A 288,358-nucleotide genomic window follows, 5' to 3' on the forward strand; every position below is an offset into this window, starting at 1 on the left:
CCAGAGCATGTGAAGTGTCTGGGGTAAACCAAGGAAAGTGGGACCAGGGTGTGGAAAGGGAGCTGTGGTTTCAGTGCATTGCACATAACAGCTAAAGACTGAGTGTGTAAGAATGTGGGCTTTGTTTCTTTCCTGGTGCTACCTCATGCACACACAGGAGGGGAGTGTCATTTCATGTGTGGCAATGTGGCGACGGAAATGGACGAAGGCAGCAAGTATGAATATGTACATGTGTATATATGTATATGTATGTATATGCTGAAATGTATAGGTGTGGGCGAATAGGTATAGGCGTGTGTGAGCGTTTATGTATATACATGTGTATGCGGGTGGGTTGGGCCATTTTTTCATCTGTTGCCTTGCGCTACCTCGCTAACGCAGGAGACAGCGACTAAGTATAATATAATAAATGAAATAATAGTATAAGTACGGGTATGTTTGAAGGAATAGTGGTTCCTACAATGTTGTATGGTTGCAATGTGTGGGCTATGGATAGAGTTGTGCACAGGAGGGTGGATGTGCTGGAAATGAGATGTTTGAGGACAATATGAGGTGTGAGGTGGTTTGATCAAGTAAGTAATGTAAGGGTAAGAGAGATGTGTGGAAATAAGAAGAGTGTGGTTGAGAGAGCAGAAGAGGGTGTTTTGAAATGGTTTGGTCAAATGGAGAGAATGAGTGAGGAAAGATTGACCAAGAGGATATATGTGTCAGAGGTGGAGGGAACGAGGAGAAGTGGGAGACCAAATTGGAGGTGGAAAGATGGAGTGAAAAAGATTTTGAGTGATCGGGGCCTGAACATGCAGGAGGGTGAAAGTCGTGAAAGGAATAGAGTGAATTGGAACGATGTGGTATACCGGGGTCGACGTGCTGTCAATGGATTGAACCAGGGCATGTGAAGCGTCTGGGGTAAACCATGGAAAGTTCTGTGGGGCCTGGATGTGCAAAAGGGAGCTGTGGTTTCGGTGCATTATTACATGACAGCTACAGACTGAGTGTGAACGAATGGGGCCTTTGTTGTCTTTTCCTAGCGCTACCTCGCACACATGAGGGGGAAGGGGGTTGTTATTCCATGTATGGCGAGGTGGCGATGGGAATGAATAAAGGCAGACAGTATGAATTATGTACATGCGTATATATGTATATGTCTGTGTGTGTATATATATGTATACAGTGAGATGTATAGGTATGTATATTTGCGTGTGTCGACGTGTATGTATATACATGTGTATGTGGGTGGGTTGGGCCATTCTTTCATCTGTTTCCTTGCACTACCTCGCTAATGTGGGAGACAGCGACAAAGCAAAATAAATAAATATAAGTATGGCAAAAGGTGATAGCAAATGATGTAAGGAGAGTGGGGAAGGAATGGAATGTACTTAGGGAAGCAGTGATGGCTTGCATAGATTAGAAAGGGTAGTGAATGGTGGGATGAAGAAGTAAGATTGTTAGTGAAAGAGAAGATTGAGGCATTTGGACAATTTCTGCAGGAAAGTAGTGCAAATGTCTTGGAGATGTATTAAAGAAAGCGGCAGGAGGTTAAGAGAAAGGTGCACGAGATGAAAAACATGGCAAATGACAGTTGGAGTGAGAGAGTAATATTAAATTTTAGGGAGAATAAAAAGATGTTTTGGAAGGAGGTAAAGAAAGTGCATACGACTGGAGAACAAATGGGAACATCAGTGAAGGGAGCTAAAGGGGAGGTAATAACAAGTAGTGATGAAGTGAGAAGGAGATGGAGTGAATATTTTGAAGATTTGTTGAAGGTGTTTGATGATAGAGTGGCAGATATACGATGTTTTGGCTGAGGTGGTGTGCAAAGTGAGCGGGTCTGGGAGAATGGTTTGGTAAACAGAGAAGAGGTAGTGAAAGCTTCGCAGAAGATGAAAGCCGGCAAGGCGGCGGGTTTGGATGGTATTGCAGTGGAATCTATTAAAAAAGAGGGTGACCATGTTGTTGATGGGTTGGCAAGAATATTCAATGTATGTATGGATCATGGTGAATTGCCTGAGGATTGGCAGAATCCATGCATAGTGCCATTGTACAAAGGCAAATGGGATAAAGGTGAATGTTCAAATTAAAGAGGCATAAGTTTGTTGGTGGCTGATTCATGTGAGAAACTGCAGAAGCTGGTGACTGAGTTTGGTAAAGTGTGTGGAAGAAGAAAGTTAAGAGTAAATGTGAATAAGAGCAAGGTTATTAGGTACAGTAGGGTTGAGGGTCAAGTCAATTGGGAGGTGAGTTTGAATGGAGAAAAACTGGAGGAAGTGAAGTGTTTTAGATATCTGGGAGTGGATCTGGCAGCGGATGGAACCATGGAAGCGGAAGTGGATCATAGGGTGGGGGAGGGGGCGAAAATTCTGGGGGCCTTGAAGAATGTGTGGAAGTCGAGAACATTATCTCGGAAAGCAAAAATGGGTATGTTTGAAGGAATAGTGGTTCCAACAATGTTGTATGGTTGCGAGGCGTGGGCTATGGATAGAGTTGTGCGCAGGAGGATGGATGTGCTGGAAATGAGATGTTTGAGGACAATGTGTGGTGTGAGGTGGTTTGATTGAGTGAGTAACGTAAGGGTAAGAGAGATGTGTGGAAATAAAAAGAGCGTGGTTGAGAGAGCAGAAGAGGGTGTTTTGAAGTGGTTTGGGCACATGGAGAGAATGAGTGAGGAAAGATTGACCAAGAGGATATATGTATCGGAGGTGGAGGGAACGAGGAGAAGAGGGAGACCAAATTGGAGGTGGAAAGATGGAGTGAAAAAGATTTTGTGTGATCGGGGCCTGAACATGCAGGAGGGTGAAAGGAGGGCAAGGAATAGAGTGAATTGGAGCGATGTGGTATACCGGGGTTGACGTGCTGTCAGTGGATTGAATCAAGGCATGTGAAGCGTCTGGGGTAAACCATGGAAAGCTGTGTAGGTATGTATATTTGCGTGTGTGGACGTATGTATATACATGTGTATGGGGGGGGTTGGGCCATTTCTTTCGTCTGTTTCCTTGCGCTACCTCGCAAACGCGGGAGACAGCGAAAAAAAAAAAAAAAAAAAAAAAAAAGTTTGTTATGTATTCCTGGAAAATTATATGGGAGGGGCTTGAGTGAGAGGGTGAAGGTATGTACAGAGCATCAGGTTGGGAAAGAGCAGTGTGGTTTCAGTAGTAGAGGATGTGTGGATCAGGTATTTGCTTTGAAGTATGTATCTGAGGAATACTTAGAAAAACATGGATTTGTATGTAGCACTTATGGATCTGGAGAAGGCATATTATAGGGTGGATAAAGATGCTTTGTGGAAGGTTTTAAGAGTATATGGTGAGGGAGGTAAGTTGCTAGATGCAGTGAAAAGTTTTCACCAAGGATGTAAGGCATGTGTACGAGTAGGAAGAGAGGAGAGTGATTGGCTCCCAGTGAATGTTGGTGTGCAGCAGGGGTGCGTGAGGTCTCCATGGATGTTTAATTTGTTTATGGATGAGGTGGTTAGGAAGGTGAATGCAAGAGTTTTGGAGAGAGGGGCAAGTATGCAGTCTGTTCTGGATGAGAGGGCTTGGGAAGTGGGTCAGTTGTTGTACGCTGATGATACAGTGCTGGTGGCTGATTCGGGTGAGAAACTGCATAAGTTGGTGACTGAGTTTGGTAAAGTGAGTGAAAGAAGAAAGTTGAGAGTAAATGTGAATAAGAGCAAGGTTATTAGGTTCAGTAGGGTTGAGGGACAAGTTAACTGGGAGGAAAGTTTAAATGAAGAAAAAAATGGGGAAGTGAAGTGTTTTAGATATCTGGGAGTGGACTTAGCAGTGGATGGAACCATGGAAGCGGAAGTGAGTCACAGGGTGGGGGAGGGAGCAAAGGTTCTGGGAGCAATGAAGAATGTGTGGAAGGCAAGAACATTATCTGAGAGAGCAGGAATTGGTATGTTTGAAGGAACAGTGTCTCCAACAATGTTATATGGTTGCGAGGTATGGGCTACAGGTAGGGTTGTGAAGAGGAGGGTGGAAGTGTTGCAAATGAAATGTTTGAGGACAATATGTGGTGTAAGGTGGTTTGATTGAGTAAGCAATGAAAGGGTAAGAGAGATGTGTGGTAATAAAAAGAGTGTGGTTGAGAGATCAGAAGAGGGTGTGTTGAAATGGTTTGGACACATGGAGAGAATGAGCGAGGAAAGATTGATAAAGAGGATATAAATGTCAGAGATGGAGGGAAGAAATGGGAGACCAAACTGAAGCTGGAAGGATGGAGTGAAAAGGATTTTGAGGAATTAGGGCCTAAACGTACAGGAGGGTGAAAGGCATGCAAGGAATAGAGTGAATTGGAATGATGTGGTATACCAAGGACGACATGCTGTCAATGGACTGAACCAGGGCATGTGAAGCATCTGGAGTAAACCATGGGAAGGTCTGTGGGGCCTGGATGTGGAAAGGGAGCTGTGGTTTGGTTGCATTACACATGACGGGTAGAGACTGAGTGTGAACGAATGTGGCCTTTTTTGTCTGTTCCTGGTGCTGCCTCGCAGGGGGAGGGGGGTGGCTATTTCGCGCATGTCACAGGGTGGTAATGGGAATGGATGAAGGCAGCAAGTATGGATATGTATATATGTATATGTCTGTGCCTGCATGTATACAATGAAATGTATATGTAAGTACATGTGGATGTGTGGGCGTATGTGGGTGGGTTGGGCCATTCCTTGTCAGTTTCCTTGCGCTACCTCGCCAACACAGGAGATGGCACATAAGTATAATAAAATGAAAATAAAAGTATGGTATAAAGTATTTCCTAGAAAACACAAATATGTTTTTGTACTATATGACTGATAGATGGGTGCTTGGTTACAAAAATAAATATGAAAACAGCCCCCAGCCTCTGCAATACTGATTCTCAAAACTGTATATTGCAGTTGACAAAATGGTATCTATTATTTTGAGTGTGGTTCCTCAAAACAGCAGGTGACAATACTGCAGTAGATAAGGGACCTCTGTATATCAAAAATCCTCTAACCTCTACCTTCTTCCCATCAGATTTTGTATGCTGCAGTCGGCAAAAGAGCAATTATCATTCTGTGGATGAGCAAAATCACAGTTGATAATACTTCAATACATAAGGGACCTCTGTAAAATAAAACTCTTTCAACTTCTACCTTTTGCTCATCCAACAACATACTATAATCTTACAATCAAATGCATTCAACATAATGTAATAAAAATATCCAACAAAACTGTGAAAGATATTTGCTACACTTCATCATCCATCTCAATGGATGACTAGAAAAAAAAATCTATTTACCTTTCACTCTATTTCCCAGTATATGCATAAGGAATCTACATGCTATCAAAAAATTATAAAATGCCTAAGTACGTTTACAGGCATATCTACAGTGCCTTATTATCAATCATATCTATTTACTATTATCAGGTATACTTCATGCTTATCCCTGGGGACAAGGAACAAATAACACTACCCCTACGTGTGTGTTACAGATGACAAAAGGTTTGGAAATCCTTCCTTCGTGTATTATAACTCTCTGAAGGGAGAAATAGAGCCAGACAAGGATTTTTCCTTGAAGGCTCTGTAATATCTGGCACTAACTTGCTAAGGTGGGAAAAAGCAAGTAACATAAAAAGGCAGAAAAAGATGCACACTTAGTACTCTGTTTTCTACATACCTACTCACAATATAAAACCCTTCAATTCCTTATCTCATCACTTCTGTGACTATAAGTGTCTATATCAAGATTTACAATAACTAAAAGATCCAGTCAAAATTTTTTTTTGATTACTTCCTGTTGGCATGTAAACCCAGGACCACATTATGAGGTTCAAGGTTGCACTACAACCAGTAGCTGGTAGTAATCAACAGACTCCTTTGGAATGTGAAATTCCTGAATGAGATGGTACTCCTTTTCATCAATCACAAATGCTACAACCTTGCTGAAGGTGGCTTTTCACTCACAGTGTAACTAATACTTTCAGATATCAAGCATTAAAAAGAATTCTGTAACACCAATTATGAAGTCTATAATGAGGTAAACCCCCTTTGACACTTTTTATCACAACTACATTTTCATCAACTGTAACTTTCACTAACTGAAAACCTAGTTTCTCCAAAATTTTCACATATTCATGAACAAACAAAATGAAACCTCATTAAGCTGAAAAAGCTTAAATAATAGGGAAACTGCCATGTTCATGAGAAAATTCCTTGTTTTGACAATATGTAATGGCTATTGCATCAGTAAATTTACTAAATTCATAATCAAAAGCTGCTTCTACTTTTAATCGTTTCTTGCAGACAGCAGACATAAATCAAAGAAGTTGTATGACGTTAGAGAATGTTCAGGAGATGGTGCCCTACAAGTGTAAAACTCTCTCCCCATACAGTGCAAATTGGCATTTACAAGAAATAGGTTCAGAACTATTTTTTTGAATAACTCTTGACAACAACAACACTTTTTGTCAGCTAAATACCCTATACTCAATATACAATCTTTCCAGACTTAACGGTAATTTTTGAAGGTTTTCTTATTTCCCCAATTCGTGACATATTTTCATGTCACAATACAAAACATACTCCACAAACATTATAATTCATTGAAATTCAATCCTCCCTTCATACACTTAATCTACAATCTTATTTCTTTTAAGTGTAACTCTGATTCACTTCTAAACACTCTAAAACTTTCATAAGGCAGCAACATGTGAAAATTATATCTATTGCATTAAGGTATAAACCCAAAATCAACTGGCATGTTCAATTAGTATATTTGACCTCTATGACTTACAATAATAAGAACCAGAATGGATCCCACTGAGTACAAATCCATCATCATCAATGAAGCACAACAGAAGAATGGAGATTTGCTTAGATCAATGCTCACTGAACACAATAATGTTGATTTCTGCATGAAAAGTACATAATATACCTGTACCAGCAAAGCAATTTTTCAACCTCTTTATTCAAATTCATGATTGCCCTATGAGATGAATTATGCAGCACATACTGAAGAGCATTAATAAGTATCCCTGAAGAAGCAAGAGTATGTAATATAAAAGAACATACTGGTACCACTTGAATATTGACCTTGGCTTACTCACTGCCAGCCCAAACCCTTGCATGTTATGGTATCAACATCTCCCTTTTCTTTATAAAAACATTCACCAGAAGGGATATTTCAACCAAGACTGCACAAATGTATTGAAGTCAATACTATAACTGTCAAGCTTACAGTATATTACAGTAACAGATATGCAGATGCCATTCCGTAGTAGAGGAGATTATTCTCCTATACTTTTTTATATACATAAATACAGATTAAAAAATATAAAGGAACAAGACAAAAATCACAATAAAATGGCAGAGACAAAATACTCAAACTATAGCAGAGAAAAAACTCATATAGTTTGAACAGTTGCATCACAGGCTGTAAGCGAAGACACGACGGTACTCTGTAAAACTAGAGTGTATATGTACAGTACGATATGGTGACTTCCAGCCCCTGAATGTGAAATGAAATAAAAGCTGATGCTAAAACAATGTACAATATGCCACTTCTTTAGAATTACCACTGATTGACTAACAAAGTTTAAATGAAATATATGAATTTATATTCTTTTGATTTTTAACACAGTGATAAAGAAACAATAAAAATACAACATACAGCTTCTCATAACAAGTTTGTGCTACATCTGTATATTGCCAGGTGATGATCTCTGCCAAAATTCTATATAAAAAATTAGGAACTCATGAACCATAAATGTTTGCGATGAGTAATAATTCAGGAGTATAAGGGCCAATTTATCATACACTTCCCCAATGGAAATAAGCTACATACACAGTACTGATCTCATTGTCTAAGCTACCCCTTGTGTCACTGCTGCTGTTACTTAGACACTTTAAAAGTAACAAAGTCTGTTTTAAGCTATTCTCCACAATCACAGGATACCAAGTTCCATGGTGAGGTTTCGCTTCAGCTTAATCCTGGACCTTAACACAACAAAGTAACTCACCCAATGCAAACAACTGATAAACAGGTTCTATGCACATGACAGTGACCATCTCTGCATATACAACAGACTGACCAACTCTGCACAAAACAAAGTACTGTAACTGGCACTATGCATATTTTAATAAACATGTCTAAGCATATAACAGAGTGACCAGCCCTGCAAATGACAATGTGACTAGCTCTGCACATGAGTGATAAACACTAAGCACATGACAGAGACAGGCTCTAAGCATATCACACTGAATAGCTGCCAACCATTCCTAGCCCCAGGATGAAACTCAGGTCTCATGTATTGCGATCACAATACAAAAATAAAAATCATTAAAACCTTAAATATTCAATTGTGATAATCTAACACTGACACTGCTTACTGGTATACAGTTTAGTTGTTGGGCAGGATATTTTTCTGCAATCTTATTAAACATGTTTGACCTTGTAACTTAAAAACATAATAAAAAGAATGGTAAAATAAACAATACAATAGAATATAACACTGACATACTCAAATCTGCTAATGCCATCGAATAAATAAATAAATAATTTTATGAGCATTAATCAGTTAATCATGACCATCATAAGACATACTTCTTCACTCCTTTACTTTTAATGCAATGTAGTAATTTTTCTGTCTTCATCTTTTATTATGTTTAAACTGCTATTCTTCAATCATAAAAAAAATAGCATTCTTCACTTTCAACTGAACTACAAAAAGTTTCAAGGAAATTTCATTAAATATTGTAACCTTCATACTCATCAGTACGTTCTTCAGTATGTCCTGTCAAGTACATTTGCTCCAATCACAGTTACATACAAGTTTTGGATGGCTATAAACAATATTACCTGTACTTAATACATCTGATTATACTTTAGAGGATTTAACTGCACTTTGAAATGGGATTAAAAATGACAAAATACTCATCTTTCATTGTAATTAAGATAGCTGCAACTAACAAAACATAATGACAATCATGATACCTGCAGTCATGGCCCCTCCTATGCACATTACATGGTGCAATTTTCTGCTGACAAAAGAAAGCTCATAGACCCTCATGTTGCTGTTCTTCTGGATGAAACTAAGAAGTTAACCAGCAGGTTTTCATTATTCCAGTTTTTACAAGTTCATTTCCAATCCATACTCTGAACTTACTGCTGAACTGAGGGAGCCTTTATTTATCACAAGATGACTCCACACAGAAGATTAAAGAAATGACAATAGTTTGTCATATTCACTGTACATAACACAATTCTCTTAAAAAGTTGCATAAAATATCTGCAATTACTTATATCTTGAAACTCCACTATTCAAATTACTGAATGAATGAAATTATTGCATATGAATCTGCAGAAATACAAAGCCTGGAAGTCACTTCAAAAATTATGAAAATCCACTTTCAATGATTTGCACTTTTATATACCTGGAATCTCCTCAAGATAAGTCCTTTTTTTTCATAATGGGCAGGAGTAAACAGGTCATTACATGGTCAAGTTCAATTCACATCTTAAATATCGGTTTGTATCTTTCATTAACTTGTTTCTTTTCGGGGGTACCAAAGCCATACTACTGAAAATTGTATGCTGTAAATACCCACATATTTTCCTTTCAATTACATTTTCGTTATTTTCAATAAAATTGACAGAGTTTTGATACATAACTGCCAGATGGGGTCCAATTTTTTAATATCACTGATTAATCATATAAACACTCATGACATCCACTTCCCTCTCAAACTATTCTTGAATGAACCTTGCGATGACTTCTGAAGAAGAAAGATAAAACATAGTAAGTTTCATCTACAATGTCTCTGTCATCTTTCAGGGTCACTTAATCCCCTAGGTACAAGTAAAACCTGAATAATGTTATCTTCCACGTCAGTAGACATATTCAGATGAATTCATAAACTGATTCCCATTCAAAGGACTGACATCCTCCCATTAGCATATTCCTTAAAATGTGATACAGTTTAGGGAATAAAGATGGGTAGGTAAACTTACTTCGAATTAATCATATCGTATAGTAATTGTGAGTAGTATCAACTGGTGCTGCAGTTATGTAATTACTGGTATGCACATAAAAAAATATATTATTAAAAATTGGAATAAATCATCTGTTATCATTACCTCTACTTGAATTTCATTTTAATGCTTAATTACACAGTTTCAAAATCAAGTTCTGGGAGGCCACCTTAAAAGCAACAAGAAGCAGTTAACTACATCACTTATGTTGATAACATTAAGCAGCTTCCACTGAGATTTGACACAGTTTCCCATGAGATTTCAGCTCAGGCTGGGGTTCTCCACCCATCTTCATGTGACTAGCTGCGGTCACTAAACTGGTAACCTTGAATGTCCTCCTCTGAAATAAATGTTAAACATAAATACTTATGAAAATATATAAAACTGGAAAAAACATAGTATTACTGGAAGAAGAGTTATTGCAAAAGTCAATCATTTTTGTCACCAATTACTACTCTTAGGTCTAATATGATGCCAGAAATAAAACAAATTTGAAATATACACAAAGTGTATAGGGATAAGGGAGAAAGAATTCTAACTCTGAATTCCTTGTGTGTCATAGAAGGTGACTAAACGGGGACAGCAACGAAGACCTGGAAACTCTTCCCTTCTTGTATTCAAATTTCTAAAAGATGGAATAGAAGAAGCCAGGTGGGGAGTGCTTCTCCTTCTCAAAGGGTTAAGCTAAGCTGTCTATACATATTGGTGGAAGTAACAAAGATGAGGAGAGATAATTGTTGTGTTTTGAGGAAAGAAATCTGGGAGGACTGGCTATGAGTGAAACAAAGCTCAATGGTAAAGGGAAGAATGTTGTGGAAATGTTTTAGGAGTCAAGTCAGAGGTTGGTATGTGGACAAGAGATAAGGAAGGGGTTGCACTAAAGCTGAAGCAGGAGCTGTGGGACTGTGTGAAAGATTATAAGGATATGAGATCTAGACTGATGAGGGTAAAAATGAAAGTGGACAGTAACAGTTGGGTGGTTATGCCCTTAGCTCCTGGCCATGGGAAAAAAAATCATGTGAAACAAGCATTTAGTGAACAGCTGAGTGAGCGTATCAGCAGTTTTGATGCAAGAGACCAGATATCAGTGATTGGTGATTTAAATATGAAAGTAAGTAATGTGGCAGATGAGGGTAATTGAGGGCATGGGGTATTCAGTAAGGTGAATGGAAATGGTGAACAGCTTGTGGGGTTGTGTGCTGAAAAAGAACTGACGATTGCGAGTTCCTTGTATAAAAAAAAAGAACGTGTCCACATGTGAGTAGCAGATGGCCAGCAAAGCATTACTAGATTACATGATAATTAACAAGAATGTAAAAGAGACTTTTGGACATGAATGTGCTGAGAGGGGAAGCTGGTTTGGTGTCTGATTATCACCTTGTGGAGGCATGGGAGAAGATTTGTACATATTTTTTGGAAAAGAGGAAACATTATGGATGAGAAAAGAGAGGTGAGAGTAAGAGAGCTTGGAAAAGATTTGCATGAAGAAATACCAGGATACAGTGAATGGAGAATGGCAAAAAGTGAGAGTAGAAACGATGCTAAGATAGTGGGTGAGGAATAGGAGATATACGGGGGACAGAGCTGGCAGGTGGGAGAGATGCATACGGCATGTTGGTAGATTAGAAAGGGAAGAGAGTGGTGGGATGAAGAAGCAAAGGTGCTAGTGAAAGAGAAAAGACAGGTATATGGGTGGTACTTTAAGAGAAGTAGTGCATGACTGGGAGACACAAGAGAAAGTAGCACCTGGTCAAGAGGGAGGTGCAGGGGTGAGAAAGAGCACAAATGAGAGTTGGGTAGGCAAGTATTTGCAAACTTCAAAGAAAGAAAAGATGTTTGGAATGGAAGTAAACAGTATGCAAAAAAACAAGAGAACAAACGAGAACATTGGTGAAGGAGAAGAATGAGTAAGTGGTAACAAGTAGTGATGAAGAGAGCAACTTCGGTGTTAATGTGCTGAGAGAGGCCGCTGGCAAGATGTGTGATCACTACTTTGTGGAATCTAGGATGAAGCATTATAAAGGTTTTTCAAAAAAAGAAAAACATTATGGGTAGGAGGTGATAGGAGGTGAATGGAGAGAGTAAGTAGGTAGGCAGGAAGGAAGTAGATTGTTATCAGCAGCCACCCAAGGTGGTACTACCATCCTGACTTAGGAGTGTTAAAGCAGTGCCAGTGCAATCTAACAACCTCCATGTTAGGATTGTAGGTCTTACTTTTTGTCTCATCAACATGAGACTACTGGGCTAGTCCTGCCCTCTTCTCCTTGCAAGTACCATATACCTCGCTATTTTCTTCCCATAAGTTCTCTTGCCACTTCCATCTCCATACTCGTTTTTTAATATAATCATGTTAGGGTCCGACAAATCTATGGCCTCTAGTGAATAAAAGCAAAGTAATTAAGTTTAGGAGTGAAGAGTGATAGGTTAGTTGAAGTGTGAGTATGAATAGAGAGAACTTGAGGAAGTGGTGTTTTGGATTACTAGGAATGGATTTGGTAGTGAACAAAACTAGATAAGCTGAGAAGAGTCACAGAGGGTAAAGGAGCAAAGGTGTTAGGAGCATTGAAGAATAAGTAGAATGTGAGGTCACTATCTGGCATGTTTGAATGTTTAGGAGTGAAGAGAGATCTTCTATTTAAAGTGTGAGTTTGAATGGAGAGAACCTGTAGGAAACTGAGTTCTGGATATCTCAAGGTGAACATGGCAGCAAAAGGAAACATGGAAGCAGAGGTGAGTCATAGGGTGGATGAGGGGGAAAAGGTTCTAGGAGCATTGAGGAATGTGTGGAAAGAAAGGTCACTATCCAGGAGGGCAAATCAGGGTATGGATGAAAAAATTGAGTATCTGAAGGTACTATATAGTCCCATGATGATGTATGAATGTGAGGCATGGAATACAGAGGATGATATACAGAAGAGAGTGAATGTGTTGGAAATGGAATGTTTGAGAACAATACATGGCATGATGGTGGGATGATTGAGCAAGTGATGATTGGGTAAGAGAAAGGTGTGATATTAAGAACTGAGAGGTGCAGGAGTTGTGTTAAAATGGATAGAAAGGGTGAGGAGAGGTTGATAAAGGGGGTGGATGGATAGTGTGAATATGGTTTTGAGTGCTTTGAGCCTGCACATGCAGGTGTGTGAAAGTCTTGCACATTACAAAATGAATTGGAGCAATGTGGTATACAGGGGGGATGTGCTGTCAACAGATTGAGCCAGGGTATATGAAACAGCTATCGATCTGTATTTGTGAATAGGTAGCAGTACATTTGAGGCATAACATGATAGGCATAGAATAAATGTGAACAAATGAGGCCTTTTCTTTGTCTGCTCCTTTGCTACCTTGCTAATGTGGGAAACAGCTAAAAAGCAAGAAAAAAAATATATAATTTTTCTAACCCCTTTCAAAATGTTCTAACCCAATGCATGAAAATAATCTAAACATTCAGAAAAATTTAGGAAAACAGCTAAAGAACATGATATGAAGTGTGACAAAACAAGGAAATATGCTGTAATTGGCCAAAATATACAGAATAACACAGAATACCATTCGAAAAACAATTTCCTTTCTCTACAAATTACCAATCGGCATCTCGTCTCAACAAAACATCCTTACTAAACTCAGACTTGGACATAACTTTTCAATGGGGTCGATGAAATACTTTAATAGCTCTGTAATTTGACCTCTTAACTCAATAAACATATACAGTATAACTGTAATATCAAAACTTGGAAACCTCATGTTACAGGAATAGCCAAGTCTGCTTCTCAGAAACTGGAAGTCCTGTTTAGATGTGTGAATTTCTTTTCTTACACACAGTTGCTCTGTTTATACAATTCTTTTAATGGTCCTTGTATGGAGTCTTGCTCTCATATCTGGGGATGGTTGTAGCTCTGCATCCTTACTTGACAGAGCCAAGTCAAAAGTGGTCCAACTTATCAAATCTCCTAGGCTAACTTTAAAAGTTGACCCACTTGCCCTGTGCAGCAATGCTGGTTCACTTTCCTTCTTGTATAGATATTACTTTAGTTTCTGCTCCCTGGAGCTGGCTGCTTGTGTAACCCCACCATTCACTAGACCACGAGATAGTCAACAGGCTGCTGCATCACATGATTACTGGGTGACCATAGGCAACTCAAGGGGGGCTGTGAGATAACTTGTTTCTTTACCTACACCTTAAAGCTCTGGAAGTCTCTACCCTTTTATGCTTTCACAAAAACTATGACCTGGCTCTTTTTAAAAGACAGATTTTTCACTACCTTCAAAATTTGTAAAAACTTTTCCTTGTCTCTTTCTTTCCCTTTCTTTATATTTCAATTAAGGCCCAGCTTCAATGTGAAATTTTGTCTCATTCTGAATTGAGCCTTCAACAAATGAAAATAACTAATTTGTGTTCAAATGAGATAGTACAACAATGTTTGATATAAAACAAAAGATTTGCTGACAACAAAGAACAATCAAAATAAAACAATCTTTTCCCCTTAGTGCTTTTATCAAATGGGTCTTCCAAACACCCATATCATATCACAAAGCAAAGTATTGAAGTATAAAAACTATCTTTCTTTTGAAATTAAAGAACATACAAATATTAAAGCAACTAGGGAACAAGTGATTACTCTCCATAGCTTACCTAAGGAGAAATAAAGAATTTTTGGAGGAAGAATACTTCCACCACAAGTGCACTGGTAAAATATTTGACCAATACAGCAGAGTTACGATAACATATGATTTGATATAATAATGTTGCTATCATATGGGCACCTAAATCACTCCCCCTTTTTTTTTTTTATAATCTGAGGTGTCATGGTATAATGTGAACCCAGCTCATAGGAAACTGTGGGGTGCTGATGCTGCACATGCCACACTGCCCAATGTGTTAATTCTCAGCTAGCATTCGATATGTGAAAATGCTTCTTTTACCACTCATATATTTCCACATTTCTGCCTATTTGAATTAGTTATCACAATGCTTTAGCATTCAGTAAGTACTCCTACAAGTCAGCCTGTCCAATATACTGTGTGAACTTGAATGTGGGTCTACAACCTCAGCAGTTGCCTGCCATTATGTCAATGATCACAGGAGTATCCACACTATTAAGAAAAAAAAGCAAATCCACCATGAAAATGTTTTCTCAGCCATCCACTTTGAAGATGGCAATGCATCTCAAGATGCCAATATAATTAAAGATGAAGGATGGCCTGAATATCTGGGTGCAATAAAACTAGGTGTAATGGTTTCCTATGACAGATCAACTGATTAAAAATAAAGCCACTGAAATTTGAGAGGTGTTAATGAAGATAGAAGGTAAGCTAGTCAGTGAAATCAAATTCACTGCTACCAGGACTGGCTTCACAATTTTAGCAGACATTTTTTTTTTTTTTTTTTTCTTTGCTTTGTTGCTGTCTCCCGCGTCTGCGAGGTAGCGCAAGGAAACAGACGAAAGAAATGGCCCAACCCACACCCATACACATGTATATACATACGTCCACACACGCAAATATACATACCTACACAGCTTTCCATGGTTTACCCCAGACGCTTCACATGCCTTGATTCAATCCACTGACAGCACGTCAACCCCGGTATACCACATCGCTCCAATTCACTCTATTCCTTGCCCTCCTTTCACCCTCCTGCATGTTCAGGCCCCGATCACACAAAATCTTTTTCACTCCATCTTTCCACCTCCAATTTGGTCTCCCTCTTCTCCTCGTTCCCTCCACCTCCGACACATATATCCTCTTGGTCAATCTTTCCTCACTCATTCTCTCCATGTGCCCAAACCATTTCAAAACACCCTCTTCTGCTCTCTCAACCACGCTCTTTTTATTTCCACACATCTCTCTTACCCTTACATTACTTACTCGATCAAACCACCTCACACCACACATTGTCCTCAAACATCTCATTTCCAGCACATCCATCCTCCTGCGCACAACTCTATCCATAGCCCACGCCTCGCAACCATACAACATTGTTGGAACCACTGTTCCTTCAAACATACCCATTTTTGCTTTCCGAGATAATGTTCTCGACTTCCACACATTCTTCAAGGCTCCCAGAATTTTCGCCCCCTCCCCCACCCTATGATCCACTTCCGCTTCCATGGTTCCATCCGCTGCCAGATCCACTCCCAGATATCTAAAACACTTCACTTCCTCCAGTTTTTCTCCATTCAAACTCACCTCCCAATTGACTTGACCCTCAACCCTACTGTACCTAATAACCTTGCTCTTATTCACATTCACTCTTAACTTTCTTCTTTCACACACTTTACCAAACTCAGTCACCAGCTTCTGCAGTTTCTCACATGAATCAGCCACCAGCGCTGTATCATCAGCGAACAACAACTGACTCACTTCCCAAGCTCTCTCATCCCCAACAGACTTCATACTTGCCCCTCTTTCCAAAACTCTTGCATTCACCTCCCTAACAACCCCATCCATAAACAAATTAAACAACCATGGAGACATCACACACCCCTGCCGCAAACCTACATTCACTGAGAACCAATCACTTTCCTCTCTTCCTACACGTACACATGCCTTACATCCTCGATAAAAACTTTAGCTAACATAGCTAACCTAAAAGAATGTGACAAGCATATACACTTTTGTCAATTACAATTTTCTGAAAACACTGTATAATATTTTCATAGCCTGAATAATGTTCATAATGTCATTTGATACATAACTTACGTTTTGAGTATGTATATTTCTTTTTTTCTCTCTCACAGTACCTGACCCCCCATTATTTACATATAAATGGATGTCACATATAATGCAGTTTGATAATGATGTAACTTCTGTGGCCTCTTACTCATGCTATATCACAACCCTACCATACACTACTGCCAAAAGTTTTTTATTTCTCCCAGAATAGGTTACGGAGTTTGTTCATTAGTTACTTCTTTGCTGCTTTCTTATTTTCATAAGATGTTTGTTTATGTTTCATGAGAAATCTCTATTATTATCATTATTATTACTATCATTATTATGTGAGAAACTGCAGAAGCTGGTGACTGAGTTTGGTAAAGTGTGTGAAAGAAAAAAGTTAAGAGTAAATGTGAATAAGAGCAAGGTTATTAGGTACAGTAGGGTTGAGGGTCAAGTCAACTGGAAGGTAAGTTTGAATGGAGAAAAACTGGAGGAAGTAAAGTGTTTTAGATATCTGGGAGTGGATCTGGCAGCGGATGGAACCATGGAAGCGGATGGAAGTGAATCATAGGGTGGGGGAGGGGGCGAAAATCCTGGGAGCCTTGAAGAATGTGTGGAAGTCGAGAACATTATCTTCGAAAGCAAAAATGGCTATGTTTGAAGGAATAGTGGTTCCAACAATGTTGACATGCTGTCAATGGATTGAATCAGGGCATGTGAAGCGTCTGGGGTAAACCATGGAAAGTTCTGTGGGGCCTGGATGTGGAAAGGGAGCTGTGGTTTCGGGCATTATTACATGACAGCTAGAGACTGAGTGTGAACGAATGGGGCCTTTGTTGTCTTTTCCTGGCGCTACCTTGCACACATGAGGGGGGAGGGGGAAGTTATTCAATGTGTGGCAAGGTGGCGATGGGAATAAATAAAGGCAGTGTGAATTGTGTGCATGTGTATATATGTATGTGTCTGTGTGTATATATATACGTGTACATTGAGATGTATGGGTCTCTATATTTGCGAGGTGTGGGCTATAGCAGAGTTGTGCAGAGGAGGGTGGATGTGTTGGAAATGAGATGTCTGAGGACAATATGCGGGGTGAGGTGGTTTGATTAAGTAATGAAAGGGTAAGAGATATGTGTGGTAATGAAAAGAGTGTGGTTAAGAGAACAGAAGAGGGTGTTTTGAAATGGTTTGGTCACATGGAGAGAATGAGTGAGGAAAAATTGACCAAGAGGATATATGTGTCAGAGGTGGAGGGAACGAGAAGTGGGAGACCAAACTGGAGGTGGAAGAATGGAGTGAAAAAAATTTTGAGCAAACGGGGCCTGAACATGCAGGAGGGTGAAAGGCGTGCAAGGAATAGAGTGAATTGGAACGATGTGGTATAACGGGGTTAACATGCCGACAATGGACTGAACCAGGGCATGTAAAGCGTCTGGGGTAAACCATGGAAAGTTTTGTGGGGCCCGGATGTGGAAATGGAGATGTGGTTTCAGTGCATTATACATGACAGTTAGAGACTGAGTGTGAATGAATGTGGCCTTTGTTGTCTTTTCCTAGCGCTACCTAGCTCATATACAGGGGGGAGGGGGTTGTCATTTCATGTGTGGCGGGGTGGAAATGGGAATGATTGAACCCAGCAAGTATGAATTACGCACATGTATATATATGTATATGTCTGTGTACTTCCCACGCATTCCTCACGGTCATAGAAGGCGACTAAAGGGGCTGGGATCAGGGGGGGCCAGAAACCCTCCCCTCCTTGTATTTTAACTTTCTAAAAGGGGAAACAGAAGGAGTCATGCGGGGATTGCTCATCCTCCTAGAACGCTCAGATTGGGGTGTCTAAATGTGTATGGATATAACCAAGATGAGAAAAAAGGAGAGATGGGTAGTATGTTTGAGGAAAGGAACCTGGATGTTTTGGCTCTGAGTGAAACGAAGCTCAAGGGTAAAGGGGAAGAGTGGTTTGGGAATGTCTGGGGAGTAAAGTCAAGGGTTAGTGAGAGGACAAGAGCAAGGGAAGGAGTAGCAGTACTCCTGAAACTGGAGTGGTGGGAGTATGTGATAGAGTGTAAGAAAGTAAATTCTAGGTTGATATGGGTAAAACTGAAAGTTGATGGAAAGAGATGGGTGATTATTGGTGCATATGCACCTGGGCATGAGAAGAAAGATCATGAGAGGCAAGTGTTTTGGGAGCAGATGAATGAGTGTGTTGGTGGTTTTGATGCACAAGACCGGGTTATAGTGATGGGTGATTTGAATGCAAAGGTGAGTAATGTGGCAGTTGAGGGAATAATTGGTATACATGGGGTGTTCAGTGTTGTAAATGGAAATGGTGAAGAGCTTGTAGATTTATGTGCTGAAAAAGGACTGGTGATTGGGAATACCTGGTTTAAAAAGCGAGATATACATAGGTATACGTATGTAAGTAGGAGAGATGGCCAGAGAGCGTGATTGGATTACGTGTTAATTGATAGGTGCGTGAAAGAGAGACTTTTGGATGATAATGTGCTGAGAGGTACAACTGGAGGGATGTCTGATCATTATCTTCTGGAGGCGAAGGTGAAGATTTGTAGGGGTTTTCAGAAAAGAAGAGTGAATGTTGGGGTGAAGAGGGTGGTGAGAGTAAGTGAGCTTGGGAAGGAGACCTGTGTGAGGAAGTACCAGGAGAGACTGAGTACAGAATGGAAAAAGGTGAGAACAATGGAAGTAAGGGGAGTGGGGGAGGAATGGGATGTATTTAGGGAATCAGTGATGGCTTGCGCAAAAGATGCTTGTGGCATGAGAAGCGTGGGAGGTGGGTTGATCAGAAAGGGTAGTGAGCGGTGGGATGAAGAAGTAAGATTATTAGTGAAAGAGAAGAGAGAGGCATTTGGATGATTTTTGCAGGGAAAAAATGCAAATGAGTGGAGATGTATATAAGAAAGAGGCAGGAGGTCAAGAGAAAGGTGCAAGAGGTGAAAAAGAGGGCAAATGTGAGTTGAGGTGAGAGAGTATCATTAAATTTTAGGGAGAATAAAAAGATGTTTTGGAAGGAGGTAAATAAAGTGCATAAGACAAGGGAGCAAATGGGAACTTCAGTGAAGGGGGCTAATGGGGAGGTGATAACAAGTAGTGGTGATGTGAGAAGGAGATGGAATGAGTATTATGAAGGTTTGTTGAATGTGTTTAATGACAGAGTGGTAGATATAGGGTGTTTTGGTCAAGGTGCTGTGCAAAGTGAGAGGGTTAGGGAAAATGATTTGGTAAACAGAGAAGAGGTAGTAAAAGCTCTGCGGAAGATGAAAGCCGGCAAGGCAGCAGGTTTGGATGGCATTGCAGTGGAATTCATTAAAAATGGGGGTGACTGTATTGTTGACTGGTTGGTAAGGTTATTCAATGTATGTATGATTCATGGTGAGGTGCCTGAAGATTCGAAATGCTTGCATAGTGCCATTGTACAAAGGCAAAGGGGATAAGATTGAGTGCTCAAATTACAGAGGTAAAAGTCTGTTGAGTATTCCTGGTAAATTATATGGGAGGGTATTGATTGAGAGGGTGAAGGCATGTACAGAGCATCAGATTGGGGAAGAGCAGTGTGGTTTCAGAAGTGGTAGAGGATGTGTGGATCAGGTGTTTGCTTTGAAGAATGTATGTGAGAAATACTTAGAAAAGCAAATGGATTTGTATGTAGCATTTATGGATCTGGAGAAGGCATATGATAGAGTTGATAGAGATGCTCTGTGGAAGGTATTAATAATATATGGTGTGGGTGGCAAGTTGTTAGAAGCAGTGAAAAGTTTTAATAGAGGATGTAAGGCATGTGTATGTGTAGGAAGAGAGGAAAGTGATTGGTTCTCACTGAATGTAGGTTTGCGACAGGGGCGTGTGATGTCTCCATGGCTGTTTAATTTGTTTATGGATGGGGTTGTTAGGGAGGTGAATGCAAGAGTTTTGGAAAGAGGGGCAAGTATGAAGTCTGTTGGGGATGAGAGAGCTTGGGAAGTGAGTCAGTTGTTGTTCGCTGATGATACAGCGCTGGTGGCTGATTCATGTGAGAAACTGCAGAAGCTGGTGACTGAGTTTGGTAAAGTGTGCGAAAGAAGAAAGTTGAGAGTAAATGTGAATATGAGCAAGGTTATTAGGTACAGTAGGGTTGAGGGTCAAGTCAATTGAGAGGTAAGTTTGAATGGAGAAAAACTGGAGGAAGTAAAGTGTTTTAGATATCTGGGAGTGGATCTGGCAGCGGATGGAACCATGGAAGCAGAAGTGAATCATAGGGTGGGGAAGGGGGCGAAAATTCTGGGAGCCTTGAAGAATGTTTGCAAGTCGAGAACATTATCTCGGAAAGCAAAAATGGCTATGTTTGAAGGAATAGTGGTTCCAACAATGTTGTATGGTTGCAAGGCACGGGCTATGGATAAAGCTGTGCGGAGGAGGGTGGATGTGCTGGAAATGAGATGTTTCAGGACAATATGAGGTGTGAGGTGGTTTGATCAAGTAAGTAATGTAAGGGTAAGAGAGATGTGTGGAAATAAAAAGAGTGTGGTTGAGAGAGCAGAAGAGGGTGTTTTGAAATGGTTTGGTCACATGGAGAGAATGAGTGAGGAAAGATTGACCAAGAGGATATATGTGTCAGAGGTGGAGGGAACGAGAAGAAGTGGGAGACCATATTGGAGGTGGAAAGATGGAGTGAAAAAGATTTTGAGTGATCAGGGCCTGAACATGCAGGAGGGTGAAAGGCGTGCAAGAAATAGAGTGAATTGGAACGATGTGGTATACCGGGGTCGACATGCTGTCAATGGATCGAACCAGGGCATGTGAAGCATCTGGGGTAAACCATGGAAAGTTCTGTGGGGCCTGGATGTGGAAGGGGAGCTGTGGTTTCGGTGCATTATTACATGACAGCTAGAGACTGAGTGTGAGCGAATGGGGCCTTTGTTGTCTTTTCCTAGCGCTACCTCACACACATGAGGGGGGGAGGGGGTTGTTATTCCATGTGTGGCGAGGTGGCGATGGGAATAAATAAAGGCAGACAGTATGAATTATGTACATGTGTATATATGTATATGTCTGTGTGTGTAAATATATGTATACATTGAGATGTATAGGTATGTACATTTGCGTGTGTGGATGTGTATGTATATATATGTGTATGTAGGTGGGCTGGGCCATTCTTTCTTCTGTTTCCTTGTGCTACCTCGCTAACGCGGGAGACAGCGACAAAGCAAAATAAAATAAATAAATACGTCTGTACGTACATATATGTATACGTTGAAACATACAGGTTTGTATACGTGCGTGTGTGGACGTGTATGTATATGCATGTGTGTGTGGGTGGGTTGGGCAATTATTTCGTCTGTTTCCTTGTGCTACCTCACTAACAAGGGAGACAGCGACAAAGTATAATTACAAAAAATCATATAATAAATAGTGCATTTTTCATATACATTTTCTACACAGTTATCTTAGGTATATTCTGTCCTAATGGTTCTACTCCAATATTCCCAAGAAAAAATAAATAAATAAATATATAAAAATAAATTTTTCTATTGAACCATACTTATCAAAAGACACTAAATGTTATATAAATATACATTAACAATCTAGCTTTTTGGGTAGTACAACAATCAAGAAAATTCAATGAATAATAATCTTTGGCTGCAATTCATATGCTAAAAGTAAATTATTTCCTTCTGATATTTGAGACAAAATAAAAATATAAATTCTAACAATGGTAACTATAATATAAAGAGGAATACACGGTTACTAATGATGAAGTGCAAATATTCACTGGAGGAAAACATATGAAGAATTACAATGAGGCATAATCATATTTATGACTGGGAATGGATTACTTGAAGGATTAGGATTTGACTGGAGAAAGGAGGGGTTATGAGGGCTGGAAGATAAAAATTCCCGACCAGTGGAGTTTCCAGTTTCTTACCTTACTGAAGCTTGCTTTTCAGGTAAGTCTAAGAATTTATAACCATTTTCTTTTTGTTGCAATAATAATAATAATAATAATAATAATAATAATAATAATAATAATAAAAATACTATAACTACTGTTAATAATAATAATAGTAATAATAGTGATAATACTGCATAAATGAAATGTTTGAGGACAATCTGTGGTGTGAGAAGGTTTGATCAAATAAGTAACGCAAGGGTAAGAGAAATGTGTGGTAATAAAAACAGTGTGGCTGAAAGAGCAGAAGAATGGTGAAATAGTTTAGACATATGGAGAGAATGAGCAAGGAAAAGTTGACAATGAGGATATATGTGTCAGAAGTGGAGGGAACATGGAGAATGAGGAGATCAATTGGAGATGGAAGGACAAAATGAAAAAGATTTTGAGTGATCAGGCCTGAACATGCAGAAAGGTGAAAGGCATGCATGGGATAGACTGAATTGATGGGATGTGGTATACTGGGGTCAAGGTGCTGTTAATGGACTAAACCAGAGCAAGTGAAGTGTCCAGTGTAAACCAAGGAAAGGTCTGTGGGCCTGATTGTGGATATGGAGCTGCAGTCAGTGCATTTCACAAGACAGCCAGAAAAATGATGTGAGCAGATGTGGCATTTTCTTCATCTGTTCATGGCGCTACCTCGCTAACATGCGATATGGTGATCAAGTATGAAACAAAATACATAACAAAGAAACAAAAGAGAATAATTTCAATTAATATCTTCGGTACAATGTATAAGAAAAATAAAATCCTATGATACTATTTCAAATAACTTCCTGAAAATTTATGAAAAACAGAAACATTAAGGAATGAAAAGATGAAAAATTAAAAATACTAAAATCTAATACTAACAATAACCACACTATAAAAGCAAGAACATTCCCATAGCAAACAGCACTAGTGATGCATGATGTCCTACCAGGACCAACATAAAATATACGGCCAGAAAGATCATGCTAACTAGCTTACAAACATGCAAAAATTTGTGTCATGGTATTTGTCTTCACCTAGAACATACAAGTTATAAATCTAAAATTCCTATATTCTAGCACTCCAAAGTTCTTGCAACTGAAAAAAAAATCCCTCTTAATTCAAACTAAAATTCAAGCAATCACAAGCCAAAATCAAATCATTCAGTCATCTCCAAATAGGATATAACAAGTATGAATTTTCTATCACATACCATTCTTGAATTATTGTGCTAACACACACACACACACATCATAACTACCTATAAGAAAGGAGACTGGGAAGAGAAACTAGACCTGTCTCACTGACAAGTGTGGTCCGGAAGGTTCTGAAGATCATTAGAAATCAGACATATGGCTTTCTACAGAAAAAAAATTACAAACATAAGAGACAGCATGGTTTTCAGGAAAGGAGGTCATGTGCAATAAACCTCTTAGATTTCTAATAGAGTCAGTGCTCTGTCTTGGACAAAAGGGAAGGTTGTGTGGTTGGTTTGCATCTGGAATGCCAGAAAGCATTTGACACTGCTCCACATGGGAAGCTGATTAAGAAACTGGATCACCAGGAAGAAACTCCTTCAATGGACAGAAGCTTATTTCAGGGTAAGGGAACAAAGGACATATCAGGGGAGCATTTTCTAAATGGGTAAAGATGACCATCAGAGAGTCAAAGGATTCCATTCTGGGACAATTATTCTTATTGATCATTGTAAATGACTTGCCTGTTGGTATCAACTCCTACCTAAATGTTTGTAAATGTTGCATAGATCATGAGGAGTTAGTAGGATTGCATACACTTACAAGGGGCCTCGATAAACTCGAAGGATTGCATACACTTACAAGGGGACCTACATGGACTCAAAAGTTGGTCTGATACATAGTAGTTGAAATTCAACCCAAGCATCTGTAAGGTAATGGGGATGGAACAAAGTGATAATAAAACTCAATATGATTTACTCACTTATCCCTAGGGATAGGGGAGAAAGAAGACTTCCCACGTATTCCCTGCGTGTCGTAGAAGGCGACTAAAAGGGAAGGGAACATGGGGCTGGAAAACCTCCCCTCTCATTTTTTTTTATTTTCCAAAAGAAGGAACAGAGAAGGGGGCCAGATGAGGATATTCCCTCAAAGGTCCAGTCCTCTGTTCTTAACACTACCTCGCTAATGCGGGAAATGGCGAATAGTATGAAAGAAAGAAAAATGATTTATTCACTATAGGATTCTGTGTGTGAGATGGGCTTGGGAGTCAACACTGACCCTTGCCTCTCAGCAGAGTCTCACATTAGAACAGTAAAGGAGATAAACTATAATTAAGCAAATATCGGAATAGCTTTCAAAGTTTACGGATGAAGAAATATTTAAGTTGTTCACATCCTACAAGACCAAAACTAGAATATGCTACTCAAGTTCGGTTACCACACCTAAAGAGGCACAAAGAGCACTAATAGAGGAAGTCAACAAAGATGGTACAAGAACTAAGGAAGCAAAGTTACAAGGGAAGGGTAAAGCCTTTAAATTTTCCTAACCTGGAAAAAAGAAGAGTGAGGAGTGAACTCATCGCAACCTTTAAATTTTTAAAACAGATCACTTACATGAACAGTGAACAGTTCTTTGAGAGATGTAGAGATAGAGAAACCTGAAGACAGCATGAATGAGAGATGCAGCGATAAAGAAACCTGAAGACAGAGCATGAAATTAAGCAAGTCTTGTCACTAAAGACGTAAGTAATTTTATAGCATAACAATGGTGGATAATTGGAACAGAATCAATAAGGGCATACTTAATGAAGAGAGCATAAGTAAATTTGATTAGTTATGAAAAAATATTTTTTTCAAGAAATGGAAGCCCAACAAGAGTATTAAACTCCTTTCCAGCATAGTACAATTACATAATTACACATACCAGAGAAGAGTTTCAGGCAGTGATCCCTGTTTCTTTCCATATTTTGGAGGGTCATAAAACCTACTTTGTACCAGTACGAGTTGAGGTGTGGGCTGTACAGAGGGTTGCAGGGTTGTAAAGAGGAGGGTGGATGCATTTGAAATGAAATGTTTGTGGACAGTATGAGGTGTGAGGTGGTTACATCAAGTAAGTAACGAAAGGAAAAGAGAGATATGTGAAATTTAAAGTGTGTGGTTGAGAGAGCAGAAGAGGGTATGTTAAAATGGTTCACACACATGGAGAGAATGAGTGAGAAAAGGTTGACAAAGAGGATATGTGTGTCAGTTGGAGGGAACAAGGAGAAACAGAAGACCAAATTGGAGGTGGAAGGATCGAGTGAAAAAAACTTACCCCAGACACTTCACATGTCCTAGTTCAATCCATTAACAGCACATCGACCCCAGTATACTGCGTCATTCCAATTCACTTTATTCCTTGCACGCCTTTCACCCTCCTGTATATTCAAGCCCCGATCACTCAAAATCTTTTTCACTTCATCCCTCTACTTCCAATCTGGTCTCCCATTTCTCCTCGTTCCCTCCACCTCTGACACATATACCCTCTTTGTCCATCTTTCCTAACTCATTCTCTCCACGTGACCAAACCATTTCAACATACCCTCTTCTTCTCTCTCAACCACACTCTTTTTATTACCATACATCTCTCTTACCCTTTCATTACTTACTTGATCAAACCACCTCACATCACATATTGTCCTCAAACATTTCATTTCCAACACATCCACCCACCTCCGCACAACCCTATCTATCGCCCATGCCTCGCAACCATATAACATTGTTGGAACCACTATTCCTTCAAACATACCCATTTTTGTTTTCTGAGATAATGTTCTCGCCTTCCACACATTCTTCAACGCTCCCAGAACCTCTGCCCCCTCCCCCACTATGTGACTCACTTCCGCTTCCATGGTTCCATCCGCTGCTAAATCTAATCCCAGATTTCTAAAACTCTTCACTTCCTCCAATTTTTCTCCACTCAAACTCATTCATATTTATCATTCTTAGTTGCTGTCTCCAGCGTCAGCGAAGCAGAGCAAGGAAATAGACGAAAGAATGGCCCAACCCACTCACATACACATGTATATCACAAACGCCCACACACGCACATATACACACCCATACACTTCAACGTATACACACATATACATACAAAGACATATACACACACACACATGTACATATTCACATTTACTGCCCTCATCCATTCCCACCGCCACCCTGCCACACATGAAATGGTACCCCCCCTCCCCCGTACGTGCGCAAGGTAGCACTAGTAAAAGACAACAAAGGCCACATTCCTTCACACTCAGTCACTAGCTGTCAGGTATAATGTACAGAAACCACAGTGCCCTTTCCACATAGAGGCCTCACAAAACTTTCCATGGTTTACCCCAGATGCTTCAAATGCCCCGGTTCAATCCATTGACAGCATGTCGATGCCAGTATACCACATCGTTTCAATTTACTCTATTCCTTGCATGCTTTTCACCCTCCTGTATGTTCAGGCCCCGAACCTTCAAAATCTTTTTCACCCCATCCTTCCACCTCTAATTTGGTCTCCCACTTCTCCTCATTCCCTCCACCTCTGACACATATATCCTCTTTGTCAATCTCTCCTCACTTATTCTCTCCACGTAACCAAACCATTTCAACACACCCTCTTCTGCTCTCTCAACCACACTATTTCCACACATCTCTCTTACCCTTTCATTACTTACTCGATCAAAACACTGACACCACATACTGTCCTCAAACATTTCATTTCTAACACATCCACCCACCTCCGCACAACCTTATCTACAGCCCATGCCTTGCAACCATATAACATTGTTGGAACCACTATTCCTTCAAACATACCCATTTTTGCTCTCAGAGATAACGTCCTCACCTTCCACACATTCTTCATCGCTCCCAGAACCTTCACCCCCTCTTCCATCCTGTGACTCACTTACACTTCCATGGTTCCATCAACTGCTAAATCCACTCCCAGATAACTAAAACACTTAACTTACTCCAGTTTTTCTCCATTCAAACATACTTCCCAATCAACTTGTCCGTCAACCCTACTGAACCTAATAATCTTGTTCTTATTTACATTTACTCTCAGCTTTCTTCTTTCACACACTTTACCAAACTCAGTCAACAACTTCTGCAGTTTCTCATCCGAAACAGCCACCAGTGCTGTATCATCAGCGAACAACAACTGACTCACTTTTATTCTCCCTAAAATCTAATGATACTCTCTCACCCCAACTGGGGATGGGGAGAAGAATACTTCCCACGCATTCCTCACGTGTCATAGAAGGCGATTAAAGGGGACGTGAGTGAGGGCTAGAAATGTATATGTCTGTGTATGTATATATATGTATCCGTTAAAATGTATAGTTTTTTTTTTTTTTTTTTTGCCGCTGTCTCCCGCGTTTGCGAGGTAGCGCAAGGAAATAGACGAAAGAAATGGCCCAACCCACCCCCATACACATGTATATACATACGTCCACACACGCAAAATATACATACCTACGCAGCTTTCCATGGTTTACCCCAGACGCTTCACATGCCCCGATTCAATCTACTGACATCACGTCAACCCCGGTATACCACATCGCTCCAATTCACTCTATTCCTTGCCCTCCTTTCACCCTCCTGCATGTTCAGGCCCCTATCACACAAAATCTTTTTCACTCCATCTTTCCACCTCCAATTTGGTCTCCCTCTTCTCCTCGTTCCCTCCACCTCCGACACATATATCCTCTTGGTCAATCTTTCCTCACTCATTCTCTCCATGTGCCCAAACCATTTCAAAACACCCTCTTCTGCTCTCTCAACCACGCTCTTTTTATTTCCACACATCTCTCTTGCCCTTACGTTACTTACTCGATCAAACCACCTCACACCACACATTGTCCTCAAACATCTCATTTCCAGCACATCTATCCTCCTGCGCACAACTCTAACCATAGCCCACGCCTCGCAACCATACAACATTGTTGGAACCACTATTCCTTCAAACATACCCATTTTTGCTTTCCGAGATAATGTTCTCAACTTCCACACATTCTTCAAAGCTCCCAGAATTTTCGCCCCCTCCCCCACCCTATGATCCACTTCCGCTTCCATGGTTCCATCCGCTGCCAGATCCACTCCCAGATATCTAAAACACTTCACTTCCTCCAGCTTTTCTCCATTCAAACTCACCTCCCAATTGACTTGACCCTCAACCCTACTGTATCTAATAACCTTGCTCTTATTCACATTTACTCTTAACTTTCTTCTTTCACACACTTTACCAAACTCGTCACCAGCTTCTGCAGCTTCTCACATGAATCAGCCACCAGCGCTGTATCATCAGTGAACAACAACTGACTCACTTCCCAAGCTCTCTCATCTCCAACAGACTTCATACTTGCCCCTCTTTCCAAAACTCTTGCATTCACCTCCCTAACAACCCCCTCCATAAACAAATTAAACAACCATGGAGACATCACACACCCCTGCCGCAAACCTACATTCACTGAGAACCAATCACTTTCCTCTCTTCCTACACGTACACATGCCTTACATCCTCGATAAAAACTTTTCACTGCTTCTAACAACTTGCCTCCCACACCATATATTCTTAATACCTTCCACAGAGTATCTCTATCAACTCTATCATATGCCTTCTCCAGATCCATAAATGCTACATACAAATCCATTTGCTTTTCTAAGTATTTCTCACATACATTCTTCAAAGCAAACACCTGATCCACACATCCTCTACCACTTCTGAAACCACACTGCTCTTCCCCAATCTGAAATGTATAGGTATATATATATATATATATATTTTTTTTTTTCTTTTTTTTTTATACCATTCGCCATTTCCCGCGATAGCGAGGTAGCGTTAAGAACAGAGGACTGGGCCTTTTAGGGAATACCCTCACCTGGCCCCCTTCTCTGTTCCTTCTTTTGGAAAATTAAAAAAATAACGAGAGGGGAGGATTTCCAGCCCCCCCCGCTCCCTTCCCTTTAAGTCGCCTTCTATGACACGCAGGGAATACGTGAGAAGTATTCTTTCATATATATATATATTCTTTCATATATATATATATATATATATATATATATATATATATATATATATATATATATATATATATATATATACATGTGTGCGTGGACGTGTCAGTATATACATGTGTATGTGGGTGGGTTGGGCCATTCTTTCGTCTGTTTCCTTGCGCTACCTCACTAACGTGGGAGACGGCGACAAAGTATAGTAAATAAATAACAATAATAATAATAATAATAATAATAAATATGGTTATGTTTGAAGGAATAGTGGTTCCAACAATGTTGTATGGTTGCAAGGCGTGGGATATGGATAGAGCTGTGCGCAGGAGGGTGGATGTGCTGGAAATGAGATGTTTGAGGACAACGTGTGGTGTGAGGTGGTTTGATCGAGTAAGTAATGTAAGGGTAAGAGAGATGTGTGGAAATAAAAAGAGCGTGGTTGAGAAAGCAGAAGAGGGTGTTTTGAAATGGTTTGGGCACATGGAGAGAATGAGTGAGGAAAGATTGACCAAGAGGATACATGTGTCGGAGATGGAGGGAACGAGAAGTGGGAGACCAAATTGGAGGTGGAAAGATGGAGTGAAAAAGATTTTGAGTGATCGGGGCCTGAACATGCAGGAGGGTGAAAGGCGGGCAAGGAATAGAGTGAATTGGATTGATGTGGTATACCGGGGTTGACGTGCTGTCAGTGGATTGAATCAGGGCATGTGAAGCATCTGGGGTAAACCATGGAAAGCTGTGTGGGGCCTGGATGTGGAAAGGGAGCTGTGGTTTCGGGCATTATTTGCATGACAGCTAGAGACTGAGTGTGAACGAATGAGGCCTTTATTGTCTTTTCCTAGCGTTACCCCGCACACATGAGGGAGGAGGGGGATGGTATTCCATGTGTGGCGAGGTGGCGATGGGAATGAATAAAGGCAGACAGTGTGAATTGTGTGCATGGGTATATATGTATGTGTCTGTGTGTGTATATATATGTGTACATTGAGATGTATAGGTATGTATATTTGCGTGTGTGGACGTGTGTGTATATACATGTGTATGGGGGTGGGTTGGGCCATTTCTTTCGTCTGTTTCCTTGCGCTACCTCGCAAACGCGGGAGACAGCGACAAAGCAAAATAAATAAATAAATAAATAATAAATATGGACTGAACTAGGCATCTGAAGCGACTGGGATAAACCATGGAAAGTTTTGAGGGGCCTGGATGTGGTAAGGGAGCTGTGGTTTTGGTGCATAACACCTGACAGCTAGAGACTGAGTGTGAACGAATGTGGCCTTTGTTGTCTTTTCCTGGTGCTGTTTTTCATGTGTGGCATGGTGGTGGCAGGAATGGATACAGGCAGCAAGTATGAATATGTACATGTGTATATATGTATATGTCTGTGTATGTATGTATACACTGAAACGTATAAGTATGTATATGTGTTTGTGTTGGCATGTATGTATATGCATGTGCATGTGCATGTGGGTGGGTTGGGCCATTCTTTCGTCTGTTTCCTTGCGCTACCTTGGTAATGCGGGAGACGGCGACTAAGTATAATAATAATAAAATAACAAATATATATATGATACCCTGCGGTCAACATGCTGTCAATGGGCTGAACCAGGAGATATGGAAAGTCTGGGGTAAACCATGAAAAGTTCTGGGGGGCCTGAACATGAATAAGGAGCTGTAATTTCTGTGCATTACACAACATGATGGCTGGAGAATGAATGCGGGTGGATGTGGCCATTCTTCATCTGTTCCTGGTGCTACCTTGCTAATGTGGGATATGGCGATAAAGTATGAAAATCAAGTTTTAATGAGTCAGTCTAGGATGTTCAGTGACAGGTGCCATTTCAGCTAATATAAAAAAAAAATCAAGCACACTCAAAATGCAGCCTGCATAAAGAAGTTTAAAAGGTTGTATGATACAGAAAATGTGCACAAGTTGGAGCCCCATGAGTGTAAAATCCCTCCTTCTACAGTACAGTTATGAGAAATTACAGAAACATGCATGCATATATAAAGATACAGATGGGATGCCATACTGATATTGTAGTATCCTGCATACAAATCTGTTCTGGCAGGAAATAAACATAAATCATACACTTTCATTATTTCACTTCACCTCACTTCAGAAGTTTCTCAAGATAAAAGAGACCCAAGCCACAATACCGTGCTTGTTTGCTGAAATCTGAAGAACGCGAAACCTCAAAATCTTAGCACACTAACATTTGCCTCACCATACTTCACTACTGAGCATCTCTAATCACACTGTTCCCTATCTCAAATTGCTTAGTCACTGTTACCTATAGCTGGATGAGTTGAGCATTTTGATGCTTAACCAAAGAAATCTGTGGTATCACTGCTGAATTCAAATTAGCTCAGTTCTCAGCAATACTAGTTTCTTAGTGACTGGATAGTTAAGATCACCCAAGTGTTGGTTTGCTCTTACACTTGATTAGAAGAAAGCTACCTTTTGCTGGATATGTCTCAAGAAATAAGCCTCTGTACTTCCTTGTAAAATACAAAATAACAAGACATAAGTCATTAATAAGAAGGTTAGAGGTATCATAAGCATGAATCAATTACTACTTAACATTCATGCACAATCTGTTTTGGAAGCGTTTCATGAATGCTGCAAAAAAAAAAAAATTACTACAATTCTTATCTATTTATAAAAAAATTAAAACAAAACAAACCAAAAGTTTACATACTAACCAAACTATTAAAGTTTCAAACAGAATCAACAAAAAAGTTGCAGGGGTTGTCCATGGCCAAGTTGAAACTGTTGGTACTGGCAGCCAGGTCAGGACTCATCTGCTCCACGGGACGGGAAGGCGGAACTAGATGTGGCTGGCTAGACTGAGGAGGAACGGAATAAGCTGGAGGAGGTGGATGAGGGTGGCTGTGAGGAGGGGGAGGTACTCCTGCTGGATGCGAATGGGTAGTGTGAGGGGGGTGGGAGGGGATGAGAGGAGGCAATCCTTTTGGATGGGAGGGTAGTGGAGGATGTAAAGGGTAAGTCGAAGGCACACCTGTAGGGTGCTGAAGAGTGGGATGTGACAGATGTGGCTGTTGTGGTGGTTGGGACAGCGTGGTGGCAGTTGATCTCTCTGAGCCACTGGATCCTCCTCCAGTGCCACCAGTCCCTCCTCCTCCCCCACCACCTCCCCCTCCACCACCACCAACACTGCCACTGCCTGAGCCACCTCCACCACTCCCTAACCGTCGTGCACTGCGCTGACTTGCTTCACTGTCACTACCACTTTGGGCTGGAGAGGCAGACTTTCGTTCTACTTTCTTTTGGGTTCCACCACTACTACCTGCAAATCACCTAGATATTTCAATACCTGTGGACAGCTTACTAACAAAAACAGATAATTTTGCAATCATGTCCGAGTAATATTATGCTTATCATATGTATCAAATGCAAGGAAAATGTTAAAAAATCAAAGCTCCTACAGAAGCCAAAAGAATTATGAAGAACCTTACCAGAGCCACTATTAGTACTGCCATCTCTATTAAAAGCATAAGATTCATTTGTGTAATTAAATGGCATAGGAGTGTAGCCTGTAGCAGGGGGTACATAGGTACCAGCATATGGCATATGGGGTCCACCCCAAGGGGAGGTGCCAGATGGGGGTGGTAACGGGGCTAAGGTGTCCCGGTCAGCTTCACTTAAGGTGTCCTCTTCTCCTAATTTCAAACCTGCTAAGCCTGAAAATAATGACAGTATTGAAAATCATCATAACAAATACAACTCATTTCATATCAAATTTCTTTCATCTTAATGTTGCATCAGGAACAAAAAACAAAGGTCTCATTTGCACATATCCACTCTTCAGGTGTCATTCATGTATATGTAACTATATCCAGCAAGTACCATCCTCCTAAAAACACCACTGACTATTCCATGATTTTTTTTTTTTTTTTTTTTTAAACTATTCGCCATTTCCCGCGTTAGCGAGGTAGCGCTAAGAACAGAGGACTGGGCCTTTTTTGGAATATCCTCAACTGGCCCCCTCTGTTCCTTCTTTAAAAAAAAAAAAAAAAAAAAAAAAAAAAAAAAAAAAAAAAAAAAATCAATCCAACTCATGCTATCCCATTTTTGCTCCTTTTCCTTCAATCCAACTCATTCTCTCCCATTCTTGCTCCTCCTCCTTTAGACTGTTTAAGCCCAATTACCCAAAAGCCTCCTTCAATCCATCCTTTCAACTATTTCTTGATCTCCTTCCTCTTTACTCCTCTTACATCTGACATGCAGATCCTCTTATAGTCTTCCTCTGTTCATCCCCTACACTTGTGTGAAACAATTCACCACATCTTAAGTCAATTCTCACATGCAGAATGGGCTTACTACCTCACCCCTTTAATAGTCATTCCTCATATATCAACCAGCTTCACACTATACTGTAATACATCAACAGGCATTTCAACTTAAACACTCAATCTCTTCCTTTCTTTTGCACTCATGGCTCATGACTTACGTCCATACAACACTGTCTGGGTTAATATACCTTTACACATACATACCTTTACCCTAACACACACTGACCTCTCCTAAATAGTACTTAATCCACCTATGTGTGATCTTACCCCCTTCTTCCACCGTAAGACTCATCTGAGCCCCCTGGTTCCATCTTCTGCCAGTTCACTCCTAGGAACTAAAAACACTCCAATTCTTCCAAATCATCCCTAATCAAAATTCCAATCAAACCATTTTCTCATCACCTTGTTGCACCTCATTAACATTAACAATTAACAATGTAAATAAAAAACATTAACATACGTCTTTTACCTAGCTTCTGAAACAAATGAAGAATGGCCATATTCGCAAAGATACACTCCCAAGTCGTGATGTATGATGTACTGAAATCAAATCCCTCCATTTACAATCAAGTCTTACACACTATTCATGGTTTACCACTGCCTCTTTCTGGGCCCTTCCTCAGTCCAATGTCAGCATGTCATCCCCGTACGCACACCACAGTGATTTAATTCTTCACACACATGCAACTCATCCTCCTGAATTTCAGGACCTGAGACCCCCACAGCCTGCTTTACTCCTTCCTTTCATCTTCTCAGTAATCCCTTTTCCATTCCTCACTCCACTTATGATAATGATATCCACTTGGTCTTTCTTTGATCATCCACTCCACATCCTCAAACCATTTCAACACACCCTGGTCACCTTTTTCAGGCAAAGTGTACTTACTACAGCAACTGTCTCCTGCGATTTCATTCCTTATGTGATCAACCTGCTTTACATCACATACTGTTCAAGTCCTGAGCACTATGCACTAGCCCTGCTGCCATGACAAAATCTCATTATACTTGTCGATAGATACTCAAGCATATTTCAAACATGTTACCATCTTCCTTTCTTTTACATTCAAGGTCAAACACACTTCCACACAACATTGTTGGGACTTTTAAACCTTCACATACATTCATCTTTGCCCAGCAGAAAATCACTTCTTTCACACACTCAATACAACCAGAATCATACTCTTCTCTTCCCCTCCTGTTACTTACTTCAGCTCCAATACCACCACATCCACATACCTAAAGCACTCCACTTCCTCCTGGTTCTCCTTATTCAAATTTAAATCACCCTGCCTTTTCTCCCCCCCTGCACCACATTAATTATATTCACCATAACCTTTAATTTTATGTCATTAGCTTCTGGAGTTTCTCTGGAGCCTTCTCATACAGGGATATTATCTACAAACAGCAAGAGATTCAATTCCCATGTACCCCCTACACCAGCATACCACAAACCTGCCCCTCATTTTAAGACCATTTCATTCACCTGCTTCACCATTCTGTCTATAAAAACAATCATGTTGCCATAACCCACCTTCACAGAAAAACTCATCCATTTCCCTTCCCACTCGCACACAAGCCTTATTCTCCAGGTAAAAACTCATCATTGCATTTAGAATCTTTCAATCTACCACCATGTATTCAATGCACCTTACACTTATTACACTGCATGAAAGTGTAATGTTGGTCAATACAACAGCTGTGAAAAAATGCCTGATGTTAAACTCACAAACTTTAGCTCTTTACAGGCAAACTTGGCATGATAAGGTCAATGAAAACAACATGAACACATTTTGGGTTTAATAAAACCTTCAAAGCAGTTGAGGGAACATATGTATGATGCATAGTGGACAGTCTATATCTTAAACAATGCCAAGGTTGCAGAATGGTGAAATAAAAAAGTGCCTGTTATCTATGAAGGCAGTTCATAAGAAACTCAGAATCCAATAACCAACACGATGGGATAAGTTATGTAAATTTGCATATAGTAAGAGAGTTGTACGAGACAGAAAAGATCAATATAAAGCCTATACTGCCAAAAACAGCATAAGAAACCCTTAGGAGATTTAAAGTTATGAATCTGATGAATCAAGTCTCATGTAACATGATAGACTGAAATTACCAAAGTCTTTGATCATTCTGAATACTTGTATTACATCATCTAACTCAGATTCATGTCATTCCATTAGCTCTGGAAGGATTTCTTCCCAGTTCTAAACAATCTTTGTAACTCGATGCTGTTCTCTCCCTATTAAGGTAAAGTGGCCACAAATGAATACAAAATTCAGATGTGGAGGAACCAATGAATTGTAAAGAGTAAGGATAATTTCTCTGGACTTAAATTCAAAGACCCTACATATAAATCTAAGAATTTTGTTTCCTCTTTTCATTTCTGTGTATTGATTATTCAGTTTTAAGTCACCAGAGATCATTATGCCCAAGTCCTTTTTCTCATTTACCTTATGCAGTTCAAGAAAATTCATACTCTGGCTTGCCTTTTCATTTTTACTATCGATATATAAAACTTTGCACTTACTGATATTAAAATTCATTTGCCACATATGAGCCCAGTCCATCAGTCCATCTCTGTCAGTTTGAAGCTGCAGACATTCAAGTGCACATTTAGATTTATTTCCCAGTATTGTATCATCAGAGAATTTTGATATCTTGTGATGTACATCATTATCACCATCATTAATGATATACGAGGAAGAGATCTGGTCCCAAGACTGATCACTGTGGCACTCCACTTGTTACATCTAACCGTTCTGGAGCTTGATCATTAATCTCAACTCTATTTAAGGCCAGTCAACCAATTTCCTATCCACTAACGAACAACTCATTCAGTGCCATGTGACAATTTTTGCTAGCAACCTTTGGTGCAGAACCTTATCACGACAGATAACATCAACTGCTTTACTTTCTTCATACATGTTGATTATGAACTATTTCATAACAGAAATCAAGCAGATTTGTCAGACATGAACAATTTCATCAAAAAACATGCTGAGAATCATTTATTAAGTAGTCTTCTTAATGGTTTACAATTCTATCTTGAATGATGGTTTCCATGTTTCAATCCACAGACATTAAGCTAATACAACAATAATTTCCAGGCAATGTCTTATTCCCTTTTTTGAATATTGGTCTTACATTGGCAAATTTCCATTCATTTGGAACTTTTCCCACAGCAAGTAACACTGAAAAGGGTAGTCAAGGGCTTATCAATATAATTTTTGGGATCCTTCATTGTTCTACAAAAAAAAACTTATCAGGGCCTGCTGATTTATCTATTTTCATTCCATTTTCTGCTGAAAGCATATCTTCGGTTTTTATGTCAATCTGTTGAAGAATATTCCCCCCCTCTTGTCAAAGACCATTAACAGCATTTGAGACATGAAGTGTCTTTGATCTTAATTTGAGATGCAAGAGTTATTTCATATTCTGATATGGCTTTGTTTCCTTAAACCAAATCACCACTTTCTGTAATTAATGGACCTGTTGACTGGGTAATGACTCTCTTGCTTCTAACATAACTATAAAACTCCATAGACTTTACTTTGCTATCTTCAGCAATATATGCTTCATACTAATGTTTACTTAGTTGTATAACTCTCTTAATTCCTCAATGCAAATTTACACAACATACTCAATGATGACCTGTTGACTGGGTAATGACTCTTGCTTCTAACATAACTATAAAACTCAACAGGCTCTACTTTGCCATCTTCAACAATATATATTTCATACTACTATAATGTTTACTTAGTTGTATAACTCTTTAATTCCTTAATGCAAATTTACATAACTTAATCAATGATGATAGTTACTGGATTCTCTGAGTTTCTTATGAGCTACTTTCTTAGACAACAGGCACTCTTCTATATTGCTATTCCACCACCTTGGTTTCATTTTTTTAATTTTTTTTTTTTTTTTTTTTGCCACTGTCTCCCGCGTTTGCGAGGTAGCGCAAGGAAACAGACGAAAGAAATGGACCAACCCACCCCCATACACATGTATATACATACGTCCACACACGCAAATATACATACCTACACAGCTTTCCATGGTTTACCCCAGACGCTTCACATGCCTTGATTCAATCCACTGACAGCACGTCAACCCCGGTATACCACATCGCTCCAATTCACTCTATTCCTTGCCCTCCTTTCACCCTCCTGCATGTTCAGGCCCCGATCACACAAAATCTTTTTCACTCCATCTTTCCACCTCCAATTTGGTCTCCCTCTTCTCCTCGTTCCCTCCACCTCCGACACATATATCCTCTTGGTCAATCTTTCCTCACTCATTCTCTCCATGTGCCCAAACCATTTCAAAACACCCTCTTCTGCTCTCTCAACCACGCTCTTTTTATTTCAACACATCTCTCTTACCCTTACGTTACTTACTCGATCAAACCACCTCACACCACACATTGTCCTCAAACATCTCATTTCCAGCACATCCATCCTCCTGCGCACAACTCTATCCATAGCCCACGCCTCGCAACCATACGACATTGTTGGAACCACTATTCCTTCAAACATACCCATTTTTGCTTTCCGAGATAATGTTCTCGACTTCCACACATTCTTCAAGGCTCCCAGAATTTTCGCCCCCTCCCCCACCCTATGATCCACTTCCGCTTCCATGGTTCCATCCGCTGCCAGATCCACTCCCAGATATCTAAAACACTTCACTTCCTCCAGTTTTTCTCCATTCAAACTCACCTCCCAATTGACTTGACCCTCAACCCTACTGTACCTAATAACCTTGCTCTTATTCACATTTACTCTTAACTTTCTTCTTCCACACACTTTTCCAAACTCAGTCACCAGCTTCTGCAGTTTCTCACATGAATCAGCCACCAGCGCTGTATCATCAGCGAACAACAACTGACTCACTTCCCAAGCTCTCTCATCCACAACAGACTTCATACTTGCCCCTCTTTCCAAAACTCTTGCATTCACCTCCCTAACAACCCCATCCATAAACAAATTAAACAACCATGGAGACATCACACACCCCTGCCGCAAACCTACATTCACTGACAACCAATCACTTTCCTCTCTTCCTACACGTACACATGCCTTACATCCTCGATAAAAACTTTTCACTGCTTCTAACAACTTTCCTCCCACACCATATATTCTTAATACCTTCCACAGAGCATCTCTATCAACTCTATCATATGCCTTCTCCAGATCCATAAATGCTACATACAAATCCATTTGCTTTTCTAAGTATTTCTCACATACATTCTTCAAAGCAAACACCTGATCCACACATCCTCTACCACTTCTGAAACCACACTGCTCTTCCCCAATCTGATGCTCTGTACATGCCTTCACCCTCTCAATCAATACCCTCCCATATAATTTACCAGGAATAATCAACAAACTTATACCTCTGTAATTTGAGCACTCAATCTTATCCCCTTTGCCTTTGTACAATGGCACTATGCACGCATTCTGCCAATCCTCAGGCACCTCACCATGAGTCATACATACATTAAATAACCTTACCAACCAGTCAACAATACAGTCACCCCCTTTTTTAATAAATTCCACTGCAATACCATCCAAACCCGCTGCCTTGCCGGCTTTCATCTTCCGCAAAGCTTTCACTACCTCTTCTCTGTTTACCAAATCATTTTCCCTAAACCTCTCACTTTACACACCACCTCGACCAAAACACCCTATATCTGCCACTCTATCATCAAACACATTCAACAAACCTTCGAAATACTCACTCCATCTCCTTCTCACATCACCACTACTTGTTATCACCTCCCCATTTGCGCCCTTCACCTGAAGTTCCCATTTGCTCCCTTGTCTTACGCACTTTATTTACCTCCTTCCAGAACATCTTTTTATTCTCCCTAAAATTTAATGATACTCTCTCACCCCAACTCTCATTTGCCCTTTTTTTCACCTCTTGCACCTTTCTCTTGACCTCCTGTCTCTTTCTTTTATACATCTCCCACTCAATTGCATTTTTTCCCTGCAAAAATCGTCCAAATGCCTCTCTCTTCTCTTTCACTAATACTCTTACTTCTTCATCCCACCACTCACTACCCTTTCTAATCAACCCACCTCCCACTCTTCTCATGCCACAAGCATCTTTTGCGCAATCCATCACTGATTCCCTAAATACATCCCATTCCTCCCCCACTCCCCTTACTTCCATTGTTCTCACCTTTTTCCATTCTGTACTCAGTCTCTCCTGGTACTTCCTCACACAGGTCTCCTTCTCAAGCTCACTTACTCTCACCACCCTCTTCACCCCAACATTCACTCTTCTTTTCTGAAAACCCATACAAATCTTCACCTTAGCCTCCACAAGATAATGATCAGACATCCCTCCAGTTGCACCTCTCAGCACATTAACATCCAAAAGTCTCTCTTCGCACGCCTGTCAATTAACACGTAATCCAATAACGCTCTCTGGCCATCTCTCCTACTTACATAAGTATACTTATGTATATCTCGCTTTTCAAACCAGGTATTCCCAATCATCAGTCCTTTTTCAGCACATAAATCTACAAGCTATTCACCATTTCCATTTACAACACTGAACACCCCATGTATACCAATTATTCCCTCAACTGCCACATTACTCTCCTTTGCATTCAAATCACCCATCACTATGACCCGGTCTCGTGCATCAAAACCACTAACACACTCATTCAGCTGTTCCCAAAACACTTGCCTCTCTTGATCTTTCTTCTCATGCCCAGGTGCATATGCACCAATAATCACCCACCTCTCTCCATCAACTTTCAGTTTTACCCATATTAATCGAGAATTTACTTTCTTACACTCTATCACATACTCCCACAACTCCTGTTTCAGGAGTATTGCTACTCCTTCCCTTGCTCTTGTCCTCTCACTAACCCCTGACTTTACTCCCCAGACATTTCCAAACCACTCTTCCCCTTTACCCTTGAGCTTCGTTTCACTCAGAGCCAAAACATCCAGGTTCCTTTCCTCAAACATACTACCTATCTCTCCTTTTTTCACATCTTGGTTACATCCACACACATTTAGGCACCCCACTCTGAGCCTTCGAGGAGGATGAGCACTCCCCGCTTGACTCCTTCTTCTGTTTCCCATTTTAGAAAGTTAATACAAGGAGGGGAGGATTTCTGGCCCCCGCTCCCGTCCCCTCTAGTCGCTTTCTACGACACGCGAGGAATACGTGGGAAGTATTCTTTCACCCCTATCCCCAGGGATAATATACATATATATACACATATACACATGCACACACATACACATACATATGCACATATACACACACACACACACATACATATATATACATATGAGAAAATCTGTATATATATATATATACACATGTATATACATACGTCCACACACGCAAATATACATACCTACAGAGCTTTCCATGGTTTACCCCAGACGCTTCACATGCCTTGATTCAAACCACTGACAGCACGTCAGCCCCGGTATACCACATCGCTCCAATTCACTCTATTCCTTGCCCTCCTTTCACCCTCCTGCATGTTCAGGCCCCGATCACTCAAAATCTTTTTCACTCCATCTTTCCACCTCCAATTTGGTCTCCCTCTTCTCTTTGTTCCCTCCACCTCCGACACATATATCCTCTTGGTCAATCTTTCCTCACTCATCCTCTCCATGTGCCCAAACCACTTCAAAACACCCTCTTCTGCTCTCTCAACCACGCTCTTTTTATTTCCACACATCTCTCTTACCCTTACGTTACTCACTCGATCAAACCACCTCACACCACACATTGTCCTCAAACATCTCATTTCCAGCACATCCATCCTCCTGCGCACAACTCTATCCATAGCCCACGCCTCGCAACCGTACAACATTGTTGGAACCACAAACATACCCATTTTTGCTTTCCGAGATAATGTTCTCGACTTCCACACATTCTTCAAGGCCCCCAGAATTTTCGCCCCCTCCCCCACCCTATGATCCACTTCCGCTTCCATGGTTCCATCCGCTGCCAGATCCACTCCCAGATATCTAAAACACTTAACTTCCTCCAGTTTTTCTCCATTCAAACTCACCTCCCAATTGACTTGACCCTCAACCCTACTGTACCTAATAACCTTGCTCTTATTCACATTTACTCTTAACTTTCTTCTTCCACACACTTTACCATACTCAGTCACCAGCTTCTGCAGTTTCACACATGAATCAGCCACCAGCGCTGTGTCATCAGCGAACAACAACTGACTCACTTCGCAAGCTCTCTCATCCCCAACAGCCTTCATACTTGCCCCTCTTTCCAAAACTCTTGCATTTACCTCCCTAACAACCCCATCCATAAACAAATTAAACAACCATGGAGACATCACACACCCCTGCCGCCACCTCGCCACACATGGAATACCATCCCCCTCCCCCTCGTGTGCGAGGTAGCGCTAGGAAAAGACAACAAAGGCCCCATTCGTTCACACTCAGTCTCTAGCTGTCATGCAATAATGCCCAAAACCACAGCTCCCTTTCCACATCCAGGCCCCACACAACTTTCCATGGTTTACCCCAGATGCTTCACATGCCCTGATTCAATCCACTGACAGCATGTCAACCCCGGTATACCACATAGATCCAATTCACTCTATTCCTTGCCCGCCTTTCACCCTCCTGCATGTTCAGGCCCCAATCACTCAAAATCTTTTTCACTCCATCTTTCCACCTCCAATTTGGTCTCCCACTTCTCCTCGTTCCCTCCACTTCCGACACATACATCCTCTTGGTCAATCTTTCCTCGCTCATTCTCTCCATGTGCCCAAACCATTTCAAAACACCCTCTTCTGCTCTCTCAACCATGCTCTTTTTATTTCCACACATCTCTCTTACCCTTACATTACTTACTCGATCAAACCACCTCACACCACACATTGTCCTCAAACATCTCATTTCCAGCACATCCACCCTCCTGCGCACAACTCTATCCATACCCCACGCCTCGCAACCATACAACATTGTTGGAACCACTATTCCTTCAAACATACCCATTTTTGCTTTCCGAGATAATGTTCTCGACTTCCACACATTCTTCAAGGCTCCCAGGATTTTTGCCCTCTCCCCCACCCTATGATTCACTTCCGCTTCCATGGTTCCATCTGCTGCCAGATCCACTCCTAGATATCTAAAACACTTTACTTCCTCCAGTTTTTCTCCATTCAAACTTACCTCCCAATTGACTTGACCCTCAACCCTACTGTACCTAATAACCTTGCTCTTATTCACATTTACTCTTAACTTTCTTCTTTCACACACTTTACCAAACTCAGTCACCAGCTTTTGCAGTTTCTCACATGAATCACCCACCAGTGCTGTACCATCAGCGAACAACAACTGACTCACTTCCCAAGCTCTCTCATCCACAACAGACTTCATACTTGCCCCTCTTTCCAAAACTCTTGCATTCACCTACCTAACAAACCCATCCATAAACAATTTAAACAACCATGGAGACATCACACACCCCTGCCGCAAACCTACATTCACTGACAACCAATCACTTTCCTCTCTTCCTACACGTACACATGCCTTACATCCTCGATAAAAACTTTTCACTGCTTCTAACAACTTGCTTCCCACACCATACATTCTTAATACCTTCCACAGAGCATCTCTATCAACTCTATCATATGCCTTCTTCAGATCCATAAATGCTACATACAAATCCATTTGCTTTTCTAAGTATTTCTCACATACATTCTTCAAAGCAAACACCTGATCCACACATCCTGTACCACTTCTGAAACCACACTGCTCTTCCCCAATCTGATGCTCTATACATGCCTCCACCCTCTCAATCAATACCCTCCCATATAATTTACCAGGTAGACTCAACAAACTTAAACCTCTGTAATTTGAGCACTCACTCTTATCCCCTTTGCCTTTGTACAATGGCACTATGCACACATTCCGCCAATCCTCAGGCACCTCACCATGAGTCATACATACATTAAGTAACCTTACCAACCAGTCAACAATACAGTCACCCCCTTTTTTAATAGATTCCACTGCAATACCATCCAAACCTGCTGCCTTGCCGGCTTTCATCTTCCGCAAAGCTTTTACTACCTCTTCTCTGTTTACCAAATCATTTTCCCTAACCCTCTCACTTTGCACACCACCTCGACCACAACACAACATATACATACACAGACATATATGTATATAAACATGTACATATTCATACTTGCTTGCCTTCATCCATTCTGGTCACTACTCCACCCCACAGGAAGCAGCATCATTACCATCACTTCAGCAAGGTAGCACCACAAAAACAGACAGAAAGAGCCACATTCGTTCACACTCAAGCTCTAGCTGTCATGTGTAATGCACAGAAACCACAGCTCCCTATCTATATCCACGCTCCACAGACCTTTCCATGGTTTATCCCAGAAGCTTCACATGCCTGGTTCAGTCCATTGATAGCAAATCGACTCCAGTATACCACATAGTTCCAATTCACTCTATTCTTTGCATGCCTCTCACCCTCCTGTATGTTCATGCCCTGATCACTCAAAATCTTTTTCACTCAACCCTTCCAACTCCAATTTGGTCTCCCGCCTCTCCTTGTTCCCTCTGCCTGTAACACATATATCTTCTTTGTCAATCTTTCCTCATTCATTCTCTCCATATGTCCAAACCATTTCAACACATCCTCTTCTGGTCTCTCAACCACAATCTTTTTGTTTCCACACATCTCTCTTACCCTTTCATTACTCAATCAAACCACCTCACACCACATACTGTCCTCAAACATTTCATATCAAACACATCCACCCTCCTCCGTACAACCCTATCTATAGCCCAAGCCTTGCAACCATATAACATTGTTGGAACTATTATTCCTTCAAACATATCCATTTCTGCTCTCCAAGCTACCAATCTCTCCTTCCACACATTCTTCATCACTTCCAGAACCTTCAACCCCTCCCCCTTTCAGTGACTCACTTCCACTTCCATGGTTCCATCAGCTGCCAAATCCACTTCCAGATATCTAAAACACTTCAATTCCTCCAGGTTTTCTCTATTCAAACTTACATCCCAAATGACTTGGCCCTCAACCCTACTGAACCCAATAACCTTGCTCTTATTCACATTTACTCTCAACTTTCTCCTTTCACACACTTATCCAAACTCAGTTACCAACTCCTGCAGTTTCTCACTTGAATCAACCACCAGAGCTGTATCATCAGTGAACAACAACTGACTCACTTCCTAGGCCCTCTCATCCCCAACAGACTGAATACTTGCCCCTCTCTCCAAAACTCTTGCATTTACCTCCCTAATCAGCCCATCCATACACAAATTAAACAGCCATGGGGACATCACACACCTCTGCTCCAGACTGACCTTCACTGGAAACCAATCACTCTCCTCCCTTCCTACTCGTACACATGCCTTACTTCCTTGTTAGAAACTTTTCACTACTTCTAGCAACTTACCTCCCTCACCATATACTCTAATGACTTTCCACATAGCATCTCCATCAATCCTATCATATGCCTTCTCAAGACCCATCTGTTTTTCTAAGTATTTCTCACATACATTCTTCAAGGTAAACACCTGATCCATATATCTTCTACCACTTCTAAAAAAACACAGCTCTTCCCCAGTCTGATGCTCTGTACTTGACATCACCCTCTTAATCAATACAGTGCAATAAGTTCTCGACCCTTGTTACTATTTTGCTAAAACAATTTTCTAAAAACACAAAACAAAAATTTTCATGATTCTACAATCAACAGGACAAGAATCAAAACACACAAAATCACTTACTTGCACAAAGATCACCAAAAACATAGTAGCATTGTTCAGAGAAGTCCTTTTTATTTACGGTGTGTCTAATATAACCTGCCTTGAGCATCTGTGCTGCATATTTGCGTGCTTCCCTCCGATCTTGGAAGCCATCCACTCTCTGATGCAACCAGTCAACTACATCTGCACCTACAAAGGTTATGCAAGCAAAGAGTTAGCAACAGAATAAATTGTAATACTGCACACAGCAATAACCTCTAATACCTCATTAAATATAGCAAACAGTAACATTTCTGAGTATGCATGAAGATCCTTAAATTCAAGGCAGTCAAAAGTCTCTAACTCATGAACTCCAGTGCCACTTCTTAGTCTTTTAACCAATCAACCTTAACAGGCCACGGACAGAGGGCAATTCTAGAGCATTACATAATGTTCCAAACTACTACTTCTACTAACGCTCACACCTAAACATTTCTACCTACTGCCTTTCTAGTTTGAAAGAAGCTAAAGGATATGTAGCTAGAGACGAAAAAAAAAAATGATGATGGCCATATATCTAGCTGGCTAAGCATACACCAGACCTCAACTCATGACAGGATTACATTCATGGACCCTTGTGAATACCTGGGCCCAGGCTGTTGGAAGCCACAGCCTTCAGGCCTACATAGACCTCAAAGGTTGGCTAGTCTAGTTTATCTGCTTTGTCCAAAACACACCTGAATTTGTCTTCCAAGCATCCCATGCCATTTCTGAGGATAGAAAGCAAGGTGTTGAAGAGTTTTGGACCCCAGATGTTTAAGAAGTTCTCTCTTTCTGTTAATATAACAACTTTGTATTTGAGAGGGAGTATTCTACAAAGTTTCCTATACCTGTCATGCCAGTGGGATGTTATTTCCAAATATAAGTTGGAAACCATACATTCTAGGATTTTCCAGGAATGTATGATGACAAACCTCTCTTGTCTGTGTTCCAAGGAGCATAACCTCTGGGATTTCAGTCAATTCCAGTAATTTAATCCCATTACAACATTAATATGGGCTGTGATATATCTCAGGCCTTTTTCTAAATCTGCAATTCTGTCCAATGGGTACAGTGATTTTAGAACACAATAATATTCAATTCATGAAAGAATTAGTGCCCTGCATAATATCATTAATTCTTCTTCCCTTATCTTGAGGGTATGCAGGAGTCAGCCAACCATCCTCTTGCACAAGGCAACCACTCTTTTGTTGTGTTCACTGAAGATTAGGTCGTGAGACATTATTACTTCAAGGTCTTTCACATTATTCAACTGGTTCATTATAGCGTATGTGTATGACCCAAGTCAACCCTATTATAAGTTGAACTATTGAAACCAAAATCATAAAGGGGGTCATAATCTTGACCAAAGGTTTTCCCAAACTAATCCTTAGTTTACCACCCACACATGGCACCATACTCTGTCATATTGTGATTTAGATGATACTTACAGGAAACCTACTGAAAAAGGTCCTGTACTAAAAAAAAGAGGTGAGGGCTTTAAGTGCTGCTGGAGGGGGATTGGGTGGACTGAGGGCATTATAGTTATCAACATCACCCTATGAATCATCTCTACTATCATGTGTATCTTTAACATTTCTTCAGAAACACCAAAATACCTGCATTAACTATGAATGCAGTAAATAACTGGGTAATAATGAACACAAACTACTGCCTTCTACCAGTTTGTAGGCTATATATATCACATGATGTTTTGCACTAACGTCATTAAAATATGCATGGTTAGTATAAAAAGATCTCAAATTATGATGATATACTTTCATTTTAACTTTCTAAAAGGGGAAACAGCAGAAGGAGTCATGCGTGGAGTGCTTATCCTCCTCGAAGGCTAAGATTGGGGTATCTAAATGTGTGTGGATGTAACCAAGATGAAAAGAAAGGAGAGATAGGTAGTATGTTTGGGGAAAGGAACCTGGATGTTTTGGCTCTGAGTGAAACGATGCTCAAGGGTAAAGGGGAAGAGTGGTTTGGGAAAATCTTGGGAGTAAAGTCAAGGGTTGGTGAGAGGACAAGAGCAAAGGAAGGAGTAGCACTACTGAAGCAGGAATTGTGGGGGTATGTCATATAGTGCAAGAAAGTAATCTCTAGATTGATATGGGTAAAACTGAAAGTGGATGGAGAGAGATTATTGGAGCCTATGCGCTTGGTCATGAGAAGAAACATCATGAGAAGCAAGTGTTTTGGGAGCAGCTGAGTGAGTGTGTTAGCAGCTTTGATGCACGAGACTGGGTTATAGTGATGGGTGATTTGAACGCAAAGGTGAGTAGTGTGGCAGATGAGGGTATAATTGGTGTTCAGTGTTGTAAATGGAAATGGTGAAGAGCTTGTAGATTTGTGAACTGAAAAAGGACTGGTGATTAGGAATACCTGGTTTAAAAAGAGAGATATACATAAGTATACGTATGTAAGTAAGAGAGATGGGCAGAGAGCGTTATTGGATTACGTTTTAATTGACAGGTACGCGAAAGAGGGACTTTTGGATGTTAATGTGCTGAGAGAGGCAACTGGGGGATATAACTGGTGTCCATGGGGTGTTCAGTGGAAGCGAAGGTGAAGATATGTAGAGGTTTTCAGGAAAGAAGAGAGAATGTTGGGGTGAAGAGAGTAGTGAGAGTAAGTGAGCTTGGAAAGGAGTCTTGTGTGAGGAAGTACCAGGAGAGATGGAGTGCAGAATGGAAAAAGGTGAGACCAAATGACATAAGGGGAGTGGGGTTGGAATGGGATGTATTTAGGGAAGCAGTGATGGCTTGTGCAAAAGATGCCTGTGGCATGAGAAAGGTGGGAGGTGGGAAGATTAGAAAGGGTAGTGAGTGGTGGGATGAAGAAGTAAGATTGTTAGTAAAAGAAAAGAGAGAGGCATTTGGACAACTTTTGCAGGGAAATAGTGCAAATGACTGTGAGATGTATAAAAGAAAGAGGCAAGAGGTCAAGAGAAAGGTACAAGAGGTGAAATTGTGGGCAAATGAGAGTTGGGGTAAGAGAGTATCATTAAATTTGTTTTGGAAGGAGGTAAATAAAGTGCTTAAGACAAGAGAACAAATGGGAACATCGGTGAAGGGGGCAAATGGGGAGGTAATAACAAGTAGTAGTGAAGTGAGAGGGAGATGGAGTGAGTATTTCGAAGGTTTGTTGAATGTGTTTGATGATAAGAATGGCAGATACTGGGTGTTCTGCTTGAGGTGGTGTGCAAAGTGAAGGGGTCATGGAAAATGATTTGGTAAACAGAGAAGAGGTAGTGAAAGCTTTGCGGAAGATGAAAGCCAGTAAGGCGGCAGGTTTGGATGGCATTGCAGTGGAAATTACTAAAAAAAGGGGGTGACTGTGTTGTTGACTGGTTGGTGAGTATATTCAATGTATGTATGGTTCATGGTGAAGTGCCTAAGGATTGGCAGAATGCATGTATAGTGCCTCTGTACTAAGGCAAAGGGTATAAGTTTGTTGAGTATTCCTGGGAAATTATATGGCAGGGTACTGATTGAGAAGATCAAGGAATGTACAGAGCACCAGATTGGGGAGGAGCAGTGTGATTTCAGAAGTGGTGGAGGATGTGTGGGTCAGGTGTTTGCTTTGAAGAATGTATGTGAGAAATACTTAGAAAAGCAGACGGATTTGTATGTAGCATTTATGGATCTGGAGAAGGCATATGATAGAGTTGATAGAGATGCTCTGTGAAGGTATTAAGAGTATATGGTGAGGGAGGTAAGCTGTTAGAAGCAGTGAAAAGTTTTTATCAAGGATGTAAGGCATGTGTAAGAGTAGGAAGAGAGGAAAGTGATTGTCAAGGAGTTGTTAAGGTTATTAGGGAGGTGAATGCAACAGTTTTGGAGAGAGGGGCAAGTATGCAGTCTGTTGTGGATGAGAGGGCTTCGGAAGTGAGTCAGTTGTTGTTCTCTGATGATACAGTGCTGGTGGTTGATTCGGGTGAGAAACTGCCAAAGTTGGAGATTGAGTTTGGTAAAGTGTGTGAAAGAAGAAGGCTGAGAGTAAATGTGAATAAGAGCAAGGTTATTAAGTTCAGTAACTGGAGGAACTGAAGTGTTTTAGATATCTGGGAGTGGATTTGGCAGCAGATGGAACCATGGAAGCAGAAGTGAGTCACAGGGTGGAGGAGGGGGCAAAGGTGCTGGGAGCGTCGAAGAATGTGTGGAAGCCGAGAATGTTATCTTGGAGAGCAAAAATGGGTATGTATGAAGGAATATTGGTTACAACAATGTTATATGGTTGTGAGGCATGGGCAATAGATAGGGTTGTGCAGAGGAGGGTGGATGTGCTGGAAATGAGATGTTTGAGGACACTTGGTAAAGTGTGTGAAAGAAGAAAGCTGAGAGTAAATGTGAATAAAAGCAAGGTTATTAAGTTCAGTAACTGGAGGAACTGAAGTGTTTTAGATATCTGGGAGTGGATTTGGCAGCAGATGGAACCATGGAAGCAGAAGTGAGTCACAGGGTGGAGGAGGGGGCAAAGGTGCTGGGAGTGTCGAAGAATGTGTGGAAGCCGAGAATGTTATCTTGGAGAGCAAAAATGGGTATGTTTGAAGGAATATTGGTTACAACAATGTTATATGGTTGTGAGGCATGGGCAATAGATAGGGTTGTGCAGAGGAGGGTGGATGTGCTGGAAATGAGATGTTTGAGGACAATATGTGGTGTGAGGTGGTTTGATTGAGTAAGTAATGAAAGGGTAAGAGAGATGTGTGCTAATAAAAAGTGCGTGGTTGAGAGAGCAGATGAGGGTGTATTGAAATGGTTTGGTCACTGGAGAGAATGAGTGAGGAAAGATTGACAAAGAGGATATATGTAGGTGGAGGGAACAAGTAATGGGAGACCAAATTGGAGGTGGAAGGATGGAGTGAAAAAGATTTTGAGCGATCAGGGCCTGAACATGCAGGAGGGTGAAAGGCGTGTAAGGAACAGAGTGAACTGGAATGATGTGGCATACCGGGGTTGACATGCTGTCAATGGACTGAACCAGGGCATGTGAAGCGACAGGGGTAAACCATGGAAAATTTTGTGGGGCCTGGATGTGGAAAGGGAGCTGTGGTTTCGGTGCATTACATAAGACAGCTAGAGACTGGGTGTGAACGAATGTGGCCTTTGTTGTCTTTTCCTAGCGCTACCCCACGTGCACGCGGGGGGAGGGGGTGTCATTTCATGTGTGGTAGGGTGGTGGCAGGAATGAGTGAAGGCAGCATGTATGAATATGTACATGTGTATATATGTATATGCTTGTGTATGTATATGTTAGTGTAAATTGAAATGTTTCCTTTGAAGAATGTATGTGAGAAATACTTAGAAAAGCAAATGGATTTGTATGTAGCATTTATGGATCTGGAGAAGGCATATGATAGAGTTGATAGAGATGCTCTGTGGAAGGTATTAAGAATATATGGTGTGGGAGGCAAGTTGTTAGAAGCAGTGAAAAGTTTTTATCGAGGATGTAAGGCATGTGTACGTGTAGGAAGAGAGGAAAGTGATTGGTTCTCAGTGAATGTAGGTTTGCGGCAGGGGTGTGTGATGTCTCCATGGTTGTTTAATTTGTTTATGGATGGGGTTGTTAGGGAGGTAAATGCAAGAGTCTTGGAAAGAGGGGCAAGTATGAAGTCTGTTGGGGATGAGAGAGCTTGGGAAGTGAGTCAGTTGTTGTTCGCTGATGATACAGCGCTGGTGGCGGATTCATGTGAGAAACTGCAGAAGCTGGTGACTGAGTTTGGTAAAGTGTGTGGAAGAAGAAAGTTAAGAGTAAATGTGAATAAGAGCAAGGTTATTAGGTACAGTAGGGTTGAGGGTCAAGTCAATTGGGAGGTGAGTTTGAATGGAGAAAAACTGGAGGAAGTGAAGTGTTTTAGATACCTGGGAGTGGATCTGTCAGCGGATGGAACCATGGAAGCGGAAGTGGATCATAGGGTGGGGGAGGGGGCGAAAATTTTGGGAGCCTTGAAAAATGTGTGGAAGTCGAGAACATTATCCCGGAAAGCAAAAATGGGTATGTTTGAAGGAATAGTGGTTCCAACAATGTTGTATGGTTGCGAGGCGTGGGCTATGGATAGAGGTGTGCGCAGGAGGATGGATGTGCTGGAAATGAGATGTTTGAGGACAATGTGTGGTGTGAGGTGGTTTGATCGAGTAAGTAACGTAAGGGTAAGAGAGATGTGTGGAAATAAAAAGAGCGTGGTTGAGAGAGCAGAAGAGGGTGTTTTGAAATGGTTTGGGCACATGGAGAGAATGAGTGAGGAAAGATTGACCAAGAGGATATATGTGTCGGAGGTGGAGGGAACGAGGAGAAGAGGGAGACCAAATTGGAGGTGGAAAGATGGAGTGAAAAGGATTTTGTGTGATCGGGGCCTGAACATGCAGGAGGGTGAAAGGAGGGCAAGGAATAGAGTGAATTGGAGCGATGTGGTATACAGGGGTTGACGTGCTGTCAGTGGATTGAATCAAGGCATGTGAAGCGTCCGGGGTAAACCATGGAAAGCTGTGTAGGTATGTATATTTGCGTGTGTGGACGTGTGTATGTACATGTGTATGGGGGGGGTTGGGCCATTTCTTTCGTCTGTTTCCTTGCGCTACCTCGCAAACGCGGGAGACAGCAACGAGGTATAAAAAAAAAAAAAAAAAAAATTGAAATGTATAGGTATGTATATGTGCATATGTGGGCATTCATATACATAAATGTGTATGTGGGTGGGTTGGGCCATTCTTTCGTCTGTTTCCTTGCGCTACCTCGCTAACGCGGGAGACAACATTAATGTGAAGATTTGTATGGGTTTTCAGAAAAGAAGAGTGAATGTTGGGGTGAAGAGGGTGGTGAGAGTAAGTGAGCTTGAGAAGGAGACCTGTGTGAGGAAGTACCAGGAGAGACTGAGTACAGAATGGAAAAAGGTGAGAACAATGGAAGTAAGGGGAGTGGGGGAGGAATGGGATGTATTTAGGGAATCAGTGATGGATTGCGCAAAAGATGCTTGTGGCATGAGAAGAGTGGGAGGTGGGTTGATTAGAAAGGGTAGTGAGTGGTGGGATGAAGAAGTAAGAGTATTAGTGAAAGAGAAGAGAGAGGCATTTGGACGATTTTGCAGGGAAAAAATGCAATTGAGTGGGAGATGTATAAAAGAAAGAGACAGGAGGTCAAGAGAAAGGTGCAAGAGGTGAAAAAAAGGGCAAATGAGAGTTGGGGTGAGAGAGTATCATTAAATTTTAGGGAGAATAAAAAGATGTTCTGGAAGGAGGTAAATAAAGTGCGTAAGACAAGGGAGCAAATGGGAACTTCAGTGAAGGGCGCAAATGGGGAGGTGAAAACAAGTAGTGGTGATGTGAGAAGGAGATGGAGTGAGTATTTTGAAGGTTTGTTGAATGTGTTTGATGATAGAGTGGCAGATATAGGGTGTTTTGGTCAAGGTGGTGTGCAAAGTGAGAGGGTTAGGGAAAATGATTTGGTAAACAGAGAAGAGGTAGTAAAAGCTTTGCGGAAGATGAAAGCCGGCAAGGCAGCAGGTTTGGATGGTATTGCAGTGGAATTTATTAAAAAAGGGGGTGACTGTATTGTTGACTGGTTGGTAAGGTTATTTAATGTATGTATGACTCATGGTGAGGTGCCTGAGGATTGGCGGAATGCGTGCATAGTGCCACTGTACAAAGGCAAAGGGGATAAGAGTGAGTGCTCAAATTACAGAGGTAAAAGTTTGTTGAGTATTCCTGGTAAATTATATGGGAGGGTATTGATTGAGAGGGTGAAGGCATGTACAGAGCATCAGACTGGGGAAGAGCAGTGTGGTTTCAGAAGTGGTAGAGGATGTGTGGATCAGGTGTTTGCTTTGAAGAATGTATGTGAGAAATACTTAGAAAAGCAAATGGATTTGTATGTAGCATTTATGGATCTGGAGAAGGCATATGATAGAGTTGATAGAGATGCTCTGTGGAAGGTATTAAGAATATATGGTGTGGGAGGAAAGTTGTTAGAAGCAGTGAAAAGTTTTTATCGAGGATGTAAGGCATGTGTACGTGTAGGAAGAGAGGAAAGTGATTGGTTCTCAGTGAATGTAGGTTTGCGGCAGGGGTGTGTGATGTCTCCATGGTTGTTTAATTTGTTTATGGATGGGGTTGTTAGGGAGGTGAATGCAAGAGTTTTGGAAAGAGGGGCAAGTATGAAGTCTGTTGGGGATGAGAGAGCTTGGGAAGTGAGTCAGTTGTTGTTCGCTGATGATACAGTGCTGGTGGCTGATTCATGTGAGAAACTGCAGAAGCTGGTGACTGAGTTTGGAAAAGTGTGTGGAAGAAGAAAGTTAAGAGTAAATGTGAATAAGAGCAAGGTTACTAGGTACAGTAGGGTTGAGGGTCAAGTCAATTGGGAGGTGAGTTTGAATGGAGAAAAACTGGAGGAAGTAAAGTGTTTTAGATATCTGGGAGTGGATCTGGCAGCGGATGGAACCATGGAAGCGGAAGTGGATCATAGGGTGGGGGAGGGGGCGAAAATCCTGGGGGCCTTGAAGAATGTGTGGAAGTCGAGAACATTATCTCGGAAAGCAAAAATGGGTATGTTTGAAGGAATAGTGGTTCCAACAATGTTGTATGGTTGCGAGGCGTGGGCTATGGATAGAGTTGTGCGCAGGAGGATGGATGTGCTGGAAATGAGATGTTTGAGGACAATGTGTGGTGTGAGGTGGTTTGATCGAGTGAGTAACGCAAGGGTAAGAGAGATGTGTGGAAATAAAAAGAGCGTGGTTGAGAGAGCAGAAGAGGGTGTTTTGAAGTGGTTTGGGCACATGGAGAGGATGAGTGAGGAAAGATTGACCAAGAAGATATATGTGTCGGAGGTGGAGGGAACGAGGAGAAGAGGGAGACCAAATTGGAGGTGGAAAGATGGAGTGAAAAAGATTTTGTGTGATCGGGGCCTGAACATGCAGGAGGGTGAAAGGAGGGCAAGGAATAGAGTGAATTGGAGCGATGTGGTATACCGGGGTTGACGTGCTGTCAGTGGATTGAATCAAGGCATGTGAAGCGTCTGGGGTAAACCATGGAAAGCTGTGTAGGTATGTATATTTGCGTGTGTGGACGTATGTATATACATGTGTATGGGGGGGGGGGGGGTTGGGCCATTTCTTTCGTCTGTTTCCTTGCGCTACCTCGCAAACGCGGGAGACAGCGACAAAGTATAATAAAAAAGAAAAAAAAATAAATAAAAAGTAAATGACTTTCATTAAAAGAAAATATTCTTTCAGACATCAAGAACATAAAAGGTAATCTTTTTATGATGATATACTTTCACTAAAAGAAAATATTCTTTCAGACATTAGGAACATAAAGGTAATTATTTTTCAAATTTGTCACAAGTTGAAGCATAACTCCAGGCATGGGCAGTCTTGATAAATGTTACTCTCCCTAAACCTCGTAGCTTTGGAGCTCTGTACTTTCTCATTCTTTCCCAACAACTATGACTTGACACATCTTAAAAGACAGGTAAATACTTTTATGTGTCTCTTTTTCTCTTTCATAAACCTCTCCATGTTTCAAATAAGGTCTGTGCTTGATGTGGACTTTTGTCCTTGACTAGAGCCCTCCAACATAAAAAAAGTCTCCTTTTTACAAATAACACCTGACAATATTTAACTTCCATAATTCATTCTTCGTAACTCTATATTTTTCAGCAGTAAGTGCTTTGGTTTAGCCCTGCTTTAGGCAAAATGGTAAGGGCAATAGACAGATGTAGTCAATAGGGACATTAGACAGGAGCTTTAAGAAAAAAATATTCAGTAGAAGGATTAGCTGGAACATTAGGTAAAAGTAGCGGGTTATAACATTAGAGAGGAACATTAGGTAATCACATTAGTTAGAATTAGTTAGTAGGAATATCATGAAGAAGCCAATGAAAACACTGCACTAGAGACTCTTTTGCTGTGGCCACCCCCTTTAGGGAGTTCTGTCCAAAAAATACAATCTCTCCTTGTCACACATATAACGCTTAACAACACTTAACTCACACAACTCATTCTTTGTACTCTAGATTGTCCTGCAGTGTATGATGAGCACTATGCAATGGCCCTGCCTTTCAGCAAAGTGGCAGGAGCAATAGACAGAATAAGTAAACAGGATCATTAGACAGGAGCATAAGGTAGTAGTAGTAGTAGGTAGGAACATTAGACAAGAGCATCAGTTAGCAGTAGGTAGGAACATTAGGTGGGAGTGCTTGGTGGTAGTAGTAGTAACAGGTTGGAACATTAGGCAGGGGCAATACTGCCAGTGGCCTCTTACGGGTGAGGCACTAAAGGATAAGAAGTGTCCCTGGAATTCATCAGTTATTGAGATTCTTTTGCCACAGCCACCTACTTGAGGAAGTCCCCAAAGGAGATAGCACCAAAGGTATATACAGAACATGCAAAAAATTACTTACCAAATTCTCATCTTAAAGGTTATACTATGAAAACCTTTAAAAATACTTACCAATAAACGCATTGGGTATAGTAATCTTGAGCCACATACGGTCCCTGATCTCTAAACCAGAATCAGGAGCTGCCATAGTTCGGACTATAGTGTCCATTGGTGTATTCACTGTTAGCTTCATTTCTTCATATGGTCCTGAAAGTTACACAAGTTATCAGAGACTATAAAAAGAATTCCATCATAATGTACCAACATAATGCCATAATCTAAGTATAGATAGGGTGTATCTTTCAATCAATCTGATGTACAATAAAAAAAACAGACAGCCATGAACTACTACCAGAAGGATATTTCCACATACAATTTAAGTGAGGATAATCAACTTCTTGTGCTAAGCAAAAATAAGGAGCAGCAAAGACAAATCATAAGTTAAAGTTTCATTTTAACACACTGGACATGAACTGAGGATTTAGTATGAGTGACATGAGAGGTAAAATCTACTGATCCACCCTAAGGAACATGAAATGATGATGATCATAAAATGTTAAATACAGAAAATGTGTCAGTGATATTCATTTCAGATAATAACTGCATGTACAGTTTAAGCAACCCAGCAGCAGGGATTCATTTATTCAACTTCCTCTTTTGACACATTCTTTCAAATTCAGTCATGAACTTATCCACATGTGCAGTATCATCAGCAAACAACTGACTTACTTTTCTGGCCATCTCACCCCTCACAGACTGCATACTTTCCCCTCTCTCCAAAACATTTGCATTTACCTTCCATTCTTTCACACAGATGGTGATGGCATTTTTGAAACAATCCCACCATCTAAGGTTTAAAACTCCACTTGTCTTTACAGCTGGATCACCAGTGATGACCATGCAACTGGCCTTTAAATTCCAACACTGAAATGAAAGCTTTATGAAAGCAATATTCCAGTGATCATTTTTCAAGTCTATACAATTGATTCAGCCATTAAAGATATGCCTTTGAAAAGCAAAATGTAACCAGATCTCAGGAAGCTCACATTTTAATACTGCTGTGTGGGCATTAGTCACTGCCAAGCCAACAGAAAGAACAGATACTAGATGAGTCTTGAAGTCACAGTAAACCTGCAGTGAACATGACTAAGCCAAAATTTCAGCAGTGAAGCAGTGAACAAGGTTTCTTATCAGGCTGACATATCATGAAACATGTGCATGGGTGGGTCCTGCCCTCTGTCATGCAAGTGCAGCATCACTTACGACAATATTCTTTCCTCTAGTACATCAGTCCATCATATCAGAGGACTTCTATCATGAAGAAACAATTACATGAAAAATCTGAGTTGAAAATCTCATAAATGCCAAAAATGTGCAAGATATGTACACATACAGAAAGACTGGACACATTCTAGAACTAGGACAAATAAAGCAACAAATAATGCTTGAAAAAAAGTCGGACTTACTATTTGTTTCCCGGTGAAAAAAAGATTGAACACATTCACAAGAACAAGGAAAACATAAAAAGAAGATAAACTGATGAGCTTACTTTCCGATTCAGGGATACTGGAAGTGATGGAGGAGCTTGTAGAGGTGAGGGTGCTGACTGATGGTGGGCGACCAGGAAACTCACCTGTCAAAAGCAACATTATAGCTTACTTTTACTGCAACACACTTCTTATTACATTCATGCTGTGGGGGTTAACAACCATCTCAATCAAATGCAAACTCAGCAAACAGAAAAAGAATTATAATTCACTCACTGATTCACAGATGTATTCTATACATCTTTATTACTCAGCAAACACAAGAAACTGACAACATGCTGCAAGTACCAAATTACATACTGGCTGTAGTTTGAAGATTTTAACCTAAAAGGTAAAAATAAACACTCAAATAGACTGTAACATACTTCATAATGATGAATGTTTACAAAAAGAAAACATGACAAATCCATCTATACTGCACATGATGCTTCCCTTCCCTTAACTGTAAGTGACTTTCCCAAATCATACAAGAAATGTGTTGGTTATGACCATCTCTAACCCTATGTGCTATTAACCAAACAAAAGATCATACTTCAGCCAGCTATTTTATTAAGTGACCCAAGTACACAACTGCTTGCATTTAACAAAACTTGTTTAAATCAAAAAATGCAAAAACAACATTTCTACCAATAACTTTTTAACCTCACTCAACTTGCTTCATTACATTTCAAAACACTACAAATCAACCACATTAGAACATAAACATGTCAGACACCGATGTGTCCCATACTCTAACTTGGTAATTACCCACAATAAACACAAAAAAGCTGCTTCCTAAAATTTGGGGGTCTTGCATATATCAGTCAATTTTTCTTAGAAGCAGCTGTTCTGTACTGCATTCACTCAAACATAAGCTACCCTTTATTCTAAGCAGCAGGGTGAGCTTTGGGCATATTTCATGCAAAAAAATAGACTTGGACCTGTATTCTAAAACATCCCAAAGTTGAGCAACCACTTTGAAAGCAGGCGGAGAGCATTTGAGTGCTAACGTGCCGTGTTTGCTTACAATAAATCAGGATGCATGAATAGGTGAATCCAATGCAAATTCCTCTGCGTTTGCACTCATTTTTTTCATACTTGATCATCGTTTCCCATGTCAGCACCAGGAAAATAAGATGAAAGGCCTGCATGTGCCCACATCCATTCCCTAGCCGCCATGTGTAATGCATTAAAACTGCAGCCCATATCCACAAGCAGGGTCCATAGACCTTTCCATGGTTCCCCTATCCACTGCACATCCCTGGTTCAGTTCATCGACAGCACATCCACCCCTGTATACTGAATCATTCCAATTCACACTATGCTATGCATGACTTTCACCCTCCTGTATGTTCCGGCCCCAACCACTTAAATTATTTTTCACTTCATCCATCAACTCCAATTTGGCCTCCCCTTTCTCCCTATTCCCTCCAACACATATATCATCTTTGTCAAACTCTCCTCACTCATTCTCTCCCTATGTCCAAAACATTTCAGCACACCCTCTTCAGCTCTTTCAACCATGCTCTTTTTATTACAATATCTCTCTTACCCTTTTATTACTTACTCGATCAAACCACCCAACATTACATACTGTCCTCAAATATCAAATTTCCAATAGATCCACCCTCCTCTGCACATTCTTATCTATATCCTATGCCTCACAGCCATACAATATTGTTGGGAGTACCACAATTTCAAACATTCACATTTTTGCCCTCCCAGATAACAACCTCCTCTGCCCCCTCAACCACCTTATGACTCGCTTACTATTCCATAGTTCTATAAGCTGTCAAGTCCACTCCTGGGTATCTACCAAACTTCATTTCCTTCAAATTTTCTCCACTCAAACTCACACCCTACCTAACCACCCCCTCTACCCAACAAAACTTAATAGCCTAGATATCATTTACATTTACTCTCAATTCTTCCTTTCACACACTCTTCCTAACTAATTCATAAACTTCTGCAGTTTCTCACTCAAATCTGCCATCAGTGTTGTGTCTTCAGCAAAAAACAAATGACTCTCTTCCCAGGCCTCTCATCCACTACAGACTGCATACTCACCCCTTCTCTCCAATATTCTTGCATTTACCTCCCTCACCAACCTGTCCATAAACAAATTAAACAGCCATGATGACCTCACATACCCCTGCTATAGACCAATTTTCATCTGGAACCACTCTCTCTCCTGTCTTCCAGCATGTACACATTCCTCATGGTATCTGCATCAACTGTATCAAATGCTTGCTACAGATCCAAAAATGCAACATACAAATGATACTCTGTACATGTCATCACCCTCTAAGTCACTACTTTCCCATACCACTTAACAGGTACACTCAACAAATTTATACCACTGTGATTCAATCAGTCACCTTTATCACTCTTACCTTAATCCAATAGGACTATACATGCATTCAGCTAATCCTCAGGCACCTTATGATACATACATACGCTGAAAATCCTAACAACAATCAACGAAAGTCAACAACTTTCATTAGAAATTCAACAGCAATGCCTTGCCATATTTCATCTTAAACAAGGCTTTCACCACATCTTTTCTCTTCACCAAACTACTTCCCATGACTCTCTCATTTCATATACCACCTGACATCTTATTCTCACTTTAGTTTATTGATGCTCAATCACCCCAACTCTCATTTGCCCTCTTTTTCAACCACTGCACCCTCCTCTTGACTTCCTGTTGCTTTCTTTTATCCATCTCCCAATTGTTTGCATTCCTTCCCTTTCCTTTAAGTACAGCCCATCTACCTCTCTTTTTCTTTTTCATGAGAAACTTCACTTCATTCCACCACTCACCATCCTTGCTAACCTGCCCATCTCCCACCTTATGCACGCCACATGCGTCTCTCATATATGCCAGCACTAGTTCCCTAAATAGCTCCCATTCTTTGTCAACTCCCCTAGTTTCATTCACTCTCACCATTTGCCATTCTACACTCAATTCTTCCTGGTATTTCTCGGCACAAGTCTCTTCTCCAAGCTCACTCACTCTCCCCACTCTCTTCCCACCCATAACATTTCCTACTTTCCAAAAGCCTCAACAAATCTTCATCCTACCTTCTGCAAGGTAATGATCAGGCATCCAACCAGGTGCCCATATCAGCACATTCCCTCCAAATCTCTTTGTTGCACAACTACAAAATTTGCATTCATTTTTTATCATACATAATCGGTTTCCTATGCCAACGAGGTAATGCAAGGAAACAGACAAAGAATGGCCCATCCACTCATATACACATATATGTACATAAATGCCCATACATACACATTTACATACATATACATATCAACATATAAATACACAGCCATATACATATAAACGCATGTACATATTCATACTTGCTTGCCTTCATCCATTCCTGGTGCTACCCTGCCCCACAGGAAACAGCATCACTACTCCCTGTTTCAGCAAGGTAGTGCAAGGAAAAGACAAAAAAAAAAGGCCACATTTGTTCACACTCAGTCTCTAGCTGTCATATGTAATGCACCAAAACCACAGCTTCCTATCCACACCAAGGCCCAACAGACCTTTCCATGGTTTACCCCAGACACTTCACATGCCCTTGTTCAGTCCATTGACAGCACATCAACCCTGGTATACCACATCGTTCCAATTCACTCTATTCCTTGCATGCCTTTCACCCTCCGGTATGTTCAGGCCCGGACTGCTCAAACTCTTTTTCACTCCATCCTTCCACCTCCATCTTGGTCTCCTGCTTTTCCTTGTTCCCTTCACCTCTGAAACATATATCCTCTCTGTCCATCTTTCCTCACTCATTCTCTCCATATGTCCAAATCATTTCAACACACCCTTTTCTGCTCTCTCAACCACACTCTTTATATTTCCACACTTCTCTCTTACCCTTTCATTACTTAATCACGTAATCCAAAAATGCCCAATCACCAGGTATTCCCAATCATTAGTCCTTTTTCTGCATGCAACTGCACAAGCTGTTCAACATTTCCATTCATATCACAGAATACTCAATGCTCATAACCATACCCTCAACTGCCATATTACTCATCTTTGCATTTAGATCAACTATCTTTAATTCCTGGTCTCTTTCATCAAAATTACTGACAGACTAACTCAGTTGCTCCCAAAGCTATTGCTTTTCATGATCTTTCTTCTTCTGACTGTTTTTTTTTTTTTTTTTTTTTTTTTTTTTTTATACTTTGTCGCTGTCTCCCGCGTTTGCGAGGTAGCGCAAGGAAACAGACGAAAGAAATGGCCAAACCCCCCCATACACATGTATATACATACGTCCACACACGCAAATATACATACCTACACAGCTTTCCATGGTTTACCCCAGACGCTTCACATGCCTTGATTCAATCCACTGACAGCACGTCAACCCCGGTATACCACATCGCTCCAATTCACTCTATTCCTTGCCCTCCTTTCACCCTCCTGCATGTTCAGGCCCCGATCACACAAAATCTTTTTCACTCCATCTTTCCACCTCCAATTTGGTCTCCCTCTTCTCCTTGCTCCCTCCACCTCCGACACATATATCCTCTTGGTCAATCTTTCCTCACTCATCCTCTCCATGTGCCCAAACCACTTCAAAACACCCTCTTCTGCTCTCTCAACCACGCTCTTTTTATTTCCACACATCTCTCTTACCCTTACGTTACTCACTCGATCAAACCACCTCACACCACACATTGTCCTCAAACATCTCATTTCCAGCACATCCATCCTCCTGCGCACAACTCTATCCATAGCCCATGCCTCGCAACCATACAACATTGTTGGAACCACTATTCCTTCAAACATACCCATTTTTGCTTTCCGAGATAATGTTCTCGACTTCCACACATTCTTCAAGGCCCCCAGAATTTTCGCCCCCTCCCCCACCCTATGATCCACTTCCGCTTCCATGGTTCCATCCGCTGCCAGATCCACTCCCAGATATCTAAAACACTTCACTTCCTCCAGTTTTTCTCCATTCAAACTCACCTGGCTAAGTGTATAAGCATTAATAATCACCTACCTCTCACAATTCACTTGCATTTTTTCCTCATCAATTTGAAGCTCAATTCCTTACACTCTTTCACACACTCTGATAACTCCTGCCTCAGGAGTAGTGTTACCCCTTCCTTAACTCTTACCCTCCCATTAACCCCTAACTTTACTCCTAAGGCATTTTCAAATTTTAAAACCATTCTTCCCATTTACCCTTAAGCTTTGTTTCACTTTAGAGACAAAACATACAGGTTTTTTTCCTCAAACATAATCCCTATTTTTTTTTCCTTTCTTCTCATCTTGATTACATCCACATACATTTAGACATCCCACCCTGGGCCTTCAAGGAGGATGAGTACTCCCCATCAGGCTCCTTCATCTATTCCATTTTTTAGAAATTAAAAATACAAGAAGGAACAGTTTCCAGTTCAGCCCCCCAATCCCACCCCCTTTAGTTGCCATCTATGACATACCCCTACCCTAGTTTGCACTCATATGTAACCCTAAAATCTTAAGTTGAACAATTTGATGCATGTTTACAACAGAAATTACCTGTTTATCAATATCTTAATATTTCAGGACATTTTCTCACATACAGTATTACATGCTGTTCTGTATTTATTGAGGAAATCAATGATCTTCATCACACAGGAAAAAAGCACTTTATTGACAGGATTTCATCCACTTTCACAGCACATTAGAAGACCAATTTTACTTTAACAGATAGTTTTTCCATGTTGCTGGCACATTTACAAGATGCTGGACTTCTACAAATTTTAGGGGGGTCAAATTAACATTGGAAAAAAATTGAAAAAAATCCTCAATACTTCACTAAAATCTCAACAGGTGGAGGAAAAGCCATGTTTGTTTACATTAAGTCCAGACACAAAGACAGATGAAGTATGCAAACATTGAAGCCTTTGCACTCATTTACAAGTCAAAAACTTGAGAATTCTAATGTAAGTTTAAAGCAAAAAGTACCTATTCATCATTCTCTTATTGTTTTTAAACATCTTTTCTCACATAATTAGGAGTCAGATGGGTGACTTTCTACAAATGAGATATTACGTAAGTGATAGAAAGCACAGTTTTAGGGAAAAGGAGGCCACTTGTAAAAAAACCTCTTAGATTTCTATGAGAGAATGAGCTCAGTCTCAAACCAAGAGGGAGTCTGGGTCAACTGTTCATACCTAGACTGTAGAGGAGGACAATAAAGGGGCTGGATCACCAAGCAGGTATAAGGGGGAAATTCCTTCAATGGATAGATTATCTCAGTGGAAGAGAGCTAAGGACATATGTCAGAGAGGCCTTCTCCAAATGGGTCGAGGTGACCAGCAGGGTTCTATTCTGAAAAAATTACTTTTCTTGATCTTTTTAAATGACTTGTCTGAAGGTATGGATTCCTACCTCAATATGTCTGCTGGGCATACAAATGTCATGAGGGAAATAATAATCGAGGAATGCACCAACTTACAAAGTTTGTCTGGTACATGGTTGATGTAATTCAACCCATGAAAATGTAAAGTAATGAAGATGAAACAATGTGAAAGAAAACCTTATTATGATTATCATCTAGCAGGAAATAAGATTCAGGATTCTCTGTGTTAAAAAGACTTGGAAGCTAGCATCATCCCAAACCAGATGCCATTCCCAAATTAAGAGATTAGTTATGGAAAACAGTTAAGGAGACCAACTGTCAGCTAGCAAATATTAGAACACGTTCAAGTATATGGATACAAAAATATTTATCAAGCTGTTCACATCCAACATAAGGCTAAAACTAGAACATGATTCTCTAGTGTGGTCATCAAACCTAAAGAACCACAAAGAGCTCATAGAGTAGGTCCTAAATATGGCAACAAAGAAGGTACCATAATGAAGAGAGCAGTGTTATATTGAAAGGTAAGAAGCCTAAAAACTGCCCATCTTGAAAGCGAGAAGAACAAACAGGGACCTGAACACATTTAAATTTCTTTACCAGATTGATGTCACAAACGTGACTCCCCAAAATCTTCCTGGGATGACAACCAGACATTAGTACGATAGGAAGAATATCACCAGTGAATCTCACCTTACAGAAGCCATACTGGCAATCAGAGAGAATACTATGATTTTTGAGGTTTAAGGACATAGGAGATGAGGAGGGGATTTAAAGACTTTGGAAATGACGGATGTCAAAGCAATAGGACAATAGTTAGGTGTCAGAATAGTCACCTTTCTTGAGGATGGGATGTATCAATGCATGCTTACAAGGAGAAAGAAAAAATTTGGTTTTTAAACAGAAAAAGAAAGACTAGCAAGCACAGATGCAAGTTCAGAGAGACACTCTTTCACTACATGGGGATGAAAGACATCAGTACCTTAAACCTTGCTTGTGTCTATAGAAAAAAGCATTTTTGAACAGACTGAAAAGAGATTACTGGAAGGGGTGTAGGGCTAGTAAGAGGAGCATCAGGGGGTGAAGGAATGTTAGAGTCATCTAAAGTGGAGTTAGAGGAGAAAACGGGAATATACCTATACATTTCAATATATACATACATATACATACACAGACATATTCAAACTTGCTGCCTTCATCCCATTCCATGTTGCCAATCCCGCCACACATGAAATGGCACCCCCTCCCCCCTCGCATATGTAAGGAAGTGCTTCGAAAAGACAACGAAGGCCACATTCTTTCACACTCAGTTTCTAGCTGTCATGTGTAATGCACTGAAACCACAGCTCCCTTTCCACATCCAAGCCCCACACAACTTTCCATGATTTACTCCAGACACTTCACATGCCCTGGTTCAATCCATTAACAGCATGGTGACCCTGGTATACCACTTAGTTCCAATTCATTCTATTCTTTGCACGCCTTTCACCCTCCTTTATGTCCAGGGCCCGATCACTCAAAACCTTTTTCTCTCTATCCTTTCACCTCTGATTTGGTCTCCCACTTCTCCTCGTTCCCTCCACCTCTGACACATATATCCTCTTTGTCAATCTTTCCTCACTCATTCCCTCCATGTGACCAAACCATTTCATTACAACCATCTTCTGCTCTCTCAACAACACTCTTTTTATTACCACACACTACAGATTGTCCTCAAACATCTCATTTCCAGCACATCTACCCTCCACCGCATAACCCTATCTATAGCCCATGCCTTGCAATCATATAACATTACTGAAACCACCATTCCTTCAAACATACCCATTTTTGCTCTATGATAATGTTTTCGCCTTCTACACATTCTTCAACGCTCCTAGAACCTTCATCCCCTTCCCCACCCTGTGACTCACTTCAACTTCCATGATTCCATCCACTGCTAAATCCACTCCCAGATATCTAAAACACTTCACTACCTCTAGTTTTTCTCCATTCAAACTTACCTCCCAATCAACTTGTCCCTCAACCCTACTGAACCTAATAACCTTGATCTTATTCACATTTACTCTCAGCTTTCTTTTTTCACACACTTCACCAAACTCAGTCACCAACTTCTGCAGTTTCTCACCCAAATCAGCCACCAGCACTGTATCATCAGCGAACAACAACTGACTCACTTCCCAAGCCCTCTCATCCACAACAGACTGCATACTTGCCCCTCTCTTCAAAACTCTTGCATTAACCTCCCTAACAACCCCATCCATTTACAAATTAAACAGCCATGTAGACGTCACACACCCCCACCACAAACCAACATTCACTGGGAACCACTCACTTTCCTCTCTTCCTACTCGTACACATGCCTTACATCTTCGATAAAAACTTTTCACTACTTCTACCAACTTATCTCCCACACCATATACTCTGAATACCTTCCACAGACCATCTCTATCAACTCTATCAAATGCCTTCTCCAAATCCATAAATGTTACATACAAATCAATCTGTTTTTCTTAGTATTTCTCACACACACTCTTCAAAGCAAACACCTGATCCACACATCCTCTACCACTTCTGAAACCACACTGCTCTTCCCTAATCTGATGCTCTATACATGCTTTCACCCTCTCGATCAATACCCTTGCATACACTTTCCCAGGAATACTCAACAAACTTATACCTCTGTAACTTGAACACTCGCCTTTATCCCATTTGCCTTTGTACAATGGCACTATACAGGCATTCTGCCAATCCTCAGGCACTTCAACATGAACCATACATACAGTGAATATCCTCACCAACCAGTCAACAACACAGTCACCCCCCTTTTTTAATAGATTCCACTGCAATACCATCCAAACCCGCCGCCTTGCCACCTTTCATCTTCCACAAAGCTTTCACTACCTCTTCTCTGTTTACCAAATCATTTTCCCTGACCCTCTCACTTCGCACACCACCTCGACCAAAACACCCTATATCTTATGCTCTATCATCAAACACATTCAACAAACCTCCAAAATACTCACTCCATCTCCTTCTCACTTCATTACTACTTGTTATTACCTCCCCACTTGCCCCCTTCATCGATGTTCCCATTTGTTCTCGTCTTACGCACTTTGTTTACCTCTTTCTAAAACATCTTTTTTTTTCCCTAAAATTTAATGATACTCTCTCACCTCAACTCTCATCTGCGCTCTTTTTCACCTCTTGCACCTTTCTCTTGACCTCTTGCCTTTTTATTTTATACATCTCCCAGTCATTTGCACTATTTCCCTGCGAAAAATTGTCCAAAAGCCTCTCTCTTCTCTTTCATTAACAATCTTACTTCTTCATCCCACCACTCACTTCCCTTTCTAATCTGCCCACCTCCCACCTTTCTCATGCCACAGGCATCTTTTGCACAAGCCATCACTGCTTCCCTAAATACATCCCATTCCTCCCCCACTCCCCTTACGTCAGTTGCTCTCACCTTTTTCCATTCTGCACTCAGTCTCTCCTGATACTTCCTCACACAAGTTTCCTTTCCAAGTTCACTTACTCTCACCACTCTCTTCACCCCAACATTCTCACTCTCACCACTCTCTTCACCCCAACATTCTCTCTTCTTTTCTGAAAGCTACATATCTTCACCTTCGCCTCCACAAGATAATGATCAGACATCCCCCAGTTGCCTTCTCAGCACATTAACATCCAAAAGTCTCTTTTTCACATGCCTGTCAATTTACATGTAATCCAATAACGCTCTCAGGCCATCTCTCCTACTCACATACATATACTTATGTATATCTCTCTTTTTAAACCAGGTATTCCCAATCACCAGTCCTTTTTCAGCACCCAAATCTACAAGCTCTTCACCATTTCCATTTACAACACCGAACACCCCATGTACACCAATCTATATAGTCATTTAAATTTCTCCAGAAATGCTTCATCTCACCCTTACCTCCCACAATCTTTATATTCACAGATACACATTCCCATGCATACTTCAAAATTCTCTTCTTTCCTTGCTCCCACACTATTCTTGATCCATTCCCTCCATGCTCGATAAACATCCTCCCTTCTTCTTGGTGTTAACACAATTGTGTATCCTTTTTGTTATTCTAAAACTACACCATTAAAAAGTGATTATGTTGCAAAGTGTGCTACCACCAGCATAATGCTATGATAGCTGTCAATTTGTGACAGTTTTTGGTCTATTATTTTTTCTACATACATTTGCTCATAAATGACTGTTCATAGTATCATACACACAAAATACAAAATTATTTATTTTTTTATTATACTTTGTCGCTGTCTCCCGCGTTTGCGAGGTAGCGCAAGGAAACAGACGAAAGAAATGGCCCAACCCCCCCCATACACATGTATATACATACGTCCACACACGCAAATATACATACCTACACAGCTTTCCATGGCTTACCCCAGACGCTTCACATGCCTTGATTCAATCCACTGACAGCACGTCAACCCCGGTATACCACATCGCTCCAATTCACTCTATTCCTTGCCCTCCTTTCACCCTCCTGCATGTTCAGGCCCCGATCACACAAAATCTTTTTCACTCCATCTTTCCACCTCCAATTTGGTCTCCCTCTTCTCCTCGTTCCCTCCACCTTCGACACATATATCCTCTTGGTCAATCTTTCCTCACTCATCCTCTCCATGTGCCCAAACCACTTCAAAACACCCTCTTCTGCTCTCTCAACCACGCTCTTTTTATTTCCACACATCTCTCTTACCCTTACGTTACTCACTCGATCAAACCACCTCACACCACACATTGTCCTCAAACATCTCATTTCCAGCACATCCATCCTCCTGCGCACAACTCTATCCATAGCCCACGCCTCGCAACCATACAACATTGTTGGAACCACTATTCCTTCATACATACCCATTTTTGCTTTCCGAGATAATGTTCTCAACTTCCACACATTCTTCAAGGCCCCCAGAATTTTCGCCCCCTCCCCCACCCTATGATCCACTTCCGCTTCCATGGTTCCATCCGCTGCCAGATCCACTCCCAGATATCTAAAACACTTCACTTCCTCCAGTTTTTCTCCATTCAAACTCACCTCCCAATTGACTTGACCCTCAACCCTACTGTACCTAATAACCTTGCTCTTATTCACATTTACTCTTAACTTTCTTCTTCCACACACTTTACCAAACTCAGTCACCAGCTTCTGCAGTTTCTCACATGAATCAGCCACCAGCGCTGTATCATCAGCGAACAACAACTGACTCACTTCCCAAGCTCTCTCATCCCCAACAGACTTCATACAAAATATTATATCAATATCACCATTATGAAATGGATTTACCTGCCAATATAAATATCTACTACCAGCATGAAGACTGGAGAGGACACGACCAGGAATATGGGTAACTGCTAGGGAGCAGCCTCTATCACCACCACTGAAGGCTTGTGCTACCAATTCTGACCCACTCCTCTTACAAAAAATATCCTGCAGGTGCCAAAATGGAAGCAGACCTACTGAACTAGAGACACATGGCAAGACCAGATAATATGCAGAAAAGGTAAGCACATACTTCACACCAAAACACATCCCTACAGACCTAAAAAAATTTCTTCAAGTGTAAGTCACCACATTTTGGTAAATCATCTGTACAAGAGAGTGCTAAACGTCTGATAATTACCAGAACAGGTGACTAGGAATGGGTATGAAAGAAAATGAGGGTATGGTAGAAAGAAAATGCAGGGTAGTTTAATGATTTAGTACTCTAGAGAAAGACACAGAGGTCTTGGCAGAAGAGGATCCAAAGGAGGCACCCTACTGTGCTGATAAAAATGTTTAAAAAGAAAACATTTGGTTCTGATTGTTCCTTTCATAAAATCATAATTCTGAATAAACAAATCAAGTCATGTATCTGATGGCCACTACTAATTCAATAAAAAATTCATATTTAATAATGAAAACTGTACAATGACTGCAACCAAAATATCAAAAAGGTATCACTACAGTCAAAATACTTTATTGAAACAGGTTTTTTTTTTTTTTTTTTTTTTTTTTTATACTTTGTCGCTGTCTCCCGCGTTTGCGAGGTAGCGCAAGGAAACAGACGAAAGAAATGGCCCAACCCCCCCCCCCCATACACATGTACATACACACGTCCACACACGCAAATATACATACCTACACAGCTTTCCATGGTTTACCCCAGATGCTTCACATGCCTTGCTTCAATCCACTGACAGCACGTCAACCCCTGTATACCACATGACTCCAATTCACTCTATTTCTTGCCCTCCTTTCACCCTCCTGCATGTTCAGGCCCCGATCACACAAAATCTTTTTCACTCCATCTTTCCACCTCCAATTTGGTCTCCCTCTTCTCCTCGTTCCCTCCACCTCCGACACATATATCCTCTTGGTCAATCTCTCCTCACTCATTCTCTCCATGTGCCCAAACCATTTCAAAACACCCTCTTCTGCTCTCTCAACCACGCTCTTTTTATTTCCACACATCTCTCTTACCCTTACGTTACTTACTCGATCAAACCACCTCACACCACACATTGTCCTCAAACATCTCATTTCCAGCACATCCATCCTCCTGCGCACATCTCTATCCATAGCCCACGCCTCGCAACCATACAGCATTGTTGGAACCACTATTCCCTCAAACATACCCATTTTTGCTTTCCGAGATAATGTTCTCGACTTCCACACATTTTTCAAGGCTCCCAAAATTTTCGCCCCCTCCCCCACCCTATGATCCACTTCCGCTTCCATGGTTCCATCCGCTGACAGATCCACTCCCAGATATCTAAAGCACTTCACTTCCTCCAGTTTTTCTCCATTCAAACTCACCTCCCAATTGACTTGACCCTCACCCCTACTGTACCTAATAACCTTGCTCTTATTCACATTTACTCTCAACTTTCTTCTTCCACACACTTTACCAAACTCAGTCACCAGCTTCTGCAGTTTCTCACATGAATCAGCCACCAGCGCTGTATCATCAGCGAACAACAACTGACTCACTTCCCAAGCTCTCTCATCCCCAACAGACTTCATACTTGCCCCTCTTTCCAGGACTCTTGCATTTACCTCCTTTACAAACAGGTAAATATCATAAATGAAAAATAAATTTCCAAAAGAATATCAGATAAGATATTTCTTTTCGCCATAAGTTTCATTAGGGTGCATTTGCTCTGAATATCCAGTGCATTGCTCTGAATATCCAAACACACGTATAAAGTACTCATCAACAAGGTTAAATCTCCAGCAAAATTTATTTTTTGTGACATTTGCAATGCAAAGACCTCATATTCAGATGTAAAGTATGCTATAAATAAAGTACAACATCTAATAATATTGCAAAATCAAACAGTTTAACTAAGAGAGGGTAAAACTGCATACCAAATGAAGCTGGAACAATTCACATGAAAATGCCCAGACAGACACAAGCAGATGACACCAGAATGTATCTCTAACACAACGTAATAATACAGCATGGCATCTTGATCTTACTACAAGAGAAAAATTATATTTTCAGTTGCTTTTCCCCTTTCAGAGAGCTCCTTCATGCTCTCAAGTGCATTATAGTTATCATCAGTAACACTGCAGATACAATAAAACATGGCTACACTCAACCTGGAATTCCTCGGCATGCTTGAGTGTGTGCAACCCACGCACCAGGGTCGATGGGCCGGACAGGTTCCGTGCGAGGTATGGTGAAGTATCCCTTTGGATTGGGATCCCAACACTTCGCTACTACAAGCTTGATGGGCCTGTTTAATGAAAGAGGAGAGAATCTAATGGCTTCTCTCAAAAACAAGATCTCAATTCTAATCATGTATGCCAAAATAAAGGACAAAATATTAAACAAAAAATGAGGAATGTCATGCTATTAATATGTTTCACCAATTATGACATACTTTGCTGTTAATGTGTTTCCCCAACTATAGCATTATTTTATCCAGTTTTTGAAAATTATTTCATAAATGGTTAAAAAATCGAACTACTCACCCAGGTTTTTGGACTACTTCTCTTAACACCCTAACTGCTTCATCATTACTCATATTTTCAAAGTTTATGTCATTAACTTGTAAAATCATGTCTCCAGGCTCAATACGTCCGTCTAATGCTACCGCCCCTCTGAAATGTGATATAACTCAAAATAACCAACGACAATAAAGAATAGTAATTAAAATCTACAATCTGAAAAAATATATCTTAAATTCGTTTTCAAAAACATGATCATGTGACCTGCCAGAAAGACTACAATATCATGAATTCATATCACTGTCTGGAAGAGCAAAAATGGTTATGTCTGAAGATATAGTAGATCCAACAATATCATATGGATGTGAGGCATGGGCTATAGATGAAGATGTGCATAGGAGGATAGATGTGTTGGAAATGAAATGTTTAAGGACAATAGGCAGTGTGAGGTGGTATCAGCACTTAAGTAATAAACGGGTAAAAGAGAGGTGTCGTAATAACAATGTGGTTGAGAGAGATAAAGAGGGTGTGCTGAAATGGTTAGGACCCAAGGAGAGAATGAGAGGAGAGGTTGACAAAAAGGATGTACGTGCCATAAGTGGAATGGACAGGATGGAGGAGACCAAAATGGAGATGGAGGGATGGAGTGATAGAGGTTTTGAAAGGTTGTGGCCTGAACATGCAGGACCATGAAAGGCATGTATGAGATAAGAGTGAACTGGAGCAATGTGGTATGAGAGGATGATAAGCAGCCAATGGACTGAACCTGGGCATATGAAGCAGCTGTAGGAAACTAAGGAAAGGTCTGTAGGTCTTGGCTGTGGTTTCAGAGCATTACACATGACAGCCAGAGAATGGATGCTAGTATATGTGGCCTTTCTTCATCTGCTCTTGGCATTACCACACTAACGGGGAAAACAGTGAAAAAGCATGAAAAAAAAATATTATCATAAGAGGGAGATGGAGTGAGTATTTTGAAGGTTTGTTGAATGTGTTTGATGATAGAGTGGCAGATATAGGGTGTTTTGGTCGAGGTGGTGTGCAAAGTGAGAGGGTTAGGGAAAATGATTTGGTAAACAGAGAAGAGGTAGTAAAAGCTTTGTGGAAGATGAAAGCCAGCAAGGCAGCAGGCTTGGATGGTATTGCAGTGGAATTTATTAAAAAAGGGGGTGACTGTATTGTTGACTGGTTGGTAAGGTTATTTAATGTATGTATGACTCATGGTGAGGTGCCTGAGTGCTCAAATTACAGAGGTATAAGTTTGTTGAGTATTCCTGGTAAATTATATGGGAGGATATTGATTGAGAGGGTGAAGGCATGTACAGAGCATCAGATTGGGGAAGAGCAGTGTGGTATCAGAAGTGGTACAAGATGTGTGGATCAGGTGTTTGCTTTGAAGAATGTATGTGAGAAATACTTAGAAAAGCAAATGGATTTGAATGTAGCATTTATGGATGTGGAGAAGGCATATGATAGAGTTGATAGAGATGCTCTGTGGAAGGTATTAAGAATATATGGTGTGGGAGGCAAGTTGTTAGAAGCAGTGAAAAGTTTTTATCGAGGATGTAAGGCATGTGTACGTGTAGGAAGAGAGGAAAGTGATTGGTTCTCAGTGAATGTAGGTTTGCTGCAGGGGTGTGTGATGTCTCCATGGTTGTTTAATTTGTTTATGGATGGGGTTGTTAGGGAGGTGAATGCAAGAGTTTTGGAAAGAGGGGCAAGTATGAAGTCTGTTGGGGATGAGAGAGCTTGGGAAGTGAGTCAGTTGTTGTTCGCTGATGATACAGCACTGGTGGCTGATTCATGTGAGAAACTGCAGAAGCTGGTGACTGAGTTTGGTAAAGTGTGTGAAAGAAGAAAGTTAAGAGTAAATGTGAATAAGAGCAAGGTTATTAGGTACAGTAGGGTTGAGGGTCAAGTCAATTGGGAGGTGAGTTTGAATGGAGAAAAACTGGAGGAAGTGAAGTGTTTTAGATATCTGGGAGTGGATCTGGCAGCGGATGGAACCATGGAAGCGGAAGTGGATCATAGGGTGGGGGAGGGGGCGAAAATTCTGGGAGCCTTGAAGAATGTGTGGAAGTCGAGAACATTATCTCGGAAAGCAAAAATGGGTATGTTTGAAGGAATAGTGGTTCCAACAATGTTGTATGGTTGCGAGGCGTTGGCTATGGATAGAGTTGTGCGCAGGAGGCTGGATGTGCTGGAAATGAGATGTTTGAGGACAATGTGTGGTGTGAGGTGGTTTGATCGAGTAAGTAACGTAAGGGTAAGAGAGATGTGTGGAAATAAAAAGAGCGTGGTTGAGAGAGCAGAAGAGGGTGTTTTGAAATGGTTCGGGCACATGGAGAGAATGAGTGAGGAAAGATTGACCAAGAGAATATATGTGTCGGAGGTGGAGGGAACGAGGAGAAGAGGGAGACCAAATTGGAGGTAGAAAGATGGAGTGAAAAAGATTTTGTGTGATCGGGGCCTGAACATGCAGGAGGGTGAAAGGAGGGCAAGGAATAGAGTGAATTGGAGCGATGTGGTATACCAGGGTTGACGTGCTGTCAGTGGATTGAATCAAGGCATGTGAAGCGTCTGGGGTAAACCATGGAAAGCTGTGTAGGTATGTATATTTGCGTGTGTGGACGTATGTATATACATGTGTATGGGGGTGGGTTGGGCCGTTTCTTTCATCTGTTTCCTTGCGCTACCTCGCAAACGCGGGAGACAGCGACAAAGCAAAAAAAAAAAAAAAAAAAAAAATCTTTTATTTTGCTTTGTCGCTGTCTCCCGCGTTTGCGAGGTAGCGCAAGGAAACAGACGAAAGAAATGGCCCAACCCACCACCATACACATATATATACATACACGTCAACACACACAAATATACATACCCATACATCTCAATGTACACATATATATACACACACAGACACATACATATATACCCATGCACACAATTCACACTGTCTGCCTTTATTCATTCCCATCGCCACCTCCCCACACATGGAATAACATCCCCCTCCCCCCTCATGTGTGCGAGGTAGCGCTAGGAAAAGACAACAAAGGCCCCATTCGTTCACACTCAGTCTCTAGCTGTCGTGCAATAATGCACCAAAACCACAGCTCCCTTTCCACATCCAGGCCCCACAGAACTTTCCATGGTTTACCCCAGATGCTTCACATGCCCTGATTCAATCCATTGACAGCACGTCCACCCCAGTATACCACATCGATCCAATTCACTCTATTCCTTGCACGCCTTTCACCCTCCTGCATGTTCAGGCCCCGATCACTCAAAATCTTTTTCACTCCATATTTCCACCTCCAATTTGGTCTCCCACTTCTCCTCGTTCCCTCCACCTCCGACACATATATCCTCTTGGTCAATCTTTCCTCACTCATTCTCTCCATGTGCCCAAAAGCATTTCAAAACACCCTCTTCTGCTCTTTCAACCACGCTCTTTTTATTTCCACACACCTCTCTTACCTTTACATTACTTACTCGATCAAACCACCTCACACCACATATTGTCCTCAAACATCTCATTTCCAGCACATCCACCCTCCTGCTCACAACTCTATCCATAGCCCACGCCTCACAACCATACAACATTGTTGGAACCACTATTCCTTCAAACATACCCATTTTTGCTTTCCGAGATAATGTTCTCGGCTTCCACACATTCTTCAAGGCTCCCAGGATTTTCGCCCCCTCCCCCACCCTATGATCCACTTCCGCTTCCATGGTTGCATCCGCTGCCAGATCCACTCCCAGATATCTAAAACACTTTACTTCCTCCAGTTTTTCTCCATTCAAACTTACCTCCCAATTGACTTGACCCTCAACCCTACTGTACCTAATAACCTTGCACTTATTCACATTTACTCTTAACTTTCTTCTTTCACACACTTTACCAAACTCAAAAAAAAAATTACTATCATTATTACCCAACCCCAGGATACGTTTCATGAAAGGGGTCTCATGAAAGAGAGATGAGTGATTGGTTTCCAGTGAAGGTCAGTCTGTGGCAAGAATGTATGATGTCCCCATGGTTGTATAATTTGTTCATGGATGGGATGGTAAGGGAGGTAAATGCAAGAGTTCTAGGGAGAGGAAAGAGAATGCAGCCTGTTAGGGATGAGAGGGAGTGGGAAGTGAGTCAATTGCTGTTCACTGATGATACAGCACTGGTGGCTGACTTGAGTGGGAAACTGTAGAAGTTGGTGACTGAGTTTGGAAAAGTGTTTGAAAGGAGACACTTGAGAGGAAATGTCAATAAGAGGAGGAAGGTAATTAGGATCAGCAAGGTTAAGGGATAAGTTAGTTGGAATGTGAGTTTGAATGAAGAAAAACTGGAGGTAGTGAGGTGTTTTAGATATCTGGGGGTGGACTTTGCTGTAAATGGAACTATGGAAATGGAAGTGAGCCATAAAGTGGGGGAGGGGGATAAGGTTCTGGGAGTGATGAAAAATGTGCAAAGACAGAACATTATCTCGGACACCAAAAACGGGTGTGTTTGATGGAATAGTAGTTCCAACAATATTATCTGGTTGCAAGGAATATGCTTAAGATACGGTGGTACAGAGGAGGATGGATCCACGTGGTGTGAGGTGGTTTGATTGAGTAAGTAATGAAAGGGTAAGAGAGAAATGTGGTAATAAAGAGCATGGTTGCATGAGCAGAAGAGAGTGTGTTGAAATGGTTTGGACATACAGTAAACCTTCAATTCAACGGACCTCAATACATACTTAACAACCAGGGCAAATAATAATACATTAATCAAAAATAACTTTTTTTTTTTTTTTTGCTTTGTCGCTGTCTCCCGCGTTTGCGAGGTAGCACAAGGAAACAGACGAAAGAAATGGCCCAAAAATATTTTAAAAGAATTAAAAAAATCTTAAATGCCGCACCATGTGCATTTCATATTGCACTTGTTTATAGTAGCATTGGGCAGGCTCGCTTTGTTTCAGTCTCAGTCTGCATCAAGCTATCGAGCGGTCAGGTCTTATACAGAGAATTGTGACTATTCATTAAAAAATACTGCGATCCTTACAATTCAAAATGGCATGAAGTGATAAAGGACTTAAAAAAGAGCGTATTAACTGTATATTGTATTATTGTATACACCTGATCACCAGTTATGACCTATGCGACTTATGACCATCCGTACATACGACCAGAAAAAATATTAATAAAAAAAATGAAAATGATGAAAAATATACTAAAGAATCTTGATTTTTATAGAACGTAAAAAACTACAGAATCATATACTTTTTTTTTTTTTGCTTTGTCGCTGTCTCCCGCGTTTGCGAGGTAGCGCAAGGAAACAGACGAAAGAAATGGCCCAACCCACCACCATACACAATGTATATACATACACGTCCACACACGCAAATATACATACCTATACATCTCAATGTACACATATATATACACACACAGACACATACATATATACCCATGCACACAATTCACACTGTCTGCCTTTATTCATTCCCATCGCCACCTCGCCACACATGGAATACCACCCCCTCCCCCCTCATGTGTGCGAGGTAGCACTAGGAAAAGACAACAAAGGCCCCATTCGTTCACACTCAGTCTCTAGCTGTCATGCAATAATGCCCGAAACCACAGCTCCCTTTCCACATCCAGGCAACACAAAACTTTCCATGGTTTACCCCAGACGCTTCACATGCCCTGATTCAATCCACTGACAGCACGTCAACCCCGGTATACCACATCGATCCAATTCACTCTATTCCTTGCCCTCCTTTCACCCTCCTGCATGTTCAGGCCCCGATCACACAAAATCTTTTTCACTCCATCTTTCCACCTCCAATTTGGTCTCCCACTTCTCCTTGTTCCTTTCACCTCTGACACATATATCCTCTTTGTCAATCTTTCCTCACTCATTCTCTCCATGTGCCCAAACCATGTCAAAACACCCTCTTCTGCTCTCTCAACCACACTCTTTTTATTTCCACACATCTCTCTTACCCTTACATTACTTACTCGATCAAACCACCTCACAACACACATTGTCCTCAAACATTTCATTTCCAGCACATCCACCCTCCTGCGCACAACTCTATCCATAGCCCACGCTATGGGCTTAAGCTGGCTAATAAAAAATGAGATAATCATGATAGAAATTGAGTAGGATAAAAGAATCCTGTACAAGTATATGAATTTCTACATGTCATGTAGACATGCATCCAACTTATGTCCATTTCGAGATCTGACTGGTCGGTGAGAACAGATCTCAGATGTATGTTAGGGAGGGGGTGTATTGCATATTGTATCAAAAAATGGCCCATAGGTTACATTCAATTTAACAGACTGTCAGCATTAATGGACAGCCCTTCCCCCTCTTAGCCCATTAAATCGAAAGTGTACAGTTTGTAGAGAATAAGTAATGAGGAAAAGTTCACAAATAGGATGGAACAAAGAAGTAAAGTTGTTAGTGAAAGAGAAAAGAGAGGTATTTGGGCACTACTAACAAGAAAGGAGTGCAAATGATTGGGAGATGTATAAGAAAAAGCAGCAGGTCAAGTAGAAGGTGCAAAGGTTGACAAAGAGGGCAAATGAGAGTTGGGGTGAGACAGCAGCATTAAACTTTAGGGAGAATAAAAGACATTTTTTTTTTTTTTCCAAAAGAGGAACAGAGAAGGGGGCCAAGTGAGGATATTCCCTCAAAGGCCCAGTCCTCTGTTTACGCTACCTCGCTAATGTGGGAAATGGCGGGTAGTTTGAAGGAAGGAAAAGACATTTTGGAAGGTGGTAAATAATGTGTGAATGACAAGAGAACAAATGGGAGTATCGGTAAAGGCTGAAAAAGGGGAAGTAATAAAAGCTAATGTGAAGTGAGAAGGAAATGGAACAAGTAATTTGAAGGACTGTGAAATGTGTTTGATGATAAAGTGGCAAATGTAGGATGTCTAGGTTTGGGTGGTATGCAAATGAGAAAGCCAGGGAGAGTGGTTTGGAGAAAAGAGAAGAGGTGATAAATGCCTTGAGGAAGATGAAATCCAGAAGAGTGGCGGGTTTGGATGGTACTGCTCTTGGAATTATTAAGAAAGGGGGTGACTGTGTTGTTGATTGGTTGGTTAGGATATTCAATGTATATATGGATCATGGTGAAATGCCTGAATATTGGAGGAATGCATGTATAGTGACAACTGTACAAAGGGAAATGGGATAAGGTGAGCATTCAAACTAGAGAGAAAATAAGTCTGTTGAGTATACTTGGAAAAATATATGGGAGGGTATTGATTATGAGGACAAAGGGATGTACAGAGCATCAGACTGGGGAGGAGCAGTGTGGTTTCAAAAGTGGTAAAGGATGTGTGAAATGCCTGAATATTGGAGGAATGCATGTATAGTGCCAACTGTACAAAGGGAAATGGGATAAAGGTGAGCTTTCAAACTAGAGAGAAATAAGTTTGTTGAGCATACTTGGAAAAATATATGGGAGGATATTGATTGTGAGGACGAAGGCATGTACAGAGCATCAGATTGGGGAGGAGCAGTGTGGTTTCAAAAGAGGTAGAGGATGTGTGGATCAGGTGTTTGCTTTGAAAAGTGTGAGAAATTCTTAGGAAAACAGATGAATTTGTATGTGGCATTTATGGATCTGGAGAAGGCATGTGATAGGGTTGATAGAGATGCTTTGTGGAAAGTCTTAAGAATATATGGTACAGGAAGTAAGCTGCTTGGAGCACTGACAGTATTTCATCAAGGGTGTAAGGCACAGGAACAAGTAGGATGAGAATGATTGATTCCCTGTGAAGGTTGGTCTGCAGCAAGGGTATGTTATGTCACCATGGTTGACTAATTTGTTTATGGATGGGGTGGTGAGGGAGGTAAATCAAAGAGTTTTGGAGAAAGGGGCAAGTATGCAGAGTGTTTGGGATGAAAGGGCCTGTGAAGTGAGCCAGCTGTATACCAATGATACAGCACTGGTGGCTGATTCAAGTAAGAAACCGCAGAAGCTGGTGACATTTGGAAAAGTGTATGAAACGAAAAAGTTGAGAGTAAATGTGAATAAAAGCAAGCTTATCATGTTCAGCAATGTTGAGGGATAAGTTAAAGGCAATGTGAATTTGAATGGAGAAAAATGGAGGAAGTGAAGTGTTTTAAATATCTGGGAGTGGACTTGGCAATGAATGTAACCATGGAAGCAGATGTGAGTCATACAGTAGCGGAGGGGGGAAAGGTTTTTGGAGCAATGAAGAATGTGTGGAAAGAGAGAACATTATCTCAAACAAAAATGGGTATGTTTGAAGGAACAGTAGTTCCAACAATATTACATGGTTGTGAGGCATGGGCAATAGACAGGGTTGTGTACTGGAAGGTGAATGTGATGGAAATGAAGAAGTAAATCTAGTTTTGAAAGAAAGTAGCTTAAATCTGGAAGAAAAAATCTGGGATGTGGAGAGGGGTTTGTAGTGAAAGGGCAAGTGATATAGATGGAAACCCAGGTGAAAAGAGAAGGAAGTGGTACAGGGTGAGGAATCAAGAATGTAGAATAGTTAGTTAGGGCAGAGCTAGGAATACAGAGTACAAACTGGAACAGCAGGTGCAGAGGAGGCAATGTTATAGAGTGCAAAGTGAAACAGCATATGCAGAGGAGGCAATGTAAAAGAGTGAAAGAGAACATACAGATCATGTAAATAGGCATTGGGTTTGGACAGGGAAAGACAGGTGATGCAGAATAAGGAATCAAAATAGGAAAACAAAAGTTACTAAGATCAAGCTCTGGGGACTGTAAGGAAAAGGTGATATAAAGAAAAAGACTTTAAAATGAAGGTGTGTGCATGGGTGCGTGCATGCGTGTGTGTGTGTGTGCGTGTGTGTGTGTGTGTGTGTGTGTGTGTGGGGTGGGGGGGGGGTTGCAGAGCTTAAGTTTAAATTAGGGAAATCTGTGATAAGGAGAGCAATAAGAAGTACACACTAGGAGAGCAATAAGAGGAACACACTACAGAATTTATGGTATAGTACAGGAGAGCAGGTTTTATGATCTGAGGTTAGGAAGGGAACAGACAATGCAGAGTAGAGAATATGTGGTAATGAGGAAAACAACAAATGTATGGAAGATGATATGGGAACTGTAGGAGAATGTTCACACAAAAGATTCAGAGTGAAATATACTTGATGTAGAGTAGACTAAATAGTACAAAAGGGATCTGGGGTGTGCAGGGTAACACTAAATGCAGAAAACGGAATAAGGAATGTGGATGGCAATGCAAGATGCATAGGAGACATAACTGTGTGGAAATACTTGGTGAGCAGGGGAAAGAGGATATACAGGAAAGGATATGGTACATATAGTGGGGGATAGATAGTGCAGAGGGAAACTTGGCAAAGGAAAAATATTTAACTGGCATGCAGAAGAGGACCTGGAGCATAGAGGAGGATCTTCTCAGGTATGGAGTAGCAAATGGTATCCAGGACATGCAGTGGGAATTCACTGTAAAGCAAATGAAATGTAGTAGGTTCAGAGGGAAGTGCAGTAAATAGTACAAAAGGGATCTTTGGTGTGCAGGGTAACACTAAATACAGAAAATGGAATATGGGATGTGGATGGCAATGCAAGATGCATAGGAGACATAATTGGTGTGGAAATGCTTTGTGAGCAGGGGAAAGAGGATACACAGGAAAGGATAAGGTATATATAGTGGGGGATAAGTAGTAAAGAGGGAAATTTGGCAAAGGAAAAATATTCAACTAGCATGCAGAAAAGGACCTGGAGCACAGAGGAGGGTCTTCTCAGGTTGGAGTATCAAAGGGTATCCAGGGCATACAGTGGGAATTCACTGTACAACAGATGAAATGTAGTGTGTTCAGAGGGAATTCTCAGGTGTGAAGTAAATCTAGTTTGTGTAAGAAAGTACCTAAGATCTGGAGGGGAAAATCTGGGATTTGGAGTGGGATCTAAAGTTAAAGGGTAACAGTAATATAAAGGAAGACATCAAGGGTAATAATGAAGGATGAGGCGATATGGAATGTGAGAGGGTATAAGTGGAACAGAGAGGGAATGCAGAGTGACGGCTGACAGGTAAACTGGAGAAAGTGATCTGAGATGTGAAGGGTAGCATTTGAAAGGTGAAAGGGTCACAAGATATTAAGATGACTGGGGACACAGAGTGGGATATGCACTACCTAGCCCTTCTTGCAAAGTAGGTTTTCTATTTCCATTTTTCCTACCACTCACTCATTAACCCTCTCCACATTCCAATTAGGGCCAGGGCTCAATGTGCACATTTTCTAGAGTTGGGGCCCCAAAAATAAAATGAAAAAAAAGAAGCATTGTAAAATGAGTTACAGATACAACAGTTTCTACATTAGACAAATTTCACTTACTGGTAAATCTAGGGACATTCATAACTTTAGAGTCACATACTAATAATCATTATTTGCAAAATCTAAAGAAAAGCAACTGGATGTTAGATATGCTTCTGACTTACCCCTTCATAATTGATCCCACATAGATACCCCCATCACCACCTTTACTTGACTGGCCAACAATGGAGATGCCTAGGAAGTTTACAGTGTCCATATTTAAAGTAACAGTGATGATGTTAAGTGACATAGTGGAATCAGTGATTGAAGATATGGATGAGGTGCGAGACATAGCTGGTTGAAGACGGTGACGCCGCTGCTTTTTCCGACGATGCCGGGCATGAAGTCTTGATACACTGCTGCTTCCTGTTCATAAAAAATAACAATATGAAGAACCTAAAACTATAAGAACAACAAATGGTACCTGATGAAAATGTGGGTCTATGCCATGAGTTTTCTAAAGTGCTTAACGACTCACTAATTTTTTCAAAACTATTCATTAACTACATCAAGAGAAATTCATGTGACCCTTCACGTTTCATCATTTACTGTTTCTAAGAAAACAGACACATCATTTACTTTTCTGAAGTATAATTTCAATGCTCCATGACAAAACTTTTATCACATTTGTGATTCAGGAGATCTATAGTTCAAAAGTTTGACTTTACGTTAACTATGAGAAATTCAAATTCTGTTCTGTATAAATCTTACATTACTAAGTTACTTGCCCACTCTTTTGAAACAAGAAATATATCATTAACAATCATTTCGTCACTTAGAAGCATACAAACAAATACATATAAACTAAAATAAAATGCAATCTTAACATGTAAAAATATTCCCTTGAAATCATAAAAAAGCCACTAAAGCATATATGGAGATCACATGTTCAACATATTGGTGCAGCGTCCAGAGACGATAATAAGCTGGCCCTTTCCTTGTCTGAATAATGTTGAACAAGAATGATTCAGTGAATCATCAAGTCACACAACCAAAATAACAAAATAAGCTGCTGTTTCAACACGTCACATTATCCTAAATTTCTAACTTATCTTGAGACCTTTCTCATATTCTCAAACTTCAAGAGAGAGAAAACACTCTAAAATAAGCAAGCAATGGATCAAAATTGTCTCTTTCCTAATGTCCTAATGCAATTTATCTGCAAACTAGCTCCTTCACAAGCCTATTTCAACTTTGCCTCATGACCAACAAAATTACATCTTTTAGAAATATACATTGGTTCACCACATCCTGAAGAATGGAGACCCTCTAATTTTATTGCTGATTTAAAACCTCTTCTTAATTCTTACTGCTTCAAGCAACTTGAACTCTATGGGCTTTTCAATATCACTTGTGTGAGTTCTGCAGGGCAAGAATTACTTTTCACATTCTTTGTGTCTGACTTCTATGTGGTCTTCTCCTCTTTATGATTTTGAGGAATCATTGGTTGGGTATTTCTTTTTTTGTAAACCTAGGATCCCTTTTATGGTGATCCTGAAGCTTTTCAGCTACATTTCAAGTGAGAACATGGTGAGGAGGGCTCCAATGAGGTAGAATGGTCCTTGAAAACCTTGTATTCCTTACTGTCCTCTTTTGACAATTTAGCCCTGTCCTAGGTGACTTCTCACTCAAAATGTTACCACTTGCAGATGGAGTCCAGAAAAGAATCTTAGGTAGAGACCCTCAATAGTCTGATAGCTTCTGATAGGGGTCTAACTTACACCTTTGATTTCCAAACCTCCATCTTTTGGCTTTCCCACTAACTTCCAGTTTTCCTTCCAACTGCACTATTGCTAAATCTGCTTAATGATGGACCTCCACTTCAAACCCTGTCAGCAATGGTATTCTTCACAACTCTGTTCTACATCCTACCTCCTTCCTTTGCTTTATTAATGATCTTCCATCCCATTATCTTATTCACTGTTATGTCCATGACTTAGCTTTGCACCCTTCTATTTTCTTGAAATATCCACCCTTCTCATTTGCACATTCTATTTCTAGCTTTATGTTGACCACTTTCCTCATTTCCCTATTTCTCTACTTAACCCTCAACTATATGACTATACTTAATACTGACTTAGCCTCTAATCTTTCTTTAAAACTCTATATTACAAATACACCATAACTAAGTCCACTAAGCCTACCTCCAAAAATCTGGTAATTCTATCCATGCCATAAATGTATTCCTCATGTTAGCAGCTGCTTAACCTATATACAGATGGCTGACCCATCCTTGTATGGAATCTATCTACCTACATCTCTGACACCCATTCCCTCCAGGAACTCCCATCTTGGAGGTGGCCATAGCAAAAGAATCTCCACTTACCCATCCTTACATGCCTCCCTTGCATACACTATTCCATGAATCATTCACCATTTCTCTCCCTCCTGTACTCTTCCACTCTATTTCCTCATATCAAAGGTGGTCTTCCTCTTACATCAGCCCCTTCTATTATGCTATCATACACTCTCCATCTTTCATTGTTTCCACACATCCAAACTAACTTAAAGTATTATGGTTCAACTACTCTACCACTTCATAGTTCATTCCCTTTTCATTCCCTGCCATACCACAGTTCTCAGTCATTCTTCATTCTATCTAGTCATATCACATGCTCCTCTAAAATAACTCACTTACACAGCCTGGATTCTTGACCTCTGTGACTTCATGTCCATGTTTAGGCTGCATAGGTCAGGGCTGAGAAGACTACGCTGTCCCTTAATCCTTTCTTCAGTTCCATACTTACACTTCAACCCTTCAGTATTCCATCAACGGACCCAGTGACCTTGTACTATGTACAGCTCTCTCCCTTATCTCTTCTTCCATATCACAAAACTTGCCCAAGACACCTCCTAAATACTTAAATTCTCTCACCTCTTCCAGTCTTTCTCACCCCATATTTATAATACACTATAAGTTCACTTCCTTCTTTCACTGCAGGGTTTTGCAAAATTATACTTTCACTGTTTCCTTTCAAACACCATTACTTTACTTTTACTTATTTTTACCTTCAATCACCCATGCTTATACACATCATAAAATACACTTATAACCTTCTGCAACTCCCCTTCATTCTTAGAACACAACACAGTATCATCCACAAACAGACTTGTCGCTAGCCACCATACCTCACTACCACATTCCATATCTGCACTCCATTTCCCTAGTTTTACTTTAAACTCTCTAACTCTACCCATATATATATTTTTTTTTAATTTTCCAAAAGAAGGAACAGAGAAGGGGGCCAGGTGAGGGTATTCCCTCAAAGGCCCAGTCCTCTGTTCTTAGCGCTACTTCGCTAATGCAGGAAATGGCGAATAGTTTGAAAGAAAAAGAAAAGATATATATATATATCCCCCTCCCCCCTCATGTGCGCGAGGTAGCACTAGGAAAAGACAACAAAGGCCCCATTCGTTCACACTCAGTCTCTAGCTGTCATGCAATAATACCTGAAACCACAGCTTCCTTTCCACATCCAGGCCCCACACAACTTTCCATGGTTTACTCCAGACGCTTCACATGCCCTGATTCAATCCATTGACAGCACATCCACCCCGGTATACCACATCGATCCAATTCACTCTATTCCTTGCCCGCCTTTCACCCTCCTGCATGTTCAGGCCCCGATCACTCAAAATCTTTTTCACTATCTTTCCACCTCCAATTTGGTCTCCCACTTCTCCTCATTCCCTCCACCTCCGACACATATATCCTCTTGGTCAATCTTTCCTCACTCATTCTCTCCATGTGCCCAAAACCATTTCAAAACACCCTCTTCTGCTCTCTCAACCACGCTCTTCTTATTTCCACACATCTCTCTTACCCTTACATTACTTACTCGATCAAACCACCTCACACCACATATTGTCCTCAAGCATCTCATTTCCAGCACATCCACCCTCCTGCGCACAACTCTATCCATAGCCCACGCCTCGCAACAATAGTTGTGATTGGTTCTCAGTGAATGTAGGTTTGCGGCAGGGGTGTGTGATGTCTCCATGGTTGTTTAATTTGTTTATGGATGGGGTTGTTAGGGAGGTTTAATTTGTTTATGGATGGGGTTGTTAGGGAGGTAAATGCAAGAGTTTTGGAAAGAGGGGCAAGCATGCAGTCTGTTGGGGATGAGAGAGCTTGGGAAGTGAGCCAGTTGTTGTTTGCTGATGATAGAGTGCTGGTGGCTGATTCATGTGAGAAACTGCAGAAGCTGGTGACTGAGTTTGGTAAAGTGTGTGAAAGAAGAAAGTTAAGAGTAAATGTGAATAAGAGCAAGGTTATTAGGTACAGTAGGGTTGAGGATCAAGTCAATTGGGAGGTAAGTTTGAATGGAGAAAAACTGGAGGAAGTAAAGTGTTTTAGATATCTGGGAGTGGATCTGGCAGCGGATGCAACCATGGAAGCAGAAGTGAATCATAGGGTGGGGGAGGGGGTGAAAATCCTGGGAGCCTTGAAGAATGTGTGGAAGTCGAGAACATTATCTCGGAAAGCAAAAATGGGTATGTTTGAAGGAATATTGGTTCCAACAATGTTGTATGGTTGCGAGGCATGGGCTATGGATAGAGTTGTGTGCAGGAGGGTGGATGTGCTGGAAATGAGATGTTTGAGGACAATATGTGGTGTGAGGTGGTTTGATCGAATAAGTAATGTAAGGGTAAGAGAGATGTGTGGAAATAAAAAGAGCGTGGTTGAGAGAGCAGAAGAGGGTGTTTTGAAATGGATTGGGCACATGGAGAGAATGAGTGAGGAAAGATTGACCAAGAGGATATATGTGTCGGAGGTAGAGGGAACGAGGAGAAGTGGGAGACCAAATTGGAGGTGGAAAGATGGAGTGAAAAAGATTTTGAGTGATCGGGGCCTGAACATGCAGGAGGGTGAGAGGCGGGCAAGGAATGGAGTGAATTGGAACGATGTGGTATACCGGAGTCGACGTGCTGTTCAGACCCCGATCACTCAAAATCTTTTTCACTCCATCTTTCCACCTCCTGGGGATAGGAGAGAAAGAATACTTCCCATGCATTCCCCACATGTCGTAGAAGGTGACTAAAGGGGATGGGAGCGGGAGGCTAGAAACCCTCCCCTCCTTGTATTTTAACTTTCTAAAAGGGGAAACAGAAGAAGGAGTCATGCAGGGAGTGCTCATTCTCCTCCAAGGATAGATTGGGGTGTCTAAATGTGTGTGGATGAGAAAAAAGGAGAGATAGGTAGTATGTTTCAGGAAAGGAATCTGGATGTTTTGGCTCTGAGTGAAACAAACCTCAAGGGTAAAGGGGAAGAATGGTTTGGGAATGTTGTGGGAGTAAAGTCAGGGGGTTGGTGAGAGGACAGGAGCAAAGGAAGGAGTAGCACTACTCCTGAAACAGGTGTTGTGGGAGTATGTGACAGTGTAAGAAAGTGAACCCTAGAATGATATGGGTAAAACTAAAAGCAGATGGAGAGAGATGAGTGATGACTGGGGCCTATGCACCTGGGCATGAGAAGTAAGATCATGAGAGGCAAGAAATTTGGGAGCAGCTGAGTGAGTGTGTTAACAGTCTTGATGCACGAGACTGGGTTATAGTGATGGGTGATTTGAATGCAAAGGAGAGTAACGAGGCAGATGAGGGAATAGTTGGTGTACATGGGGTGTTCAGTGTTGTATATGGAAATGGTGAAGAGCTTGTACATTTGTGTGCTTAAAAAGGACTGGTGATTGGGAATACCTGGTTTAAAAAGAGAGATATACATAAGTATAAGTATGTAAGTAGGAGAGATGGCTAGAGAACATAACTGGATAACGTGTTAATTGATAGGTGCGTGAAAGAGAGACTTTTGGATGTTAATGTGCTGAGAGGTGAAACTGGAGGGATGTCTGATCATTATTTTGTGGAGGCGAAGGTGAAGATTTGTAGAGGTTTTCAGAAAAGAAGAGAGAATGTTGGGGTGAAGAGAGTGATGATAGTAAGTAAGCTTGGGAAGGAGACATATGTGAGGAAGTACCAGGAGAGACTGAGTGCAGAATGGAAAAAGGTGAGAGCAGAGGACGTAAGGGGAGTTGGGGAGGAATGGGATGTATTTAGGGAAGCAGTGATGGCTTGCGCTGAAGATGCTTGTGGCATGAGAAACGTGGGAGGCGGGGTTGTTAGGGTTAGGGTTGTTAGGGAGGTAAATGCAAGAGTTTTGGAAAGAGGGGCAAGTATGCAGTCTGCTGTAGATGAGAGAGCTTAGGAAGTGAGTCACTTGTTGATCGCTGATGATACAGCGCTGGTGGCTGATTCGGGTGAGAAACTGCAGATGGTGATTGAGTTTGGTAAAGTGTGTGAAAGAAGAATGCTGAGAGTAAATGTGAATAAGAGCAAGGTAATTAGGTACAGTAGGGTTGAGGGACAAGTCACTTGGGAGGTAAGTTTGAATGGAGAAAAACTGGAGGAAGTGAAGTGTTTTAGATATCTGGGAGTGGAATTGGCAGCGGATGGAACCATGGAAGCAGAAGTGAATCATAGGGTGTGTGTGTGTGTGTGTGTGTGTGTGTGTGTGTGTGTGTGTGTGTGTGTGTGTGTGGGGGGGGAGGGGGTCTGGAAGCACTGAAAAATGTGTGGAAGTCGAGAACGTTATCTTGGAAAGCAAAAATGGGTATGTTTGAAGGAATAGTGGTTCCAACAATGTATATGGTTGCGAGGCATGGGCTATAGATAGAGTTGTGCGGAGGAAGGTGGATGTGCTGGAAATGAGATGTTTGAGGACAATATATGGTATGAGGTGGTTTGATCAAGTAAGTAATGAAAGGGTAAGAGAGATGTGAGGTAATAAAAAGTGTGGTTGAGAGAGCAGAAGAGGGTGTTTTGAAATGGTTTGGGCACATGGAGAGAATGAGTGAGGAAAGATTGACAAAGAGGATATATGTGTCAGAGGTGGAGGGAATGAGGAGAAGTGGGAGACCAAATTGGAGGTGGAAAAGATGGAGTGAAAAAGATTTTGAGTGATCGGGGCCTGAACATGCAGGAGGGTGAAAGGCGTGCAAGGAATAGAGTGAATTGGAACGATGTGGTATACTGGGGTTGACATGCTGTCAATGGATTGAACCAGGGCATGTGAAGCATCTGGGGTAAACCATGGAAAGTTTTGTGGGGCCTGGAAGTGGAAAGGGAGCTGTGATTTCGGTGCATTATACATGACAGCTAGAGACTGAGTGTGAACGAATGTGGCATTTGTTGTCTTTTCCTAGTGCTACCTTGCGCACATGTGGGGGAGGGGGTTTTCATTTCATGTATGGCGGGGTGGTGATGGGAATGAATAAGGGCAGACAGTATGAATTATGTACATGTGTATATATGTATTATTTATTTATTTTGCTTTGTCGCTGTCTCCCGCGTTAGCGAGGTAGCACAAGGAAACAGACGAAAGAATGGCCCAACCCACCCACATACACATCTATATACATACACGTCCACACACGCAAATATACATACCTATACATCTCAACGTATACATATATATACACACACAGACATATACATATATACACGTACATAATTCATACTGTCTGCCCTTATTCATTCCCATCACCACCCCGCCACATTCCTCTGCAATACCATCCAAACCTGCTGCCTTGCTGGCTTTCATCTTCCACAAAGCTTTTACTGCCTCTTCTCTGTTTATCAAATCATTCTCCCTAACCCTCTCACTTTGCACACCACCTCGACCAAAACACCCTATATCTGCCACTCTATCATCAAACACATTCAACAGATCTTCAAAATACTCACTCCATCTCCTTCTCACATCACTACTACTTTTTATCACCTCCCTATTAGCCCCCTTCACTGGTTTCCGTTTGTTCCCTTGTCTTACGCACTTTATTTACCTCCTTCCAAAACATCTTTTTATTCTCCCTAAAATTTAATGATATGCTCTCACCCCAACTCTCATTTGCCCTCTTTTTCATCTCTTGCACCATTCTCTTGACCTCCTGCCTCTTTCTTTTATACATCTCCCACTCATTTGCATTATTTCCCTGCAAAAATTGTCCAAATGCCTCTCTCTTCTCTTTCACTAATAATCTTACTTCTTCATCCCACCACTCACTACCCTTTCTAATCTACCCACCTCCCACGCTTCTCATGCCTCAAGCATCTTTTGCGCTCCATCACTGATTCCCTAAATACATCCCATTCCTCCCCCACTCCCCTTACCTCCTTTGTTCTCACCTTTTTTCCATTCTGTACTTAGTCTCTCCTGGTACTTCCTCACACAAGTATCCTTCCCAAGCTCACTTACTCTCACCACTCTCTTCACCCCAACATTCTCTCTTCTTTTCTGAAAACCTCTACAAATCTTCACCTTCGCTGACACAAGATAATGATCAGACATCCCTCCAGTTGCACCTCCCAGCACATTAACATCCAAAAATCTCTCTTTCGCATGCCTATCAATTAACACGTAATCCACTAACACTCTTTGGCCATCTCTCCTTCTTACATACATATACTTATGTATATCTCTCTTTTTAAACTAGGTATTCCCAATCATCAGTCCTTTTGCAGCACATAAATCTACAAGCTCTTCACCATTTCCCTTTACAACAATGAACACCCCATGTACACCAATTATTCCCTCACCAGTCCTTTTTCAGCACATAAATCTACAAGCTCTTCATCATTTCCATTTACAACACTGAACACCCCATGTATACCAATTATTCCCTCAACTGCCACATTACTCGCCTTTGCATTCAAATCACCCATCACTATAACCTGGTCTCATGCATCACAACTACTAACACACTCATTCAGCTGCTCCCAAAACACTTGCCTCTCATGATCTTTCTTCTCATGCCCAGGTGCATATGCACCAATAATCACCCATCTCTCTCCATCAACTTTTAGTTTTACCCATATCAATCTAGAGTTTACTTTCTTACACTCTATCACATACTCCCACCACTCCTGTTTCAGGAGTACTGCTACTCCTTCCCTTGCTCTTGTCCTCTCACTAACCCCTGACTTTACTCCCAAGACATTCCCAAACCACTCTTCCCCTTTACCCTTGAGCTTTGTTTCACTCAGAGCCAAAACATCTAGGTTCCTTTCCTCAAACATACTACCTATCTCTCCTTTTTTTTCATCTTGGTTACATCCACACACATTTAGACACCCCAATCTGAGCCTTCGAGGAGGATGAGCACTCCCCGCGTGACTCCTTCTTCTGTTTCCCCTTTAGAAAGTTAAAATACAAGGAGAGGAGGGTTTCCAGCCCCCCCCCCCTCCCGTCCCCTTTAGTTGCCTTCTACGACACATGAGGGATGCGTGGGAAGTATTCTTTCTCCCCTATCCCCATATATATATATATATATATCTTTTTTTCTCCTCTCACTTGTCTACCATTTCCTGCAATAGCAAAATTTGTTCATGAACAAACAAAAAAAGGCCACATTCTCTCATATCCATTCTGATGTACTACTACATCACTCCAATTCACTCTATGCCATGCATGCCTTTCACCTTCCTGCATGTTCAGGCTACAACCACTCAAAAAATTTTTGGCTCCATCCTTCCATCTCCAATTTGGTCCCCCTCCACTTCTGACACTTATATCCTCTTTTGCAACCTCTCCTAACTTAGCCTCTCCAATTCTCCATATCATTTAAGCACATCCTCTTCAACTCTCAACCACACTCTTCTTACTTACATACCTCTCTCGTACTCTTTTCTTACTTACTAGATCAAACCAACTCACACTTCATATTATCCTCAAACATTTCATCTCCAACACATCCACCCTATTCCACACATCCTCATCTATAAGCCATGCCTCACATCCATACTACATCGCTGGGACTACTATACCATCACATACACCCATTCTCACCCTACCAGATAACAACCTCTCATTTTACACATTCCTTAATGATCCCAAAACCTTCTCCCTCTCCCCTACCCTATGCCTCACTTCCATTTCCATGGTTCCATTCACTGCCATGTCCTCTCCCAAGCATGCAAAACACTTCACTTCCATCAAATTTTCTCATTCAACTAACCTGTCCCTCTTCTTATTTACATACCTCTCTCTTACCCTTTACTTACTTACTAGATCAAACCACCTCAAACTTCATATCATCCTCAAACATTTCATTTCCAACACATCCACCCTATTCCACACATCCTCATCTATAAGCCATGCCTCACATCCATACAACATCACTGGGACTACTGTACCATCACACACACCCATTCTCACCCTACCAGATATCAACCTCTCATTTCACACATTCCTCAATGATCCCAAAACCTTCTCCCCTTCCCCTACCCTATGCCTCACTTCCATTTACATGGTTCCATTCACTGCCATGTCCACTCCCAAGCATGCAAAACACTTCACTTCCACCAAATTTTCTCATTCAACTAACCTGTCCCTCTATCCTGCTAAATGCAAAAACCCTGCTTTTATTCAAATTCACTTTCAACTTCCTCTTCTCACACACTCTTCCAAAGTTACATGCCAACTTCTGCTATTTCTCACTTGAAGCCCCAGTAGTAATGTGTTATAAGCAAACAAAAGCTGACTCAATTCCAAGCCCCTCACCCCATTTTCAAAGACCCTTGCATTTACCTCCCTGACTAACCCATCCAAAAACAAATTATAAAGTCATGGTGATGTCACACATCCTGCTGCAGTCAACCTTCACCTGGAAGGACTAACTCTTTACCTACTCACACAGATGGCTTACACTCTTTATAATACCTCTTACAGCTTCAAGTATCTAACTTGCTACACCATTTACTCATAAGACCTTATGTAAAGCATCTCTATCTGTAAGGTATCTCTATCAAACCTATCATGTCTCTCCAGATCCATAAATGCTATCTATGAGTCCAGATTTTCTAATTATCTCTCATCAACATTCTTTTAAAGAAAACACCTGACCCACACATCCTCTACCACTCCTGAAATACCATTGTTCTTCCCCAGTCTGATGCTCACTTCATACCTTCACCCTCTCAATAACCACTCTTCCGTAAAATTTACTGGTACCAATGAACAAACTTATACCTCTGTAATTCAAAAACTCACCTTAATCCTCCATACTTTTATACACTGGCACTATACATGCATTCCACCAATCCTCAGGCATGTGAACATAATCCATACATGCACTGAAAATCCTAACTAATCAATCAAAAAGACAGCCATCCATTTTCTTCAGAAATTCAACTGCAATACCATCAACTGCCTTACCACTTTTCATCTTATGCAAGGTTAGCACCACCTCTTCTCACTTCATCAAAGCATTTTCCAGAACTCTCACTTTGCATACCTCCTGACCCAAACATCCACAATATGCCACCATATCATCAAACACATTCATTGGTCCTTATGAATATTCAATCTAGTTCCTCCTCACTCATTATCACTTCTCCATCCGCCTGTTTCACTGATGTTCCCATTTGTTCTCATTTTTCTCACAATATTAAACACCTTCCAAAACATCTTATCATCCTCCCTGAATACATAAACTTCATGGTCATATCACAATAGAATAAAAAAAAGATTAACACTCATTTTCATGTATAAACTGACATCTTTAGAGAGCCACCTTAAAAGCTAATGTGTATCTAAAGGGTTACACTTGCACTCTGATGGGTCATGAACGTGACAACAGCTTATATGAAAGTAGTATTCTAGAATGTGAAAGTGTTGGATAGGATAAGAAGTCAGGGATCCTGCTGTACTAACACCAAAATCAGAAAAAATAAAAATCTATTACTGCACGTGCAAAGGAGGACTGTGGAAGGATTTGTCTGAAAAGTTTGTACAGAATATAAATTCAGTATTAGCTGAGCAAGAAAAGTTTGAAGTGTGAATATTTGGTCTGACAGACAAAAGATGGAGAGGTTAAAGAAATTCTGAAAAAACATAAGTAAGCTTCAATGAGAAAATGAAGGAAAACAAATCTTTGAGGATAACGTTATTACTAGAACTCATAAAACCCACATTATCGTATGCCTATTAAACAAGGGCAAGTGACAGCAGGCTATCAGATTAAATAAAAGTGAAATAAGTTATCTCAAGTGCACATTCATATTAAGGAAATGGATGGAAAGATAAAAAATCAGATATAACAACGTTCAGAAAGACTGAAAAAGTATAACACAGTGTTTGTAAGGGAATCAGCAAAGGAAGTGGACTTGCATGTGGTTAGAAGCAAAAGACATCAAAAGAAATAAGATGTCAGAAGGATCGACAAAGTGAAGAAAAACAGAAATTTGCCAGGATTATGATGTGCAGAAGTTCTTTAAGAGCCACTCTGCTGTAAAAAGATAAATGTCTGCAAGATGTGGAAAAAGAATATATGTTTACCTGTAGTTGTGGCCGTGATGCGACTGGAGGCATCATCATCAGAATCAAAGAAGCTAGTAGATTCTAGATCTGAACTGATCATGGAGGATGATTCATAACCATGGTGACGGGGCACACGACTTCCGTGACCATTGATGCGCATTGCTATAGAGAAATGGAAAATCAATCCTCACCAAGAAGAATTAAACAGCAAGAAATAAACAACAATATTACTGTTTTACAATTAATATCTCCATTTCTCTACAATTAAAAAGAACAAATTCATACCCTAGATGGTGTGCTCTACATGATGCCTGAATTCAATGGTGTGTGCTCTACATGATGCCTGAATTCAATGGTACAATGGAAATGAGTTCTTAACAAGCATCATTTCATTGTTAATCATGTAACTCATCTAAGGAGCTAAATTTATGTTTCAAATACATACTACCCATGTTTCCCACTAATTTCACCATAGTGTACAGCACAGTGAATATGTCTCTTGCAACGTGAAAGAATTTCACTAGATAAAACAAATCTCTTGGTTATGAATAGAATCATCGAAAATATATTTTCAAACATCTTTTTACATACTACCTTGACAAATTATACTTCATTCTGATGACTTTTAGAATAAGCTTAAGTCTAAGCCCCTGTCGTGTCTGATTTTTTCTCTATATCATCAATTACTAAGGCATGCTAAAGTGTGAACCGGTGATGTCTGTTTGATCCCTATATCATTAAGCACTGGGATATGCTTCTGTCTGAATCACTGTGATGTCTGTTTATTTTCAATATCATTAAGCACTGTATATACTTAAGTCTGAGCCGCTGTAATGTCAAATTTATCCACTATATCATTCAGAATTCATGTGAGAAACTGCAGAAGCTGGTGACTGAGTTTGGTAAAGTGTGTGAAAGAAGAAAGTTAAGAGTAAATGTGAATAAGAGCAAGGTTATTAGGTACAGTTGGGTTGAGGGTCAAGTCAATTGGGAGGTGAGTTTGAATGGAGAAAAACTGGAGGAAGTGAAGTGTTTTAGATATCTGGGAGTGGATCTGGCAGCGGATGGAACCATGGAAGCGGAAGTGGATCATAGGGTGGGGGAGGGGGCGAAAATTCTGGGAGCCTTGAAGAATGTGTGGAAGTCGAGAACATTATCTCGGAAAGCAAAAATGGGTATGTTTGAAGGAATAGTGGTTCCAACAATGTTGTATGGTTGCAAGGCGTGGACTATGGATAGAGTTGTGCGCAGGAGGATGGATGTGCTGGAAATGAGATGTTTGAGGACAATGTGTGGTGTGAGGTGGTTTGATCGAGTAAGTAACGTAAGGGTAAGAGAGATGTGTGGAAATAAAACGAGTGTGGTTGAGAGAGCAGAAGAGGGTGTTTTGAAATGGTTTGGGCACATGGAGAGAATGAGTGAGGAAAGATTGACCAAGAGGATATATGTGTCAGAGGTGGAGGGAACGAGGAGAAGAGGGAGACCAAATTGGAGGTGGAAAGATGGAGTGAAAAAGATTTTGTGTGATCGGGGCCTGAACATGCAGGAGGGTGAAAGGAGGGCAAGGAATAGAGTGAATTGGAGCGATGTGGTATACCGGGGTTGACGTGCTGTCAGTGGATTGAATCAAGGCATGTGAAGCGTCTGGGGTAAACCATGGAAAGCTGTGTAGGTATGTATATTTGCGTGTGTGGACATATGTATATACATGTGTATGGGGGTGGGTTGGGCCATTTCTTTCGTCTGTTTCCTTGCGCTGCCTCGCAAACGCGGGAGACAGCGACAAAGCAAAAAAAAAAAAAAAAAAAAATCATTCAGAATTAGGATATGCTTAAGTTTGAACCAATGTGATGTCTGATTCTTTCTTTCATCCTTAAGCACTTGGTTATACTTCAGTCTGACTCATTGTAATGCCTGTTTTTTCCTATATCAGTAAAGACTGCGATATGTTTATGTCTAAGCCACTATATCATTGAGCAATAACATATGCTTATGTCTCAGCCACTGTGATGTCCATTTTTTCCCTAAACCAATAAGCTTCACAATTCTCTACCTTCTCAAATCTTTTCTAACAACTAACATTTGCCCCTTTTTTGAAATCTACTCAACATTTCTTAAGAAACACAACAGGATATTGAATTCATAAACTTGTCTGCAAAGTATGGGCTAAATGTGAACAATGTAGGTGATGCACAATTTGGCAGATTCCTTAGTGAGACTATCCATGTGTTTGATTAAAAAACAATCAAGGCATCCTATGTGAAACTACATATCCCTCAACATGAATAATCCTCCTGATAATTCTTCATTTTTTGTAATAACTTAGGAAAAGTATACAGCACACAAAAATGTTCAAAATTCAAGAAAAGTGCATTGGAATCATGTAACAGGTATCATAGCAACCTGGTTGGATATAAAAACAGAGATTTACCTGCAAAAATATGCAAATCCAGGGTACACTCTATTTAACAGTAAATAGTTGTTGCTTAATCTTGTAGCAAAACATGTAGTGAAGATAAATGTTATTACTCGATATTTTTGGAAATAAAGACAGGCTTCAAAAAAAAAAAAGATGAAAATAAAAGCAAGGTTATTAGGTTCAACTGGGTTGACAGACAAATTAGTTCAGATGTAAGTCTGAATGGAGGAAAATTGGAGGAAGAGAAGTGATTTAGATATCCGGGAGTGGACTTGGCAGCGACTGGAACCAAGGAAGTGGAACTGACTCATACGGTAGGCGAGGCAGACATGGTTCTTGGAGTGATAAAGAATGAGTAGAAAGAGAGAATACTGTCTTGGAGAGCAAAAATGGCATGTTTGAAGGAATAGTAATTCCAACAATATTTTACAGTTGCAAAGCATGGGGTATAGATAGGGTTTTGTGGAGAAGGGTGGATGTGTTGGAAATTAAATGATTTAGGGTAACATTTGGTGTGAAGTGGCTTGATCGAGTAAGTAATGAAAGGGTAAGAGAGATGTGTGGAAATAAAAAGTGTGTGGTTGAAAGAGCAGAAGACAGTGTGTCGAAATGGTTTGCACATATGCAGAGAATGAGTGAGGAAAGGTTGACAAAGAGGGTATATGTGTCAGAAGTGGAGGAAACAAGGAGAAACAGAAGACCAAATCGGAGGTGGAAGGATGGAGTGAAAAAGATTTTGAGCCTGAACATGAAGGAGGGTGAAAGGCATGCATGGAATAAGAATGAACTGGAATGATGTGGTATACTGGGGGTCAACACGAAATCAATGGATTGAATCTAGGCATATGAAACATCTAGGAAAACCCATGGAAAGGTCTGTGGGGCCTGGTTGTGGATAGGGAGCTGTAGTTTTGGTGAATTACACGTGACAGCTAAAGAATGGATGTGAGCAGATGCTACCTTTCTTCATGTGTTTCCTGGCAAAGCTCCCTATCCACATACAGGTCCTACAGGCCCTTCCATAGTTTATCCCAGAAGTTTTCAGTCCCTTAATGGCATGTCAACCCTACTTTACCATATTGTTCCGATTCATTCTATTCCGTGGACGCCTTTCACACTCCTGCATGTTCAGGCCCTGAATGCTAAAATCTTAATCACTCCATTCTTCCACCTCCAAATTGGCCTCCTGCTTCTCCTTGCTCCCTTCACTTCTGACACATATATCCCCTTTGTCAACCTTTCCTCACCCATTCTCTCCATATGCCCAAACCATTTCAACATACCCTTTTCTGCTCTCTCAACCACTCTCTCTTTAATTCCACACATCTATCTTACCCTCTCACTACTTACTCGATCAAGCCACCTCACACCACCTACTGTCCTCAAACATTTCATTTCCAACACATCCACCCTCCTTTACACAACTCTTTCTATAGCACATGTCTTGCAACCATGTAATATTCCTGAAACTTCTATTCCTACAAACATACTCATTTTTGCTCTCCAAGATAACATTCATTGCTCCAAGAACCTTCAGACACTCTCTCACCTTATGACTCATTTCCGCTTCTAGAGATCCATATGCTGACAAGTCCACTCCCAGATATCTAAAACACTTCACTTCCTCCAATTTTTCTCCATTCAAACTTACATCCCAACTAATTTGTTCCTTGACCCTGCTTAATGCAATAATCTTGCTTTTATTCACACTTATTCTCAACTTTCTTCTTCCGTACACTTTTCCAAACGCAATCTCCAATTTCTGCAGTTTCTCACTTGAATCAGCCACTAGTGGTGTATCATCAACGAACAACAAGTGATTCACTTCCCAGGTTATCCCATCCCAAACAGACTGCATACTTGCCCCTCTCTCCAAAACTCTTGCAATTACCTCTCTAACCAACCCATCCATAAACAAATTAAAAAATCATGGTGACATCACATACCTTTGCCAAAGACTGGCCTTCACTGGAAACCATCACTCTCCTCTCTCCCTACTCGTACACACACCTTACACCCTTGATAAAAATTCTCAGTGCTTCTAGCAGCTTACCTCCCACACCATGTATTCTGAAGACCTTCCATTATGCATCTTTATCAACCCTATCATAAGCCTTCTCCAGAACCATATATGCCACATCCAAATCCATCTGTATTTCTAAGTACTTCTCACAAACATTCTTCAGAGCAAACACCTGATCAAACATACTCTACCACTTCTGAAACCACAATGCTCTTCCCCAATACCATACCCAGTACATACCTTCACCCTCTCAATCGATACCTCCCATACAACTTTCCAGGTATACTTAACAAACTTATGACTCTGCATGTATAAGTGTTTATGCTGAAATGTATATGTATGTATATCTGCATGTATGGGCATTTATGTGTATATACATATTCATTCATATCTATCATACTTTGTCGCTGTCTCCCATGTTAGCTAGGTAGCGCAAAGAAACAGACAAAAAAATGGCCCAACCCACCCACATCCAAATGTATATACATACACGTCTACACACACACACACATATACATACCTATACATTTCAACATTTTTTTTATTTTGCTTTGTCGCTGTCTCCCGCGTTTGCGAGGAAGCGCAAGGAAACACACGAAAGAAATGGCCAAACCCACCCCCATACACATGTATATACATACACGTCCACACATGCAAATATACATACCCATACATCTCAATGTACACATATATATACACACACAGACATATACATATATACACATGCACACAATTCGCACTGTCTGCCTTTATTCATCCCCATCGCCACCTCGCCACACATGGAATAACATCCCCCTCCCACCTCATGTGTGCGAGGTAGCGCTATGAAAAGACAACAAAGGCCACATTCGTTCACACTCAGTCTCTAGCTGTCATGCAATAATGCCCGAAACCACAGCTCCCTTTCCACATCCAGGCCCCACACAACTTTCCATGGTTTACCCCAGACGCTTCACATGCCCTCATTCAATCCATTGACAGCACATCGACCCAGGTATACCACATCGATCCAGTTCACTCTATTCCTTGCCCGCCTTTCACCCTCCTGCATGTTCAGGCCCCGATCGCTCAAAATCTTTATCACTCCATCTTTCCACCTCCAATTTGGTCTCCCACTTCTCCTCGTTCCCTCCACCTCCAACACATATATCCTCTTGGTCAATCTTTCCTCACTCATTCTCTCCATGTGCCCAAACCATTTCAAAACACCATCTTCTGCTCTCTCAACCATGCTCTTCTTATTTCCACACATCTCTCTTACCCTTACATTACTTACACGATCAAACCACCTCACACCACATATTGTCCTCAAACATCTCATTTCCAGCACATCCACCCTCCTGCGCACTACTCTATCCATAGCCCTCGTATACATACATATACATACACAGACATATAAATAGATAAACAAGTACATAATTCATACTTGCTACCTTCATTCATTCCCGTCGCCATCATGCCACACATGAATGACACAACCCCCTCTCACCCAGCACGCACACATGGTAGCACTATGAAAAGACAACGAATGCCACATTCCTTCACACTCAGTCTCTAGCTGTCATGTATAATGCACCAAAACCACAACTCCCTTTCCACATCCAGGCCCCACACAACTTTCCATGGTTTACCCATGATGCTTCACATGCCCTGGTTCAATCCATTGACAGCACGTCCACCCCGGTATAACACATCGTTCCAATTCACTCTATTCCTTGCAAGCCTTTTACCCTCCTGCATGTTCGGCCCACGATCGCTCAAAATCTTTTTTACTCCATCCTTCCACTTCCTATTTGGTCTCCCACTTCTCGTTCCCTACACCTCTGACACATATATCCTCTTGGTCAATCTTTCCTCACTCATTCTCTCCATGTGACCAAACCATTTCAATACATCCTCTTCTGCTCTCTCAACCACACTCTTTTTATTACCACACATCTCTCTTACCCTTTCATTACTTACTTGATCAAACCACCTAACACCACATATTGTACTCAAACATCTCATTTCCAACACATCCACCCTCTTCCGAACAACCCTATCTACAGCCCATGCCTCGTAACCATATAACATTGTTGGAACTACTATTCCTTCAAACACACCCATTTTTGTTTTCTGAGATAATGTTCTCGCCTTCCACACATTCTTCAACACTCCCAGGACCTTCGCCCCCTCCCCCACCCTGTGACTCATTTCCACTTCCATGGTGCCATTCGCTGCCAAATCCACTCCCAGATATCTAAAACACTTTACTTCCTCCAGTTTTTCTCCAATCAAACTTACCTACCAATTGACTTGCCCCTCAACCCTACTGTACCTAATAACCTTGCTCTTATCCACATTTACTCTCAACTTTCTTCTTTCACACACTTTACCAAACTCAGTCACCAGCTTCTGCAGTTTCTCACCTGAATCAGCAACCAGCGCTGTATCATCAGCAAACAACAACTGACTCACTTCACAAGACCTCTCATCCACAACAGATGGTATACTTGTGCCTCTCTCCAAAACTCTTGCATTCACCTCCCTAACAGCCCCATCCATAAACAAATTAAACAACCATGGAGACATCAAGCACCCCTGCCGCAAACTGACATTCACTGAGAACCAATCACTTTCCTCTTTTCCTACTTGGTCACATGCCTTATAGGTACACCACCAAATTTCCTCCAGTAACTGGTAGTTTGACACCTCCTTTAGTCTAGACAAAATTACACGAGAGAACTTGAAATTACCTCGGCCACCAGACTAGTTTACTGGGCAGCCATAGATGGCGTTGTGTGTATGGTGCGCATATTTACATTCTTTACACTGCACTTGGTGGTGATACAGCAATTCTGTGAGATTCTTAGCTTATTTTGCTTAAATTCAACCCGAACTATGGATAACAAGACATATGAGAGTGTCAGTCATGGTGTCAAACTTATGCACCAGTCCATATCGATCCAAGATAAAGTAGAACTGTTGAAAAAATGGACTGTGGTGTTCGGTGTGTAAGCTGTGTGACATCTATCATACTGGTTCATCAACTGGATATAAAGAGGCAAAGGCAGAAAATACTGAAATTCTATGCAGACAGCGATTCCAAAAAGCAAATGACAATTAGAAAAACTATGAAAGATGGTAAGAGTACTGAGCACGATCAAGTGATGATGTAATGGTTTTGACGGCACTGGAGTGATGGAGTGGACTTGTCAAGTAGCATGATAATGGACCATGGTAAGTTGTTCCATAAAGAACATAAATTACAACATGAGTGTGACTATAGTGAAGGATGGCTTCAAAGATTCAAGAAGCGTCATGGAATTTCCATGAATAAAGCGTGCAGAGAAAAGCGGTATGCAAACCACGAAGGGGCTTCTGAGTATGTGGATGAATCCGTGAAACTCATAGTTGACAAGCACCCCAGTCCTGAGCAGGTTTATAATGCAGATGAAACTGCATTATTCTGGCGATGCAGACCTATAAAAACACTAACAACAGAAGATGAAGAAGACCCAATAGGATTCAAACAATCAAAGGACATACTTACCATCTTAAGGTGCTCAAACATTTGATATTTGTTTAATTTAAATTTCTAGCAGTCCATGGCGTACTTTAGACACATGGGATAAGTATAACTAATGGGTTAGAGGTGAGTTGATAATTATTATCAAGTGACCACAATTGGTCCAGGAAATTGGTTAATCCGGAAAGGCTTTGGAACCAAGAGTGCCGGAAAATCAGTGGTGTACCTGTGTGTGTGTATATATATTTATTTTATTATACTTTGTCGCTGTCTCCCGCATTTATGAGGTAGCGCAAGGAAACAGACGAAAGAAATGGCCCAACCCCCCCGCCCCATACACATGTATATACATACGTCCACACACGCAAATATACATACCTACACAGCTTTCCATGGTTTACCCCAGACGCTTCACATGCCTTGATTCCATCCACTGACAGCACGTCAACCCCGGTATACCACATCGCTCCAATTCACTCTATTCCTTGCCCTCCTTTCACCCTCCTGCATGTTCAGGCCCCGATCACACAAAATCTTTTTCACTCCATCTTTCCACCTCCAATTTGGTCTCCCTCTTCTCCTTGTTCCCTCCACCTCCGACACATATATCCTCTTGGTCAATCTTTCCTCACTCATTCTCTCCATGTGCCCAAACCACTTCAAAACACCCTCTTCTGCTCTCTCAACCACGCTCTATTTATTTCCACACATCTCTCTTACCCTTACGTTACTCACTCGATCAAACCACCTCACACCACACATTGTCCTCAAAATTCTCATTTCCAGCACATCCATCCTCCTGCGCACAACTCTATCCATAGCCCACGCCTCACAACCATACAACATTGTTGGAACCACTATTCCTTCAAACATACCCATTTTTGCTTTCCGAGATAATGTTCTCGACTTCCACACATTCTTCAAGGCCCCCAGAATTTTCGCCCCCTCCCCCACCCTATGATCCACTTCCGCTTCCATGGTTCCATCTGCTGCCAGATCCACTCCCAGATATCGAAAACACTTCACTTCCTCCAGTTTTTCTCCATTCAAACTCACCTCCCAATTGACTTGACCCTCAACCCTACTGTACCTAATAACCTTGCTCTTATTCACATTTACTCTTAACTTTCTTCTTCCACACACTTTACCAAACTCAGTCACCAGCTTCTGCAGTTTCTCACATGAATCAGCCACCAGCACTTGTATCATCAGCGAACAACAACTGACTCACTTCCCAAGCTCTCTCATCGCCAACAGACTTCATACTTGCCCCTCTTTCCAAAACTCTTGCATTTACCTCCCTAACAACCCCATCCATAAACAAATTAAACAACCATGGAGACATCACACACCCCTGCCGCAAACCTATATTCACTGAGAACCAATCACTTTCCTCTCTTCCTACAAGTACACATGCCTTACATCCTCGATAAAAACTTTTCACTGCTTCTAACAACTTTCCTCCCACACCATATATATTATATTTTTTTTTTATTATACTTTGTCGCTGTCTCCCGCGTTTGCGAGGTAGCGCAAGGAAACAGACGAAAGAAATGGCCCAACCCCCCCCCATACACATGTATATACATATGTCCACACACGCAAATATACATACCTACACAGCTTTCCATGGTTTACCCCAGACGCTTCACATGCCTTGATTCAATCCACTGACAGCATGTCAACCCCGGTATACCACATCGCTCCAATTCACTCTATTCCTTGCCCTCCTTTCACCCTCCTGCATGTTCAGGCCCCGATCACACAAAATCTTTTTCACTCCATCTTTCCACCTCCAATTTGGTCTCCCTCTTCTCCTCGTTCCCTCCACCTCCGACACATATATCCTCTTGGTCAATCTTTCCTCACTCATTCTCTCCATGTGCCCAAACCACTTCAAAACACCCTCTTCTGCTCTCTCAAACACGCTCTTTTTATTTCCACACATCTCTCTTACCCTTACGTTACTCACTCGATCAAACCACCTCACACCACACATTGTCCTCAAACATCTCATTTCCAGCACATCCATCCTCCTGCGCACAACTCTATCCATAGCCCACGCCTCGCAACCATACAACATTGTTGGAACCACTATTCCTTCAAACATACCCATTTTTGCTTTCCGAGATAATGTTCTCGACTTCCACACATTCTTCAAGGCCCCCAGAATTTTCGCCCCCTCCCCCACCCTATGATCCACTTCCGCTTCCATGGTTCCATCCGCTGCCAGATCCACTCCCAGATATCTAAAACACTTCACTTCCTCCAGTTTTTCTCCATTCAAACTCACCTCCCAATTGACTTGACTCTCAACCCTACTGTACCTAATAACCTTGCTCTTATTCACATTTACTCTTAACTTTCTTCTTCCACACACTTTACCAAACTCAGTCACCAGCTTCTGCAGTTTCTCACATGAATCAGCCACCAGCACTTGTATCATCAGCGAACAACAACTGACTCACTTCCCAAGCTCTCTCATCCCCAACAGACTTCATACTTGCCCCTCTTTCCAAAACTCTTGCATTTACCTCCCTAACAACCCCATCCATAAACAAATTAAACAACCATGGAGATATCACACACCCCTGCCGCAAACCTACATTCACTGAGAACGAATCACTGTCCTCTCTTCCTACACGTACACATGCCTTACATCCTCGATAAAAACTTTTCACTGCTTCTAACAACTTTCCTCCCACACCATATATTCTTAATACCTTCCACAGAGCATCTCTATCAACTCTATCATATGCCTTCTCCAGATCCATAAATGCTACATACAAATCCATTTGCTTTTCTAAGTATTTCTCACATACATTCTTCAAAGCAAACACCTGATCCACACATCCTCTACCACTTCTGAAACCACACTGCTCTTCCCCAATCTGATGCTCTGTACATGCCTTCACCCTCTCAATCAATACCCTCCCATATAATTTACCAGGAATACTCAACAAACTTATACCTCTGTAATTTGAGCACTCACTCTTATCCCCTTTGCCTTTGTACAATGGTACTATGCACGCATTCCGCCAATCCTCAGGCACCTCACCATGAGTCATACATAGATTAAATTACCTTACCAACCAGTCAACAATACAGTCACCCCCTTTTTTAATAAATTCCACTGCAATACCATCCAAACCTGCTGCCTTGCCGGCTTTCATCTTCCGCAAAGCTTTCACTACCTCTTCTCTGTTTACCAAATCATTTTCCCTAACCCTCTCACTTTGCACACCAACTCAACCAAAACACCCTATATCTGCCACTCTATCATCAAACACATTCAACAAACCTTCAAAATACTCACTCCATCTCCTTCTCACATCAATGCAAAGGTGAGTAATGTGGCAGTTGAGGGAATAATTGGTATACATGGGGTGTTCAGTGTTGTAAATGGAAATGGTGAAGAGCTTGTAGATTTATGTGCTGAAAAAGGACTGATGATTGGGAATACCTGGTTTAAATAGCGAGATATACATAAGTATACTTATGTAAGTAGGAGAGATGGCCAGAGAGCGTTATTGGATTACGTGTTAATTGACAGGCGTGCGAAAGAGAGGCTTTTGGATGTTAATGTGCTGAGAGGTGCAACTGGAGGGATGTCTGATCATTATCTTGTGGAGGCTAAGGTGAAGATTTGTATGGGTTTTCAGAAAAGAAGAGTGAATGTTGGGGTAAAGAGGGTGGTGAGAGTAAGTGAGCTTGGGAAGGAGACCTGTGTGAGGAAGTACCAGGAGAAGAATGTATGTGAGAAATACTTAGAAAAGCAAATGGATTTGTATGTAGCATTTATGGATCTGGAGAAGGCATATGATATGAGTCGATAGAGATGCTCTGTGGAAGGTATTAAGAATATATGGTGTGGGAGGAAAGTTGTTAGAAGCAGTGAAAAGTTTTTATCGAGGATGTAAGGCATGTGTACGTGTAGGAAGAGAGGAAAGTGATTGGTTCTCAGTGAATGTAGGTTTGCGGCAGGGGTGTGTGATATCTCCATGGTTGTTTAATTTGTTTATGGATGGGGTTGTTAGGGAGGTAAATGCAAGAGTCCTGGAAAGAGGGGCAAGTATGAAGTCTGTTGGGGATGAGAGAGCTTGGGAAGTGAGTCAGTTGTTGTTCGCTGATGATACAGCGCTGGTGGCTGATTCATGTGAGAAACTGCAGAAGCTGGTGACTGAGTTTGGTAAAGTGTGTGGAAGAAGAAAGTTAAGAGTAAATGTGAATAAGAGCAAGGTTATTAGGTACAGTAGGGTTGAGGGTCAAGTCAATTGGGAGGTGAGTTTGAATGGAGAAAAACTGGAGGAAGTGAAGTGTTTTAGATATCTGGGAGTGGATCTGTCAGCAGATGGAACCATGGAAGCGGAAGTGGATCATAGGGTGGGGGAGGGGGCGAAAATTTTGGGAGCCTTGAAAAATGTGTGGAAGTCGAGAACATTATCTCGGAAAGCAAAAATGGGTATGTTTGAAGGAATAGTGGTTCCAACAATGTTGTATGGTTGCGAGGCGTGGGCTATGGATAGAGTTGTGCGCAGGAGGATGGATGTGCTGGAAATGAGATGTTTGAGGACAATGTGTGGTGTGAGGTGGTTTGATCGAGTAAGTAACGTAAGGGTAAGAGAGATGTGTGGAAATAAAAAGAGCGTGGTTGAGAGAGCAGAAGAGGGTGTTTTGAAATGGTTTGGGCACATGGAGAGAATGAGTGAGGAAAGATTGACCAAGAGGATATATGTGTCGGAGGTGGAGGGAACGAGGAGAAGAGGGAGACCAAATTGGAGGTGGAAAGATGGAGTGAAAAAGATTTTGTGTGATCGGGGCCTGAACATGCAGGAGGGTGAAAGGAGGGCAAGGAATAGAGTGAATTGGAGCGATGTGGTATACAGGGGTTGACGTGCTGTCAGTGGATTGAATCAAGGCATGTGAAGCGTCTGGGGTAAACCATGGAAAGCTGTGTAGGTATGTATATTTGCGTGTGTGGACGTGTGTATGTACATGTGTATGGGGGGGGGGGGTTGGGCCATTTCTTTCGTCTGTTTCCTTGCGCTACCTCGCAAACGCGGGAGACAGCGACAAAGTATAAAAAAAAAAAAAAAAGTAAGGCATGTGTACGTGTAGGAAGAGAGGAAAGAGATTGGTTCTCAGTGAATGTAGGTTTACGGCAGGGGTGTGTGATGTCTCCATGGTTGTTTAATTTGTTTATGGATGGGGTTGTTAGGGAGGTGAATGCAAGAGTTTTGGAAAGAGGGGCAAGTATGAAGTCTGTTGGGGATGAGAGAGCTTAGGAGGTGAGTCAGTTGTTGTTCGCTGATGATACAGCGCTGGTGGCTGATTCATGTGAGAAACTGCAGAAGCTGGTGACTGAGTTTGGTAAAGTGTGTGAAAGAAGAAAGTTAAGAGTAAATGCGAATAAGAGCAAGGTTATTAGGTACAGTAGGGTTGAGGGTCAAGTCAATTGGGAGGTAAGTTTGAATGGAGAATAACTGGAGGAAGTAAAGTGTTTTAGATATCTGGAAGTGGATCTGGCAGCGGATGGAACCATGGAAGCGGAAGTGGATCATAGGGTGGAGGAGGGGGCGAAAATTCAGGGAGCCTTGAAGAATGTGTGGAAATCGAGAACATTATCTCGGAAAGCAAAAATGGGTATGTCTGAAGGAATAGTGGTTGCGAGGCATGGGCTATGGATAGAGTTGTGCGCAGGAGGATGGATGTGCTGGAAATGAGATGTTTGAGGACAATGTGTGGTGTGAGGTGGTTTGATCGAGTGAGTAACGTAAGGGTAAGAGAGATGTGTGGAAATAAAAAGAGCGTGGTTGAGAGAGCAGAAGAGGGTGTTTTGAAGTGGTTTGGGCACATGGAGAGAATGAGTGAGGAAAGATTGACTAAGAGGATATATGTGTCGGAGGTGGAGGGAACGAGGAGAAGAGGGAGACCAAATTGGAGGTGGAAAGATGGAGTGAAAAAGATTTTGTGTGATCAAGGCCTGAACATGCAGGAGGGTGAAAGGAGGGCAAGGAATAAAGTGAATTGGAGCAATGTGGTATACCGGGGTTGACGTGCTGTCAGTGGATTGAATCAAGGCATGTGAAGCGTCTGGGGTAAACCATGGAAAGCTGTGTAGGTATGTATATTTGCGTGTGTGGACGTATGTATATACATGTGTATGGGGGGGGGGGTTGGGCCATTTCTTTCGTCTGTTTCCTTGCGCTACCTCGCAAACGCGGGAGACAGCGACCAAGTATAATAAAAAATAAAAATAATAATATATATATATATATATATATATATATATATATATATATATATATATATATATATATATATATATATATATATATATATATATATATATCCCCTGGGGATAGGGGAGAAAGAATTCTTCCCACGTATTCCCTGCGCGTCGTAGAAGGCGACTAAAAGGGAAGGGAACGGGGGGCTGGAAATCCTCCCCTCTCGTTTTTCATTTTCCTAAAGAAGGAACAGAGAGGGGGCCAAGTGAGGATGTTCCCTCAAAGGCTCAGTCCTCTGTTCTTAACGCTACCTTGCTAATGCAGGAAATAGCGAATAGTATGAAAAAAGAAAAAAAAAAAAATATATATATATACATCCCTGGGGATAGGGGAGAAAGACCACTTCCCACACATTGCTCACGTGTCGTAGAAGGCGACTAAAGAGGACAGGAGCGGGGGGCTAGAAACCCTCCCCGTCTTGTATTTTAATTTTCTAAAAGGGGAAACAGAAGAAGGAGTCACACGGGGAGTGCTCATCCTCCTCGTAGACTCAGATTGGGGTGTCTAAATGTGTGTGGATGTAACCAAGGTGAGAAAAAAGGAGAGACAGGTAGTATGTTTGAGGAAAGGAACCTGGATGTTTTGGCTCTGAGTGAAACGAAGCTCAATGGTAAAGGGGAAGAGTGGTTTGGAAATGTCTTCGGAGTAAAGTCAGAGGTTAGTGAGAGGACAAGAGCAAGGGAAGGAGTAGCACTACTCCTGTAACAGGAGTGGTGGGAGTATGTGATAGAGTGTAAGAAAGTAAATTCTAGATTGATATGGGAAAAACTAAAAGTTGATGGAGAGAGATGGGTGATTATTCGTGCATATGCAGCTGGGCATTAGAAGAAAAATCATCAGAGGCAAGTGTTTTGGGAGCAGCTGAATGAGTGTGTTAGTGGTTTTGATGCACAAAATTGATGGGTGATTTGAATGCAAAGGTGAGTAATGTGGCAGTTAAGAGAATAATTGGTATACATGGAGTGTTCAGTGTTGTAAATGGAAATGGTGAAGAGCTTGTAGATTTATGTGCTGAAAAAGGACTGGTGATTGGGAATACCTGGTTTAAAAAGCGAGATATACATAGGTATACATATGTAAGTTGGATAGATGGCCAAAGAGTGTTATTGGATTGTGTGTTAATTGATAGGCACGTGAAAGAGAGACTTATGGATGTTAATGTGCTGAGAGGTGCAACTGGAGGGATGTCTGATCATTATCTTGGGGAGGCTAAGGTGAAGATTTGTAGGGGTTTTCAGAAAAGAAGAGAGAATGTTGGGGTGAAAAGAGTGGTGAGAGTAAGTGAGCTTAGGAAGGAGACTTGTGTGAGGAAGTACAGGGAGAGACTAAGTACAGAATGGAAAAAGGTGAGAACAAAGGAGGTAAGGGGAGTGGGGGAGGCATGGGATGTATTTAAGGAAGCAGTAATGACTTGTGCAAAAGATGCTTGTGGCATGAGAAGCGTGGGAGGTGGGTTGATTAGAAAGGGTAGTGAGTGGTGGGATGAAGAGGTAAGATTATTAGTGAAAGAGAAGAAAGGGGCATTTGGACGAGTTTTGCAGGGAAAAAATGCAAATGAGTGGGAGATGTATAACAGAAAGAGGTAGGAGGTCAAGAGAAAGGTGCAAGAGGTGAAAAAAAGGGCAAATGAGAGTTGGGGTGAGAGAGTATCATTAAATTTTAAGGAGAATAAAAACATGTTTTGGAAGGAGGTAAATACAGTGCGTAAGACAAGGGAGAAAATGGGAACTTTAATGAAGGGGGCTAATGGGAAGGTGGTAACAAGTAGTGGTGACGTGAGAAGGATATGGAGTGAGTATTTTGAAGGTTTGCTGAATGTGTTTGATGATAGAGTGGCAGATATAGGGTGTTTTGGTCGAAGTGGTGTGCAAAGTGAGAGGGTTAGGGATAATGATTTAGTAAACAGAGAAGAGGTAGTAAAAGCTTTGCAGAAGATGAAAGCCAGCATGGCAGCAGGTTTGGAGGGTATTGCAGAGGAATTTATTAAAAAGTTGTGACTGTATTGTTGACTGGTTGGTAAGTAAGGTTATTTAATATATGTATGATTCATGGTGAGGTGCCTGAGGATTGGCGGAATGCATGCATAGTGCCATTGTACAAAGGCAAAGGGGATAAGAGTGAGTGTTCAAATTACAGGGGTATAAGTTCGTTGAGTATTCCTGGGAAATTATATGGGAGGGTATTGATTGAGAGGGTGAAGGCATGTACAGAGCATCAGATTGGGGAAGAGTAGTGTGGTTTTAGAAGTGGTAGAGGATGTGTGGATCAGGTGTTTGCTTTGAAGAATGTATATGAGAAATACTTAGAAAAGCAAATTGATTTGTATGTAGCATTTATGGATCTGGAGAAGGCATATGATAAGAGTTGATAGAGATGCTCTGTGGAAGGTATCAAGAATATATGGTATAGGAGGCAAGTTGGTAGAAGCAGTGAAAAGGTTTTATCGAGGATGTAAGGCATGTGTACGTGTAGGAAGAGAGGAAAGTGATTGGTTCTCAGTGAATGTAGGTTTGCGGCAAGGGTGTGTGATGTCTCCATGGTGGTTTAATTCTTTATGGATGGAGTTCTTAGGGAGGTAAATGCAAGAGCCTTGGAAAGAGGGGCAAGTATGAAGTCTGTTGTGGATGAGAGAGCTTGGGAAATGAGTCAGTTGTTGTTCGCTGATGATACAGCGCTGGTGGCTGATTCATGTGAGAAACTGCAGAAGCTGGTGACTGAGTTTGGTAAAGTGTGTGAAAGAAGAAAGTTGAGAGTAAATGTGAAAAAGAGCAAGGTTATTAGGTACAGTAGGGTTGAGGGTCAAGTCAATTGGGAGGTAAGTTTGAATGGAGAAAAACTGGAGGAAGTAAAGTGTTTTAGATATCTGGGAGTGGATCTGCCAGCAAATGGCACCATGGAAGCAGAAGTGAGTCATAGGGTGGGGGAGGGGGCGAAAGTTCTGGGAGCCTTGAAGAATGTTTGGAAGTCGAGAGCATTATCTCGGAAAGCAAAAATGGGTATGTTTCAAGGAATACTGGTTCCAACAATGTTGTATGGTTGCAAGGCATGGGCTATGGACAGAGTTGTGCGCAGGAGGGTGGATATCCTGGAAATGAGATGTTTGAGGACAATATGTGGTGTGAGGTGGTTTGATCAAGTAAGTAATGTAAGGGTAAGAGAGATGTGTGGTATTAAAAAGAGTGTGGTTGAGAGAGCAGAAGAGGGTGTTTTGAAATGGTTTGGTCACATGGAGAGAATGAGTGAAGAAAGATTGACAAAGAGGATATATGTGTCAGAGGTGGAGGGAACGAGGAGAAGTGGGAGACCAAATTGGAGGTGGAAAGATGGAGTGAAAAAAATTTTGAGTGATCGGGGACTGAATATGCAGGAGGGTGAAAAGCGTGCAAGGAATAGAGTGAATTGGAACGATGTGGTATACCGGGTTCGACGTGCTGTCAATGGATTGAGCCAGGGCATATGAAGCGTTTGGGGTAAACCATGGAAAGTTCTGTGGGGCCTGGATGTGGAAAGGGAGCTGTGGTTTCGGGCATTATTACATGACAGCTAGAGACTGAGTGTGAACGAATGGGGCCTTTGTCTTTTCCTAGCGCTACCTCGCACACATGAGGGGGGAGGGGGTTGTTATTCCATGTGTGGCGAGGTGGCGATGGGAATAAAGGCAGACAGTATGAATTATGTACATGTGTATATATGTATATGTCTGTGTGTGTATATATATGTATACATTGAGATGTATAGGTATGTATATTTGCATGTGTGGACGTGTATGTATATACATGTGTATGTGGGTGGGTTGGGCCAATCTTTTGTCTGTTTCCTTGTGCTACCTCGCTAATGCGGGAGACAGCGACAAAGCAAAATAAATAAATAAATAAACATTATTTTTATTTTTATTATACTTTGTCGCTGTCTCCCGCGTTTGCGAGGTAGCGCAAGGAAACAGACGAAAGAAATGGCCCAACCCACCCCCATACACATGTATATACACACGTCCACACACGCAAATATACATACCTACACAGCTTTCCATGGTTTACCCCAGACGCTTCACATGCCCTGATTCAATCCACTGACAGCACGTCAACCCCGGTATACCACATCGCTCCAATTCACTCTATTCCTTGCCCTCCTTTCACCCTCCTGCATGTTCAGGCCCCTGATCACACAAAATCTTTTTCACTCCATCTTTCCACCTCCAATTTGGTCTCCCTCTTCTCCTCGTTCCCTCCACCTCCGACACATATATCCTCTTGGTCAATCTTTCCTCACTCATTCTCTCCATGTGCCCAAACCATTTCAAAACACCCTCTTCTGCTCTCTCAACCACGCTCTTTTTATTTCCACACATCTCTCTTACCCTTACGTTACTTACTCGATCAAACCACCTCACACCACACATTGTCCTCAAACATCTCATTTCCAGCACATCCATCCTCCTGCGCACCACTCTATCCATAGCCCACGCCTCGCAACCATACAACATTGTTGGAACCACTATTCCTTCAAACATACCCATTTTTGCTTTCCGAGATAATGTTCTCGACTTCCACACATTCTTCAAGGCTCCCAGAATTTTCGCCCCCTCCCCCATCCTATGATCCACTTCCGCTTCCATGGTTCCATCCGCTGCCAGATCCACTCCCAGATATCTAAAACACTTCACTTCCTCCAGTTTTTCTCCATTCAAACTCACCTCCCAATTGACTTGGCCCTCAACCCTACTGTACCTAATAACCTTGCTCTTATTCACATTTACTCTTAACTTTCTTCTTTCACACACTTTACCAAACTCAGTCACCAGCTTCTGCAGTTTCTCACATGAATCAGCCACCAGCGCTGTATCATCAGCGAACAACAACTGACTCACTTCCCAAGCTCTCTCATCCCCAACAGACTTCATACTTGCCCCTCTTTCCAAAACTCTTGCATTCACCTCCCTAACAACCCCATCCATAAACAAATTAATCCACCATGGAGACATCACACACCCCTGCCGCAAACCTACATTCACTGAGAACCAATCACTTTCCTCTCTTCCTACACGTACACATGCCTTACATCCTCGACAAAAACTTTTCACTGCTTCTAACAACTTGCCTCCCACACCATATATTCTTAATACCTTCCACAGAGCATCTCTATCAACTCTATCATATGCCTTCTCCAGATTCATAAATGCTACATACAAATCCATATATATATATATATATATATATATATATATATATATATATATATATATATATATATATATATATATTTTTTTTTTTTTATTATACTTTGTCGCTGTCTCCCGCGTTTTCGAGGTAGCGCAAGGAAACAGACGAAAGAAATGGCCCAACCCCCCCCCCATACACATGTATATACATACGTCCACACACGCAAATATACATACCTACACAGCTTTCCATGGTTTACCCCAGACGCTTCACATACCCTGCTTCAATCCACTGACAGCACGTCAACCCCGGTATACCACATCGCTCCAATTCACTCTATTCCTTGCCCTCCTTTCACCCTCCTGCATGTTCAGGCCCCGATCACACAAAATCTTTTTCACTCCATCTTTCCACCTCCAATTTGGTCTCCCTCTTCTCCTTGTTCCCTCCACCTCCGACACATATATCCTCTTGGTCAATCTTACCTCACTCATGCTCTCCATGTGCCCAAACCACTTCAAAACACCCTCTTCTGCTCTCTCAACCACGCTCTTTTTATTTCCACACATCTCTCTTACCCTTACGTTACTCACTCGATCAAACCACCTCACACCACACATTGTCCTCAAACATCTCATTTCCAGCACATCCATCCTCCTGCGCACAACTCTATCCATAGCCCACGCCTCGCAACCATACAACATTGTTGGAACCACTATTCCTTCAAACATACCCATTTTTGCTTTCCGAGATAATGTTCTCAACTTCCACATGTTCTTCAAGGCCCCCAGGATTTTCGCCCCCTCCCCCACCCTATGATCCACTTCCGCTTCCATGGTTCCATCCGCTGCCAGATCCACTCCCAGATATCTAAAACACTTCACTTCCTCCAGTTTTTCTCCATTCAAACTCACCTCCCAATTGACTTGACCCTCAACCCTACTGTACCTAATAACCTTGCTCTTATTCACATTTACTCTTAACTTTCTTCTTCCACACACTTTTCCAAACTCAGTCACCAGCTTCTGCAGTTTCTCACATGAATCAGCCACCAGCGCTGTATCATCAGCGAACAACAACTGACTCACTTCCCAAGCTCTCTCATCCCCAACAGACTTCATACTTGCCTCTCTTTCCAAAACTCTTGCATTTACCTCCCTAACAACCCCATCCATAAACAAATTAAACAACCATGGAGACATATATATATATATATATATATATATATATATATATATATATATATATATATATATATATATCCTTTCCTGATTCCTTGCTCTGTTCCTTATTTTGGAAAGTAATACAGAAGGGGAAGATTTCCAGTCCCCCAGTTCCTCCCCTTTTAGTCACCTTTTATAACATGGAGGGGACATGTGGGCAGTATTCTTTATCCCCTATCCCCAGGTAAACCATGGAAAGGTCAGTGGGGCCTGGATGTGGATAGGGAGCTGTGATTTTGGTGCTTACACATGACAGCTTGAGAATGGATGTGAGAGAATGTGGCCTTTCTTCGTCTGCTTCTGGCGCTACCTTGCTGATGCAAATAGCAGCAATCAAGTGTGAAAGGGAAAGTGAATATATATTCATGCTTTTGGTAGTTTTAAATGTATGTATTTATACATTATGGTGAGGTCCTTATGAGAAAACCTGTCAAATGTTTAGTGTTTGATATGGTATTGTCTTGATGCTCTCTGTTTTTATATGTTGTATCTTTAAGTATTCCCTGCGTGTCGTAGAAGGCGACTAAAAGGGAAGGAAGCGGGTGGCTGGAAATCCTCCCCTCTCGTTTTTTTTTTTTTTTTTTTCCCCAAAAGAAGGAACAGAGAAGGGGGCCAGGTGAGGATATTCCTTCAAAGGCCCAGTCCTCTGTTCTCAACGCTACCTCGCTAACGCGGGAAATAGCGAATAGTTTGAAAGAAAAAATATATATATATATATATATTTTTTTTTTTTTTTTTTTTTATACTTTGTCGCTGTCTCCCGCGTTTGCGAGGTAGCGCAAGGAAACAGACGAAAGAAATGGCCCAACCCCCCCCCCCATACACATGTACATACACACGTCCACACACGCAAATATACATACCTACACAGCTTTCCATGGTTTACCCCAGACGCTTCACATGCCTTGCTTCAATCCACTGACAGCACGTCAACCCCTGTATACCACATGACTCTAATTCACTCTATTTCTTGCCCTCCTTTCACCCTCCTGCATGTTCAGGCCCCGATCACACAAAATCTTTTTCACTCCATCTTTCCACCTCCAATTTGGTCTCCCTCTTCTCCTCGTTCCCTCCACCTCCGACACATATATCCTCTTGGTCAATCTCTCCTCACTCATTCTCTCCATGTGCCCAAACCATTTCAAAACACCCTCTTCTGCTCTCTCAACCACGCTCTTTTTATTTCCACACATCTCTCTTACCCTTACGTTACTTACTCGATCAAACCACCTCACACCACACATTGTCCTCAAACATCTCATTTCCAGCACATCCATCCTCCTGCGCACATCTCTATCCATAGCCCACGCCTCGCAACCATACAGCATTGTTGGAACCACTATTCCCTCAAACATACCCATTTTTGCTTTCCGAGATAATGTTCTCGACTTCCACACATTTTTCAAGGCTCCCAAAATTTTCGCCCCCTCCCCCACCCTATGATCCACTTCCGCTTCCATGGTTCCATCCGCTGACAGATCCACTCCCAGATATCTAAAACACTTCACTTCCTCCAGTTTTTCTCCATTCAAACTCACCTCCCAATTGACTTGACCCTCAACCCTACTGTACCTGATAACCTTGCTCTTATTCACATTTACTCTTAACTTTCTTCTTCCACACACTTTACCAAACTCAGTCACCAGCTTCTGCAGTTTCTCACATGAATCAGCCACCAGCGCTGTATCATCAGCGAACAACAACTGACTCACTTCCCAAGCTCTCTCATCCCCAACAGAAAAGCAAATGGATTTGTATGTAGCATTTATGGATCTGGAGAAGGCATATGATAGAGTTGATAGAGATGCTCTGTGGAAGGTATCAAGAATATATGGTGTGGGAGGAAAGTTGTTAGAAGCAGTAAAAAGTTTTTATCGAGGATGTAAGGCATGTGTACGTGTAGGAAGAGAGGAAAGTGATTGGTTCTCAGTGAATGTAGGTTTGCGGCAGGGGTGTGTGATGTCTCCATGGTTGTTTAATTTGTTTATGGATGGGGTTGTTAGGGAGGTGAATGCAAGAGTTTTGGAAAGAGGGGCAAGTATATATATATATATATATATATATATATATATATATATATATATATATATATATATATATATATATATATATATATTTTTTTTTTTCAAACTATTTGCCATTTCCCACGTTAGGCATGTACAGAGCATCAGATTGGGGAAGAGCAGTGCGGTTTCAGAAGTGGTAGAGGATGTGTGGATCAGGTGTTTGCTTTGAAGAATGTATGTGAGAAATACTTAGAAAAGCAAATGGATTTGTATGTAGCATTTATGGATCTGGAGAAGGCATATGATAGAGTTGATAGAGATGCTCTGTGGAAGGTATTAAGAATATATGGTGTGGGAGGCAAGTTGTTAGAAGCAGTGAAAAGTTTTTATCGAGGATGTAAGGCATGTGTACGTGTAGGAAGAGAGGAAAGTGATTGGTTCTCAGTGAATGTAGGTTTGCGGCAGGGGTGTGTGATGTCTCCATGGTTGTTTAATTTGTTTATGGATGGGGTTGTAAGGGAGGTAAATGCAAGAGTCCTGGAAAGAGGGGCAAGTATGAAGTCTGTTGGGGATGAGAGAGCTTGGGAAGTGAGTCAGTTGTTGTTCGCTGATGATACAGCGCTGGTGGCTGATTCATGTGAGAAACTGCAGAAGCTGGTGACTGAGTTTGGTAAAGTGTGTGGAAGAAGAAAGTTGAGAGTAAATGTGAATAAGAGCAAGGTTATTAGGTACAGTAGGGGTGAGGGTCAAGTCAATTGGGAGGTGAGTTTGAATGGAGAAAAACTGGAGGAAGTGAAGTGTTTTAGATATCTGGGAGTGGATCTGTCAGCGGATGGAACCATGGAAGCGGAAGTGGATCATAGGGTGGGGGAGGGGGCGAAAATTTTGGGAGCCTTGAAAAATGTGTGGAAGTCGAGAACATTATCTCGGAAAGCAAAAATGGGTATGTTTGAGGGAATAGTGGTTCCAACAATGTTGTATGGTTGCGAGGCGTGGGCTATGGATAGAGATGTGCGCAGGAGGATGGATGTGCTGGAAATGAGATGTTTGAGGACAATGTGTGGTGTGAGGTGGTTTGATCGAGTAAGTAACGTAAGGGTAAGAGAGATGTGTGGAAATAAAAAGAGCGTGGTTGAGAGAGCAGAAGAGGGTGTTTTGAAATGGTTTGGGCACATGGAGAGAATGAGTGAGGAGAGATTGACCAAGAGGATATATGTGTCGGAGGTGGAGGGAACGAGGAGAAGAGGGAGACCAAATTGGAGGTGGAAAGATGGAGTGAAAAAGATTTTGTGTGATCGGGGCCTGAACATGCAGGAGGGTGAAAGGAGGGCAAGAAATAGAGTGAATTGGAGTCATGTGGTATACAGGGGTTGACGTGCTGTCAGTGGATTGAAGCAAGGCATGTGAAGCGTCTGGGGTAAACCATGGAAAGCTGTGTAGGTATGTATATTTGCGTGTGTGGACGTGTGTATGTACATGTGTATGGGGGGGGGGGTTGGGCCATTTCTTTCGTCTGTTTCCTTGCGCTACCTCGCAAACGCGGGAGACAGCGACAAAGTATAAAAAAAAAAAAAAAAAAAAAAAAAAAAAATATATATATATATATATATATATATATATATATATATATATATATATATATATATGTGCATAAAAATGCATAAAAAAAAAAGTGTGGTTGAGAGAGCAGAACAGGGTGTTTTGAAATGGTTTGGTCACATGGAGAAAATGAGTGAGGAAAAATTGACCAAGAGGATATATGTGTCAGAGGTGGAGGGAACAAGGAGAAGTGGGAGACCAAATTGGAGGTGGAAAGATAGAGTGAAAAAGATTTTAAGTGATTAGGGCCTGAACATCATGCAGGAGGGTGAAAGGCGTGCAAGGAATAGAGTGAATTGGAACGATGTGGTATACCAGGGTCGACGTGCTGTCAATGAATTGAACCAGGGCATGTGAAGCCACCATGCCACACATGAAATGACAACCCCCTCTCCCCGCATGCGCGCAGGGTACCACTAGGAAAATACAGCAAAAGGCCACATTCGTTCACACTCAGTCTCTAGCTGTCATGTATAATGCACCGAAACCACAGCTCAATTTCCACATCGAGGCCCCACAAAATTTTCCATGGTTTCCCCAAGACGCTTCACATGCCCTGGTTCAATCCATTGACAGCACGTCCACCCCAGTACACAATATCATTCCAATTCACTCTATTCCTTGCTTGTCTTTCACCCTCCTGCATGCTCAGGCCCCGACTGCTCAAAATCTTTCATTCCATCTTTCCACCTCCAATTTGGTCTCCAACTCCTCCTCGTTCCCTCCACCTCTGCCACATATATCCTCTTTGTCAATCTTTCCTCACTCATTCTCTCCATGTGAGCAAACCATTTCATAACACCCTCTTCTGCTCTCTCAACCACACTCTTTCTTTTTATTACCACACATGTCTCTTACCCTCTCATTACTTACCCAATCAAACCACTTCACACCACATACTGTCCTCAAACATCTCATTTCCAATACATCCACCCTCCTCCATACAATCCCATGCCTCGCAACAATATAACATTGTTGGAACCACTATTCCTTCAATTTATTTATTATTTTATTTTGCTTTGTCGCTGTCTCCCGCATGAGCGAGGTAGTGCAAAGAAAAAGACAAAAGAATGGCCCAACCTACCCACATACACATGTATATCCATACACATCCACACACGCAAACATACATACCTATACATCTCAAAGTATACATATATATACACACACACAGACATATACATATATACCCATATACATAATTCATACTGTCTGCCTTTATTCATTCCCATTGCCACCCCGTCACACATGTTAAAACAACCCCCTCACCCCGCCTGTGCGCGAGGTAGTGCTAGGAAAAGACAACAAAGGCCACTTTCATTCACACTCAGTCTCTAGCTGTCATGTAATAATGCACCGAAACCACACCTCCCTTTCCACATCCAGACCCCACAGAACTTTCCATAGTTTACCCTAGACGCTTCACATGCCCTGGTTCAATCCATTGACAGCACGTCGACCCCGGTATACCACATCGTTCCAATTCACTTTATTCCTTGCACGCCTTTCACCCTCCTGCGTGTTCTGGCCCCAATCACTCAAAATCTTTTTCATTCCATCTTTCCACCTCCAATTTGGTCTCCCACTTCTCGTTCCCTCCACCTCTGACACATATATTCTCTTGGTCAATCTTTCCTCACTCATTCTCTCCATGTGACCAAACCATTTCAAAACACCCTCTTCTGCTCTCTCAACCACACTCTTTTTATCACCACACATCTCTCTTACTCTATTATTACTTACTTGATCAAACCACCTCACACCACATATTGTCCTCAAACATCTCATTTCCAGCACATCCACCCTCCTGCACACAACTCTATCCATATCCCATGCCTCGCAACCATATAACATTGTTGGAACCACTATTCCTTCAAACATACCCATTTTTGCTTTCCGAGATAATGTTATCGATTTCCACACATTCTTCAACACTCCCAAAACTTTCGCCCCCTCCCCCACACTATGATTCACTTCTGCTTCCACGGTTCCACCCACTGCCAGATCCACTCCCAGATACCTAAAACACTTCACTTCCACCAGTTTTTCTCCATTCAAACTTACCTCCCAATTGACTTGTCCCTCAACCCTACTGTACCTAATAACCTTGCTCTTATTCACATTTACTCTCAGCTTTCTTCTTTCACACGCTTTACCAAACTCAGTCACCAGCTTCTGCAGTTTCTCACACGAATCATCCACCAGCGCTGTATCATTAGCGAACAACAACTGATTCACTTCCCAAGCTCTCTCATCCACAACAGACTGCATACTTGCCCGTTTCCAAAACATACCCATTTTTGCTTTCCGAGACAATGTTCTCACCTTCCATACATTTTTCAACGCTCCCAGAACCTTCACCCCCTCCCCCACCCTGTGACTCACTTCTGCTTCCATCATTCCATCTGCTGCCAAATCCACTCACAGACACCTAAAACACTTCACTTCCTCCAGTTTCTCTCCACTCAAACTTACCTCCCAACTGACTTGTCCCTCAACCCCACTGTACCTAATAACCTTGCTCTTATTCAATTACTGTCAACTTTCTTCTTTCACACACTTTACCATACTCACTCACCAGCTTCTGCAGTTTCTCACCCAAATCAGCCACCAATGCTGTATCATCAGCGAACAACAACTGACTCACTTCCTAGGCCCTCTCATTCACAACAGACTTCATACTTGCCCCTCTCTCCAAAACTCTTGAATTCATCTCCTTAACAACCCCATCCCTAAGCAAATTAAACAACCATGGAGATAACACGCGCCCATGCCGCAAACCGATATTCACTGAGAGCCCATCACTTTCCTCTTTTCCTACTCGTACACATGCCTTACATCCTCAATAAAAACTTTTCACTGCTTCTAGCAACTTGCCTCCCACACCATATACTCTTAATACCTTCCTCAGAGAATCTCTATCAACTCTATCGTATGCCTTCTTCCGATCCATAAATATGTATATGCAGAAGATGAAAACCAACAAGGCAGTGGGTTTGGAAGGTATTGTAGTGTAATTTATCAAAAAAGGGAGTGACTGTTGTTGACTGGTTGTTGAGGATATCTAATATATGTATGGCTCATGGTGAGGTGCCTGAGGATTGGCATAATGCATGCATAGTGCCATTGTATCAAAGGCCCAAATTTCAAAGCCCTACTATGAGCCAGTGTGGTGGCTAAAGTGGTAGTGCATGATAATTTCTCCAGAACCACAGTGTTATCCTCCAGCTATGAAAATGGGAGCACATTTGCATGAGTCTTCTAGCAGGGGAAACTGAACAGCTCTTTGCCAGATCTAGAGGGCCAGCTGATGGTCCTGAGTCATTTGAACATGATGTCTTTGGATCAAGTGGAAAGTGTTTGTATGGACACAGGCTCATTTAGCATCAAAAGTAGGCCAAAATGAAGTAGGAAAAATATCTCCTAACAAAAAGCAGAGGTAGTGTTGCCAATGCCAGCCTGACCCAGACAATACTGCACTTGAATGGTGCAGCTGTTAATTTAGACTCATACTATCATATAGTTTTGCTATTTTGAAAGAATTATCAATGAAACACAATGATAATAAGAAGAAAAAATTCATTATAAAACATAAAGTAATGAGTAGTAAATAATAAATAACAGTAATAATCAGTATTAAATAACAGCTATTTTGTAAGACCTCGGTGTCACATGAGATACTACTATGCATGTATTATCATTCATTATACTTATACTGAAATACTGATAACTGGAGATCAGTAATCGATAATTCAGAGTAGATAAAAACAAAAAAAAATGGTAAAGCATACACTACAGTATCTCACTTGATGCTCAGCCTTAAACTCTCACTGTTTTGGCAAACTGTGCTGAAACATCTACAAAACTTCTACATGTTATCATAATGAAAGCAATGGAAGTACAGTCTTTCTGAAGTGGTTTTTCTTTCATTGTTAGATGAATATCTTTCAAATTGTAACGTTAAATACATTCTTAAACTTAAAAATGTGAATTCTCAGGGTTGAAAAAGATACTTTGGGGGGAGTGTCAAGGGGTTAAGGTGTTTTCTCCATCACTTACTAACTTCACCATATGCTACTGGCATTCTTCTAGATTCGTCTTACACAATTTTACTTCTTACAAACACCTTTTATACTATTATTCACCTCCTTTCATAATCTGTTTTGCTCTTTAAAGTTCTGGTTCATTTTTTCTTCTGAGACCTGCTACTGTTTTTACATTATTAACATATGCAATCCCTTTGACTTTTCTATTACACTCTGTCCTCCATTCATCATTATATTCCAGCATATCTATCTCTGAAGCTTTTTTAATCCTCCATCAATTTCCTTATATCTTCATTCCTTCATGCTGAATCTCTCTTTCCACAAGCTATACACAACACCCACACACTTAACTAGCAGCCTTTATTACATGCCTCCACATCATCTTAACCTTACTTTGAATTGTTTTGGGTCCTCTCAGCTCTTCACTTAATAACCAATAATATGAAGAATGAATGGTATGCCTCAGAGGTAAAAACAAGTATCCTAACACAGTCTACATCAATGATTCTCATAAGTGTAGTGAATTTTTTCTTTTGCATTATCGCCATTATTTTGCTTCATTTCAAAAGTGTGACTCTCTAAATCAAAGCCTTTACAACTGACAGATTTTGCTTTCATAAGAAGGGACTTTATGGCTTAAGGTTGCCAATCAAAAGCATAAAGAGTACACAGTACATAGGATTCAATTTGCATTTCAACATTTGAGTATCATCAAATAAACACACCATATTTTTTGCTAACTTATGGTGCAGAATGATCTTCCCATGTGAAACAGTATTTGCTTATCCTATGTCTTAAGAAGAAGCTTAGACAATCTGCAGCTATCACAGATATTGCAATTCTGCTTAGAGGATATATACAATGATTACTTAAAGAATTATTTCATCTACTATACCTATTTTTCTCTCATAGGTCCCTTACAATTTCCCTGCAAACTTTCAGATATACCATAAATGGGCTGATCAGTCAAATCCACAACTCACATGTATGTTATTTGAACACAGTTCTAACAAAAACATGACTAAAGTATCAGCTAGAAAGAGTTGTTCATCTACTTTCAATTCTATACTATAGTTTGACTGAAGTTATGTTGAAGTTGGTTGCAAAACAATGAGTGGATGCAGTGGTGCAAGAAACAGCACTCATGAAAATGCTCATGCATGGCCAACACTAATCTGCCAGAACTGTTAATGTTTAAGAATATAAGAGACAGAATCTATGGAAATAATTTATGTGCATGAGTATAATTCATAAAATGATCCTAACACCATGAGTAACAAAATATCGAATTCCAGTAATCACTACAAACACTGCTTCAATCATGAGAAAGCTGACAGTCAGCACTGCAACAGATGCCACAGATAAGTGATGCAATGGATGCACTCAATACACACAATATGTTAAATCAATCCAATCAAAAATATCTATAATACTCACGCATGTTATTCATACGACTAATCACATTTCCTATTTCATTCAAATGCACACTCAGTGTCAATGAGATGAGAATCTATGAAGCAATTCATACAACTGTCAATCACAACAACAATGCAGATGAAAAGACCTAAAATTATCATTTACCAGGGTCCTGCAAAATTTCTATCTCACCTACAGGCATCATCCATTCAGTGGTAATCTTAAAATCTAAGACTAAATACACCTGTGAATTTTAGGTGTTCAACAACAAAAGCTAAAATCTAAAATTTTTCAAGAAAATCACAAGGTGCAAAACACAGCAAAGGGATGACTGTGAAAAATCTTTCATTTCATTAGTTAGCTGCATTATGACATGCTTATAAACTAAACGTATCAAAGCTCTAGTAACTAGGGCAGAGATAATACTTTCCTGATAGCAACAAATACAAATGGTGATGATACAACAAAGCATGCTAAGTTATTACTAACACATATTTTTCAGCAATCAAACATACAATGTGGGTAGGAAGGATGAATTACATGAATGAACATTAACTTCATAACTGATTACAGCTTCTGGAATCAGAGTACAATATTAGGGTAACAGATAAATGGTGGCTAAATTAATAAAGATCATATCTATCACATGTTATTGTCTGAACAAGTTCTGCAGAGGTATGCATGCCTTTAAGAAGCCTTTAAGAAACAAAGCCAAGTAACCCATGTCTAGCCTAACTTTGATCTTTTGAATATGAGAAAAGAGCACCATGAAGCACCACACTGTATATGAGCGGCATCTTTTCAATGCAATGTAGAAGCATTTAATGACGAACATTCATTATCAAAAAGATGTACTATAACATCTTAATGAGAAGAAGGTTCTTGCAATATCACCTATTAGCTCTGCTAGATTAAAACACATTCACTGCTTAGATAGCTTCATATAGTGATAGTCAAATTCCCAATTTGAGGAAGAATAAATAATCTCCCAGGTAATTTGCATAAAACTAATAATAGCCAAAATTAATCTTTGCCCAAGGGGCACCTCAAACAGATAGGGGGATATATTTCTTCAGGTGCAGTGAATAATGCTCAATATTACAATTACAAGACAAAGCACAAGGCACTCTAGTAATGGATCTGCAGAAAGCAGGAGCCTCAGCCAATATGAAACATTTTCCACTGCTAATTCTTAAAAGATACTTACGATCCACATAGTGTCGATCATTGTATTTATCATACTTATGGTGTCGCGAACTTCTGTGGTGCCGTTCTAAAAATAAAAATTAACAAAACATACTGTAAACTAAATGACAAAACCAGGGAATAAGGATGAAATTATTTAGATATCAAACTCACAGAAAAATTCATGAAAATTCTCTCCAAAAGCATTTTAAAAGCAAAATTGAAAAAAATCTTTATCTATAGCAAGAGACCTATATGAAGTCTACAACAGCGATCATTCCTCATGCATCAACAAAATCACTTTAAAATTAAACAACTACTTTCTGTCTCTACAAGAAATCATTTCCAAATTTAGAGAACTGAAAAAAATAAAATTCATATTTCTATTCAGGTTTTCCTATGAAGTAAAGCAAAACCTAGAAGCAAGCATTACATACTTTTCACACTATCTTTCGCAATATTCAATGCTGAATTTCAGAAGTTCACAATTAGATGAACATCAAAATCCATAATTCTGTCCTCAATAAAAATAATTTTATAGCATAATCATACTCTTACATCTGCAGTATAGCATTCCAAATCAAAGCAACTCCCCAAACTTGGCCCTTGTGAGGGTACTGATGCTCAATGAAAAAGCACACATTTGCGATAATGTGTCACTTAACAGTAAAAGTTTTGCAAGGTCATCCAAACACTGCCACAATCCATTATCTAATATTCTGAACAGCTCCGGATCCCAACTGCTCAAGGTTGAACTCCAAAAGAGTCGAAAATTCCCTGCTACCGGAAGCAGCACTAACTTTTGAAAGGTCCTCTGTGACACCGAGGCTTTCTCATAGAAATTCATCATGGTATAATAATAATAATAATAAAAATAAGAAAAAAAAAAAAAATTAATAATGGTTGAGAGAGCAGAGGAGGGTGTTTTGAAATGGTTTGGTCACATGGAGAGAATGAGTGAGGAAAGATTGACCAAGAGGATATATGTGTCGGAGGTGGAGGGAACGAGGAGAAGAGGGAGACCAAATTGGAGGTGGAAAGATGGAGTGAAAAAGATTTTGTGTGATTGGGGCCTGAACATGCAGGAGGGTGAAAGGAGGGCAAGGAATAGAGTGAGTTGGAGCGATGTGGTATACCGGGGTTGACGTGCTATCAGTGGATTGAATCAGGGCACGTGAAGCGTCTGGGGTAAACCATGGAAAGCTGTGTAGGTATGTATATTTGCGTGTGTGGACGTATGTATATACATGTGTATGGGGGTGGGTTGGGCCATTTCTTTCGTCTGTTTCCTTGCGCTACCTCGCAAACGCGGGAGACAGCGGCAAAAAAAAAAAAAAGAAAAAAAAAAAAAATTATTATACTTTGATGCTGTCTCCCGCGTTAACGAGGTAGCGCAAGGAAACAGAAGAAAGAATGGCCTAACCCACCCACATACACATGTATATGTATAAACGCCCACACACGCACATATACATACCAACACATTTCAACATATACATACATATACATATGATGATACAGCGCTGGTGTCGGTTTCATGTGAGAAACTGCAGAAGCTGGTGACTGAGTTTGGTAAAGTGTAAGAAAGAAGAAAGTTAAGAGTAAATGTGAATAAGAGCAAGGTTAGTAGGTACAGTAGGGTTGAGGGTCAAGTCAATTGGGAGGTAAGTTTGAATGGAGAAAAACTGGAGGAAGTAAAGTGTTTTAGATATCTGGGAGTGGATCTGGCAGCGGATGGAACCATGGAAGTGGAAGTGGATCATAGGGTGGGGGAGGGGGCGAAAATCCTGGGAGCCTTGAAGAATGTGTGGAAGTCGAGAACATTATCTCGGATAGCAAAAATGGGTATATTTGAAGGAATAGTGGTTCCAACAATGTTGTATGGTTTCGAGGCATGGGCTATGGATAGAGTTGTGCGCAGGAGGATGGATGTGCTGGAAATGAGATGTTTGAGGACAATGTGTGGTGTGAGGTGGTTTGATCGAGTAAGTAACGTAAGGGTAAGAGAGATGTGTGGAGATAAAAAGAGCGTGGTTGAGAGAGCTGATGAGGGTGTTTTGAAATGGTTTGGGCACATGGAGAGAATGAGTGAGGAAAGATTGACCAAGAGGATATATGTGTCGGAGGTGGAGGGAACGAGGAGAAGTGGGAGACCAAATTGGAGGTGGAAAGATGGAGTGAAAAAGATTTTGTGTGATCGGGGCCTGAACATGCAGGAGGGTGAAAGGAGGGCAAGGAATAGAGTGAACTGGATCGATGTGGTATACCGGGGTTGACGTGCTGTCAGTGGATTGAATCAGGGCATGTGAAGCGTCTGGGGTAAACCACGGAAAGCTGTGTAGGTATGTATATTTGCGTGTGTGGACGTGTATGTATATACATGTGTATGGGGGTGGGTTGGGCCATTTCTTTCGTCTGTTTCCTTGCGCTACCTCGCAAACGCGGGAGACAGCGGCAAAAAAAAAAAAAAAAAAAACATATATGACACATATATACACATGTACATATTCTTACTTGCTGCCTTCATCCATTCCCACCGCCACACTGCCACACGAAATGGCACATACACATGTAAATACATAAACGCCCACACACACACATACACATACCTATACATTTCAATGTATACATGCATATACATACACAGACACATATATACAAATGTACATATTCATATTTGCTGCCTTCATCCATTCCCACTGCCACCCAGCCACACATGAAATGGAAACCCCCCCCACATGCGCGTGTTTGAAGTAGCGGTTGGAAAAGACAACAAAGGCCACATTTGTTCACACTCGGTCTCTAGCTCTTATGTGTAATGCACCAAAACCATAGCTCCCTTTCCACATCTAAGCCCCACAAAACTTTCCATAACTTACCCCAGATGTTTCACATGCCCTGGTTAAATCCACTGATAGCACGTTGACCCTGGTATACCACCTCGTTCCATTTCACTCTATTCCTTGCACGCCTTTTACCCTCCTGTACGTTTAGGCCCCGATCGCTCAAAATCTTTTTCACTTCATCCTTCCACCTGCAATTTGGTCTCCTACTTCTCCTTGTTCCCTCCAACTCTGACACATATATCCTCTTTGTCAATCTTTCCTCACTCATTCTCTCCATGTGACCAAATCATTTCAATACACCCTCTTCTGCTCTCTCAACCACACTCTTTATTACTACACATCTCTTTTACCCCTTCATTACTTACTCGATCAAACTACCTCACACCACATATTGTCCTCAAATATCTCATTTCCAACACATCCACCCTCTGCCGCACAACCCTATCTATAGCCCACACCTCGCAACCAAATAACACCGTTGGAACCACTATTCCTTCAAACATCCCCATTTTTGCTCTCCTAGATAACATTCTTACCTTCCACACATTCTTCAATGCTCCCAGAACCTTCGCCCCCTACCCCACCCTGTGACTCACTTCCGCTTCAATGGTTCCATCCGCTGCTAAATCCACTGCTAGATATCTAAAACACTTCACTTCCTCTAGTTTTTCTCCATTCAAACTTATCTCTTTTTATACTTGATTGCCATTTCCACAGAGTGAGGTAGTGTCAGGAAACAGCCAAAGAAAGGCCAATCTACTCACATACACACACACACACACACACACGTACACACACGCTCATACACGTACATATACATATCAACATATACACGTATACATACACACATATGCAATGACATATACATATATACACATGTACATATTCATACTCGCTTTCCTTCATCCATTCCCGGCACCATCCCACCCCAAAGGAAACACCATCACTGCCCCGTGTCAGCAAGGTAGTGCCTGAAAAACAGTCAGTCTCTAGCTGTCAAGTGTAATGCACTGAAACAACAACTCCCTATCCACATCTAGGCCCCACAGACCTTTTCACGGTTTACCCCAGACATTTCACATGCCCTGGTCCAGTCCATTGACAGCACATCAACCCCAGTATACTACATCATTCCAATTCACTCTATTCCTTGCATGCCTCTCACCCTCTTGCATGTTCAGGTCCTGATCCCTCAAAAGCTTTTTCACTCCATCCTTCCACCTCCAATTTGGTCTCCCATTTCTCCTTGTTCCCTCCACCTTTGACACATATATCTTTGTTGTCAACCTTTCCGAACTCATTCTCTCCAAATGCCTCAACCACACTCTTTTTTATTACCACACAGCTTTCTTACCCTTTTATCATTGACTCAATCAAACCACCTGCAAACCACATATTGTCCTCATACATTTCATTTCTAACACATAAATATACACCTCACATGAACAGCATTCTCATATAGCACTAGCAGATTTTCCTGTTACCTTCATGTTATGAATTTCTGACATTACACATACTTATCAGGAATATCACATACTGTAATTAGATAAACCCAAATCTCACAAGTAGCACAGAGATGCACACAATGGTGGGAACATGGCATGCACCACCCATAACCCACACTGATGGGTTATGGGTGGTGGCGCTGGTGGCTGATTCATGTGAGAAACTGCAGAAGCTGGTGACTGAGTTTGGTAAAGTGTGTGAAAGAAGAAATTTAAGAGTAAATGTGAATAAGAGCAAGGTTATTAGGTACAGTAGGGTTGACGGTCAAGTCAGTTGGGAGGTAAGTTTGAATGGAGAAAAACTAGAGGAAGTAAAGTGTTTTAGATATCTGGGAGTGGATCTGGCAGCGGATGGAACCATGGAACCGGAAGTGGATCATAGGGTGGGGGAGGGGGCGAAAATTCTGGGAGCCTTGAAGAATGTGTGGAAGTCGAGAACATTATCTTGGAAAGCAAAAATGGGTATGTTTGAAGGAATAGTGGTTCCAACAATGTTGTATGGTTGCGAGGCGTGGGCTATGGATAGAGTTGTGCGCAGGAGGATGGATGTGCTGGAAATGAGATGTTTGAGGACAATGTGTGGTGTGAGGTGGTTTGATCGAGTAAGTAACGTAAGGGTAAGAGAGATGTGTGGAAATAAAAAGAGCGTGGTTGAGAGAGCAGAAGAGGGTGTTTTGAAATGGTTTGGGCACATGGAGAGAATGAGTGAGGAGAGATTGACCAAGAGGATATATGTGTCAGAGGTGGAGGGAACGAGGAGAAGTGGGAGACCAAATTGGAGGTGGAAAGGAGTGAAAAAGATTTTGTGTGATTGGGGCCTGAACATGCAGGAGGGTGAAAGGAGGGCAAGGAATAGAGTGAATTGGATTGATGTGGTATACCGGGGTTGACGTGCTGTCAGTGGATTGAATCAGGGCATGTGAAGCGTCTGGGGTAAACCATGGAAAGCTGTGTAGGTATGTATAATTGCGTGTGTGGACATATGTATATACATGTGTATGGGGGTGGGTTGGGCCATTTCTTTTGTCTGTTTCCTTGCGCTACCTCGCAAACGCGGGAGACAGCGACAAAGCAAAAAAAAAAAAAAATATTTATATATATATATATATATATATATATATATATATATATATATATATATATATATATATATATATATATTGAGAGGGTGAAGGCATGTACAGAGCATCAGATTGGGGAAGAGCAGTGTGGTTTCAGAAGTGGTAGAGGATGTGTGGATCAGGTGTTTGCTTTGAAGAATGTATGTGAGAAATACTTAGAAAAGCAAATGGATTTGTATATAGCATTTATGGATCTGGAGAAGGCATATGATAGAGTTGATAGAGATGCTCTGTGGAAGGTATTAAGAATATATGGTGTGGGAGGAAAGTTGTTAGAAGCAGTGAAAAGTTTTTATCGAGGATGTAAGGCATGTGTACGTGTAGGAAGAGAGGAAAGTGATTGGTTCTCAGTGAATGTAGGTTTGCGACAGGGGTGTGTGATGTCTCCATGGTTGTTTAATTTGTTTATGGATGGGGTTGTTAGGGAGGTAAATGCAAGAGTTTTGGAAAGAGGGGCAAGTATGAAGTCTGTTGGGGATGAGAGAGCTTGGGAAGTGAGTCAGTTGTTGTTCGCTGATGATACAGCGCTGGTGGCTGATTCATGTGAGAAACTGCAGAAGCTGGTGACTGAGTTTGGTAAAGTGTGTGGAAGAGAAGAAGTTAAGAGTAAATGTGAATAAGAGCAAGGTTATTAGGTACAGTAGGGTGAGGGTCAAGTCAATTGGGAGGTGAGTTTGAATGGAGAAAAACTGGAGGAAGTGAAGTGTTTTAGATATCTGGGAGTGGATCTGGCAGCGGATGGAACCATGGAAGCGGAAGTGGATCATAGGGTGGGGAGGGGGGCGAAAATTCTGGGGGCCTTGAAGAATGTGTGGAGTCGAGAACATTATCTCGGAAAGCAAAAATGGGTATGTTTGAAGGAATAGTGGTTCCAACAATGTTGTATGGTTGCGAGGCGTGGGCTATGGATAGAGTTGTGCGCAGGAGGATGGATGTGCTGGAAATGAGATGTTTGAGGACAATGTGTGGTGTGAGGTGGTTTGATCGAGTGAGTAACGTAAGGGTAAGAGAGATGTGTGGAAATAAAAAGAGCGTAGTTGAGAGAGCAGAAGAGGGTGTATTGAAGTGGTTTGGGCACATGGAGAGAATGAGTGAGGAAAGATTGACCAAGAGGATATATGTGTCGGAGGTGGAGGGAACGAGGAGAAGAGGGAGACCAAATTGGAGGTGGAAAGATGGAGTGAAAAAGATTTTGTGTGATCGGGGCCTGAACATGCAGGAGGGTGAAAGGAGGGCAAGGAATAGAGTGAATTGGAGCGATGTGGTATACCGGGGTTGACGTGCTGTCAGTGGATTGAATCAAGGCATGTGAAGCGTCTGGGGTAAACCATGGAAAGCTGTGTAGGTATGTATATTTGCGTGTGTGGACGTATGTATATACATGTGTATGGGGGGGGTTGGGCCATTTCTTTCGTCTGTTTCCTTGCGCTACCTCGCAAATGCGGGAGACAGCGACAAAGTATAAAAAAAAAAAAAAAAAAAATATATATATCCACAAACATAACAGGTTGTAGGAAAATCAAATTAGCCATTATACCCAAATGACACAAGTAGCACAGATCCACACATAACAGTGGGAACTGTGAAACTGACCCACTGGTAGGAACATGGCACGCTTTACTCAAGATCCACACATACTTCACCCATCAACCCTCACAGAGGTTCTGGTGCACTGTCTACCGCACACACATTTTCAAATATCTTACATATTTGTAAAGACTTTTCATTCAAGAAATATCAACATATGTAAGTAAACAAGTGCTAATAAATGTCTGAAGCTTCTTCTGATGCTTGGTGATGTAAACTGTTATCATGCCAATGGTGAAGTTCTTCATAAGTGCTCCTTTAAAACACTCTTAGTCAGCCTCTTGCACAACTCCATCCTCATTTCCAGGCTTAAGACGTTCCTCTTGCACTTCATGTAAGAAGTGTCAGGCAACTGCTGATGACATTTGAATGAAGCCATTTTCCACAATAGTAAACAAGGGTGTACAAATATACAAATGGGCAAGACCAGCACAAAACAGCAATGAGAAAGCACATAGGAGACAGAATACAGTTACCAGTGCCGCAAAACAAGAGATGGGAATTACACTAATTGCAGTGGAGCAGTATACATATGATCTGAAGTAATTTTACATACCTTCTTAATTCTTTTTATTTTTTGAATATTGGAAGGTTGCAAACCAGAATTGAAAAACATATATTAGTTTGAACATTCTGCTATCTCAATTCATGGATAGCAGAGGTTTTACTATACCTATCTCTCTCTCCTTTTCATCTTGATTACATCCACATACATCCAGACACCCCAGCCAGAGCCTTCAAGGAGTATGAGCAGTCCTCCCTTAGCTCCTAATGCCAGGGGAGAAAGAATACTATCCATGTATTTTCTGCCTGACGTGGAAAGCAATGAAGAGGGGCAGGAGCAAGGGGCTGAAAATCCTCCCCCACCTGTATTACTTTCCAGAAGTAACAGTGGAAGGAGCCAAGTAAGGACTTTTTTCCTATAAGACTCATTCAAATGTTCCTGATGCTACCTCACTCATGAAGGAAACAGCAAACATGTATAAATGAAGATATATATTCTATATCTAAATGAAAGAAAAAAGATATATTCTACATTAATTCCCAATGTCAGAAGTGGAAACTTAAAGATTCACAAGTGGTTTAAAGCACTTGTATGCCTAATTCACTTTCTGCTCAATTCCTGTCTCATGATTATAAAAAGACAAGGAACAAAGATGATTTCAATTTATTAATCAAGAAAAACCAGAAAGGTATGGAAACCATGACTAAATATGCCCTGGAAAAAAATCTTTCTCATTAAACTCCCATATCAAAAGAATAGTTTTGATCCTGCAGTTTTGCAGTCCCCCTGGGTGGTCCTTTCTGCCAGTATATCAAGGTGTATTGGTTGAGGTATGGAACTTACAAGTAAGTCTTTTGTCATGAGCTATTGGACTAACCTATCCCAAGCATGAATAACAAGGAAAGGATCTTTGTTTATATGTCATTCCTAATACTCTAAGTCTGAGAAAAAAAAGTCTCCAATAAACTGACACACCCCCTAGGTCTGAATTCTGAGAGATACTTGTCTATCAAACATCAAGCGAGGTCAATGAGACAGAACCCAGATCAGAGGAGGCTTGATCCTTTTGTTGTTCAAGCCTAGAAGGGCTCAAACCAGGTTCAGAATCAGTAAAGCTCCAGCAGCAATAGCGTTCTAATACCTACTTTTTTTCTACAGTGACTGAAATAGTACAGGCAAAACATGCCCCAATCAAGGCCATCTTGGGTGAACGAAAAAGGTAAAAGAAAAAATCAGAAATTAATGAGGGCTCCATGTAGAGCCAACTCAAAAAGGAGAGAGGTATATGAAGAGGGGAAGACTTAACTCTCCCTCTATGGTGCCCACATACTTAATAGCCTTCAAAAGAACCATAAAAAACAATCACTTGGAACAGGGTTGCAGCAAAGGGAGGAGGACACTATAATGTAATCATATTATCTGCTGATAACTGAATAATTTCTTTTTAACTATCAAAATTATGAAAATCAAACAATAAAAACCTAATATTACCATGCAGACTACATTACAACCATTAATCAGGAAGGAAAAGATACAATTGAGAACCCATGTGAAGGGAGGAGGGAAACACACTGGTAACCAACTCAGTCATGCATAAATCTATTACCACCAAAACATACCATCAAGAAAAGACTTTTGGATCACTTGATTAATCAGCCACAATAATTTGTCCCCATTAACATATAAACACTTCTCAGACATGAAAGTTATGAGATTATTGGTATTGTAATTAGAAATAAACTGAAAAAAAACATGATATGGAATCTGGCAGCATCAACTGCCAGGTCACAACTAACACTCACCTTTAAGTTAAAACCATCAAGTTTGAAGGAATGATTGTAGAAGTTGTGAAGTGCCAGAACCCAATAATTTTTCGATGCATTTTAGAAAGAAAAGGATATAAAAAAGTTCAGGCTTGTTTATATATAACTTTCTTATGCGTGCAGTAGACAAATTTAAAATCTTTTTATAAAGAATTACATGCTCTGGCTCCCTAAAACACAAAAATTTAACAATCTTCATATCACCATTAACAAACTCCCAGTGAACTAGCCTGAACACCTAAAACAATTTCAGAGATTATGAAAATCAAATACCACATACAGTACAGCCTGTAGGGCCTCTATAGCCCAGCAAAGGTGTAAATACTGATAAAATCATCCCAAATGCATAAAACCTTCATACATTTTGTTTTCATACATATCACCATTTCCCACATTAATATACCATCATTTCCCACATTAAGGAGGTAGCATAAAGAACAGTGGACTTAGCCTTAAGAGGGAAAATCCTCACTTGGCCCCCTTCTCTGTTCCTTCTTTTGGAAAAGTTAAAACTGGAAGGGAGGATTTCCAGCCTCCCACTAAAAACCATTTTAGCTGCCTTCTATGACTTGCAAGGAATACGTAGAAAGTATTCTTTCATCCCCATCCCCAGGGATAAATCCTATGACAAGATATATGTATGTATAACATTATTATAACTAAAAAAAATTAAATATATGAAAGAAAAGGATACTGATATCTACAGTTCGTAGGAGGCAGGTCCAGTCATGTCAATCTGGTAGCAGTTACTGACTGGCTGAGAGTGGCCTCCATCAAGATTAGAACATTGCTGGGTGTGTGTGTGTGTGTAGGGAAATGGTGATACCTGTATATCTTTTGCATAAATAAGATATACTGTAAGTGCAAGATGAGCTCCTCTGACAGTGATGGAGTCAGGGAAAGGCATGGGCATACACATAAACAGTCAAGGGACCTTGATTTGTGGCCTCTGCTTCACTCACGCAAGCCAATTCAATGGGACTAGCCATGTGTTTAATATCAGTGGCCACTCATATCTCCCCTGTGACCATGACTTTGGTAACACTGAAATGCAGATATACGACAACAAAAAGTCTTCACACTTAATGACTATGCATAGCGAATCACATATGCAAGGCAAACACACCCCTTCAAGGTCAACAAAATTCAGCACCAAGACTTTATCAATGATATAACCCTCCAGAACCAAATTGCCAAGCAAAGGGAGACTGGTGTCAGCTTTATAAAGATATAAAGATATCTGTGCACTCTGCTGACTACATGGAGGGATATGACAAAATAAGTACATGCAACCAGGCTGACGCTCACCAAATTAGTGTGCAGCAAGAGCATAGTAGCACTTACAACTCCTCTACTTTCAGCCAGGGATTAGCCCCTCTAGTACCAAAAACCTGCTAAGCTCTCTCCTAAGAGGTACAGGGTTATCCAAGCTCTCAATAAATACATCCCTGTCACACAAGTAGGTACTTTGAAGAGATCCCAGAGGTCCAGGACAACCTCAGCTGCTATCACTGAGGAAGTAGGCTTGAGTAATGAATAATGGAGTGCAAGGCCCCCCCACTCCCTCCAAGCATGGTATGCATGCCAGCCACATGCAAATCTACACTTCGATTTGGTCAATGAGTATTCAGAGAATTATGTCTCATCAAAAATTATTATGATTAATAATATCATTAATTCTATTACAGGTTATGAAGTGTGGTGTTAACTGCTATCTTTATATGTCAGACCTTACCAATTATGAAAAAACTATATAACCTATAAGAACATAAAAATCCTTCAGAATGAGATGTTTTTCATACATGTTCACTGTTTCCTATGTAAGCAAGGCAGTGCCAGAAACAGACACTGGAAAGGCCTCATTTGCTCACATCCACTCTCTAGATGCCATGCATAATGCAATGAAATCACAGCTCCCTATACTTAACCAGGCCCCATGGACCTTTCTGTGGTTTCCCCTGGCTGCTCCATATACCCTGGTTCTGTCCAGTGATAGCACGTTGCCACCTATATAAAACACTGCTATCCTTTACATGCCTTTCACCTTCCTACATATTCAGGCCCTGAGCAGCAAAAATCTTTTTCACTTTATTTCCCATTTTGAACCCAACTTCTGACACATATATCCTTTTTATCAACCTCTCTTCACTCATTTTCTCCATATATCAAAACCATTTCAGCACACCCTCTTCAGTTCTCTTGACCACAACCTTCTTATCACATCTCCCTCTTACCCTTATATTACTTTATCAATCCACCTCACACCACATACTGTCCTCTAACATTTTATTTCAACAACATCGCTGGGCCTACATCTTCAAACATACCCATTTCTGCCCTCCCAGATAGGGAATTCCCTTTCCACACATTCCTCATTGCCCCCTGAACCTTCAGCCCTTCATCCACACTATGACTCACTTCCACTTCCATAGGTTCCATTCACTGTCATGTCTACCCCCCAGATATCCCAAAAATTCCACTTCCTTCAAATTTACATCCCAACTAATATGTCCCTCTGCACTACCTAACCCAACAGCCTTGCTTTTATTCAAGCCTACTCTTAATTTCCACCTTTCACACACTCTCCAAGCAGTTTCTCATTCAAATCTGCCTCTAATGCTAAGTAATAAGCAAACTATAGCAACTTCACACAGCCCTGATGCAGAACCTTAACTTATTCACAAACACATGCCTTCCACTCTTAATAAAAACTTCTCACCACTTCTAGTAGCTTTCCTCATACACTATACATCTGGAAGACCTACCACATGGCATCTCTATCAACCCTGTCATATGCTTTTTCTAGATCCAAAAGTGCCATGTATAGATCTTTCTGTTTAACTATTTCTCTCACATTCTTTACAACAAACAACTGATCCACACTTCCTTTAATACTCCTAAAACCACAATGTTCCTCCCCAATCTGAACTCTCTACATGCCTCCACCCTTTCAATCAAAACTCCCTCATACAACTTACCTGGTGCACTCAATAAACATAAACCTCTGTAGTTCAAACATTCACCTTTGTCCCCCATACTTTACACAATGGGAACTACATATGCATTATGCCAATCCTCAAGCAACTCACCATGATCCATACATACACTGAAAATCCAAACCAACAAATCAGCAACACGGTCATCCCCATTCTTAAGAAATTTAACTGCAATGCCAGCCACTCCAGCTGCCTTTCCACATTTCATCTTCCACAATGCTTTCACCCCCTCTACTCTCTTCACCAATCACTATGCATGCATGCCCAACCCAAACACCCTAAATCTGCCACCCTATCATCAAACACATTCAACAATCCTTCATAATACTCGCTCCATCTCCTCACCTCATCACTAACTGTTACCAATTCCTTATTTGCCCCTTCACTGATGTTTCCATTTGTTCTCTTATCTTTTCCACACTATTCATCTCCTTCCAAAACATTCCCCCCCCCGGAAGTTAACTAGTGTTTGCTCACTCCCAACTCTAATATGCCCACTTTTTCAGTCCTTGCAACTCACTCTTGACCTCCAGCCACTTTCTCTTGTATATCTCCTAATCAAATGCATTCCTTCCCTGTAAATACTACCCATATATCTCTTCCACATTTACAACTTTACTTTGTCATCCCACCACTCGTAACCTTTCTCACATGCCCATCTCCCAACTTCAACATGACACACTTCTTTCACCCACACCAGCACTGCTTATCTTTACCCTTGCCTCCACCAGGTAATGATCAGGCATCCCACCATCTGCCCATATTAACATATACACATCCAAGAGACTCCTTTTGCATGCCTATTAATTGGTATGTAATCCAATACCATTTTCTGATTCACCCATTTATATATGTCTCTCTTTTTAAACCATGCAATCCCAATCACCAGTCCTTTTTTGGAAACCTATCTCCAAAAGATGCTCACTATTTCTATTTAGTTTACTAAATACCCCATGTTTCCCAATTATACCCAAACTGCCACATTACTCACTCTCACATTTAAATCATCCATCACTAATACCTCATCTCTTGCACCAAAACTGCCTACACACTCACTCAGCTGCTCCCAAAACACTTGCAGCTTATCCTATTTCTTTGCATGACCATATACATAGGCACTAATATTCATCCCTTTCACAATCCATTCTCATTTTTACATTTTCAGCCACTTCCTTACACTCTTTCACATACTCCCACAACTCCTGATGCAGCTGCAGTGCTATCCCTTCCTTAGCTTTTGCCCTCATACTAACCCCTGACTTTACCCCCATGACATTCCCAAATCATTCTTCCCTTTTACCCTTGACTTAAAACACAAAAATCCCATGGTTGGTTATCAAGATAAATATCATAAAGGAGATGCAAACATTAATGTACTCTAGCTCAAAATAGATTCTTCATTGATTTGCCACTATGGCTCTGAGCACCTCATATGTAACATTCAAAGAATACATACCATACTCACCAGACTACATTAAAATGACAGAACTGGGGTCCCATTCTCAACTAAAATATTCTAAGTTTTATTGGGTATCAATTATTAAAAACCTGCACCAAAGCAGAATGTACCAAACCTGTTCTAAGTACATATAGCAAACAAAATACTATTACCAGTATATTTAGAAGATGTAGTGTCTGACATACTCTTACTACTGATAACAAGGGAACAAAATGGATGATGCGCACCATGCTCACCTCTCCGGGTGGATATAACACTTTCAGTTTCTGTGCAAGTGGAATCTTCAAGTTGACTCGTCGTATCTCCATGACTGTTAAAGGAAAAAGATTTAAAATTAGCAACTAAGCAATAACCAGGACACAGAATTGGTCTCATCCAGCAATAAAAATACAAAGTTTGAAGACTGAAAGTCTTTTCTCTCCAAGGCTTTGTCAACAAACAAATGTGATACTCCTAAGAGACTATTGGGGGTCTGGTTCACTTCAGACCCCAATATACTGGTGAGGGAAGCAGTGTCACTCATTCCTGGAACATTCACAAATTACTTGAGCTCAATGCTCAAACAGGTTGGACTCACCTTAGCCAATCAGCAACCACCACAAAGTAGCACCATACAAGGCTACCTCTGCTTAAACATACCTTACCTAACTCCAAGGCATGGCACCATATAAGGGTACCCCCTGTTGATTATACCTTAATCAACAACAGGCCACATTACCAACCTGAGGCAGCCATCACCAGCCACAAAACGGGCTCTGAGAAAAGGTTTTTCAAAAAAATAGGGAAAGGTTGAGAAAGGTAAGAAAAAAGAAAAAATTGCTTGCTGACACTGCTTCTGAGAGTAAAGGGTTTTAAGTCTTCAAAACCCACATTGCTCTCCTCTGCAGTCTGACAGTGAGCAAATGAGAACATATTGAAATGAAACACGAGAGTTAGAAAAAAGCTTTTGAGAAGCTAAAAACCATAACAACATATGAATTACCTTCACTAGTGAATTGGCAAATTGGGAACCAATTTTCTTGCACAAACAAATAATTTCCTTGGTAATCTTTCATGAAATCCAAAAACCTTTAAGTACAGAGCATGATGTTTTCCTAATAAAGTTTTCCAAAAGTGGATGATAGTGGCACTTTCAAAATTCTACAATATCTATTTTTCCAAAAAATGGAGTTTGTGTTTATCTTAAACCTACAAAAGTTCAACACAGAAAACAAGATGCTTGTGTCTCAACATAGCATGTGATTCACCTGGCTTTCTTTTCAGAGGATAAGGCTACAAGGAGAAGAGATTTTATAAGACAATTTTGAGGAGCTAAAGTACCAGAAAAACTATTAGACTATTAAAGGTTTAGTATTTCAGAAATCTCACACATAGGCTGAAAAGGAGAGGTAACTAGTTTCCTCAAAAAGGACTCGAGAAATTTACACCACAAAGGACTAACAAATTCATCTCAAAATCCACAGAAAAGGGTTCTTGAAGGGCAATCTTACATGATGTAACTGTTACCAGCCATGTACTTGTCACAGGAAAAGCTGGAAAAAATTAGCATAAGGCTTCCACAACTTCTAAGTCATTCTTATCTTTGAAGGTCTGAAAGAATTTCCATACATAATGACACCATCTTTGAGTATCAAATTTTATGTAATTCTTTGTAAATGGTCACCTGTTAAGCTTTCCTTAGAATTCCATCTGTACAAGGTTTGGAGAAAATCCATACATGCAGATTCTAGAATCCAGGACTTTGAGGTCAACCTGAAAGCTTCTTTCCTATACAAATCTGTTAACAATGAACTTGTTCTTAAGAGGACATCTGCAAAAATATCACACAATCCTCTTAGGATAAGAGGTTTGGATAAATAGGTTCTTGGACACATCCACACAATATCTTTTTTGTTAACTGTAACAAAGGCAGAGATTTGAAGAAAAAAATCCTCTGTTCATTAGACACAGTACAGATATGGTATTGTCTACAAGAAATAAAATCAAGCAACTGGGTTTCAGGACTATCTAGGACATGAAGAACCATGGAACCATCAGCTCCTTTGTCGAGATGAGATAAGAGAGAAAGGAGCATATTTGAAAGATGTGGAAGAATGCTGTGTTGAGTCATCAGCATATGAGTTATTCATAGAAAGGATATTGTTGATGAAAAGGAAATATGTTTACGAGACAGGACAGAACCTTGAGAGGGCACTGCTGTCGATGGGGAAAGGGAGCAAAGTGAGGGAGGAAAGCCAATAGGCGAGAGTCTGGAGATGAAATCTCAATACCACACCCTGTCTAGAGCTTTGTATATGTTAAAAGTATTCACAGAGGATTCCCCAGAATCTTTCAGAGATGATGACCAGACATTAGCAAGATGGGAAAGAATATCACCAGAGGATCTTAGATTCATGATGTCTGAGGATATGGGAGTTGAGGTGGGATTCAAAGACTTTGTTAATAGTAGGTGTTAAAGCAACAAGATGATAGTTAGAATGGTTTAGAATTGACAACTTTTTTTGGGTATGGGATGTACCAATGCAAGTTTCCAAGAAGAAGTACTGGATTAAAAAGAGAAATGGAACAGACCATCAAGCACAAGTGCAAGTAAGAGGCACATTTTTTTCCAGTCTAGGCACATGGATGCCATTAGGTCCTAAGCCTTGCTTGTGTGAAGAGATAGAAGCACTTTTCAGACTGTTCACAAAGAGATCACAATGAGGGGTATAGGATTAGTAAGAGTAACATCAGGAAGAGAAGAAATGTTAAGAGTCATCCCAGGTAGAGTGGATTAGTAAGAGTAACATCAGGAAGAGAAGAAATGTTAAGAGTCATCCCAGGTAGAGTTATAGTAGAAACAAGAATCAGATTTGCTATGTTTACGGGAGAGGCAGCTAGAGCAGAGTCAAACAAGAAATGAAGAAAAGGTAGAGCAGCAGAAATTATTAGTGATGATCTTAGCAAAAGAACAAAAAGACCAATCAGTGGACGACAAGGAAAAATTATCACACTTCCTCTGAATAAAGAAATGCTGTCTCATGGATAATGTACTTACTGTGATTTTGGGAAATGATAAATGCTGAATGAGAAACAGAGGAAGGAGAATTTTTTCAAGCTCAATGTGCCTTAGCCCATTCCTAAATGGCCACAGAACAGGTACCATTGAACCATGGATTGGAGGAAGTGGTCATTATGGAGGAAGCATCACCACCTTAGAGTCAGAAATTTACCAATGGCTATGCATTTGGCAGGGAAAGAAGCATTACCACATAAGAGACAGTAGGTTATCCAAGGGAAGTCAGAGGAGAATTTTAGAAGTTATTCCAGTCAGCTTTGTTGAAATACCAATATTTATGTTTAGAAGGGGCTGCTGAAGGGGTAGTTGCCCTCAAAATAGACACATTTATGACAGAGAGGCCAGATGAACCAGATGAACAGTGCAAAAGATTAGGAGGTTGGTCATAGTGGTCAGGAATTATGTGGAATGGGTGATAATTTGCTCTAGATCATTGAGAATGGAGAACTTGTGGACTTCAATCCTTCCACCTTCCACATGGGAGGAGTTCAACCATTCCTTACAGTGAATGTTGAAATCACCTTGAAGAGGATGTTAGCTTGTGGATGAGATGTCATCGCTGTATGGCAGGAGTTTAGATAGTCGAAGAAAGTTATAAAATTTGGAGAATTAGGAGAGCAGGAGATGAAACAAAGGAAAATTGTGGTTATTGAGAGACAAACCTCAAGCTAGATAACATTAAAGTTTGAGGATTCAGGGTCCTCAGGGAATGCCACTGGTATATTGATGCTGGAAAAAGCACAGACACCCTGTATGAAATGGAATAGTGAATGGAAATGATAGATGAATGTAAGAAAGAGGCTAGCGAGAACATAATTAGAGAGTGGAGTCTCACAGAGAAATTAGATATTAGGAGAGGTACTTGGCAGATGGTGTTTAACAGAAGAAAGGTTACTAGAAAGACAATAAATGTTGGTGGTGTTGTGGGAGAGACCAGTATTATTACTATGTGAACCCTCCCTTTCTGCAAGTTATGTTTTTTAGCTAAGGTCATCACTAATAATTTCTGCTGCTCTACTTTTCCTTCATTTTTATGTTCTGACTGTACTATAGCTGTCTCTCCCACAGATAAAGCAGCTCTCTTTAATTTTTGTTTCTCCTCTAACTCTTGGATGACTCTAATATTCCCTCTTTTCCTGATGTTACTCTTACTAATCTTATGCCCCTCCCTATGATCTCTTTATGAACAGTAAGAAAAGTGCTTCTCTCTGACTGCAAGCAAGGATTATGGACCAAATGGCATCCATCCCCCTGGACAGAATAAGTGTTCTTCTGAACTTGCACTTGTGCTTGCTGGTCTGTTCCAGTTCTCTTTAAAATCCAGAGCTTTTCCTTCATCTTGGAAACATGCATTGGTACATCCCATAACCAAGAAAGATAACCATTCTAAACCCTATAACTATAATTCTGTTGCTTTAACACCTACTATTTCCAGAGCCTTTGAATCCCTCCTCAACTCTCACATCCTCAGAAATCCTGAATCACAAGTAATATTCTTTCCTATCTTACAAATATCTGGTTATCATCCCTGAAAGATTCCAGGGGATCCTCTGTGATTGCTTGTGTTACGTACAAAGCTTTAGACAGGGTGTGGCATGGAGACTATCTTCAAGCTCCTCCCTTTTGGCTTCCATCCCTCGCTGCTCCCTTTTAACTAGTTTCCTCTCAGGTAAATCTATCTCTGTTGCTGTTCATGGATCAGCCTTTTCCCCTTTCTCTATCAACAGCAATGTCCCTAAAGGTTCCTTACTGTCTCTTACATTGTTTTTCCTTTTCATCAACAATTTTTTTTCCTCAATCAATAACTAAATGCACTCATATACTGATGACTCAACACAGCATTCCTCCATGTCTTTCAAATACACTCCTTCCTCTCTCTGCATCTCATCTCAACGTAACTTCCTCAAAAATCTCACACGAGCTGCAGAGGATAGACGAAATCTGGTTATGTTTAATGCATCCAAGACCCTCACAACTTTCCCCTGACATATCTTCATTTCCTTTTCCTTTTGACATATCTGCAATTCTGAACTGAATCAACAACAGTCCAACTTATCAACTCTCTCAGACTCACTTCAAACACTGACCCACTTGCCTTCAGCTGCAATGCTGATTCACTTTCCATGTTCTATCGGTATATTTATATTTATTTTGCTTTGTCGCTGTCTCCTGCGTTACCGAGGTAGTACAAGGAAACAGACGAAAGAATGGCCCAACCCACCCACATACACATCTATATACATACACATCCACACACGCAAATATACATACCCATACATTTCAACGTATACATATATATACACACACAGACATATACATATATACACATGTACATAATTCATACTGTCTGCCTTTATTCATTCCCATCGCCACCTCCCCAAACATGAAATAACATCCCCCTCCACCTCATGTGCGCGAGGTAGCGCTAGGAAGACAACAAAGGCCACATTCGTTCACACTCAGTCTCTAGCTGTCATGTAATAATGCACCAAAACCACAGCTCCCTTTCCACATCCAGGCCCCACAGAACTTTCCATGGTTTACCCCAGGCACTTCACATGCCCTGGTTCAATCCACTGACAGCACGTCGACCCCGGTATACCACATCGTTCCAATTCACTCTATTCCTTGCACACCTTTCACCCTCCTGCATGTTCATGCCCTGATCACTCAAAATCTTTTTCACTCCATCTTTCCACCTCCAATTTGGTCTCCCACTTCTCCTCGTTCCCTCCACCTCTGACACATATATCCTCTTAGTCAATCTTTCCTCACTCATTCTCTCCATGTGACCAAACCATTTCAAAACACCCTCTTCTGCTCTCTCAACCACACTCTTTTTATTACCACATATCTCTCTTACCCTTACATTACTTACTTGATCAAACCACCTCACACCACATATTGTCCTCAAACATCTCATTTCCAGCACATCCACCCTCCTGCGCACAACTCTATCCATAGCCCACGCCTCGCAACCATACAACATTGTTGGAACCACTATTCCTTCAAACATACCCATTTTTGCTTTCCGAAATAATGTTCTCGACTTCAAACATTCTTCAAGGCTCCCAGAATTTTCACACCCTCCCCCACTCTATGATTCACTTCCGCTTCCATGGTTCCATCCGCTGCCAGATCCACTCCCAGATATCTAAAACACTTTACTTCCTCCAGTTTTTCTCCATTCAAACTTACCTCCCAATTGACTTGACCCTCAACCCTACTGTACCTAATAACCTTGCTCTTATTCACATTTACTCTTAACTTTCTTCTTTCACACACTTTACCAAACTCAGTCACCAGCTTCTGCAGTCTCTCACATGAATCAGCCACCAGTGCTGTATCATCAGCGAACAACAACTGACTCACTTCCCAAGCTCTCTCATCCACAACACACTGCATACTTGCCCCTCTTTCCAAAACTCTTGCATTCACCTACCTAAGAACCCCATCCATAAACAAATCAAACAACCATGGAGACATCACACATCCCTGCCGCAAACCTACATTCACTGAGAACCAATCACTTTCCTCTCTTCCTACACGTACACATGCCTTACATCCTCGATAAAAACTTTTCACTGCTTCTAACAACTTGCCTCCCACACCATATATTCTTAATACCTTCCACAGAGCATCTCTATCATGTGCCTTCTCTAGATCCATAAATGCTACATACAAATCCATTTGCTTTTCTAAGTATTTCTCACATACATTCTTCAAAGCAAACACCTGATCCACACATCCTCTACCACTTCGAAAACCACACTGCTCTTCCCCAATCTGATGCTCTGTACATGACTTCACCCTTTTAATCAATACCCTCCCATATAATTTCCCAGGAATACTCAACAAACTTATACCTCTGTAATTTGAGCACTCCCCTTTGTTCCCTTTGCCTTTGTACAATGGCACTATGCAAGCATTCCGCCAATCCTCAGGCACCTCACCATGAATCATACATACATTAAATAACCTTACCAACCAGTCAATAATACAGTCACCCCCTTTTTTAATAAATTCCACTGCAATGCCATCCAAACCTGCTGCCTTGCCGGCTTTCATCTTCTGCAAAGCTTTTACTACCTCTTCTCTGTTTACCAAATCATTTTCCCTAACCCTCTCACTTTGCACACCACCTCGACCAAAACACCCTATATCTGCCACTCTATCATCAAACACATTCAACAAACCTTCAAAATACTCACTCCATCTCCTCTTCACATCATCACTTCTTGTTATCACCTCCCCATTAGCCCCCATCACTGAAGTTCCCATTTGTTCCCTTGTCTTACGCACTTTATTTACCTCCTTCCAAGACATCTTTTCATTCTCCCTAAAATTTAATGATACTCTCTCACCCCAACTCTCATTTGCTCTCTTTTTCACCTCTCGCACCTTTCTCTTGATCTCCTGCCTCTTTCTTTTATACATCTCCCACTCATTTGCATTATTTCCCTACAAAAATCATCCAAATGCCTCTCTCCTCTCTTTCACTAATAATCTTACTTCTTCATCCCACCAGTCACTACCCTTTCTAATCTGCCCACCTCCCACGCTTCTCATGCCACAAACATCTTTTGCGCAAGCCATCACTGCTTCCCTAAATACATCTTCTATAGGTATTACTTTGATTTTTGTTCCCAAGAGCAAGCAGCCTGTGTGCCCCCATCACTACCTAAACTAAGCAATACTCGGCATGTTGTAGCACCACATGATTACTGTGCGGCTGTCAACTAATCATAGTTGGGCAAATCTGATAACTATCTATTTCCTACACCCCAAAGCTTTGGAGCTCTCTACCCTCTCCTGTTTGCCCCAATAACTATGACCCAGCACTTTTTAGAAGACATGATTTTCCCTTCTAAAATTCGTAAGTACTTTTTTTCATCTCTTCATTTTCTCTTTCATTAATGTCTTTATGTTTTAATCAAGTCCCAGCATTGATGTGGACTTTTTGTGTGTGAGTGGAGCCTCTTATGTACAAAAACTAAAATCTATGCAACAGAACTAAACCCCACCACCTAAGCCATCCTAAATTAACCATCAACCCCTAAGAGACAGTAAAAGCTTACCCCTACCTCAAACTTCAGAAACCTATACTCACAGATTCCCCTACTAACAAATATGACAGTGACGAAATACATACACAAAGAACCTGATGAACACTGAACAACCAACCTTCTAACTCAACCTCGAACTCCATCCTCCTAGAAACCACACTCACAAGACAAACACAAGTAACAATCTACAATACTCATTACCCAACATTTAAAAAACCAAAAACACCTTTTCAACATATCCATGGTCATTACTCAACTCTACAGCACCACAAATATTAAAAAAAAAAATGCAGCAATACTCATTGCTCCCTTTCCTTGCATACCTTAGTCAGTAACTCTGCCTTTCTGTGCTCATGTCTGCACTGAACACCTTACAAAGCTTATGGCATGCATAAGGTGGGATGTGGGCAGGTGAGAAAGGGTAGTGACTGGTGGAGTACAGAAGTAAAGATATCATATGGATGAAAGGCATGGGATATGGATAAGAGTGTGCAGAGAAATGTGGATGTGTTGGAAATAAAATGTTTGAGGACAATTTGTGGAGTGACTTGGTTTGACTAAGTAATGATGGTATGAGAAATATGAGGTAACAAAAAGAATGTGGTTGAGAGAGCACAAGAGGATGTGCTGAAATGGACAAATTGGTTTTGAAAGAAGGATGATAAAGAGGATATATGTGTAAGCAAAGAGGGTTTATTTGTAAGAAGTGGAGAGATCAAGGAGAATGGAGAGACTACGTTAGAGATGGAAGGATGGAGTAAATAAAATTTTGAGCATTGAGCTATCAGGGCCTGAACATGCAGGAATGTGAAAGGCATGCATGGAAGAGAGTGAACTGGAATGACGTAGTATATTGGGGTTGCTGTGCTGTCAATGGACTGAACCAGAGAATATGAAGCATGCTAGATACACCAGAGAAAGGTCTGTGAGGCCTGACTGTGAACAGGGTGCCATGGCTTTGGTGCATTACAAATGACAGCTAAAGAATAGATGAGAGCAGAGGCAGTCTTTCTTCATCTGTTTCTGGCACCAGCTCGCTAACACAGGAAATGGCATTCAAAACCATGCAACCTCCAGCATCTCCATAGAAAGAACAACTGTACCCCAAGGAACTGCACTTGCACCTCTCCTGTCCCTCATTCTTATACCTGACACTGAAGCACACATGAGCCATAGTTTCATATGATCCTTTGACAGGTATGAAAATTACATTGAGAGATGATGCCGAAAGGCTACAAAGAGACATAAATGAAGTCTAAAACTGGATAACCAAGAACAACATACTTTTCAATAGATAAAAATTTCAACTCCTCTGGTATGAGGAAAATGAAGAAATCAAAAGCAACACAAAATACCAGACAAAGATGCAATCATAAAACAGATGAGTAATGTAAAAGACACTGAAGCAATACTGTCTAATAACCTAACTTTAAGCAAACACAATAAAATAAGTTGCCTTATGCAAAAGGATGAAAGGCTGGAGCCTGTGGACCTTCAAGACAAAGGAAGAAAACCAACAATGATATCATTCAAGGAACTAATTTTTTCAAGAAATTAATATTGTTGCATTCTTACATTACTTTACAAGGCAAGCAAAACTGGAATTTGAAACTGGGGGCTATCACTGCCCATATTAATGAGGAAAAGGAACTAATTTATTCTGAACAAATGAAATCTCTGGGGTTATACTCTGTGGTGTATATGAGAGAGGTATATCATCATCTTTTATTATTATCATTATTACTATTATTATTATTAATATACTTATTTGCTGTTTCCTGCATCAGCAAGGTTGTGCCAGGAAACAGAAAAAGAATGGCCCATCCACTCATACACACACACACACACACACACACACACACACACATATATATATATATGTGTTAGCATATGATAAGAGTTGACAGAGATGCTCTGTGGAAGGTATTAAGAGTATATGGTGTGGGAAGTAAGTTGCTAAAAGCAGTGAAAAGTTTTTATTGAGGATGTAAGGCATGTGTACATGTAGGAAGAGAGGAAAGTGATTGGCTCTCAGTGAATGTTGGTTTGCAGCAGGGGTGCGTGATGTCTCCATGGTTGTTTAATTTGTTTATGGATGGGGTTGTTAGGGAGGTGAAAGCAAGAGTTTTGGAAAGAAGGGCAAGTATGCAGTCTGTTGTGGTTGAGAGAGCTTGGACAGTCTGTTGTGGATGAGAGAGCTTGAGAAGTGAGTCAGTTGTTGTTCACTGATGATACAGCGCTGGTGGCTGATTCGGGTGAGAAACTGCAGAAGATGGTGACTGAGTTTGGTAAAGTGTGTGAAAGAAGAAAGCTGAGAGTAAATGTGAATAAGAGCAAGGTTATTAGGTATAGTAGGGTTGAGTGACAAGTCAATTGGGAGGTAAGTTTGAATGGAGAAAAAATGGAGGAAGTGAAGTGTTTTAGATATCTGGGAGTGGATTTGGCAGCGAATGGAACCATGGAAGCAGAAGTGAATCATAGGGTGGGGAGGGGGCGAAAGTTCTTGGAGCCTTGAAGAATGTTTGGAAGTCAAGAACGTTATCTTGGAAAGCAAAATTGGGTATGTTTGAAGGAACAGTGGTTCCAATAATGTTATATAGTTGCGAAGCGTGGGCTATAGATAGAGTTGTGCGGAGGAGGGTGGATATGCTGGAAATGAGATGTTTGAGGACAATATGTGGTGTGAGGTGGTTTGATCGAGTAAGTAATAATAGGGTAAGAGAGATGTGTGGTAATAAAAAGAGCGTGGTTGTGAGAGCAGAAGAGGGTGTTTTGAAATGGTTTGGTCACATGGAGACAATGAGTGAGGAAAGATTGACAAAGAGGATATATGTGTCAGAGGTGAAAGGAACAAGGAGAAGTGGGAGACCAAATTGGAGGTGGAAAGATGGAGTGTAAAAGATTTTGAGTGATCGGGGCCTGAACATGCAGGAGGGTGAAAGGAGGGCAAGGAATAGAGTGAATTGGATCGATGTGGTATACCGGGGTCGACGAGCTGTCAATGGATTGAATCAGGGAATGTGAAGCGTCTGGGGTAAACCGTGGAAAGTTCTGTGGGGCCTGGATGTGGAAAGGGAGTTGTGGTTTCGGTGCATTATAAATGACAGCTAGAGAATGAGTGTGAACGAATGTGGCCTTTGTTGTCTTTTCCTAGCGCTACCTCGTGCACATGCGGGGGGAGGGGGTTGTTATTTCATGTGTGGCAGGGTGGCGATGGGAATGAATAAAGGCAGACAGTGTGAATTGTGTGCATGGGTATATATGTATGTGTCTGTGTGTATATATATATGTGTACAATGAGATGTTATTTTTTTTTTTATTATACTTTGTCGCTGTCTCCCGCGTTTGCGAGGTAGCGCAAGGAAACAGACGAAAGAAATGGCCCAACCCACCCCCATACACATGTATATACATACGTCCACACACGCAAATATACATACCTACACAGCTTTCCATGGTTTACCCCAGACGCTTCACATGCCTTGATTCAATCCACTGACAGCACGTCAACCCAAGTATACCACATCGCTCCAATTCACTCTATTCCTTGCCCTCCTTTCACCCTCCTGCATGTTCAGGCCCCGATCACACAAAATCTTTTTCACTCCATCTTTCCACCTCCAATTTGGTCTCCCTCTTCTCCTCGTTCCCTCCACCTCCGACACATATATCCTCTTGGTCAATCTTTCCTCACTCATTCTCTCCATGTGCCCAAACCACTTCAAAACACCCTCTTCTGCTCTCTCAACCACGCTCTTTTTATTTCCACACATCTCTCTTACCCTTACGTTACTCACTCGATCAAACCACCTCACACCACACATTGTCCTCAAACATCTCATTTCCAGCACATCCATCCTCCTGCGCACAACTCTATCCATAGCCCACGCCTCGCAACCATACAACGTTGTTGGAACCACTATTCCTTCAAACATACCCATTTTTGCTTTCCAAGATAATGTTCTCGACTTCCACACATTCTTCAAGGCCCCCAGAATTTTCGCCCCCTCCCCCACCCTATGATCCACTTCCGCTTCCATGGTTCCATCCGCTGCCAGATCCACTCCCAGATATCTAAAACACTTCACTTCCTCCAGTTTTTCTCCATTCAAACTCACCTCCCAATTGACTTGACCCTCAACCCTACTGTACCTAATAACATTGAGATGTATAGGTATGTATATTTGCGTGTGAGGACGTGTATGTATATACATGTGTATGGGGGTAGGTTGGGCCATTTCTTTCGTCTGCTTCCTTGCGCTACCTCGCAAACGCGGGAGACAGCGACAAAGCAAAATAAATAAATATTCATTTATAAATATTATTATTTCTATTTTGGTAAATTATATGGGAGGGTATTGATTGAGAGGGTGAAGGAATGTACAGAGCATCAGATTGGGGAAGAGCAGTGTGGTTTCAGAAGTGGTAGAGGATGTGTGGATCAGGTGTTTGCTTTGAAGAATGTATGTGAGAAATACTTAGAAAAGCAAATGGATTTGTATGTAGCATTTATGGATCTGGAGAAGGCATATGATAGAGTTGATAGAGATGCTCTGTGGAAGGTATTAAGAATATATGGTGTGGGAGGCAAGTTGTTAGAAGCAGTGAAAAGTTTTTATCGAGGATGTAAGGCATGTGTACGTGTAGGAAGAGAGGAAAGTGATTGGTTCTCAGTGAATGTAGGTTTGCGGCATGGGTGTGTGATGTCTCCACGCGGAATGCGTGCATAGTGCCATTGTACAAAGGCAAAGGGGATAAGAGTGAGTGCTCAAATTACAGAGGTATAAGTTTGTTGAGTATTCCTGGTAAATTATATGGGAGGATATTGATTGAGAGGGTGAAGGCATGTACAGAGCATCAGATTGGGGAAGAGCAGTGTGGTTTCAGAAGTGGTAGAGGATGTGTGGATCAGGTGTTTGCTTTGAAGAATGTATGTGAGAAATACTTAGAAAAGCAAACGGATTTGTATGTAGCATTTATGGATCTGGAGAAGGCATATGATAGAGTTGATAGAGATGCTCTATGGAAGGTATTAAGAATATATGGTGAGGGAGGCAAGTTGTTAGAAGCAGTGAAAAGTTTTTATCGAGGATGTAAGGCATGTGTACGTGTAGGAAGAGAGGAAAGTGATTGGTTCTCAGTGAATGTAGGTTTGCGGCAGGGGTGTGTGATGTCTCCATGGTTGTTTAATTTGTTTATGGATGGGGTTGTTAGGGAGGTGAATGCAAGAGTTTTGGAAAGAGGGGCAAGTATGAAGTCTGTTGGGATGAGAGAGCTTGGGAAGTGAGTCAGTTGTTGTTCGCTGATGATACAGCGCTGGTGGCTGATTCATGTGAGAAACTGCAGAAGCTGGTGACTGAGTTTGGTAAAGTGTGTGAAAGAAGAAAGTTAACAGTAAATGTGAATAAGAGCAAGGTTATTAGGTACAGTAGGGTTGAGGGTCAAGTCAATTGGGAGGTGAGTTTGAATGGAGAAAAACTGGAGGAAGTGAAGCGTTTTAGATATCTGGGAGTGGATCTGGCAGCGGATGGAACCATGGGAGCGGAAGTGGATCATAGGGTGGGGGAGGGGGTGAAAATTCTGGGAGCCTTGAAGAATGTGTGGAAGCTCTCTCATCCACAACAGACTTCATACTTGCCCCTTTTTCCAAAACTCTTGCATTCACCTCCCTAACAACCTCATCCATAAACAAATTAAACAACCATGGAGACATCACACACCCCTGCCGCAAACCTACATTCACTGAGAACCAATCACTTTCCTCTCTTCCTACATGTACACATGCCTTACATCCTCGATAAAAACTTTTCACTGCTTCTAATAACTTGCCTCCCACACCATATATTCTTAATACCTTCCACAGAGAAAAAGTAGTGGATTAAAAATATTTCTGATTTTTTTCACTGACATACATACATGTATATACATGTATGTATATACATGTATGTATATACATGTGTATGTGAGTGGGTTGGGCCATCTCTTTCGTCTGTTTCCTAGCACTACCTCGCTAAGCGGGAGACAGCGACAAAACAAAATAAAAAAAATATATGTAAATATCTTTGGAAACGCAAGGTTAAATCAATTCTACAATAACTTGATAACCATGAACTTTAAGGGTTAGAAAAGAAAACCTTGCAGAACATTAAAGGGTTAAGGCTTCCAGGCTTTTACTTTGTCACTCTCCTTCTTCCACACCTGAAGTGGTGTAATTACCTGTTTGTACTAAATGGGATGGAGTTTTACACTAGTGAGGTCCCATCTCTTTCAAAAATGAGGGGAAGAGAACAAAAAGAGCAGGAGAGATAACCGATTCACCAGAGAGAAAATAAAGGAAGGGATATAGAGATACCAAACAAAAGACTACAGTGATACAGGTTGTACCTCTTTAATCCAGCAAACTTGGGACCTGGTCATTACTGGACCAAAGAAAATGACAAAGAACAGAAAATGACCTCTTTAAAGGCCATCAGGCAAATAATCTTACCAATTACCATCATCTTGGTTTTGTGAGTTCCTGCAGCACAACTGCAGCCAAGAATTGTTATCTTATCTTTGGAATCCTTACCCCCCGATGGAGACTCCTCAATATCTTGGGCATGGGTTTTTCGTGGGATACGACGCCAATACAGGGCAGATTTGTCAGCTTTATACAATTGTTTTGGGGCTATAAGAAATTAACAGGACTGTTAATTAGCTTGGCTGCAATGTAAACAGATTTTGGTGCCATAGCACTGCAAAATAATGCCACCATAGTGGCAGATTCAAAATGTGCTTGTCCATGGGAGTTTCCAGACCACAGAGCACCAGATCAGAGAGGTACAACCTGTATGTACATATATAAATTGTTGCTGAAAATGAGGAAGATAATTCAAATACTTAATTGACAGAGATGAAAATAATATAAAATCCATACTGGGGTACAGGAGAAAGAATTCTGTCTGTTTTTCCTGTGTCATAGAAGGTGATTAAAGGGAGCAAAAGTGGGAGGCTGGTCACCTTCCCTTCTCATTCTTCAATTACTAGAAGATGGAACAAGAGGGGAATCAAGCAGGGATTGATCATCCTCCTCAAAGGCTCAGGCTTGGGTGTATTAATGTGTGTGGATGTAACAAAGATGAGTTGAGAGGAGAGATAGGTAGTATGTTTGAGGAAAGAAACCTGGATATTCTAGCTCTAAGTGAAACAAAGCTCCATGTTAAAGGGGAAGAATGATCTGGAAATGTCCAAGATGCAATGTCAAGGGTTGGTGAAAAGACAAAAGCTAATGAAGGAGTTACAATACTCATGAAGTGCAAGTTGTGGAAGGGTGTGAAAGTGTATCAGGATTCTTTTCTCTTTCTTTCTACACTGGAGGCTACAGTAATGGACAAAAGTCCACATCAATGATAGGCCTTAACTGAAATACAGAGAGGATTATGAAAGGAAGACAAAAGAGACAAAGGAAAGTATTCATGGATTTTGGAGGAAGTGAAAAACCTATCTTTTAAAATGTGCCAGGTCATAGTTACTGGGAAAGACATTAGAGGGCTAGGAGTTTCAAAGCTTCGACAGATGAAGGTAAAAATGAAAGTGGAGGGCAGGAGATAGGTGATTATCAGTTTCTATGCACATGGCCAAAATAAGAAAGACCAAAAGAGGCAAGCATTTTCAGAGCAGCACAGTGAGTGTGTCAGCAGTTTCGATGTAAGAGACTGGGTGTTCATGATGGGTGATTTGAATGTAAAGGTGAGTGATGTGGTAATTCTGGGTATAATTGGGGGGCACGCAGTATTCAGTATCATGAATGGAAATGGTGAACAGCTTGTGGAGTTGTGTGCTGAAAAAGGATTGGGAATACCTGGTTTAAAAAGAGGGACATACACAAGTATACGTATGAGAGTTGGAAAGACAGTCAGTGGGCATATTAATTGATGTGTGTAAAATAATAAAGACTTTTGGATGTAAATGTGTTGAGTGGGGCAGTAGTTGGGGTGTCAGATTACTATCTTCTGGAGCCAAAGGTGAAGATTTGTAGAGGTTTTAAGAAAATAGGAAACATTATTGGTGAGAAGAGAGAGGTGAACGTGAGTGAGCTTAGAAAGAGGTTTGTGTGAAGAAATACCAGGAGAGACAGAGCACAGAATGGCAAAAGGTGAGAGTAAATGAAGCAAGAATGAGGAATGGGAGGTATCTAAGGAAGCTGTGCTGGCATGTGTGAATGATGCATATAATATGCAAAAGGTGGGAGGTGGACAGATCAGAAAGGGCAGTGATTAGAGGGAAAAAACAGTATGTAAAGTTGCTTGTGAAAGGGAAAATGGAAGCATGTGGGTGGTACTTATGGGGAAGGAATGCATATGACTGGGGGATGTAGAAGAGAAACTAGCAGGAAGTCATGAGGAAGGTGCAAGAGTTGGAAAAAGAGGACAAATGAGAGTTGGCATGAGTGAGTATCAGTAAACTTTTGGGAGAATAAAATGTTTTGGAAGGAGGTAAAAAATGTGCAAAAAACAAGAGAATAAATAGGAACATCAGTGAAGGGGGCAAAAGGGAAAGTGGTAACAGGTAGTGATGAAGCGAGGAGGAGATGGAGCGAGTATCTACAAGGACTGTTGAATGTGTTTGATGATAAGAGTGGCAGATGTTGGGTGTTTGGATCAGGGTGGTATGAAAAGTGAAAATATATTGGGAGAGTGGTTTGGTGGAGGAAGAACAGGTGGTGAAAGCCTTACAAAGAATGAAATGTGGCTAGGAGGCTGGAGTGGATGGAACTGCAGTCGAACTCATTAAGAAAAGGAGTGATTGTGTTGTTGATTAGTAAGGATTTTTATTGCATGTATGGATTATGGGGTGATGCCTGAGGTTGGCGGAATGCATGTATAGTGCCACTGAATACAGGCAAGGTTAACAAAAGTGAGTGTTCAAACTACAGAGGTATGAGTCAGCTGATTGTACCTGGTAAGTTGTATGGGAGGGTAGTGAATGAGAGAGCAAAGGCAAGTACAGAGCACCACATTAGGTGGGAACAGTGTGGTTTCAGAATTGGTAGAGGATGTATGGATCAGGTGTTTACTCTGAAGTATGTATGTGTGAGAAACAGAAATACTAAGAGAAACAGATGGAATTGTATGTGGCAATATGGATCTAGAGAAAGCATATGACAGGGTTGATAGAGATGCCTTGTGGAAGGTCTTGAGAATATGCAGTGTGGGAGGAAAGCTGCCAGTAGCAATGTGAAGTTTTTATCAACGGTGTGTAAGGTATGTGTTCGAGTAGGAAGAAAGGAGAGTAAACAGTTCCAAGTGAAGGTTGGTCTGCAGGAGGGGTGTATGATGTCACCATGGTTGTTTAATGTTTATAGATGGGTTGGTGAGGGATGTAAATGAGAGAGTCTTGGAGAGAGAGAGACAAGTATGCAGTTTGTAGGAGATGAGAGGGCCTGGAAATGAGTCAGTTGTTGCTTGCAGATGATACAGCACTGGCCTTAGATTTGAATATGACACTGCAGTAGCAGGTGACAGAGTTTGGAAATGTGTGTAAAAAAAGAAAAGGGGGAAGTTAAGAGTAAATGTGCATAAAAGCAAGGTCATTAGGTTTAGAAGGGTTGAGGAACAGGTCGGTTGTTTGGGAGTTTGAACGGGGAAAACTTGGAGGAAGTAAAGTGTTTTCGATACCTGGGAATGGACATGCCAATGATAGGAGCCACGGAAGTGGAAGTGAGTCATAGGGTGGGTGATACAGCAAATGTTCTGTAGCAAGGAAGAACATCTGGAAAGGTAGAAGGTTATCTTGGAGGGCAAATATGGGTATGTTTGAAAGTATATTAGGCTTAACAATATTACATGAATGCAAGGTATGGGCTACAGATAATACTGTGTACAGGAGGGTGGATGTGTTGGAAATGAAATGTTGGAGGACTATTTGTGATCAAGTAAATAATGAAAGTGTAAGAGAGAGATGTGGTAATAAAGGAAAGGTGATTAAGAAAGCTGAAGAGAATGCTGAAATGGTTTGGAAAAAATAAAAGAATGAGTGAGGAAAGGTTGACAAAGATGCTAGGTGCATCAAAGGTGGAGGGAACAAGGAGAATGGGGAGACCCAAATTGGAGATGGAATGACACTGAAAAATATTTTAAGCAATTAGGGCCTGTAAATGCATGTGGGTGAAAAGAGTTTATGGGATGGAGTAATTTACAGCAATGTGGTATACTGGGATCAATGTCCTGTCAATGGGTTGATCAGGGGCATGTATAGTGTCTGGGTGTAACCAAAGAAAGGCTTGTGGGGCCTGGTTGTGGATAGCAAGCTGTGACAGCCATGACAGCTTAAGAACGGACGTGAGCTGGTGTGGCCTTTCTTCTCCAGTTCCTGGCACTACCTAGCTAACAAAGGAAATGACAATCAAGTATGAAAAAGGTCAAGAGGAAGGTGCAGGGGTCAAAAAAGAGGGCAAATGAGATTTGGGGTGAGCAAGTATCAGTAAAATAATGTAAGAAAGACAAGAGGACAAATGGGAAAATCAGTGAAGGGGGCAAAAGGGTAAGTGATAGAATGAAGCGATGAAGCAAGGAGGAGATGGAGCGAGTATCTTGAAGGACTGTTAAATGTGCTTAATGATAAAGTGGCAGATGCAGGATGTTTTGGTCAGGATGGTATGTGAAGCGAGAGAGTCACGGAGAGTGGTTTGGTGAAGAGTGAAGTGGTTGAAAGCCTTGCAGAAGATGCAATGCAGCAAGGTGGCTGGATTGAGAGGTACTGCTGATGAATGTATCAAAAAAGGGGGTGACTGTTGTTGATTGGTTGGTAAGGGTTTTCAATGCATGTACGGATTACGGTGAGGTGCCTGAGGATCGGCAGAATGTATGTAATAGAGACACTGCATAAAGGCAAGATGGATAATGGTGAGAGTCCAAACTACAGAGGTATAAGTTTGCTGAGTATAGATGGTAAGTTGTATGGGAGGATACTGACTGAGAGGGTGAAGGCATGTACAGAGCATCAGACCGGTGGAGCAGTGTAGTTTCAGAGAAGGTAGAGGATGTGTGAATCAGGTGTTTGCTTCAGAGAATGTGTGAGAAATACTTAGAAGAACAGTGGGATTTGCAGGTTGCACTTATGGATCTTGAGAACGCACATGATAGGGCTGACAGAGATGCTTTGTGGAAGGTTTCAAGAATTTACAGTAAGCAATGAGAGCTGCTAGAAGCAGTGAAAAGTTTTTATCAAGGGTGTAAAGCTTGTGTACAAGTAGGAAGAGAGGAGAGTGAATGGTTCCAAGTGAAGGCTAGTCTGTGGCAGGGGTGTGTGATGTCACCATGGTCACTGCCTTCATCTATGGATGGGGGGTATGGGAAGTAAATGTGAGTCTAGGAGAGAGGGGCAAATATGCAGTCTGCAGGAAATGAGAGGTACTGGGAAGCAAGTCAGTTGCTGTCTGCTGATGATACAGCACTGTTGGCAACTCAAGTGAGAAACTGCAGAAGTTGGTAACTGAGTTTGGAAAGGTGTGTGAAAGAAAGCTGAGAGTGAATGTGAATAAAAGCAAGGTTAATAGGTTCAGTAGGGTTAAGGGACTGATTACTTTGGGAGTGAGTCTGAATGGAGAAAAACTGGAAGTGAAGTGTTTTAGTTATCTGGGAAAGGACATGGCAGTAAGTGAAACCAAGGAAGTGGAAGTGAGTCATACGGTGGGAGAAGGGAAAAAGGGTCTGGGAGCACTGAACATGTGTGGAAAGAGAGAACATTATCTGGGAAGACAAAAATAGGTATGTTTGAAGGAATAGTATTCCCAACAATATTATATGGATGGAAGGCATGTGCTATAGATAAGGCTGTGCAAAGTAGGGTGGATATGTTGGAAATGAAATATATGGAGAAAATGAGTGAGGAAAGATTGATAAAGGAGTTATATGTGTCAGAAGTGGAGGGAACAAGTAGAACTGGGAGACCAAATTGGACATGGAAGGACTGAGTGAAAAAGATTTTGAGCAATCAGGGCCTGAACATGCAGGAGGGTGAAAGCTGTTAACAGGATGTAGTGAATTGGAATGATGTGGTATACTGAGGTTAATGTTGTCAATGTACTGAACCAGGGAATGTGAAGCATCCACTGTAATTCATGGAAAGGTCTGTGAGGCATATATGAAAGCCAGAGAATGAATGGATGGAGTGGATGTGGTCTTTCTTTATCTGTTCCTACCACTGTCTCCCTACTGGGAACTGGCAATCAAGTATGAAAAATACATGAACTAGTAATTGCAAAAACATATAAATACATTGCTAAAACTGATATATGGAAATTGGTTAATACTCACTGATATGGAGGTGGCCGCCCACCATCTACCTCTGCACACTGAGAAACATTGTCTGATACAACGCTACTATCTGCCGATACAATCTGCAATAATAAAAATGTTTTGTTATAAATCTGATAGAAATCAGAAAAAAACATTTTCCAACTGCTTCATGGTACATTTTTCTAAATGCCAAAGTTAATACTAAATAGAAACAAAGGAAATAGGGGTAGTAGATGCCATTACTGCAGTTTGACAGGGATAGAATGCGTGAAGGTATGTTGAAAAAGTGAAACTTTGTGTCAGAGGTGGCACGTACAAGGATAGTGGGGAGACCAAATTGGATATGGAAGGATGGAGTGAAAAAGACTGCAAATGAACAGGGCCTGTACATGCAAGAGGGTGAAAAGTGTGCATGGGACAAAGTAAATTAGAATGATGAGGTATACATGGGTCGACATGATGTCAGTGTATTCCAACAGTTCATGTGAAGCAGTCATGGGAAATCATGTTAAGGTCTGTGCATCCTGGATGTGGCTAAGGGGCTGTGGTTTCAGTGCACTGCACAAGACAGCTATCAACTTGATGTGAGAGAATGCAGCCTCTCTTTGTCTGCTCCTGGGACTACCTTCTATCCATATAGTATATATCTATATCTCTGATGCCTGTTCCCTTCTGGAACTTCCTCAAGGAGGTGGCCACAGCAATAAAGTCTCCTTAACTAGTGAACACTAGTGGTGCTTCTTTGCGTTTAGTGCATCACCCTTAATGCCAATAGCCCATGTGGGGGTGAAGCAGACAGAAAAGACGGCTACTTCAGGCAGAGGAGTGCAACTTGACAACCACAGAAGTGCTGGCTCGCTACACAGCGGTCAGTAACCCCCCTAACCAAATGGGTAGTACTGGTAATACCTCCCTGGTCATTGGCTGCTTCCTAACTACCACCTTCTAATGCAAAAAAATGGCAAGCAAGGATGAAAAAAAATGTCATACTTGGCTGGTGCTTCCCACATTAGCAAGGCAGTGCCAGGGACAGGAGAAAGACCACACTCACATCAATTCTTTAGCTGTCATGTGCAATGCACTGAAACTACAACCCCCTACCTACAACCAAGCCCCACAGTCCTTTCCATGGTTTCCCCTGGCCTCTTCACATGCCTGTATACCTCTCATTCCTCTTTCACAAGCACCTTTACTTCATCCCATTACTGACTACATCTTCTAACCTGCTCATCTCCCACCTTATGTATGCTACATACATCTCTCACATATGCCAGCACTGATATCTAAGTACAGTAAGCCCTCGATTTAACGGAGCCAGATATAACGGATTTTGGATTTAACGGACCTTCAGATACTGAAGGACTAATTTACTACTACCACTATAGTCATGGCAAAATACTCCTCAACTGATACTTCAGAACTGTGACTTTATCTACTAAACAATTTTGCAATCCTTACAATTCAAAATAGCATCAAGTGATAGAAGAGTTAAAAGAAAGTGTGTGAACTTAAACGTGGCAAAGAAATAGGTTATATTTGATTTAACGGACTTTCAGTGTCAAAGGACACCCCTTCCCCCCTTATTAGTCCATTAAATCAAGGGTTTACCTTACTTCTCATTTCCTAACTTTGTTCATTCTCATCTTTTACCATTCCACACTCAAACTTTGCGAATATTTCTTCACACAAGTCTCTCTTCCAAGCACACTTACTCCCACCACTCCTTATTCACCCCTAATGTTTCCTCTTTAAAAATTGCATAAATCTTCACCCTAAGTACCACAAGGTGATGATCAGACATCTTACAGGCTGCCCCTGTCAACACATTCACATCCAAAGTCTGTAATGTACACCTATCAATTAGTAAGTAATCTAATAGTGCCTGCTGACAATCTTTCCTGTTCACATATATATACTTCTGTATGTCCCTCCTCTTAAACCAGGTATTCCCAATCATCAGTCCTTTTTCAGCACACAACTCCACAAGCTGTTAACCATTTCCATGACACACAATTATACCCTTAATTGCCATAACTCTAGGGTGGGCCATTTTGATGACTGTTTCTTTCCCGACACCTCAAAGCTCTGGAACTCTCTACCCACTCATATCTTTCTCAATAAATATGACCTGACACCTTTAAAAGACAGGTTTTCACTTCCTCCAAATAAGTAAATACTTTCCCTTGTCTCTTCTTTTTGCCTTTCATTAACTTTTCTATATTTCAATTAAGGCCTGGCCTTGATGTTGACTTTTCTGAGTGACTGAAGCCTATAACTTTATTTCTTTTAGTTACTCACCTTCACATTTTAATCACTCAATACCAATCACAAGTACTGACACTCACTCAGCTGCTCCCAAAATGCTTGCCTCTCATCATCTTCCTTTTCATGGCTAGGAGTACAAGCATTAATAATAACCCATTTCTTACAATCCAATTTCATTTATACAAACAACAGTCTGGACCTCACTTCATTACACTCTTTCACATGCTACTACATCTGCTTCAGCAACAGTGCTACCCCTTCCATAGCTTTTGCCCTCCAACTAATGCCTGACTTTATTCCTAGGACATTTTCAAACCATTCTTACCCTTTAACCTTCAGCCTCATTGTTTCACTCAGAGCCAGAACATCTAGGTTTCTTTCCTCAAACATACTACCTATCTCGCCTTTCTTCTAATCCTGGTTACATCCACACAAATTCAGACACTCACCACCTTCTGTTCCATCTTATAGAAACTGAAATACAAGAGGGGGAGGGGTTCAAGTCCCCTAACTTCCAACCCCTTTAATTGTATTCAATGACAAGCAGGCAAAAGGAGGAAAAATTCTTTCTCCCTTACCCATACAAATTATCATTATTTCCTTATCAAACTTGATTGCCATCTCCCATACTAATGAGATAGCTCCAGGAAACAGATGAAGAGAGACCCATCCACTCATGTACAGTAAACCCTCAATATAACAGACCCCAATATAATGGATTTTGGATTCAACAGGCAAATAATGAGACAGTACATTAACTAATAATAAATCAAAAAATAAAATAAAAAAAATCTCAACACAACATGTGCATTTCATATCGCACTTACTTTTAGTAGTGTGGGGTACACTCACTTTGTTCTGGTCTCAGTCTGTCTCTAGCTCTCATACGGTCAGGATGTATACAAAATGTTTCAGTTATTTCAGAACTGTGACTTTATTTATCAAATAATTCAGCAATCTTTACAATTCAAAAGGGCATCAAGTGATTGTAAGAGGAGCAATGAAAGAGGGTAGTACATCCTCACTTTATTATAAAGAAGTATCATTTCACAGGAAAAGGGTGGCATCACTTATATCTCAATCTGACTCCTGCCTCCAACTGCCCGGCGAGCATTCCCACACTGCCAAGTCCCTGTAGCCCAACTATTGTACCAAACACTAAACCCTACACCCCCTCAAGATTTTAGTAACTAAATGTGACATTTTGAAAACTAAAATAAAGAAAACAAAAAAAGGAATGAAATGAAAATATGACAAGGCATAAAGCAAATATAAACACAAATCACTGCTCAGCAACAGTACACTTCCATTACATGTGAGCAGAACAAAAATGACATAAATCAGTGTGTTCACTCCTCACAGGAGCCACCACAAACATAATCATGCAAGTGTGTGGGGCAGCATCTCATAAGGAGAGGGCACTACCATCTGAGACTGGATGTTGCCACAACTGGAGGTAAAGCTCCTGCTCATGGACACTCCCCATGAACCACAGGTGTCATAGGGATTGGCAAAACCCGGGGGCATAGGTGACGTAGGTTTTGCAAAGATAGAAGACCAACACCATTGTCCAGCTTCACTGAGTATTGCCAATGTGGCTTCACACCCGAGCTGCCCCATGCCTTCAAAGCGAAGTCCTGCATGCACACAAGGGTGTCCTTGGACAGCTAAGGCAACTTAACTTGATGGGCTGCCTTGCACATGAACCTGGCCCTTTGATATGGCCCACTCCCTGTTTCACAAAGCAATTCTTCATCACCAGTTTATCAGATAATGTTGTCGGGATGCCAGACACCATCTCGCAACTACCTTCCTGCTACCAGCTGTGTGGATGATTTATCCCCCTTTCTTGGGAGGGTGTTGAGATATTGGAGTACAGCTGAGGCGCTCTGCTATTGTGCACGCTACCTCCAACACCCATGTTGCCCCTTAACACTTGTTTGACTGCCTTTACTGCTGCTCTGATGCATCCATTAGATTGCAAAAAGTGGGATGAGGATATTTGGGCCATGATTCCCCATTTTTGTAGAAAGCTTCCATCTCCTCGCTATCCCATTGGTTCCCCCATCCAAGGCAATTTCCCTGGGTGCACCCCATCTCCTGAAGGTAAGCAGCCTTGCGATAACTTGGGATTTTCCTGTATTGGTTCAAGTCCTACTTACTGCGCCATGTAATAGGTGCAATGAAAGCAGGCAGTCCATTCTCATTTTATCATAAAGATGTATCCTTTCACAGTATAAGGGTGGCATCACCTCTATTTCAGTCTGACTCCTGCCTCCAACTACCAAGTGAGCCTTTCCACACTGCTAGGTGCCCTCCACCCAACTATTGTGCCACACACTAAACCTTACAGTGACAGAGGATTTAAAAGAAAGCATGTGAACTCAAATGTGGCACAAAAATAAGTTACATTCAATTCAACAGACTTTTGGCATTATCGGACACGTCTTTCCCCTATTAGTCTGTTAAATCGGGGGTTTACTGTACATACATATATATACACATATACACATGAACACATACATATACAATTATGCATATCTATTTTCTATCATTATACTTGACTGCCGTTTCCCGCATCAGCGAGGTGGCGCCAGAAAAAAGACAAAGAATGACCTAGCCACTCATATACACATATACATACATATATGCCCATACACATCTTTTTTTTTTTTTTTTTTTATACTTTGTCGCTGTCTCCCGCGTTTGCGAGGTAGCGCAAGGAAACAGACGAAAGAAATGGCCCAACCCCCCCCACACACATGCATATACACACGTCCACCCACGCAAATACACATACCTACACAGCTTTCCATGGTTTACCCCAGACGCTTCACATGCCTTGATTCAATCCACTGACAGCACGTCAACCCCGGTATACCACATCGCTCCAATTCACTCTATTCCTTGCCCTCCTTTCACCCTCCTGCATGTTCAGGCCCCGATCACACAAAATCTTTTTCACTCCATCTTTCCACCTCCAATTTGGTCTCCCTCTTCTCCTTGCTCCCTCCACCTCCGACACATATATCCTCTTGGTCAATCTTTCCTCACTCATCCTCTCCATGTGCCCAAACCACTTCAAAACACCCTCTTCTGCTCTCTCAACCACGCTCTTTTTATTTCCACACATCTCTCTTACCCTTACGTTACTCACTCGATCAAACCACCTCACACCACACATTGTCCTCAAACATCTCATTTCCAGCACATCCATCCTCCTGCGCACAACTCTATCCATAGCCCACGCCTCGCAACCATACAACATTGTTGGAACCACTATTCCTTCAAACATACCCATTTTTGCTTTCCGAGATGATGTTCTCGACTTCCACACATTCTTCAAGGCCCCCAGAATTTTCGCCCCCTCCCCCACCCTATGATCCACTTCCGCTTCCATGGTTCCATCCGCTGCCAGATCCACTCCCAGATATCTAAAACACTTCACTTCCTCCAGTTTTTCTCCATTCAAACTCACCTCCCAATTGACTTGACCCTCAACCCTACTGTACCTAATAACCTTGCTCTTATTCACATTCACTCTCAACTTTTTCCACACACTTTACCAAACTCAGTCACCAGCTTCTGCAGTTTCTCACATGAATCAGCCACCAGCGCTGTATCATCAGCGAACAACAACTGACTCACTTCCCAAGCTCTCTCATCCCCAACAGACTTCATACTTGCCCCTCTTTCCAAAACTCTTGCATTTACCTCCCTAACAACCCCATCCATAAACAAATTAAACAACCATGGAGACATCACACACCCCTGTCGCAAACCTACATTCACTGAGAACCAATCACTTTCCTCTCTTCCTACACGTACACATGCCTTACATCCTCGATAAAAACTTTTCACTGCTTCTAACAACTTGCCTCCCACACCATATATTCTTAATACCTTCCACAGAGCATCTCTATCAACTCTATCATATGCCTTCTCCAGATCCATAAATGCTACATACAAATCCATTTGCTTTTCTATATACACATTAACATATTTTTTTTTTTTTATAACATTCGCCATTTCCCGCGATAGCGAGGTAGCGTTAAGAACAGAGGACTAGGCCTTTTAGGGAATACCCTCACCTGGCCCCCTTCTCTGTTCCTTCTTTTGGAAAATTAAAAAAAAAAAAAAAAAACGAGAGGGGAGGATTTCCAGCCCCCCCGCTCCTTTCCCTTTTAGTCGCCTTGTACGACACGCAGGGAATACGTGAGAAGTATTCTTTCATATATATATATTCTTTCATATATATATATATATATATATATATATATATATATATATATATATATATATATATATATATATATGAAGGTGAAATTGCACTTCAGTAGGAGTTCACACAATCCCATCCAACCTGTAATCCCTCCATACATGTGGCATGACATGTTTCATGGGGACAATCCTCCTTATCAGGTGCCAGTACTTAGCAAAGTTATTCAAATGCCAACACCACACTCGACTGTCTCCACAAAACATGTCGTATCACATGTATAGAAAAATTACATGTTAGACAAAATTGCATGAACTCCCACTGAAGTGCGATTTCACCTTCATACTATCCTCATGGACTAGTGTGATCATCATAAAAATTATATATATATATATATATATATATATATATATATTCTTTCTTTCGTACCATTCGCCACTTCCCACGTCAGCGAGGCAGCGCCAAGAACAGAGGAACAGAGGACATATATATATATTTTTTCTTTTTATTATTATTTTGCTTTGTCGCTGTCTCCCACATTAGCAAGGTAGCGCAAGGAAACAGATGAAAGAATGGCCCAACCCACCCACATAAACATCTATATACATACACGTCCACACACGCAAATATACATACCTATACATCTCAATGTATATACATATATATACACACACAAACATATACATATATACCCATGTACATAATTCATACTGTCTGCCTTTATTCATTCCCATCGCCACCCCGCCACACATGGAATAACAACACCCTCCCCCTTCATATGTGCACGGTAGCGCTAGGAAAAGACAACAAAGGCCCCATTCGTTCACACTCAGTCTCTAGCTGTCATGTAATAATGCACCGAAACCACAGCTCCCTTTCCACATCCAGGCCCCACAGAACTTTCCATGGTTTACCCCAGACGCTTCACATGCCCTGGTTCAATCCACTGACACACACGTCGATCCCGGTATACCACATCGTTCCAATTCACTGTATTTCTTGCACGCCTCTCACCTTCCTGGTATTCCCTCAAAGGCCCAGTCCTCTGTTCTTAACGCTACCTCGCTATCGCGGGAAATGGCGAATAGTATGAAAAAAAAAAATTGATTGAGAGGGTGAAATCATGTACAGAGCATCAGACTGGGGTAGAGCAGTGTGGTTTCAGAAGTGGTACAGGATGTGTGGATCAGGTGTTTGCTTTGAAGAATGTATGTGAGACATACTTAGAAAAGCAAATGGATTTGTATGTACCATTTATGGATCTGGAGAAGGCATATGATAAGAGTTGATAGAGATGTTCTGTGGAAGGTATTAAGAATATATGGTGTGGGAGGCAAGTTGTTAGAAGCAGTGAAAAGTTTTTATCGAGGATGTAAGGCATGTGTACAAGTAGGAAGAGAGGAAAGTGACTGGTTCTCAGTGAATGTCGGTTTGTGGCAGGGGTGTGTGATGTCTCCATGGTCGTTTAGTTTGTTTATGGATGGGATTGTTAGGGAGGTGAATGCAAGAGTTTTGGAAAGAGGGGCAAGTATGTAGTCTGTTGTGGATGAGAGGACTTGGGAAGTGAGTCAGTTGTTGTTCGCTGATGATACAGAGCTGGTGGCTCATTCGGGTGAGAAACTGCAGACGATGGTGACTTTGTCTGGTAAAGTGTGTGAAAAAGAAAGCTGAGAGTAAATGTGAATAAGAGCAAGGTTATTAGGTAGAGTAGGGTTGAGGGACAAGTCAACTGGGAGGTAAGTTTGAATATAGAAAAACTGAAGGAAGTGAAGTGCTTTAGATATCTGGGAGTGGATTTGGCAGCAGATGGAACCATGGAAGCAGAAGTGAGTCACAGGGTGGGGGAGGGGGCGAAAGTTCTAGGAGCATTGAAAAATGTGTGGAAGGCGAGAACATTATCTTGGAAAGCAAAAATGGGTATGTTTGAAAGAATAGTGGTTCCAACAATGTCACATGGTTGCGAGGCGTGGGATATAGATAGAGTTGTGCGGAGGAGGGTGGTTGTTTTGGAAATGAGATGTTTGAGGACAATATGTGTTGTGAGGTGGTCTGATCGAGTAAGTAATGAAAGGGTAAGAGAGATGTGTGGTAATAAAAAGAGCGTGGTTGAGAGAGCAGAAGAGGGTGTTTTGAAATGGTTTGGTCACATGGAGAGAATGAGTGAGGAAAGATTGACAAAGAGGATATATGTGTCGGAGGTGGAGGGAATGAGGAAAAGTGGGAGATCAAATTGGAGGTAGAATGATGGAGTGAAAAAGATTTTGAGCGATCGGGGCCTGAACATGCAGGAGGGTGAAAGGCATGCAAGGAAGAGAGTGAATTGGAACCATGTGGTATACCAGGGTCAACGTGCTGTCAATGGATTGAACCAGGGCATGTAAAGCGTCTGGGGTAAACAATGGAAAGTTTTGTGGGGCCTGGATGTGAAAAGGGAGCTGTTGTTTCAGTGCATTATACAAGACAGCTAGAGACTGAGTGTGAACGAATGTGGCCTTTTGCTGTCTTTTCCTAGCGCTACTTTGTGTGCATGAGGGAGGAGGGAGTTGTCATTTCATGTGTGGCAGGGTGGCAACAGGAATGAATAAAGGCAGCAAGCATGAATTATATATATGTGTATATATGCCTTATCGAGGATGTAAGGCATGTGTGCGTGTAGGAAGAGAGGAAAGTGATTGGTTCTCAGTGAATGTAGGTTTGCGGCAGGGGTGTGTGATGTCTCCATGGTTGTTTAATTTGTTTATGGATGGGGTTGTTAGGGAGGTGAATGCAAGAGTTTTGGAAAGAGGGGCAAGGATGAAGTCTGTTGGGGATGAGAGAGCTTGGGAAGTGAGTCAGTTGTTGTTCGCTGATGATACAGCGCTGGTGGCTGATTCATGTGAGAAACTGCAGAAGCTGGTGACTGAGTTTGGTAAAGTGTGTGAAAGAAGAAAGTTAAGAGTAAATGTGAATAAGAGCAAGGTTATTAGGTACAGTAGGGCTGAGGGTCAAGTCAATTGGGAGGTGAGTTTGAATGGAGAAAAACTGGAGGAAGTAAAGTGTTTTAGATATCTGGGAGTGGATCTGGCAGCGGATGGAACCATGGAAGCGGAAGTGGATCATAGGGTGGGGGAGGGGGCGAAAATTCTGGGAGCCTTGAAGAATGTGTGGAAGTCGAGAACATTATCTCGGAAAGCAAAAATGGGTATGTTTGAAGGAATAGTGGTTCCAACAATGTTGTATGGTTGCGAGGCGTGGACTATGGATAGAGTTGTGCGCAGGAGGATGGATGTGCTGGAAATGAGATGTTTGAGGACAATGTGTGGTGTGAGGTGGTTTGACCGAGTAAGTAACGTAAGGGTAAGAGAGATGTGTGGAAATAAAAAGAGCGTGGTTGAGAGAGCAGAAGAGGGTGTCTTGAAATGGTTTGGTCACATGGAGAGAATGAGTGAGGGAAGATTGACCAAGAGGATATATGTGTCGGAGGTGGATGGAACAAGGAGAAGAGGGAGACCAAATTGGAGGTGGAAAGATGGAGTGAAAAAGATTTTGTGTGATCGGGGCCTGAACATGCAGGAGGGTGAAAGGAGGGCAAGGAATAGAGTGAATTGGAGCGATGTGGTATACCGGGGTTGACGTGCTGTCAGTGGATTGAATCAAGGCATGTGAAGCGTCTGGGGTAAACCATGGAAAGCTGTGTAGGTATGTATATTTGCGTGTGTGGACGTATGTATATACATGTGTATGGGGGTGGGTTGGGCCATTTCTTTCGTCTGTTTCCTTGCGCTACCTCGCAAACGCGGGAGACAGCGTCAAAGCAAAAAAAAAAAAAAAAAAAAAAATGTAACTGTCTGTATGTATATATATGTACAATACGTTGAGATGTATAGGTATGTATATGTGCTGTGTGTGGACGTGTATGTATATACATGTGTATGTGGGAGGGTTGGGCCATTCTTTTATCTGTTTCCTTGCGCTACCTCGCTAACGCTGGAGACAGCGACAAAGTATAATAAAATATAAATAAATATAATAAAACATTGATGAAGAAGGCAAAAAAGGGAAGTGGAAACAAGCAGTGATGAGGCAAAGAGATGAAGTGAATATTTGGTAGGACTGTTGAGTGTGTTTGATGATACGGTTGGGTTGGGGATGTATGCGAAGCAAGACATGGCAAGTGGTTTGCTGAAATGAGAAGCGATGATAGCCTTGTGTAAGATAAAATATGGTAAAGTGGCAGGAGTGCAAGGTATTGCAGGTGAATTTCTTAAAAAGAGGGGATGATTGTGCTGTTGACTGATTAGTCGGGATTTTCAAAGTACATCTGAATCATGCTGAGGCACATGAGGATTGACAAAATACATGCATAGTGTCAATTTACAAATGCAAAGAGAACAAATATGAGACTTCAAATTATTGAGGTAAAAGTCTGTTGAGTGTACTGGTATGTTGTATAAAAGAGTGGAGACTGAGAGGATCATGACAAGCACAGAGCATCAGACTGAGGAAGAACAACATGGTTTCAGCAATGGGAGACATGTGCAGATCAGGTGTTTGCTTTAAATGATATGGTTAAAAAATACTTAGAGAAAAAGGATCTGTATGTGGCATTTATGGGTGTGAAGAAAGCATACAGTTGGGTGGACAGAGATGCTTTGAGGAAACCATGACAAAAATATGGAGTGGGAGGAAAGCTATGGGCAGTGAATTCTAATCAAGAGAGTAAGGCATGTGTGCGAGTAAGAAGAGAGGAGGGTCAGTGTTTCCACATGAAGGTGGGTCTATGACTGGGCTGTGTGATGCTCCCATGGCTGTTTAATTTGCTTATGGACAGGGAGGTGAAGGAAATAATTGCAAGGGTCTTGGAGACAAGGAAGGTAAACAGTTTGGTGGGAGTGGGGGGTAGGGAGGTGAGTCAATTGTCATTTGCTGACGAGATGGTGCTGTTGGCAGATCATGTGAGAAACTGCTGAGGCTGGTGTCTGAGTCTGGGAGACTATGAAAAGAGAAAGTTGAGGGTAAATGTGAATCAAAGTAATGTTGTTAGGTGCAACACTGCAAAAAAGACAGGTTAGTTGAGTTTGAATTTCAAAGGAGAATACTTGGAGAAAGTGAAATGTTTCAGACAACTGAGAGTGAGTACACATGACAGCAAATGGAACCATGGAAGCTTAAGTAAGACATACTGTGGGAGAGGGTAAAAAGATTTTGGGAGCATTTAGTGTATGAAAAAAGAGGTCAGTATCTGGGAAGGTGAAAATGGTTATGTTTGAAGGTACAGAAGTGTCAACAGTGTCATAGGAATGTGAGGCTTGGGCTATAGATTAGAATGTATGGATAAGGTTGAATGTATTGAAAAAGGAATGTCTGAGAACAATATGTGGTGCAAGAGGAGCTGATCAAGTAATGGTAGGGTAAGAGAAGGATGTGGTAATGAGAAGTGCATACTTGAGACTGTTGAAGAGGGTGTACTGAAATGGTATGAATACATGAAGAGAGTGAGTGAGAAGAGGTTGACAAAGAGGGTATGTGTGTCCAAGAGGAGGGGACAGGGAGGAAAGTAGAAGCCCATACTAGAGATGAAAGGATGATGCGAATAGATTTCAAAGGCCACAGGCCTGAACATGCAGGAGGGTGAAAGGCATGTACAGGATTTAGTTAACTGGAGCAACGTGGTTTACATGGGGCGATGTGCTGTCACGGAACTGATCAAGGGTATATGATGGAATCAGGGGATACTACGGAAATGTCTGATTCTGGTCGTGGATGGGGGCTCTCTAGTTTTGGTGCATTACACATAACCAGAAAATGGACATGAGCAAATGAGGTCTTTCTTCTGTTCCTAGTACTACCATGCTAACACTGGAAACAGCAAACAAGTATTAATGAGAAAAGAAAGAACTTACCCAAGAAACTACTCTGCCATTGAAACAGGGAAGAGGTGCATCGTCATCAATTATTTCTTCTTTAACTACCCTGAAAAGAACAAAATGATGATCAATTATCAGCCCTGAGATTCTCACTCAAATCTTTACAAAGGAAAGTATAACAGGAATACCTAACAATAATAATTAACATACAGTTATTTCCATTATCATTATTCCATTCACAACTCATTAAAGTGGATAAGGTGGATGCAGCCACAAACTCAAACACATATCCTCAACTCATGCCAAGTATGTTATGGTAAAATATGAACTTCCACACCTATTGAAGCATTTTTCACTTCATTTTATTCATGAAGTTCATTCATAAAGTTTGACCAACATTTTCATTCATAGTGTTTCTATGTACAAAATGCTCCAATTCCTTCTGATCCCCAGTCATTCTTCTCACATTTTTCACATACAATATCCCAATCCTTAATGAATTCTCTCATTGCACCTATCCATCTCCTCTGCTGTCTACTTTTCCTTCTTGTGCTTCCCTGTCCTGATGTGTAGCAATATCTTCTTTACCAACCTATCATCTGCCATACATTTTATATGACTCTAATTCATGTACCTTTCTCAGGATTTCTTCATACAAAAGAGCCTTCCAAAAAATCTATCTACCCTACAAATTCCACCTATCTTACATAAATAATTCAGCTCTAATGCTCGTATTTTGCCCCACCCTGGCCTATGTATGCTTGGGTTTACATCCATACATCTGTGCTGGGAAGAGTGCTCCTACATTCAGCCATCTTCATTCTGCAATTGAATTGTTCCAATTCCCCAGAGCTTTACTACATCCCTAATTCTTCTCCCTTGCATGACTCCTTTTGACTAAATCTTTTCAAAATCAATCCTTCCTTAACTTTACTCTAAAATATTCTGACATTCAAAACTTCCAGTCTTCACTATTCAAAATGATCACACAATCTAACATGCCATCCCCTTTCGAAAACTACTGTCCATCTTTTATTCATGTTCACCATCAGCATCTTCCTACATACCTCATCAAACCAGTTCACCACTCTATCCAACTCTTACTCTTACTTGGCTAAGAAAACAGCATGATCAGCATATAGGTAGAGCAGTAACTCCCATTCCATTACTCCCTGGTTAAATCTAACACCATAGTTACCATTCCACGCTTTCATCTCATGCAATGCCCCATTCATTTATATATCAAATAACAATGTTATCACTGCGGATAGGGGAGAAAGAATACTTCCCACGTATTCCCTTCGTTTCGTAGAAGGCAACTAATGGGGGCAGAAGCAGGGGACTGGAAACCCTTCCCTCCTTGTATTTCAATTTCTAAAAGGAGAAACAGAGGAAGGAGTCAAGCAGGGAGTGTTCATCCTCCTTGAAGGCTTAGATTGGGGTGTATTAATGTGTGTGGTTGTAACCAAGATGAGAGGAAAGGAGAGACAGGTAGTATGTTTGAGAAAGAAACCTGGATGTTCTGGCTCTGAGTGAAATGAAGTTCAAGGATAAAGGGGAAGAATGGTTTGGAAAAGTCTTGTGAGTAAAGTCAAGGGTTGGTGAGAGGACAAGAGATAAGGAAGGAGTAGCATTACAGAAGCAGAAGTTGTGGAAGTGTGTGACAAGAGTGTAAGGGAGTAAATTCTCGATTGATGTGGGAAAGTGAAAGTGGTTGGAGAGAGATGGGTGATTATTGGTGCTTATTCACCTGGTCATGAGAAAAAAGATCATGAGAGGCAGGTGTTTTAGGAGCAGCTGAGTGAGTGTGTCAGCAGCTTTGATGCATGAGACCAGGTATTAGTGATAGGTGATTAAAATGCGAAAGTGAGTAATGTGGAAGTTGAGGGTATAACTGGTGTACATGGGGTATTCAGTACTGTAAATGGAAATGGTAAAGAGCTTGTGGATTTGTGTGAAGAAAAAAGACTGGTGACTGAGAATACTTGTTTAAAAATGAGAGATATACGTAAGTATACATATGTGGGTGAAAGAGATGGTCAAAAGGCATTTTTAGATTATGTGTTAATTGATAGGTGTGTAAAAGATAGACTTCTGGATATTAATGTGCTGAAAGGGGCAGCTGGAGGGATGTCTGATCACTATCTTGTGAAGGCAAAGGTGAAGATTAGTAGTGGTTTTCAAGAAAGAAGAGGGAATGTCAGGGAGAAGAGAGTGGTGAGAATAAGTGAGCTTGGGAAGGACACTTGTGTGAGGAAGGACAAGGAGAGACTGAGAGTAGAATGGCAAAAGGAGAGAGCAAATGAATGTGAGGGGAGAGAGTGAGGAATGGGATGTGTTTAGGGAAGTAATGATGGCATGTGCAAAAGATGCATGTGGCATGAGAAAGGTGGAAGGTGGGCAGATTAGAAAGGGTAGTGAGGGGTGGGATGAAGAAGTAAAGTTGTTAGTGAAAGAAAAAAGAGAGGCATTTGGATGATACTTATAACGAAGGAGTGCAAATGACTGGGAGATGTATAAAAGAAAGCAGTAGGAGGTCAAGAGGAAGGTGCAAGGGTTGGAAAAGAGGGCAAATGAGAGTAGGGGTGAGAGAGTATCATTAAACTTTAGGGAGAATGAGAAGATGTTTTGGAAGGAGGTAAATAACATGTGTAAGAAAAGAGTACAAATGGGAACATCAATGAAGGGTGCAAGGGGGGGGGGGAATAATAACAGGTAGTGAAGAAGTGAGAAGGAGATGGAGTGAGTATTTTGGAGGTCTGTTGAATGCATTTGATGATAAAGGTGGTAGATGTAGGGTGTTTTGGTCAGGGTGGTGTGCAAAGTGAGAGGGTTATGGAAAATAGTTTGGTTAAGAGAGAAGAGGTAATGAAAGATTTGCAGAAGATGCAATCCGACAAGGCAGTAGGTTTGGATGGTACTGCAGCTGAATATATTAAGAAAGAGGGTGACTGTGTTGTTGATTGCTTGGTAAGGATATTCAGTGTATGTATGGATCATGGTGAAGTGCCTTAGGATTACCAGAATGTCTGTATAGTGCCACTGTACAAAGACAAAGGGGTAAAGGTAAGTGTTCAAACTAGAGAGGCATAATTTTTTTTAGTATTCCTGGGAAATCATATGGGAGGGTACTGATTGAGAGGGTGAAGGCATGTACAGAGCATCAGACTGGGGAGGAGTTGCATAACATTGCTAACAACTGCACTGCAAAGGTTCATAAGAATGACACTAATATTTCATACTGACCACAGTCTGTGTATGTGCAGCTACAGGACCACAGTGTAGTTATCAAGGTAAGGTGTGGGACCCCTGGCAATCACACTCCTCAAACCATTCACTCTTCCCTTTTACTTTCTGACTGCACCCTTTTACTTATTGCTTTCCTTTATCCATCCAGCTTTTATCATAAAAGCCAGTGCTCTTAATCTTAATGCCTTATCTGCTTGATTAAAAAAAAAAAAAAAAAAAAAGAGCAATTATTTCACTTTGTGCATTCAGAATTCTTCAGCATATATATCTAGCATTATGTGCAATACATAAACACTAAAATACATAATACTATATGCCTAGAATGAATAATGAAGAATAATGAAGGAGAGAGGTGAAAGTATAGAAGCACAGAAAAGGTTAAGGCACAGCATTGTCCTCCCAATCCAGACCTAAGCAGCCAAAACAATGATGTGGGATCAGTCACAGACGTCAAGAATCCAGACTGTGGAAGTGAGCTATAAGAAGGAGCTTGTGGTATGACTAGATGAAATGAAGAATAAAATGAGGAGTGTAAGAAAAAATTTGATGGCAGGGAATGTAAAAGAAATGAACTGTGGAGTGGCAGAGTGGGTGAAACATAATACTTTAAAACCTCTGTTGTCTGTAATTCGTGCTAAACAAATTTCAAAACAACCTATTTTTGTACTTCAGTAGGGAACACTTGATTATCCAAAAACAATATATAAAATAATTTAAGATAAGTAAAAACATTTCAAATCTGACATGCACCATACTGCAGTGATTTCTGTACTCACAAATCCCGTGTTTTGTTACACTGGTGACTGTTTACCATTTCTCATGTGATTTATGGCAAAGTGTTAAGTGCTGGTCTTGCACATTTCCATACCCTGTGTACCCTGGATTACTACTGCAGACAATGGCCAAGCATAATCAGAAATTGCCTGAGAGCTCCTCCAAGTCCTCTATGTCTTGCACAAAGTGCAACAGGAATGCTTTAAGACTAAAAAAAAAGATGGAGTTATACAAGAGGCTGGCAAAGAAAATTTGAAGGTGGTACTTATCAAGGACTCCATTTGCTTACATACACTAATATTTCCTCAATATATCTGCTCTATGTAAAATAATTACAAAAACACAAAATATTCCAAGATAGGAGGGTAAAAATAGTGCACAAAATAGAGTGAATTGGAATGATGTTGTAAAATAGGGTCGACATAAGAGTCAATGGACTGAATCAGGGCATGTGAAACATCTGGGGTAAACCATGGAAAAGTCTGTGGGGCCTGGATGAGAATAGGGAGCTGTGGTTTCGATGCATTACACATGATACCTAGAGAATGGATGTGAGAGGATGTGGTCATACTTTGTATGTCTCCTGGTGGTACCATGCTGTCCCAGGGATTGGCAATGCTGTTTCCTATGGGGTAGGTTGGCTCCAGGAATGGAAAAAGGTGAGCAAGTGAAACAGAAGGAGTCAAGCAGGGAGTGCTCATCCTTCTCCTAGGCTCAGATTGGGGTGTCTGAATGTGTGTGGATGTAACCAAGATAAGACGAAAGGAGAGATAGGTAGTATGTTTGAGGAAAGAAACCTGAATTGTTCTGGATCTGAGTGAAACGAAGCTCAAGGGTAATGGGGAAGAATGGTCTGAAAACGTCTTTGGAGTAAAGTCAGGAGTTGGTGTGAGGATAAGAGCTAAGGAAGGAATAGCACTACTTCTAAAGCAGGAACTGTGGGAGTGTATGATAGAATGTAAGGGAGTAAATTCTAGACTGATGTAGGTAAAACTGTAAGTGGATGGATGGGGATGGGTGATTATTGGTGCTCATGCACCTCATCATGAGAGGAAAGATCTTGAGAAGCAAGTGTTTTAGGAGTAGCTGAGCGAGTGTCAGAAGTTTTGGTGCACAGGACTGGGTATTAGTGATGGGTGATTTAAATGCAAAGGTGAGTACTGTGGCAGTTGAGGGTATAATAGGTGTGCATGGGGTATTCAGTGTTGTGAATGGAAATGGTGAAGTGCTTGTGGATTTGTGTGCTGAAAAAAAGACTGGGGATTGGGAACAGCTGGTATAAAAAGAGAGACATACATAAGTATATGTATGTGAGTTGGAGAGATGGTCAAAGGGCATTATTAGATTGCAGGCATGTAAAAGAGACTTTTGTATGTTGATGTGCTGAGGGGGAAGCTGGTGGGATGTCTGATCACTATCTTGTGGAGGCAAAGGTGAAGTTTTGTGGAGGCTTTCAAAAAAGAACAGAGAATGTCTGGGAGAAGAGAGTGGTGAGAGTGAGTGAGCTTGGAAAGGAAGTATCATGAGAGGTTGAGTGTAGAAGGGCAAAAAGGTGAGAGTAAACAACAAGAGGGGAGTGGGTGAGGAATGGGATGTATTTATGGAAGCAGTGATGGCATGTGCAAGAGATGCATGTAGCATGAGAAAGGTGGGAGGTGGACAGATTAGAAAGGGTAACGAGTGGTGGGATGAAGAAGTGGGTGAGCAGATTAGAAAGGACAGTGAGGGGTGGGATGAAGAAATAACATTAGTAAAAGAGAAAAGAGAGGTGTTTGTTGGACAGCATTTGCAAACATGGACAGCAAATGACTGGAAGAAGTATAAAAGAAAGTGGCAGGAGGTCCAGAGGAATGTGCAAGGGTTGAAAAAGATGGCAGAGCTGGAGTGAGAGAATATCATTACACTTTAGGGAGAATAAAAAGATGTTTTGGAGGGAGGTAAATAATGTGCGTAAGACAAGAGAACAAACAGAAACATCAGTGAAGGGGGCAAGGGGATAAGTGATAACAGGTGGTGATGAAGTGAGGAGGGGATGGAGTGAGTATTTTGAAGGTTTGTTGAATGTGCTTGATGACAGAGAGGCAGATGTAGGGTATTTTGATCTGGGTGGTGAGCGAAGTGAGAGAGCCAGGGAGAGTGGTTTTGTAAAGAGAGAAGAGGTGGCGAAACGTTTGCAGAAGATGAAATCCAGCAAGGTGGCAGGTTTGAATGGTATTGCAGTCAAATTTTCTCAGAAAGGGGAAGACTGTGTTGTTAACAGGTTGGTGAAGAAATTCTTTGTATGTATGGTTCTTGGTGAAGTGCCTGAGGATTGGCAGAATGCATGCACAGTGCCACTGTACATAGGCAAAGAGGATAAAGCTGAGTGTTCAAACCACAGAAGCATAAGTTTGTTGAGTAGTCCTGGAAAATTGTATGGGAGGGTATTGATTTGAGAGGATGAAGGCATATACAGAGCATCAGATCAGGGAGGAGCAGTGTGGTTTCAGAAGTGATAGAGGATGTGTGGATCTGGTGTTTACTTTGAAGAATATATGTGAGAAATACATAGAAAAACAGATGGATTTGTATGTAGTATTTATGGATCTGAAAAAGGCATATGATAGGGTTGACAGAGATGCTTTGTGGAAGGTCTTAAGAATATATGGTGTGGAAGGTAAGCTGCTAGAATCAGAGAAGTCTTTATCAAGGGTGTAAGGCACGTGTATAAGTAGGAAGAGAGGAGAGGGATTGGTTTCCAGTGAAGGATGATCTGTGGCTGGGGTGTGTGATGTCCCCATGAGTGTTTAATTTGTTTATGAATGGGGTAGTCAGGGAGGTAAATGCAAGAGTCTTGGAGAGAGGGGCGAATATGCAGTCTGTTGGGAGTGAAGGGGCCTAAGAAGTGAATGAATCTTTGTTCGCCAATGATACAGCACTGGAGGCTGATTCAAGTAAGAAACTGCAGAAGTTTGTGAATGAGTCTGGAAAAGAGTATGAATGGAGAAAGTTGAGAGTAAATGTGAATAAGAGCAAGGATATTAAGTTCACTAGGGTTGAGGGCCAAGATATTTGGGACGTAAATTTGAATGAAGAAAAATTGGAGGAAGTGAAGTGGTTTAGATTTCTGGGAGTGGACTTAGCAGCAGATGGAACCATGGAAGTAGAAGTGAATCACAGGGTGGGGGAGGGGCAAAGGCTCTGGGAGTGATGAAGAATGTGTGGAAGGAGAGAACATTATCTCAGAGAGCAAAAATGGGTATATCTGAAGGAACAGTAGTTCCAACAACAGTATACGGTTGCAAGGCAAGGGCTGTTGTTAGGGTTGTTTGGAGGACGGTGTATGTGTTGGAAATGAAATGTTTGAGGACAAGATGTGGTGTGGGGTGGTTTGATCAGGTAAGTAATGAAAGAGGGATGTGTGGTAATAAAAAGTGTGGTTGAGGAAGAAGAGGGTGCGATGAAATGATTTGGACACAAGGAGAGAATGAGGAAAGATTGACATAGAGGATATATATATCAGAGGTGGGGGGAACAAGGAGAAGCAGGAGACCAAACTGGAGGTGGAAAGATGGAATATTCGAAAAAGATTTTGAGCAATCTGGGCCTGAACATACAGGAGTGAAAGGCGTACAAGGAATAGTGAACTGGAATGTTGTGGTATACCGGGGTCAAGGTGCAGTCAATGGAATGAACCAGGGCATGTGAAGCATCTGTGGTAAACCATGGAAAGATCAGTGGGGCCTGGATGTGGAAAGGGAGCCATGGTTTCAGTGCATTACACATGACAGATAGAGACTGAGTGTGAATGAATGTGGCCTTTTTTGCCTCTTCCTGGTGCTACCTCACTGGAGGGGGTTTGCTATTTCATGTGTGGCAGGGCGACAACAAGAATGGATGAAGACACCAAGTATGAATATGTACATAGGTATATATGTATATGTCTGTGCATGTATATGTATGTATATCTTGAAATGTATATCTGCATGTATATGGATTTTTCTATATATGTGTATGTGGTTGGTTGGGCCATTCTTCATCTGTTTCCTTGCACTATCTCGCTGACATGGGAAACAGTGATTAAGTATAATAATAAATAAATATATACTGAATACCTGGAAATTTTATTACCTGAAATGATTGATTCTCTCAGGCATTTCAGAGAACAGAGGTTTTATTGTACTCAGGTGGTTTGGGCAAGTAAAAAGAATGCAATACATGAAATTTACAAGGAGAGTGTATGATAGTATGATTACAGGGGTTGGTGAAGAGGAAGACCACCTGTGACATGGGGAAACAGTAGAAGAGGACTGGAAGGAGAGCAATGGTGGAAGAATGCATGGAATAGTGTGTGCGAGGGAGGCATGTATGAACAGGGACATGTGGAGACTTTTACTGTAGCCATCCCCTCCATGGGAGTTCCAGGAGGGAAAGGATGTCAGAGATATGGATAGAAAGAATGAACTAACACATTCTAAAATCAAGAACAGGTTGAGTATCACTTATCCGAAATGCCTGAGACCATAAGTGTTTCAGATTTTGGAACATTTGCATATACATAATGAGATATGCAGAAAACAGGACGGTATGGAAACACATGGGTTAGAGCTAAGACATACTTCAATGTTTCGAACATTCAACGGTCTTCCTTAGGAGATACTGATTCCAGCATTCGGTGGGACTGTGTTCCCCAGCAAGTAATGGTCACCAGGTCAGACACCTTGGAGTGTCGCTCTCTGATTGGATTGCTTGTCCTGCTGCCTCCACCTGTTCTCAGTGATCTCCACCACCTGATGTGACCAGCAGATGAACCTAGATCTTGTGCTAACATTGTTCTCAATCCCTTCTGGGTAAGCTCTCCCACTATCACTAAATGGTTGACCCAAGACAACTATAGGCAAGTGACAAACCATTTAGTGTGAGAGCTTACCTAAAGGAGGGGATTTCAGAGAATGTTAGCACAAGATCTGGGTTCATCTGCTGGTCTTGTCAGGCAGCGGGGATTGCTGTCAATGGGTGGAGACAATAGGATATGCAATCCAACCAGAATGATACACCAAGACATCTGACCGAGTGGCCATCACTTGCTGGGGAACACAGTCCTGCTGAATGTTGGGATCAGTATCTCCTGAGGAAGACCGCTGAACAGTCAAAACAAGGTATGTCTCAGCTCAAACCCATTTGTTTCCAAACCATCCTGTTTTCCACATCTGTCATGATGGATAATAGATAATGAGATATCTTGAAGGTGGGACCCAAGTTTAAGCACAAAATCCATTTACATTTCATATAAAACTTATACACACAGGCTGAGGGTAAAGCATGCAACATTTTAAATAATTTGGTGCATGAAACAAAGTTTGTGTAACACTGAACCATCAGAAAACTAAGGTGTCACAAGATCAGCTGCCCATGTATACAATCTGACTGAATTTATGAGCTACTTATTCACACAGAGCAGAGAATAAGAAAAAAAACAGTGACTAATGCACATAGGTCTGGCAGTTTTCAGCAACAGCACTTGGCCCTTACCATCTAAACCACTCCATAATCAACTACCAATTCCCCAGTAAAAGTACATATGTGACCCCTGCCTTACATTTTAACAACTTGCACTTAAAGATTCCTATCTCCCAAAAATTGCAACTAAACAAATACACTTCTAAATGACTGAACAAGCACTAAACAACCACGATGTGACCCAACATTAAACACTGTCCTACTAGAAAATATAAATGAACCAGAACAAATATGCAATGAGAACAATGAAGGAAAAATCAGCATGGTACATGAAGCAGTGAAACACTTCTTAGAGATGGAAAATTTCTGATGATGGAGGATTTTAATTATAAAGAAATAGACTGGGGGAATTTGGATTTTCATGATGATAAGAATTAATGGCAACACAAGTTTTTGGAATGCATATAGGAAAATAGAGAACACTTTGAAAAGAGGGACTATTGCACCATCACTATTTGATCTTACCTTTGCTCATACTAACATGAATATTGAGAACATTACATAAGATACACACATTGGAAAAAGTGATCATGAAATGCTTAAGTTTGAATACACAGTAAAAGGGGACATTAAAAGAACAAAGGTGAGACAGAAAATACAGAAGATACAACTGCAGAAGCTACAACAGGAACAAGGGTGAAAAGTCCTACAATAAATAAATGATAATCTTGGTGAGAGAGAACAAAGGATGCATGTTAGTGGGGCCTTTTCGAAATGGGAAGAGGTAAACAACAAAGTGCCCCAAGATTCGGTACAGGGATCTTTACTCTTCTTTATCTATAATGACTTGCCTGAAGGTATGGAATCCTACCAGAATAAGCTTGCAGAAGATGCAAAGGTCATGACATAAGTGAGAAAAGAAGAGGATTGCATCAGCTTACATGGGAACCTAAGCAAACTCCAAAGTTGGTCTGAAACACAAGTGATAAAATTCAATCTAGGCAAATGTACAGTAATGAGGATGGGACAGATCCAAAGATGGACTCATATGATTACTACCTACCAGGATAAAAGCTTCAACATTCTGTGTGGGCAAGAGACCCGGGAATCAACAACATCCCTTACCTGTCACTAGAGGCCCACATAAAAAGAAAACAGTTAAGGAGACAAACTGTCTGCAGGCAAATATTAGAACAGCTTTTCCATGAGTTATCAAAACTTGAAAATGAAATTGCCAAACCATTAACTTATGTTTTCAATAAATCTCTCCACCCATAGTCAAAAATAGTAGCTACCTTAAACAACACAGTCTGATCAATAACATATAGCATAATTTTAGAAGACATAGATCATGCCTTTCAAACTTTCTTGAATCTTATCATAAATTACTCAACGCTCACAACAAGACTAAAGCAATGGGTAAATATATTTCTGGACTTAAAAGAGCATTCAACAAACAAACAAAGTGCCCTGTACTAAATTGATGAATAAAGCCACGGCCTTGGGGATTATTAGGTGCATTAAAAACTGGATACAAACCTGGTTACATGAAAGGAAGCAATGAGTCTTAATGAATGGTGAATCATCACTCTAGTCAACCATTATAATAGTGGGATCCCTCAGGGGTTTGTGCTGAAGCCTATACTTTTCATCATTTATGTTTATGATAGTGATGTAGGGCTGAATAACTTGGTGTCCAAATTTGCAGATGAAACAAAGATCAGCAATGCAATATCAACTGCAGAAAATAGGCTAGGATTACAAGAGAATCTTAGATAATATAGCTGAATGGTCTTGAAAATGGCAAATGCTAACATCAATAAATATCAACTGCTGCATATACAAAACCTCAACAAGAAATTTGATTATGAAATAATGAGGCCACTGAGGGATCTTTTTTTATGTAATGAGGCCACTGAGGGATCTTTTTTTATGTGGAAGCCTCCAGTAATGGACAAAAGCCCAAAACAAGCTGGGCCTTTTTTTGAGATACAGAGGTTATTATGAAAAGGAAAAAGAAGAGACAAGAGGAAGTATTAACAAATTTTGGAGGAAGCAAAAAACCTGTCTTTTAGAATGTGCAAGGTCACAGTTACTGAGAAAGACGTGAGAAAGTAGAAAGTTCCAAAGCTTCGACATGTAGGGAAAGAAGCTGATGGCCTCGCGGTAATTATGTGATGCAGCAGCATGCCAAGTATTGAGTGGTCCAAACAGTGATGTGGACACAGAAATAGCCAGCTCTCAGGAGCAAAAACCAAAGTAATACCTATAGAAGTGGGAAATTGAACCAACATTGCAGTGTAGGGCAAGAGGGTCAAAGTTTGAAAGTTTGCCTGAGACAGCTTGTAGGTCGGACTGCTTTCAACTCAACTCTGTAAGTAAGGATGCAGAGCTAGAACCACCCTAGATGTGAGAGCAATACTCTATAAAAGGACAAATTAATCCTTTGTATAAACAGAACAACTGTTCTGAAAAGAAGTTTTGACAACTAAACAGGAAACCAGTTTCTTAGGGGCACACTTAGCTATTCCCTTAATGTGGGGTTTCCAAGAAAGAGCAGATGTTACAGTAATGCCAAGTATGCTCACTGAGTCAAAAAAAGAATTACAGAACAGTCAAAGGAGAGTTGCGAGTTGTGTGGAGTTTTCGATAGAAAAATGGGTAGAAACTATGTCTTGAGGCATAAAACTTAAATAGTTTTCGACTACTCCACTTACATATCCTGTCCAAGTCTATGTTTACTGAGGAAGCTGTGTCAAGATGAGATCCAGACCAAGTGAGAGGATCAGCAGCAGAACTGAAGGATGTGGATGAATGCAGTGTCAAGTCGTCAGCGTACAAATGTATTTGATTATTCGTGGAGAGGAGGAAATTATTGAAAAAAGGGGAAAAAGTGTAGAAGACTGAACAGAACCTTGAGGGACACCACTGTTGATAAAGAAAGTGGGGGAGGCTGATCCATCAACAAATAAAGAAATAGATCAGCCAGAGAGGAATTAGATATGAATGAGCAAAGTGAGAAAGGAAAGCCAAAAGAGGAGAGCTTTGAGATGATACTCCAATGCCACATCATCAGTGTTGGATATGTCGAGGAAAACTACACGACTCCCCAAAATCTTTCAAGGATAATGACCAGACATTAGTATGACAGGAAAGAATATCACCAGTGGATATCACCTTATGGTTGCAATACTGGTGATCAGAGAGATGACTGATTTTCAAGGTGTCTGAGGATATGGGAGTCAAGGAGGGATGCAAACACTTTAGCATTGGTACAAAGCAATAGGATGATAGGTAAAATGCTCAGAATAGGAATAGGATGTATCAATGCATGCTTCCAAAAAGAGGAAAAGTTTTGGTTTTTAAACAGAAACAGAACAGATGAGCAAACACAGGTGCAAGTTCAGAGGCACATTCTTTCAGTATACGGATGGATGCCATGAAGACCATAAGGTTTGCTTATGCCAAGAGAGTGAAACACTTTTCGGACAGTCCAAAAAGAGAATACAAGAAGGGGCACAGGATTAGTAAGAGAAGCATAAGGGGGTGAAGGAATGTTTGAGTCATCCAAGGTGGAGTTAAAGGAAAAACAGAAACCAAAGAGAGTTGCTTTGTCCATGGCAGAGACAGATATAGTAACATTAGAACAGAAATGAGAAGGAGAGGTAGAGCCACAAAAAATGTTAGATGCCTTTAGTTAAAGACCAGATAGACCTATCAGTGGATGGCAAGGAGAGATTATAACACTTCCTGAGAATAAAGGAACGTTTTGCCTCAGGAATAACACGCTTGCAGTCATTACTGCTGAATGGGAGCCGGAGGAAGTAGAGATTTCCCTAGCCTGAATGGCCTCAGAACAGGAAGGGTTGAACCATGAATTGGATGAATAACTTCTGCTATGCATCTGGCAGAGACAGAAGCATCACCACATAATAAGACAGTAATTTACCCAGGGAAAGTCTGAAAAGAAGTCATGACAGTTATTCCAGTCAGCTTTGATGAGGTGACAGTATTCATGCTTAGAAGGGGCTGGTTAAGGGAGAGGCACCATTTGAATAGATACATTTATGGGGGAGGTGCCATTAGAATAGCTACAGATGAAGCAATTAGGGACAATATTGTGTACTTACAGCGGGATGAATTAGAGGTGAAAAAAGATACAGAATATTAGGAGAATGGTCACAGCGGTCTGAAATATAAGTAAAGTGGTAGATAATTTGCTCTAAGTCACTGAGAATGGAGAACATGAGGGCTTCAATCCTCCACCATCTGCATGGGAAGAATTAAACAAATCCTAAGGTGAACATTGTAGTCCTGAGATGGAGAATCTCAGCTTATGGGTGATAGGGTGTCACAGTCTCATGGCAGGAATTTAAACAGTTGAAGAAAGATTCAAAATTTACAGAATTAAGAGAGTAATAAGCAAAACAGAGGAAAAGTATGGTAGTTGGGAGACAGACCTTGAGCCACATAAAATTAAAGTTTGGGGACTCAGGGTCCTTGAGGTAGGCAACAGGCGTGTTGATGTTCGAATAAGCACCAACACCACCTTTGAAATGGAATCGTGAGAGGAATTATAGTTGGATATGAAAAAGGGACTAGTGAGAACATCATTAGACAACTGTGTCAACAAGAAAAGTGAAGATATTAGGAAAGGTACAAGACAAATGGTTTTCAACAGGGCAGAGATTAGTGAAGAAATCATGAATATTCGTATGGTGAATACAAAAAGAGGAGGGTCAAACAGAGATAGAAAGTCATAGGAAGGGCAGGTAGTGCTACTGTGAGAGTCCTAACTTTAACCGGAAGTAGAGTCAAGCAGAGACCCACAGAGTCTTAGCACCTCATGATAAGGGGCAATAGATCTGTTGGTCTATGTCATGAAAATACTTGAAAATGTTTGTTGTGGACAGGAATTGGCAAAAGTACTTATGTGAAAAAAAGGCAAGGTTTAAGTAGGTGTATGGTGCTTGTAAGGAGGTGGCAGGACTAGCCTGGCAGTCCTGTTTTGATAAGACAGAAAGTAAGACCAGCAATCCTAACATGAAGAGTGTAATATGGTTCCTAGCACCACTTTAATATTAAGCTCCTCAGTCAGTATGGTAGTACCACCCACAGTGGCTGCTGTCAGCAGCTTACTATCTAATCTATTTCCAACAAATTCAAATTCTTCCAGCACTGCAACAAAGCTGCCAAGAAAGCAATTAGGATGTTAGGATCAATAAGCAAAAACTTTACATACATAAGCAAAGATGTGACATTGCCATTATACCTAAGTCTAGTCAGATCCCACCTTAAATAAGCAATGTAGTTCTGGACCCCCACCTAAGTAATGGTATTCTAAAACTGGAGGCAGTGCAGCAAATTGCAATTCAATGGTTCCAACCCTATGTACCAAACCATATGATGACAGACTGTGAGAACTGACTTTGTTTTCTCCATGCAAAAATGCAGCTCCAAGGCTAACAACTTAATAGAATGTTTTAAAATATTTAAAGGATTCAACAGCATTATTATTGAAAATTTCAAGAGGAAATAAACTAAATTTCAGAGAACACAAAGTTATTCTGGACTGCACAAAGTACTTCTTCACCAACAACATTGTTGACTTGTGGCATAAGCTCCCAAAGCAAGTTCTGATCAACACTGCTCATATGTTCAAAATTTGGCTTAATCATCATCTGTTACTCTCTAATACTGAGTAATTCATTTTATCAATCGTCATAACATATGATACCTCCTCAATCACTGATCCCAACCTGGCCACGCTGCAGGAACTAACCAACAGTGATTATCCCATGTTACCTGCTTTAAGGGAACAAAAAGGAATTATTGTGTTATCCTTCCACATCAGGAGTAATACACTGTAAGTTGTGAGCTGAAGCTCAAATGTTATCCCTACTATTGTCTTTCTATCAAAAAGTGAAAGGATGCATGTCTTTGGTGATGGGATGCAATGTCATTCATGTTCATTCTATCTTCTGACTTTCAAATAGAAATGTCTTTAAGGGAGATTAGTTCTACAAGGCATCTTTTCTACCTGACTTAATTTGGCATGATGATAGGAGAGGGTGGGAGAGAGCCTTTGATTTGCTATCCTTTTCTTCTATAGCTTTTAAGGGTAAGCATCTTCTTCAGTAGCGTAATGGCCAGACCACCTCACTTGGACCTTAGGTCTGTGTGGTGTGTGTATCTGAGTAATATGAATAGGGAAATATCTACAAGTTATTCATATCATAAATGAGGCCAAAACTAAATTTTGCTTCCAGGCTTTGGTCACTGCATCTAAAGAGCCACAAAGAGCTCAAAGAGAAGGTCCAAAGGAGGGCAACAAAAATGGAAATCAAGGTTCAAAGCTTACAAAAAAGAGGCTGGAGGCTATAAATTTACCCACCATGGAAGAGAGCAGACTGAGGGATGACCTGATCACCTTTAACTTTTTGAAACTGATGAATATTGTGGACTGTGAGCAGTTTTCTGAGAAATGTACAGGGAGAGCAACCAAAAGACATGAAATAAAGCAAGGAACTTGTTCATAAGACTGTAATGGAATAATGAATGGTGAATGATTGGAAGAGATTGACTGAGGATATGGTTAATGTAGGAAGCATATATAAATTCAAGAGGTTGTATAATAGTAGAGAATGTTCAACAGATGGGGTCTCATGAGTGTAAAACTCACTCCATATACACTACAAAAGGTAATTACATATCACAAATTACAGTCATCTGAAACTATGCTGCCTGAATATGTGCAAGTTACATTATCATGTCTCCATTCTGGACATCATCCATCTCCCTGGCATTACAAACACTTTCAACATATCAAATGATTAATCAAGCTCAAGATGCAGAACACTTATTTGTTAACTGCCCTTTGCTCACCCCCACATATACACACACATACACATCATCAGTTATGACTTGTGGTTAGGGGTACATCCATGGGGAAGGGGGAATATCCCCCTCTTTAAGCTATAGAGTGTAAAGTACTGAATGGTACAATTCACTTGAAAATAATAATCTATACATTTGTACGATCATTCTAACTTGTTTAGTACTTCAAAAGGAAAATTAAATGTATGTACGGTTAACCATTTCAGTAATTTACCCTTATGACCAATGGAACAGCCAAATCTATTTCAATACATTCCTAAAATACTGACCTATGTTTGTATTAGCAAAATCTCTTACAATGAAAAACCTCTTTCAACAAAGCTTGGTATGACGGACTTTTGTTTCATGACAAAATTTTATATAATGTATATTTGTTTCATGAACAACAACAAAATTTAATAAATAAAATACATGTCACAGTCACTAAAAGATAAATCACATGGTATGGGCCAGGAGTATCAGGGAACATAAGGGTTTAATCAATCAAAAAGTATGTGAAATATTTGTAAAAAATCAAGAGCTTACGAAAAACAACATCCCTACAGGTTAAGATTTAGCTTTATGTTCAACATTCTAGTTAAGACATACCAGTTACTTGCATTTCTGAGCACTGAACTGCTGTCAAAAAGTGTCAACATATGAACAGTTTGAAAGGCAAATTCAGCCACTGCCCATACTCTCCACAAACAGCCATTCCACGCAACCTTCTGAGGCATAAAAATGCAATACTGGCAAATTTCTACTGTATAATTCAGTTACCATGGGAGATTACAGTATGTAAGGTCTCTCAACATTCTGTTGATTTCACAAATGTGTACTACCTGCTTTTACATTAATTAACCCCACCTTTTCAATGACACAAATACCCTCAATGCTTCTGTCTCATTCATTATCATTAAACATGGTATGATACCACAAATCACACTCCATCTTTTCCATAATATAAAATATCCTCAATACTTCTGTCTTATTGTCATTAAACAAATCATAATACCACATACCTTACTCGACATATATAATCGCATTCTCTAAACACTACATTAGCACTGTAGGATAATATCACTCAATTTATAAAACTAATAGCAATGCAGAGCTTAACTAAAGTTAGCCTTGTTATATAATGGGACTACAGCGATACAGTAGTTCTGTTATTGGACATGCAGAAGTACAGTAGCTTTGTAATTGGACATACAAGGGTAAAGCAGCTCTGAAATAGGAACAAATGAGATACAAGTGCAGAATGGAACCAAATGTTGCAAAAATTTCTGAAACAGGACCTACAAGTATAGTTTTTCATCAATAGTACCAAGGGTAAAGTGGTTCTGAGAAGATTAGAGCTATCTGTGAAACAATGTAAGAATTTAGATGAAACACACACAAATGGATTCTTATAATAAGAAAAAGTGATTTATACAGGGGGAACCTGATTTCATTCCCCCTGATTTCAATCATTATTTTTTCCCCTTCAAGGACTGTCAGTAGGGCAATAATGACAAGGTAAAACATGAAGTAAGACTTAGTGAAACACTAATACAAATCAACAGACCTTGTGAAAACCTTCCCTGTTGTAGCTTCATCCAGGGGATGAGATGTACTTTATCATTCAGCAGTGTCGTTGAAATAAAACAGACCGCATGATCTTCCTACCGTAATATAGCTTTTAATGCAGATGGAGTTGACACAGTACACAGAAGCTACAAATGACATAACATTCATGTCTTTTATTTCAAAAATATCAAAAATATGATTATGCTGCTACGAGACGTTAGGTGGGTTTCTATAGGTTCTGATGTTTTCTACATGTTTCACTTTTTTTACCCATCATAGCCCTCCCATTTATCAGTATCTATTACCAAAGACTAAACAGTAATGCTCGAAATAATCTATACCAAAGTTAATATGTGTTTCTTCATAATCCAAGGGCTATTTCTGTGGAGTCTCTATACAGGAAGGTTAACCAGTTATGGAACCTACAGGTTAACAATTTTTGTAAGGGGATGTACTAAATAACAGGCACGATATAAAGGACCCTAAAAGAATCCATTTCTTCAATATAAACACCCACAGGGGTACATTAGTTCTGTAAGAAGGGTAGAATGAATTTCCAATTAGACCTACAATGATGGTTTAAACTGAAATCTCCAAAGTGGTTTTGTCATATGACTTACAACAGTGGTTATACACCATAACCTACGGGAGCATTTTCTTTGTTATAATATCAATATGAATACACTTGTTCTGTAAGAACTCTTATAAATAATGTACGGGATTAGTTCACGGTTAAGGACTATCCCTCTCAAAAATAAAAGGAGACAGTCGACTGACTTTTTCCAAGACTTCTCTTTACCATATGATGTAAGAACACAGCAAAATGTGAAAACATTATTAATATTTTTTCCATTAATCATTAAAACAATCAAGAAATGAATCTTTCAAACATTTAATATTTGAGTTTCTGAACCGACTATCGCTTCTTCGCACTTTGCACTACGTTCACCACAGTATTAATCTTTACTGCCATTAAGTCTTTCAGCTTTGTACGTTCTATCCACATGTACCACAGTCATTGTTTTACAGACCTTAAAACTTACCCAAAATCATCGTCCATTGACTTGAAAAAAAATTTGTAACTTGGTCTGTTGAGTACATTCTTGAAGTCTGATAACGTCACTTTGTCAGGAGCTTTGGGAATTTTCACTAAATATGGAGTTTCCTCATCATCTATGTGATAAATTATTTTAGTTTCTTCCATTGCACGGTAATCTGGTCCGCAGCTCAAATGGGCGTACACCAAAACTCTCTGCTAGACCGATAATATGGCTGCCACCCTAATGTTTTCCTAAGACGTTCCAACAATGTTGGTGGTGTCACCGTATACTCTGAAGGTGATGCCAGATATTAAAATCATAACCTATCCAAGTTATTTCCAACAAAATATATACAACCGAGTAATTATTTGTATTTGAATCGTCACTTTTTATTTGAGTTAAATAAAACATAATTCTATTTAAAAGGGGTATTTGATACTCTTGAAAACTAATGGATTGACAAAAGGTTTCCAATCAATTAAATTTTCGGTTATATCACAAATAATTTGAGAATTATGTGTCAACAAGTGATGTGACTGATATTGTTCTAACTGTATCTTATGAAGTTTTTAAAGTTCAAACTTTCTGTTCCACTTCAGAGGCCTTTACTGTTACCTCGTCCTTATGTTTGGAAAGCATAAGAGCTAGTCTGCCTGAGCGAACTCGCTTAAAAGAGAAATCCGCTTGGGAATGATATCACTCCTGTCTTTTTTTTTGCAGCTATGTGTAGGAACTGTACTCTTCCGTCAAACGTATTGACTTTTGTTAATTGTTTCAACCATATGGTCGTTATAACTTCCATAAAAAGTTTTTTTCAGCCTATCGTTCGTAAGGAAAAACCTTGCTTTGGGGACGTCGTATTACATAACTAGATCTTGAAGTCCTTTAAAATTTCAAATAATAAAACATGGCACCGACAAAGATTTGTCTATGGTCGACACAGATAGTTAGCAGAATCCAATAAACATGAGATTGCATTCAAAATCCATGCGGACGTGAGAGCTGAAACCTTAAACAATACACTTTGCACACACACACACACACAAATCTAATTGTATTCCCGGAGGCACATCAAAGTCCAAGAGTGAATTATATAAAATAATGCTTTTGATGTTTGTTTTGCAAGGTAATCAAAATACAGAAACTACCTATGAAATAACGGAACAACCATCAGACGAAGAGGACAGGAAAGTTGAGAACACATTTACGTTACTATTCGAAGAGACAGTATGAAAATATATAGTGCTGCAAACACTGAGTTAGAATAAAAATGTTGAAATGGTATTTGTGTGTCTTGCAATTAGCAAATCAATAGTAATTCAGTATTCTATCCCTCCAAAAAAAAAAAATAATGTGCAGAAAATCAAGTGAATTAGCTTTGTTGTCATTGAGTTCATCTGTTGACATCACAGTTATCTCCGTATAGTTTGTCTGAACACCACAAATTTTCTTCACAGCCATCGCGCGGTACAACCACTACCACACGAGTGACACGATTCCTGTGGTTCCATCCCTGCATGACCATGGCCACACGAGTGACACGATTCCTGTGGTTCCATCCCTGCATGACCATGGCCACACGAGTGACACGACTACCCTCTTCCTGTGGTTCCATCCCTGCACGACCACCGCCACACGAGTGACACGATTACCCTCTTCCTGTGGCTCCATCCCTGCACGACCAGTGCTACACACCACCCTCCACCTGCGGCCCCCTTCCATGGACAGTAAGAGTTCATGGCAGGAGTAGCGGCGATCTTGTCGCCTCATCTAGGGTGATCATTTTTATCCTGGAGGATGAAAAGTTTTGAGGAGTGTTGACACTTTCAGGCCGGTGATATGTTTTACTTGGCTTTTCATTATGTATACTTTCGTTGAAAAATGTAACATTATTTTCTTTTATCTGTGTGATGGAATGCACATCCATTCACTTGACACATACCTCGAGCTGTACTGGTGTCACTCCAGCTGGTGAGGAAAACAGGCACCCTACGTCCATCCTGCTTCCTTTTCTCAAACACAGGAGGCACAGGAGGTTTGGTCTTGATTTCTTCTAAAGTTCTCATCTTTTTCCGTTAAGGCCCCACTAAGCAAGGTTAGATAATTTCACGAGACGTAAATCAATCCCTCAAACATGTAACATGAGACAGATCTCCACAATCTTTTCCATGCCCCTCAATCTATACAAAAGACTTCCTTCCAAGTGACAATATTGTAACGTACTAAGAGAAGAGGTAGTAAAAGCTTTGCGGAAGATGAAAGCCGGCAAGGCAGCAGGTTTGGATGGTATTGCAGTGGAATTTATCAAAAAAGGGGTGACTGTATTGTTGACTGGTTGGTAAGGCTATTTAATGTATGTATGATTCATGGTGAGGTGCCCGAGGATTGGCGGAATGCGTACATAGTGCCATTGTACAAAGGCAAAGGGGATAAGAGTGAGTGCTCAAATTACAGAGGTATAAGTTTGTTGAGTATTCCTGGTAAATTATATGGGAGGGTATTGATTGAGAGGGTGAAAGCATGTACAGAGCATCAGATTGGGGAAGAGCAGTGTGGTTTCAGAAGTGGTAGAGGATGTGTGGATCAGGTGTTTGCTTTGAAGAATGTATGTGAGAAATACATAGAAAAGCAAATGGATTTGCATGTAGCATTTATGGATCTGGAGAAGGCATATGATAGAGTTGATAGAGATGCTCTGTGGAAGGTACTAAGAATATATGGTGTGGGAGGCAAGTTGTTAGAAGCAGTGAAAGTTTTTATCGAGGATGTAAGGCATGTGTACGTGTAGGAAGAGAGGAAAGTGATTGGTTCTCAGTGAATGTAGGTTTGCGGCAGGGGTGTGTGATGTCTCCATGGTTGTTTGATTTGTTTATGGATGGGGTTGTTAGGGAGGTGAATGCAAGAGTTTTGGAAAGTGGGGCAAGTATGCAGTCTGTTGGGGATGAGAGAGCTTGGGAAGTGAGTCAGTTGTTATTCGCTGATGATACAGCGCTGGTGGCGGATTCATGTGAGAAACTGCAGAAGCTGGTGACTGAGTTTGGTAAAGTGTGTGAAAGAAGAAAGTTGAGAGTAAAGTGAATAAGAGCAAGGTTAGTAGGTACAGTAGGGTTGAGGGTCAAGTCAATTGGGAGGTAAGTTTGAATGGAGAAAAACTGGAGGAAGTAAAGTGTTTTAGATATCTGGGAGTGGATCTGGCAGTGGACGGAACCATGGAAGCGGAAGTGAATCATAGGGTGGGGGAGGGGGCGAAAATCCTGGGGGCCTTGAAGAATGTGTGGAAGTCGAGAACATTATCTCGGAAAGCAAAAATGGGTATGTTTGAAGGAATAGTGGTTCCAACAATGTTGTATGGTTACGAGGCGTGGGCTATGGATAGAGTTGTGCGCAGGAGGTTGGATGTGCTGGAAATGAGATGTTTGAGGACAATATGTGGTGTGAGGTGGTTTGATCGAGTAAGTAATGTAAGGGTAAGAGAGATGTGTGGAAATAAAAAGAGCGTGGTTGAGAGAGCAGAAGAGGGTGTTTTGAAATGGTTTGGTCACATGGAGAGAATGAGTGAGGAAAGATTGACCAAGAGGATATATGTGTCGGAGGTGGAGGGAACGAGGAGAAATGGGAGACCAAATTGGAGGTGGAAAGATGGAGTGAAAAAGATTTTGAGTGATCGGGGCCTGAACATGCAGGAGGGTGAAAGGAGGGCAAGGAATAGAGTGAATTGGATCGATGTGGTATACCGGGGTCGACGTGCTGTCAGTGGATTGAACCAGGGCATGTGAAGCGTCTGAGGTAGATCATGGAAAGTTCTGTGGGGCCTGGATGTGGAAAGGGAGCTGTGGTTTCGGGCATTATTGCATAACAGCTAGAGACTGAGTGTGAACGAATGGGGCCTTTGTTGTCTTTTCCTAGCGCTACCTCGCACACATGAGGGGGGAGGGGGATGTTATTCCACGTGTGGCGAGGTGGCGTTGGGAATAAATAAAGGCAGACAGTGTGAATTGTGTGCACGTGTATATATGTATGTGTCTGTGTGTGTATATATATGTGTACATTGAGATGTATGGGTATGTATATTTGCGTGTGTGGACGTGTATGTATATACATGTGTATGTGGGTGGGTTGGGCCATTTCTTTCGTCTGTTTCCTTGCGCTACCTCGCTAACGCGGGAGACAGCGACAAAGCAAAATAATAATAATAACTAAGTTCAGAGTTAATGACGCCCACAACTCGGTGGTCAAACCATGAAAAGTTTCCTGGTCTGAGGCGACTCTGTCCAATTCAAAAACAAATATTCTGGAAGTAATGAGAAATACAAATATAAAAACTCAAAATTTCGATAAAGGAAACATTATTTTTTTTTTTATTATACTTTGTCGCTGTCTCCCGCGTTTGCGAGGTAGCGCAAGGAAACAGACGAAAGAAATGCCCCCCCCCCCATACACATGTATATACATACGTCCACACACGCAAATATACATACCTACACAGCTTTCCATGGTTTACTCCAGACGCTTCACATGCCTTGATTCAATCCACTGACAGCACGTCAACCCCGGTATACCACATCGCTCCAATTCACTCTATTCCTTGCCCTCCTTTCACCCTCCTGCATGTTCAGGCCCCGATCACACAAAATCTTTTTCACTCCATCTTTCCACCTCTAATTTGGTCTCCCTCTTCTCCTCGTTCCCTCCACCTCCGACACATATATCCTCTTGGTCAATCTTTCCTCACTCATTCTCTCCATGTGCCCAAACCACTTCAAAACACCCTCTTCTGCTCTCTCAACCACGCTCTTTTTATTTCCACACATCTCTCTTACCCTTACGTTACTCACTCGATCAAACCACCTCACACCACACATTGTCCTCAAACATCTCATTTCCAGCACATCCATCCTCCTGCGCACAACTCTATCCATAGCCCACGCCTCGCAACCATACAACATTGTCGGAACCACTATTCCTTCAAACATACCCATTTTTGCTTTCCGAGATAATGTTCTCGACTTCCACACATTCTTCAAGGCCCCCAGAATTTTCGCCCCCTCCCCCACCCTATGAGCCACTTCCGCTTCCATGGTTCCATCCGCTGCCAGATCCACTCCCAGGTATCTAAAACACTTCACTTCCTCCAGTTTTTCTCCATTCAAACTCACCTCCCAATTGACTTGACCCTCAACCCTACTGTACCTAATAACCTTGCTCTTATTCACATTTACTCTTAACTTTCTTCTTCCACACACTTTACCAAACTCAGTCACCAGCTTCTGCAGTTTCTCACATGAATCAGCCACCAGCGCTGTATCATCAGCGAACAACAACTGACTCACTTCCCAAGCTCTCTCATCCCCAACTGACTTCATACTTGCCCCTCTTTCCAAAACTCTTGCATTTACCTCCCTAACAACCCCATCCATAAACAAATTAAACAACCATGGAGACATCACACACCCCTGCCGCAAACCTACATTCACTGAGAACCAATCACTTTCCTCTCTTCCTACACGTACACGTACACGTACACAAAGGAAACATATCTTTGGTCAAAAATGATATAGACATTACTGTTTGATGTATTGATATTCTAGGAGGTAAGAGTGTCTTGGAGATATTTAAGTGTCCTAAGGAAGTAGGAGTGTTTTTGGGAATGTTTAAGTGTTCTGGGAAGCAATGAGTACCCTGGGAATCTTTAAATGTCCTGGGAAGTATGAATGTTCTAGAAATGTTTAAGTTCCCTGGGGAGGTATGAGTGTTCTGGGAATGTTGAAGTGTCCTGGGTAAGTACGAGTGTCCTGGAAATGTTTAAGTGGTCTGGGAGGTATGAGTGTCCGAAAAATATTTAAGTGTCGTAGGAGGTATGAGTGTCCTGGGATATATGAGTTCTGGGAGGTATGAGTATCCTGGGATGTCCTTGGGATGTCTGGGTGTTCCGGGGATGTATGAGTGTCCTAGGGTTGTATGTCCTGAAGTGTTCTGTGAATGTATGAATGTCTCGAGGAAGTATGATCATCTTAGGAGGTATAAGTGTCCTGTGATGAACTAGTTGTAATGGACAGGGAAGGGGTTTAACACTGGTGAGGCTCCCATTCTTTGAACCTGCTCTACACTACATAACTTTTTACACATGTATTCTGCTCGGAAATACTGTAAGTTTATTCATTTTATCCTGTTCATCCACTACGCTTACACTATACATGTACTTTTGTATATGCTTTTCAACAAGCCACTTCTTTAATTTCATGTTATGGCCTCTGGTTGCTCTATGCATAAAATTTTCGAAGAACTAAGATATTAATTTAGTTAGAATTAGGTAATTAGCACCCCTCACTCTCCTGTCTTCCATAGTGGGCAATTTTAAGGCCTGTAGCCTTTAACTGTAACTCAGCATTGTTATATATATCATCTTTGCTGTCATACGATGGACCTCCTCTATTAGCTCTTTGTTCCTCTTTAGGCGCTGTGACCAAACTTGAGAAACTTAATCTAGTTTTGACCTTATTTAGGACATGATAATTTTGCTGAATAACCACTTGTCCTTGAACTTGAATGCAATTCCATCATTTTTCCAGCATGAAGTTGGTCTTAACTACTCTCGTAAGATGGAACTCTGGCGACATGTTAGGGATGATGTCGACTCGTAAGTCTCTCACATACAGATTGCTGTAGCTTAAAATTTCTAGATAATATTCATTCTGAAACCTGTCACTGTGACCCATCCTCTTTATATATCGGGACGAAACTCATGAACCAACTTTGGTGTCTATGTAGGTCCTTCAGTATCTTTTGTATGTTGCAGGAAGCAGTCATGGCCAAAGTCCACATCAAGGCCGGGCCTCATTAGAAATATAAGGAAGTTGCTGATAGGGATAAAGAGGAGACAAGGAAAAACAAGAATTTTAGACGAAGTGAACAACCTGTCTTTTAAAAAGTGCCAGGTCACAGTTACTGAGAACGACATGAGAAGGTAAATAGTTCTATATCTTAGTGGTGAAAGGAAAGAACAGCCTACCCTTGAGTTGCCAACTGCCACGCATAAATCGTGTGACGCTGCAGCTTGCCGAGTATTGCGCGGTCTAGCTAGTGGTGTGGGAACACAATCTGCCAGCGCAAAGGTGAAAAATCAAAGTAATACCTGTAGAAGAGGGAAAGTGAGCGAACATTACTCCACAGGGCAAGTGGGTCAAGTTTTGAAGTTAGAATGGGGGAGTTGATAAGAGCGCCCACTTTCGACTCAACTTCGTCTGGTAAGGATGCAGAGCTAGAACTACCCCAGATGTGAGAACCATTCCCCACACAAGGACGGATCAATCCTTGTATAAACAGTAACTTCAGAAGAAATTTCGACACGCAATCAGGATTCCTAGTTTCGTAGAGGCAGACATTACTTTCGTGCTGTGAGATTTGCAAGTTAGGTTCTTTGTTGCAATAATGCCAAGTATGTTCATTTTGTCAAGAACTGGAACCACAGATTTATGAAAAGAGAAAAGAGAAGTATAAGGAATTTTCGAGAGAGCGATGGGCAAAAACTGGGTCTTGGACGCACTGAACTTTGATTTGATCTGCCACATTAAGGTTTTCTATCCATGTCTGAGTTTATTGAGGAAGTTATGTCCAGACGAGATGCAGTTTGAGTGAGAGTAAAAGAGCAGATTTGAGGGATCTGGAGGAATGCAATGTTAAGTCGTTAGAATGTGAGCGCATTTGGTTATTTGTAAAAGAATAGATCGTTGATAAAAAGTAGAAAAGTGTAAGAGACAGGACAGAACCTCGAGGGACAGCACTTCATGGAGAAATTTGATGCATTCCACCTCGCTTTTCGCTTCCCTCAATACTTTTGCATCATCTGCAGTCATGTTCAGGTAGTTCATACTTTCTGAGTGGTCATTTGTGTAAATGTCCCACAGCAGAACCTTGCGGCAATCCACAGATGACTTAAATCCATTTCGAGAAGTCTCCTGTGATATATGTCCTTTGTTCTCTTCCATTAAGACAATCTATCTATCCAAGAATTATCTCTCTTAATCCTGTTTAGAGGTTCTAGGATCGCAATCAGCACCCCATTTGGTATAGTGTTAAATACTTTCTGGCAACCAGATACTAACTATCCACCCAGCTCACTGTCATAAAAATCTAAGAGGTTCGTTACACACTAGTAGGTCGTCAAACACCGATCTGTTAATAATGGAGTCTCTCCTCTCCTACAGGAACAAACCCAGTATAAGTAACAGTGAGGTGTTAACAGAGTTACTGGGCTTTAAGTAAGTTTGAGTAAGTTTAGATTAGAGCTGTCCAGTTGCTTTATGAATGGACTATAGAATTTAAATGTTAACTGGGAAATATTGCCTCTGTTGAATTTTTGTAAGTCGAATCTTAATGTTTTTTGGATAAGATTGGACTGTTGTTTATTAAGAATTTTTCTTGATTCTCGGTTATTCCAATGCCAATTGGATTTTATGATTTATATGATTCAGAGAACATTTTAAACTTTGTGCTTTGAACATAGACCCATGATATGGGTGCATATGGATGTAATTCATTATAAGTTCTGATGGTGGTACATGTAATCACTTCAGTGAAACGTAGGCCAATAAAACCAAATGTATTCATCCAAACCCTGGTGATTCTCTTTCTCTTACGACTGCATTTTGCAAGTAACAGGTCCATTGCACACACACACACAGACACACACACACACATGCACACACACACACCCACACACATATAAATATTTCCAGGCCCCCCGCTCTCCCCTTTTAGCCGCATTCTACGGTCTATACGTATGATTATATATATATTATATATATATATATATATATATATATATATATATATATATATATATATATATATATATATATATATATATACCACATCGCTCCAATTCACTCTATTCCTTGCCCTCCTTTCACCCTCCTGCATGTTCAGGCCCCGATCACACAAAATCCTTTTCACTCCATCTTTCCACCTCCAATTTGGTCTCCCTCTTCTCCTCGTTCCCTCCACCTCCGACACATATATCCTCTTGGTCAATCTTTCCTCACTCATTCTCTCCATGTGCCCAAACCACTTCAAAACACCCTCTTCTGCTCTCTCAACCACGCTCTTTTTATTTCCACACATCTCTCTTACCCTTACGTTACTTACTCGATCAAACCACCTCACACCACACATTGTCCTCAAACATCTCATTTCCAGCACATCCATCCTCCTACGCACAACTCTATCCATAGCCCACGCCTCGCAACCATACAACATTGTTGGAACTACTATTCCTTCAAACATACCCATTTTTGCTTTCCGGGATAATGTTCTCGACTTCCACACATTTTTCAAGGCTCCCAAAATTTTCGCCCCCTCCCCCACCCTATGATCCACTTCCGCTTCCATGGTTCCATCCGCTGACAGATCCACTCCCAGATATCTAAAACACTTCACTTCCTCCAGCCTCTCACCATTCAAACTCACCTCCCAATTGACTTGACCCTCAACCCTACTGTACCTAATAACCTTGCTCTTATTGACATTTACTCTTAACTTTCTTCTTCCACACACTTTACCAAACTCCGTCACCAGCTTCTGCAGTTTCTCACATGAATCCGCCACCAGCGCTGTATCATCAGCGAACAACAACTGACTCACTTCCCAAGCTCTCTCATCCCCAACAGACTTCATACTTGCCCCTCTTTCCAAAACTCTTGCATTTACCTCCCTAACAACCCCATCCATAAACAAATTAAATAACCATGGAGACATCACACACCCCTGCCGCAAACCTACATTCACTGAGAACCAATCACTTTCCTCTCTTCCTACACGTACACATGCCTTACATCCTCGATAAAAACTTTTCACTGCTTCTAACAACTTTCCTCCCACACCATATATTCTTAATACCTTCCACAGAGCATCTCTATCAACTCTATCATATGCCTTCTCCAGAATATATATATATATATATATATATATATATATATATATATATATATATATATATATATATATATATATAGTGCCATTGTACAAAGGCAAAGGGGATAAGAGTGAGTGCTCAAATTACAGAGGTATAAGTTTGTTGAGTATTCCTGGTAAATTATATGGGAGGGTATTGATTGAGAGGGTGAAGGCATGTACAGAGCATCAGATTGGGGAAGAGCAGTGTGGTTTCAGAAGTGGTAGAGGATGTGTGGATCAGGTGTTTGCTTTGAAGAATGTATGTGAGAAATACTTAGAAAAGCAAATGGATTTGTATGTAGCATTTATGGATCTGGAGAAGGCATATGATAGAGTTGATAGAGATGCTCTGTGGAAGGTATTAAGGATATATGGTGTGGGAGGTAAGTTGTTAGAAGCAGTGAAAAGTTTTTATCGAGGATGTAAGGCATGTGTACGTGTAGGAAGAGAGGAAAGTGATTGGTTCTCAGTGAATGTAGGTTTGCGGCAGGGGTGTGTGATGTCTCCATGGTTGTTTAATTTGTTTATGGATGGGGTTGTTAGGGAGGTGAATGCAAGAGTTTTGGAAAGAGGGGCAAGTATGAAGTCTGTTGGGGATGAGAGAGCTTGGGAAGTGAGTCAGTTGTTGTTCGCTGATGATACAGCGCTGGTGGCTGATTCATGTGAGAAACTGCAGAAGCTGGTGAGTGAGTTTGGTAAAGTGTGTGAAAGAAGAAAGTTAAGAGTAAATGTGAATAAGAGCAAGGTTATTAGGTACAGTAGGGTTGAGGGTCAAGTCAATTGGGAGGTGAGTTTGAATGGAGAAAAACTGGAGGAAGTAAAGTGTTTTAGATATCTGGGAGTGGATCTGGCAGCGGATGGAACCATGGAAGCGGAAGTGGATCATAGGGTGGGGGAGGGGGCGAAAATTCTGGGAGCCTTGAAGAATGTGTGGAAGTCGAGAACATTATCTCGGAAAGCAAAAATGGGTATGTTTGAAGGAATAGTGGTTCCAACAATGTTGTATGGTTGCGAGGCGTGGGCTATGGATAGAGTGGTGCGCAGGAGGATGGATGTGCTGGAAATGAGATGTTTGAGGACAATGTGTGGTGTGAGGTGGTTTGATCGAGTAAGTAACGTAAGGGTAAGAGAGATGTGTGGAAATAAAAAGAGCGTGGTTGAGAGAGCAGAAGCGGGTGTTTTGAAATGGTTTGGGCACATGGAGAGAATGAGTGAGGAAAGGTTGACCAAGAGGATATATGTGTCGGAGGTGGAGGGAACGAGGAGAACGAGGGAGACCAAATTGGAGGTGGAAAGATGGAGTGAAAAAGATTTTGTGTGATCGGGGCCTGAACATGCAGGAGGGTGAAAGGAGGGCAAGGAATAGAGTGAATTGGAGCGATGTGGTATACCGGGGTTGACGTGCTGTCAGTGGATTGAATCAGGGCATGTGAAGCGTCTGGGGTAAACCATGGAAAGCTGTGTAGGTATGTATATTTGCGTGTGCGGACGTATGTATATACATGTGTATGGGGTGGTTTGGGCCATTTCTTTCGTCTGTTTCGTTGCGCTACCTCGCAAACGCGGGAGACAGCGACAAAGCAAAAAAAAAAAATATATATATATATATATATATATATATATTTTTTTTTTTTTTTTTTTTTTCCAAAAGAAGGAACAGAGAAGAGGTCCAGGTGAGGATATTCCCTCAAAGGCCCAGTCCTCTGTTCTTAACGCTACCTCGCTATCGCGGGAAATAGCGAATAGTATAAAAAAAAAAAAAAAAAATATATATATATATATATATATATATATATATATATATATATATATATATATATATATATATATATATATATATATCTTTCTTCTTTCTTTCATACTATTCGCCATTTCCCGCATCAGCGAGGTAGCGCTAAGAACAGAGGACTGGGCCTCTGAGGAAACATCCTCATCCAGCCCCCTTCTCTGTTCCTTCCTTTGGAAAAATATATATATATATATATATATATATATATATATATATATATATATATATATATATATATATATATATATATATATATATCCCTGGGGATAGGGGAGAAAGAATACTTCCCACGCACTCCTCACGTGTCGTAGAAGGCGACTAAAGGGGACGGGAGAGGGGGGCTAGAAACCCTCCCCTCCTTGTATTTTAACTTTCTAAAAGGGGAAACAGAAGAAGGAGTCACGCGGGGAGTGCTCATCCTCCTCGAAGGCTCAGATTGGGGTGTCTAAATGTGTGTGGATGTAACCAAGATGAGAAAAAAGGAGAGATAGGTAGTATGTTTGAGGAAAGGAACCTGGATGTTGCGTAAGACAAGTGAGCAAATGGGAACTTCAGTGAAGGGGCTAATGGGGAGGTGATAACAAGTAGTGGTGATGTGAGAAGATGGAGTGAGTATTTTGAAGGTTTGTTGAATGTGTTTGATGATAGAGTGGCAGATATAGGGTGTTTTGGTCGAGGTGGTGTGCAAAGTGAGAGGGTTAGGGAAAATGATTTGGTAAACAGAGAAGAGGTAGTAAAAGCTTCGCGGAAGATGAAAGCCGGCAAGGCAGCAGGTTTGGATGGTATTGCAGTGAAATTTATTAAAAAAGGGGGTGACTGTATTGTTGACTGGTTGGTAAGGTTATTTAATGTATGTATGATTCATGGTGAGTTGCCTGAGGATTGGCGGAATGCTTGCATAGTGCCATTGTACAAAGGCAAAGGGGATAAGAGTGAGTGCTTAGATTACAGAGGTATAAGTTTGTTGAGTATTCCTGGTAAATTATATGGGAGGGTATTGATTGAGAGGGTGAAGGCATGTACAGAGCATCAGATTGGGGAAGAGCAGTGTGGTTTCAGAAGTGGTAGAGGATGTGTGGATCAGGTGTTTGCTTTGAAGAATGTATGTGAGAAATACTTAGAAAAGCAAATGGATTTGTATGTAGCATTTATGGATCTGGAGAATGCATATGATAGAGTTGATAGAGATGCTCTGTGGAAGGTATTAAGAATATATGGTGTGGGAGGCAAGTTGTTAGAAGCAGTGAAAAGTTTTTATCGAGGATGTAAGGCATGTGTACGTGTAGGAAGAGAGGAAAGCGATTGGTTCTCAGTGAATGTAGGTTTGCGGCAGGGGTGTGTGATGTCTCCATGGTTGTTTAATCTGTTTATGGATGGGGTTGTTAGGGTGGTGAATGCAAGAGTTTTGGAAAGAGGGGCAAGTATGCAGTGTGTTGTGGATGAGAGAGCTCGGGAAGTGAGTCAGTTGTTGTTCGCTGATGATACAGCGCTGGTGGCTGATTCATGTGAGAAACTGCAGAAGCTGGTGAGTGAGTTTGGTAAAGTGTGCGAAAGAAGAAAGTTGAGAGTAAATGTGAATAAGAGCAAGGTTATTAGGTACAGTAGGGTTGAGGGTCAAGTCAATTGAGAGGTACGTTTGAATGGAGAAAAACTGGAGGAAGCAAAGTGTTTTAGATATCTGGAAGTGGATCTGGCAGCGGATGGCACCATGGAAGCGGAAGTGTCATAGGGTGGGGGAGGGGGCGAAAATTCTGGGAGCCTTGAAGAATGTTTGGAAGTCGAGAACCTTATCTCGGAAAGCAAAAATGGGTATGTTTGAAGGAATAGTGGTTCCAACAATGTTGTATGATTGCGAGGCGTGGGCTATGGATAGAGTTGTGCGCAGGAGGTTGGATGTGCTGGGAATGAGATGTTTGAGGACAATATGACGTGTGAGGTGGTTTGATCGAGTAAGTAATGTAAGGGTAAGAGAGATGTGTGGAAATAAAAAGAGCGTGGTTGAGAGAGCAGAAGAGGGTGTTTTGAAATGGTTTGGTCACATGGAGAGAATGAGTGAGGAAAGATTGACCAAGAGGATATATGTGTCGGAGGTGGAGGGAACAAGGAGAAGTGGGAGACCAAACTGGAGGTGGAAAGATGGAGTGAAAAAGATTTTGAGTGATCGGGGCCTGAACATGCAGGAGGGTGAAAGGCGTGCAAGGAATAGAGTGAATTGGAACGATGTGGTATACCGGGGTCGACATGCTGTCAATGGATTGAACCAGGGCATATGAAGCGTCTGGGGTAAACCATGGAAAGTTCTGTGGGGCCTGGATGTGGAAAGGGAGCTGTGGTTTCGGTGCATTATTACATGACAGCTAGAGACTGAGTGTGAACGAATGGGGCCTTTGTTGTCTTTTCCTAGCGCTACCTCGCACACTTGAGGGGGGAGGGGGATGTTATTCCATGTGTGGCGAGGTGGCGATAGGAATGAATAAAGGCAGACAGTATGAATTATGTACATGTGTATATATGTATATGTGTGTGTATGTATATATATGTATACACTGAGATGTATGGGTATGTATATTTGCGTGTGTGGACGTGTATGTATATAGATGTGTATGTGGGTGGGTTGGGCCATTCTTTCGTCTGTTTCCTTGCGCTACCTCGCTAACGCGGGAGACAGCGACAAAGCAAAATCAAATATAATATATAAATAAATATATATCCCTGGGGATAGGGGAGAAAGAATACTTCTCACGTATTCCCTGCGTGTCGTAGAAGGCGACTAAAAGTGGAGGGAGCGGGGGGCTGGAAATCCTCCCCTCTCATTATTTTTTTTTTAATTTTCCAAAAGAAGGAACAGAGAAGGGGGCCAGGTGAGGATATTCCCTCAAAGGCCCAGTTCTCTGTTCTTAACGCTACCTCGCTAACGCGGGAAATGGCGAATAGTTTGAAAGAAAGAAAAAGAAAGATATATATATTTACTATCAGTAAATTTTAGGGAGAATAAAAAGATGTTCTGGAAGGAGGTAAATAGGGTGCGTAAGACAAGGGAGCAAATGGGAACTTCAGTGAAGGGCGTAAATGGGGAGGTGATAACAAGTAGTGGTGATGTGAGAAGGAGATGGAATGAGTATTTTGAAGGTTTGTTGAATGTGTCTGATGACAGAGTGGCAGATATAGGGTGTTTTGGTCGAGGTGGTGTGCAAAGTGAGAGGGTTAGGGAAAATGATTTGGTAAACAGAGAAGAGGTAGTAAAAGCTTTGCGGAAGATGAAAGCCGGCAAGGCAGCAGGTTTGGATGGTATTGCAGTGGAATTTATTAAAAAAGGGGGTGACTGTATTGTTGACTGGTTGGTAAGGTTATTTAATGTATGTATGACTCATGGTGAGGTGCCTGAGGATTGGCGGAATGCTTGCATAGTGCCATTGTACAAAGGCAAAGGGGATAAGAGTGAGTGCTCAAATTACAGAGGTATAAGTTTGTTGAGTATTCCTGGTAAATTATATGGGAGGGTATTGATTGAGAGGGTGAAGGCATGTACAGAGCATCAGATTGGGGAAGAGCAGTGTGGTTTCAGAAGTGGTAGAGGATGTGTGGATCAGGTGTTTGCTTTGAAGAATGTATGTGAGAAATACTTAGAAAAGCAAATGGATTTGTATGTAGCATTTATGGATCTGGAGAAGGCATATGATAGAGTTGATAGAGATGCTCTGTGGAAGGTATTAAGAATATATGGTGTGGGAGGCAAGTTGTTAGAAGCAGTGAAAAGTTTTTATCGAGGATGTAAGGCATGTGTACGTGTAGGAAGAGAGGAAAGTGATTGGTTCTCAGTGAATGTAGGTTTGCGGCAGGGGTGTGTGATGTCTCCATGGTTGTTTAATTTGTTTATGGATGGGGTTGTTAGGGAGGTGAATGCAAGAGTCTTGGAAAGAGGGGCAAGTATGAAGTCTGTTGGGGATGAGAGAGCTTGGGAAGTGAGTCAGTTGTTGTTCGCTGATGATACAGCGCTGGTGGCTGATTCATGTGAGAAACTGCAGAAGCTGGTGACTGAGTTTGGTAAAGGTGTGGAAGAAGAAAGTTAAGAGTAAATGTGAATAAGAGCAAGGTTATTAGGTACAGTAGGGTTGAGGGTCAAGTCAATTGGGAGGTGAGTTTGAATGGAGAAAAACTGGAGGAAGTGAAAGTGTTTTAGATATCTGGGAGTGGATCTGGCAGCGGATGGAACCATGGAAGCGGAAGTGATCATAGGGTGGGGGAGGGGGCGAAAATTCTGGGAGCCTTGAAGAATGTGTGGAAGTCGAGAACATTATCTCGGAAAGCAAAAATGGGTATGTTTGAAGGAATAGTGGTTCCAACAATGTTGTATGGTTGCGAGGCGTGGGCTATGGATAGAGTTGTGCGCAGGAGGATGGATGTGCTGGAAATGAGATGTTTGAGGACAATGTGTGGTGTGAGGTGGTTTGATCGAGTAAGTAACGTAAGGGTAAGAGAGATGTGTGGAAATAAAAAGAGCGTGGTTGAGAGAGCAGAAGAGGGTGTTTTGAAATGGTTTGGGCACATGGAGAGAATGAGTGAGGAAAGATTGACCAAGAGGATATATGTGTCGGAGGTGGAGGGAACGAGGAGAAGTGGGAGACCAAATTGGAGGTGGAAAGATGGAGTGAAAAAGATTTTGTGTGATCGGGGCCTGAACATGCAGGAGGGTGAAAGGCGTGCAAGGAATAGAGTGAATTGGAACGATGTGGTATACCGGGGTCGACGTGCTGTCAATGGATTGAACCAGGGCATGTGAAGCGTCTGGGGTAAACCATGGAAAGTTCTGTGGGGCCTGGATGTGGAAAGGGAGCTGTGGTTTCGGTGCATTATTACATGACAGCTAGAGACTGAGTGTGAACGAATGGGGCCTTTGTTGTCTTTTCCTAGCGCTACCTCGCACACTTGAGAGGGGAGGGGGATGTTATTCCATGTGTGGCGAGGTGGCGATAGGAATGAATAAAGGCAGACAGTATGAATTATGTACATGTGTATATATGTATATGTGTGTGTATGTATATATATGTATACACTGAGATGTATGGGTATGTATATTTGCGTGTGTGGACGTGTATGTATATAGATGTGTATGTGGGTGGGTTGGGCCATTCTTTCGTCTGTTTCCTTGCGCTACCTCGCTAACGCGGGAGACAGCGACAAAGCAAAATCAAATATAATATATAAATAAATATATATCCCTGGGGATAGGGGAGAAAGAATACTTCTCACGTATTCCCTGCGTGTCGTAGAAGGCGACTAAAAGTGGAGGGAGGGGGGGGCTGGAAATCCTCCCCTCTCATTATTTTTTTTTTAATTTTCCAAAAGAAGGAACAGAGAAGGGGGCCAGGTGAGGATATTCCCTCAAAGGCCCAGTTCTCTGTTCTTAACGCTACCTCGCTAACGCGGGAAATGGCGAATAGTTTGAAAGAAAGAAAAAGAAAGATATATATATTTACTATCAGTAAATTTTAGGGAGAATAAAAAGATGTTCTGGAAGGAGGTAAATAGGGTGCGTAAGACAAGGGAGCAAATGGGAACTTCAGTGAAGGGCGTAAATGGGGAGGTGATAACAAGTAGTGGTGATGTGAGAAGGAGATGGAATGAGTATTTTGAAGGTTTGTTGAATGTGTCTGATGACAGAGTGGCAGATATAGGGTGTTTTGGTCGAGGTGGTGTGCAAAGTGAGAGGGTTAGGGAAAATGATTTGGTAAACAGAGAAGAGGTAGTAAAAGCTTTGCGGAAGATGAAAGCCGGCAAGGCAGCAGGATTGGATGGTATTGCAGTGGAATTTATTAAAAAAGGGGGTGACTGTATTGTTGACTGGTTGGTAAGGTTATTTAATGTATGTATGACTCATGGTGAGGTGCCTGAGGATTGGCGGAATGCGTGCATAGTGCCATTGTACAAAGGCAAAGGGGATAAGAGTGAGTGCTCAAATTACAGAGGTATAAGTTTGTTGAGTATTCCTGGTAAATTATATGGGAGGGTATTGATTGAGAGGGTGAAGGCATGTACAGAGCATCAGATTGGGGAAGAGCAGTGCGGTTTCAGAAGTGGTAGAGGATGTGTGGATCAGGTGTTTGCTTTGAAGAATGTATGTGAGAAATACTTAGAAAAGCAAATGGATTTGTATGTAGCATTTATGGATCTGGAGAAGGCATATGATAGAGTTGATAGAGATGCTCTGTGGAAGGTATTAAGAATATATGGTGTGGGAGGCAAGTTGTTAGAAGCAGTGAAAAGTTTTTATCGAGGATGTAAGGCATGTGTACGTGTAGGAAGAGAGGAAAGTGATTGGTTCTCAGTGAATGTAGGTTTGCGGCAGGGGTGTGTGATGTCTCCATGGTTGTTTAATTTGTTTATGGATGGGGTTGTTAGGGAGGTAAATGCAAGAGTCCTGGAAAGAGGGGCAAGTATGAAGTCTGTTGGGGATGAGAGAGCTTGGGAAGTGAGTCAGTTGTTGTTCGCTGATGATACAGCGCTGGTGGCTGATTCATGTGAGAAACTGCAGAAGCTGGTGACTGAGTTTGGTAAAGGGTGTGGAAGAAGAAAGTTAAGAGTAAATGTGAATAAGAGCAAGGTTATTAGGTACAGTAGGGTTGAGGGTCAAGTCAATTGGGAGGTGAGTTTGAATGGAGAAAAACTGGAGGAAGTGAAGTGTTTTAGATATCTGGGAGTGGATCTGTCAGCGGATGGAACCATGGAAGCGGAAGTGGATCATAGGGTGGGGGAGGGGGCGAAAATTTTGGGAGCCTTGAAAAATGTGTGGAAGTCGAGAACATTATCTCGGAAAGCAAAAATGGGTATGTTTGAAGGAATAGTGGTTCCAACAATGCTGTATGGTTGCGAGGCGTGGGCTATGGATAGAGTTGTGCGCAGGAGGATGGATGTGCTGGAAATGAGATGTTTGAGGACAATGTGTGGTGTGAGGTGGTTTGATCGAGTAAGTAACGTAAGGGTAAGAGAGATGTGTGGAAATAAAAAGAGCGTGGTTGAGAGAGCAGAGGAGGGTGTTTTGAAATGGTTTGGGCACATGGAGAGAATGAGTGAGGAAAGATTGACCAAGAGGATATATGTGTCGGAGGTGGAGGGAACGAGGAGAAGAGGGAGACCAAATTGGAGGTGGAAAGATGGAGTGAAAAAGATTTTGTGTGATCGGGGCCTGAACATGCAGGAGGGTGAAAGGAGGGCAAGGAATAGAGTGAAATGGAGCGATGTGGTATACCGGGGTTGACGTGCTGTCAGTGGATTGAATCAAGGCATGTGAAGCGTCTGGGGTAAACCATGGAAAGCTGTGTAGGTATGTATATTTGCGTGTGTGGACGTGTGTATGTACATGTGTATGGGGGGGGGGTTGGGCCATTTCTTTCGTCTGTTTCCTTGCGCTACCTCGCAAACGCGGGAGACAGCGACAAATTATAAAAAAAAAAAAAAAAAAAAAAAAAATATATATATATATATATATATATATATATATATATATATATATATATATATATATATATATATATATATATATATATATATATATATATATATATATATATATTATCCTTGGGGATAGGGGAGAAAGAATACTTCCCCCGTATTCCTGGCGTGTCGTAGAAGGTGACTAAAGGGGGCGTGAGCCAGGGGCGTATCTAGGGGAAATATCCCCTATGGCAAGCACTGAAATTGCTCCCCTGGTTTGATTAAAAATGTACATACAGTGGATGTATATGTAAATATATACAACGTAATTATAAACATTTGAAGAGTTAGACCAAACTTGAATTTATATAAACTCAAAGTTAACGACTTATCTGATCAAAATTGTAACGTAGAAGCGGTAATGCAAATGATAGTAGCAAAATATTACTATAGTTCAAAAGTAGCGAGTTTCTTTTTCATCTCACACAACCAAACCTGCCATACCCTATACGCCACTGTAACTATTGCCTTCAATTTTTGGTATTATTCTCAGAAAATAAGATTTCCTTAAAAACTCATTATAAAAAGTATTTTTCATGCTGAATACAAATCTGGTCCTGAAATATCGTTTAGTCGTCTTTATGACATTCAGTTAAGCTGTTTATGAAGTCAATTTTAAAATATTTTTTGTTCCTTTGTATTATGTCTTCTGAGTATGTATCTGGTACTGAGAGCATTATGATATATCTTCCATGATTACTTCAGGTGTAGAAGTGTTTGAATATCTCATCTTTCAATTTTGAAACAAAACATTTTTGAGCTAAAAATACTCTTCAAGTTTTGGTACATTTCTCGGTAAAATAGATTTCCTTTAAAAACTCATTATAAGAAGAATTTTTCATGCTGAATACAAATCTGGTGTTAAGATAACGTTTAGTCCTCTTAATGACACTCAGGTAAGCTGTAAATGAAGTCAATTTTGAAATATTTCCGTTCCTTTGCGTTGTATCTACTGTATATGTTTAGGTGACTGAGACCATTTTGATATATTCTCCATGATAATTTCAAGTTTAGAAGTGTTTCAATATTCTATCGTTCAATTTTGAACCAAAAATGTCTTTGAACTAAAAAAAATACCATGAACTGTCACCAACAGTTTTTGGTATTTTTGTCAGAAAAATAGATTTCCTTTAAAAACTCATTATAAGAAGTTTTTTTCATGCTGAATACAAATCTTGTGTTAGAATATCGTTTAGTCCTCTTAATGACACTCAATTAAACACTTGAATGAAGTCAATTTTAAGATATTTTTGTTCCTTTGCATCGAATTTACCTAGTATGTATCGGTAACTGAGAGCATCATGATATATGTTAAATGATTATTTCAAGTATAGAAGTGTCTGAATATCTTATCTTTCAATTTTTGGTTTCTGTCTCAGAAAAATAGATTTCCTTTAGATGCATTATAAGAATTATTTTTCCTATTGAATACAAATCTGGTGTTAGAATAACGTTTAGTCGACTTTATGACATTCAATTAAGCTGTTAAATGAAGTCAATTTTGAAATATCTTCATTCCTTTGCATCGTATTTACTGAGTATATATCGGTAACTGAGATCATTCTGATATATTTTCCATGATTATTTCAAATATAGAAGTATTTGAATATCTTTCAATTTTGAAACAAAAAGTTTTTTTCAGCTAAAGAAACCCCTGAACTATCACCTTAAATTTTTGACACTTTTCTCAAAAAAAATAGATTTCCTTTAAAAACTTATAAGAAGTTTTTTTCATGATGAATGAAAATATGGTGTTAGAATAACGTTTATTCGTCTTCATGACATTCAGTTAAGATGTTAAATGAAGTCAATTTTGAAATATTATCTGTTCCTTTGCATGGTATTTACTGAGTATTTATAGGGAACTGATACCATTATGATATATTTTCCATGAATATTTCAAGTATAGAAGTGTTTGAATGTCTTATCTTTCAATTTTGAAACAAAAAGGTTTATGGAGCTAGAAAATACGCTCAATTTTTGTTATTTTTCTCAGAAAAATAGATTTCCTCTAGAAGACTCATTATAAGAAGCATTTTTCATTCTCAATACAAATATGGTGTTGAAATAACGTTTAGTCTTCTTAATCACACCCAATTAGATGGTTGAATTAAGTCAATTTTAAAATATTTTTGTTACTTTGCATCATATTTACTTAGTATGTATCGGTAACTGATAGTATTATGATATATTTTTCATGATTATTTCAAGTATAGTAGTGTTTGAATATCTTATCTTTCAATTTTGAAACAAAAAGTTTTTGGTGCCAAAAAATACCCTGACCTGTTACCTTGTTTTTGGCATTTTTGTCAGAAAAATAGATTTCCTTTAAGAACTCATTATAAGAAGTATTTTTCATGCTGAATACAAATTTGGTGTTACAATATCGTTTAGTCGTCTTTATGACATTCAATTAAGCTTTTAAATGAAGTCAATTTCATGATATTTTCTGCTCATTTGCATCGTATTTACTGGGTATATATCGGTAACTGAGACCATTATATATTTTCCATGATTTTTTTAAGTACAGAAGTATTTGAGCATTCTATTTTTCAATTTTGAAACAAAAAGTTTTTGGAGAAAAAAATACCCTGAAGTATTACCTTCAATTTTTGGCATTTTTTCCTAGAAAAATAGATTTCCTTTAAAAACTCATTATAAGTATTTTTCGTGCTGGATACAAATCTGTTGTCAAAATATCGTTTAGTCGTCTTTATGACATTCATTTAAGCTGTTAAATGAAGTCAATTTCAAAATATTTCCTGCTCTTTGCATCGTATTTACGGAGTATGTATTGGTAACTGAGAGCATTATTATGTATTTTCCATGATTATTTCAAATATAGAATTGTTTCATTATCTCATCTTTCAATTTTGAAACAAAACGTTTTTGTAACGAAAAAATACCCTGAACATTACCTTCAATTTTGGTATCTTAGTCTGAAAAATAAAATTTCCTTTCAAAACTCATTATAAGAAATACTTTCATTCTGATTACAAATATAGAGTTAGAATAATGTTTAGTCCTGTTATTCACATTGAATTTGATTGTTAAATAGGTCAATTTTAAAGTATTTTTGTTACTTTGTATCGTATTTACTGAGTGTGTATCGGTAACTGATAGCATTATGATAATTTTTTCATGATTATTTCAAGTATAGAAGTGTTTGAATGTCTCATCTTTCAATTTTGAAACGGAAGGTTTTTGGTGCCAAAAATACCCTGAAGTATTACCTTCAGTTTTTTGCGTTTTTGTCAGAAAAATAGATTTCCTTTTAAAACCTCATTATTAGAAGTATTTTTCATGCTGAATACAAATCTGGTGTTGAAATATCGTTAGTCGTCTGTATCACATTCAATTAAGCTGTTGAATGAAGTCAATTACAAAATATTTTCTGCTCTTTTGCATCGTATTTACTGGGTAAGTATCGGTAACTGAGACCATTATGATATATTTTCCATGATTATATCAAGCATAGTAGAGCTTGAATATTTCACTTTTCAATTTTGAAACAATTTTTTTTTTTTTTTTAGCCAAAAATACGCTGAAAACCTTCAACTTCAGGCATTTTTCCTAGAAAAATAGATTTCCTTTAAAAACTCATCATTGAAAACTATTTTTCATGCAGAATGCAAATCTGGTGATGAAATGTCGTTTAGTCGTCTTCATGACATTCATGTAATCTGTTAAATGAAGTCAGATTTAAAATATTTTCTGCTCCTTTGCATCGTATTTACTGAAAATGTATCGGTAACAGAGCATTATCATATATTTTCCATGATTATTTCAAGTATAGAAATGCTTCATTATCTTATCTTTCAATTTTGAAAGAAAATACCTTACCCTGAACTATTACCTTCAACTTTTGGCATTTTTCGCAGAAAATTAGATTTCCTTTAAAAACTCATTATAAGAAGTATTTTTCATGCTGAATGCAAATCTGGTTATAAACTATCGTTTAATCGTGTTTATGACATTCATTTAAGCCGTTAAATGAAGTCAACTTTAAAATAATTTCTGCTCCTTTGCATCGTATTTACTGAGTATGTATCCGCAACTGACAGCATTATCAAATATTTTCCATGATTATTTCAAGTATAGAAGTGTTTCATTATCTTACCTTTTAATTTTGAAATCAAACGTTTTTGAAGCGATAAATTACCTTGAACAATTACCTTCAGTTTATGGTATTTTGGTATTATCTCGTCTTTCAATTTTGAAAGAAGGACTTTTTCAGCTAAAAAGTACCCTTATATTTTTAACATTTTCTCAGAAAAATAGATTCCTTTTAAGAACTCACCATAAGAAGTATTTTTCATGTTGGATACGAATCTGGTGTTAAAATATCATTTAGTCGTCTTAATGACACTCTTATGATGTTGAAAAAAGTAAATTTCTAAATATTTTCTGATCCTTTGCATTTTATTTCCTAGGTATATATCGGTATCTGAGAGCATTATGACATATTAACCATGATTATTTTTAAGTATAGAAGTGTTTGATTATCTCATCTTTCAATTTTGGAACAAAAAGTTTTTGGAGTTAAAAAGAATCCTCAATTTTTGATATTTTTCTCAGAAAAACATATTTCCTTTAAAAATTCATTATAAGAAGTATTTTTTATGCTGAATACAAATCTGGTGTTGAAGTATAATTTAGTCGTCGTTACGATATTCAATTAAGCTGTTAATTGAAGTCAATTTGAAAGTATTTTCTGATCCTTTGCATTGTATCTACTGGGTATGAATCGGTACCTGAGAGCATTATGAGATATTTTTCATGATTATTTCAAGTATAGAAGTGTCTGAATATCTTAACTTTCAATTTTGAAAAAATAGTTTTTGAGTTCAAAATTATAGTATGTGTCTCAGAAAAATAGATTTCCTCTAAAGACTCATTCTAAGAAGTATTTTTCCAGCTGAATGCAAATCTGGTGTATAGATAACGCTTAGTCGTCTTTATCACATTCAATTAAGCTCTTCATTGAAATCAATTTTAGAATATTTTTGTTCCTTTGCATCGTATTTACAGAGTTTATATCGGTAACTGAGAGCATTATGATATATTTTCCATGATTATTTCAAATATAAAAGTATATGAACATCTTATTTTTCAATTTTTCAAGCTGAATACAAAGCTGGTGTTAAAATACGGTTTATTCGTCTTTATGACATTCAGTTAAGCTGTTAAATGAAGTCAATTTTAGAATATTATCTGTTCCTTTGCATCGTATTTACTGAGTATGTATCGGGTACTGAGACCATTATGAAATACTTTCCGTGATTATTTCAAGTATAGAAGTGTTTGAATGTCTTATCTTTCAATTTTGAAACAAAAATTTTATAGAGCTAAAAAATACCTTCAATTTTTGGTATTTTTCTCAGAAAAATAGATTTCCTTTAAAACTCATTAGAAGAAGTATTTTTCACTCTGAATACAAATATGGTGTTGAAATAACGTTTAGTCCTCTTAATCACACTCAATCAAATTGTTAAATTAAGTCAATTTTAAGATATTTTTGTTACTCTGCATCGTATTTACTTAGTATGTATCGGTAACTGATAGCATTATGATATATTTTTTCATGATTATTTCAAGTATAGAAGTGTTTGAATATCTTATCTTTCAATTCTGAAACAAAAAGTTTTTGGTGCCAAAAATACCCTGAACCTTTAGTTTTTGGCTTTTTTGTCAGAAAAATAGATTTCCTTGACAAAACTCATTATAAGAAGTATTTTTCATGCTGAATACAAATCTGGTGTTAAGATATCGTTTAGCCGTCTTTATGGCATTCAATTATGCTGTTAAATGAAGTCAGTTTCAAAATATTTTGTGCTCCTTTGCATCGTATTTACTGGGTATATATAGGTAAGTGAGACCATTACGATATATTTCCCATGATTATTTCAAGTACAGAAGTGTTTGAACATTTTAATTTTCAATTTTGAAAAAAAGAATAGATTTTCCATAAAAACTCATTATAAGAAATATCTTTCATGCTGAATATAAATCTGGTTATGAAATATCGTTTATTCGTCTTTATGACATTCATTGAAGCTGTTGAATGAAGTCAACTTTCAAATGTATTCTGCTTTGCATCGTATTTACTGAGTACGTATCAGTAACTGGGAGCATTATTATGTATTTTCCATGATTATTTCAAGTATAGAAGTGTTTCATTATCTCATCTTTCAATTTTGAAACAAAACGTTTTTAGAGCGAAAAATTACCCTGAACTATTACCTTCAATTTTTGGTATTTTTATCAGAAAAATGAATTTCCTTTCAAAACTCATTATAGGAAAAATTTTCATTCTGATTACAAATATAGTTAGAATAATGTTTAGTCCTCTTCATCACACTGAATTAAATTGTTAAATGAAGTCAATTCTAAAATATTTTTGTTACTTTTCATCGTATTTACTGAGTACGTATCGGTAACTGATAGCATCCAACAATGTTATATGGTTGTGAGGCATGGGCGATAGATAGGGTTGTGCGGAGAAGGGTGTATGTGTTGGAAATGAGGTGTTTAAGGACAATATGAAAGGGTATGAGAGATGTGTGGTAATATAGAGTGAGGTTGAGAGAGCAGAAGAGGGTCTATTGAAATGGTTTGGTCACACAGAGAGAATGAGTGAGGATAGATTGCCAAAGAGGATGTATGTGTCAGATTTGGAGGGAACGAGGAGAAGTGGGAGACTACATTGGAGGTGGAAGGATGGAGTGAAAAAGATTTTGAGCGATCGGGACTTCAACACACAGGAGGGTGAAAGGCGTGCAAGGATTAGAGTGAATTAGAACGATGTGGTATACCGGGGTTGACGTGCTGTCACTGGATTGAACCAGGGCATGAAAGGCGTCTGGGATAAACAATGGAAACTTTTGTGGGGCCTGGATGTGGAAAGGGAGCTGTGGTTTCAGTGCATTACAGATGGCAGCTAGAGGCCGAGTGTGAACGAATGTGGCCTTTGTTTTCGTTTCCTGGCGCTACCTCAAGCGCACTCGGCGGGATGGGGGGGGGGGGGGGGGGGTGTCATTTCATGTGTGGCGGGGTGGCGGCAGTAATGGATGAAGGCAGCATGTATGAATATGTACATGTGTATATATTCATGTGTCTGTGTATGTTTATGTACGTATACGTTGAAATGTATAGGTACGTATATGTGCGTGTTTGGGCGTTTATGTATATACATGTGTATGTGGGTGGATTGGGCCATTCTTTCGTCTGTTTTCTTGCGCTACCTTGCTAACGCGGGAAACAGCGTCAAAGTATAATATTTATATATATATATATATATATATATATATATATATATATATATATATATATATATATATATATTTGGAAGTCGAGAACATTATCTCGGAAAGCAAAAATGGGTATGTTTGAAGGAATAGTGGTTCCAACAATGTTGTATGGTTGCGAGGCGTGGGCAATGAATAGAGTTGTGCGCAGGAGGGTGGATGTGCTGGAAATGAGATGTTTGAAGACAATATGTGGTGTGAGGTGGTTTGATCGAGTAAGTAATGTAAGGGTAAGAGAGATATGTGGAAATAAAGAAAGTGTGGTTGAGAGAGCAGAAGAGGGTGTTTTGAAATGGTTTGGTCACATGCAGAGAATGAGTGAAGAAAGATTGACCAAAAGGATATATGTGTCAGAGGTGGAGGGAATGAGGAGAAGTGGGAGACCAAATTGGAGGTGGAAAAATGGAGTGAAAAAGATTTTGAGTGATCGGGGCCTGAACATGCAGGAGGGTGAAAGGCGTGCAAGGAATAGAGTGAATTGGAACGATGTGGTATACCAGGGTCGACGTGCTGTCAATGGATTGAACCAGGGCATGTGAAGTGTCTGGGGTAAACCATGGAAAGCTGTGTAGGTATGTATATTTGCGTGTGTGGACGTATGTATATACATGTGTATGGGGGTGGGTTTCGCCATTTCTTTCGTCTGTTTCCTTGCGCTACCTCGCAAACGCGGGAGACAGCGACAAAGCAAAAAGAAAAAAAAAAAAAAATATATATATATATATATATATATATATATATATATATATACATATATATATATATATATATATATATATATATATATATATATATATATATATATATATATATATATATATATATATATATATATATATATATATATATGTATATATATATATATATATATATATATATATATATATATATATATATATATATATATATATATATATATATATATATATATATATATATAAACAAATTAAACAACCATGGAGACATCACCCACCCCTGCCGCAAACCTACATTCACTGAGAACCAATCACTTTCCTCTCTTCCTACACGTACACATGCCTTACATCCTCGATAAAAACTTTTCACTGCTTCTAACAACTTGCCTCCCACGCCATATATTCTTAATTCCTTCCACAGAGCATCTCTATCAACTCTATCATATGCCTTCTCCAGATCCATAAATGCTACATACAAATCCATTTGCTTTTCTAAGTATTTCTCACATACATTCTTCAAAGCAAACACCTGATCCACACATCCTCTACCACTTCTGAAACCACACTGCTCTTCCCCAATCTGATGCTCTGTACATGCCTTCACCCTCTCAATCAATACCCTCCCATATAATTTACCATGAATACTCAACAAACTTATACCTCTGTAATTTGAGCACTCACTCTTATCCCCTTTGCCTTTGTACAATGGCACTATGCACGCATTCCGCCAATCCTCAGGCACCTCACCATGAGTCATACATACATTAAATAACCTTACCAACCAGTCAATAATACAGTCACCCCCTTTTTTAATAAATTCCACTGCAATACCATCCAAACCTGCTGCCTTGCCGGCTTTCATCTTCCGCAAAGCTTTTACTACCTCTTCTCTGTTTACCAAACCATTTTCCCTAACCCTCTCACTTTGCACACCACCTCGACCAAAACACCCTATATCTGCCATTCTATCATCAAACACATTCAACAAACCTTCAAAATACTCACTCCATCTCCTTCTCACATCACCACTACTTGTTATCACCTCCCCATTTGCGCCTTTCACTGAAGTTCCCATTTGCTCCCTTGTCTTACGCACTTTATTTACCTCCTTCCAGAACATCTTTTTATTCTCCCTAAAATTTAATGATACTCTCTCACCCCAATTCTCATTTGCCCTCTTTTTCACCTCTTGCACCTTTCTCTTGACCTCCTGTCTCTTTCTTTTATACATCTCCCACTCAATTGCATTTTTTCCCTGCAAAAATCGTCCAAATGCCTCTCTCTTCTCTTTCACTAATAATCTTACTTCTTCATCCCACCACTCACTACCCTTTCTAATCAACCCACCTCCCACTCTTCTCATGCCACAAGCAAGTTTATGGATGGGGTTGTTAGGGAGGTGAATACAAGAGTTTTAGAAAGAGGGGCAAGTATGAAGTCTGTTGTGGATGAGAGAGCTTGGAAGGTGAGTCAGTTGTTGTTCGCTGATGATACAACGCTGGTGGCTGATTCATGTGAGAAACTGCAGAAGCTGGTGACTGAGTTTGGTAAAGTGTGTGAAAGAAGAAAGTTAAGAGTAAATGTGAATAAGAGCAAGGTTATTAGGTACAGTAGGGTTGAGGGTCAAGTCAATTGGGAGGTAAGTTTGAATGGAGAAAAGCTGGAGGAAGTAAAGTGTTTTAGATATCTGGGAGTGGATCTGGCAGCGGATGGAACCATGGAAGCGGAAGTGAATCATAGGGTGGGGGAGGGGGCGAAAATCCTGGGAGCCTTGAAGAATGTGTGGAAGTCGAGAACATTATCTCGGAAAGCAAAAATGGGTATGTTTGAAGGAATAGTGGTTCCAACAATGTTGTATGGTTGCGAGGCGTGGGCTATGGATAGAGTTGTGCGCAGGAGGGTGGATGTGTTGGAAATGAGATGTTTGAGGACAATGTGTGGTGTGAGGTGGTTTGATCGAGTAAGTAATGTAAGGGTAAGAGAGATGTGTGGAAATAAAAAGAGCGTGGTTGAGAGAGCAGAAGAGGGTGTTCTGAAATGGTTTGGGCACATGGAGAGAATGAGTGAGGAAAGATTGACCAAGAGGATGTATGTGTCGGAGGTGGAGGGAACGAGGAGAAGTGGGAGACCAAGTTGGAGGTGGAAAGATGGAGTGAAAAAGATTTTGTGTGATCGAGGGACTGAACATGCAGGAGGGTGAAAGGAGGGCAAGGAATAGAGTGAATTGGATCGATGTGGTATATTGAATTGCTGTCAGTGGATTGAATCAGGGCATGTGAAGCGTCTGGGGTAAACCATGGAAAGTTGTGTGGGGCCTGGATGTGGAAAGGGAGCTGTGGTTTCGGGCATTATTGCGTGGCAGCTGGAGACTGAGTGTGAACGAATGGGGCCTTTGTTGTCTTTTCCTAGTGCTACCTCGCACACATGAGGGGGGATGGGGAAGATATTCCATGTGTGGCGAGGTGGCGATGGGAGTGAATGGGGGCAGACAGTGTGAATTGTGTGCATGGGTATATATGTATGTGTCTGTGTATGTATATGTATGTGTACATTGAGATGTATAGGTATGTATATTTGCGTGTGTGGACGTGTGTGTGTATACATTGTGTATGGGGGTGGGTTGGGCCATTTCTTTCGTGTGTTTCCTTGCATTACCTCGCAAACGCGGGAGACAGCGACAAAGCAAAATAAATAAAATAAATAAATATATATATATATTCTTTTTCTTTTCTTTTAAACTATTCGCCATTTCCCGCGTTAGCGAGGTAGCGTTAAGAACAGAGGGCTGGGCCTTTTTTTGGAATATCCTCACCTGGCCCCCTCTGTTCCTTCTTTTGTAAAAAAAAAAAAAAAAAAAAAAAAAACGATAGGGAAGGATTTCCAGCCCCCCACTCCCTCCCCCCCCAGTCGCCCTCTACGACACGCAGGGAACACGTGGGAAGCACTCTTAATCCCCTATCCCCAGGGACATATATATATATATATATATATATATATATATATATATATATATATATATATATATATATATATATATATATATATATATATATATATATATATATATATATATATATATATATATATATATATATATATATATATATATATATATATATATATATATATATATATATATATATATATATATATATATATATATACATATATATATATATATATATATATATATATATATATATATATATATATATATATATATATATATATATATATATATATATATATATATATATATATATATTATCCCTGGGGATAGGGGAGAAAGAATACTTCCCACGTATTCCCTGCGTGTCGTAGAAGGCGACTAAAAGGGAAGGGAGTGGGGTGCTGGAAATCCTCCCTTCTCGTTTTTTTTTTTTAATTTTCCAAAAGAAGGAACAGAGAAGGTGGCCAGGTGAGGATATTCCCTCAAAGGCCCAGTCCTCTGTTCTTAACGCTACCTCGCTATTGCGGGAAACGGCAAATAGTATGAATAGAATAAAGTGTGTGAAAGAAGAAAATTAAGAGTAAATGTGAATAAGGGCAAGGTTATTCGGTACAGTAGGGTTGAGGGTCAAGTCAATTGGGAGGTAAGTTTGAATGGAGAAAAACTGGAGGAAGTAAAGTGTTTTAGATATCTGGGAGTGGATCTGGCAGCGGATGGAACCATGGAAGCGGAAGTGGATCATAGGGTGGGGGAGGGGGCGAAAATCCTGGGAATCTTGAAGAATGTGTGGAAGTCGAGAACATTATCTCGGAAAGCAAAAATGGGTATGTTTGAAGGAATAGTGGTTCCAACAATTTTGTATGGTTGCGAGGCGTGGGCTATGGATAGAGTTGTGCGCAGGAGGGTGGATGTGCTGGAAATGAGATGTTTGAGGACAATGTGTGGTGTGAGGTGGTTTGATCGAGTAAGTAATGTAAGGGTAGGAGAGATGTGTGGAAATAAAAAGAGCGTGGTTGAGAGAGCAGAAGAGGGTGTTTTGAAATGGTTTGGGCACATGGAGAGAATGAGTGAGGAAAGATTGACCAAGAGGATATATGTGTCGGAGGTGGAGGGAACGAGGAGAAGTGGGAGACCAAATTAGAGGTGGAAAGATGGAGTGAAAAAGATTTTGTGTGATCGGGGCCTGAACTTGCAGGAGGGTGAAAGGAGGGCAAGGAATAGAGTGAATTGGATCGATGTGGTGTATCGGGGTTGACGTGCTGTCAGTGGATTGAATCAGGGCATGTGAAGCGTCTGGGGTAAACCATGGAAAGCTGTGTAGGTATGTATATTTGCGTGTGTGGACGTGTATGTATATACATGTGTATGGGGGTGGGTTGGGCCATATCTTTCGTCTGTTTCCTTGCGCTACCTCGCAAACGCGGGAGACAGCGACAAAGCAAAAAAAAAAAAAAAAAAAAAAAAAAAAAATATATATATATATATATATATATATATATATATATATATATATATATATATATATATATATATATATATATATATATATATATATATATATATATAGAGAGAGAGAGAGAGAGAGAGAGAGAGAGTATCTTTAAACTTTACGGAAATAAAAAGATGTTTTGGAAGGAGGTAAATATCGTTCGTAAGACAAGACAAGAAATGGGAACATCGGTGAAGGTGACAAATGGGAAGAAGTAACAGGCAATGATGAAGTGAGAAGGAGATGGAGTATTTTCAAGGTTTGTCGAATGTGTTTGATGATAGAGTGGTCAGGGTTTTGTGCGAAGTGAGAAGGTCAGGGAGAATGGGTTGGTTAAGAGAGAAGGGGTAGTCAAAGCTTTGCGGAATATGAAATCTGGCAAGGCGGCGGCTTTGGGTCTAATTGCATTTGAACTTATTAAGAAAGGGGATGACTGTGTTATTGATTATTTGGTAAGGTTATTCAATGTATGCATGGATCATGCGAGAATCCTGAAGATTGGCGGAGTGCATGCATAGTGCCATAGTACAAAGGCAAAGGGGATAAAGGTGAGTGTTCAAACTACAAAGGCATAAATTTGTTGAGTATTCCTGGAATATTGTGTGTGAGGGTATAGACTGAGAGAGCGAAGGCATGTACAGAGCATCAGATTGGGGAGGAGCAGTGTGGTTTCAGAAGTGGTAGAGGATGTGTGGAGCAGGTGTTTGCTTTGAAGAATGTATGTAATAAATACTTAGAAAAGCAGATGGATTTGTGTATAACATTTATGGATCTAGAGAAGGTATATGATAGGGCTGATAGAGATGCTTTGTGGTAGGTTTTACGAGTATATGGTGTGAGAGGTAAGCTGCTATAAGCAGTGAAAGGTTTTTTTTAACAAGGATGAAAGGCATTTGTACGAGTACGAGGAGAGGAGAGTGATTGGCTCTCAGTGAAGGTCTGTCTGCGGCAGGGGTGTGTGATGTACCCCTGGCTGTTTGGTTTGTTCATGAATGGGGTGGTTAGGGAGGTGATGTAAGAGTTTTGGAGAGAGGGTCTAGTATGCAGTCTTTTTTGGGATGAGTGGGGCCCGGGAAGTGAGTCACTTGTTCTCCGATGACACAGCACTGGTGGCTGATTTGGGTGAGAAACTGTAGAAGTTGGTGACTGACTTTTGAAAAGTGTGTGAAAGGAGAAAGTTGAGAGTAAATGCAAATAAGAGCAAGGTTATCAAGTTCAGTAGGGTTGAGGGACAAGTTAGCTGGGATGTAAGTTTGAATAGAGAAAAACTGGAAGAGGTGAAGTGTTATAGTTATCTGGGAGTGGACGTAGCAGCAAATGGAACCATGGAAGCGGAAGTCGAGTCACAGGGTAGGGGAGGGGGCAAAGGTGCTGGGAGCGATGAAGAATGTGTGGAAGGAGAGAACGTTATCTCAGAGAGCAAAAGGGATATATTTGAGGGAATGGTATTTCCAACAATATAATATGGTTGCTAGAGATGGGCTATAAATGGGGTTGTACGGAGGAGGGTAGATGCGTTGGAAATGAAATGTTTGAGGACAATATGTGGTGTGAGGTGGTTTGATCGAGTAAGTAATGAAAGAGTAAGAGAGATGTGTGGAAATATAGAGTGTGGTTGAGAAAACAGGTGTGTTGAAATGGTTTGGACAAATGGAGAGAATGAGTGAGGAAAGATTGGCAAAGAGGATATAAGTGTCAGAGGTGGAGGGAACGACGAGAAGCGGGAGACCAAACTGTAGGTGAAAGGATAAAGTGAAAAAGGTTTTGAGCGATCGGGGTCTGAACATACAGGAGGGTAAAAGGCGTGCAAGGAATAGAGCGAATTGGAACGATGTGGTGTAACGAGGTCGACGTGCTGTCAATAGACTGAACCAGGGCATGTGAAGCGTTTGGGTACACCATGGAAAGTTTTGTGGGGCTTGGATATGGAAAGGGAACCGTGGTTTCGGTGCATTAAACATGACAGCTAGAGACTGAGAGTGAACGAATGTGGCCTTTGTTGTCTTTTCCTAGCGCTCGAGGGGGGGGGGGGGGGGGGAGGTTAGGATGCTATTTCATGTGTGGCGGGATGGCGACGGAAGTGGATGAAGGCAGCAAGTATGAATATGTACATGTGTATATATGTATATGTCTGTGTATGTATATGTATGTATATGTATGTGTATGTATATGTCTGTATACGTTGAAGTGTATATGTATGTATACGTTGAAATGTATAGGCATGTATATGTGCATGTGTGGGCCTTTATGTATACGCATGTGTATGCGGGTGGGTTGGGCCATTCTTTCGTCTGTTTCCTTGCGCTAACTTGTTAACGCGAGAGACGACGATTAAGTAATATATATATATATATATATATATATATATATATATATATATATATATATATATATATATATATATTTTTTTTTTTTTTTTATACTTTGTCGCTGTCTCCCGCGTTTGCGAGGTAGCGCAAGGAAACAGACGTAAGAAATGGCCCAACCCACCCCCATACACAATGTATATACATACACGTCCACACACGCAAATATACATACCTATACATCTCAGTGTACACATATATATACACACACAGACACATACATATATACCCATGCACACAATTCACACTGTCTGCCTTTATTCATTCCCATATATATATATATATATATATATATATATATATATATATATATATATATATATATATATATATATATATATATATATATATATATATATATATATATATATATATATATATATATATATATATATATATATATATATATATATATATATATATATATATATATATATATATATATATATATATAATATATATATATATATATATATATATATATATATATATATATATATATATATATATATATATATATATATATATATATATTTCTTTCTTTCAATCTATTCGCCATTTCCCGCGTTAGCAAAGTAGCGTTAAGAACAGAGGACTGGGCCTCAGGGAGTATCCTCACCTGGCCCCCTTCTCTGTTCCTTCTTTTGGAAAATTAAAAAAAAACAAGAGGGGAGGATTTCCAGCCCCCCGCTCCCTCCCCTTTTAGTCGCCTTCTACGACACGCAAGGAATACGTGGGCAGTACTGGGCCTCTGAGGGCATATCCTCACCTGGCCCCCTTCTCTGTTCCTCCTTTTGGAAAATTGAAAAAAACGAGAGGGGAGGATTTCCAGCCCCCGCTCCCTCCCCTTTTCGTCGCCTTCTACGACACGCAGGGAATACGTGGGAAGTATTCTTTCTCCCCTATCCCCAGGGATGATATATATATATATATATATATATATATATATATATATATATATATATATATATATATATATATATATATATATATATATATATATATATATATATATATATATATGGCGACTGAGTTTGGCAAAGTGTGTGAAAGAAGAAAGTTAAGAGTAAATGTGAATAAGAGCAAGGTAATTAGGTACAGTAGGGTTGAGGGTCAAGTCAATTGGGAGGTAAGTTTGAATGGAGAAAAACTGGAGGAAGTAAAGTGCTTTAGATATCTGGGAGTGGATCTGGCAGCGGATGGAACCATGGAAGCGGAAGTGGATCATAGGGTGGGGGAGGGGGCGAAAATCCTGGGAGCCTTAAAGAATGTGTGGAAGTCGAGAACATTATCTCGGAAAGCAAGAATGGGTATGTTTGAAGGAATAGTGGTTCCAACAATGTTGTATGGTTGCGAGGCGTGGGCTATGGATAGAGTTGTGCGCAGGAGGATGGATGTGCTGGAAATGAGATGTTTGAGGACAATGTGTGGTGTGAGGTGGTTTGATCGAGTAAGTAACGTAAGGGTAAGAGAGATGTGTGGAAATAAAAAGAGCGTGGTTGAGAGAGCAGAAGAGGGTGTTTTGAAATGGTTTGGGCACATGGAGAGAATGAGTGAGGAAAGATTAACCAAGAGGATATATGTGTCGGAGGTGGAGGGAACGAGGAGAAGTGGGTGACCAAATTGGAGGTGGAAAGATGGAGTGAAAAAGATTTTGTGTGATCGGGGCCTGAACATGCAGGAGGGTGAAAGGAGGGCAAGGAATAGAGTGAATTGGATCGATGTGGTATACCGTGGTTGACGTGCTGTCAGTGGATTGAATCAGGGCATGTGAAGCGTCTGGAGTAAACCATGGAAAGCTGTGTAGGTATGTATGTTTGCGTGTGTGGACGTATGTATATACATGTGTATGGGGGTGGGTTGGGCCATTTCTTTCGTCTGCTTCCTTGCGCTACCTCGCAAACTCGGGAGACAGAGACAAAGCAAAAAAAAAAAAAAAAAAAAAAAAAAAATATATATATATATATATATATATATATATATATATATATATATATATATACTTATTTCCAGTGTTATTTATCACATTATGGATCATAAGATATACATACAAGGTAAAGGAATAACGTAAAGAGAGTACTAAAATGCAGCTGAACTAGATACAGAACAGAATGATTTAAGAATGACGAAAGATTGATATCAAAGAGTTGTGGAATGTTACCAGCGTAATACAGAAGAATTAAAGAATAATTATATACACATTAAGATCTTTAGCATATAACATATACCTTAAAAAAACGAATTTACTTGGTAATGAAATATCTCTATTTGACATTAAATGATACTGGAAGGTAATGCCTAAACTACTGTACCGGTAGAGTACATGATGGAACCGTGACCAACACTTGCAACCTAGGGACAACACATGATGAGCCAGCAGTAGCTGTACGTAGTCCCGTACTGTGTTGATACAAGTTCATAGTAAATTTTGAACCGTACACACTCTTACTCTTACTCGACTAATATTTCACGACATATTCGAAACTATTTCCTCACATACAGTACAATTCAGTGTTGTGAATGATGAGTAATATTTAGAAAACGTATCTTATGATGGTTATATACTAATAAAATAGTATAGCCTCTCACTCAGTCAGCCATTTTCTATGAGAATACAGTCTCCAGGTACAACGCCTGTCATTCCTGTATAGCTCTTACTTCCCCATGCGATAAAGTGGAAACTCCAAACAAAAGCATATGACTTTCACCCGTACAGCCAGAGCAAATGGGGATCGGCATTTCTCGATCCAGGTGAGCCCAGGTAAACACAGAATGAGAGCTGGAGTCTGCTAGGAGGTGTCGCGAGCGTCGTGCCGGCCAGAAGCTTCGCATAATTTTGTCGTTATTACGTGATACATAATACAAATAGCCATGTAAATCTGGAAGACGCCCCACGAGAAACTTTAGGTAAGGACTTGGGTGGCCTTTTATGCTGGTTTACCGCGACTATGTTGACTGGAAGTGAGAGCACTTGCTCCCCAGCTTACCTGTGTTGGAATCACAGTCAAGCCAAGGAAATAAACGCGATATCGATATAGTTAGTTAGCGGGAATGGATCGTTGTATCGACTTACGGTGAACGTTCACAACGTGAGGATCTGTAAGGAAGTGCGAAGTGAATCAGAATATTTGTTTGTAGTTGGAGAAATGTGGAAGATGGTTGAGTAACGGGAAGACATGGCCAGGCTCCCGGGGTCAAGGTGATGGCGTGAGGTGACTGCCACGTTCGGCCACTACTGCACCTGGCTACCTGCTTCACAATACATGGTAGACGACTACCTGGTGTGTCACGCAGATGGGCGGGCTGGTGTGTCGAGGGGTGAGGCTGTCTTGTGTGTTGGGGGTGAGTTGGCTGCTGTGTCGAGAGATTAGGCTGCTCGGTTGTATGGGGTTGGGCTGCCTAGAGCGTCGAGGGGTTGAGCTGCCTGATGTGTCGAGGGGTTGGGCTGCCTGGCTTGTAGAGGGGTTGAGTTGCCTGGTGTTTAGAGGGGTTGGTCTGCCTAGTGTGTACCCTATTAGGTGAAGAGAAAAAACATTTGATGCTTCATTAATGTTTACTTTGCTGAGTGGATGTGAGTCCTGGCCGTGTGGTGACGTCAAACCCGTGAATCAACTGTATATGTGGTGAGTCGGACAGTTGTTGGGTGTCTGAACGAGAAATGATTTGTGTCTGGTGGAGTTTGGGTATCCTCCCCTACCTGCTATAATCAAAAGTAAGCAACGTAAACTCTTGTCAAGCATGTGGAGAGAGAGAGGAGGGGTATGGAGAATGACCCACTGTTTCATGCCATTCGTGAGACGACAATTGTAACATGCCTAGTTGCATACACAATTTCACTGTTAATGAGGCAGATGATTGCCTATGACGAATTGAAAGAGAAATCAAGACATTCTAATTCATCTATAGGTCAGTTGTACCGGTCTATAGATCCGGAATTTGTTGTACACAAGATGAACAATATGAAATCTAGAGATAATGAGATGGAGTGCATATCATGGACACGAGTGCTAGTAAACGGCCACTGTAGAGGAGGGGCGTTGGAACAGGCGAGGTAGAGGCCGCTTGCTGAGAGAAGAACGACTGTGAACATGTAGTGAGATTCATACTGAGTGGCGTGTCAGAAAACTTCTTCACTGAAAAGGCTGACCATGTTGTATGTAGTGCCATCCATTCTATACTTGCCTTGTATGCTGAATTATGAATGAACTTAGGCAATAGTTCTCCTCATATTATGTGCATGCAGGACGAGTTCCTTAGCTGTGTATTCTAGTGTTGTAGTGTTTAATTGTTTTTGTTCAAATTATTGTTTTAATGGTGCAGAGCTTTTATGGATCATTTGTATTCGTATGTATCTAGTCAGTTATATTCTAATCAATTGCTCTATTGATCAAGATTTTAATCATGGGCCATAATGTATATTGTGTATGTTCTTATGGTGTGAAGTTTTGTTCGCGTGATGTTTTGTGGTCAATAGGCTATCTGTCTATCTATTAAGGGGTTTTGGCTGCCTGGTGTGTCGGGGGGTTGGTCTGCCTGGTATGTCAAGGGGTTGGTCTGCCTGGTGAGTCAAGGGGTTGGGTTGCCTGGTGTGTCGAGGGGTTGGTGTGCCTGCTGTGTCGAGGGGTTGGTGTGCCTGGTGTGTCGAGGGGTTGGTCTGCCTGGCGTGTAGATGGGTTGGTGTGCCTTGGGTGTCGAGGGGTTGGTGTGCCTGGTGTGTCAAAGGGTTGGGTTGCCTGGTGTGTCGAGGGGTTGGTGTGCCTGGTGTGTCGAGGGGTTGGTCTCCCTGGCATGTCGAGGGGTTGGTCTGCTTGGTGAGTCAAGGGGTTGGTTGCCTAGTGTGTTGAGGGGTTGGTCTGCCTGGTATGTTGAGGGGTTGGTCTGCCTGTTGAGTCTAGGGGTTGGGTTGCCTGGTGTGTCGAGGGGTTGGTGTGCCTGGTGTGTCGAGGGGTTGGTGTGCCTGGTGCGTCGCGGGGTTAGTGTGCCTGGTGTGTCGAGGGGTTGGTGTGCCTGGTGCGTCGCGGAGTTGGTGTGCCTGGTGCGTCGCGGGGTTGGTCTGCCTGGTATGTCGAGGGGTTGGTCTGCTTGGTGAGTAAAGGGGTTGGGTTGCTTGGTGTGTCGAGGGGTTGGTCTGCCTGGTATCAGGAAACATTTGGTTCTGTGTCAGGATGGGTAGGCTACTTGCGTGTCTTGACCTGCAAGGGCCAGGTCGAAGTCCTCTGGTGTAAAACGTAGATATAAGCAAAGTAAAGGTGGGTTTGACATGACCTGAAAGTGTCAGGTCAAGTGTCTGTGGCATCGAGATTGTAATGAAATTTTGATGTCTGGAGGTGTAATAAGTGTGAGGATACAGTGAAGATGAGGTTGCTGTTAAGGGGTAAGATGAAAGGGCAGCGGTTTCGGGGGTGCAGCATGGAACATCAAATTCTAACCCTGGGTCGGTGAAAGTGCTTTTGACATGAACCCCAAGGGTCTTTTTCCTTCTGTAGTGAACGTGGTGGTGAAAGGTAGTGAGGGGAGGGAGGATACTGAAAACTTGGTTGGAGTTTCGTAACACAGTCTTCAGTGTGTATGAAGGGACGGCCCGGACACGTTGTGTCTCCTCAGTAAAGAAAAAACTGTCCGTTTTCGTAGTTCCTTCTATTTATTTTAACAATCAGGATCATAACCTTAGCCTTTGATTTGACAAGTAAGAGTCAGGTAAGAGGCAATTGGTGTCGAGGATGGACTGTAGATGTATTGGTTGGAAGAGATGGTAACGTGCAAGACTTCCTCTCTCCTTCCATGGACTAGAGCAAGACTACCCTCTCTCCTTTCATGGTCTGAAGCAGAACCTTCCTATCTACTACCATGGTCTGGAGGAGGAGCTGAGATTCACCGTCTGGTGGAGCCGATCAATATGTGTTTCTGGCAGGGGACGTGTGAACTGTGGGGAGGCTCTTGCCAGGCTCTACTGTCCAGTACTTGCTGGGCCCCCATGGCCCTCACCACTACCCTGTCACACAACATGAATATCATTAGCCTCCTGAGCCTTCAACACTAATTAACTTTTCAGTTAGGCAATGAAGGATAATTGGTCTGTTTCAGGAACAGATGAAATTGGGAAAAAGTAAGCCAAAGGGACCATCACGTGAAGATCAGTCTGGTTAGCGACACGTTCTCCTGGCGATCAGTCTGGTTAGCGGCACGTTCTCCCGGAGATCATTTTGTTTAGCGGCACGTTTTCCTGGGGATCGTTCTGGCTATGGGCATGTTCTACTGGCTGGTTAGCGGCACGTTCTCCTGACAGTCAGTCTGGTCAGTGACAGATGTGCTCTTCTATGTGGATGGACGGCTTCTGCCGCTAGGGACTCAACGCGGCGTATGTTGGGCCGGTGTGATGACATCCCCATGTGTTGATTGGACGTGGTGATAAGCACAGATTGTTGATCAGGTGTGGTAACATCCCAGGTGTTGGATGGGTGTGGTGACATCCTAGATGTTGGATGGGTGTAGTAACATCCCAGGTGTTAGATAGGTGTGGTGACATCCCAAGTGTTGGGTTGGTGTGGTGACATCCCAGGTGTTGGGTGGGTGTGGTGACATCCCAGGTGTTGGGTGGGCGTGATGACATCCCAGGTGTTGGGTGGGTGTGGTGACATCCCAGGTGTTGGGTGGGTGTGGTGACATCCCAGGTGTTGGGTTGGTGTGGTGACATCCCAGGTGTTGGGTTGGTGTGGTGACATCCCAGGTGTTGGGTGGGTGTGGTGACATCCCAGGTGTTAGGTAGGTGTTGTGACACCACTCCTCATGTAACAAATACCTCAGTTTATTTCATTCACGTCATCAAGCTGTCCTATGTAGGGTGTGGGTAAGACTTTCAAAAAGCATTCGATAAAGTTTCATATCAAAGGATACTAATTGTACTTGTTGAGTCACATGGTGTAGATGGGGTTGTATGTCATTACCTAAGAAATTTTAGTTAACTGTTAAGTGAAATGATTATTAAGAAGTATCCACCAGAATAACCCTGTCCACACACAATGTAAGGAGAGGAAGGTCAGATGTCAGGTCACATAATTTGTGGCCACCAGCACTCCACGGGGATTATGAAGCCCCGCCTCACTACTACCTCTGTGCTTTTATGGACCTCAACATCTGTATTTCCCCCACTCTGTGTGGGGATGTAATAAACGAAAGTACTCACTGTTTTTATTTTCTCTTTCCAGTGGTGGTGATTGTTGCATATATCTCTTTACGGTAAAGTGAAGATTCTGCATATATATTGGATCTCAGTGAATGTAGGTTTGCGGCAGGGGTGTGTGATGTCTCCATGGTTGTTTAATTTGTTTATGGATGGGGTTGTTAGGGAGGTAAATGCAAGAGTCTTGGAAAGAGGGGATGAGAGAGCTTGGGAAGTGAGTCAGTTGTTGTTCGCTGATGATACAGCGCTGGTGGCGGATTCATGTGAGAAACTGCAGAAGCTGGTGACGGAGTTTGGTAAAGTGTGTGGAAGAAGAAAGTTAAGAGTAAATGTGAATAAGAGCAAGGTTATTAGGTACAGTAGGGTTGAGGGTCAAGTCAATTGGGAGGTGAGTTTGAATGGAGTAAAACTGGAGGAAGTGAAGTGTTTTAGATATCTGGGAGTGGATCTGTCAGCGGATGGAACCATGGAAGCGGAAGTGGATCATAGGGTGGGGGAGGGGGCGAAAATTTTTGGGAGCCTTGAAAAATGTGTGGAAGTCGAGAACATTATCCCGGAAAGCAAAAATGGGTATGTTTGAAGGAATAGTAGTTCCAACAATGTTGTATGGTTGCGAGGCGTGGGCTATGGATAGAGTTGTGCGCAGGAGGATGGATGTGCTGGAAATGAGATGTTTGAGGACAATGTGTGGTGTGAGGTGGTTTGATCGAGTAAGTAACGTAAGGGTAAGAGAGATGTGTGGAAATAAAAAGAGCGTGGTTGAGAGAGCAGAAGAGGGTGTTTTGAAATGGTTTGGGCACATGGAGAGAATGAGTGAGCAAAGATTGACCAAGAGGATATATGTGTCGGAGGTGGAGGGAACGAGGAGAAGAGGGAGACCAAATTGGAGGTGGAAAGATGGAGTGAAAAGGATTTTGTGTGATCGGGGCCTGAACATGCAGGAGGGTGAAAGGAGGGCAAGGAATAGAGTGAATTGGAGCGATGTGGTATACAGGGGTTGACGTGCTGTCAGTGGATTGAATCAAGGCATGTGAAGCGTCCGGGGTAAACCAAGGAAAGCTGTGTAGGTATGTATATTTGCGTGTGTGGACGTGTGTATGTACATGTGTATGGGGGGGGTTGGGCCATTTCTTTCGTCTGTTTCCTTGCGCTACCTCGCAAACGCGGGAGACAGCGACAAAGTATAAAAAAAAAAAAAAATATATATATATATATATATATATATATATATATATATATATATATATATATATATATATATATATATGGATGGGGTTGTTAGGGAGGTAAATGCAAGAGTTTTGGAAAGAGGGGCAAGTATGAAGTCTGTTGGGGATGTGAGAGCTTGGGAAGTGAGTCAGTTGTTGTTCGCTGATGATACAGCGCTGGTGGCTGATTCATGTGAGAAACTGCAGAAGCTGGTGACTGAGTTTGGTAAAGTGTGTGGAAGAAGAAAGTTAAGAGTAAATGTGAATAAGAACAAGGTTATTAGGTACAGTAGGGTTGAGGGTCAAGTCAATTGGGAGGTGAGTTTGAATGGAGAAAAACTGGAGGAAGTAAAGTGTTTTAGATATCTGGGAGTGGATCTGGCAGCGGATGGAACCATGGAAGAGGAAGTGGATCATAGGGTGGGGGAGGGGGCGAAAATTCTGGGGGCCTTGAAGAATGTGTGGAAGTCGAGAACATTATCTCGGAAAGCAAAAATGGGTATGTTTGAAGGAATAGTGGTTCCAACAATGTTGTATGGTTGCGAGGCGTGGGCTATGGATAGAGTTGTGCGCAGGAGGATGGATGTGCTGGAAATGAGATGTTTGAGGTTAATGTGTGGTGTGAGGTGGTTTGATCGAGTGAGTAACGTAAGGGTAAGAGAGATGTGTGGAAATAAAAAGAGCGTGGTTGAGAGAGCAGAAGAGGGTGTTTTGAAATGGTTTGGGCACATGGAGAGGATGAGTGAGGAAAGATTGACCAAGAGGATATATGTGTCGGAGGTGGAGGGAGCAAGGAGAAGAGGGAGACCAAATTGGAGGTGGAAAGATGGAGTGAAAAAGATTTTGTGTGATCGGGGCCTGAACATGCAGGAGGGTGAAAGGAGGGCAAGGAATAGAGTGAATTGGAGCGATGTGGTATACCGGGGTTGACGTGCTGTCAGTGGATTGAATCAAGGCATGTGAAGCGTCTGGGGTAAACCATGGAAAGCTGTGTAGGTATGTATATTGCGTGTGCGGACGTATGTATATACATGTGTAATGGGGGGGGGGGGGCCATTTCTTTCGTCTGTTTCCTTGCGCTACCTCGCAAACGCGGGAGACAGCGACAAAGTATAAAAAAAAGAAAAAAAAAAAAAATATATATATATATATATATATATATATATGTATATTTTTTTTTATTTTATTTTTTATTATACTTTGTCGCTGTCTCCCGCGTTTGCGAGGTAGCGCAAGGAAACAGACGAAAGAAATGGCCCAACCCCCCCCCCCCCATACACATGTATAAACATACGTCCACACACGCAAATATACATACCTACACAGTTTTCCATGATTTACCCCAGACGCTTCACATGCCTTGATTCAATCCACTGACAGCACGTCAACCACGGTATACCACAATCGCTCCAATTCACTCTATTCCTTGCCCTCCTTTCACCCTCCTGCATGTTCAGGCCCCGACCAAACAAAATCTTTTTCACTCCATCTTTCCACCTCCAATTTGGTCTCCCTCTTCTCCTCGTTCCCTCCACCTCCGACACATATATCCTCTTGGTCAATCTTTCCTCACTCATTCTCTCCATGTGCCCAAACCACTTCAAAACACCCTCTTCTGCTCTCTCAACCACGCTCTTTTTATTTCCACACATCTCTCTTATCCTTACGTTACTCACTCGATCAAACCACCTCACACCACACATTGTCCTCAAACATCTCATTTCCAGCACATCCATCCTCCTGCGCACAACTCTATCCATAGCCCACGCCTCGCAACCATACAACATTGTTGGAACCACTATTCCTTCAAACATACCCATTTTTGCTTTCCGAGATAATGCTCTCGACTTCCACACATTCTTCAAGGCCCCCAGAATTTTCGACCCCTCCCCCACCCTATGATCCACTTCCGCTTCCATAGGTTCCATCCGCTGCCAGATCCACTCCCAGATATCTAAAACACTTCACTTCCTCCAGTTTTTCTCCATTCAAACTCACCTCCCAGTTGACTTGACCCTCAACCCTACTGTACCTAATAACCTTGCTCTTATTCACATTTACTCTTAAATTTCTTCTTCCACACACTATACCAAACTCAGTCACCAGCTTCTGCGGTTTTTCACATGAATCAGCTACCAGCGCTGTATCATCAGCGAACAACAACTGACTCACTTCCCAAGCTCTCTCATCCCCAACTAACTTCATACTTGCCCCTCTTTCCAAAACTCTTGCATTTACCTCCCTAACAACCCCATCCATAAACAAATTAAACAACCATGGAGACATCACACACCCCTGCCGCAAACCTACATTCACTGAGAACCAATCACTTTCCTCTCTTCCTACACGTACACATGCCTTACATCCTCGATAAAAACTTTTCACTGCTTCTAACAACTTTCCTCCCACACCATATATTCTTAATACCTTCCACAGAGCATCTCTATCAACTCTATCATATGCCTTCTCCAGATCCATAAATGCTACATACAAATCCATTTGCTTTTCTAAGTATTTCTCACATACATTCTTCAAAGCAAACACCTGATCCACACATCCTCTACCACTTCTGAAACCACACTGCTCTTCCCCAATCTGATGCTCTGTACATGCCTTCACCCTCTCAATCAATACCCTCCCCTATAATTTACCAGGAATACTCAACAAACTTATACCTCTGTAATTTGCGAACTCCCTCTTATCCCCTTTGCCTTTGTACAATGGCACTATGCACGCATTCCGCCAATCCTCAGGCACCTCACCATGAGTCATACATACATTAAATAACCTTACCAACCAGTCAACAATACAGTCACCCCCTCTTTTAATAAATTCCACTGCAATACCATCCAAACCTGCTGGCTTGCCGGCTTTCATCTTCCGCAAAGCTTTCACTACCTCTTCTCAGTTTACCAAATCATTTTCCCTAACCCTCTCACTTTGCACACCACCTCGACCAAAACACCCTATATCTGCCACTCTATCATCAAACACATTCAACAAACCTTCAAAATACTCACTCCATCTCCTTCTCACATCACCACTACTTGTTATCACCTCCCCATTTGCGCCCTTCACTGAAGTTCCCATTTGCTCCCTTGTCTTACGCACTTTATTTACCTCCTTCCAGAACATCTTTTTATTCTCCCTAAAATTTCATGATACTCTCTCACCCCAACTCTCATTTGCCCTTTTTTTCACCTCTTGCACCTTTCTCTTGACCTCCTGTCTCTTTCTTTTATACATCTCCCACTCAATTGCATTTTTTCCCTGCAAAAATCGTCCAAATGCCTCTCTCTTCTCTTTCACTAATACTCTCACTTCTTCATCCCACCACTCACTACCCTTTCTAATCAACCCACCTCCCACTCTTCTCATGCCACAAGCATCTTTTGCGCAATCCATCACTGATTCCCTAAATACATCCCATTCCTCCCCCACTCCCCTTACTTCCATTGTTCTCACCTTTTTCCATTCTGTACTCAGTCTCTCCTGGTACTTCCTCACACAGGTCTCCTTCTCAAGCTCACTTACTCTCACCACCCTCTTCACCTCAACATTCATATATATATATATATATATATATATATATTTATATATATATATATATATATATATATATATATATATATATATATATATATATATATATATATATATATTTTTTTTTTTATACTTTGTCGCTGTCTCCCGCGTTTGCGAGGTAGCGCAAGGAAACAGACGAAAGAAATGGCCCAACCCCCCCCCCCCCATATACATGTATATACATACGTCCACACACGCAAATATACATACCTACACAGCTTTCCATGGTTTACCCCAGACGCTTCACATGCCTTGATTCAATCCACTGACAGCACGTCAACCCCGGTATACCACATCGCTCCAATTCACTCTATTCTTTGCCCTCCTTTCACCCTCCTGCATGTTCAGGCCCCGATCACACAAAATCTTTTTCACTCCATCTTTCCACCTCCAATTTGGTCTCCCTCTTCTCCTTGTTCCCTCCACCTCCGACACATATATCCTCTTGGTCAATCTTTCCTCACTCATCCTCTCCATGTGCCCAAACCACTTCAAAACACCCTCTTCTGCTCTCTCAACCACGCTCTTTTTATTTCCACACATCTCTCTTACCCTTACGTTACTCACTCGATCAAACCACCTCACACCACACATTGTCCTCAAACATCTCATTTCCAGCACATCCATCCTCCTGCGCACAACTCTATCCATAGCCCACGCCTCGCAACCATACAACATTGTTGGAACCACTATTCCTTCAAACATACCCATTTTTGCTTTCCGAGATAATGTTCTCGACTTCCACACATTCTTCAAGGCCCCCAGAATTTTCGCCCCCTCCCCCACCCTATGATCCACTTCCGCTTCCATGGTTCCATCCGCTGCCAGATCCACTCCCAGATATCTAAAACACTTAACTTCCTCCAGTTTTTCTCCATTCAAACTCACCTCCCAATTGACTTGACCCTCAACCCTACTGTACTTAATAACCTTGCTCTTATTCACATTTACTCTTAACTTTCTTCTTCCACACACTTTACCAAACTCAGTCACCAGCTTCTGCAGTTTCTCACATGAATCAGCCACCAGCGCTGTATCATCAGCGAACAACAACTGACTCACTTCCCAAGCTCTCTCATCCCCAACAGACTTCATACTTGCCCCTCTTTCCAAAACTCTTGCATTTACCTCCCTAACAACCCCATCCATAAACAAATTAAACAACCATGGAGACATCACACACCCCTGCCGCAAACCTACATTCACTGAGAACCAATCACTTTCCTCTCTTCCTACACGTACACATGCCTTACATCCTCGATAAAAACTTTTCACTGCTTCTAACAACTTTCCTCCCACACCATATATTCTTAATACCTTCCACAGAGCATCTCTATCAACTCTATCATATGCCTTCTCCAGATCCATAAATGCTACATACAAATCCATTTGCTTTTCTAAGTATTTCTCACATACATTCTTCAAAGCAAACACCTGATCCACACATCCTCTACCACTTCTGAAACCACACTGCTCTTCCCCAATCTGATGCTCTGTACATGCCTTCACCCTCTCAATCAATACCCTCCCATATAATTTACCAGGAATACTCAACAAACTTATACCTCTGTAATTTGAGCATTCACTCTTATCCCCTTTGCCTTTGTACAATGGCACTATGCACGCATTCCGCCAATCCTCAGGCACCTCACTATGAGTCATACATACATTAAATAACCTTACCAACCAGTCAACAATACAGTCACCCCCTTTTTTAATAGATTCCACTGCAATACCATCCAAACCTGCTGCCTTGCCGGCTTTCATCTTCCGCAAAGCTTTTACTACCTCTTCTCTGTTTACCAAATCATTTTCCCTAACCCTCTCACTTTGCACACCACCTCGACCAAAACACCCTATATCTGCCACTCTATCATCAAACACATTCAACAAACCTTCAAAATACTCACTCCATCTCCTTCTCACATCACCAATACTTGTTATCACCTCCCCATTAGCGCCCTTCACTGAAGTTCCCATTTGCTCCCTTGTCTTACGCACTTTATTTACCTCCTTCCAGAACATCTTTTTATTCTCCCTAAAATTTGATGATACTCTCTCACCCCAACTCTCATTTGCCCTCTTTTTCACCTCTTGCACGTTTCTCTTGACCTCCTGTCTCTTTCTTTTATATATCTCCCACTCAATTGCATTTTTTTCCCTGCAAAAATCGTCCAAATGCCTCTCTCTTCTCTTTCACTAATAATCTTACTTCTTCATCCCACCACTCACCACCCTTTCTAATCAACCCACCTCCCACGCTTCTCATGCCACAGGCATCTTTTGCGCAAGCCATCACTGCTTCCCTAAATACATCCCATTCCTCCCCCACTTCCCTTACTTCCATTGTTCTCACCTTTTTCCAGTCTGTGCTCAGTCTCTCCTGGTACTTCCTCACACAATTCTCCTTCCCGAGCTCACTTACTCTCACCACCCTCCTCACCCCAACATTCACTCTTCTTTTCTGAAAACCCATACAAATCTTCACCTTAGCCTTCAGAAGATAATGATCAGACATCCCTCCAGTTGCACCTCTCAGCACATTAACATCCAAAAGTCTCTCTTTCGCGCGCCTGTCAATTAACACGTAATCTAATAACGCTCTCTGGCCATCTCTCCTACTTACATACGTATACTTATGTATATCTCGCTTTTCAAACCAGGTATTCCCAATTACCAGTCCTTTTTCAGCACATAAATCTACAAGCTCTTCACCATTTCCATTTACAACACTAAACACCCCATGTATACCAATTATTCCCTCAACTGCCACATCACTCACCTTTGCATTCAAATCACCCATCACTATAACCTGGTCTTGTGCATCAAAACTACTAACACACTCATTCAACTGCTCCCAAAACACTTGCCTCTCATGATATTTCTTCTCATGCCCAGGTGCATATGCACCAATAATAACCCATCTCTCTCCATCAACTTTCAGTTTTACCCATATATATATATATTATATATATAGGTAGTATGTTTGAGGAAAGGAACCTGGATGTTTTGGCTCTGAGTGAAACGAAGCTCAAGGGTAAAGGGGAAGAGTAGTTTGGGAATGTCTAGGGAGTAAAGTCAGGGGTTAGTGAGAGGACAAGAGCAAGGGAAGGAGTAGCAGTACTCCTGAAACAGGAGTTGTGGGAGTATGTGATAGAGTGTAAGAAAGCAAATTCTCGATTAATATGGGTAAAACTGAAAGTTGATGGAGAGAGGTGGGTGATTATTGGTGCATATGCACCTGGGCATGAGAAGAAAGATCAAGAGAGGCAAGTGTTTTGGGAGCAGCTGAATGAGTGTGTTAGTGGTTTTGATGCACGAGACCGGGTCATAGTGATGGGTGATTTGAATGCAAAGGTGAGTAATGTGGCAGTTGAGGGAATAATTGGTATACATGGGGTGTTCAGTGTTGTAAATGGAAATGGTGAAGAGCTTGTAGATTTATGTGCTGAAAAAGGACTGATGATTGGGAATACCTGGTTTAAAAAGCGAGATATACATAAGTATACTTATGTAAGTAGGATAGATGGCCAGAGAGCGTTATTGGATTACGTGTTAATTGACAGGCGTGCGAAAGAGAGACTTTTGGATGTTAATGTGCTGAGAGGTGCAACTGGAGGGATGTCTGATCATTATCTTGTGGAGGCTAAGGTGAAGATTTGTATGGGTTTTCAGAAAAGAAGAGTGAATGTTGGGGTGAAGAGGGTGGTGAGAGTAAGTGAGCTTGAGAAGGAGACCTGTGTGAGGAAGTACCAGGAGAGACTGAGTACAGAATGGAAAAAGGTGAGAACAATGGAAGTAAGGGGAGTGGGGGAGGAATGGGATGAATTTAGGGAATCAGTGATGGATTGCGCAAAAGATGCTTGTGGCATGAGAAGAGTGGGAGGTGGGTTGATTAGAAAGGGTAGTGAGTGGTGGGATGAAGAAGTAAGAGTATTAGTGAAAGAGAAGAGAGAGGCATTTGGACGATTTTTGCAGGGAAAAAATGCAATTGAGTGGGAGATGTATAAAAGAAAGAGACAGGAGGTCAAGAGAAAGGTGCAAGAGGTGAAAAAAAGGGCAAATGAGAGTTGGGGTGAGAGAGTATCATTAAATTTTAGGGAGAATAAAAAGATATTCTGGAAGGAGGTAAATAAAGTGCGTAAGACAAGGGAGCAAATGGGAACTTCAGTGAAGGGCGCAAATGGGGAGGTGATAACAAGTAGTGGTGATGTGAGAAGGAGATGGAGTGAGTATTTTGAAGGTTTGTTGAATGTGTTTGATGATAGAGTGGCAGATATAGGGTGTTTTGGTCGAGGTGGTGTGCAAAGTGAGAGGGTTAGGGAAAATGATTTGGTAAACAGAGAAGAGGTAGTGAAAGCTTTGCGGAGGGATGAAAGCCGGCAAGGCAGCAGGTTTGGATGGTATTGCAGTGGAATTTATTAAAAAAAGGGGGTGACTGTATTGTTGACTGGTTGGTAAGGTTATTTAATGTATGTATGACTAATGTTGAGGTGCCTGAGGATTGGCGGAATGCGTGCATAGTGCCATTGTACAAAGGCAAAGGGGATAAGAGTGAGTGCTCAAATTACAGAGGTATAAGTTTGTTGAGTATTCCTGGTAAATTATATGGGAGGGTATTGATTGAGAGGGTGAAGGCATGTACAGAGCATCAGATTGGGAAGAGCAGTGTGGTTTCAGAAGTGGTAGAGGATGTGTGGATCAGGTGTTTGCTTTGAAGAATGTATGTGAGAAATACTTAGAAAAGCAAATGGATTTGTATGTAGCATTTATGGATCTGGAGAAGGCATATGATAGAGTTGATAGAGATGCTCTGTGGAAGGTATTAAGAATATATGGTGTGGAGGAAAGTTGTTAGAAGCAGTGAAAAGTTTTTATCGAGGATGTAAGGCATGTGTACGTGTAGGAAGAGAGGAAAGTGATTGGTTCTCAGTGAATGTAGGTTTGCGGCAGGGGTGTGTGATGTCTCCATGGTTGTTTAATTTGTTTATGGATGGGGTTGTTAGGGAGGTAAATGCAAGAGTTTTGGAAAGAGGGGCAAGTATGAAGTCTGTTGGGGATGAGAGAGCTTGGGAAGTGAGTCAGTTGTTGTTCGCTGATGATACAGCGCTGGTGGCTGATTCATGTGAGAAACTGCAGAAGCTGGTGACTGAGTTTGGTAAAGTGTGTGGAAGAAGAAAGTTAAGAGTAAATGTGAATAAGAGCAAGGTTATTAGGTACAGTAGGGTTGAGGGTCAAGTCAATTGGGAGGTGAGTTTGAATGGAGAAAAACTGGAGGAAGTGAAGTGTTTTAGATATCTGGGAGTGGATCTGGCAGCGGATGGAACCATGGAAGCGGAAGTGGATCATAGGGTGGGGGAGGGGGCGAAAATTCTGGGGGCCTTGAAGAATGTGTGGAAGTCGAGAACATTATCTCGGAAAGCAAAAATGGGTATGTTTGAAGGAATAGTGGTTCCAACAATGTTGTATGGTTGCGAGGCGTGGGCTATGGATAGAGTTGTGCGCAGGAGGATGGATGTGCTGGAAATGAGATGTTTGAGGACAATGTGTGGTGTGAGGTGGTTTGATCGAGTGAGTAACGTAAGGGTAAGAGAGATGTGTGGAAATAAAAAGAGCGTGGTTGAGAGAGCAGAAGAGGGTGTTTTGAAATGGTTTGGGCACATGGAGAGGATGAGTGAGGAAAGATTGACCAAGAGGATATATGTGTCGGAGGTGGAGGGAGCAAGGAGAAGAGGGAGACCAAATTGGAGGTGGAAAGATGGAGTGAAAAAGATTTTGTGTGATCGGGGCCTGAACATGCAGGAGGGTGAAAGGAGGGCAAGGAATAGAGTGAATTGGAGCGATGTGGTATACCGGGGTTGACGTGCTGTCAGTGGATTGAATCAAGGCATGTGAAGCGTCTGGGGTAAACCATGGAAAGCTGTGTAGGTATGTATATTGCGTGTGCGGACGTATGTATATACATGTGTAATGGGGGGGGGGGGGGTTGGGCCATTTCTTTCGTCTGTTTCCTTGCGCTACCTCGCAAACGCGGGAGACAGCGACAAAGTATAAAAAAAAGAAAAAAAAAAATATATATATATATATATATATATATATATATATATATATATGTATATTTTTTTTTTATTTTATTTTTTATTATACTTTGTCGCTGTCTCCCGCGTTTGCGAGGTAGCGCAAGGAAACAGACGAAAGAAATGGCCCAACCCCCCCCCCCCATACACATGTATAAACATACGTCCACACACGCAAATATACATACCTACACAGTTTTCCATGATTTACCCCAGACGCTTCACATGCCTTGATTCAATCCACTGACAGCACGTCAACCACGGTATACCACAATCGCTCCAATTCACTCTATTCCTTGCCCTCCTTTCACCCTCCTGCATGTTCAGGCCCCGATCAAACAAAATCTTTTTCACTCCATCTTTCCACCTCCAATTTGGTCTCCCTCTTCTCCTCGTTCCCTCCACCTCCGACACATATATCCTCTTGGTCAATCTTTCCTCACTCATTCTCTCCATGTGCCCAAACCACTTCAAAACACCCTCTTCTGCTCTCTCAACCACGCTCTTTTTATTTCCACACATCTCTCTTATCCTTACGTTACTCACTCGATCAAACCACCTCACACCACACATTGTCCTCAAACATCTCATTTCCAGCACATCCATCCTCCTGCGCACAACTCTATCCATAGCCCACGCCTCGCAACCATACAACATTGTTGGAACCACTATTCCTTCAAACATACCCATTTTTGCTTTCCGAGATAATGCTCTCGACTTCCACACATTCTTCAAGGCCCCCAGAATTTTCGACCCCTCCCCCACCCTATGATCCACTTCCGCTTCCATGGTTCCATCCGCTGCCAGATCCACTCCCAGATATCTAAAACACTTCACTTCCTCCAGTTTTTCTCCATTCAAACTCACCTCCCAGTTGACTTGACCCTCAACCCTACTGTACCTAATAACCTTGCTCTTATTCACATTTACTCTTAAATTTCTTCTTCCACACACTATACCAAACTCAGTCACCAGCTTCTGCGGTTTTTCACATGAATCAGCTACCAGCGCTGTATCATCAGCGAACAACAACTGACTCACTTCCCAAGCTCTCTCATCCCCAACTAACTTCATACTTGCCCCTCTTTCCAAAACTCTTGCATTTACCTCCCTAACAACCCCATCCATAAACAAATTAAACAACCATGGAGACATCACACACCCCTGCCGCAAACCTACATTCACTGAGAACCAATCACTTTCCTCTCTTCCTACACGTACACATGCCTTACATCCTCGATAAAAACTTTTCACTGCTTCTAACAACTTTCCTCCCACACCATATATTCTTAATACCTTCCAAAGAGCATCTCTATCAACTCTATCATATGCCTTCTCCAGATCCATAAATGCTACATACAAATCCATTTGCTTTTCTAAGTATTTCTCACATACATTCTTCAAAGCAAACACCTGATCCACACATCCTCTACCACTTCTGAAACCACACTGCTCTTCCCCAATCTGATGCTCTGTACATGCCTTCACCCTCTCAATCAATACCCTCCCCTATAATTTACCAGGAATACTCAACAAACTTATACCTCTGTAATTTGCGAACTCCCTCTTATCCCCTTTGCCTTTGTACAATGGCACTATGCACGCATTCCGCCAATCCTCAGGCACCTCACAATGAGTCATACATACATTAAATAACCTTACCAACCAGTCAACAATACAGTCACCCCCTTTTTTTAATAAATTCCACTGCAATACCATCCAAACCTGCTGCCTTGCCGGCTTTCATCCTCCGCAAAGCTTTCACTACCTCTTCTCTGTTTACCAAATCATTTTCCCTAACCCTCTCACTTTGCACACCACCTCGACCAAAACACCCTATATCTGCCACTCTATCATCAAACACATTCAACAAACCTTCAAAATACTCACTCCATCTCCTTCTCACATCACCACTACTTGTTATCACCTCCCCATTTGCGCCCTTCACTGAAGTTCCCATTTGCTCCCTTGTCTTACGCACTTTATTTACCTCCTTCCAGAATATCTTTTTATTCTCCCTAAAATTTAATGATACTCTCTCACCCCAACTCTCATTTGCCCTTTTTTTTTCACCTCTTGCACCTTTCTCTTGACCTCCTGTCTCTTTCTTTTATACATCTCCCACTCAATTGCATTTTTTCCCTGCAAAAATCGTCCAAATGCCTCTCTCTTCTCTTTCACTAATACTCTTACTTCTTCATCCCACCACTCACTACCCTTTCTAATCAACCCACCTCCCACTCTTCTCATGCCACAAGCATCTTTTGCGCAATCCATCACTGATTCCCTAAATTCATCCCATTCCTCCCCCACTCCCCTTACTTCCATTGTTCTCACCTTTTTCCATTCTGTACTCAGTCTCTCCTGGTACTTCCTCACACAGGTCTCCTTCTCAAGCTCACTTACTCTCACCACCCTCTTCACCCCAACATTCACTCTTCTTTTCTGAAAACCCATACAAATCTTCACCTTAGCCTCCACAAGATAATGATCAGACATCCCTCCAGTTGCACCTCTCAGCACATTAACATCCAAAAGTCTCTCTTTCGCACGCCTGTCAATTAACACGTAATCCAATAACGCTCTCTGGCCATCTCTCCTACTTACATAAGTATACTTATGTATATCTCGCTTTTTAAACCAGGTATTCCCAATCATCAGTCCTTTTTCAGCACATAAATCTACAAGCTCTTCACCATTTCCATTTACAACACTGAACACCCCATGTATACCAATTATTCCCTCAACTGCCACATTACTCACCTTTGCATTCAAATCACCCATCACTATGACCCGGTCTCGTGCATCAAAACCACTAACACACTCATTCAGCTGCTCCCAAAACACTTGCCTCTCTTGATCTTTCTTCTCATGCCCAGGTGCATATGCACCAATAATCACCCACCTCTCTCCATCAACTTTCAGTTTTACCCATATTAATCGAGAATTTGCTTTCTTACACTCTATCACATACTCCCACAACTCCTGTTTCAGGAGTACTGCTACTCCTTCCCTTGCTCTTGTCCTCTCACTAACCCCTGACTTTACTCCCTAGACATTCCCAAACTACTCTTCCCCTTTACCCTTGAGCTTCGTTTCACTCAGAGCCAAAACATCCAGGTTCCTTTCCTCAAACATACTACCTATATATATAATATATATATATATGTGAGAAACTGCAGAAGCTGGTGACTGAGTTTGGTAAAGTGTGTGGAAGAAGAAAGTTAAGAGTAAATGTGAATAAGAGCAAGGTTATTAGGTACAGTAGGGTTGAGGGTCAAGTCAATTGGGAGGTGAGTTTGAATGGAGAAAAACTGGAGGAAGTGAAGTGTTTTAGATATCTGGGAGTGGATCTGTCAGCGGATGGAACCATGGAAGCGGAAGTGGATCATAGGGTGGGGGAGGGGGCGAAAATTTTGGGAGCCTTGAAAAATGTGTGGAAGTCGAGAACATTATCTCGGAAAGCAAAAATGGGTATGTTTGAAGGAATAGTGGTTCCAACAATGTTGTATGGTTGCGAGGCGTGGGCTATGGATAGAGTTGTGCGCAGGAGGATGGATGTGCTGGAAATGAGATGTTTGAGGACAATATGTGGTGTGAGGTGGTTTGATCGAGTAAGTAACGTAAGGGTAAGAGAGATGTGTGGAAATAAAAAGAGCGTGGTTGAGAGAGCAGAAGAGGGTGTTTTGAAATGGTTCGGGCACATGGAGAGAATGAGTGAGGAAAGATTGACCAAAAGAATATATGTGTCGGAGGTGGAGGGAACGAGGAGAAGAGGGAGACCAAATTGGAGGTGGAAAGATGGAGTGAAAAAGATTTTGTGTGATCGGGGCCTGAACATGCAGGAGGGTGAAAGGAGGGCAAGAAATAGAGTGAATTGGAGCGATGTGGTATACAGGGGTTGACGTGCTGTCAGTGGATTGAATCAAGGCATGTGAAGCGTCTGGGGTAAACCATGGAAAGCTGTGTAGGTATGTATATTTGCGTGTGTGGACGTGTGTATGTACGTGTGTATGGGGGTTGGGCCATTTCTTTCGTCTGTTTCCTTGCGCTACCTCGCAAACGCGGGAGACAGCGACAAAGTATTAAAAAAAAAAAAAAAAAAAAAAAAAAATATATGGGTAAAACTGAAAGTTGATGGAGAGAGATGGGTTATTATTGGTGCATATGCACCTGGGCATGAGAAGAAATATCATGAGAGGCAAGTGTTTTGGGAGCAGTTGAATGAGTGTGTTAGTAGTTTTGATGCACAAGACCAGGTTATAGTGATGGGTGATTTGAATGCAAAGGTGAGTAATGTGGCAGTTGAGGGAATAATTGGTATACATGGGGTGTTTAGTGTTGTAAATGGAAATGGTGAAGAGCTTGTAGATTTATGTGCTGAAAAAGGACTGGTAATTGGGAATACCTGGTTTGAAAAGCGAGATATACATAAGTATACGTATGTAAGTAGGAGAGATGGCCAGAGAGCGTTATTAGATTACGTGTTAATTGACAGGCGCGCGAAAGAGAGACTTTTGGATGTTAATGTGCTGAGAGGTGCAACTGGAGGGATGTCTGATCATTATCTTCTGAAGGCTAAGGTGAAGATTTGTATGGGTTTTCAGAAAAGAAGAGTGAATGTTGGGGTGAGGAGGGTGGTGAGAGTAAGTGAGCTCGGGAAGGAGAATTGTGTGAGGAAGTACCAGGAGAGACTGAGCACAGACTGGAAAAAGGTGAGAACAATGGAAGTAAGGGAAGTGGGGGAGGAATGGGATGTATTTAGGGAAGCAGTGATGGCTTGCGCAAAAGATGCCTGTGGCATGAGAAGCGTGGGAGGTGGGTTGATTAGAAAGGGTGGTGAGTGGTGGGATGAAGAAGTAAGATTATTAGTGAAAGAGAAGAGAGAGGCATTTGGACGATTTTTGCAGGGAAAAAATGCAATTGAGTGGGAGATATATAAAAGAAAGAGACAGGAGGTCAAGAGAAACGTGAAAGAGGTGAAAAAGAGGGCAAATGAGAGTTGGGGTGAGAGAGTATCATCAAATTTTAGGGAGAATAAAAAGATGTTCTGGAAGGAGGTAAATAAAGTGCGTAAGACAAGGGAGCAAATGGGAACTTCAGTGAAGGGCGCTAATGGGGAGGTGATAACAAGTATTGGTGATGTGAGAAGGAGATGGAGTGAGTATTTTGAAGGTTTGTTGAATGTGTTTGATGATAGAGTGGCAGATATAGGGTGTTTTGGTCGAGGTGGTGTGCAAAGTGAGAGGGTTAGGGAAAATGATTTGGTAAACAGAGAAGAGGTAGTAAAAGCTTTGCGGAAGATGAAAGCCGGCAAGGCAGCAGGTTTGGATGGTATTGCAGTGGAATCTATTAAAAAAGGGGTGACTGTATTGTTGACTGGTTGGTAAGGTTATTTAATGTATGTATGACTCATAGTGAGGTGCCTGAGGATTGGCGGAATGCGTGCATAGTGCCATTGTACAAAGGCAAAGGGGATAAGAGTGAATGCTCAAATTACAGAGGTATAAGTTTGTTGAGTATTCCTGGTAAATTATATGGGAGGGTATTGATTGAGAGGGTGAAGGCATGTACAGAGCATCAGATTGGGGAAGAGCAGTGTGGTTTCAGAAGTGGTAGAGGATGTGTGGATCAGGTGTTTGCTTTGAAGAATGTATGTGAGAAATACTTAGAAAAGCAAATGGATTTGTATGTAGCATTTATGGATCTGGAGAAGGCATATGATAGAGTTGATAGAGATGCTCTGTGGAAGGTATTAAGAATATATGGTGTGGGAGGAAAGTTGTTAGAAGCAGTGAAAAGTTTTTATCGAGGATGTAAGGCATGTGTACGTGTAGGAAGAGAGGAAAGTGATTGGTTCTCAGTGAATGTAGGTTTGCGGCAGGGGTGTGTGATGTCTCCATGGTTGTTTAATTTGTTTATGGATGGGGTTGTTAGGGAGGTAAAAGCAAGAGTTTTGGAAAGAGGGGCAAGTATGAAGTCTGTTGGGGATGAGAGAGCTTGGGAAGTGAGTCAGTTGTTGTTCGCTGATGATACAGCGCTGGTGGCTGATTCATGTGAGAAACTGCAGAAGCTGGTGACTGAGTTTGGTAAAGTGTGTGGAAGAAGAAAGTTAAGAGTAAATGTGAATAAGAGCAAGGTTATTAGGTACAGTAGGGTTGAGGGTCAAGTCAATTGGGAGGTGAGTTTGAATGGAGAAAAACTGGAGGAAGTGAAGTGTTTTAGATATCTGGGAGTGGATCTGGCAGCGGATGGAACCATGGAAGCGGAAGTGGATCATAGGGTGGGGGAGGGGGCGAAAATTCTGGGGGCCTTGAAGAATGTGTGGAAGTCGAGAACATTATCTCGGAAAGCAAAAATGGGTATGTTTGAAGGAATAGTGGTTCCAACAATGTTGTATGGTTGCGAGGCGTGGGCTATGGATAGAGTTGTGCGCAGGAGGATGGATGTGCTGGAAATGAGATGTTTGAGGACAATGTGTGGTGTGAGGTGGTTTGATCGAGTAAGTAACGTAAGGGTAAGAGAGATGTGTGGAAATAAAAAGAGCGTGGTTGAGAGAGCAGAAGAGGGTGTTTTGAAGTGGTTTGGGCACATGGAGAGGATGAGTGAGGAAAGATTGACCAAGAGGATATATGTGTCGGAGGTGGAGGGAACAAGGAGAAGAGGGAGACCAAATTGGAGGTGGAAAGATGGAGTGAAAAAGATTTTGTGTGATCGGGGCCTGAACATGCAGGAGGGTGAAAGGAGGGCAAAGAATAGAGTGAATTGGAGCGATGTGGTATACCGGGGTTGACGTGCTGTCAGTGGATTGAATCAAGGCATGTGAAGCGTCTGGGGTAAACCATGGAAAGCTGTGTAGGTATGTATATTTGCGTGTGTGGACGTATGTATATACATGTATATGGGGGGGGGTTGGGCCATTTCTTTCGTCTGTTTCCTTGCGCTACCTCGCAAATGATAATGATGATAATGATAGAAAAAATGATAATAATAATGATAAGAATTATGATAATGATGATGATAATAATAATAATAATAATAATGATAATAATAATAATAATAATAATAATAATAATGATAATAATAATAGTAATAATAATAATGATAATGATAATGATAATGATAATAACAATATATTTGAGGTAGCACCGGAACGCACAAAGAAATGGCCTAATTTGCTCACATCCACACATTAGAAGCTTTCATGTATAATGTACCGAAAAAAGAGCCCCCTATGCACAACCGATATTTCCAGGCCTTTCCCAGGTTTAATCTGACCGCTTCATATGCTCTGGATCAGTCCGCTGACAGCACGTCGTCCCCTGCACAACATATCACTTTAACTTACTCTATCGTTTGAGCGCCTTGCATCTTCCTGGATGTATAGGCCCTGAACCTTCAAAACATCTTTGTTTCCGTCCTTCGACCTCCTCCTCGATGTTACCCTTTTTGTTGTTCCCTCTACTTCTGACATGCATGCCCTCTTAGTCATCCTCTCCTCACTCATCCTCTCCATATGTTTAGACCATTTCAGCATACCCTCTTCATCTCTTATTCGACCAACCCTCCTTACCGCCATATCATCCTCAAACATTTCATTTCCAACATATTTTCTTTATCGATAACAGATCTCGTGCCGGTGCTGACGTTGCACGGTACCGTCAGTCTGATGATCATCAGCACTATCACGAGTCAGCCTTACTGACCATCACAAATGAGACTTATACCGCTATGATGGTTTGTATCTATGCATCACTACAACAAGTACGACACTTAGAACGTCTGACGTTGTTAGGGTCATCTGCAAGTAGCCTTGTGTGTGGATGGACTACCGGTGTGTGTAGGTGGTAACAACCCTTCGGTTGGCGTGGAAGAGGATGGGTGAGTGTATTATGATAGTTCCGGGAAGCCTACAGCCAGTGCAGGTGGCCAGTAACATGATTTCCTATCCTCAGGTGGGCGTGTTACAGGATGGGCGTGTGGACTGAGTGGTGGTGGTGGTGTGCGCGGCCTGGACGCCTGCCCCGTGCTGCTCCTCTCTCCATCCTTCTAGCCACCGTCCTCACTCTTATCTCCCTCCTCTTCCTCCTGAACGCCAGAGGTGAGTCACAGTGGTGCTCTTCCAGAGCACACCTACGATTGTAAAGGTTCCCAAGACACGTTCGTAGTTGTAGTGATGCTTATGGACACACTCATAACTCAAGGCGCTCACACACAGTGGCGGTGCTAACCTGAGAATACAGGCACGATATGATACACGTAACACAACACACACACACACACACACACACACACACACACACACAACACTCAGTCTGGGCTTTGGTTGTGATGATTGGCTATGACACTCTCCGCCCTGTTGCAGGCTCCCAGGACAATCCCAGATCTGCCATAGCTGCCCAGGACACTCCCAATCCTGCAATAGAGTCCAGGACACTCCTAATTCTGCCAGAGGACACTCCTCTTCCTGGCATCGATGTCTAAAACACTCCAAGTCCAGCCATAGGTTCCCAGGACACACCAAGTCCTGCCATAGGTTCCCAGGGCACACCAAGTCCTGCCATAGGTTCCCAGGACACACCAAGTCCTGCTATAGGTTCCCAGGACACGTAAAGTCCTGCCATAGGCTCCCAGGAAACACCAAGTCCTGCCATAGGTTCCCAGGACACACCAGGTCCTGCCATAGGTTCCCAGGACACATCAAGTCCTGCCATAGGTTCCCAGATTTTGAATTGTGCCTGTATTACCGTCTAGTTTATTGTGCACCAAAGTTCATTGTGCGCCAAAGGAATAAAGTGGGTTTGAATTCATTCACAAGTTGATCCAAAATCTATTTCGTTATATAAACTTCATTATATACATTGCATAGTCATATAGTAAGTTTTACTGATTAAATGCAATCTTAGAACTTCAGTATCTTGTTATTAACAATAAGATGTGACGTTTCTTGCGGGGTTTGTTTAGATCAAAGATCCTATCTTTGGTTTAGATCTTTCTCCAAAAAGTTCTAATTTTCATATTCTAAGACATAGTGTTCTAGTTTGTCTCCAAACTTCTTGATAAAAACTTTTACAATTCACATGATTAACATCTCCAGATAGACCAAAGCACCAATAGTACCTATAGCCTAGCCCTAGTGTAGCAGTTACAACATCATGTAATCTGCTGATCTTATTACTTTCTCTATATACATGTTTTATTTGACACATTTCACTGTGGTGGAAAATGTTTCTTCTTGTGCTTATCTGAACTCGTCTTCGTGCTTCAAAGAGGTCAGTTAGTTCCTTTCTAACTTCAGTGTTGAGGTTTCTAATTGAGAACCCATTGATGTTTTCAACATCACCATTACTAAGTGCAAGTTTGGCTAAAGTATCAGCTCTGTCATGCTCATGGCGGCCTGTATGAGAGGGATTCCATCCCCAGGAGACTCCCAGGCCTGCTATAGGTTTCCAGAACATTTCCAATCTTCCATAGGTTTTAAGAACGTTCCAACCCCTGCCATAGGTGCCCAGGACACTCCCTGAGGAACATCTATCCGGTTCCCTGATAGATGTCACCCATGTTGTCTCCCCTGGTAGATGTTACTCAATTTGTCTCCATTAATCGATGTTCATCAAGTTGGCATCACTGGTAGATATACTTTTAGGTTGTCTTCCTTTGGTAGATGTCCCTTAGGTTGTCTTCCGTGGTAGATATCGCCAACGTTGTCTGCCGCGACAGATGTTCCTCGGGTTGTCTTCCCTAGTAGATGTTCCCCAGGTTGTTTCCTCTGGAGGATGTTGGCCAGATTGTCTCCCTTGGTAGATGTTCCTCAGGATGTCTCTTCCGGTATTTTTCGCACACGTTGTCTCCCTAGGCTGATGACTTTCAGGTTGCATCCCCTTGTAGATGTCGCCCATGTTACCTTCCCAGGTGGATGTCGCCCACTTTGCCAGTTCTGGTAACGACCGCGTGGTATCACTTGACCTCCTGCTTCCACAGCGCTCAACCGGCACTCCTCCCCGCGTCAGGTGCTGGAGTTGGAGGACCATGACTTGGAGGGCGCGCCTCAGGACCACCCTGACCTGGTTACGTACATCAGGCAGCTGCACCTGGTTCCCCCTGCTACAGGGCCCTACAACCTCCACAGTTCCAACACCACAGACTTCTCCCAGAACGGCCAGAGCAGGCGGGTGGAGAGCATCCTTAAAGGCAAGGTAAGACTGTCAGGTGGCCAGCTGGGGAGGGATGTTTCTGTCAGGTCAGGTGGCCAGCTGGGGAGGGATGTCTCTCAGGTCAGGTGGCCAGCTGGGGAGGGATGTTTCTGTCAGGTCAGGTGGCCAGCTGGGGAGGGATGTTTTTGTCAGGTCAGGTGGCCAGATGGGGAGGGATGTCTCTCAGGTCAGGTGGCCAGCTGGGGAGGGATGTTTCTGTCAGGTCAGGCGGCCAGCTGGGGAAGGGTGTCTCAGGTGGTATGGTGAGACAGGGTGTCTGTAAGGCCAGGTGGCGTGGTAGGGGAGAGGTTTGTCTGGTCAAGTGGCGTGGTGGGAAAGGGGTGTCTGAAAGGTCAAGTGGTTTGATAAGGGAGGTATATGTGTATGGTTAGGTGGTGTGGTGGGAGTAGGGTTACTGTAAGGTCAGATGGTCATCTAGGGAGGAGTTCATCTGTCTGTTACGTCAGTTGGCATTGGGAGAGGAGTAGGGTTTCTGTGAGGTCAAATGGCATGACGGGGGGGGGGGGGGGGTGTCTGTAAGGTCGGGTGGCATTGAGGGTTGGTCGGGTGTCTGTAAGGTTAAGAGGTATACTGTGGGTATTATGTAAACTCAGGAGGAGAGAGCCACTTTGATTATAGGGAGAAACAATACCCAAGAAGTAAACTATTTTCTAGATAAGCCGATAACATGATGGGCAACGTAACGCAATTACATACAAACCCAGCGAGACCCAGTTGGCCTCCCCGTCTACGTTCAGATCTACTCTTCATGTCTGGATCGCCTCTTTTCACATTAAGATGATCTCTGCCGATGAGTAAATCATCCCTTGTGAAGAGAGAATTAATATTCTACAGTTGGAGGAAACGTTCTCATGTCTTGATAACTTATGTCTTGTCAACCCTACCCCATGTGTAACCTCTAGACAACCTCACATTTGCCACCTTCCCTTCCAGCGTTGGGGGTTCTTCGTGGAGGCTGGAGCCTACAACGGCGAGGAATTGAGCAACACTCTGTACCTGGAGCGGCAGCTTGGCTGGCGGGGTCTCCTGGTGGAACCAGACCCGTGGAACTTCTGGGCGCTCCGTAAGAGAGGCAGGAAGGCCTACTCGATCCAAGCTTGCCTCTCGCCCAGTGCCTTTCCCAGGGAGGTCACTTTCAAGTGAGTGAGCCTGGGGATGAGGGGTGATGGTGGTTGGAGTTAGTGATAGCAGGGTGTGTGTATTGCTGGCAGAGTGCACTGGTATTAGAAATTACCGATGGTAGTGGTAGCAGGAAGTTCTGGCGGTTGGGGTACTGGTGGCATGGGTATTTCTGGCAGGGTGCACTTGTAGCAGGGAAAGCTGGTGGTAGTGATAACAGGGGATATTGGTAACGGGGTGTGATGTTGGCAGAGAGAACTAGTGACAGAGAGTGTTGTTATCTGTGTATTGTTAGAGGTGTGCGTGTGGAAGGGTTGATTTAAGATGTCAGAGAGTGTGAGTGCACGCAAATGTGTGTGTAACCCACGTAGATAGGTATGGTAAGAGTTTAGGAGAGTAATTTAGAAAGAGGGCATAGGTAGCGAAAGCCATACGTAAGATAAAATGTGGCAAGGTGGCTGGAAGGGATGGTATTGCAGTTGAATGCATTAAAAGGGGGTGACGGTTTTTGATTGGTTAGTAAGGAATTTCAGTGCTTGTATGGATCATGGTGAAGTGCCTGAGGATTGGGGGAATGCATGTATAGTACCATTGTATAAAGGCAAGGAGGATAAGGTGAGTGGTCAAATTAAAGAGGTATAAGTTTGTTGAGTATCTCTGGTATGCTATATGGGAGGGTACTGATTGAGAGGGTTCAGGCATGTACAAAGCATCAGATTGGGGAGGAGCATTGTTGTATCAGATGTGATAGAGGATGTGTGGATCAGGTGTTTCCTTTAAAGAATGTATGTGAGAAATACTTAGAGAAACAGATGAACTTGTCTGTGACATTTATAATGAACTTGGAGAAAGCATATGATGATTGATCGAGATGCCTTATGGAAGGTCTTAAGAATGTATGGAGTAAGGGGGAAGCTGCTTGAAACAGAGAAGTTTTTATGAAGGTTGTAAGACGTGCAAGAGTAAGAAGAGAGGAGAGTAAATGGTTCCAAGTGAAGTTTGGTCTGCGACAGGGGTGTGTGATGGCACCATCGTTTTTTGAATTTGTTAATGAATAGGGTATTGACAGAGGTAAATATGAGTCTTGAAGAAAGGGGCTAGTATGTAGATTGTGGGGGATGAAAGAGCCTGGGAAGTGTCAGCTGTTATTTGCTGATGATACAGCACTGGTGGCGGATTCGAGTGAGAAACTGAAGTTGCTGACTGAGCTTGGAAGAGTGTGTGAATGGAGGAAGTTGAGAGCAAATGTGAATGAATGCAAGGTTATTAGTTTTAGCAGGGAGGAACAGATTAGTTGGCATGTGAGTCTGAGCGGAGAAACCTTGAAGGAAGTGAAATGTTTCAGGTATTTGGAACTGGACATATTAGCATATGGAAACATAGAAGCAGGACTGAGTCATAGGATCTGTTAGGGGCAGATAGTTCTGGGAGCGCTGAAGAATGTGTGGAAGGAGAGAACTGTATCCGGGAAGGCAAAAAATGGGTATGTTTGAAGGAATAATAGTCCCTGTGATATACTACGGATGTGCGGCAGGGGCTTTAGATAGGAATGTGTAGAGTAAGGTAGATGTGTTGGAAATGAAATGTTTAAGGACAGTATGCGGTGTGAAGTGGTTTGAATGAGTAAGTAATGAAAGCGCACGAGATATGTGGTAATAAAAGGAGTGTGGTTGAGAGAAATGAAAAGGGTACTTTGAATTGTTTTTAGATAAGTGAATGAGTGAAGAAAGGTTGGCAGTGCTATGTGTACCAGCAGTGGAGGGAACAAGGAGAACAGGGAGACCAAACTGGAGACGGAAGGATGGAGTGAAAACGATTTAGAGGGATCGGGAACTAAACATATAAGACGGTGAAAGAAGTGCATGGAAAAGAATGAACTGGAATGATGTGGTATACTGGGGTCAACGTGATGTCAGTGGATTTAATCAATGCATGTGAAGCGTGCAGTGCTATATGTACCAGCGGTGGAGGGAATAAGGAGAACAGGGAGACCAAACTGGAGATGGAAAGATGGAGTGAAAACGATTTAGAGCGATCGGGAACTAAACATATAAGACGGTGAAAGAAGTGCATGGAAAAGAACGAATTGGAATGATGTGGTATACTGGGGTCAACGTGATGTCAGTGGATTTAATCAATGCATGTGAAGCGTCTGGGATGACAATATATACATACACGTCCCCACACGCAAATATACATACCCATACATCTCAATGTACACATATATATACACACACAGACATATACATATATACACATGCACACAATTCACACTGTCTGCCTTTATTCATTTCCATCGCCACCTCGCCACACATGGAAATAACATCCCCCTCCCCCTCATGTGTGCGAGGTAGCGCTAGGAAAAGACAACAAAAGCCCCATTCGTTTACACTCAGTCTCTAGCTGTCGTGTAATAATGCCCGAAACCACAGCTCCCTTTCCACATCCAGGCCCCACAGTACTTTCCATGGTTTACCCCAGACGCTTCACATGCCCTGATTCAATCCATTGACAGCACGTCGACCCCGGTATACCACATCGATCCAATTCACTCTATTCCTTGCCCGCCTTTCACCCTCCTGCATGTTCAGGCCCCGATCGCTCAAAATCTTTTTTCATTCCATCTTTCCACCTCCAATTTGGTCTCCCACTTCTCCTCGTTCCCTCCACCTCCGACACATATATCCTCTTGGTCAATCTTTCCTCACTCATTCTCTCCATGTGCCCAAACCATTTCAAAACACCCTCTTCTGCTCTCTCAACCACGCTATTCTTATTTCCACACATCTCTCTTATCCTTACATTACTTACTCGATCAAACCACCTCACACCACATATTGTCCTCAAACATCTCATTTCCAGCACATCCACCCTCCTGCGCACAACTCTATCCATAGTCCACGCCTCGCAACCATACAACATTGTTGGAACCATTTTTCCTTCAAACATAGCCATTTTTGCTTTCGGAGATAATGTTCTCGACTTCCACACATTCTTCAAGGCTCCCAGGTTTTTCGCCTCCTCCCCCACCCTATGATTCACTTCCGCTTCCATGGTTCCATCCGCTGCCAGATCCACTCCCAGATATCTAAAACACTTTACTTCCTCCAGTTTTTCTCCATTCAAACTTACCTCCCAGTTGACTTGACCCTCAACCCTACTGTACCTAATAACCTTGCTCTTATTCACATTTACTCTTAACTTTCTTCTTTCACACACTTTACCAAACTCAGTCACCAGCTTCTGCAGTTTCTCACATGAATCAGCCACCATCGCTGTATCATCAGCGAACAACAACTGACTCACTTCCCAAGCTCTCTCATCCCCGACAGACTGCATACTTGCCCCTTTCCAAAACTCTTGCATTCACCTCCCTAACAACCCCATCCGTAAACAAATTAAACAACCATGGAGACATCACACACCCCTGCCGCAAACCTACATTCACCGAGAACCAATCACTTTCCTTTCTTCCTACACGAACACATACCTTACATCCTCGATAAAAACTTTTCGCTGCTTCTAACAAGCTGCCTCCCACACCATATATTCTTAGTACCTTCCACAGAGCATCTCTATCAACTCTATCATATGCCTTCTCCAGATCCATAAATGCTACATACAAATCCATTTGCTTTTCTAAGTATTTCTCATATACATTCTTCAAAGCAAACACTTGATCCACACATCCTCTACCACTTCTGAAACCACACTGCTCTTCCCCAATCTGATGCTCTGTACATGCCTTCACCCTCTCAATTAATACCCTCCCATATAATTTACCAGGAATACTCAACAGACTTATACCTCTGTAATTTGAGCACTCACTCTTATCCCCTTTGCCTTTGTACAATGGCACTATGCACGCATTCCGCCAATCCTCAGGCACCTCACCATGAATCATACATACATTAAATAACCTTACCAACCAGTCAACAATACAGTCACCCCCTTTTTTAATAAATTCCACTACAATACCATCCAAACCTGCTGTCTTGCCGGCTTTCATTTTCCTCAAAACTTTTACTACTTCTTCTCTGTTTACCAAATCATTTTCCCTAACCCTCTCACTTTGCACACCACCTCGACCAAAACACCCTATATCTGCCACTCTATCATCAAACACATTCAACAAATCTTCAGAATACTCACTCCATCTCCTTCTCACATTACCACTACTTGTTATCACCTCCCCATTAGCGCCCTTCACTGAAGTTCCCATTTGCTCCCTTGTCTTACGCACTTCATTTACCTCCTTCCAGAACATCTTTTTATTCTCCCTAAAATTTCATGATACTCTCTCACCCCAACTCTCATATGATTTTCATTTATACTGACCTCACTTCCTTCGAAAAATGAAAACAATCCACGAAATTGTATATAGCAGAACTACCATCAAATATCTACAATCTTCCAGCATTCAGTTCACCCTAAACACACCTGATTTCACAACTCTGGATACTACCCACATCTACAAACCACATCAACAATCACACCCACGTCCACAGTTATGGACAAACATCTCTACAAGGCTGACTGTTGACTCTACAGGCAAAGCGACACCATGGGTCACATTGTGGGTGCTGCTGACGGTGGGGGTCGTCAGGGAATCTACACCCGAGTCAAGTGCTTTCCTCTCTACTCCCTGCTCCTCGCCCTCAACGTTACTCATGTGGACCTGTTGTCGCTCGACGTGGAGGGCGCCGAGCTGCAGGTGAGACTAACCTCCTGGGTATTATGTCTATCTACCCTCAGTGACAAAACCTGCAGACTAGTACACCGGTACATTGTTGGTGTCACCTAACATTACTGGTACAGTGCACATCTACCATCACTGGTAAATTGCTGGTGTCATTAAGCATCACTAGCATATTGTTGATGTCAAATGCCATCACTATGACACTGTTGGATCTTTTACGGTGTCGTTTGTTACCGAGTTATCCCTAGCTTCAGTGTCCTGTGCTGTCAGAAGAGACGACAGAGGCAGCCTTCTTATGGATGACACTATGAGGGTGCAAACTGCGGGGTCATAATGTTGCCAGAGTACCAGTGTGTCCACTGTGCATGGGGTTACTTCAGGTAGTACAAGAAACAGTTGTGATTTTGTATGATTATCTTATAAGACAATGGAGGTCTGAGTAAATTTCTAGATATCATTCTAATGTATCTGTTAACCTGCGAGTGTGTGACCAGGATCAACCATAGCTAGGCTTATGTGAGGACAGAGATCTTACCTTGACATTCATGGCTTTAATAGAGGGAAGGCCATAGCGTTTGCATTATCAGCTGGTAGATGCGAAGTAATACTGTGGAAGCAGGACGGCAACTGTGAAAGGAAGGTCAGTGTGAAGGCCATATTTATGGTGATGTTAGTATTCTGTCGTCAGTATTCGTTGTATCCTACAGTTGCTCCGACCTCCAAATTCTATATGGAAAACTGACACTTTATCATAAAATCTAGAATTATTAGCGTTAAGTATCAGCGGCATGAAGCTTCAGGCGATTTACTAAACCAACGTTCATAAATTCGTTCACATCCAGTCACTGGTGTAGTTTTCCTTGATACCAATTTCGTTGCATCTCGTCAACTCCTAGGATGGATGAGACAATTTCTGTACTCAGCTGGGGAAATAAAGTCGACTTCCTGTCCTTTCGCATCAGAAGATTCATCTGCTGTGCTTTGGTTCCCCCGCAGCTCGGTATACCTAGTGAGCAGCCCTAGTACGGGTCACCTGGCCAAAGGAAATGTGCTCCTCTGCCGGTACCTGGCGTCCGGTGTCCATCGTCCCTCCGTTAACTATTTACATTTCAATCTTTCCTGAAACTACCTTGCTAATGTAAACCAGACCTTGCAGGGATAGACCCTACCAGTACCTTTGCCGAAGTGCGTCCGGTAACCCCAGCCGCCATCTAAGATGACGGTTCTTACTGATCAAAGTGAACGACTGAGGCTCACGTGGAACACTGCTTTGTTTGATAAGGCAGTGGTAGCCATGGTGTTGCTGACGACCCTGCTGCCAGTACTGATGACCTACTTCCAGTACTGACAACCCTACTGCCAGTACTGACGACCTACTTCCAGTACTGACAACCCTACTGCCAGTACTGACGGTACTACTGCCATTTCTAGATTTCATATCAGAGTTGTGGGATTCGAGTTATTGATATCTATGCAAAAGTGAAAACGAGACTGATATCATGTTAATCATTCAGATGTGTTGAATACCCAGCTGTTAGTACGTTAATTATCCAGTCGTACTGAGTACCCAGTTGTTGTTATGTTGATCGTCCAAACGAATTGATAACCCAATTGTTATCATGTTAATTAACCAGACGCATGAAAAACCCAATTGTTAACATGTTAGTCATCCAGATGTGCTAAAAATCCAAATAATATCATGTTAATCATCCAGACATCTTAAAAACTCAGCTTAGTCATTTCAGTGACACAATCACTATGTTGATGAATCAGAAGTCGTAAAAACTAACATTTTCTTATTAATTCTCCAGGTTCGTTAAGGATCTTTTTTGACATGTTAGTATACTAGACGTCTTAAAGATCAAACCACTGTTTAGTTATTATCATCCAAGTGTTACAAAATCATGTCATTGTCAAGTTAATCATCTAAGTGGTACAGACCCACCCACAGCCAAGATGTTACAGAATCAGCCATTCACTGTCATCATTCCAATCTGTACAAGACCCGGTGTCGCTAATCATCTGCAAGCACTGAAGACTCATTTGCTCTAGTCTTTCAGTCATTATGGACACTAACTGTACCCATCGATATTCTGTTGTTGCTGGAGCTTAAGACCGTCCCTTGCTTCACTTACAGGTGTCGGGGGTTCAGATCGTCACTTACTTCACTTACGGGATTATAAGTTAAGACTGTGTCAGTAGGAAATGCAATTTTGAGTATTCATTGTCATCAAGGGCAACCACAAGGTACGCCCTTGAGCGCGACGGTACAACCCTTAAGCAAAACGGTACGATCCTTGAGAGCACCGGTATGATCCTTGGCTATGATGACCAGACTTTGTCCTGACCCGTAAGAGTTAAATCTTGAGCCATGTCACTACATCCAAGGGTTGAGGCTACGTGCTGAAAGATAATACCGTTGTTCTCAACGGTCGTGTTGTCGTGCTCAAGGGTCGTATAGTCCTGTACAAGGGGTTAACAGGTTCACCCCAGGTGCGGAAGATGTGAGATTTGCCATAAATGTTGACCATCAGTTGTTGAGGATACCGACTGAAGGTTTGTTGTGGTGCAGGTGCTGAGGACGGTGCCCTGGCAGAAGGTGACCATCCTGGTCGTGTGTGTCGAACATCGCCATGTCCCTGAGGGTGGTCACGCCCTGAAGGTCTTCCTACAAGAGCGAGGCTATGCTCTTCATTCCAGCCTCGGTGATGACTACATCTTTGTCAGGAAGGACATGTTGGAGCGCCCCAGTGAAGGACTTTAGTAGTGATATACGTAGCTCTTTGCTTATATACAACTCTTAATGATCACCAACCTGTCGCTCAGGTTACAGGAGACAAGCACGTGGTGTACTCACACTATGTGTCTGACTTGTTCCCTGAAAATTAATGAAGAAAATTCAGTGCCTAACTATTGTCTTATTATAGTCTGTGAAATTCATATGACGTTCTTGATAAGAAAATCCGTGTTACTTAAAGTCTGGATACATTTCCTCAATCTAAGATATATATGTATTCTTCCTTTTAGCTTGAAAGTTTCATCATTATGCATATATCATATAAAACAACACTGTTCCAGACTTCACTGAGTCATCAACTACAATGTTTATATAAGTCTGGTCAGACGAAATTGTTGATACCGACGAAGTTAACACAAACAACCACCTGGTGCTAACAGAGTCGGCGTCAGTATGTATCACTCATCTATATTGTTGGGGTAAATATATATATATATATATATATATATATATATATATATATATATATATATATATATATATATATATTCTTTCTTTTTTTTTGTCGCTGTCTCCCGCGTTTGCGAGGTAGCGCAAGGAAACAGACGAAAGAAATGGCCCAACAGACCCCCATACACATGTATATACATACGTCCACACACGCAAATATACATACCTACACAGCTTTCCATGGTTCACCCCAGACGCTTCACATGCCCTGATTCAATCCACTGACAGCACGTTAACCCCGGTATACCACATCGATCCAATTCACTCTATTCCTTGCCCTCCTTTCACCCTCCTGCATGTTCAGGCCCCGATCACACAAAATCTTTTTCACTCCATCTTTCCACCTCCAATTTGGTCTCCCACTTCTCCTCGTTCCCTCCACCTCCGACACATATATCCTCTTGGTCAATCTTTCCTCACTCATTCTTTCCATGTGCCCAAACCATTTCAAAACACCCTCTTCTGCTCTCTCAACCACACTCTTTTTATTTCCACACATCTCTCTAACCCTTACGTTACTTACTCGATCAAACCACCTCACACCACACATTGTCCTCAAACATCTCATTTCCCGCACATCCATCCTCCTGCGCACAACTCTATCCATAGCCCACTCCTCGCAACCATACAACATTGTTGGAACCACTATTCCTTCAAACATACCCATTTTTGCTTTCCGAGATAATGTTCTCGACTTCCACACATTCTTCAAGGCTCCCAGGATTTTCGCCCCCTCCCCCACCCTATGATCTACTTCCGCTTCCATGGTTCCATCCGCTGCCAGATCCACTCCCAGATATCTAAAACACTTTACTTACTCCAGTTTTTCTCCATTCAAACTTAAATCCCGATTGACTTGACCATGGAACCATGGAAGCGGAAGTGAATCATAGGGTGGGGGAGTGGGCGAAAATTCTGGGAGCCTTGAAGAATGTGTGGAAGTCGAGAACATTATCTCGGAAAGCAAAAATGGCTATGTTTGAAGGAATAGTGGTTGCAACAATGTTATATGGTTGCGAGGCGTGGGCTATGGATAGAGTTGTGCGGAGGAGGGTGGATGTGCTGGAAATGAGATGTTTGAGGACAATATGTGGTGTGAGGTTGTTTGATCGAGTAAGTAATGTAAGGGTAAGAGAGATGTGTGGAAATAAAAAGAGTGTGGTTGAGAGAGCAGAAGAGGGTGTTTTGAAATGGTTTAGTCACATGGAGAGAATGAGTGAGGAAAGATTGGATTTCCAGCCTCCCGCTCCCTCCCCTTTTAGTCGCCTTCTACGACACGCAGGGAATACGTGGGAGGTATTCTTAATCCCCTATCCCCAGGGATAATATATATATATATATATATATATATATATATATATATATATATATATATATATATATATATATATATAGTGCATATGAACGCGCACTACTATATATGGTAGTGCGCGTTCATATGCACCATATTCTCTTTGAATTATCTGTTTGCCGTTTAACTTTTATCACACTAATCTGCGAGTTTCTGATGTCTTCCATTATCACAAAAAGCCTCGAAAGGACCCTATGGTCTGCTGCTGTTTGAATTCTGTTGTATTTCCTTGTAACTGTAAACTACTTTTTTAAACATATTGATAACCAATTGAACTTCAAACTACGGCTAAAAGATTTTATGTTAATGGGAAATGGGTCAAAAGCTACCAATATATCATGGATGTCATGATGTCATTACCTTTCGGCACAGTGAGGTAAGTGACAATTTCTCATACGTCTGGTGGAAGAGAAACAGTCTTGTGAGCATCAAGTGAAGGTGTTCCAGTAAACTACCAACTTCCTTGTAGGATAAATGTTGTATCTTGTGCTTCAACAGCTGACGAGATAAATTTATTACCCGCTCCTATGTATATTAGATAACATTATCACCTCTTGATACAGACATTAGACAAAGTTATCACCTGTTTAGTTTATTGGTTTATTAACGTATCAATGAAGGCTATAACTTGTTAACTGGGGAGTTATAATACTTATTCCTCCGCATTAAGTATGGGCCTCCCTTGTTTCAGCAAAATATGAGAGGCTCATTAGTATTTCATGCCGCACTAACGCATGAGAGAGAGAGAGAGAGAGAGAGAGAGAGAGAGAGAGAGAGAGAGAGAGAGAGAGAGAGAGAGAGAGAGAGAGAGAGAGAGAGAGAGAGAGAGGGGGGGGGGGGGGGAACACAGTGCTTGACGTCATTTGTATATCTCGGGAAGCGCGGCCTCCAGTGTCAACCAACAACTGTATAACCCAACACCCAGCAGCTGGAGCCTCGTCCTTACCCCAACAACCCTTGACCGTGTGACCCTCCTCCCACCTGGAAAACAGACTTATAGAATGGAAATAAAGAATAGTTGATGACATAAAGCCGTAAACTACAACGCAGTGGTTGTATTTCGATGTATTTTTATACATCCAGTTTATGAAGTAAAATCTAATGTTTACATTATGTCCAAGTTACTGCAGGAATCCTACGTTGCTTGGTTCAGTAGTCAGTAAGGTGTAGATGATTATGATAAAGGAGCATCTCGAGATGGTAAGTCTTTTTACAACTTTGATAAACATATGACAACTTTTTTCTTTTTATATGACCCAAGGTGCCATCTCTCATGTGTCTCTGACGAGACCTGTGGTGGAGGCTGCTACACTCGGCCTTTGTATGGCTGAAGAGCGGTAATGATGTATCTACATAGATATGATACAGCTGAACCTCAAGAATAAAACCATATATATATCAAACACTTTATTGTCTTAAGTCATGAACCATTAGCCACTCGTACATCTACATAAAAACAAATAAATAGTTGCATCATGCAATAAATAAATTCCTGGCCAGGATAACCTGGTAAGGATAACAATATAAATTACGTACATATCGTCACAGTCAGTGAGTGTCAAACTCACACATTTGTACAGTAGTGTTTGATACAGTACTGTATGATACAGTAGTGTTTGCTACAGTACTGAATGATACAGTAGTGTTTTATACAGCACTATATGATACAGTGGTGTTTGATACAGTACTATATGATGCTGAAGTATCTGATACAGTGTTATATGATACAGTACTATATGACACAGTTGTGTTTGCTATAGTACTGTATGATACAATGGTGTTTGATACAGTACTGAATGATACAGTAGTGTTTGCTACAGTACTGAATGATACAGTAGTGTTTGCTACAGTACTGAATGATACAGTAGTGTTTGCTACAGTACTGAATGATACAGTAGTGTTTGCTACAGTACTGAATGATACAGTAGTGTTTGCTACAGTACTGAATGATACAGTAGTGTTTGCTACAGTACTGAATGATACAGTAGTGTTTGCTACAGTACTGAATGATACAGTAGTGTTTGCTACAGTACTGAATGATACAGTAGTGTTTGCTACAGTACTGAATGATACAGTAGTGTTTGCTACAGTACTGAATGATACAGTAGTGTTTGCTACAGTACTGAATGATACAGTAGTGTTTGCTACAGTACTGAATGATACAGTAGTGTTTGCTACAGTACTGAATGATACAGTAGTGTTTGCTACAGTACTGAATGATACAGTAGTGTTTGCTACAGTACTGAATGATACAGTAGTGTTTGCTACAGTACTGAATGATACAGTAGTGTTTGCTACAGTACTGAATGATACAGTAGTGTTTGCTACAGTACTGAATGATACAGTAGTGTTTGCTACAGTACTGAATGATACAGTAGTGTTTTATACAGCACTATATGATACAGTGGTGTTTGATACAGTACTGTATGATACAGTAGTGTTTGCTACAGTACTGAATGATACAGTAGTGTTTGCTACAGTACTGAATGATACAGTAGTGTTTGCTACAGTACTGAATGATACAGTAGTGTTTTATACAGCACTATATGATACAGTGGTGTTTGATACAGTACTGTATGATACAGTAGTGTTTGCTACAGTACTGAATGATACAGTAGTGTTTGCTACAGTACTGAATGATACAGTAGTGTTTGCTACAGTACTGAATGATACAGTAGTGTTTGCTACAGTACTGAATGATACAGTAGTGTTTGCTACAGTACTGAATGATACAGTAGTGTTTGCTACAGTACTGAATGATACAGTAGTGTTTGCTACAGTACTGAATGATACAGTAGTGTTTGCTACAGTACTGAATGATACAGTAGTGTTTGCTACAGTACTGAATGATACAGTAGTGTTTGCTACAGTACTGAATGATACAGTAGTGTTTGCTACAGTACTGAATGATACAGTAGTGTTTGCTACAGTACTGAATGATACAGTAGTGTTTGCTACAGTACTGAATGATACAGTAGTGTTTTATACAGCACTATATGATACAGTGGTGTTTGATACAGTACTGTATGATACAGTAGTGTTTGCTACAGTACTGAATGATACAGTAGTGTTTGCTACAGTACTGAATGATACAGTAGTGTTTGCTACAGTACTGAATGATACAGTAGTGTTTGCTACAGTACTGAATGATACAGTAGTGTTTGCTACAGTACTGAATGATACAGTAGTGTTTGCTACAGTACTGAATGATACAGTAGTGTTTTATACAGCACTATATGATACAGTGGTGTTTGATACAGTACTGTATGATACAGTAGTGTTTGCTACAGTACTGAATGATACAGTAGTGTTTGCTACAGTACTGAATGATACAGTAGTGTTTGCTACAGTACTGAATGATACAGTAGTGTTTTATACAGCACTATATGATACAGTGGTGTTTGATACAGTACTGTATGATACAGTAGTGTTTGCTACAGTACTGAATGATACAGTAGTGTTTTATACAGCACTATATGATACAGTGGTGTTTGATACAGTACTGTATGATACAGTAGTGTTTGCTACAGTACTGAATGATACAGTAGTGTTTGCTACAGTACTGAATGATACAGTAGTGTTTGCTACAGTACTGAATGATACAGTAGTGTTTGCTACAGTACTGAATGATACAGTAGTGTTTGCTACAGTACTGAATGATACAGTAGTGTTTGCTACAGTACTGAATGATACAGTAGTGTTTGCTACAGTACTGAATGATACAGTAGTGTTTGCTACAGTACTGAATGATACAGTAGTGTTTTATACAGCACTATATGATACAGTGGTGTTTGATACAGTACTGTATGATACAGTAGTGTTTGCTACAGTACTGAATGATACAGTAGTGTTTGCTACAGTACTGAATGATACAGTAGTGTTTGCTACAGTACTGAATGATACAGTAGTGTTTGCTACAGTACTGAATGATACAGTAGTGTTTGCTACAGTACTGAATGATACAGTAGTGTTTGCTACAGTACTGAATGATACAGTAGTGTTTGCTACAGTACTGAATGATACAGTAGTGTTTGCTACAGTACTGAATGATACAGTAGTGTTTGCTACAGTACTGAATGATACAGTAGTGTTTGCTACAGTACTATATGATACAGTGGTGTTTGATACAGTACTGTATGATACAGTAGTGTTTTATACAGCACTATATGATACAGTGGTGTTTGATACAGTACTGTATGATACAGTAGTGTTTGCTACAGTACTGAATGATACAGTAGTGTTTGCTACAGTACTGAATGATACAGTAGTGTTTGCTACAGTACTGAATGATACAGTAGTGTTTGCTACAGTACTGAATGATACAGTAGTGTTTGCTACAGTACTGAATGATACAGTAGTGTTTGCTACAGTACTGAATGATACAGTAGTGTTTGCTACAGTACTGAATGATACAGTAGTGTTTGCTACAGTACTGAATGATACAGTAGTGTTTGCTACAGTACTGAATGATACAGTAGTGTTTGCTACAGTACTGAATGATACAGTAGTGTTTGCTACAGTACTGAATGATACAGTAGTGTTTGCTACAGTACTGAATGATACAGTAGTGTTTGCTACAGTACTGAATGATACAGTAGTGTTTGCTACAGTACTGAATGATACAGTAGTGTTTGCTACAGTACTGAATGATACAGTAGTGTTTGCTACAGTACTGAATGATACAGTAGTGTTTGCTACAGTACTGAATGATACAGTAGTGTTTGCTACAGTACTGAATGATACAGTAGTGTTTGCTACAGTACTGAATGATACAGTAGTGTTTGCTACAGTACTGAATGATACAGTAGTGTTTGCTACAGTACTGAATGATACAGTAGTGTTTGCTACAGTACTGAATGATACAGTAGTGTTTGCTACAGTACTGAATGATACAGTAGTGTTTGCTACAGTACTGAATGATACAGTAGTGTTTGCTACAGTACTGAATGATACAGTAGTGTTTGCTACAGTACTGAATGATACAGTAGTGTTTGCTACAGTACTGAATGATACAGTAGTGTTTGCTACAGTACTGAATGATACAGTAGTGTTTGCTACAGTACTGAATGATACAGTAGTGTTTGCTACAGTACTGAATGATACAGTAGTGTTTGCTACAGTACTGAATGATACAGTAGTGTTTGCTACAGTACTGAATGATACAGTAGTGTTTGCTACAGTACTGAATGATACAGTAGTGTTTGCTACAGTACTGAATGATACAGTAGTGTTTGCTACAGTACTGAATGATACAGTAGTGTTTGCTACAGTACTGAATGATACAGTAGTGTTTGCTACAGTACTGAATGATACAGTAGTGTTTGCTACAGTACTGAATGATACAGTAGTGTTTGCTACAGTACTATGGAATTAGAACAATTTCTGGTGCCGTTAGTGGCGAAGAGGCCTGACTGGCGAGAACCACCGCAGCCCTGGCCGCTATCATGATATTTATGGAACCGTTGATAATAATGATGATAATATTACAGTTACTGCAGGTGTTGGTTCACATGGACCACCGCCTACTGACCTGGCGGGAGTGTCATTACTGAGTCTTGATTAAAGATTATAGTCTTACAGCAGGAGTGGCGGCCTTGTGAACAACCTTAGTGAGTGGAGGGTCAGGTTGTGGTGCTTTAGCAGGTTGTAGCGACTGTGGAGGAACAAGTGGAGTTGGTGTATCAGGCTGTGACGATTGTGGAGGAAGAGGTTGTGGTGATTGTGGAGGAAGAAGTTGTTTTGATGGAAGAGTAGGAGGAAGAGGCGGAGCTGTAGTTGTCGAGGAGTCGGAGGTTGTAATGGAGGAGGAGGAGGAGTCTTTGGTGGTGGAGGAGGGGGTTGTGGTGGTGGAGGATGAGGTTGTGGTGGTGGTGGAGGAAGAAGCTGTGATAGTGGAGGAGGAGGTTGGGATGATGGAGGACGAGGAAGAGGGGGAACTGTGGTTGTCGAGGAGTGGGAGGTTGTAATGGAGGAGGAGGAGGAGGAGTTTTTGGCGGTGGAGGAGGGAGGTTGTGATGGTGGAAGAGGGGGAGGTTGTGATGGTGGAGGAGGAGGCTGTGTTGGTGAAGGGGAAGGTAGTGGTTAGTGGTTGAAAATTGACAGTGATGGTGGTTATGGCAGTGTTGATAGTGATGGTGGTTATGAGTGTTGACAGTGGTGGTTATGGTAGTGTTGTCAGTGATGGGGTAATGGTGGTGTTATTACTAGGACACCGGCTGGCTGTTTTTATCTCGTACGTCAGGCAACTATGCTCCAGTCTGGTGGGCGGGACGCTCGTTGCCGTCATGTGGTGGCCATTTGATCATTCCAGGAAGTAGAGTCAAGGTGTCAAGGACGCCGATGAGCTTAACAATGTCCAGCGTCAGATGGTTGCCTTGTCTGGTTAGTAAAGGTGGGGGAAAGATTGGTCTATTTATCAACGAAACAGAAGCTCAAACAATTAGGGCAAATTATGTGATTTGTTTAGAAGCGAGAAGAATGGAAAAAACAATCTAATCATAGAAAGAATACACTCACTATAGCGCAAGGAAACAGACGAAAGAATGGCCCAACCCACCCACATACACATATATATATATACACATACACGTCCACACACGTACATATACATACCTATACATTTCAGTATATATATATATATATATATATATATATATATATATATATATATATATATATATATATATATATATATATATATATATATATATATATATATATATATATATATATATATAAAGAATGTGTGGATGTCGAGAACATTATCTCGGAAAGCAAAAATGGGTATGTTTGAAGGAATAGTGGTTCCAACAATGTTGTATGGCTGCGAGGCGTGGGCTATGGATAGAGTTGTGCGCAGGAGGATGGATGTGCTGGAAATGAGATGTTTGAGGACAATGTGTGGTGTGAGGTGGTTTGATCGAGTAAGTAACGTAAGGGTAAGAGAGATGTGTGGAAATAAAAAGAGCGTGGTTGAGAGAGCAGAAGAGGGTGTTTTGAAATGGTTTGGGCACATGGAGAAAATGAGTGAGGAAAGATTGACCAAGAGGATATATGTGTCGGAGGTGGAGGGAACGAGGAGAAGTGGGAGACCAAATTGGAGGTGGAAAGATGGAGTGAAAAAGATTTTGAGTGATTGGGGCCTGAACATGCAGGAGGGTGAAAGGCGGGCAAGGAATAGAGTGAATTGGATCGATGTGGTATACCGGGGTTGACGTGCTGTAGTGGATTGAATCAGGGCATGTGAAGCGTCTGGGGTAAACCATGGAAAGCTGTGTGGGGCCTGGATGTGGAAAGGGAGCTGTGGTTTCGGGCATTATTGCATGACAGCTAGAGACTAAGCGTAAACGAATGGGGCCTTTGTTGTCTTTTCCTAGCGCTACCCCGCGCACATGAGGGGGGGAGGGGGATAGTATTCCATGTGTGGCGAGGTGGCGATGGGAATGAATAAAGGCAGACAGTGTGAATTGTGTGCATGGGTATATATGTATGTGTCTGTGTGTGTATATATATGTGTACATTGAGATGTATAGGTATGTATATTTGCGTGTGTGGACGTTTGTGTATATACATGTGTATTGGGGTGGGTTTGGCCATTTCTTTCGTCTGTTTCCTTGCGCTACCTCGCAAACGCGGGAGACAGCGACAAAGCAAAATAAAATATATATATATATATATATATATATATATATATATATATATATATATATATATATATATATATATATATATATATATATATAATGTAAGAGAGAGAGAGAGAGAGAGAGAGAGAGAGAGAGAGAGAGAGAGAGAGAGAGAGAGAGAGAGAGAGAGAGAGAAGCTGGGTCCGTTACCTGACCGAATACCTGGGGCAAAATGATGCACAATTAGTGTTGCTTTGCTGCTCCAGTGAAGAGTTAATCACCTTTCACGACGTTCTGTCCTACTTGGGAGGACGTAAATAAACAAAGATCGATATATGCCGTCAAGCAAAGTCAGGAGTTGGGAGAAATATTCTCTGGGTAACGTGGAATGAACGTAAAAAAGCTGTTAAGTGAGTTAAGACTTGTTATTTGAACGTCCAGCGGTGGCGTAGCCCACTATTATTCCTTTCTGCCATGGAACATTTAGACCTAAACATGGGCAGGTAAATGCCTGTTGACATGACTTAGCTGCACATGACACTGCAAGAACAAATGATATCACAACGATTCTTATGAAGTAAAAAGAAGTGTCAAGACACGAAGTAAATGTTTTACAAATATTCCACAGGGTAGCCAAGCTGGTGCTGTAACGGTTCATCGTAACGCATTGTCATCCTGAAGATGAATTAGTTTTGGACTCGGTGAGTTGACTCCTATAACGTGGTTGTACTAACCAATGGTCACTACATATCAATATGGCAAGTAGTGGTGTGTTGTGTGATTATGTTAGTTACAAAACGAGCATGCAGCTCAGCTTGCATGAGTCAGTTGTATTTACTTATTTTCCTACGTTCATGGCGTCCCTTTTGTAAAAGCATGTTCGGTGGCATTTAAGTGTTCATATTGCTCTATGCTTTCCACATTCACTATATCATAACGCAGTTAAATCCATCTTGTACACATACACTTAGCATGCAGTGATTCTTTCATCCTTTTCAAAAAGTTTGTTCTTTAACTCTGTATTATGGTCTTTGGTTGTTCTTTTTTCTGCATTTTCAAAGATATGTTCAAGATCTGAACCATCAAACTAGTTTGTAAACCTAGAGGATGTGACTAGTCACTCCTCACCCACCTCTCTTCTACGGTAAAAAGTCCCTAATCCCTAACTTCTCTTTAACTCAGCTCTTGTAATCCTAGTGTCATGTTTACTGCCAATATCTGAATTTTCTCTATTGGTTCTTTGTGCTTCTTTCAGTGAGGTAACCAAGGTTGAGAAGCATTTTCTAACTCGGCTCAACGTAGAATGTGAACAGCATGTTGAACATTTCCTTGCACTCATACACTTGAACGCTATTCTAATATTTGCCAGGTGACAACTTGTTTGTCTTATTCTCTACTATAACGTGGGACTCTGCCGACAGGTTAGGGACAACGTCAAGTCTCAAGTCCCTCTCACACACGTATTCCTACTGATTATTTCTTGATGGCTGGTCATAATAAGGCCTTCCTTCACTGTGTCCCGACCTCATTACATTCACTTGGGTTGAATTTCATCAGACCAACTCTGGACTTTGTTTAGGGTGAACATCGTGTACAAGTAACAATGTATTAGTTATATGTGTTTGATCCTGCGATACTTGTACTGTAAATGAACATTACTCGTCTGTGCTGAATGTCTCATGTTTACTAATATAACGGGGCTGTAGGGCCAGCTGTGGGGGATGATGATGTTTACAATCATTCTTCAAAGAACTTCTCGCTTCAAGGGAGTCCATCTTTTCCTGCTACTAAGTGTAGTGCATGGGGGGGGGGGGGGGGGGGGGTTAAAACCAGATCCCTCCGAAAGAGGTCTTGAGGCAATAACATAATTATATATATAGAAACATTCCTGAACAACTGTACAGATTTACTACAACGTAAACCATTTACAGCAAGAATTTGGAAAGTATAAAGACTAAATTCAAATTAAATCTCATATAACAATTTTGCTTCATCAGTAAACTGACCTGCTCCCGTAGCGGACTCCTCGCCGCCTTTCCTCCCTCCTGGGTGTACGCTGATGGCTGCTCAGGAAGACTCAGGTCTGGGGTTACCAGGACAGTGTGTAACAGTTACAGCTGCCGGGAAGTACCGGGTCGAGGTAAAGCCACCCTCCCGGCACCCTGGACCAGATAACAGTTACCGCCGCTGGGGAGTATAGATGGGCGGGGTTGAATTCCCTACACGCTACCCTCCCAAAGTCCAGGACCAGTACTACAGTTACGGCTGCAGGGGAAGTATAGGGAAGCGGAGCTAAGCCTCCTTATAGGCCACCCTCCAGGCGCCAAGTGCTACAGCTAGCATCATCGAGGAGCGGGTGAGCCAGCTTGAAGCGTGTCTGCGTCTGCCGCAGGTGGTTGATGTTGGCTGCATGAGACACCCAGGACTCGCGACGCTTTACCCTCATTTCTGACGGACTCATCTTAGAAATTATGATAACATTCTGGTGGATTACTGACTTTATGAGCTGGGCAGATTAATTCTGGGTTGGACACCAGTGGACCAACGTCAGTTGCTTAGGTTTCATGCAGTCATCGTTAAAACGTTTGCATTTGGGATAGTCATACAGTAGAACATACTTATGACTAGTCATGATTTCGAACACCATAATATCATATCTCTTCATTAACTTGGCGATAGAAAATATCCTATCTTCTATTTTCTTTGGTTTACAGTCCGCTGTTTTTATGCAGAATGACAAAAAAGACGGAATAGATGAAGTATCTTGGCTATAGGTGTAGTCAGCTTCAGACGCAGGTGTGGTGGTAGTGATGGACACCAGCAGGTGTGATATAACGGAGGCTATGATGGTCAGGCAACAAGACAGTAGCACTGACAGCAGGGGCCCCTGGACCCCTCCCTACCCAGCTTTATCAAATAAACGTTCATGAGGCCACGTTGGACGTAGACCCAGCGAGGGGGCTCCCCTTGTATAGTCCGCGCATACTTGACCATCGTGCTGTGGCCGACAGTACAAGTCTTCCTACCTAAGAAAAGATAGCACGAGCAGTGGTGGATAATCTTTACAAGTCAACTGGACGTCCAGTACACGGGTGGGCCTGAGGTGAGCCAGGACCGGTGCACTGTGTGTATGTGTGTGTGTGTGTGTGTGTGTGTATGTGTGTGATTTGCTCAGCCAGGTGTGTCGGGAGCCAGCAGAGTTCAGCAGGCAACCATTCCATCACTGTTCACCTACCAGTCCATCCTTACACACTCACATTTTATATATATATATATATATATATATATATATATATATATATATATATATATATATATATATATATATATATATATATATATATATATATATATTTTTTTTTTTTTTCAGACCATTCGCCATTTCCCACATTAGCGAGGTAGCATTAAGAACAGAGAAATGGGCCATATATATATATATATATATATATATACATATATATATATATATATATATATATATATATATATATATATATATATTTTATATAAATATAAATATAAATATATATATATATATATATATATATATATATATATATATATATATATATATATATATATATATATATATATATATATATATATATATATATCTATCTATATATATATATATATATATATATATATATATATATCTTTTTTTTTTTTTGCTTTGTCGCTGTCTCCCGCGTTTGCGAGGTAGCGCAAGGAAACAGACGAAAGAAATGGCCCAACTCACCCCCATACACATGTATATACATACGTCCACACACGCAAATATACATACCTACACAGCTTTCCATGGTTTACCCCAGACGCTTCACATGCCCTGATTCAATCCACTGACAGCACGTCAACCCCGGTATACCACATCGCTCCAATTCACTCTATTCCTTGCCCTCCTTTCACCCTCCTGCATGTTCAGGCCCCGATCACACAAAATCTTTTTCACTCCATCTTTCCACCTCCAATTTGGTCTCCCTCTTCTCCTCGTTCCCTCCACCTCCGACACATATATCCTCTTGGTCAATCTTTCCTCACTCATTCTCTCCATGTGCCCAAACCACTTCAAAACACCCTCTTCTGCTCTCTCAACCACGCTCTTTTTATTTCCACACATCTCTCTTACCCTTACGTTACTCACTCGATCAAACCACCTCACACCACACATTGTCCTCAAACATCTCATTTCCAGCACATCCATCCTCCTGCGCACAACTCTATCCATAGCCCACGCCTCGCAACCATACAACATTGTTGGAACCACTATTCCTTCAAACATACCCATTTTTGCTTTCCGAGATAATGTTCTCGACTTCCACACATTCTTCAAGGCCCCCAGAATTTTCGCCCCCTCCCCCACCCTATGATCCACTTCCGCTTCCATGGTTCCATCCGCTGCCAGATCCACTCCCAGATATCTAAAACACTTCACTTCCTCCAGTTTTTCTCCATTCAAACTCACCTCCCAACTGACTTGACCCTCAACCCTACTGTACCTAATAACCTTGCTCTTATTCACATTTACTCTTAACTTTCTTCTTCCACACACTTTACCAAACTCAGTCACCAGCTTCTGCAGTTTCTCACATGAATCAGCCACCAGCGCTGTATCATCAGCGAACAACAACTGACTCACTTCCCAAGCTCTCTCATCCCCAACAGACTTCATACTTGCCCCTCTTTCCAAAATTCTTGCATTTACCTCCCTAACAACCCCATCCATAAACAAATTAAACAACCATGGAGACATCACACACCCCTGCCGCAAACCTATATTCACTGAGAACCAATCACTTTCCTCTCTTCCTACACGTACACATGCCTTACATCCTCGATAAAAACTTTTCACTGCTTCTAACAACTTTCCTCCCACACCATATATTCTTAATACCTTCCACAGAGCATCTCTATCAACTCTATCATATGCCTTCTCCAGATCCATAAATGCTACATACAAATCCATTTGCTTTTCTAAGTATTTCTCACATGCATTCTTCAAAGCAAACACCTGATCCACACATCCTCTACCACTTCTGAAACCACACTGCTCTTCCCCAATCTGATGCTCTGTACATGCCTTCACCCTCTCAATCAATACCCTCCCATATAATTTACCAGGAATACTCAACAAACTTATACCTCTGTAATTTGAGCACTCACTCTTATCCCCTTTGCCTTTGTACAATGGCACTATGCACGCATTCCGCCAATCCTCAGGCACCTCACCATGAGTCATACATACATCAAATAACCTTATCAACCAGTCAACAATACAGTCACCCACTTTTTTAATAAATTCCACTGCAATACCATCCAAACCTGCTGCCTTGCCGGCTTTCATCTTCCGCAAAGCTTTTACTACCTCTTCTCTGTTTACCAAATCATTTTCCCTAACCCTCTCACTTTGCACACCACCTCGACCAAAACACCCTATATCTGCCACTCTATAATCAAACACATTCAACAAACCTTCAAAATACTTCCTCCATTTCCTTCTCACATCACCACTACTTATCACCTCCCCAGTTGATATACATCGATGTATATCAACTGACTGTTATATTTCTCTCTTGTGTCTCCACTGATGATGTGATTATTACACGAAAGTGCACTTGGGAACTTTTCGTGTTTCATTTTCCCCGTGGACTCATAGGAATATATATATATATATATATATATATATACATTTCCATACTATTCGCCATTTCCCGCATTAGCGAGGTAGCGTTAAGAACAGAGGACTGGGCCTTTGAGGGAATATCCTCACCTGGCCCCCTTCTTTGTTCCTTCTTTTGGAAAATTAAAAAAAGAAATGAGGGGGGAGGATTTCCAGCCCCCCGCTCCCTTCCCTTTTAGTCGCCTTGTACGACACGCAGGGAATACGTGGGAAGTATTCTTTCTCCCCTATCCCCAGGGATAATATATATATATATATATATATATATATATATATATATATATATATATATATATATATATATATATATATACGTTAATCAGAGCAAATATCAGCAAGTGGCTTCAAAGTGATCCTGGCTACTGTGGAATGAAGATAGTTACCACGGCGCGTCGCTGAGCCGCCTGCTGCTTCACTGCAGTACCCGCGGGCAACAGCCACTCATCCACCGTTGCAGCGGCAGCCCCCAGCGGCTGAGTACAGTTACCAGTACCGTGTTTACGTTTAAGACTATAAGAAAGGAGGACAGTTTAAGCAGCGTATCTTTCCATCCTGCATCTGCTGGGAGTATGGTATATGACAGTAGGAAGTGAGGGACCAGTAATGATAATCATAGAGGGAGGGTAGCCGCAAGAAGCACTCTATTCATGTCCTAACCTAAAAGATTGAACTATATCGATATGACTGACGCTAGCTAGCAGATTTATGTTTGATAAACACGGATTTTTTTCTGTACCTCTCCAACTTGTTTCATAACCCATGAAAAGCTGGCAGACGTCAGTCTAACATCGGCTTTCTAAAATTACGGTCATTGTAGAAAGATTCAGAGGCTAGCAATGCGAATAAACTTTATAAGGTGGTACCCGGTCGCCCCCCCCGTCTATTCATACTGTCCGTGCGTGCGTATTGTATTGTACTGTCTGGTGTTGAAGGCTCCAGTCACGGAAAAAAGTTCGCATCAACGCTGGGCTTTAACTGATATATCGAGACGTTGATGAAAGGAAAAAACGGGACAAGGAAAAGTATTTACGAAGTGAAAATTTGAAAATGTGCTAGGCCATAGTTGTTGGGAAGGACGTGAGAAGGTAGAAAGTTCCAAAGTTTCGAGGTGTAGTGAAAGAAACAGTAATCAAAACACCCTATCCTTAAGATGCCAACAAACACAATAAACATGTGAAGCAGCAGCTTGCCGACTATTGCATGATCTAGCCAGTGGTGGGGCACACAAGCAGATAGTTCTCTGGAGCGAAAACCAACACCAAAGTGATATCTATAGAAGACGGAAAGTGAGCCAATATTGCGGCGTAGGGCAAGCGGGTCAAGTTTTGAAGTTACCCTGGGAAAGATTTGTCTGACTGTTTTCGACTAAACTCTGTCAAGTAAGGGTGCAGAGCTAGAACCACTCCATATGTGAGAAAAGTGCTCCATACAAGGATGGATCAGTCCTTTGTATAAACGGAGCAACTGTTCGGAATAAAAGAAATTTCGGCATCTACACAGGACTTCCACTTTCTTAGAGGCAGACTTAACAATTTCCGTTATGTGTGGTTTCCAAGACAGAGAAGATGTAACAGAAATCATAGTTAGTCCACTGAGTCAAGAAGTGGAACTACGGAACTGCCAAAGGAAAGACGAGAGTTGGTAGGAACTTTCGATAAATCTAGTGTCAAGAGAAGGTGTTACAAAAAACATAGGTTTCCTTTTCATCTGTGATAATACTTTTATGGATATCTTTTCTTTATGATTTTTTTATGTTGTAACGGATTTCTTTGCGAGGAGAAGCAGTCAGCTGGTGTGTCCGCCCAGCTCTCGTACGACCCAGATGACGCTGTGGCCACAGCTGCCGCACTCTCACACTGGCTACTTTCATTTCATCACTTTCAGTGCTGAAGACATATCCTATGATAGACTTTACTGAAAGATGTTGAAAGTACATAGCTTTAACAAAAGAAAATCAGGGAAGTAAGTAAGGTCTTAGGAATAGTTGGTGGTGGTTCATAGCAATAACATACGAGAAAAGATGAAGTGTACTTCCCACGACAGATATCTGTACACATAATCATTTTGTAACTTCTTTTGTTCCTCGGGAATGTATTTTCGGTTTATAAGGTTTCATCGTGTGACAGGAGATATATCTAGCGTTAGTAGTCAGTAATGTAACCTGTAATATACTTCATGTAGATTTGGCTAAGGTCGGTGAATTAATGGAGACAATCCATGAGATCCACTAACTGACTGATATTTCAACAGCTGCTACAGAGTCTTGAGTGAGGGAGAGAAATGATAACAACTTTTTTGGCACATGAGATAATAACTGTTGACTGAGGCATCAATGTGATATTGGAAGCGAACGCTTTCAAGGAAGTGAGACGGTCGGCTGTCCAACCTTCAAATATGATAAAGTAAAATGCTTTACCAAGCTCATACCAGGGCCATTATTGTCACGGAGGCAGAGGAAGACAGTTACCAGGACACACTCAGGTTATGTGACGGCAGCTGTTGGGTTAAACTAGTGACGTCAGTAAGCACACAGTTAGTAGTGTCCCGTCACAGTGCTGGTACCATACACACATCCTGTGTGACAGAGGTTTCCCATAATTACCTTCGTCTGAAGAGGTACTAAGACCGCACTGCACATATCCTGGAGAGTAATTAATCAACAGCTCAACAATGAAGGTGAACTTAATGGGCTAATCGGGTAAAGAGAAGCGCTGGCCTGTGAAGCCATGATAACACGTGCTGCACACGGACGAACACTGGCAATGTTTATTGTCCGTACTTACCAGCTGTAAATATCACTCCAAATGATTACCTTCAACAGACTTTAAACGACGGAAGTAAAGCGGAAGAAGATGGGTGAGCATTAGCACGGACGGAATGGTAAACATGAGCGTCGTGGCAGCCATTATGCACACCAGGTCCCGCCCACCAGGCCATCTGCTGCACTCCTGCTCTGGTGGGCGAACTTTTGCACTCCGTCCACGGCTTCCGCCTAGCGTTAAGAGCTTCTCTTAGGTTTCCTGGAGCTTCCATGACACGCAAGGCTCTCTGATCCTTTTATACTTTTCTTGATTCATCAGAGCTGAGATTTTCGGGTTACGCTTACCTTCATCATCTTTAAACACAGTATATGAAAATGATCTTTGAGTTTATATATATATATATATATATATATATATATATATATATATATATATATATATATATATATATATATATATATATATATATATATATATACACACACACACACATATATATATATATATATATATATATATATATATATATATATATATATATATATATATATATATATATATATATATATATATATATTCTTTTCTTTCTTTCAAACTATTCGCCATTTCCCGCATTAGCGAGGTAGCGTTAAGAACAGAGGACTGGGCCTTGAGGGAATACCCTCACCTGGCCCAATTCTCTGTTCCTTCTTTTGGAAAATTAAAAAAAAAACGAGAGGGGAGGATTTCCAGCCCCCCACTCCCTCCCCTTTTAGTCGCCTTCTACGACACGCAGGGAATACGTGGGAAGTATTCTTTCTCCCCTATCCCCAGGGATAATATATATATATATATATATATATATATATATATATATATATATACATATACATATATATACACATATATATACATACATGTTCTTTATTATTATACTTTGTCGCTGTCTTCCGCGTTAGTGATGTAGCGCAAGGAAACAGACGAAAGAATGGCCCAACCCTACCACGTACACATGTATATACTGTATATACTCATAGGAACATTATACGTACACGTCCACACACGTATGTATACATACCTATACATTTCAACATATACATATACACACATACACAGATATATACATATATACACATGTACACAATTCATACTTGCTGCCTTTATTCCTTCTCGTCGCCACCCCGTCACACACGAAATGACACATCCCTCCCCCCGCACGCGCGCGAGGTAGCGCTAGGAATAGACAACAAAGGCCACATCCGTTCACACTCAGTCTCTAGCTGTCATGTATAATGCACCGAAACCACAGTTCCCTTTCCACATTCAGGCCCCACAAAACTTTCCATGGTTTACCCCAGACGCTTCACATGCCCTGGTTCAGTCCAATGACAGCACGTCGACCCCGGTATACCACATCGTTCCAATTCACTTTATTCCTTGCACGCCTTTCACCCTCCTGCGTGTTCAGGCCCCGAACACTCAGAACCTTTTTCACTCCATTTATCCACCTCCAATTTGGTCTCCCATTTCTTCTCGTTCCCTCCACCTCTGACATATATCCTCTGTGTCAATCTTTCCTCACTCATTCTCTCCATGTGACCAAGCCATTTCAAAACACCCTCTTCTGCTCTCTCAACCACACTCTTTTTATTACCATACATCTCTCTTACCCTTCATTACTTTCTCGATGAAACCACCTCACACCACATATTGTCCTCAAACATCTCATTTCCAGCACATCCATCCTCCTCCGCACAACTCTCTATAGCTCACGTCTCGCAACCATATATATATATATATATATATATATATATATATATATATATATATATATATATATATATATATATATATATATATATTTTTTTTTTTTTTTTTTTCTTTTTTTTGCCGCTGTCTCCCGCGTTTGCGAGGTAGCGCAAGGAAACAGACGAAAGAAATGGCCCAACCCACCCCCATACACATGCCTTGATTCAATCCACTGACAGCACGTCAACCCCGGTATACCACATCGCTCCAATTCAATCTATTCTTTGCCCTCCTTTCACCCTCCTGCATGTTCAGGCCCCGATCACACAAAATCTTTTTCACTCCATCTTTCCACCTCCAATTTGGTCTCCCTCTTCTCCTCGTTCCCTCCACCTCCGACACATATATCCTCTTGGTCAATCTTTCCTCACTCATTCTCTCCATGTGACCAAACCATTTCAAAACACCCTCTTCTGCTCTCTCAACCACGCTCTTTTTATTTCCACACATCTCTCTTACCCTTACGTTACTTACTCGATCCAACCACCTCACACCACACATTGTCCTCAAACATCTCATTTCCAGCACATCCATCCTCCTGCGCACAACTCTATCCATAGTCCACGCCTCGCAACCATACAACATTGTTGGAACCACTATTCCTTCAAACATACCCATTTTTGCTTTCCGAGATAATGTTCTCGACTTCCACACATTCTTCAAGGCTCCCAGAATTTTCGCCCCCTCCCCCACCCTATGATCCACTTCCGCTTCCATGGTTCCATCCGCTGCCAGATCTACTCCCAGATATCTAAAACACTTCACTTCCTCCAGTTTTTCTCCATTCAAACTCACCTCCCAGTTGAATTGACCCTCAACCCTACTGTACCTAATAACCTTGCTCTTATTCACATTTACTCTTAACTTTCTTCTTCACACACTTTACCAAACTCAGTCACCAGCTTCTGCAGTTTCTCACATGAATCAGCCACCAGCGCTGTATCATCAGCGAACAGCAACTGACTCACTTCCCAAGCTCTCTCATCCCCAACAGACTTCATACTTGCCCCTCTTTCCAAAACTCTTGCATTCACCTCCCTAACAACCCCATCCATAAACAAATTAAACAACCATGGAGACATCACACACCCCTGCCGCAAACCTACATTCACTGAGAACCAATCACTTTCCTCTCTTCCTACACGTACACATGCCTTACATCCTCGATAAAAACTTTTCACTGCTTCTAACAACTTTCCTCCCACACCATATATTCTTAATACCTTCCACAGAGCATCTCTATCAACGCTACCTCGCTAATGCGGGAAAGCGTTAAGAACAGAGGACTGAGCCTTAGAGGGAATATCCTCACTCAGCCCCCTTCTCTGTTCCTTTCATTTGGAAAATTGGAAATCAGAGGGGAGGATTTCCAGCCCACCGATCCCTCCCCTTTTAGTTGCCTTCTACGACACGCAGGGAATACGTGGGAAGTATTCTTTCTCCCCCTATCCCCAGGGATAATATATATATATATATATATATATATATATATATATATATATATATATATATATATATCGGGAACTCGAGCCGCTGATCAGTTAGCGTGTTTCTGTTGTTTGTATGTCATATTTATCAGAGTTTAGTTTTTTATACATATTGTGATGCATGTCTCCCAGGCATAATCCCACTACATACACATTCTGGCAACAGACTCATATCATTAGTCATGGTAACACATGTGGAGGCAGCAACATCGGTGTACAACTGTTGACTGAATTTATTACATGTTTGACGAGACTTTTGGACACGCCATCGCCAACTGCTGCAACTTCGTCTACATCCTCTCTAGCTCACGTTCAGCTCAGTTTTAGGAATATAACTACAATTTCTAGGCAGGAAGGAGGACGGTTTCCCGGGAGAGTTTTCGTCTGTTGTCAGAGTTGTAAAATTAGGTAATTTCCCTCGATCGGGGTTTGTCTGTGTGGCATGACACGGGAGATGTCCATTCCGGCCACACAGGCATGCATGGTGATGTTCCCAGTGTACAGTCCACTACAAATATCTATATTGTACTTGATCATAATGTGATTCAAATTTATTGAGCGGAGTAGGTGGGCGGACATGAAAAAGGGTTGTATATAATCAATATGATATTTTCTATGTTAGCTACGACGGGATAGGTCACCGAGGCACTAATCAAGGTAATCTTATCATATATATATATATATATATATATATATATATATATATATATATATATATATATATATATATATATATATATATATTGGAAAGGATCACAATTTTGCGCGTGATCAAGATATTCCTATGAGTCCACGGGGAAAATGAAACACGAAAAGTTCCCAAGTGTACTTTCGTGTAATAATCACATCATCAGGGGAGACACAAGAGAGAAATATAACAGTCAGTTGATATACATTGAAGAGACGAAGCTAGGACGCCATTTGGTAAACATGTGATTGTCCAAAACATGTTTTGGACAATCACATATATATATATATATATATATATATATATATATATATATATATATATATATATATATATATATATTTTTTTTTTTTTTTTTATACTTTGTCGCTGTCTCCCGCGTTTGCGAGGTAGCGCAAGGAAACAGACGAAAGAAATGGCCCAATCCCCCCCCATACACATGTATATACATACGTCCACACACGCAAATATACATACCTACACAGCTTTCCATGGTTTACCCCGGACGCTTCACATGCCTTGATTCAATCCACTGACAGCACGTCAACCCCTGTATACCACATCGCTCCAATTCACTCTATTTCTTGCCCTCCTTTCACCCTCCTGCATGTTCAGGCCCCGATCACACAAAATCCTTTTCACTCCATCTTTCCACCTCCAATTTGGTCTCCCTCTTCTCCTCGTTCCCTCCACCTCCGACACATATATCCTCTTGGTCAATCTTTCCTCACTCATTCTCTCCATGTGCCCAAACCATTTCAAAACACCCTCTTCTGCTCTCTCAACCACGCTCTTTTTATTTCCACACATCTCTCTTACCCTTACGTTACTTACTCGATCAAACCACGTATTCCCTGCGTGTCGTAGAAGGCGACTAAAAGGGGAGGGAGCGGGGGGCTGGAAATCCTCCCCTCTCGTTTTTTTTTTTTTTTTTTTTTTTTTTTTTTTTTTCAAAAGAAGGAACAGAGAATTGGGCCAGGTGAGGGTATTCCCTCAAAGGCCCAGTCCTCTGTTCTTAATGCTACCTCGCTAATGCGGGAAATGGCGAATAGTTTAAAAGAAAAGAAAGATATATATATATATATATATATATATATATATATATATATATATATATATATATATATATATATATATATATATATATATATATATATATATATATATATATATATATATATATATATATATATATTTTTTTTTTTTTTTGATTTTCCAAAAGAAGGAACAGAGAACAAGGCCAGGTGAGGACATTCCCTCAGAGGCCCAATCCTCTGTTCTTAACGCTTCCTTGCTAACGCGGGAAATGGCGGATAGTTTGAAAGAAAGAAGAATATATATATATATATATATATATATATATATATATATATATATATATATATATATATATATATATATATATATATATATACGTATATATCGTAGATATATAGGTACCCATTTTACCGACCAACCTCTCGGGGTGATGAACATCTGGGTTGACTGTGGACCGACTGCGGTAACCACAGTTCGAATCTATGCGCTTAACCCTGGGCGGCCTGTGAATGCGTCACCGTCTGGAACGCTAGCCGCTACACCAAGGAGGTGTATAAAGATCTCGGTGCAGGTTTGGGATTACACCGTGTCTCTGGTTGTCAGTCATAACGCAACACGTCACTCCCCGATGATGGGTCATTAGTAAGTATAGCTTCGTCATGTTTACTGTCACTGCGGTTTCTGGAATACAGTAACATGAAGCCCTCGTGTGTCTCACTCACAGTACGTACATCTTGATGTCATTATGTTGTGGATAACATGTCATGCCAGGCTGACATCTGACTCCCATGGTGCACACTCGACCAGTGGGTCTCAGCCTTCCGCACATCCTGCAGCTCTACAGCCTCAGCCCTTCCCACACCCCCCACCCTGCAGCTCTACAGCCTCAGTCCTCCCCACATTCCCTGCAGCTCTACAGTCTCTAACCTCTCCACCTCCTGCAGCTCTACAGCCTAAGTCCTTCCCACCCTCCTGTAGCTCTACAGCCTCAGTTCTCCACCCCATACAGCTCTACAGCCGCACCCTCCCTACCCTCCTGCAGCTCTACAGCCTCAGCCCTCCCAACCCCCATCCTTGCAGCTCTACAGCCTCATTTCTCCCCACTCCCCTGCAGCTCTTCATATTCGCTGATAGAGGAAGAATCTCATAATCCAGATATCTAGAGCAGTGTGTTCATGAGGTACACTTATGATAAACAGGCTGACCAACCAAGAGACGATGATTGTTAGAAACTTCTTGACTACTTTCCTAGTCACCCCCCCACCATCACCACCACTCACCCCTGGGCACTGATGGTGGTGACAACACTGGCGGAAGCCAGCGCCACCCACCTCAGCCTCTGGTAGTGGTGGCAGCACCAGCCAACACACTCAGGTGGCACGAGACAAATGGTCGGTCACGCCACAAACAATATCGTGACGCTCCATCACGCTACAGGAGTCGGATGATGTCTAATCTCTTTTTCTTGTGCCACTCCGCCTGGCTGGGCGGGAGTGTGGGAAACTTTTCTAATGTTCATCAGATTCCCGAGGAAAAGTTAATTATTTTCCGCTCTGTGACACCTGGGTGTCTGATGACTCGCTGATGGGAGCTAACAGTATCAGTCCGAGGCACGTAATCAACCGTACAGTTTTAGACTGTGTTCGTCGTCGTCGTCGTCGGAGGTAAAGTGGGGAACGTGAAGCAGAGTGAGAAGGAGTGAGTGGGACACATGTCCCCAACTGACACAACGCCTGCCACATCCAGTGTTCACATTACGTCAACAAACAGACAAAATATGGAGGTCACTTTCCACCCTGACGATGGTCACACTCTTCTTCAAGGTACTACGACGACCGTCTACACCCTCATGGTGTACGTACTGGAGAGTCAGACTCGTCTACACCCTCATGGTGTACGTAATGGAGGAAGGATAATCTTCAAGCTTGGGGTCGGTAGGAAGGACACCATCGGCTGGCATTTGCACTGCCGGCTGTGTTTGTGTGTGTGTGTGTGTGTGTGTGTGTGTGTGTGTGTTTGTGTGTGTGTGTGTGTGTGTGTGTGTGTGTGTGTGTGTGTGTGTGTGCGTGTGTGTGTGTGTGTGTGTGTGTTAAATTAAAGACAGAAAGAGATCAAGTTTAAGAACTGGTAAAGGTATAGACATGAAGAAACGTACTATTAACAAATGACTCGTTGTGTAGGTAAAGATGTGTCGGATGGAGAAACTAATCCAGGAAAGTATGTTGCACCCGAGGCCAGGGAAGATGGTAGGGCCTTGTACCCTGACCACCACCACCCGGCCGTGGCCGGCGAGGTGCACGTATCCCGGGCAAGCCAACCTGACGCCTTCACATACTGGAGTGTTATCCTGGTCACTTACGACCAAAGAAAGTTCCTTGTTCTTGCTCTCTGAGGCACGAGCTGCTACAACACAAATTAATAAACTTTTTCAAAGGCAACGTAAAGAATGCAGAAAGTACCTGATGGGTGAGAGGGCAAGTTGTCCTGGTGTGAACATAGCAGAGATGTGAGTACTGTTCAAACACTACCTTGTCACTAGTGTTGTCCCGTCTTCTGTATATACCATAGCCCAACTTATGTCAGGTAGTGTGCTTCCCTCAGCGTGACGGCACCGTCATTGCACGCTGTCTCATACGATGTTAGGAAATCAAAGTTCGGGAGTGAATTCGATCATTCCAGTGGCTTGAGATATTTCTTCTTCCTAAATCGATTGACTGACCAGATTTTGCTGTGGCGATTGCATCAACTACTCATCTCTAACAGTCATAATACATATACAAAAGAAAATCCACGCATGAAGATCAAGAAGTGTGTAAGCTGATAGTGTCTGTCAACCTAAGAAATTTCAAGTGTGACGCAAATGAACCAACGAATGCCATCCAGTCGCTTATGTAATGTCTCGACCTGGTGGCAGCAGCACCACGGTCGCGTCCCGCTATCGCTCTTCTTAAACCTGACTTTTGCGACAAGCTCTTCGGGTAACGGTTGATCGATATATCACTTCTGCTCGATACTGCGAGATTCTAGAGCGTTACAAAGGCGTGTAATGCTGTTCTATGGGCGTTACCAGCGTCGTCATAACGTGACGGTCACAGAACGTCTCTGGCCCCGTCACCGCACCAACACACATGTAGGTAACTGTGTCCGTAACCGAGGCCATGGAGAAGAAATATGTGTTGGAGGAGCGTGACGCACGGGAATAACTACCCTGTCATGACAATAGCTGAGTCTGAACGTGATGAAGCAGGAGAAAGATTGAGATGGATGCTGCATCTCGCACGACCCTCCTGAAGAAGAGATCCACGTCGGCAGGAAAGGACGAAGACGTATACATGTGTCAAGTGTTACAAGAAATGACACTAGGAGTTAGAGGGTCATGGACGTCCGAGCCGCACACTAAGAAGCGCTTCTCCGTTTGTTAAAGGAAGATGATATAGCAACTCTCAGAGATGGAACAAGATCCTAAGACATCAAAAACTTAAACGTCATCATCTTCAAAGTTTACTGGTGGCAGCTTTATCTCTCAACCACATGCAAGCGGTAGCCAATTATTGCTTTAGGCCGCCACCACTTACACAA

The 288,358-nt window shown here is 41.2% G+C and overlaps 3 protein-coding genes across 12 annotated transcripts in view; 1 reads left to right on the forward strand and 2 right to left on the reverse strand.

The window, feature by feature from the left end:
• Window positions 1-6,718: 6,718 nt before the first annotated feature.
• dsh (Segment polarity protein dishevelled) lies at window positions 6,719-191,263 on the reverse strand. 10 transcript variants are annotated; one of them, XM_071664501.1, is made up of 15 exons: window positions 190,997-191,263; window positions 172,083-172,152; window positions 159,735-159,817; window positions 139,551-139,624; window positions 125,495-125,560; window positions 94,614-94,757; window positions 82,408-82,648; window positions 71,978-72,106; window positions 71,645-71,739; window positions 57,627-57,710; window positions 56,150-56,284; window positions 45,702-45,869; window positions 33,064-33,288; window positions 32,607-32,894; window positions 6,719-10,334 (listed from the first exon to the last, which is right to left on the reverse strand). In XM_071664501.1, exons 1-15 carry the CDS (start codon window positions 191,155-191,157, stop codon window positions 10,294-10,296), a joined length of 2,004 nt encoding a protein of 667 aa, XP_071520602.1. In that variant the 5' UTR covers window positions 191,158-191,263; the 3' UTR covers window positions 6,719-10,293. The 10 variants fall into 10 exon arrangements, with proteins under 10 accessions (XP_071520602.1, XP_071520594.1, XP_071520601.1 ...); XM_071664493.1 differs by having other exon boundaries at window positions 32,290-32,894; window positions 71,603-71,739; XM_071664500.1 differs by having other exon boundaries at window positions 9,586-10,334; window positions 139,542-139,624.
• Window positions 191,264-227,807: 36,544 nt separating this feature from the next.
• LOC139750158 (protein Star-like) lies at window positions 227,808-262,115 on the forward strand. The gene is made up of 6 exons (XM_071664502.1): window positions 227,808-227,938; window positions 251,037-251,182; window positions 253,063-253,277; window positions 254,229-254,434; window positions 258,966-259,128; window positions 261,686-262,115. Exons 2-6 carry the CDS (start codon window positions 251,053-251,055, stop codon window positions 261,875-261,877), a joined length of 906 nt encoding a protein of 301 aa, XP_071520603.1. The 5' UTR covers window positions 227,808-227,938; window positions 251,037-251,052; the 3' UTR covers window positions 261,878-262,115.
• Window positions 262,116-285,186: 23,071 nt separating this feature from the next.
• The window catches only part of LOC139750159 (uncharacterized), a 12,651-nt gene continuing 9,479 nt past the window's right edge, over window positions 285,187-288,358 (reverse strand). Inside the window, exon 1 of the mRNA XM_071664503.1 lies at window positions 285,187-288,358. This exon is cut by the window's right edge and continues 9,479 nt beyond it. The gene's annotated coding sequence lies outside the window, so the exon portion shown is untranslated.

This window comes from Panulirus ornatus, chromosome 9 (genome assembly GCF_036320965.1).
Source record: "Panulirus ornatus isolate Po-2019 chromosome 9, ASM3632096v1, whole genome shotgun sequence".
Lineage (NCBI taxonomy): Eukaryota > Metazoa > Arthropoda > Malacostraca > Decapoda > Palinuridae > Panulirus > Panulirus ornatus.

Excerpts from the sequence above, each read along its gene's own strand:
- dsh (XM_071664492.1), bottom strand. The coding sequence starts at position 191,157 with ATGGAAGAAACTAAAATAATTTATCACATAGATGATGAGGAAACTCCA. Across the intron at positions 94,758-125,494 it reads TGATCGACACTATGTGGATC|CAATGCGCATCAATGGTCAC; the intron begins GTAAGTATCTTT and ends ATTTCTCTATAG. Across the intron at positions 72,107-82,407 it reads GTGGGATCAATTATGAAGGG|AGGGGCGGTAGCATTAGACG; the intron begins GTAAGTCAGAAG and ends ATCACATTTCAG.
- LOC139750158 (XM_071664502.1), top strand. The coding sequence starts at position 251,053 with ATGGGCGTGTGGACTGAGTGGTGGTGGTGGTGTGCGCGGCCTGGACGC. Across the intron at positions 253,278-254,228 it reads AGAGCATCCTTAAAGGCAAG|CGTTGGGGGTTCTTCGTGGA; the intron begins GTAAGACTGTCA and ends CTTCCCTTCCAG. Across the intron at positions 259,129-261,685 it reads TGGAGGGCGCCGAGCTGCAG|GTGCTGAGGACGGTGCCCTG; the intron begins GTGAGACTAACC and ends GTTGTGGTGCAG.